The sequence below is a fragment of the Pseudorca crassidens genome, chromosome 13, assembly GCF_039906515.1.
Source record: "Pseudorca crassidens isolate mPseCra1 chromosome 13, mPseCra1.hap1, whole genome shotgun sequence".
NCBI lineage: Eukaryota > Metazoa > Chordata > Mammalia > Artiodactyla > Delphinidae > Pseudorca > Pseudorca crassidens.
The window spans coordinates 8557069-8771715 of record NC_090308.1 but is presented as its reverse complement, the minus strand read 5'-3'; the positions used below and the strand labels follow the sequence as shown (position 1 = coordinate 8771715).

Genomic DNA, 214647 nt, shown 5'->3' with positions numbered 1-214647 from the left:
GTGAGCTTCACCGGTTTTGGGGCCCACCTCCCCACTTACTTGGATATGACTTTAAATCAGTCAGAAAACCTCCAGACACCTTTTCTGGTTCATAAATAACGGTCTAACTGTTGTGGACACAAAATGAATAATTGTGAAAGCATTGTGTAAGCCGTAAGGTACTAAAACATTTCTGTTGTGATTGCTACTGAAAAAGAAAACACAGGAGTAGAGGCTGTAGTGTTGCAGATTTGGGCCGACAGTGTGAGTCAGAGCTCTCCAGCTATCAGAAAAGACCAGCTTGCCCACTTGCCACCCCTTAAGCTCCAGGAGAGAAGCCCTTGAGGGAAGGATGTGATGCCCAAGGGTAGAATTCCAACCAGAACACAGCAAAGCGGTCAGGATCTTGGTCCCACGGGTGGATCAGCAAATCGCTGTACTGGCGAGGACCAGAGCTGAACTGCAACTTCTTCTGTTTTTTACAGTTTTATAGATTCTAAAGCCACTAACTAAATATGGAGAATTCATTTGTGATACTATTTAGACTATGCAGAAAACACACACTTTAAATTGGAATAATTTATTATTCTAACAAAAGTACAAAGTATGGAAAATTAGTGTATTTGAATCATTTCAGAGAGTAGAGAAAGTTTCACACTAGCAGATTTCGGCTTTTAGCACCTTTGAAAAGAAACATTCAAAGTTAAGACAAGTGGCAGGACAGGCTCCTGACTACCTTCAGTGATGACTCCTCTGACTTAGGGTGTGCAGGTCACAGAACAGTGTGGTCATTTGGTTTTTTTCTCTACATTTTGAGAGCGCCACAAAAACACTAAGAGAGTGAGACAGGTAATCACTGACTAGATGGCTGGTGGTTAGAAGATGGAAGAGAAATGCTGGGACAAAAGGAGAAAGATCACAGGCTGGACAGGGCGGTCAAATGGACAGTCCAAAGGCGCTGACAATGCAGTACATGGTCTTGTTCTCCCATCGCACAGTGCAGCTCCCTGCGGGAGGAAGGAGGCGGGTTAGGACAGAAAACTGGGAAGAACGGGGGCCTTCCGAGTTCTCACGATCGTGTACTTAACTCTTTGTGGCCAAAAAAGAAGGCTGGCCAGTCTCTCTTCTATCAAATGTTTTAAAAGGTGACTCTAATAGACATGCATTCAAAGACAGGAAACATCCAAGCACATATTTCATAAAACAACGCTTTGAATAATCTAGATCTCAGCAGGGCCCAGGCACCGCAGAGCCTTCAGGGAAATGCCCGTGACAAGCCTTCACGAACGGAGTGAAAACCGTACGTACCATCAGTAGAGCTGTCCCAGAAGCAGGAACTTGCCGTGTGCAGGCCCGCTCCGTTCTTCTGCATGATTACACAGGTCACTTCGATAAAAGCAGACTTTTATTAGAGAAATATACTTGGCGACACAAATTCCCTTTTGTCCACTTTCATTATATAGAGAGAGATCACGTGGCTGATGTTCATGATAAAAATTCTAGGGGTAGAGTGCCAGGTCCTAGGACATCAACAGATCACCACAGGCTTGTTCTAAAAGCATCAGATCGGAAATGCTGGTACGTCCCTGCGTTCCTGCAGCCCCACAGGCCGGGTGGGTGGTTACGTGCACAAGCCGAGTGACCTGCTCCTACCAGGAACCTCCTCTGAGCTCAGGCCACGCTGCTCTCCTGACACAGACTCACCTCTGATCCGTATTTAAAGAACCACCACCAATATAAACAAGAGGCGAAGATTCATTACCAATGTATTTAAACGGTTTCCCCAGCTTGGTGAGTTGGCTTAAGGTTTGCTCCACTACGTTTGTGGTCCACTGATTCACTTTGCTGTGCTGATAGGCGTTGCCACCGATGGCACGTTCTATGGCCTGGAAGACAGAGCACAGCTGGTCACTGTTAGCAGAACACGCCAAATACCTCCCAGCCACTCCTGAGGTTAGCACAGTTAGTACTGCACCCTAAGAACTGCTGAAATACAATTTGCATAAAGTGTAAATAAGCTTATTTGTAAACACGAGGACTCCTTTGCAAATGTACCTTTTGTTCTAACAGTGTTGTATTTCATTTGAATGCTTTATATTCAGTTTTAAAAATATGTAATTATATGGGACTTCCCTGGTGGTCCAGTGGCTAACACTGTGCGTTTCCAATGCAGGGGGCCTGGGTTCGATCCCTGCTCGGGGAACTAGATCCCACATGCCGCCAACTAAACAGTCCGCATGCCACAACGAAGATCCTGCATGCTGGAACTAAGACCCAGTGCAGGGCTTCCCTGGTGGCGCAGTGGTTGAGAGTCTGCCTGCCGTTGCAGGGGACGCGGGTTTGTGCCCTGGTCTGGGAAGATCCCACATGCCGCGGAGCGGCTGGGCCCGTGGCCATGGCCGCTGAGCCTGCGCGTCCGGAGCCTGTGCTCCGCAAAGAGAGAGGCCACAACAGTGAGAGGCCCGCGTACCGCAAAAAAAAAAAAAAAGACCCAGTGCAGCCGAACAAATAAAAAAAAAAAAAAGAATTATATAGCATCTGATCTGTCAAGTTTTTTAAACATTTTGACTGAATTTAATGTTTGCTGTTGTAGTTACTGTCTGGAGATAAGGAACACGTTTTCTCCCTGGTGAGGCTAGAAAATATCTTCCTTTGCCTATTTCTTTCTTAAAAGTACACCAGAGATAGAGGAATCTTTTGTCAGTTGTACAACTGACAATGTACAAACCTATCCAAATAATCATGTATTGATATTTACAAATACTTCCTTTACCCAGCATCTTCTGGGAATGTTACCACAAAAGTACATTTTTCAGAAAACTAAAGAACTCCTCTATCTATTCCAAAACTTAGTTTGTGATGAATTTTTTCTTTATTATGAAATTCCTTGTTTCCTTTTCTGTGCTGTATTCTGGGTGGGTTCACCCTGTGTGCTTCAGAGGGTATTCAGGAATACACACGGTCCCTGGCCCCAACTCTTGGTCCAGCTGGTAATAAGGATAGTCCCATTTTACGGTTCTCTGGGCCTTTTATGCTGGTGCCTGTGTGCCTGCTTCTAAGCAGCTTTCTTTTCTACTCCTTTTCTAACTTGTGCTGGAAACCAGAAAACTGAGTTTTTATGACACTTATGACCTAAAATAATAACATTCAGTGAGGGCTAAGTTCTGTCCTCAGACGTGGAGAGAAAAAGTCCCTGAGTTGTATACAATGGTGACAGACTGGGGTCTACGGCCTGGGGCCTAGCCCAGAGACCTTGGTTTTGAGGAACAAAAGCGACTCACGCCATATTCTAGCGCTGGAAATTCCTAGTCATCCTGGGACCTGAGCGGGCTGCTGCCCCCACAAACTGGCACAGCTCTTCCGCACCCTCTGCCGTGTCCTGCTCCCTCCCCAGCTCAGAGCTGAACCTGGGACCAGGGTGGTGATAGCTCTGGGTGTCCCCAAAGAAGTAGGGGCTGCACTCGAGCTAAACCTCTCACTCTGGCAAGTCTCCCCACACATGCTTCGGAATTCACTGTTTTTCAGGGAGGGAGGAAAACCCTCTGCTAATTTTGTACCCATCCAAATTTACTACTACCCAATCCTTAAAATAGCCGAGTACAGAATTAACCTTTTGCCTAGAGGCAAAAAAAAGCTGAAAGTAACACCACACTGTAACTTTATGCTTCCAGTCCTTTATGCTTCCAGGGAGACTGGGAAGGTCTACTTGCAATGGTACTTGCTGCCTGGGAACCAAGTCAAAGACAGTGAAGAAAACAAGCAAGGCCCAAGGAGGCTTCACGATGAGCCAACTCCATGTCTGAGTTCTAGTGAAATTCACCCATCTTCCTGCTCCCTACCATGCTCCTAAGAAACACTCTTTTTTTTTTTTTCAAAAAACTACAAGGACTTCCCTGGTGGCACAGTGGTTAAGAATTTGCCTGCCAATGCAGGGGACACGGGTTCGAGCCCCAGTCTGAGAAGATCCCACATGCCGTGGAGCAACAAAGCCCGTGCGCCACAACTACTGAGCCTGCGGCTCTAGAGCTGGCGAGCCACAACTACTGAAGCCTGCACGCCTAGAGCCTGTGCTCCGCAACAAGAGAAGCCACCACAACGAGAAGCCCGTGCACTGCAACAAAGAGTAGCCCCCGCTCGCTGCAACTAGAGAAAGCCCACACGCAGTAATGAAGACCCAACGCAGCCAAACATAAAAAAATTTTTTAAATGACTAAATTTTTAAAAAAGAAAGAAAAACAATGACAAGCAAACTGTTATAGATCCTGAAAGCAAGGAGAAAATCCATGCCTGATGTGGAATAATACATACAGCAGAACAAAGTCATTTTGCTTTTTAATGGTGTTCACAAAACTAGGCTGTGGTTCTTCATCACTCTGCCATTAGTCAATAACTTGCATTAATAATAATTTGCATTGGAGTCAATTCCAAATCACATATATAACCTCAAATGGTATTGGCAAACTTAGATCATCTAATAACCGTCTTTTAGCCACTGGCTTCATTATGTGCTCAGTGTACCCAGGGAGGGAAACTGACTAGGAAAACGTTTCTGGCCTCCTTCCTGCCCCAGGCTGCCCCCATGCTCAGCACTAGTCCAGCCACACCCACCTCCCCTCCAATCCCTCAAACACCACGAACACTCCTTACCACAGGGCCTTTGCACTTGTCCACTGCCTGGAATATCTGTCCCCCTCTTTTCACTGAGTTAACACTCCTCCCATTTTCTCAGATTCCAGCTCTGAACTCACTAGGTGGGTTAATCCCTCAAAGCACCACATACCGTGGCAGTTACCACACAGGGAATGCACGTTTACATTTTCCAATGTGATTATTACCATGAGTCTTTGATGCTAAAAGGTTACAGAATCAAGCCTTAGTAACATTCAGTAATAATGCTAGTATATAAAATGTCCTGTCTCATTTAAAATATATAATTTACATAATATGGGAGAATTCTTTTTTGTTTTGTTTGGTTTGGTTTTGGTTTGGTTTTTTGCGGTACTCGGGCCTCTCACTGTTGCGGCCTCTCCCGTTGCGGAGCACAGGCTCCGGACGCGCAGGCTCAGCGGCCATGGCTCACGGGCCCAGCCGCTCCGTGGCATGTGGGATCTTCCCGGACCGGGGCACGAACCCGTGTCCCCTGCATCGGCAGGCGGACTCTCAACCACTGTGCCACTAGGGAAGCCCCAAGGGAGAGTTCTTATCTAGATATTCATTGAAGTAAAAACTGTTATTTGAAATGCCAAAACACACAGGCTCAGTTGAAACAATTCCAAGACAGTATTTAAAACACATTATTTTCACTCATATAAGCCATTAATCAAACATTGAAAAAGGGAGCATTTCTCCTCTTACCTCTTTTACAATGTTGCTCACTTCATCAACAACAAAAGCAGTCTGTAAGGAAGAAAATTAGTTAAGTTTGATTGATTTAAAAGATCCTTTTCCACTGCACTGATTAATGCAAATTTAGGTAATGAACATGATTTAGAAATGAAGACCTTAGGAATAATCTAACCAGGCTGTTCATTTTACTGAGGAAAACGTTAAGTAGCTGAGGATCACAGAGCTAATGAGAGGCAGTCAGGAGACACAGGATACATGTATACGATTTAAAGGTTTTTTGGTTTGTTTTTGTTTTAATCATGCCATGACCCAAAAGACTGACTTCACCTTAAACTAAAATTCAATCTCTCCATCCATTTCAGCTGGCCGCTAGGATGATTACTATAGAAGTTTAATGAGTTACTTGACTTTTATATAAATTAACTGACTCTTTCCCTGATGTAAACTTGTTAGGAGGCTTGAAACTTAAGACGTTTTTTTGGGGGGGTTTGTTTTTAGCCACTGTTTGTGGTAAGATACACCATGATTTTACTATTTTCTGTTGGTATTTTCTTTCTCAATGCTGTCCTACTTCAGGACTGTACAGCTAGCTGCTGGCACAGCCATTCCCCGCCAGTGTGTCGAGGTGAGCTGGGAGGTGGGCTCTCAGCAGGAATCTAGTGCCAGGAGTTTATATAAATGGCTTTCTTTTTTCTTTCTTTTTACATATGGTACATCTGAATGGGTACAAGATTCCCTCTGAATCCTGGGAACCTTATTTCCGGAGCTTTGCAGATGCTTTCCAGAGGGCAGCCCCAGGCCCTCAGTCCATGTACATCCTGGTGAAATAAAGGCAGAGAGTTCAGCAGGGCGTTTTCCTCCCTGCCGGGCTGCTGACCACTGTGGCCCTGTGCTAGCAATGCCCCTTTCTTCCCAGGAGGATCAAGAGCTGACTGCCTGAAGCCCACCTGCTGTACTCAGAAGTCATACTGGGAGACAAAGCCAACTCACCCAGTTAATGAAAATCTGCAGTATCCTAGATTAAATTATTTCTCGAAGTTTAAAGGATCTTTCCAAGAGACTTCAGTGATCCTAAACCATACAGGAAAGTCCCTGTATAACTTTCCATGTGGTTGAAATATGAAAAAGGGTGAGGGGCATTTCAATGGACTTTTCATGGAAAATACAGCAGTTGTACAGAATCCACTGGGCAGTTTCAGTTTCTACAGGAAAGTCGAACAATGAACGGAGAGTAGAGTTATTAATACAAAGATCCAGGTATCTACATGAAGTTAGAGGATATGCAGAGGCTGTTAGGAGGAGTGGGGTGGATTAGTAAACGCCCAAAGCGGGCCTACTAGAAAGAAGGGAGTCATGGTCTCAGCCTCCCAGGGCTTTATCTTGTGTAAAACACAGATCACTCTGTTGGGCCCTTTCATTTCTCAGATATGCAGTTGAGATCTGAAATAATGAAGTCACTTAGCCACCTCATTGGTGAGAGCCAGAATTAGAGTGCAGAGTATTAAAATGCCAGTATTAAGGACTTCCTCTATATTGCCATTTCCTTTCTTAAAAGTTACTCATATTCCTATAATACAAGCCATTTTGCAACATTATATCAGTGCACAGTTTACAGGCGTCTTTCCTTGACTCCCTGCTCCTGAACTATGACTTCTCCTAATTATTCACTTGATTGCTGCCAGCATTCAGACACTGATGATGACACTACCACAGACAGTTTGTGCTAGTTCGGAAATTAGATAAAATCTGAAACTCTTAAGGTCAGTCCTTAAGCCATATATATATATATGTATTTCCCTCAAAACATTCCTGCTTAGACTAAATTTCAAAAATGGTAAGATAACCTGTTATTTTTGACAGGCTGCATAATAAATAGGACTCCATTTATTTGTATTTCAACAAGAATTATTTAGTGAGAAGAAAAATGGGCAGCTATTCTATAAGAGGAGCACCCATCAGCTTTATTCCCTGAATGCTCGTAAGCTTGAAGGAAAGCCATGAAACGGCGCATGTCATTACAGCGAATGTCGTCTGCTTGGTAAATAACTGTATGCGCTACCCTGCTTCTTCGTTGGGGCAGTAAGAGATGACTCTTCTCCCCCCACAGATAGGAGCTATCTTACTGTTGTCTCAAACTCAAATGAAATGGGAGTGACGGTGGCCTCGGTGGGCGCTGCGCGCAGCACCGAAGAACAGGTGTGGAAACGAAGACAGGCAGCTTCTCCTACTGGGCACGTCTGCTTTTTGCGCACAGCCAGAGGATCCAATCCTTGACTGAAGGGACTTGAGAGATGTGACTGTACATGCGGGTCACTCTGGAGTCTCGCGTGCATCAGCGACACACAAGGGGCGGCCTTCAGTCTTCCCCACCCGCGGGCGGGGGTCTGAATCACGGAATAAACAGAGCGAGCGGCGGCGCTCTCTCGGGGTCGGGGGCGTGGCGGGCCGGGGTCGCCGGGGAGGCGAGCGGCGCGGCGGGGGGTCTCCCGGGAGTGCCGCCGGCACAAGGCGTCCCAGGGCTGCGGAGCCCCCTCCACGCCCCGCCCCCCGAGCCCCGCCCCGGGCAGGGCGACGACGCCCTGAGCCGGCCCGGCGGCAGGTCACCGCGAAGCGCTCGGCAGGGCGTCGGTGCCGTCAGCCTGCGCTGGGGACGGCCGCTGCCCACGTCTAGACGCAGCCCGGGTGCCCGCACAAGCCCCTGGCTGCCGCCGTCCACCTGCACCCGGAACTCCCGGCCTCCACCCGTCCCGTCGCCAACCCAGCCGTTACCTCCTCGGCAGCCTGGTAGTCTTCCATCTTCCCTTCGGCGCCTCGCCTCCGCCTCCCTGAGTGGAGCGCACTGCGCAGGCGCACTCAGGCCCCGCCCCTCGCTTCTGGCCCCGCCCTCCTTTAGGGCCCCCGCCCACTCCCGCCCTGACCCAGTTGCCAGTACAGCCCCGACCAGCCCGGCGGCCGTTGGGGGTTCGCCTCTTCTCCCGTGCTGCCGGAAACGACGGTTTCCGCGGGAACCCGCCAGGGAATCCCGGCAGCTCCCTACACCTCAGCAACGAAAACAAAACAAATGGACAAAGCCAGTGCGGGAGGGGAAGAGTCGTCCTGGCCCCTCTCTCCGGTTCGTACTGTGTGGGTTAATTTGAACGTTCAAGCGAGTTTGTACACCTAGTAACAAACTGTAAAGTGATTTATGAACATGATGGGCTGTCTGAGATATTGTTTGCAGTCCCCTTAAGGATCCAAGGTTAGGAAACTTTAGCTGTGAACGAAACCTTCCTTTGGGGAGGTAAGTTTTCCATATAAATGAGATTTTTTTTTTTTCCTACAGTCACCATTAAAAAAAAAAATTGGGGGGTGGAAAACATTGTAAAATGCTGCACACTTCCTGACTGCCTTAACCAGAATGACCTAGACATACACTTAACTTGTCTACAAAGGTCTTTATAAAAATTAGTAATGGGGGCTTCCCTGGTGGTGCAGTGGTTGAGAGTCCGCCTGCCGATGCAGGAGACACGGGTTCGTGCCCCGGTCCAGGAAGATCCCACATGCCGCGGAGAGGCTGGGCCCGTGAGCCATGGCCGCTGAGCCTGCACGTCCGGAGCCTGTGCCCCGCAACGGGAGAGGCCACAACAGTGAGAGGCCCGCGTACCGCAAAAAAAAGAATTAGTAATGGCGCTGGGCACTGGTATGGCGCTCTCCAGGAAGGGCTGGGATATATGTACCTGCTTGCTTGCATGTGATCTGAGGCTAAAACCTTTGACTTTGGGGGCTACTTTTTCTGTTGTTTTTACCACAACCTCAAAGTCAATCCGTCACTTCTTACCTCTCTGAAGACCAGTAGCTAAAACCCACTTCCCATCCTTCCAGGAAGGGCTGACCACAGGACCCTGAGACTTGGTAGAATTAAGCTGCAGAGCCCACACTCAGTTCATCTGCAACACTTGTTTCTGTGCTACAGAATCTGAGTTCCATGCTGGCAGAATCCGTTTTATTCACTAATGCGTCCCCTGCCCCTTCCATTGTACCTGGCACATGGTAGGTGCACAATTAAAATTTATTGAATGAATGATTTCCCTACACATTAGTTCTGCCTCATACCCAGTTGCAGAGAACTGGGAGTGGAGGAAGAGGCAATCGCCTGCCTCCTGGGAAAGGGGGAGGGGGAGAGGGTGAAAGACACAAGACTGCCCTGCCCTGGACACCTGGCTTGAGCAAGGGGACCTGCTGGGTGGGAACCGGCTGCCCTCTCACACCTGGTTTCTGCTTCTCAGATTCTGAACTCTACCTTTTGAGCTTTGTTCCCTTCCTGTTAATCTGGCTTCGATTCACCTGTTCCAGTGTTTCAGCCTCAAGCCTCAGTCTACATGGGATTCTAAGTCTGGCATTTCTTTGTTTTGTCTTCCTCACATTCCCAGCTTCACCTAAGATCCCAAGATCCCTTATCAGGTGTCCTTCTCCATCACTTGACCCCAGTTCCAGCCCCTCAGCAGCACCACACTCCTGAGCCAATCAGGGGCCTTTTCACCCTCTTCTAATTTTCTTCTGCTCTCCTAGGGTGGCCCCGCAGGCCCACTAGCTAAGTGTGTTAGCATTATGTGCAAAGCAAGAGGGAACAATCCTGAGTGAGGTTTGGGACATCTTTTCTAAATTGTTCCATAACCTTTTAAGAATTTCCTAATTCAAATGAGTGTCCTGAATGGCTGCTGGGATAGTGCATTAGTAATGCTTAGATCTTAAGTTACACTGTGACTGAAAATCACCAGCATGGGCATAAATCAACAGAAAACATGTAAATGTGAATTTTTAAAAATTTTACATGACTTTAGCTTATCTGCATTGGGTACCACTCTCCAATTTTAACTGTCAAAGAACATTCATTAAATGATCATAATACATGCCATAGTTATATTGAGTCTGCCCCAGAAATAGGTAAGTTGGTCTGTTTATCTTCAGAGCTATTTGTTAACTTATTCAACACACATGACAGTAAGCACTCACTTTGCTGCAGCCTCTGAGCTGGAGTGGAAGCTACAGAGTTGACTAGGATACGGCCTTGATGGAAAAACTTGAAAAACTTACTTCTGTCCGTGGGAGGATTTGAACTCTCTAGGCTCAGTGATGTTGTAGTGCTTGGAAAAATGCAGTGCAGGGGTTGTCTTCTGCCCGATTGATGTACACTCTGCAGGGCTAAGGAATTTACAATCACTATGGCATTTGGCCGTTGACTAGCTGCCGTTCCAGCACCCCGACTCTGCCGAGAATGAATGTCCATTAGAAGTCCTGGAGTATAAACACGCTGACCCAGGGCTGCTCATGAATCTCCCGTATTTAGCCATATTTTAGGATAACGTTTAGGTTTCTGTGCAGCGAGTAAGTGAAGTGGATCTTGGATTTGCTTTTCAATTTGGGGCTTAGCCGTAAGTTGGCAGATGTTGTGTGCTTTCTTTCTTCGAGGCGAGTCTCTTAAATACACTCTTTAGAAATAAGGATTGTTGTTGTCAATGCCTTATTTAGCGAGTGTGGGCCAAATAACCATAGCCCCGTCACCTCAACAAGTAATATCCACGGCCACAGTTGGGTCTCCCAGTGCTGTCTATGCTCTGCAGCCGTTTGCCGTCCAAATCCAATCCTGGGGATGTTCGAGTTTTCCTTCCTCTCCCTGTGCCTAGGAGTGTTACTGAGATGTACCGTGGAGTCAGGCTGAGTCACTAATGATGATGATGAGGAAGATGCCGATGGTGATAATGGCGATTGCAAAACACTCCAGTGTGAGGAATGTAACGTTGTAATGGGGAAGAAAATAAACTTGTGACTGACACAGATCTAAAGTGAGAATCCTGTGCTGAGAAGTTACATGCTAACGAGATTGGCTAAGAAATGCCTATATTTAGGTCTGCTGTCAGCTGGGAAGCACGGGCACAGTGGGACTGAAATACCTCTGTACCAACTGGGAATGGCTGTTGCTCTGAACCCCTAGGCTCCCTCTTCCTTCCAGTCCTGCCCACCCCCGCCCCTTCCCTGGGACCTCATCCCAAGATCCAACAACTAAAGGCTAATTCGGGGCATAGCAGGGCCGCCAGCGGGCATTTCTTCTGCCCAATCATTTCATGCTGTGGTAGTTATTAACTAGTTTATCAGTTCTGTGTATACGAAAAAAACACACACACTACATCAGTCAGCATAGGCTAGGTTAGCTGAAGAAACCAACGACCCTAGACTCTCGGTGGTCGGCAACAACAAATGTGTATTTGTCGCTCGAGCTACACGACCGTCAAGGGTCTGCTGTGGCTCTGCCCGGTGTGCTCTCCACGCATCGGCTGGGACCAGGCTGATGGAGCAGGCTTACTGCGAAGTCGGTGAGGGCGAGGGAAGGGGGAGGGGACAGCGGCCCCAGTGCTGGCTGGAGGGTGCCGCTCGTGAATGGGCACGCTTCGTCGTCCAGAGCAAGTCCCTCGGCTGACCTGGGTTCATAGGGCAGGCGCGCTTACGGGAGAAGAATGCTACAACCTGCCGCACAGCATGCTGAAGGCTTCCCTTGCTGACTTATTGATATCACGTTCACGCGCTCTTTGCCTGACTCCCGCCCATTCATCAGCCTGACCACTCTCCCCTTCCACGGCTACTCTGGTCTAATCCCCAGGCCAGCCCTGTGTCACCTCACTTCAGTGTCAGATGTGATCTGTTTCTACCCATTCAGTTTCAACACCCAGGTAGATCCGATCTTTGCCAGCTCTCCCCTGCTGTCCACTGTAGCCTGAGGCCATAGGTCAGTGGTCTCCAAACTTCTGTAATCGTGCCCATCTAGCATGAATAATTTTTGAGTGGGTAACTCAAAAGTGTGTTTATCTCAACTGTGATATGTTAAACTACAAATCCATTTATTTAATATTAATAAAGTTTAAGTTTTATCTTTTTGAAAATAAATATAAAAAGAAGTTCTAATGTTTTCTTAGTATATCCTACTGTTATGGGCTGAATCGTGTCTCTCCCCAGATTCATATGTTGAAGCCCTAACCCCAAGTGCTTCGAATGTGACCTTCTATATTTGGAAATAGGTGTATTTAGAGACCTATTTAGGGTCTTAAAATAGGTAATTAGGTTAAAATGGGGTCCTTAGGGTGGACCTAATCCAATACGACTGATGTCCTTATAAGAAGGGAATAGGACACAGAAAGGCACAGAGAAATCAAGTGAAGACATAGAGATAAGATAGCCATCAACAGGCCAAGGAGCAAGGCCTCCGGAGAAAACCAATCCGGGAAATACCTTGATCTTGAACTTCTAGACTCCAGAACTGTGAGAAAATAAATTTCCGTTGTTTAAGCCACACAGTCTGTGGTAGTTGTTGCAGCAGCCTTAGCAAAGTAATACACCTACTTTGGAAATAATTAGTCTAGGATACCCTCATTCTAAAAACATTTTCTTCCAAATACTCCTAAATGGATTCACTTACTATCTTATGCTGCAAAATAGTAATACTACTACTAAAGAAACAGCAGTTATTATTTATTAAGGATCTTCTTAGGCCATGGGTCCTAGACCACGATCACAGTGATCAGTGCCTGACGTAGTAGGTGCACAATAAATATCTGTGAATGCGTTGAATGAGCTGTAATCTAAGAGAGAAGCCTGTGACCCTCCCCAGGAAACAAGCTCAGAGAGGCCAAGTGGTTTGCTCAAGGTGACTCAGGTCTGTCCCACCCCAAAGCCGGCCCTCTTATTTGGTTTTTTTTCGTGATACGCGGGCCTCTCACTGTTGTGGCCTACTCCCGTTGCAGAGCACAGGCTGCGGAAGCGCAGGCTCAGCGGCCATGGCTCACGGGCCCAGCCACTCTGCAGCATGTGAGACCTTCCTGGACTGGGGCACGAACCTGTGTCCCTTGCATCAGCAGGCGGACTCCCAACCACTGCGCCACCAGGGAAGCCCTTAAAAGCCGGCCCTCTTAATTCACTCTTCTTCCCTCCTGTCATGTTAATCCTCCTACCCCACCCCTGCTCCTCACCTGATGGAATTTCCCCATCTCAGGTGGGCATCCTTAGGCCACAGAAGAATGAGATCTCAGAACCGAAGAGCCGAAGGGATGATCAAAGTGAATCTCACTTACAGCTGAGGAAGCCGAGGCCCAGGAGTATTTGGAGAGATCTAGTGATTCCCAAGGCCACACAGCATACCTTAATCTTGGTCATCAACTGACTCGCCTGAATCATAGTCTCTCAATTAGAGTTTATACTAGTTCACCCTCGAGAGTGAGTCTGAGATCCTCAAAAGAGACCGTTAAGGGGGAAAAAAAGACAAGTCCACAGAGAGGGAGAAGATATCTGTGATATAAATATCTGACAAAGGACTCATATCCTGAATATATAAAGAACTTGTACAAATCAATAACAGAAAGATAACCCAATAGCAAAACAGGCAAAAGACATGAACAGGTCCTACACCAAAGCAGATATCCAAATGATCAATAAACGTATAAAAAGATACCAAATTGCTCAGCTACTCTATACATCAGGGAAATGAAAATTGAAACCATAATGTGATACCACTATACACCCACCAGAATGGATAAAATAAGAAAGGCAGACAGTATCAAGTGTGTGGGAGGATGTGGAGCCCCCGGAACTTGTTGCCAGTAGAGGATATAAATTAGTTCGACAGCTTTGGAAGACTGTGTGGCAGCATTTGCTAAGGTTGAACGTACACCTAACCTGTGACTAGCAATTCCACTCCCGGACACATAACCAGCAGACACGTATACAAATATTCACCCAAGCGTTGGTAGCAACGCTATTCATAACAGCCCAAAATTATAAATAGCACAAACGTCCATCAACAGTACCATAAACAAATGTTTTAATCTGTTCATACAATGAAATACAACACCGCGATGAGAATGAACAAACTATAACTACATGCAATAGTATGAATCTCATAAACACGCTGAACAACGGAAGCCAGGCCAAAAAATTGTTAATATCGTATGATTCCATTTACACAAAGTGCAAAATCGGGAGGACTAATGAATGATGTTAAAGGTCAGGCTAGTCGTTACCTTTCGGGGGGAAAGGTGTAACTGGAAGGCCTATGAGGGGCTCCCGAGATGCTGTTTAAGTTTTGTTTCTTCATGGGGTGCGTTCACTTTGGGAGAATTTATCAAGCTGTGCTTATGATTTGTGTCATATTCCATACGTATGCTATACTTCAGTGAAATTTACCCCCCAAAAGCCCATGCCCGTCTTGTTATAAATCAACTCTTGAGTTAACAGCTGTCTTTGAGATGTCATTACATTAGTCATTTACACTTGAGGTCAATGGAGAAACCCCTTGCAAACGTGGAAACGTTTGACTAATTGAAGCCTCTAGTCTCTTTGGGGGTTTCTTTGGTCTGGGTGAAACATTGCAGTAGCATCAGTGTGGTCTTTCCTCCACCAAAAAACATACACTGTTGACGTACAAGAGCGCCTGGGTGTGGTTTCAGGTGGCTTTGCCCCGGGGTCCTTGGCGAATGGGGGTTAGTAGCCACAGAGGCACTCAGGGCCCGCCTGCCCGACAGGAAGGAAAGAGAAATACGTCAATTGTTCTAGCATGAAGAAAAATTGACTTCTTTCTCCAGAACGAGCTCCCCTGGTCTCCTCTCTTGAAGCTGAGGCAAAGGTAGGCTGAACACCTGCGTCCAGCCCTTCGGGCAGCTTGTTTTAAGGGTGGGGTGGATAGAGATTACAGTTTATATAACTTCTCTTAAACTAATGGCTTTGAAAATGTAGGAAATAAAAGCAATGATATATCAGACAAAGGATAACTTGTAATTTTATTGAATAGCATACATTTTAAATGTAGGATAAGAATGATTTGAATGGAAAGGAGGAATACTTTAGAGTTAGTTAAAAAACTAAACCAAACTAAAGCAAAGAACACTACCCGAAAGCTATACGGTGTGAATTTTTTCTGTGGGGGTAGAGAGTATTGTTTGATTTCCTTTTTGGTTTGTAAATTCTTATACATACAGTTTATTATTGTTTGGCTCTGAATCTACTTCACAGATTCCAATTTTTCGATCCCCCATAATCTTTAGTTTGGAGGTGGAACATAAATGTAATTTTAAAATTAAGAAAATTAAGTTAGCGGGGTCTAATTTAAATGTCTTGCAATTCAGCCTCCTTAACCCCCAAACAGAATTTCCTGACAAGAGGAGAGATTATGAGAAGAAAATGCATGTTAGATATTAAGTATCTACTGAGACGTTAGAATTGGTATAGAAAAAGATTATTTAGCCAAGATAGTAGAAGATTCTATGTTCTTAACTTCCCTGTCTAAACAAAGCATAAGACTTTGGAGTTAAACAGACCCAGATTAGAGTGTGACTTTAGGTAAATTACTTAATTGCTGCAAGCCTCACTCTCCTCGTCTGTAAAATGGGTATCCTTTCATCATAAGGTTGCAACGAAGACTGAGATTGTGTGTGTAGAGAACTTGTCAAACTGTCTGGTCCAGAGTAAGTGCCACATGTCAATAAACAGTAGCGGTTGGTACAAAAAAAGTGTAGCAATAATTATGAGTAGTACCTCCTGTATATAACAATATGATAATATTAATTCTCATCTTTTTACTTTTCCATGAGAAAAGGTCAAGTTTAAGCCTGAAATATCATGGATTTCTATTTCAGTGTTTAACTTTGATTCTAAAAAGGCATTTGGGGGTTTTTTTTGGTGGCAAGATGTCTGTGTGAATGAGAAAGAATAGACTCCACAGTGAATGCAGGAACCTTCCAGAAGGGGCACCCTTTCCACCTTCTCCTGTCTCTTGTAGGTGTCAAGTTTTCTAGGCTTAAACCCACGAACACAAAACGTCATATATTAAGGACAGAGTTTTGAGGGACCTGAAGCTTATATGATGTCTGGAGACTTTAAGAAAACAAATACAAGATCAGGAATTGCAAATGAAGGGGGGAGAAGCCCAAGGTCACTGGCTTCCTGGAAAATCCACCTCTGGTTCAGTGACCAGAGAGACAAAGAATTTGCAAAGGCTTGTCTCTCTTTCCATGTCACACTTCCTGAGGGACACACAGGTGAGTTGTCTCACCTTTGCAAAAAGGAGCCCATCAAGCCTGTGAGTACGAGGCCAGCTTGAGCTGGAACCACAGACACAAGAGCCGCCTTGCGTTCAGCTCCTTCCTTAGGAGGACGGACTGGTGGTCCCTGCGGCTGTTCCAGGCGTCCATAAGGAAAGTCTATGTGCAAAAAAGAGATGACATTTTCAGGTGAAGCTGCAAGGTCTGCGTAGTCACTCAACTTTTCCCCTGCGTTCGAGGCAGAAAGTATTGTGGCTGCCTTCGGAGAAAACTGCAGCTTCTCAAGGAAACAGCTGTGGTGAAACACGGCAGCGGAGGGTGCGGTCTCTGAAGCGACGGGGGCTGTGAGCCTCGCTGGGCTGTGACTTTCAGCCTTGGGCACGGTCTCTAGTTTGCCTTGAAAGTCTGGGTGGCGATGACCGTCGTGTTCACACGCAGGCATGTCAGGCATGTCGCCTGATCTGCCGCATTTCCCTCCATCACAGGCAGGGGGTGGTGCTTTCGTTCCTTTGATGTGATGACCAGCTGCTCAGAGGTGATAGATATTTAGATGAAAGGACGTGGGGACGGCCTGCAGATAAAGAGCGTTTCCTTTCCTGTCCTCCTTTTCTCTTCTTGCCCTCAGTTTCACGTTTCTTGTACTTTTCCCCCTCATCAGATCTAAAAAGCCGAAGTCAATTGGCTGTTAGGCTGAGGAAAGCAAGCAAGCGTGGTTTCAAAACTCACACGTGTTTAGCGACTTCCCTGGAGGTCCAGGGGTTAAGACTCCGCGCTTCCACTTCAGGGGACGCGGGTTCGATCCCTGGTCGGGGAACTGAGATCCCGCAAGCCGCTCGGCCAAAAAAATTTTAAAAACAGACACGTTTGGATGTTCCTTTCCCCTGGCAAAAGGGGTCCCACACGTTTCTCCCCTGGGACTCTTTCCGTGCCCCCTCCCCTGCCCCCCATCCATTTCTGCTCTCTCCGTATGCAGTGAATCACGCCTTCCTCTGAGCGGCCTCCTCTGTAGATCCTTATGTGTTTATACTCATCCTACATGTCGTAACTTATTCGTTCGCATGTCCATTTTCTGGCTGGAGTGTGAGCTTTTTGAACGCAGAGACTGGCTCCTACTTATTTTATATCCTCAATCCCTGGCACATGCCTGGCACACACAAGGACCAATGAAATCAGCGCTATGGATCAATGCACTAATCACCAAACCGCGTTGGTCTGGATGCAAAGTTCCACTGGGACACGGCACGACCGGCTACCGGCGAGACGGAAATACGCGGACTGAAGCACTGTGCTGGGTTTAGGAGGGGCCCCTGCTGTCTCAGTCCCTATCGGTCCCAGAGAAATGGCTTGAGTCCTGCTTTGGGGCCTTCCTGTAGGGGCAGAGGGGGAGCAGAGAGGACGAGTTCTGAGTGCTGCTTGCTTTGTTCCAGCTGTTGCTCTAGAGCTGTACCCAGATGATTCCAGAATTGGGGTTTGATCCCAGGTTGTCTGACACCCAAACCTATGCTGAGATGGGATGGATTGCTGTGAAGTGCTTCTCCAGGTGGCTCTGGGAGACTTTTTCCTTCAAAGTGGTGCTTTGGTGTAGGTTTTATTTATTTTTAAATTGTTAGATAAAATTAGACTGGTAGATGGGATACTGTAAGACAAAGGGCAGTCACCGTTTCAAATGTACAAAAATGCAATTGAGAAAGGAGATTGGGGGCTAGACTCAGCTCCATGTGGGTGAGGACAGAGCCTGATTCCAGTTCTTGGGACAAAAACACAATTTAAGAATTTGTTGGGTGCATGAGCGAGTGACTAAATATCATCATAGAAAAACCGGATCTGGGAGATTTCATTATTCAAGATATGAGATTGTAAATTTCTGCATGAGATCATTAAACTAAAATACCTTTTTGTGTGCTTCTCAGATTTGAAATGACTCAGATTTCCCGATGCTTTCCAGATGTCTGAAGCCTGGAGCTTTCTGAGATGAGTGTTGTTTGCTCACCTGACTGTCCTTCCTTCCTGCTCTACTCGAATTCATGCTTCCTGCTTTGGCAAGTAAACCCGCATGTTACAGTATTCACTGGGTTTCTCAACCCCAGCGAAACATTAAGGACCTATTTGCTGGGTGATGAGGGGTCACTAAAAACCAATGGGACCACTAGAAGGACACTTGAATCAGACAGAAAGAAGTCCGAGTCATGATAGAGAAATACACAAAGGAAAACGGGGTCATAATGAAGAAGCAATTTACTGTGCTTGTAAATAAGGAGAAAGTTCCTGAATTAGTTAGCAATTAATCTGGACCTTGAAAGATTAATAATAATAGTGACGATGATGGTACTATTACTACTACTATTAACTACAGTTAACATTTGTCAACGGCTTATTATATGCTCACCACTGTGATCTAAGTACTTTACGGGTAACAACACACTTAATCCTCAGAGCAACTCTAGGAAGTGGGTGTTATCATTCTCTCTACTTTATGGGCAAGGAAATTAAATCCCAAGGGGCTTAGGTAACTTGCCCAGCATCTCAGCAGTCAGTAAGGGGCAGAGCAGAGCTACTCACCCAGTGAGGCTCCAAACCCTGCTTTGCGGACTGTTCCCCTCACTGCCTCCAAGGAAATTAGATTTTGGTAGGGAGAGGCAAGAGCAGGAGTGAATGCACGGAAAAAGAAAAGTGCATGATGTGTTCAGGGAGCAGTCTCGGATGTGTCTAATTTGGGAGCATTGCAGCATTCTGTGGGAATTAAGGATGGAGGAGTAGGGAGGAGGCCAGATCAGCCAGGGTGAGAAAGGCCGTTTTGTAGTTTAGAACTCACGTGTAGGCGGTGGAGACCCTGGGCTCCTTTCCTGGGGGAGGAGTGACATATTGCTCAGTGGACTGTCCCTCACCCTAGAGATGTTCCTCTCCTTCCTCAGACCAGCTCCTTTTCTTCTCCCGGGCTCAGCCATGAAGATTTTCCTGTCCCCTCCGGTCACCAGTCTCCCTCTTACTCACCATCCATTCAGTGTTGTCACTCCTGTTCCCACTGGTCGGCTGCAGGCTAATGGACACAGCCAGTTCCGGACCCCATCAGTTGCTCCTGTTACCCACTTTGTGTTACAGATGCCATGCTCACACCTCGCTCCCTCATCCCAGCATAGGGCAAGGGACACGCCAACTGATTTTAATAGATTTCATAGAATTCTTTTACAGTCTCCACTTTTTGACTCAAAAACATCAGAGAGATCAAAGCATCCAACAGAGAAGTCTATTTGTTTTATCCATGTTTTGAAGAATATGAAAAATAATCCAGGGTGGCTTCTAGTTTCCTGCTAGCGTCGGTGACCAGAAATGGAATCTGTAAAGATGGACCTTAGCTTGCTAAGGCCGCCAGGTGGATGGAATGCTCTCTTACTTTCTTGGTATTTACCATGGGCGCATGCTGCTGGCTAATTAGCTCCATCTGCCACCCTAGAAACCTCTCTTGACTAGGAAAAAGTTCACTAAAAATAAATAAATAAATAGTTTTAAAAAAATAAGTAAATCATTGCCATAAGTCTGGGGCACCTTGTCTTGGATAAATAGACTATAGGCGAAGATTAGTTTTAGTGAATTGGGTTTGAGTGATTTGACAGGTGGATTACAGAGTCAAATCTCCAATTTGGCTGTTGATGTAAAACATAGAGGAATTCAAATGCCAGCCTACCAGGGATAAAGTGCAGAAAGAACTCCAGATTCTGTTCGAGAGGATTGAAAAGATGCCGTTGAAATAACTTGGATGATTGCTGTTGAAAGAGAAACTCTGAGCTCTCAGTTAGAACCTGGAAATCAGACCTGGAATTGCATAAGCAAATTTACACTCAAACGAAAACCCCAACACAGCTTAAAACAATAAAAACAACTGACCAGTCCTCTAATTTCCCCACCCCATTCTCCTAAAACCCAATAATATGTTGAAAAATGAACAAGAGAATGATATACACAGTTTAATTTGTAAGTGACCTGAGAAATCATTGGATTCTCTAGTTCAGTGGTTCTTAAACCCCAAGGACCCAATGCTCACCCTTTATAGGAAATATTTTGTAGTTCACCTTTTGCTATCTGGAATTGGAATTCATGTATAATATAATTTACCTACACCAATAACAACAACAACAATAATACGTCATTACTGTAATAAAAGAAGAAATAAAGGGGCAGTAAATTATAAGAATATAATATGTACTCATATATGTAAACTACATTAGAAGACACAGTGAAGTTGTCAAATGTTCGCATACATAGAATCACATTGACTAGAACATCTACAAATGCAGACCATTACCAGTATTATGGCATTAGTGATTCAAATACTACAAGCCATGCTGCCCTCGGTGATGCAACTCTCTGAAATGATAAACAATTTTTGTTAAAGTTCTAAATGAAACCAAGTACAGTCTTTCTTCAATTTACATAATAGTTGCATTCTGGAAAACTCAGAGTATGTGAAAACCCTGCAAAATATACTTTGTGTTTCTATGAGTTAAATTCTATTATCAGAAAATTATACTTTTTTCCTAGTTGAATTATCTGGTAAGATAGCCAACATTTGTATGGGAATGCAAGGTAACTCTTTGTCACTGTGACAACCAAAAGCACCCCACAAATATCTAGAGGGAAGCGTGGTACTGCCCCTACTGAAAAAGCCTGAACAAATCCAAATAAGATGCAGCACCTGTTCTTTCGATTTATCAGAACTATATACACCCCTTTGATTTGGGGTTTTGTTTCGTTCTGTTTTGTTTTGCCTTGGTTACTAGGAAGGTCAGAGATACAGCTAATGCTCAAGTACAGTGACTGTTTCACTGCAGGTTCCTGGTAGAAATCGTCGGCCCCTTTTCGCTCTGGTTGCTGTTTCTCTGACTTTAATCGTCCTCTCTGTGCTTTTATTGTGAGCTACATCATATTCTTGTGAGAAGTAGGATAGAGTGTAAATTACCAGTCATTAAGTCCTGTATCCTAAGCACCTGAACAGTGCCTGGCACTTGGGTGCTTTATCGACATTTACTGAATGAATGGGTGATGGATGGATGCTGGAAACGAGCTCAATTTCACTTTTCTGTAAATAGCAGTGGATGGCCACTAGGGGGAGGAAGAGCGCCCACTCCTCCCTGCAGAAGGCTCTCTGAAGCCACAGGCATGCGTTTGGTAGAGAACAGTAGTGTTTTTCAGTAACCGAATCCTGCATTTCTGGAATGGGTAGGGCCTTTCCCCCTGAAGGGGTGAACACTGAGTACTGCAGGAGCACTCTCTTCCAGCCCAGGGCTGCGTTGCTTCTGCTGGACAGCAGAGTCCAAAGGCCACAGGGAGAGAAAGCTCAGTGCATAGATCACATGTTTTGAGCCAACTACAAAAATCTTCATTTAAAACACTTGAGAATCAGACAAACAGGATAGTACTTGGCCTAGTAGTATGGTTAATAGGTTAAAATAAGAAAAAAGCAGGAAGAACCGAGGGCGTGATTAGAAGAAATAGGCTCATGACGTTGGTGACACGGTGGCTAGTTTGCACTTTACCACTTAGCACTTGATTACACGCTGTTTCCCAGCACTCTTCTCTTTTTTTGGCGGTACGCGGGCCTCTCACTGTTGTGGCCTCTCCCATTGTGGAGCACAGGCTCCGCACGCGCAGGCTCAGCGGCCATGGCCCACGGGCCCAGCCGCTCCGCGGCATGTGGGATCTTCCCGGACCGGGGCACGAACCCGTGTCCCCTGCATCGGCAGGTGGACTCTCAACCACTGCGCCACCAGGGAAGCCCCAGCACTTTCCTCTTTCCCAGAGACTCAGAGCCTTGGGGAGCTCCGTCTATTCATCTGGAAACGCGGGCCCAAGGAGGGATGTGGCTTTGACTCTGGTGGGGCTGGAGCCCCAAGTCCTTGTCCCTGTCTGTCCCTGTCATTTTCCCACCGTCTACATAGGACACCTTTTGGGAGCAGGCACTTGGGACTGCTTGGCTGGAGACCAGAGGCCGGGAGTGTCTCCTGGCAGCCCTGGGCTTTCCTACTTCTCATGCAACCTCTGCAATTTGGGTGGGCCACATATTTTAACTTTATCCTACAATAGAGAAACTGACAGATAGAGAATCCCTTAAGCCAGGGGTCCTTAGCCTGTAGGTCCATGACCTTGGACATGAAAAAATTTTACATCATTGTTTTCATTAACCCGTAACTAAAATTTAGCATTTCCTGCAATTATGAGTATAGGCACTGAACCACAGTAGAACTAGCAGGACTGGTGACTGCCACAAATAGAAATCACAGATATTTTTATGCCACATTGTGTGTTGCAGATATCTGAAAACGTTGTTTGCAATCATCACTACTCTGAAATTAGTTGTTAGATCACTGCTAGATTTCATGCATCAATGGACGCATCTATTACTATGTTATAATCTTTAAAAATTTCAGTATCATCGATTTCCTTTGTAATAATGTATTTTATTTTATGCACTTAAATACAGAAGCTTCACCAGATGACCAAAGATTAAGAATCTCTGCTTAAAGAAATGATTCCTTAGGGTTCTATTAACTTCTCATTCATTGATTTGCTATGAATCATAAATTAATATAATGTGCATTTCTGTTGCAGCCGAACAAAGGGAGTTTAGCTTCTAAAGAATTGAAAGGAAGTCTTATTACTAAGGAATCCATGTAGATTTGATAACAAAATGGCATTCTAGAAAGTGCATCAATGAGTGCTGCATTTTCTGCTTTTCACTGACGTGCATCTATCCAGTGCTTTATCAATTCAATGCCATCCTCTTGGTTGGGGGGAAGAACAGATTGAAGGTGATGTGTGTCCAACGTCACTGATGGCAGAAGAAAGTAGGAGGAACGTATGCAGAACCTGGCAACTAGCATTAACCAGAAACAAGACCCCGGGCATAAGGCAGCCACTGAAAACCATTAAAGACCATAGATAATGGGTAGATTGAGGTTGTGGTGATATCCCTTTATACATCCTTAATTGATTAAACAGTTTATTTTTGAGTCTTGAAGTTAACTGTAAAAATTACAGTTAGCAGTTGAGAACATGGTTGTTCTAATGTACTTTCAATTAGGATGATGTATGTTAAAGATAGACCTATATGCCTCTAATCACTCAAGATACAGAATTCATACTAGAAAAATTCAAGTGTGTAAGTTTGAGGCTTTTAGAAACACGAGAAGGCCAATTTAATAAAATTTAAAATCTTACGTTATCATCATGGCAGAAAATGCAAAGATCTGTCTGTGTAGAGCATTTTTTCTCTTCTGGACTCATGCTGCAGTATAGGTACATCAGCCAGGAAAAATGATGCCATTTTTATTGTCTTTTCTACAGGTATTGAACTGGCTGGGCTTTTAACCATCATTACTGCTACCTGTAAACATATGAAGGGGAAGGTTGACTTCTATAAGTCGTTGATACGCTTCTCACTGCTCTTCGTAAATTCCCTCAGATTGGGGATTACTTCTGCTTTGCAGAAATTATCTGCAGGGGGCTCTGCATAATTTATAACAATCTCTGGCAAAACCTCAGAAAAAAAGATATGCTTTTGACTTAGCCGGATGTCAGAGGCTGCGGCAGGACCCAGGGAAAAGGCTCCCCAGGTGGCATGAGGCTCTGGGAGCGACCATCCCCACCGAGGGACGGCCTCTTGGAACTTCCTTCTCCTGAGGAGTGTGACACAGTTAAAACGAAAGAAAAAAAAGAGCCACAAGCAACACAGCTGCCAATGAAATAGGAGAGGGATTGCTTTCAAAAGCACGTGGGACTCTCACTGGACTCTCTGAGCTCATCCACGGGACAGGAGCGGCCATGGAGTAGAACCTCAGCGTGGGTCTAAGAAGAGACAGAAATGGCCCAAGAAGTCAGCCTGAAGTCCCTCCGGGAATCAGAACGCGAGGTGATCCTCCAGGTCCTGCACCGGGACCGGGAGGTTCGAAACATAGAGGAGGAAAGGATACGGTATGCTGTCATTTAGTGGGTGGGATTCTTCCGTTTTTTTGGCTTTTTCTGCTTGCAAGCTGCTTCTACCTGGCGTATTGCTGCTTGTTGCCTACTCAGCTTCCTGTCTGACAAGAGTCGGAATGAAGGGCTATGGGGGAGGTGACCTTTGCTGTGTCACTAAGCTTCGGGGATGGTAAGGGAAAGAATGCCTTTTGTTTTTCCTTTAAAATAATGCCTTTTTTTGTGATGAGTTTGCTGTCTGTCAGCTTGTCCATTTGCCTACTTGGCAGGAATAATTCAAGGGAAGCTTTCAGGCTTCTCATACGCCCTTCAAGGGAAAGACCTCCAGCTAAGGGTTTTCCTAAATTATTTTTGGTGGTAACCGAAGGCACAAAGAAAGCGTCATAGAAACAGCAAAGCTGCTGGCATCCATTCCTGTCCTTTTCTTTGCTCTCTTTTGCTTCCCAGCCGGCTTTGAGGGAAGGGGAAACCTGCCCAGCCTGCTCTCCGACTGATCTGTCAACAGAGAGCCTCTTTCCTCTCTCTGAGCTCCGCGGGCTGTTGGACATGAGTTTAACACTTAACAAAGCAGGGCTGGGCGGGGTCCGTGGTTAGCTGTCATGCTGATGCTTTGTTTATCGATCGATGTTTATGGAGAGCGTGAGGTCTAGAGGGTAAGTAAATGGAATAGGCGTTTTGGTTTTGCTTTGTTTTTAATGGCAGAACTCCTTCAGAGTCTGCCAAGAAAAATAAACATATAAAATAAAACTTTGGACCACCAAATGTCTGGGAAGGAGCGAAAATTTCTGGTTAACTAGAAGGTACAATGTTCTTTTTCTACCCTCCTCTGTTATCCCAAAGCTCTCTAAGTGTACTGATACTTTATTCCACTAAAAAAATACACTGAACAAAATGGAGTTTTCTTTGATGATTCAAGATCTTACGGTGATTTAGAAGCACCGTTTTGAATATCAACAAAGTAACATGGATACTGTGGTAAAAGTTTTGTTACAAAGGGTACTGATTCTAGAGCAAATCCTGAAAGTTGGATGTAAGCTTGTTTCTTGGGGTTAGCTTCTCTTTTCTAAAAGTAAGTAACAGTAGGGCTTCCCTGGTGGCGCAGTTAAGAATCCGTCTGCCAACGCAGGGGACACGGGTTCAATCCCTGGTCTGGGAAGATCCCACATGCCGCGGAGCAACTAAGCCCGTGCACCACAACTACTGAGCCTGTGCTCTAGAGCCCACGAGCCACAACTACTGAAGCCCATGTGCCTAGAGCCTGTGCTCCACAACAAGAGAAGCCACCGCAATGAGAAGCCTGCGCACTGCAAAGAGTAGGCCCCGCTCGCCACAACTAGAGAAAGCCCGCGCACAGCAACGAAGACCCAACGCAGCCAAAAAATAAACAAATAGATTTTAAAAAAAAGAAAGGACATGAGAGCAAGCATTAAAAAAAAAAAGTAAGTAAATCAACTATACTCCAATAAAAATTAAAAAAATAATAATAGTAGGGCTTCCCTGGTGGCGCAGTGGTTGAGAGTCCGCCTGCCGATGCAGGGGACACGGGTTCGTGCCCCGGTCCGGGAAGATCCCACATGCCGCGGAGCGGCTGGGCCCGTGAGCCATGGCCGCTGAGCCTGCGCGTCTGGAGCCTGTGCTCCGCAACGGGAGGGACTGCAACGGTGAGAGGCCCGCGTACCGCCAAAAAAAAATAAAAAATAAAAATTAAAAAATAATAATAAAAGTAAGTAACAGAGACATTTCATAGAGTATTCTGGCTAATGATACCTCCTGGGGTCCAATGTAATGTCCCTTTGTACTAGGGCTATTGTCCTGGGGAAATAGGGACTGAAAGTAACTGACCACCCATAAAAAACAGTAGCAAAAGCATAGCATCGAGGGAGCTCAGCTTGGTGCTCTGTGATGACCTAGATGCGGGAGAAAGGCGGGGCGGGAGGTTCAAGAGGGAGGGGGATATAGGTACACATATAGCTTATTCACTTCATTGTACAGCAGAAACTAAACAACATTGTAAAGGAATTTTACTCCAATAAAAACATTTTTTAAAAAATTTATTCCATTAAAAAAAGCACAGCATCAGCTAAATAACTTTATTGGGGAACTTAAGACAATAGCAGGCATGTATACTGTATGTTTACAGGTCATTCCCTGCCTTGCATTTTAGAATTGATGCCATTTTCTGCATTTTTCCTCTTCTTTCACTGTCCTTGCTTGCTGTTATAATGCCCTTTGGGCACAGAGGGATGAACCTAGCCAGCCATAGTGTTTATGCTTTGCCATTTAATCCTCACAGCAACCCTGGGAGGTAAGGCTTGCACAGCCGAGAAAACCTCTGAGCCTCTGCTCCGAGACGTCGCAAGAGATCCTGGTTCACACAGCCGTGTTGGAACCTGGGGGTGCTGGATGCCAAAGCCCCTTCTTTCTCGCCATGGGTGGTGCTGTTGGGGCCCTTGCCATGTAGGAATTTGGCTGGCATCTGTCCTTCCACTCAATCGCTTCTTATCATTTAACTCTCTGGGCCACAGGAAACTGAAGACACACTTGCAGCATCTCAGGTGGAAAGGCTCGAAGAGCGGGAGCCAGGAGTACAAAGAGAAGTCCTGTGCCCGCTGCCGGCAGGCCCTGGGGCTCCTGCTGAACCGGGGGGCCGTGTGCCAGGGCTGCAGCCACCGCGTGTGCGCCAAGTGCCGAGTGTTCCTGAGGATGACCCGCGCCTGGAAGTGCACCGTGTGCTTTGAGGACAGGTGAGGATGGGCCAGGGAGCCTCAGAGATGGTCCAGGACAAACTGTTGACAAAGACGGCTGTCACTCCTCAAACTTAATCGGGAAATGTTTGCCGAGTGCTTAATATGGAGCTGCCTTTCTAGAAGTGGAAGTTACCGTAATTCAAAAATGCGTTTTGAGGGCTTCCCTGGTGGCACAGTGGTTGGGAGTCCGCCTGCCGATGCAGGGGACACGGGTTCGTGCCCCAGTCCGGGAAGATCCCACATGCCGCGGAGCGGCTGGGCCCGTGAGCCATGGCCGCTGAGCCTGTGTGCCCGGAGCCTGTGCTCTGCAACGGGAAAGGCCACAACAGTGAGAGGCCCGCGTACCGCAAAAAAAAAAAAAAAAAAAAAAAAAAAAAAATGCGTTTTGTTATATGAAAAAAGTTTTGTTGTTTTTTTTAATTTACAAAAGTTTGTTTGTAATGGCTGGGGATCAGTTAGCGTAGGAGTTAAGATTCCTTTCAATTTCTTAACTGGTTCATTTTGTTAGTTTTCTTAGAGCTTAATTTATCTCTTTGAGGAAAAGTGGAGTGAACTGTAACACAGAGAATGTTAGCGTGTCCCGTGCAGCTTTATCAAGGCCTTTTTTTTTTTTTTTTTAAACATCTTTATTGGAGCATAATTGCTTTACAATGGTATGTTAGTTTCAGCTTCACAACAAAATGAATCAGTTATATATATACATATGTTCCCATATCTCTTCCCGCTTGCGTCACCCTCCCTCCCACCCTCCCTATCCCACCCCTCCAGGCGGTCACACAGCACCGAGCTGATCTCCCTGTGCTATGCGGCTGCTTCCCACTAGCTATCTACCTTACGTTTGGTAGTGTATACATGTCCATGCCTCTTTATTGCTTTGTCACCGTTTACCCTTCCCCCTCCCCATAGCCTCAAGTCCATTCTCTAGTAAGTCTGTGTCTTTATTCCTGTTTCACCCCTAGGTTTTTCATGACATTTTTTTTTTTTTCTTAAATTCCATATATATGTGTTAGCATACGGGTCTCTTGTAGACAGCAAATATATGGGTCTTGTTTTTGTATCCATTCAGCCAATCTGTGTCTTTTGGTGGGAGCATTTAGTCCATTTACATTTAAGGTAATTATCGATATGTGTGTTCCCATTCCCATTTTCTTAATTGTTTTGGGTTTGTTATTGTAGGTCTTTTCCTTCTTTTGTGTTTCTTGCCTAGAGAAGTTCCTTTAGCAGTTGTTGTAGAGCTGGTTTGGTGGTGCTGAACTCTCTCAGCTTTTGCTTGTCTCTAAAGGTTTTAATTTCTCCATCAAATCTGAATGAGATCCTTGCTGGGTAGAGTAATCTTGGTTGCAGGTTTTTCTCCTTCAACGCTTTCAATATGTCCTGCCACTCCCTTCTGGCTTGCAGAGTTTCTGCTGAAAGATCAGCTGTTAACCTTATGGGGATTCCCTTGTGTGTTATTTGTTGTTTTTCCCTTGCTGCTTTTAATATGTTTTCTTTGTATTTAATTTTTGACAGTTTGATTAATATGTGTCTTGGCGTATTTCTCCTTGGATTTATCCTGTATGGGACTCTCTGTGCTTCCTGGACTTGATTAACTATTTCCTTTCCCATATTAGGGAAGTTTTCAACTATAATCTCTTCAAATATTTTCTCAGTCCCTTTCTTTTTCTCTTCTTCTTCTGGAACCCCTATAATTCGAATGTTGGTACGTTTAATGTTGTCCCAGAGGTCTCTGAGACTGTCCTCAGTTCTTTTCATTCTTTTTTCTTTATTCTGCTCTGCAGTAGTTATTTCCACTATTTTATCTTCCAGGTCACTTATCCGTTCTTCTGCCTCAGTTATTCTGCTATTGATCCCATCTAGAGTACTTTTAATTTCATTTATTGTGTTGTTCATCGTTGCTTATTTCATCTTTAGTTCTTCTAGGTCCTTGTTAACTGATTCTTGCATTTTGTCCATTCTATTGTCCATTCTATCTCCAAGATTTCGGATCAACCTTACTAGCATTATTTTGAATTCTTTTTCAGGTAGACTGCCTATTTCCTCTTCATTTGTTAGGTCTGATGGGTTTTTATCTTGCTCCTTCATCTGCGGTGTGTTTTTCTGTCTTTTCATTTTGCTTATCTTAGTGTGTTTGGGGTCTCCTTTTTTGCAGGCTGAAGGTTCGTAGTTCCTGTTGTTTGTTGTGTCTGTCCCCAGTGGCTAAGGTTGGTTCAATGGGTTGTGTAGGCTTCCTGGTGGAGGGTACTAGTGCCTGTGTTCTGGTGGATGAGGCTAGATCTTGTCTTTCTGGTGGGCAGGTCCACGTCTGGTGGTGTGTTTTGGGGTGTCTGTAGACTTATTATGATTTTGGGCCGCCTCTCTGCTAATGGGTGGGGTTGTGTTCCTGTCTTGCTAGTTGTTTGGCATAGGATGTCCAGCACTGTAGCTTGCTGGTCGTTGAGTGAAGCTGGGTGCTGGCGTTGAGATGGAGATCTCTCGGAAATTTTTGCTGTTTGATATTATGTGGAGCTGGGAGGTCTCTTGTGGATCAGTGTCCTGAAGTTGGCTCTCCCACCTCAGAGGCACAGCACTGACTCCTGGCTGCAGCACCAAGAGCCTTTCATCCACAGGGCTCCTTAATTTGGGATGATTGGTTGTCTTTTCAGGTATTCCACAGATGCAGGTACATCAAGTTGATTGTGGAGCTTTAATCCGCTGCTTCTGATGCTGCTGGGAGAGATTTCCCTTTCTCTTCTTTGTTCTCACAGCTCCCAGGGGCTCAGCTTTGGATTTAGCCCCGCCTGTGCGTGTAGGTCGCCGGAGGGCGTCTGTTCTTTGCTCAGACAGGACAGGGTTAAAGGAGCCGCTGATTCGGAGGCTCTGGCTCACTCAGGCCCGGGGGTAGGGAGGGGCACGGAGTGTGGGGCGGGCCTGCGGCGGCAGAGGCCGGCGAGAAGTTGCAGCCTGAGGCGCGCCTGTGCGTTCTCCCGGGGGAGTTGTCCCTGGATCCCGGGACCCTGGCAGTGGCGGGCTGCACAGGCTCCCCGGAAGGGCGTGTGGCTAGTGACCTGTGTTCGCACACAGGCCTCCCGGTGGCGGCAGCAGCGGCCCTAGCGTCTCATGTCTGTCTCTGGGCTCCGCACTTTTAGCCGCGGCTCGCGCCCGTCCCTGGAACTCTCTCAAGCAGCGTTCTTAATCCCCTCTCCTCGTGCACCAGGAAACAAAGAGGGACGTAAAAGTCTCTTGCCTCTTCGGCAGTTCCAAACTTCTCCCCGGACTCTCTCCCGGCCAGCCGCGGTGCACTAACGCCCTGCAGGCTGTGTTCACGCCGCCAACCTCAGTCCTCTCCCGGCGCTCCGACAAAAGCCGGAGCCTCAGCTCCCAGTCCCGCCCGCCCCGGCGGGCGAGCAGACAAGCCTCTCGGCTGGCGAGTTCCGGTCGGCCCGATCCTCTGCGCTGGAATCTGTCCGCTTTGTCCTCCGCACCCCTGTTGCTGTGCTCTCCTCCGCGGCTCCCAAGCTCCCCCACTCCGCCTCCCGAAGCCTCCACCCGCGAAGGGGCTTCCTAGTGTGTGGACACTTTTCCTCCTTCACAGCTCTCTCCCGCTGGTGCAGGACCCTTCCCTATCCTTTTGTCTCTGTTTAGTTTTTTCTTTTGCCCTACCCAGGTACGTGGGGGGTTTCTTGCCTTTTGGGAGGTCTGAGGTCTTCTGCCAGCGTTCAGTAGATGCTCTGTAGGAGTTGTTCCATGCATAGATGTATTTCTGGTGTATCTGTGGGGAGGAACGTGATCTCCGCGTCTTACTCTTCCGCCATCTTCCCGGAAGTCCTATCAAGGCCTTTTGAAGGAGGCACGCTGACCTGCACTGGACGCTCTGCTCAAGAAATGGGCGTGCTTTCTGTTAGTGATAGCGGGAGTCTACATTCATTCTAATCTTTTGATGTTGTGAGGTTTTAAAATATTTTAAACATGGAATTGGCATTTTTGAAAATGATAAAGCATATTTGTGGCGTGATCTCACAGCGTCCGAAGCACGAACAGGCTGGTTGCCAATCCCTTGGAAACACGGGGAGTGTTTCTGCCTCTTGTGGGGCAGCGCGCACAAGGACATCACAGAACTTACGAGAGGTAGATATGTTCGTCTGGTGTGAACCTAGGAGAGGAATCAGAGACTGAGATTTGAAAACAACTTGTAAATATTGCTGCAGGTGCGTGAGTGCCCCGGGGGCTGAGACTGTGAGAGGTGCTTACACAGTGTGGGCACAGCAGCTGGGTTTTCTCTCCCCCTAAATCGGGAGGATTGTGTCTGTGGGCATGTCCTGATATTCATCTCCTTAAACTTCCCATCCCTTTGCAAGGCTTAATGTATTTCAGTCAGTCATTCGAAGGCAGGTTGTTCAACCAGATTTCCTTGTTCCTAAGCTCCCCCTCTCTGAAGCAGCACGCCAGGTCACTCCCACGTGGTCAGAGTTATCTCCGCACATCTCGCGTTTCCTCAGTTTGTGAAGCCGATGCCCTGCAGGCTTTTCTCAGCTTGAGAGGGAAAGACCAAGATTTACTGTGAGCCGCCTGGCCCGCACTTGTGCTCAAGCAGGCCTGGGCTCTTGAGAGAGGAGGAAAGGTCCTAAGATCTCCAGTCAACCATATATATTTGGTCGATAAACACTAAGGATAAACACTGCGTCGTAAGGTATTAAATTCTTCAGCACTTTTTCTTCATCTAGTGGTTAGCTATAAGCCACAGGGTTATAGGACAGGGGCTGAGGCAACCTCCCAGGAAGCTGGCCCCGCTGAAGGCTCTGCCCTGGAGGGCACCATGCCCGGGGCATTGTAACTTCACCGCTCTAAGCTCACGAAGCGTGATTTCTGAAACCCCAGCCTCCTTATGTTGAAATAAGGATGCTTTCCAAAATATCCAAGATGACTGCGTTGCTCTGAGTGAACCGACATAGGAAATCGCTTGGGGAGAGAGCTAAGTAATTTATAACCCAACTCCCCCCCTCCCCGCCTACTTTCTTCGAAGCTCTCTGCTCTCTCTCTCTCTAGTTTTGTCCACGCTGGGCTGCCTTCCAATCCTGGGGCCAAACCAAAGAAAAGGCTTGGGAAAACTTGAGGGTAGACGATAGTCACAACTGAACTGGGTCCTGGACAGGTTTTTGACCCTATCATTTTCCTCTCCCTGCTTCTTCCTCAGCCTGAGACTCATTCCTCGAGAAGTGGATCTGCTGTGGGAACAGGAGAGAAAATAGGTTTTAAAGTCAAGAAAGAAAAAGCTCTAGGGTAGCAATTTAAAAAAGCAAAACCAATGTACAGATTGCTGCAGTCAGGGCCAAAGTCCTGTGACCAGCACTGGCCTTGGGCTTGTGTTGAGGGTCCAGGAGACACCTGAGGTTTCTGCCTTCTGAGCAGGTTTTCTGCTGAGGACCCCAGGAGCTCAGAGGAGGGAGAGGCGAGGGAGGGCTGAACTGGATCAAGGTGACTTCCCAGAGCACCCAGGTGGGAGCATTTCTGCAAGCGGGTCGGGATTAGAGAGGGAGACAGACATTGTCCGGGAGAGGGAATGTCGTGGGCATGAGAGTGGACCACTCACCGTGTGGGAGGCTGTGTTAAGCATTTCTTGACACCAAATGTTTTATTTAAATCTTCAAACAATCTTACGTGACAGCTACCACCGTTATCCCAATTTTATAGGGGAAGAAACGGAGACTTAGAGACACAAGGGAGCCCAAGGCCGTGAGGTCAGTAAGCCTAGAACCAGGTCTCCAGAGTCCCGTCTCTTCTTTTTGTTTTAAATCACTGTGAGTGATCCAAAATTATTATTTTTTTTTAAAGTTTATGCTTATTTTTATTTGCAAAATTTCTTTGACACAATTCCATAAACTAAAGGAACAGCAAATTAAAACTGCAAGTAACATGATGAGTTAGAAAGTATTGACTCACAAGATTCATATCCTAGTACCAATTTTGCAAGTCAAACTAAGTGTGTCATCTTAAGTCACTGCATATGTCTTATTCTGCCATCTAAATCTAACACATGTCACAGAGTCAAATTAATTCATATCTAAATCTCCATAAAGTTTTAAACTTTTGAGAGTTTCTTTTTTATAATTTAGGAGAATGATTTATCGTGGATATAAAAGTTCAATTCAACAGTTATTGTCTTTCACTGTAAAAGACCCTGGGAGAGTCATACATAATAATCAAAGCTGAGATTAGTATGCAATTATGTGCCAGCCATTGTTCCAAAATGCTTTACTTTTACCAAAATTATTTTTAATGGTAAAAATGAACACATACAATCAAGTAGAATATTACAGAGTCATTAACAATGTGATGCTCTGTTAACAGAGATGCATACCAGCTGTTGTGAATTTCAAGAGCAGCTTATCAAACCTTGTGGTACACTTTTCTTTCATTTTAAAAAAGATACATAAACAAAATTATCTGGAAGGATATATATCAAAGAAATGATTCTTTCTCTCTCTTTTTAAATTTCTAAGGTCCTTGTTGTTTTATCTCTTTGATATATCGTAGTGTATATCTGTTAATCCCAAACTCCTAATCTATCCCATCCCTTCTTGATCTCCTCTCTCTCCTGCCTTCTGGGAGACTCGCCCGGAGGGACGGGGTCTTAAAAGCCACTCGGAAGAGTTTGGATTGGAGGCTGCAGGAAATGGGGTGTGAGCATACGCACTTTGCCAGAGGAAAGCCAGGTGAAAGTCTGCCTGCATTCTGCAGGACAGACTCAGGAGGGGAAGAGGAAGGTGAATGAAGCAGGTGGAAGTCTTTTCAGTGAACGAGGTGTGAAGGGATGAGGCGGGCGGCAACAGAGATGGGGAATGTGAGGGAGAGTTCAACAAAGGGGTGATTGAACTTGGTCATAGGGGATGAAAGAGGGAAAAGTGAAAAACAGTTCTGTGGACTAGCAAAACTGATAGCTCTTCATGCTTAACTGGAAGAACCAAAGGAAATAGAGAGTAAAAGAGAAGCAACAGAAAGAACTAGGTAAACAAAGGCAAGTCGGAAAGGACTTAGAAGGGAAGGTTGGTTGAAAGTTGCTTCCAGTGATGGGGGCCGTGTGTTATCCTTAGCAGGAGCCATCAAAAGAGGCGTGATTTGGGAGAAGGAAAGAAGAGAGAGTCAGATTCCTAGAATTTGGAAAATGTCATCTTTCAAATTTCAGACTGATACTCCCAGTATTTTCATAATCTCATGTTTCGGTAAAACACCGAATCACCACTTTATATCCACAAGGCAAATAACTAATGTATGAGAATAGAATAATTCCAAATCATGATTGTAAATCCTTCTGCCCTTCAAGTGAGGAAAAGGTATAACTCTATAAAAGATTGAAAAGAAATTGAATGCCAGGTACGGTTTAACAGATTTGGCCAAGGAAGGATTTTAGCTTGGTGCCAAGGCTAAAGGGACATTCTTCTACTGCTTCTCTTTGTTTCAAGACTTGATTTCTTCTTTTTTCTAATCTGATTTTTAGCACTGTCGATAGGAACTATGTTAATTTGTTTCACATGAAAGAGTACATAGACAAGTTAAATATACTGAGTAAAATATTTCACATAGCTGTACATTACTAAATTTTCAAAAGGTTAGCCATAAATTTTCAAAAGGTTAGCCACTAAGATTAATTTCACAGAGAAAAAGCCTTTTGTTCTTTGAAATACAGCTTTTTCTTCTTAGCTCTGATTTGGAGATAGCATCTGTTTTAGTTCTCACGAGAAAGCTTGGTTGTTTCACGTGGTGTAGGTACACTGCTTTCTGTGGGAACAGGACAGATGATGATTACATAAAGGATCGTGATATTCTTTTTATCCGTTGGCCAAATGAGAGTAAGGATTACCTAACAGCCTTTGAAGCCTTATGTTACCAAACATCTAGTTAAAAATGGAAATGTATGGGATACTTTTTTTTTTTTTTTTTGTGGTACACGGGCCTCTCACTGTTGTGGCCTCTCCCGTTGCGGAGCACAGGCTCCAGACGCACAGGCCCAGCGGCCATGGCTTATGGGCCCAGCCACTCCACGGAATGTGGGATCTTCCCGGACCGGGGCACGAACCCGCGTCCCCTGCATCGGCAGGCGGACTCTCAACCACTGCGCCACCAGGGAAGCCCTGTGGGATACTTTTTGAAAAAGTTTATTTTTGAAAAGCTTATTTTGTGCTTACTGAAGGGAATGTTTACACAGTAGTTTGAGTATCATTTTTATTGTTGGTGTTGAAATTTCTTCTGTGGTCAGCACTTGATTAGTCATGGCAGGTCTTGCTTTTAAAGCCTTTTTGAGATGAGTAAGCTTTCCATACCCTTGAGTTCATGTTCAAAGTAGTCAGCTCACTCAGTTCAGCTGAAACTTTTCGCCCTGCAGGAAGGTCAGTGCCAGGAGGCCATTTTCCCAGTCTGGCACTCAGCATGGTGGTGAAGTGCTGCCTTGGTTAAAACTCTGGGCTGAAATGTCCGTGAGAGTTAAGGATACTGGGGACGTAGGGATACCAGACAGGCTTGTACGTCCTTTCCAGTCACGTGTTCACAGGAATTTCTACAATAACAGACCCACGTCCATAGATCAGACCAAGAGCGCATCCTAGTGCCGAATAGAAGTCATGGGTGGATTTACCGATTTTAGATGATTCCACTGCTGCACTGTTTCATGGATGCAGGTATCTTTGAGACCATGATTTCCCAGTTCGCAGGTCCTTTATTCTGATTCATTTTCAGTGAACTGAAGTGTCTCTTCAAAGATTTTTCTTCCTAGAAGAGCACGTGGGTGGCATGTGTCCTAAGCCATTGCCTATCTGAGGATGCCTTCGGTAGCCTTTTCTCATGAGTAAGGACCTCACTGGCTTTTAAAGCTCAAGTCCCAACTTTTCATCTCAAAGTTCAGTTAATGTGTTATCGTTGTCTTTTGGAATTTAATGTGACAGACGTTGGAGACTAGCTTTATTTTTCTTTCTTTCTTGATCACCTGGATTTTATGTACTAGAAGCATATTGGTTTTTTGCTGGATCCTTGTAATTGAAAACAGTTTCCAGTACATGCCTGGGTCCGAGTCTCTCCACACTGATTTTTATGGAAGAAGGAAAGTTCCTTTGAGCTGCCTGTCTCTTGGATTTGCTGTTTTGTTTTTTAAAAATTACCTTTTACTGTGGCAAAATACACATAACCTAAAATTCAGCATCTTAGCCGTTGCATGTGTGCAGTTTAGTGGCATTAAATACATTTGAAACCATGGGTAATCGTTAGTCAAATCCATTTCACCGGTCTCCACTAATTCATTAGGGTCATCTACAAGACTCACATGCCCTCCGTTATTGTCCTCAACAGTGAGATGTTTGCCACAGTTGTTTTCCAGGAACTTGGAGTCAGCTGCGTCTCGTTTGAGCTGAACTGGTTAAGACTGGCCCAACCCTCCAACTGGGCATGCGCAAGCGTCCGGGCAGTGACCTTTTGAAGGCAGAGGGCAGAAAACTCCACCCTCAGGTCGTGCTGAGCTCCTCCATCTTCCCATGTGCATAGACCTGTAGCCTAGTTACTGCGCAGAAGGGCGATGACCCACCTTATTCCAATCACCTTTCCCCACGCTCCCCACGCTCAGACCGCCCTGCTTCTTAATTACTTCATCCCATAAATGCCTCGAGCCCCTTGCCCTCCAGGAGGTGGATCTGAGGTCTGTTCCCTGTCTCTGCGCTGTTTGCTGCTAACCTCAGCGTCCCGGCGTTTCGGCTTGCTGCGCGACGGGCAAACCAACTCGGCTAGGTAACACGCCATCCGTTTCCAGGCTTTTTCATCTTGCAAAACTGAACCTGTAACCGTTAAACATTTCTACCTATTTCTCCCTCCCCCCCCCCCCAAGGCCCTGCAGCCCCCGTCCTACTTTCTGTCTCTGTGAATTTGGCTACTCTAGGTCCCCCACATAGGTGGAATCATACAGTGTTTGTCTTTCTGTGAGTGGCTCATTTCACTAAGTATCCTGCTTTCCAGGTTCATTCGTGCTGTAGCGTCTTGTAGAATTCCTCCCTTTTTAAGGCTGCGTCACATTCCTTAGCGTGTATGTAATCACATTTTGTTGGCCCATTTCATCTGCTGATGGGTGCTTGGGTTGTTTCTACCCTTTGGCTCTGTGAATAATGCTGCTGTGAACATGGGTGTACAAACATCTCTTTGAGACCCTGCTTTCAGTTCTTTCAGATACATACCCAGAAGTGGAATTGCTGGGTCCATAGTATTTCTATGTTTAATTTTCTCAGATCCGCCATGCTGTTTCCCACAGCAGCTGTGCCATTTTACATTCTCACCAACAGTGCACAAGGGGCACAAGGGTTCCAGTTTCTTCACGTCCTTGTCAACACTTGTTATTTTCTGTTTGTTTTAATGGTAGCCGCTAATGGGTGTGAGGTCGGAGTTTGCTTATTTTTTGATTCAGTAACGTTTTCTTCAGTCCGGTCTAATTATTCTTCTATGCCACTTGCCCTGGCTTCTTCGGGAATAACTTAGGTTGGCCTTGTTCTCTATCCTACGTTTGTATTATTTTCTCCTTCAATATTTAATATCTTTTTCTCTCATGTTCTGTGAAAGCATAACTGATTCAACTTTCCAGACTCTCCGTTCTGCTCTTTCCTGTTGGTAAAACAGCTTGTTCTGCGTTTGCATTGTTTGTTTTGTAAATCTTCCTTTATTCTAGTCTATCGTATCTTCACTTCAGCCTGTCTTTTCCTTATGTCTTTCTTTCCTTTTCATGGAGGCGGATTTGTGTGTGTGTGTGTGTTACGTGGGCCTCTCACTGTTGTGGCCTCTCCCGTTGCGGAGCACAGGCTCCGGACGCGCAGGCTCAGCAGCCATGGCTCACGGGCCCAGCCACTCCACGGCATGTGGGATCTTCCCGGACCGGGGCACGAACCTGTGTCCCCTGCATCGGCAGGTGGACTGTCAACCACTGCGCCACCAGGGAAGCCCTGTGGGATACTTTTTGGAAAAGTTTATTTTTGAAAAGCTTATTTTGTGCTTACTGAAGGGAATGTTTACACAGTAGTTTGAGTATCATTTTTATTGTTGGTGTTGAAATTTCTTCTGTGGTCAGCACTTGATTAGTCATTGGCAGGTCTTGCTTTTAAAGCCTTTTTGAGATGAGTAAGCTTTCCATACCCTTGAGTTCATGTTCAAAGTAGTCAGCTCACTCAGTTCAGCTGAAACTTTTCGCCCTGCAGGAAGGTCAGTGCCAGGAGGCCATTTTCCCAGTCTGGCACTCAGCATGGTGGTGAAGTGCTGCCTTGGTTAAAACTCTGGGCTGAAATGTCCGTGAGAGTTAAGGATACTGGGGACGTAGGGATACCAGACAGGCTTGTACGTCCTTTCCAGTCACGTGTTCACAGGAATTTCTACAATAACAGACCCACGTCCATAGATCAGACCAAGAGCGCATCCTAGTGCCGAATAGAAGTCATGGGTGGATTTACCGATTTTAGATGATTCCACTGCTGCACTGTTTCATGGATGCAGGTATCTTTGAGACCATGATTTTTCAATTTGCAGGTCCTTTATTCTGATTCATTTTCAGTGAACTGAAGTGTCTCTTCAAAGATTTTTCTTCCTAGAAGAGCACGTGGGTGGCATGTGTCCTAAGCCATTGCCTATCTGAGGATGCCTTCGGTAGCCTTTTCTCATGAGTAAGGACCTCACTGGCTTTTAAAGCTCAAGTCCCAACTTTTCATCTCAAAGTTCAGTTAATGTGTTATCGTTGTCTTTTGGAATTTAATGTGACAGACGTTGGAGACTAGCTTTATTTTTCTTTCTTTCTTGATCACCTGGATTTTATGTACTAGAAGCATATTGGTTTTTTGCTGGATCCTTGTAATTGAAAACAGTTTCCAGTACATGCCTGGGTCCGAGTCTCTCCACACTGATTTTTATGGAAGAAGGAAAGTTCCTTTGAGCTGCCTGTCTCTTGGATTTGCTTGTTTTGTTTTTTTAAAAATTACCTTTTACTGTGGCAAAATACACATAACCTAAAATTCAGCATCTTAGCCGTTGCATGTGTGCAGTTTAGTGGCATTAAATACATTTGAAACCATGGGTAATCGTTAGTCAAATCCATTTCACCGGTCTCCACTAATTCATTAGGGTCATCTACAAGACTCACATGCCCTCCGTTATTGTCCTCAACAGTGAGATGTTTGCCACAGTTGTTTTCCAGGAACTTGGAGTCAGCTGCGTCTCGTTTGAGCTGAACTGGTTAAGACTGGCCCAACCCTCCAACTGGGCATGCGCAAGCGTCCGGGCAGTGACCTTTTGAAGGCAGAGGGCAGAAAACTCCACCCTCAGGTCGTGCTGAGCTCCTCCATCTTCCCATGTGCATAGACCTGTAGCCTAGTTACTGCGCAGAAGGGCGATGACCCACCTTATTCCAATCACCTTTCCCCACGCTCCCCACGCTCAGACCGCCCTGCTTCTTAATTACTTCATCCCATAAATGCCTCGAGCCCCTTGCCCTCCAGGAGGTGGATCTGAGGTCTGTTCCCTGTCTCTGCGCTGTTTGCTGCTAACCTCAGCGTCCCGGCGTTTCGGCTTGCTGCGCGACGGGCAAACCAACTCGGCTAGGTAACACGCCATCCGTTTCCAGGCTTTTTCATCTTGCAAAACTGAACCTGTAACCGTTAAACATTTCTACCTATTTCTCCCTCCCCCCCCCCCAAGGCCCTGCAGCCCCCGTCCTACTTTCTGTCTCTGTGAATTTGGCTACTCTAGGTCCCCCACATAGGTGGAATCATACAGTGTTTGTCTTTCTGTGAGTGGCTCATTTCACTAAGTATCCTGCTTTCCAGGTTCATTCGTGCTGTAGCGTCTTGTAGAATTCCTCCCTTTTTAAGGCTGCGTCACATTCCTTAGCGTGTATGTAATCACATTTTGTTGGCCCATTTCATCTGCTGATGGGTGCTTGGGTTGTTTCTACCCTTTGGCTCTGTGAATAATGCTGCTGTGAACATGGGTGTACAAACATCTCTTTGAGACCCTGCTTTCAGTTCTTTCAGATACATACCCAGAAGTGGAATTGCTGGGTCCATAGTATTTCTATGTTTAATTTTCTCAGATCCGCCATGCTGTTTCCCACAGCAGCTGTGCCATTTTACATTCTCACCAACAGTGCACAAGGGGCACAAGGGTTCCAGTTTCTTCACGTCCTTGTCAACACTTGTTATTTTCTGTTTGTTTTAATGGTAGCCGCTAATGGGTGTGAGGTCGGAGTTTGCTTATTTTTTGATTCAGTAACGTTTTCTTCAGTCCGGTCTAATTATTCTTCTATGCCACTTGCCCTGGCTTCTTCGGGAATAACTTAGGTTGGCCTTGTTCTCTATCCTACGTTTGTATTATTTTCTCCTTCAATATTTAATATCTTTTTCTCTCATGTTCTGTGAAAGCATAACTGATTCAACTTTCCAGACTCTCCGTTCTGCTCTTTCCTGTTGGTAAAACAGCTTGTTCTGCGTTTGCATTGTTTGTTTTGTAAATCTTCCTTTATTCTAGTCTATCGTATCTTCACTTCAGCCTGTCTTTTCCTTATGTCTTTCTTTCCTTTTCATGGAGGCGGATTTGTGTGTGTGTGTGTGTTACGTGGGCCTCTCACTGTTGTGGCCTCTCCCGTTGCGGAGCACAGGCTCCGGACGCGCAGGCTCAGCAGCCATGGCTCACGGGCCCAGCCACTCCACGGCATGTGGGATCTTCCCGGACCGGGGCACGAACCTGTGTCCCCTGCATCGGCAGGTGGACTGTCAACCACTGCGCCACCAGGGAAGCCCTGTGGGATACTTTTTGGAAAAGTTTATTTTTGAAAAGCTTATTTTGTGCTTACTGAAGGGAATGTTTACACAGTAGTTTGAGTATCATTTTTATTGTTGGTGTTGAAATTTCTTCTGTGGTCAGCACTTGATTAGTCATTGGCAGGTCTTGCTTTTAAAGCCTTTTTGAGATGAGTAAGCTTTCCATACCCTTGAGTTCATGTTCAAAGTAGTCAGCTCACTCAGTTCAGCTGAAACTTTTCGCCCTGCAGGAAGGTCAGTGCCAGGAGGCCATTTTCCCAGTCTGGCACTCAGCATGGTGGTGAAGTGCTGCCTTGGTTAAAACTCTGGGCTGAAATGTCCGTGAGAGTTAAGGATACTGGGGACGTAGGGATACCAGACAGGCTTGTACGTCCTTTCCAGTCACGTGTTCACAGGAATTTCTACAATAACAGACCCACGTCCATAGATCAGACCAAGAGCGCATCCTAGTGCCGAATAGAAGTCATGGGTGGATTTACCGATTTTAGATGATTCCACTGCTGCACTGTTTCATGGATGCAGGTATCTTTGAGACCATGATTTCCCAATTTGCAGGTCCTTTATTCTGATTCATTTTCAGTGAACTGAAGTGTCTCTTCAAAGATTTTTCTTCCTAGAAGAGCACGTGGGTGGCATGTGTCCTAAGCCATTGCCTATCTGAGGATGCCTTCGGTAGCCTTTTCTCATGAGTAAGGACCTCACTGGCTTTTAAAGCTCAAGTCCCAACTTTTCATCTCAAAGTTCAGTTAATGTGTTATCGTTGTCTTTTGGAATTTAATGTGACAGACGTTGGAGACTAGCTTTATTTTTCTTTCTTTCTTGATCACCTGGATTTTATGTACTAGAAGCATATTGGTTTTTTGCTGGATCCTTGTAATTGAAAACAGTTTCCAGTACATGCCTGGGTCCGAGTCTCTCCACACTGATTTTTATGGAAGAAGGAAAGTTCCTTTGAGCTGCCTGTCTCTTGGATTTGCTTGTTTTGTTTTTTTAAAAATTACCTTTTACTGTGGCAAAATACACATAACCTAAAATTCAGCATCTTAGCCGTTGCATGTGTGCAGTTTAGTGGCATTAAATACATTTGAAACCATGGGTAATCGTTAGTCAAATCCATTTCACCGGTCTCCACTAATTCATTAGGGTCATCTACAAGACTCACATGCCCTCCGTTATTGTCCTCAACAGTGAGATGTTTGCCACAGTTGTTTTCCAGGAACTTGGAGTCAGCTGCGTCTCGTTTGAGCTGAACTGGTTAAGACTGGCCCAACCCTCCAACTGGGCATGCGCAAGCGTCCGGGCAGTGACCTTTTGAAGGCAGAGGGCAGAAAACTCCACCCTCAGGTCGTGCTGAGCTCCTCCATCTTCCCATGTGCATAGACCTGTAGCCTAGTTACTGCGCAGAAGGGCGATGACCCACCTTATTCCAATCACCTTTCCCCACGCTCCCCACGCTCAGACCGCCCTGCTTCTTAATTACTTCATCCCATAAATGCCTCGAGCCCCTTGCCCTCCAGGAGGTGGATCTGAGGTCTGTTCCCTGTCTCTGCGCTGTTTGCTGCTAACCTCAGCGTCCCGGCGTTTCGGCTTGCTGCGCGACGGGCAAACCAACTCGGCTAGGTAACACGCCATCCGTTTCCAGGCTTTTTCATCTTGCAAAACTGAACCTGTAACCGTTAAACATTTCTACCTATTTCTCCCTCCCCCCCCCCAAGGCCCTGCAGCCCCCGTCCTACTTTCTGTCTCTGTGAATTTGGCTACTCTAGGTCCCCCACATAGGTGGAATCATACAGTGTTTGTCTTTCTGTGAGTGGCTCATTTCACTAAGTATCCTGCTTTCCAGGTTCATTCATGCTGTAGCGTCTTGTAGAATTCCTCCCTTTTTAAGGCTGCGTCACATTCCTTAGCGTGTATGTAATCACATTTTGTTGGCCCATTTCATCTGCTGATGGGTGCTTCGGTTGCTTCTACCCTTTGGCTCTGTGAATAATGCTGCTGTGAACATGGGTGTACAAACATCTCTTTGAGACCCTGCTTTCAGTTCTTTCAGATACATACCCAGAAGTGGAATTGCTGGGTCCATAGTATTTCTATGTTTAATTTTCTCAGATCCTCCATACTGTTTCCCACAGCAGCTGTGCCATTTTACATTCTCACCAACAGTGCACAAGGGGCACAAGGGTTCCAGTTTCTTCACGTCCTTGTCAACACTTGTTATTTTCTGTTTGTTTGTTTTAATGGTAGCCGCTAATGGGTGTGAGGTGGGAGTTTGCTTATTTTTTGACTCAGTAACATTGTCTTCAGTCCGGTCTAATTATTCTTCTATGCCACTTGCCCTGGCTTCTTCGGGAATAACTTAGGTTGGCCTTGTTCTCTATCCTACGTTTGTATTATTTTCTCCAATATTTAATATCTTTTTCTCTCATGTTCTGTGAAAGCATAACTGATTCAACTTTCCAGACTCTCCATTCTGCTCTTTCCTGTTGGTAAAGCAGCTTGTTCTGCGTTTGCATTGTTCGTTTTGTAAATTTTCCTTTAGTCTGTTGTCTCTTCACGTCAGCCTGGCTTTTACTTATGTCTATTTCCTTTTCATGGAGGTGGGTTTTTTTTTTTTTTTTTTGCGGTATGCTGGCCTCTCACTATTGTGGCCTCTCCCATTGTGGAGCACAGGCTCCGGATGCGCAGGCTCAGCGGCCATGGCTCACGGGCCCAGCCGCTCCGTGGCATATGGGATCCTCCCGGACCGGGGCACGAACCCATGTCCCCTGCATCGGCAGGCGGACTCTCAACCACTGCGCCATCAGGGAAGCCCTTCGTGGAGGCGGTTTTTAAATGCTTTTGAAGACAACTGCTTTCTGAAACTTTCCCTGGCTCCCGCAGTGATGCACCTTGGGTAGTCGCTCCTGGTCTGCAGGACTGTTTCTCCTGCCCGTGGCCTTTTGTCAGAGGCTCTGCGTTGTCTTCAGACATCCAGGTTCAGGGTTTGCCAGCAGAGTACACGCTTCTTTGGTCTCGTGACCTGTCGGTGGTGGTGGAGTCCCTTCTTAGATCTGTGGGGAGGACAGAGAGATGCACAACGTCTAACTCGATTTCTGTTTGAGGCTTTAACAAGTGCAGCTCCGTCCAGCTGCAGTAGAATTGGTATTTCTTTCATTGACTAATTATCTGATGTAACAAACCAGGAATCACAAACTCATGGCCAACAGGCTGCAGACAGCCCACGGGCCTTGTTGTGTTGGCCTGCCCCATGTCTGTATTTATCATTGTAATGCTTTAAAACGGGGCACGGGTTCTGCAGCCCACGACAGTGCCCACCCCTCTTTCTCGTTTCATCCCTTAGCCACGCTCTTCGTTTAGAGCGTCTGCTTGGTACCCGAGTTTGTGATTCCTGCCCCTACACGTTTAGAGGGCGTGATGCACGTCATGCCTCGGTACCACCAGGACTCCACCTATGTCGGTCCCACCTTATCCCTTCAATTCTCAGGGTGCTCCCTGCAGAGGTGGGGATATTCATTCGTCAACCCACATGTAGTCACCAGCCCCACCGTGTCCCTCGGCTGTGCTCGTGGCTGTGGATACAGCGCTGAATATGACGCGGGGGTGGGGAACCTGCCTTCTCTCTGCAGTTAAGTAGAGTTATTCATGTTTTGCAAGAAGTGATGGTAGCTGCTTGGTTAAAATCGTTTCTTTATCTTGATTCTGACTCCTGGTTACCTAGGGTTTAATCACAATGATCAGTCTTTTTCCCCGTAAGAACATTGAAATCAGATCAACTGAGCTAGCTGATGGAGGGAAAAAACCTCAGTATTTTGCTTTGTAACTGAAAACTGCCTTAGGTATAAGATTATCTGAAGTAAAAAAAATTTTCAACTGTATGGGTGCAAAGGACCACTTTAGCTGGGAATTACCAAGCGGTTGGACAAGCCGGTGCAAAGAAATTAGGTTGATCTTAGTTTTACAATATTTGGCCGCTTTTGGTGTTTTTATAGCTTGTCTGGTAAGCCCCCAAGGCTTTTCTTGGGGCTTCCTTGCCATCAGGGCACTGGTTAGAGCACAGATCTGCCTGGGAGATGTGTGTCTTTAAGGCATTCAGAGAATCCTGACATGCAGATAAATTTGTTACCTCTTGTTCATTGAATGGTAGAAATACATTAAGCAATTCTAGGGACATGATGCTGGTTCTTCTTGGAGCATAAAGCAGCTGCTTTGGACGTGACAGCTTACCCACCTGCAGATGCTGGTAATTTGAATGCAGAGTAAAAGTGCATTCCAGCAGGCCTCTTCGGCTCACTGCTTGCGATAGAAATGGGGTCAGACTATTGAAGATCTTTCTATTAGGGTCCTCCATTCATCGTATTATTGAACGTTTGCGTGCTAGAATTTGTGAAGTGCTTTTCAACAGTTATTTCCCTTTTGCTAATGAAATGACAGCGTTAACCGAGTTCAAGGCTATGAAAATGGATGCTGGAGCCCCCAGCAGTTTCTCAGGAGCTGTCGGTGTTCCGTGTGCTTGGCGTTTCTAGTTACCGTTTTCCTCACGCAGAGTTCATGGAAAGTCAGACATGGAACTCTAGATCTCTTGCTCCCTTCACCATCCTTGACCATCCTTGGATTTTGCCTTCTGAGATGGATTTATCAATTGATTGAAAAAGTTTTGAAGAAACAAGTCATGATTCTGTGGGAGAAATTTAAAACCATTAATCTATTGCTGGGTTCAGAAAACGTTCCAAGAAGCTTTCATAGCCAAATTCTGCTTGAGTCATCGGTGAGGGGGGGAGAGAAATAATCGATGTTTCCTTTGGTTACTGTGAGTCATGCTACCCTGTGCTGGCCCTAATGAGGACAGAGACACTGCAAGATCTGCTCACCTCTGTCTTAGACAGTAACAGCCATAAATGGTCCTTATAACACTTGGGATGTGTGTGGACTGGGAGCCCTTATGAAAACCACTAGGGAATAAATGCTTATGAAACAGCTGATTCTGCAGAAGTGTTTATGGAGATCCAGCTTCATCTAGTTCTCAAAGGAAACAGCCTCAAATGCAAGAAGTACTTGCCGTCGTATGGTTTAGGCCTGTGGTACTTTTATCCTTCCATTCTGTAGTCACAGGTAAGCCTAAAGAGACCTGTGGGTTTGTGTTCAAATCTGTCCCTGCCAAGGAAGGTCCTGCTTGAATTTCGCAAGTAATCCGTTGAGATTCAGTTAGATGATTAGATGGTAACGTTAGATGACTAGCCCTAGGAGATACTAATATTCTACGTTATCTGCTTCTCATATAGGTTCTGAGACCAGGGCTAGAAGAGGACTTTGTAATAAAATGTTGTAAAATGTAATAAAAATAAAATGTTTATTCGGGCGTTCTCACCTTCCTCTCCTCCGTCCCCTTAGCTGCTCTTCCTTTTTCGTGATTGTGCATCTCCAGGTGTGATTACTCCTCAGTGGTGGCCTGTGTCTGGCTATAGCTCAGCTGACTGTAAGTTCATGGTTTGATTTGCTGCTTAATTCTTAGCTCTGATCTCTCTCAGGTCCAGTCTGAGGCCATGCCCCGCCCCCAGCACCTGTCTCATATATAAATGCTTTTGATCACAGGTAATTACGGGCTGGAGAGTGTGAGAGAGTAGATGAGCTGGAAGGGTCACCACCCCCAGGAAAATAAACATCAGGAAGTGACGTTTGTTATCAGATGGCGGCCTCCTTCTTTCCACATTTGATTTTCCTTTCCTACTCTCCCTTAGACTTCGTCCCGCTGTATAAGGATGCAGGAAGCATCTTCAGAAATAGAGCAGTTGTGGGTATGGCAACGCAAAGGGGCGTGAACGCACCCCCCGCCCCCCGTTAATCTCTGCGAACTTTCCCTGGGTTTTGATCCTCTGCTTGTCTTCAAGTACCAGAGGGGAAAACTTCCGTTGAGATGCTGCGTTCTCCTTCATGGGTTTGTGTCGATTTAGTACATTAGATATCTGAGTTTCTGATTTTACGGATGAGAAGTTTCCCCTGTCTCTCTAGTGATATATACAACATGCAACTGTGATATATCTTTGGCTCTTAATGATAGTGACTGATTATCAAAATTCTGTTGCCAAAATTCATAAATGCTCTGCGTATGTTTTCCTTGTTCTGGTCACTAAGCATTGGGAATAATCATTTGCATACTAATCAGAGAATATAATAGTTGTTAACAAGATGAAGGGGAGGGAGTTGGTTGATGTCTTCTGACAACTACTAAAGCTCCAGAGAGAAAGATAGGATACTTAAAAAAAAAAAAAAAAAAAGATTGCAACGTATTTGTGAATTTACTGCATTTGTAAGCATTAACTTAAAATCCATTTGAGATCGTATATAGCCTGAAAGAACCTAATGGAGAGTGTATTTCAGTAAGTACTTACAGAAGAGAATTTGAAGTTTTCCTTTTTCTTAAATTTGCATGACTTAGGAATTGACAAGTTTTATGGCATATTATTTTAATGGTGTGAACAATTTATAGTATCTGTGTGCTTAACTTTTTATGTCCTGAAAGGCTATTGACAATTCTACCTTTCTGAGGCTCTTTGAGGTTGAGGGTGGTTTCTTTAGAAATTTGGAAACTTGGAAACCGTCAAGAGTAAAACAGGCTTTGGGACTTGAGTTTGAACCGGTGACCGTACAAAGTGCTCCCATGCTGCTGTGCCTGTGAGTAGGATGGGAGGGGATGTAGAGATGCCCAGGGAGCCGCTGTCAGACCGGCTTCCCAACGAGAGGTCACGGCCCCTGTCTCTCAAGTGGTCCCCAAATCTCCAGTTGAAGCCCTTTGATCCCATATCCCAGATTTCAGGTGCTCCCAGGAAACTTCTCAGGTGAATCTGCGCTGTTGGTTCTTGGTAAATGTTGTAGTTAGCTCAAACTAACCTCAGCCTAACCTAACTAAGGGTGATCTCTTTCCCAGCTAAATAGACAGCACTGAATTTCTTTGTTGATTTTCCTTCATGCCATGGCTCCTCGCCATGAACATGATAAATTGATCATTTTGATGGTAACTTTGTTTCTCCTTGTATGTTTATTGTTACATTACATTGACATGCAGGGTAAAATCTACCCAAGTAGAAACTCCAGCTTTGCTCCTTTTTAAAAAAATTTCTTTTTTATTTTGCTTTTATTTTTTATTGAAGTATGGTTGATTTACAATGTTGTATTCATTTCAGGTGTACAGCAACGTGATTCAGTTTACATATATATGTATAATGTATTATATATATTCTTTTTCAGATTTGCAGCTTTCTAGTCAGATCACTTAATCTCTATGGGAAGTCTGTATAGTTAGGGATTTGGGCCAGGAATTTGAACTCAGGTCCTTTGCCAGACTAGTGTTCTGATGATGTCGCCCTACCTTGTATGAGCCAAATACGGCACCACCCACATCTCCCTCTGAGGCTTCCTTTCTGCTTGCCTTTCAGAAACGTGAAAATAAAAACTGGAGAATGGTTCTTTGAGGAACGAGCCAAGAAATTTCCAACTGAAGGTAAATGCCCTCAAAACATTCACTAAAGTAAGATGACATATTCCCAGTTCAAAAACATTTGCTATTAAGATTTTGAACATGAAAAACTTAACAAGGCATGGTGTATGGGCTTCTGTCTGGTCAGCCCTCCTGTTCCTTTTGTCTAAACTTTCCTGCCTCTGCCCCTCAGTGCATGTGGTTTACCACCTTCGCTTGTGGGGCTTCCCTCTGTCCCCGCACTTACCCCACCCCTAACCCTGCTGAAATCCACCTGTTTTCCATGAAGTTTCCCTGACTTCTGCTTCTGGGGGTGATGTCTCCCTCTTCTGAAACACCGGTTTGTAGATACGTCTCTTCCATCATTGTTGAAATGCCTCATATTATATCATCATTTGTGCGCTTCTCTTTCTCTCCACAAGCAGAAACTGTGCTTTTAAAATCTTATTAGCCCCAAACCTTGATCAAAATGATTGAATGAATAACTGAAGGCCACAGTGAGTGGACTGCGTTAGAATTAGCAGATACTGGCGACCATGAAGTGAGCACGTGTGATGTGAGTGGAGGTGTGTATTTGGTTCGTGGACCCCAGATGTCTTATAAAGTACTTGCAAAGTTGACATAACGGTGTGATTAGTAACTGGGACTCAAGGCCATGGAGAAAACGGGTCATGCTTTGGTTACAGAAGTGTCACGTCACAGCATGTGAGCTGTGCAGGTAAGAGGATAACTTATCAGGCAAAGGCGCACACACGTGTCTTCAGAATAGAGCAGAGGCAGCGTGCTCTGTACACCCCATCTGTCCACGGTGGTAACATGGGGGGCACCCGTCTCTGATGTGTCACCGTGGGGACTGCACACAGGGGAGCCTGGACTGACCTAGTGGGGATGTGGGTGGCTGGAAACGCTTTTTTTTTTTCTGGTGGGGGGGAATAGTAACAGTTTGAGGTGGAGAAATAAGCCGTTTAGCCTCAACCAAAGTGTGTGTTGGCACATAAAGGAAGCCATTCGTCTGAGTGTTGACAGTCAGCTTTCATAAAAGCACTGTGCACCGAGATTTAGTCGGCGGTAAATTCTCCCCTGGATTACATTCCTGACTCTTCTTACTCAAGAAAAAGTGATGATTCTGCAGTTTATTAGAAATCTGGAGGAATATATAATACTGATGGGAGTGCTCAAGCCAAAAAAAAAAAACTGCAGCGTGTATGATTTTTATCTAGACCTGTGTTTCTCAATCCTTTTTTCTCTAGTGTCCTCTCTCTAGTTCCCAAACAGCCTTGTTAACACTTTTTTTCCCTAAATATTACCAGTCCATGAAAGTTTCATATCCCAGATATACTGCATAGCTACAGCTATGTATTTATGTATGGAGGCCTTTTGGAGCAGAGCACAAACCATTGAGATAGCTAAGATTTTTTTCATCTTCCGTGCAGTGTTTGCTCCCTTGGGGCCATCAGCCTATATCCATTGCATCATCTAAGCGAGCAGTGGCAGTCTGGAGTCTTCCTATACATTTTATTGTTTTGTTTCTTGAAAATACTTTTCGGTTGGGAGGCTAGGGTTTTCTTCAGGCGGTAGGTAGATTCTCATTTTTTTTTTTCACATCTAGTCCTAGTTCATAAAAAGTCTGTAGGAAGTGAAGTTTCTGTTACTTCTGCAACCACCTCACTGAAGACATCCCAGACTTTTTTTAATACATTGTAAGTTTCGGTATCATTACTTCTGATAGGGAAAGTGATTTGCAGGCCAGAATACGTGTGTGCACGTGTCCAGCACTCTTCCTCTTCTGAGAGGAGGAAGTAGGTTATCCTGGTGATAGGAAGGGGAGGAGGAAAGAAATGAGACTGATTTCCCGGGCTTCTGGTTCTTGTCCAGTGACTTTCCACCAGAGTGAAAACATCAGTGAGGAAAAAAATTAGAGGAATGAAAGTCAGCCTAAGCACAAATCATCCTTTTCAGTTTTTGTTGTCTATTCCCAAGGTATAAAACCAACCAAAGAAAAACGACTCCTTCCGTCTCTTCAGTGCTTCCTCAGATGCTGAGGTGCCTCGTTTTCCTACTGTCCGATTTTAGTAGAGTTGGGCTCGGAAGGCGTGGCGAGGTGAAGAAGAGTGCCGTGTTGGGGGTCACGAGTAGGACTGTGCGCCTGACCACAGGTGGGGGGAGGTGGGGAGGAGATGATCAGCAGAGGTGGTCCAGGCTAGGATGCGGCAGGTTTACCTGGACAGGCGGGAACTCTGCCACACTTATCTCTGTCCCCAAAAGAGATTGAACTGAGTTTGGGTGCTCTATCAAGTTGAGGGCCAGGTAGGAAAACAGAAACCACACAGATTTGAAGAAACAATTTAGTTTAGGGAATAGGTTCAACAGGTATTGTTGGAGGACTGGGAAGACAAAAGGAGACCAGCGAGGGAGCACAGAGATGGTGACTGCAGGCAGTACACACTGCCAGGGCCGCTGGTGAAGAGGAAGGGTTGGGCCCCTCCCTGCTCCCTGACTCCCGGCTCCCTTTCCCACTCCCTGCGGGGCCCTAATAGGCAGCCAGCTGCCCCCTCGTGCTCCGATGTGTTTGAGAAAAAGTGTGATTCTGCGTATTCCCTAGTGTGTTTGTCGTAATGGTGTGAACACGGCTCTTTCCAGCCTTCTGCCTCCTAAGCGGAAGCTAGGAAAGTGCGATGGTGGCTTAAACCAGGAAAGGGGACGAGACAGCTCAGATTTGGGCCTCTTTCTAGGCGTTAGTTACCTATTGCTGGTTAAAAATTCCTCCCCAACTTAGTGGCTTAAAACAATTAACATTATCATTTTACGTGGTTTCTATCCCCAGCTGAAGGCTTGCCTGGGGTTGGGGGATCTGCCTTCTGGGGGCTCAGGACGCACGTACCTGGCTCGTTAGTGCTGCTGTTAGCAGGGGGCTTCGTTTCCTCCACGCCTAGACCTCTCCACGGGACAGTTTGAGGGCCCTCACGACATGGCGACTGGCTTCCCGCAGGGCAAGTGACCCAAGACCAAGGCAGAGCTCTTGCGATCCATCTTCATATTAAAAAATTTTTTATTGTGGTGAAATTTATACATGATATGAAGTTCACTATTTTAACCGTTTTTAACTACACAGTTCAATGGCGTTAAGTACATGCACTTGTTCTGCAACCATCACTACTGTCCATCTTCAGAATTTATCATCCCACGGTCTCCCCTTGCAAAGCCCCTTGTAACCACGATCCTACTTTCTATTTTCTGTCTCCATCAATATCCTTATGGCCTAGTATCAGAAGTCACACCCTGTCACTTCTGTATCCTATAAGTCAGCTCTATTCACAAGGGTGTGGATATCAGGAGGGAGGACTCACTGGGGCCCTTGAGGAGGCTGGCTACCGCATCCTGTATTCCCTATCCCAAGCCTGGGACCTTGGAATCCTCCTTCACTCCTCCCTCTTCCTCCCCAGGCCACATCCAGTGAGTCAGCAAATGCTGCTACTTCTCCTGCCCCCATCTCTTCAATCTTCCTCTGGCCCTTCATTCCCACTTCAGTGCTGTAGCCCCTGGCTCATCTCCATGACTCCACCTGCTTCCCCATACTCCATCCTCTGTGAGGGGGGAGATTTCTTTTCTCTTTTAAAATAAGTTATTTTCTGATTATAGAAGTAATGCCTATTCATTGCAGAATATTTGGGAAATGTAGAACAATAGACAGAAGGCAATAAAAATCCCACCGCTGGTTAAAACTACTGTTAATTAGGGACCTCCCTGGAGGTCCAGTAGTTACAACTCCATAATTCCACTGCAGGGGACGTGGGTTTGATCCCTGGTGGGGGAGCTAAGATCCCACACGTCACGTGCACAGACAAAAACCCCCAAAACAAAAAACCCACTGTTAATTGCACACACGTGCACCACACACACACACACACACACATGCACACACTCTCCTGGCCCTCTTTCTAGGTGATCCTGTGCATGTGGGTGCACATACAGACTTAGCAATTTAAAAAAATTATTTTTGGCTGTGTTGGTTCTTCGTTGTTGCACACGGGCTGTCTCTAGTGGCGGCTAGTGGGGGCTACTCTGTTGCGGTGTGCAGGCTTCTCATTGCGGTGGCTTCTCGTTGCAGAGCACGGGCTGTAGGTGCACGGGCTTCAGTAGTTGTGGCTCGTGGGCTCTAGAGCGCAGGCTCAGTAGTTGTGGTGCACGGGCTTAGTTGCTCCGCGGCACGTGGGATCTTCCCGGACCAGGGATTGAACCCGTGTTCCCTGCATTGGCAGGCGGATTCTTAACCACTGCGCCACCAGGGAAGTCCCCAGACTTAGCAATTTTTAAAGTGTGTTTGTGGTCAGAGTATATATAGGTTTTTGTCTTGCTTTTAAAATTCAGCTTAGCATGAACATGTACTCATGCTATTAAGACCTTCCAACATACATTCATGACTACATGACATGTATCAGATGGATGTACTACCATTTATTAACTTGTTCCCTCTTGTCTGTGAGTGTATCACTGTATTCAAATTATCATATTGTAGATAATTCTGCGATGAACAGCCTGTACAGGTATCTTGGCATCTCTGTTCATTTCCTTTGGACAGATTCTTAGGAGAATGATTGGTCAGACGTGTGAACACTTGAGAGGCTTGACGTGTTTTGCCAGACTCCCTTTGGGGAAACGTGTGCTCATTCACCCGACCCTGGCAGGTTCGGGTCCGAGAGCGGCCCCCTCATCACACTCTGGCCCCCATTACATCCTGTTTTCTTGAACATGATTTCAAGTTATATTTGTGATTTTGTTCTGAATGTAAACCTAATATACATTCATTTAAAAAAAAAAAAGCATAAGCGTATTGAAAATATGGTGACGTCACCCTGAGAACTGTTTATAGTTGGGGCGTGTCATTTCTGTTATTTGGTGAATATATGTATCCATATATGTATATGGATAACTCTACACACACATTTTAAAAAGCATTTAGACTAAGCCATAAGGAATTGATATTATTAGGTAAAAAAATTGAATAGAGGCAATTTTATGAGTTGAGCTAATGTGTTTACAAAATTGGGATCAAATGGTATATAGACTTTTATACTGATATTTCTTCACCTAATAATTTACAAAGAACATTTTTTTCATATCCTTAAATGTCATTTACTATATGATTTCTGGTGACTGCATCTCATTCCATCATTGGAATGTGACAGCGTTTATGTAACCAAATTGCTATTGTTGTAAAGTTAGGGAATTTCAAGTTTTGTTGTTACATTTTTGGGAGCTTATAATATTATTAAAGCAATAAATAAAAGTGCAGTGAACACGCTGGTAGATAAATCCTTGTCATGTCTCTGAATATTTCCAGAAGCAGAAGGACAAGATGAAAGGTTTGAACATTGCCTCCAGGAGGGGTGAACCCTTCTTCTCACCAGTAGGAACTATCCTTAAAAATAAACAACAGCAACTTTGTCATCTGGTAAAACCACATTTGTCATCCAGAATAGTTGCTCGCTGTTTAAATTCTTGTCATGACTAATGGGGTTGAATATTTTCCACCTTCTTGACCTTCTGTAGTTGTTCTTCATGTTAAGGGTGTTTTGCCCTCTTCGGTCTTGTGAGCTGAATGTGTATCTTTGTTTTCTGACATAGAGTTTTTTTTTCCTTGTTGATAGTCACATCTACCTTTTCCTGTATAATTTCTTTCTTTAATGCTTAAAGACTCCTTCCTTATCCTGCTATCGGTTGGATATCCATATTTACTTCTAATTTTTATGTTTTATTTACGTTCAGCTCTTCACAATGCATCAGGAGGCCGGATCTAATTTTACTTTATTCTCCCAAGCATCAGTTTTCTCAGTAGAATTTGTTCTATAATCAGTCCCTTCCCCATTGGCTTGTAACCCGGGGCCGTTGATTTGCATAGCTTCGGGGCACCGCTCACCTTGTACCCCAGCCCTGAGCCCTGGCGGGGTGGCAGGGTTGACCACATGGATGACACACCCAGGTTTTGAATCCTTTGAGGGTGTGCGCTGTGAGCAAATGAGTAAGTGAATGAATGAAGCAAGGATAGAGCTGTTCGGAGATAAAAGTGTTGCCATGTGTAGTAGTGCCCACTGCCACTGGTGGCATCGACTAGGCACCTAAGGACGAAAACTTAGGGTTCTTTTCCTTTTGGGCATCCAGAAACCTACAGCTAAATTTACTGTCCAGTTGAAGTAATTCCAGGAATCAGTATGCCCTCTGTCACCCAATTTCCTTCTTTTATGCTTCTACTTATCTCTTTTAATGGTCCTATTGGATATGTGCCGTTTAAGATAAATGCTCCCCAAATTTCCCTCGAAAATAGATAAGGTGTAAGTAATAATCCAATGAAGAAGAATAGGTATTAATTGTGGTAGGTAGTTTTGCTAATTTTCCAACCATTAAAAAGATTTAAAACCAAACAATGAGCCCCAGATCTCCATTTTTGCAGGGAGATGATATGAAAAGTATTTAAATATTTTGCTCTCCTTAAAATTTTTTTTTCCTGATTATAGACTGGCTTTTTTTTCCCCTCTAAGATCTTGTAATTTAATGTTTAGTTTTGCTGTCTTGATTCCTTATATGCCATAGTTGCATTTCATCTGTGGTATATCAGAGGGCAGCTCCCTGCCCTTCTGGTACTGTTACCTCCCCCTCCACTCTCAGGCATTTGGGAATCTCCCTGCAGAGGGTTTTACTGCCGCTTCTGAGGCCCCTGCTCGAGGATCAGCTGAGGGCTCTTCCATATTAAATTCAAAGTTGTGATTCAGTGGGACCAGGTGGGACCCAAGAGTATGTACAGACATCCCTTGATATCCACGTGGTTTGGGTCCAGTACCCCTTGGGTACCAAAATCTGAGGATGCTCAAGTCCCTTATATGCAATGGTGTAGTATTTTCATAGAACCTGTCCACATCCTCCCGTATACTTTAAAGCATCTTTAGATTCCTTATAATACCTAATACGATGTAAATACGATGTAAATAGTTGTAAATACAATGTAAACACTATGTAAATAGTCTCCAGTGTGCCACAAATTCAAGTTTTGCTTTTTGGAGGTTTCTGGAATTTTTGTTTTTTGAAAGTTTTCCACCGAGGTTGGTTGAATACAGATGTAGATCCCGTGGACACAGGGTCCAACTATATTTAACAAGTCCCCAGGTAATTCTTCTTACGCACTTTAAGTTTGAGAGGCGCTGGTAAAGTAGCAAATTTAATGAACGATTGTGATGGAACTTTTCGATATCACTAATAACTAGAAAGCAAACTGAAACCCATCTTTACTTCCTCTTTTGGCATCTGCTACCATATAAAGATAGTGCCCTCTTCTGGCTCCTTGCTGTACAGGTACATGTTTTTACTTTATTCTTTAAAAAGAGATATTTTTACAACCGTGACATCTTATGACTTGATATTTGAGTTTAAAAGCAGAAAGATCATGGCACTAATACTTTTAATACTAGTACTTTTCAAGTTTAAAAATGATCAAATGTGATATATAAACAATATATTGTGGGTTTTGCTCTTGTCGATAACTGGGGAAATCGTGTAGGAAGGCTTCACTTTAGACAGAGCCTCTGTTAATGGTCTTGGGGACCTACTGTATAACTAACCAGGATGATACTATGCCTAATAATTATGAAGGGAAATAACTTTTCTCTCCCCTTGTCAGTGGTGAATGTGATTCAGTTCTTCATGTGACTTTTCAGAGTTTTATTCTTGGATGTAGTCCATCTGATCGCAGGGCCATCATGACGGCATCTGACTGGCTGTGTGTGCCTGAAACACTCAGGTTTGTGAATTAAAAGAAGTGGGTACCAGTGTGTATGTAGTGACTCTATCACAACACCCTGCCTTTATCGCCTCTCTACTTATTGGCTCTGAAAAGCCCTTCCCCCGCAATTTAGAGGATTCCACAAAAATGATTCAGGCACAAGCGTTCTGTAGGTTACAAATGCAGTGTTTAGTGCTTACGTGCATGAGAGGGTGTCTTTATGAAATCATGTTTATTTCCAGGTATAAAATTTTGCATATGCTTTTGTCTTATTTTAAAGAAAATGTGGCATCTTACTCGGTTGAATATTTTCTTCTCACTACTCTCTTTAGGAGGAAAAGACAAAATAGGTACCCAGAAAAGAGCGTGGTGAAATGATTTTCAGAAGTGATTTTCCCAGCTGATTGGATTGCTTGTCACGTCCCTGACAGATGTTTAGACTGGACCATTTAAACTGGTTAGAACAGAAACTATCAAGTCAGATTATGGTTAATGCAGTGAAGTAAGACCTTGACCTTCGAACTTTGTTTTCAACCAGTGTTTCTAGGTGATAATCTTCTGGAGGCAGGTTCTTGAGTTTGATCGTCTTTGGTTTCGTGATGCCTTTGACTTTGTCCATAGCAGCAACTCAAAAATTGAATTGTTTAGACTGTCCAAGTTTCTTGGAAACTATCAATTCACCCCAGATACATATTTTTTGTATCTCAAATATTTGCCAGGAGACTAGGGTTTCCCTGCTGCCTTCTGAGCCACAGTGCTCCTACCAGGACCATATCTCTGTCTCTGCCCCTCCCGCCATCCCCCATGCTCTGTCCACTACTCCTTGATAATGAGACTGTCTAGGCAGCCCACGTCTTTGGTCTTGAATTGTCAAGACCAACTTGCTCTCCGTCATCACTTTTCCTAGTTAAATGAACAGAATGGGAAACCAAGGTGAAATAGTTGAATACGATTTCTGAATTCAGAATTCATATGTTTACATGTTTAGACTAAAATACTGACTAGGGTAGTTTCCAGGGAGTATCTTGACAATTGGACAGTAAACTATTTATATGAATACATTTTTTAAAAGACCAGACACACATACACTTAAACAAGAAATCATTTTATTTTATTTTATTAGGTATTTAGTCTTTATTCTGAAGCTGATAGACAACAGTTTTTTTTATTTCTTTATACAGCAGGTTCTTATTAGTCATCAATTTTATACACATCAGTGTATACGTGTCAATCCCAATCGCCCAATTCATCACACCACCACCACCACCCCGCCGTGGCTTTACCTCCTTGTTGTCCATACGTTTCTTCTCTACATCTGTATCTCAATTTCTGCCCTGCAGACCGGTTCATCTGTACCATTTTTCTAGGTTCCACATATGTGCGTTAATATATGATATTTGTTTTTCTCTTTCTGACTTACTTCACTCTGTATGACAGTCTCTAGATACATCCACGTCTCAACAAATGACCCAATTTCGTTCCTTTTTATGGCTGAGTACTATTCCATTGTATATATGTACCACATCTTCTTTATCCATTTCGTCTGTCGATGGGCATTTAGGTTGCTTCCATGACCTGGCTATTGTAAATAGTGCTGCAGTGAACATTGGGGTGCATGTGTCTTTTTGAATTATGGTTTTCTCTGGGTATATGCCTAGTAGTGGGATTGCTGGGTCATATGGTAATTCTATTTTTAGTTTTTGAAGGAACCTCCATACTGTTCTCCATAGTAGCTGTATCAATGTACATCCCACCAACAGTGCAAGAGGGTTCCGTTTTCTCCACACCCTCTCCATTTGTTGTCTGTAGATTTTCTGATGATGCCCATTCTAACTGGTGTGAGGTGATACCTCATTGTAGTTTTGATTTGCATTTCTCTAATAATTAGTGATGTTGAGCAGCTTTTCATGTGCTTCTTGGCCATCGGTATGTCTTCTTTGGAGAAATGTCTGTTTAGATATTCTGCCCAGTTTTGGATTGGGTTATTTGTTTTCTTAATATTGAGCTGCATGAGCTGTTTAAATATTTTGGAGGTTAATCCTTTGTCCACTGGTTGATTTGCAAATATTTTCTTCCATTCTGAGGGTTGTCTTTTCATCTTGTTTATGGTTTCCTTTGCTGTGCAAAAGCTTTGAAGTTTCATTAGGTCCCATTTGTTTATTTTTGTTTTTATTTCCATTATTCTAGGAGGTGGGTCAAAAAAGATCTTGCTGTGATTTATGTCAAAGCGTGTTCTTCCTATATTTTCCTCTAAGGGTTTTATAGTGTCTGGTCTTATGTTTAGGTCTCGAATCCATTTTGAGTTTATTTTTGTGTATGATGTTAGGGAGTGTTCTAATTTCATTCCTTTACATGTAGCTGTCCAGTTTTCCCAGCACCACTTATTGAAGAGACTGTCTTTTATCCATTGTATATCCTTGCCTCCTTTGTCATAGATTAGTTGACCATAGGTGTGTGGGTTTATCTCTGGGGTTTCTATCTTACTCCATTGATCTATGTTTCTGTTTTTGTGCCAGTACCATATTGTCTTGATTACTGTAGCTTTGTCGTATAGCCTGAAGTCAGGGAGTCTGATTCCTCCAGCTCTGTTTTTTTCCTTCAAGACTGCTTTGGCTATTCAGGGTCTTTTGTGTCTCCAGACAAATTTTAAGATTTTTTGTTCTAGTTCTGTAAAAAAAAAATGCCATTGGTAATTTGATAGAGATTGCATTGAATGTGTAGATTGCTTTGGGTAGTATGGTCATTTTCACAATATTGATTCTTCCAATCCAAGAACATGGTATCTCTCTCCATCTGTTTATATCATCTTTAATTTCTTTCATCAGTGTCTTATAGTTTTCTGCATACAGGTCTTTTGTCTCCCTAGGTAGGTTTATTCCTAGGTATTTTATTCTTTTTGTTACAATGGTAAATGGGAGTGTTTCCTTAATTTCTCTTTCAGATTTTTCATCATTAGTGTATAGGAATGCAAGAGATTTCTGTGCACTAATTTTGTGTCCTGCTACTTTACCAAATTCATTGATTAGCTCTAGTAGTTTTCTGGTGGCATCTTTAGGATTCTCTATGTATAGTATCATGTCATCGGCAAAGAATGACAGTTTTACTTCTTCTTTTCCAATTTGTATTCCTTTTATTTCTTTTTCTTCTCTGATTGCCATGGCTAGAACTTCCAAAACTATGTTGAATAATAGTGGTGAGAGTGGACATCCTTGTCTTGATCTTAGAGGAAATGCTTTCAGTTTTTCACCATTGAGAATGATGTTTGCTGTGAGTTTGTCATATATGGCCTTTATTATGTTGAGGTAGGTTCCCTCTATGCCCACTTCCTGGAGAGTTTTGATCATAAATGGGTGTTGAATTTTGTCAAAAGCTTTTTCTGCATCTATTGAGATGATCATATGGGTTTTATTCTTCAGTTTGTTAATATGGTGTATCACATTGATCGATTTGCATATATTGAAGAATCCTTGTGTCCCTGGGATAAACCCCACTTGATCATGGTGTATGATCCCTTTAATGTGTTGGATTCTGTTTGCTAGTATTTTGTTGAGGGTTTTTGCATCTATATTCATCAGTGATATTAGTCTGTAATCTTCTTTTTTTGTAGTATCTTTGTCTGGTTTTGGTATCAGGGTGATGGTGGCCTCATAGAATGAGTTTGGGAGTGTTCCTTCCTCTGCAATATTTTGGAAGAGTTTGAGAAGGATGGGTGTTAGCTCTTCTCTAAATGTTGGATAGAATTCACCTGTGAAGCCATCTGGTCCTGGACTTTTGTTTGTTGGAAGATTTTTAATCACAGTTTCAGTTTCATTACTTGTGATTGGTCTGTTCATATTTTCTGTTTCTTCCTGCTTCAGTCTTGGAAGGTTATACCTTTCTAAGAATTTGTCCATTTCTTCCAGGTTGTCCATTTTATTGGCATACAGTTGCTTGTAGTAGTGTCTTAGGATGTTTTGTATTTCTGCGGTGTCTGTTGTAACTTCTCCCTTTTCATTTCTAATTTTATTGATTTGAGTCCTCTCCCTCTTTCTTGATGAGCCTGGCTAATGGTTTATCAATTTTGTTTTATCTTCTCAAAGAACCAGCTTTTAGTTTTATTGATCTTTGCTATTCTTTGTTTCTATTTCAGTTATTTCTGGTCTGATCTTTATGATTTCTTTCCTCCTGCTAACTTTGGGTTTTGTTTGTTCTTCTTTCTCTAGTTCCTTTAGGTGTAGCATTAGATTGTTTATCTGAGATCTTTCTTGTTTCTTGAGGTAGGCTTGTGTAGCTATAAACTTCCCTCTTAGAGCTGCTTTTGCTGCATCCCATAGGTTTTGGATCATCGTGTTTTCATTGTCACTTGTCTCTAGGTATTTTTTTATTTCCTCTTTGATTTCTTCAGTGAACTCTTGGTTATTTAGTAATGTATTGTTTAGCCTCCATGTGTTTGTGTTTTTTACATTTTTTTCCCTGTAATTCATTTCTAATCTCATAGTGTTGCAGTCAGAAAAGATGGATATGATTTCAGTTTTCTTAAATTTACTGAGGCTTGATTTGTGACCCAAGATGTGATCTATCCTGGAGAATGTTCCATGCGCACTTGAGAAGAAAGTGTAATTTGCTGTTTTTGGATGGAATGTCCTATAAATATCAATTAAATCTATCTGGTCTTTGTGTCATTTAAAGCTTCGGTTTCCTTACTTATTTTCATTTTGGATGGTCTGTCCATTGGTGTAAGTGAGGTGTTAAAGTCCCCCCCTATTATTGTGTTACTGTCGATTTCCTCTTTTATACCTGTTAGCAGTTGCCTTATGTATTGAGGTGCTCCTATGTCGGTTGCATATATATTTAAAATTGTTATATCTTCTTCTTGGATTGATCCCTTGATCATTATGTAGTGTCCTTCCTTGTCTCTTATAACATTCTTTAGAGTCTAGTCTATCTGATATGAGTATTGCTACTCCAGCTTTCTTTTGATTTCCATTTGGATGGAATATCTTTTTCCATCCCCTTACTTGGTCTGTATGTGTCCCTAGGTCCGAATTGGGTCTCTTGTAGACAGCATATATGTGGGTCTTGTTTTTGTATCCATTCAGCAAGCCTATGTCTTTTGGTTGGAACATTTAATCCATTCATGTTTAAGGTAATTATCGATATGTATGTTCCTGTGACCATTTTAATTGTTTTGGTTTTTTAAATATTTATTTAATTATTTATTTGGTTGCGCCAGGTCTTAGCTGCAGCAGGCAGGCTCCTTAGTTGCGGCTCCAGGTCTCCTTAGTTGCAGCATGTGAACTCTTAGTTGCGGCATGCATGTGGCATCTAGTTCCCTGAGCAGGGATTGAACCTGGGCCCCCTGCGTTGGGAGCGTGGAGTCTTATCAACTGCGCCACCAGGGAAGTCCCCTGTTTTGGGTTTGTTTTTGTAGGTCCTTTTCTTCTCTTGTGTTTCCCACTTAGAGAAGTTCCTTTAGCATTTGTTGTAGAGCTGGTTTGGTGGTGCTGACTTCTCTTAGCTTTTGCTTGTCTGTAAAGCTTTTGATTTCTCCATTGAATCTGAATGAGATCCTTGCCAGGTAGAGTAATCTTGGTTGTAGGTTTTTCCCTTTCATCACTTTAAGTATATCATGCTGCTCCCTTCTGGCTTGTAGAGTTTCTGCTGAGAAATTAGCTGTTAACCTTATGGGAGTTCCCTTGTATGTTATTTGTTGTTTTTCCCTTGCTGCTTTCAATAATTTTTCTTTGTCTTTAATTTCTGCCAGTTTGCTTAGTATGTGTCTCAGCGTGTTTCTCCTTGGGTTTATCCTGTATGGGACTCTCTGTGCTTCCTGGACTTGGGTGGCTATTTCCTTTCCCGTGTTAGGGAAGTTTTCGACTATAATCTCTTCAGATGTTTTCTTTGGTCCTTTCTCTCTCTCTTGTCCTTCCGGGACCCCTATGATGCAGATGTTGTTGCGTCTAATGTTGTCCCAGAGGTCTCTTAGGCTATTTTCATTTTTTTCATTCTTTTTTCTTTATTCTGTTCAGCAGTGAATACCACCATTCTGTCTTCCGGGTCACTTATCCATTCTTCTGCCTCAGTTATTCTGCTATTGATTCCTTCTAGTGTAGTTTTCATTTCAGTTATTGTATTTTTCATCTCTGTTTGTTCTTTAATTCTTCTAGGTCTTTGTTAAACATTTCTTGCATCGTCTCTATCTTTGCCTCCATGTTTTTTCCGAGGTCCTGGATCATCTTCACTATCATTATTCTGAATTCTTTTTCTGGTAGGTTGCCTATCTCCACTTCATTTAGTTGTTATTCTGGGGTTTTACCTTGTTCCTTCATCTGGTACATAGCCCTCTGCCTTTTCGTCTTGTCTATCTTTCTGTGAATGTGGTTTTTGTTCCACAGGCTGCAGGATTGTAGTTCTTCTTGCTTCTGCTGTCTGCCCTCTGGTGGATGAGGCTATCCAAGACATCATTTTAAATTGAAGAACTCCAGGTTCATTTTTTTATTGTTGTAAAATATACATAATATAAAATTTATGATTTTAACTATTTCTAAGTGTACAGTTCAGTAGCATTAGTAACTTTTCATTGTTCTTTAACCACTACCACCACCTATCTCTAGGATGTTTTCGTCTTGCAAAACTGCAACTCTGTACCCATTAAACAACTCCTCCGTCCCTTCTGCCCCCCTCTTGCAGCCTCTGACAACCACCCTTCTACTTTCTGTCTCTATGATTTTGATTACTCTAAGTAGCTCATATAAGTGGAATCATAATATATTTGTCCCTATTTCACTTAGCATGTCTTCAAGTTTTATCCATGTTGTAGCATATATCAGAATTTTATTCCTTTGCAAGACTGAATGATATTTCATTGGATGTATATCCCACATTTTGTTTATCCATTCATGTATCAGTGGACACTTGGGTTGCTTCTACCTTTTGGCTATTATGAATAATGCTTCTATGAACACTGAAATATCTGTTCAAGTCCCAGCTTTCACTTCTTTTGTGTTTTTACCCAGAATTGGAATTGCTGGATCAAATGGTAATTCTATGTTTAATTTTCTGAGGAACTGCCATTTTGTTTTTCCCTAGTGGCTGCCCCATTTTATATTCCTACTAGAAATTCACAAGGGTTCCAATTTCTCCATATCTGTGCTAACACTTGTTTTCTCTTTTTTATTGTTGTTTTTTAAGAGCCATTGTAATGGGTATGAGGTGATATCTAATTGTGGTGGTTTTAGGCATTCAGTCTGCCTTTATTGGGTATCTGCAAGCCTGACATTTATTCAGTTCTGTGTATGGATTCTTTTTATTTCTTGATGATTTATATATATATATATGTGTGTGTGTGTGTGTATGTATGTATGTATATATATATGTATGTATCTCAAATGTTTACCACCATAAAGTTAACACATCCTTCACATAAGTACCATTTTGTTGTTGTCATGGTGAGAACATTAATGCTCTACTCAAAGCACCTTTCAAGTGTACATGTAGTATTGTTAACTGTAGTCACCATGGTCACTATACATTAGATCCCCAGAACTTACTCATCTTATAAGTGAAAGTTGGTAGCCTTTGACCAACATCTCCCCATTTCCCCCAGCCTTCAGCTCTTGGCAACCACCATTCTCCTCTGTTTCTACAAGTTCTGTGGTTTTAGATTCCACACATAATTGACATCATGTGATACTTTTCTTTCTCTGACTTATTTCATTTAGCTTAGTGCTATCAGGGTCTTTCCATGTTGTTGCAAATATCAGGATTTCCTTTTTTATGGCTGAATAATATTTCATCGTGTGTGTGTGTGTGTGTGTGTGTGTGTATGCCACATTTTCTTTATTCATTTATCTGTTGATGGTTACTTAGACTGTTTCCATGTCTTGGCGATTGTGAATAATGCTGCAATGAACATGGGACTGCAGATGTTTCCTTAAAATAGTAATTTCATCTCCTTTGGATATGTACCCAGAAGTGGGATTGCCAGATCATGTAGTAGTTCTATTTTTAAAGAAATAAACGGAGGAAACTTCATACTGTTTTTCCATAGTTGCTATATCATTGTGGTTTTGATTTACATTTCCCTAATGCTTAGTGATGTTTAATATCTTTTCATCTGCTTATTGGGCCATTTCTATGTCTTCTTTGGAGAAATGTATATTCAAGTCTTTGCCCATTTTTGAATTGGGTTGTTTTGGTTGTTTCTTGAAAAGGAAAAAGAAAGCTGGAAGACTCATACTTCCTGATATCAGAACTTACTACAAAGCCACAGTAATCCAAAGAGTGAGGCCCTGGCATAAGGGCAGACATGTAGACCAGTGGAATAGAATAGAGATCCCAGAACAAAACTCTTGCGCATACGATTAAGTGACTTTTTTTTTAATCGAAGTATAGTTGATGTACAATATTATATAAGTTACAGGTGTACAACAGTGATTGACAATTTTCAAAGGTTATACTCCATTTATAGTTATTATAAAATGTTGGCTATATTCCCTGTGTTTTATAGTCAAGTGATTTTTGACAAGGGTGCCAATATCATTCAATGGGGAAAGGACAGCCTTTTCAATAAAGGGTGCTGGGAAAACGATGTGTATGTGTAAAAGAATGAAGTTAGACTCTTAACACTAAACAAAAGTTAACTCAAAGGATCAAAGACCTAAAAGTAAGACCTAAAACTATAAAGCTCTTAAAACAGGGAAAGAAGACATTGGCTTTGACAATGTTTTTGTTTTCTTAATTGAAGTATAGTTGATTTACAATGTTGTGTTAGTTTCAGGTGTATAGCAAAGTGATTCAGTTTCGTGTATATATTCAGTTTCATATATATTCATATATATAATTCTTTTCAAATTCTTTTCCATTATAGGTTATCATAAGACATTGAATATACTTACCTGTGCTGTACAGTAGGTCCTTGTTGTTTATTTTATATATAGTAGTGTGTATCTGTTAATCCCAAACTCCTAGTTTATCCCTCCCTACCCCTCTTTCCCCTTTGGTAACCATAAGTTTTCTATGTCTGTGAATCTGTTTCTGTTTTGAAAATAATGTCATTTGTAATTGAGAAAAAAGATTCCACGTATAGGTGATAACATATGTTATTCATTTTCTCTGACTTACTTCGCTTAGTATGATAATCTCTAGGTCCATCCATATTGCTGCAAATGGCATTATTTCATTCTTAATCGCTGAGTAATACTCCATTGTATACATGTATCACATCTTCTTTATCTGTTCATCTATCGATGGACACTTAGATTGTTTCCATGTCTTGGCTATTGTGAATAGTGCTGCTATGAACATTGGGGTGCATGTATCTTTTTGAATTAGCGTTTTCTCTGGATATATGCCCAGTAGTGGGATTGCTGGGTCATATGGTAATTCTATTTTTAGTTTTTTAAGGAACCTCCATACTGTTCTCCATAGTGGCTGTATCAATTTACATTCCCACCAACAGTGCAAGAGGGTTCCCTTTTCTCCACACCCTCTCCAGCATTCATTATCTGTAGACATTTTGATGATGGCCATTCTGACCAGTGTGATGTGATACCTCATTGTAGTTTTGATTTATATTTCTCTAATAATTAGTGATGTTGAGCATTTTTTCATGTGCCTATTGGCCATTTGTGTATCTTCTTTGGAAAAACGTCTGTTTAGGTCTTTTGCCCATTTTTACATTGGATTGTTTTTTTGATATTGTTGTATGAACTGTTGATATATTTTGGAAACTAAGCCCTTGTCAGTCTCATCGTTTGCGAATATTTTCTCCCAGTCTGTAGGTTTTTTGTTTATGGCTTCCCTTGCTGTGCAAAAACCAAGTTTGACAAGGTCCCATTTGCTTATTTTTGCTTTTATTTCTATTGCCTTAGGAGACTGACCTAAGAAAACATTGCTATGACTTATGTCAGAATATTTGTCTATGTTCTCTTCCAGGAATTCTGTTGTGTCATGTCTTATATGTAAGTCTTTATAAGCCATTTTGTGTTTATTTTTGTGTATGGTGTGAGGGAGTGTTCTAACTTCGTTGATACACATGTGACTGTCCAACTTTCCCAACACCACTTGCTGAAGAGACTGTCTTTTCTCCATTGTATATTCTTGCCACCTTTATCAAAGATTAATTGACCGTAGGTGCATGGGTTTATTACCAGGCTCTCTATTCTGTTCCATTGATCCATATGTCTGTTTTTGTGCTAATATCATGCTGTTTTGATTACTGTAGCTTTGTAGTATTGTCTGAAGTCTGAGAGGACAGTGATTTCTCAGATATGATACGAAAGGCACAGGTAACAGAAAAAAGAAATAAACTAGACTTCATCAAAATGAAAAACTTTTGTGCATCAAAGGATATTATCAACAGAGAAAAAGTCAACCCATGAAATGGGAGAAAATATTTGGAAATCGCATTTCTGATAAGGGATTAATATCTAGAATCTTTAGGATAGAGAACTCTTAAAACCCACATTCAATATTTAGAGAAAATTAAAGGCTGTGGAAAAGCAGTTTATACCCATTTATCCCCAGGTTCGCACCACTCCTGGACCAGTTACCTTCAACCTCAAGTGTCTCTTTGTGGAAGAGTTACTGCCCAGATCTTGAGGATTATTAACACAGAAGCCATCCAGAATTTCTGCTGATAGAATACAGGGAGCTTAATTAAAGGGAAAAATTATTTTTCTTTCTTGCAGCTAAGCAGAAGAGTAATGTCTAGTGGCAGAAGGACACTGGATGAGATACACTTTCTGCCAGCAGGATTATAAATCTATTAATTTCAGTTCTTCTGGCAGGCATTGGTGGCTGACTCACAGTTGTGCACTGTGTCTCCTTTCATCCTGGAATGATGTCTTGGCCCCAGTGCTATCTAAGCTGAAACTTCTATAAGGGCTAAAATATACCTAAAAAGGCTCTGGAATCCAGCTCTGAAACCATTTATGACAGGATATCAAGATTCTTCACATTCTGATTCTTCTGATTCTTCAAAAAATTCTTCAATTTTTTGGAGAGATTTTTCCACTTTGCATAAGTGAGCCAAAGGTTGGTTTATTTAAACTTTATTGTCCTAGAGACCTTTTCTTTCCTATGAAAGAAACAAGTCCTGAAACAGATTATAATTGTCCAATACCCAACCCCAGCCAACACACACACCGAACCTCTGGTTTTAGTCACCTTTTTCTAGCATTTGGAGGGTACTTAAGCTCCAGTGTGGGCCAACCCTCAGGACTGTCGCATACAGTTGTACAGGTTGGGCACTGTACAAGGGAGCCACATCTGAGGGGCTACTGTTCACATCGTAGACATCCTAGGTTTGTGTGTATATTGTGATGATTTTTCTGGAAGATGCAGCAGAATGTGTTCTAACAAAATCCATATATTACAACCAACTCTTAGGGGTGGACAGAGCAGCTTTGATGAAGGAGTGTATTTGTATAGTTCCCAGGGAGGCTCTGTGTGGGTAGACCTACCTGCGCTTTGCTTTGGGTCACGCCTGGAACTGCACAGTATGGTTTCCTACGAAGGATGCTTCTCTCCCACTCCATGGGCCCCAGCAGAGAGACGGCTCTGGGCCAGGCCACCCTTCCGTTTGTTGGCCCTGTCTGTTCGCTCCACAGCTGTCCGACATGGCTCTCTGGGTGTCCGTGACTACGTGGGTGAAGGGCTTCTGTGGGGCCTTACAGTGTAGGAGGGGAAGTTAACGACCATGTCTTAGAAAAAGACTAAGCTACACAGATCCCATGCTTCAGGATGTGAGGCCCTGCAGTCACCTGTGACCACGTGATGTGGCTGGTTGACAGAGTTGCACTGGAGCATTCCAGGGAGTCTGCCATATGCCCTCTTTCCTGGGAAACATGTCACCCCAGAGAGAGGTGTCGGGGTGACAGGGCGTGGCATCTGTGGCAGGACCTGAGGCCCAGGGTGCTGGCTGGTAGGCAACTGGTGTTCTCGGCCAGTGTCACACTCGAGCCTGGCTCAAGATGGGCATCCGTTCTAGAGGACTTTTTATGAACACCTGAAGTATGTTGCCTTATCCCTATTGTTTTTAGATGGGGAAGTAGATACAGTATATACGGTAGTCCTTAGATGTATAACGATGCCACGGATGTGCTTGTGCCAGTTGCAGGTTGCTTTTTGATCGAGAAGCCTCTGTGCCGTCCTGCGGTTCATGGGGCTGCTTATAGCATCATAAGCTCCTGCTTCTGAGCAGAGGTTGTGTCCCGTTATCCTCATCTCTGTAAAGAGCCCGTGTGTATTACATGCAATTAATGTGAACAAATGGATGAAATTAGGCCAAGTGGTGAAAAAATGACCTTGTTTCGTACATATTTGGTACGGCTTATTAAATGATGTCACGCTGCTTGTTAAAATAGCGTTGGTTTCTATTGTTGTCATTTATTGTAACCACCTCTGCATGGCAAGCCCTCTGCTGGGTGCTGGGGACACTGAGATACATACGACAAGGCCCGTGTCCTCAAAGTTGTCACCATCTAGTGGGGGAGACAGACATATGCCAGTGATCGCAGTGCAGTCAGAGGAATTTCAAAGCAAGTGTGTGTGGCACCCATGAGGAGACCAGCCTGGTGAGGACAGGCCCAGAATCTGGAGAATAAACCACTAGAAGGATGGAGCAAGTGGTGTGGAAGAGGTGCAGTCTCGTGGGTGTGGGGCATCAGGAGAGTGCAGCTTCAGCTGGACCTGCAAATGGGACGGGGGTGGCAGCAGGTGGCACTGGACAGGTCGGTAGGGACCGAATCACACGGGACCTCTGTAGTAGTTTTCCCCGGCTGCTGTAACAAAGTGCAAACTGGGTGGCTTTGAACAGCAGAGACGTATTGTCTCACAGTTCTGGAGGCTGGAAGTCCAAAGTCAAGTTGTCAGAGGGACCATGCTTCCTCTGCGGGCTCTTGGGGAGAATCTCTCGCTGCCTCTTCCAGCTCCTGTCGGTTCCCAGCAACCCTTGGTGTTCCTTGGCTTGTGGACACACCACTCCAGTCTCTGCCTCTGTCGTGACACCGCCATCGCCTCCTTACCTTTCCTCTGCGCCTGTCTGCCTCTGTGTCCAAATTTTCCCTTTTTACAAGGACACCAGTCCTATTGGCTCAGGACCCGCCCTAATGTCCTCACCTGAACTTGATCTGCAAAGGCTCTATCTCGAAATAAGGTCACATTCACAGTTGCCTGTGGGTAGGGCTTCAACTTATCTTTTCATAGAGGACACAGCTCAACCCTAAGCAGCTTTCTTATGCCGGTCGAAGTTTCTTTTGTAGCCACTTGGGCTGTGAGTTGCTAGCAGAGGACAGGACGTCGTGTGTGCTCCGGAGGGTGGGTGGCAGCAGGGAGAGCTGAGCCCAGGACCCGTTGCACAATACGCGCGAGCCTTGGTTTTCACTTATAGAATTGGGATGACACCTGGTGACGAACCACGGAGCAAATGCATGCAGAGTGCCCCGCACAGCCCCTGGCGGACAGTTGGCTTCTAATAAATGCCACTGCGCTTCCCTGAACGTGCCCCAAAGCCTAGGATCCTGGGGGCCCTGACCCACAGCTGCTCCCTGTGAGGCCTAACGAGGCAGCCAGAGCAGGGCCCCAGCCTGCCTGTCAGGAGACCTTGGGGGAAGGGGGGGCGTTTGTTTCCACGAGCATTTCCTCATAGTAGTTACATGCATTAAAAAAAAAATGTTAACAAGTAAATAGTGCTTTTTAAGGAAGCCTCTGGTAAGAAATGGCTGAGGAACAGAAAGGGAAAAAAAAAAGCAAAATGGCAATAAACAGGGACAGAGCCACAGGGCGGCGCTCCTCAACCTTCAGCGAGCAGAGGCCCACCCTGCAGGGCTAGGGTTGGCCCTGGGACTCTGCATTGCTCACAAGCTCCCCGCCGGTGCCCTGCCGAGGGCTGCCATCCACACCTGGAGCAGCAAGGACGTGGGGCAAACTAGGTCCCACAGCCCAAACCTATCCTTCTGCCTGTTTTCGTACTTCCCATGAGCTAAGAACGGGTTTTACATTTTTTAATGGTCAAAAGAATAATATTTGTGACACACAAAACACAGGAAATTCAAATTTCGATGTCCACTATCAGAACACAGACACGCCCCCACCCTTTAACCTTGTCTGTGGCTGCTGTCCCAAGTGCAACGTTGAGGGCATGAGACAGAGAAGGCATAGAGCCTAGAATGTTTGCCATCTGGCGGTGCGGCCCGGTGCAGCCAGCAGGGGGCAGCAGAGACCTGTGCGTGGGCTGGGCCTCCTGGGGCTCAGGACGGGTATTTAGAAATGGGACAGGGCCTAAGCTGGGGTTTAGGAGGGAGGTACGGGCCTGAGGTAGAAGGGCAATTAGCCTGGGGAGGTGGGGCGGGGTAAGTGGAGAACGGGCTGGAGGCCCAGGGATGCCAGTGGGGCTGGGACCTCCGCGAAGGCAGTAGGGAGCCACTGGGGGACTGTAAGCAGAGGAGAGAGCATCAGCTTGGAGGGAGGGGCTGTAGCTGGTGGCTGTGCCTCTGGGAAGCGACCACAACAGTCCAGGGTCGAGAGGACGAGGGGCTGAGGTGGCAGGGCAGTGGGGAGGGGCCGGCAGCACCTGAGCTGTGACACAGCCCACAGCTCGCCAGCACCCTGTCCCCTGGATTCTGCATTTTCACCCAGGACAGGCTGGACGAACGGCGTCTCTCTCTCCTTTCTGTTTGCCTTGTTTTTCTCTGCTTTCGCAACTCCACTGCACTTAGGGTGGCTGTCTTTTTGCTTCTGGCCTGGCTCTCTTCTTGCCTGTGGGTCCCGCAGATACGGGATTTCACCCATTACTAGCTGGTTCTGCTAGCTGAGCACTCAGCCTTTGGGTGAGGCCTTTTTTGTTCTTAAAGAATTATTTTGTGGTGGGGCAGGGACATGGCTCAGAGACTCCTGTTAGAATTTGGTGACCACCATTGTGAACCCCAGAAAAATGCACACGGGCAGGTGGACTCAAAATCTGAGATAGGATTTCAGGGCCGATGTGCGCCCTGAGCCCCCTAATTTAGGACCCCTGACGGGGTGGTGGTCAGCTCAAGGTCAGCTGAGGGGTTAGCTGTCCCCAGCTTTAAGGTTTTGGACTTGATATCAGAGCCATATGCCCTCCTCCCAAAGGCCTCCCTGTAATTCCTGATTGTCTTACTATCCCCGCCCGTCCTCCTGTCTTATGGAGTTTGGGATGGATTAAAGCCTTCCGAACACACAAGACGGGAGCTCCACTGACCTCCTAGGATGGCAGGTCTGGCGGTTCTCAGCTGTGTTGGGCATTGTGGAGCCTCTAGGGAACTTCCCAGAGCAGCAGAATCCACTTCTGGCCTCCAGCTGGGGTCGGGGTGGCAGTGGGCTGACCTCTCCCTTTGCATTGGGTCAGGAAACATTGTGTTCACAGAACTGTGGACTTGGAGAATTCTATTTTGGGGGTCTTAATACATCATAAAATCCCCTTTCCTTGAAACAAAAAGAGTACTATTATCAAATGGAGTCTTATTTAGGAGCTTATTAGCCTCTATAACTAGAAATAAGTAGATTACATTTTTTAAAAGATTGAATTAATCTCCATAACAAAGAATGTTTAAAGGAATGTAGTCGTTCCGTTATGAAATGTTTCCGAAGGACAAATGGAAGCTTAGAAGCATGAACTGGTTTTCAAATTATCCAGAATTTAAAAATCTAATCCAGCATCAACTTTCAATAAAAGCGGTCATTTCCAGCAAGTATGGTCTCTTACTCTGTGTGTGTGTGTGTGTGTGTGTGTGTGTGTGTAACAGCAGCTTTAGTGGAACATTTGAATGTACAATTTCATGATTTTGGGTAAATGTATGGAGTTACGCATCACTACAGTCTGACTTTAGAGCATCTCTGTCACCCCAAAATGGTGTCTTACTTTTTAATCACAAGATGTGATATTAGAAAAATAATTCTAATTTATTACATCCTGTATCTGCATCATCTAAGTTATATTCTTAGTAATAAATGACCTTTATTGTTATCTCTTCCAGGCAAGCACGAGACAGCTGGAGCAAAGCTCTTGAAATCTTATCAGAAGCTGAGGTGAGCATAGTCAAAGGACAGGCCGTCCTGGGCCCTCGGGCCAGAGCACTAAGGACGTGCTGAAAGAACGGACAGATCTCTTGACTTTCAGATGCCACTGCTTTGGAATGTAACTTCTTTTAAAAAAGATGATAAAGTGCCTGAGAAAGATTCAGAGATGTTTCCAGATTCTTATGAAAAGCTAGAAGGAGCTAGCATAGGATTTTCTCACAAAACATTTTGTTCCTTGAATTCTGAAATCTTGTGAGCAAACTAAATATTGTTTCTGATGGCGCGTCCAGTGAGACTCTGAACCAAGCCTTTGCCTTTATGAATCATTCATGTCGCCAACATCTTGCCCAGCGCTTGACACCTTGGAGACATTTGTGGAATAAACCTTGGTGGATTTGAATATTGGCCTGAGACACAGTAACTTTACTGAACGCCCAGCCGTCCTGAAGCTATAGCAGTAATTCACACACCTGACTGTGCTGAATTTATTACAGTATTACTGGAAGCTCTCCACCAGCAGCTTTTTTCTTGCTCATGGTGAGATTTTCCAATCTCAGGACTTTTTCATTTTTTTACTCCATCCCCCCACCCCCACCCCCACTTCTCTTAGCACAAGCTTCTAATTGCTCTTATGGTCAGTTTTTACATCCATGACATGTGGGGAATTCTGCTGCATGGTGTCCACTGAGAGGGCGCTCAAGGCCACACGGCACACACGTGTGGAGCCCGGATTCCACAGAGCCGGTCCCGAGCACCCCAGCTATTCTGCAGCACACAGATGGAGTGCAACGCCCAGACCTTAGACCACATGACGCCCATTTCCCACATTCCAGCCCCCAGGGAATCAGGCCCTGTGCAGAGCAGATCCAGGCAGGCTGCTGACCCCTCTTCTGAAAAGTGAGGCAGTGTTTAAAAAAAAAAAAGGCAGAGAACTTGAATTATAGGATAAATACAAATGTTGTGTATTTCTAAGACTAATATTTGAAGACTCATATCTCCTTTCTTACCCTTGTATTTTTCCTCAGCAGCAAAATTTCCGTGGTTCCTTCTTCTCCACCCCCTCTCAGTGGAAGCCAGTGCGGCGGCGGCCCTGGCAGGGTAACGTGCCTGTTCTGTGTGCCTCCTGGGAAGGGGAAATGCGAGAGGAGGAGAGGGGGAACCTGCGAGCTTCAGCCTCACGGCAAAGGGATCCAGCCGTGGCTGGAGTGGGTCATAAGGCGAGAGAATGGGGGCCCCGATCGGAGGCTGGGGAGTGCTGGGCCCTGCCTGGTGTCTGCACTTCCATCACGCTCTGGGGGCCATGGGACCATCCCCCGTCCCCCGCACTGTCAGTGGACACATGTGCTGCCTGTACCCCATGTCCTCGCCTGCACCCTGCATCCCCATCTTTTTACTCTTGTCATTTTGTTGGTTCTCTCCCCTAACTGTGCCCTTGAGCGTGGGGTTCTGGATGGGCTGCCACGTGTCAGGGGTCTCTGGGGGCGGAAAGGGAAATACAGGTTGATGCGCAGGTGTGTGATTCGCAGGCCTGGGAGTATCTGGAAATGTGCGTGTGTGTCTTTGAGGGTTCGTAGGCGCTAACATAAGACCAGGACTGTTTCCGTCCAAGGAAGTTAGCTGTGTGATCATGGGGGACTTACCTGGGCTTCCACCTGGGAGGTGGAAATAATTCTTCTTGTCTGGTTCACCTCCCGTGGGTGGTGTGAGAAATTAACAAAATAACGTCTCTGCTGGTACTTGGAAACTGTAAAGTGCTATAGAAACACATGGTCTTGATTATTTTCATTGTTATTACTCTGTGTATTAAGGGGAGTAACTATATCTGAACAAAGGAGGATATACCTGTCTGCTGGTGAGAGAGACAGAATATGTATTCTTTTTTCAATTTCAAACTGAGACCCTGGAGTGACCTTCAAAATTCTGCTCTACTTTCTCCTAGAGAGAGATTTCAAGTGCTCTGAAGTTACTCAAGCACAGATGTGCTCAAGACATATTCCTGGGGTGGGTGGGTGGGTGGGTGGATGGGTGGGTGGGTGGGTGGGTGGGTGGGTGGATGGATAGATGGATAGGTGGGTGGGTGGATGGGCGGGTGGATGGGCGGGTGGATGGGCGGGTGGATGGGCGGGTGGATGTGTGGGTGGATGGGTGAGTGGATGGGTGGGCGGGTGGGTGGATGGGTGGGTGGATGGATGGGTGGATGGGTGGGTGGGCGGGTGGGTGGATGGATGAGACTCGCACAGGGGAGGGATCCCATTTCTGTTTCTCTTCCTTTTGCTTCTCTCTTCTGTTGTGGGAGGTGGAGCTAACCATTGGCTCCAGTCTGCTTACCTTGGCCCTGGTACCACCCTCAGCCCTGTGTCACGTGCATTCTGCCTGTATTGGCATCCCTTCTGTGCAGAGCTGGGGTGGGGTCCTAAGAGAAGGAGGCTAAAGAAGCAGGAGTTTACGTGGCACAGTCTTCGAGCCCATGAAGTGTCAGCTGTTATTTCTATGAGGTAGTTGCTATCTTGTCAACAACCCCGTGGTGATGCCCCTGCCTTTAATGCAGGTGTCAAAACTCAGAGGGGAGAAGCTGAGTAAAGAGAGGACAGTGCCCTCTGCCCCAGACACACACGCACGTCCGCACACAACCCGAGAACGCACACCCACCCTCGCCCACACGTGCCTGGGTTTGGGGGTTGGCGGCCTGGAGGCTGCCAGGGGAAACAGGTCATCAGACATAACTCTCATTCTCTCTCCTTCTGTCTCTCTCTTAGTTCCAGGAACTTGGTCAGTTTAAAGGATTTAATAAGTCTGTGGAAAATTTGTTCCTGTCTGTCACCACCCACATGAAAAGTAAGTGGATGCTTCTCCAGGGGTTCTTCTACCACCGTCCAGGCCAGCCATTCCCACTGGCCAAGGCCTGGCCGGTGACCTTGGCTGGGGAAGGGCCACTCTCTGTCTCTGGCTCCTGGGGAAAGCCACAGCCCTGGGCCCTTCACCCCTCCACCTCTCCACCTGTATTTGCATCAGCGACAGCTCTGAGGGCTGGTGTGTGTTGGGACCTTTCTAGCTGCCTGGTGTAGAAGGATGCCCCAAAGAGTCCAGACAGTAGACTTGAGAACAGTGTGGTTGGCACTGCTCTCGGAGAGGAGGGGCTCTGACACATCCTGGGGGGAAAGATGAATACCCGGGCGCTTTGGCGAGCCATGTGCAGGATCTCCTCTAGAGAAAAGAGATGATCCACAGCCTTACCCCTGCTCAGTGCATGCAGGAGATGCCTAATAAATAGCAAAGCCTGAGGACTCATGGTGGATCAGAAGACAGAGGCATGCTCTGGAGTTGCACCGTCCTATATGGTAACCTCTAACCACACGTGGCTCTCGAAATGGGGCCGGAGTGAAATACACGTTGAATTCCGGAATCTTAGTATCGAAAAAAGAGTGAAATTTTTCATTAATAATTTTACTATCGATTATATATTTTCACAATACATTGGATATTTTGCATTAAATGAAATATAGTATTAAATGAAATATAGTATTAAAATTAATTTTACCTGTCTCTTTTTAGTTTTTAAAGTGAGGTTACTAGAATATTTTAAATGACATATGTGAGCTGTATTATCTCCCTGTTGGACGGCGCTACTCTAAAGGTAGTTTCAAGATAGAGACAAGGATCTCATGGGAAAAGGAAGCTCTTTTTAAAGGATGCATTCACCTTTGAGAGGCTCTCACTGTGTGTGGGTCCTTCCTCTTCCCTTCACTCATCTTTATTCTAGACTATTATACTGTAAAAGAAAAATTTTAAGTCATCTTTTCAGGGTTTGCTTCCCGAAATGGTTATGAGGATACCCCAAGTCTTGCTTTCATCTCAAGATGTGGTATCTAGTTATACAATCTTTGTAAAAAAACAGCTGGTTTGTTCGGCTGCCTTCTTTGCATTTGGACAACCAGACACTCGGGACATGTGCCCTGAATGCAGAGTAACCTGGGTTGGGAGGTCGCCCGTAACCCCCACCCTGACGGTGGCTCCACCTGCAGAGATGTGGGGACACACAGTCACCCACGTTCAGGATCCAGCCCCTCGGTCCTGTGCAGGTGCCCCGGGTCCAGCACGGTGTTGGGGACTCTCCTCCTGGCCCCAGAGCTCGGGGTGCAGGAATCCTGGAGGAGGGTTCCCACAGGTCCTGGCAGAGCTGCGCGCTCCCACCTGTCATCCTTGTATTGATTTTCTAGAACTCTCCAAGTCGCAGAACGACATGACCTCTGACAAGCAACGCCCAGCTGTGGGTCCCAGGCAGTGTGAGGGCCGGTCGGAGAGGAGAAGTCAGTCCGACACCGCGGTCAACGTCACCACCAGGGTATCCCAGGCCTCCGGCCGCCCCAAGATCACCCTTCTGCCCGTTTTCTCCATAGGTTTCTTCGTGCTCTTACTTCATAGTTAACCAGCAAGCAGTCTGAAAAACGTACTTATAAACCCGTCCATTGGCTGGGGTGTGGGTACAGGCCAAATGAGGCTTAAGATTCAATTTTATTGAATTTGGAAAGTGGTTCAGAACAGGGAAAGGCTTCCACCTCCTTCCAAGCCCCCGGGGCTTCCACGTGACCCCCAAAGCTCCCTGCTGGCTTCAAGGCCACACGAAAGGCAAAGGCAGGCCTGCAATGTGCCCGGTTATTCCTGGTCCGTGGATACACTCGTTCTGTCCTATGTCCTGCTTCCAGTAACCTCTGGTTAAAATCTGTCCCGATCTCTGATTGAAACTATTGAAACCATAAAGGCTGCACGTTCAGGTGTGATCGTCAGGGAGACTCTCCAGGTACCTAAACTGTAAGAGATCTCACCTAATAAAGGTCTTCAGGGAAAGGATTACTCTTTCCAGCAGGATTGACCGAGCCAGAAGCAGATGCACTGGAGTGTGAGGGGAAGCGGACTTTAGGGTCAGAAAACCTGGGTTCTAGTCCGGCTGAGGTGACCTGGCTGTGGCAGGTGCCACCACCTGGCTGTTTTCAGGGTTGGTGTGACAGCTTTGGTTAGCTGGACAGGACAAGTGCCCTTTTCTGCAGCAGTGGGCTCTATTCAGGATGTCCCCAGACAGACTGTTGTGTAGGCAAGCGGGTGAGCACAGCCTTACTCTCCTGCTGGGACTTCCACGTGCTCTCAAGATGCTAAATCCAGCCTCCATCCCCGTCACATCACTTGAACTCCCTGAGCCTCCGAACACCCCCTGCCCCCCCGGGAATGACGGTGATAATACCTGTTCTGCCCAGAGCAGCACAGTGATCTTGTAAAGATGCCCTGAGATAACATAGCCGCTAAACTGCTACCTAAGTTATCTAAATATAAACCTAAATTACCAGCACTTGTTACTTTGTGCCAGGCTCTTGCTAAAAGCTTTGCCTGGGCTCTCTTTTTACCCTCACACCACCCCTCAGGTGGGTAGTGCATGCGACCCTGTTTACACTTACTGAGGCTTAGGGAGATTGTCACATGGACCTGGTGACATAACATCAGTAGGTGTAGCACACGGGCTTTTGAACTATACGAAAAACCTTTTCTAACACCTTCATTTCTGAAATCCTCCCTTTGGATCTCCGGCTCTTCCAGCCCTATGTCTCCTCCCTGTGCCCACACTTTAGTGTCCCCGAGCTACCTGTCCTCTGGACGACATCACGCATCACTGTGCGTGTGTCATCTCGCGTCCGAGTCTCTGCCGTTGCTTTGGCCTCTAGCAGGTCTAGAAACATGCTCCATACCTGACCATCACGACAGCCCCTCCACTCGGGATGCCTTACCTTTGGGTCTTTCCCCAGCCAGCCCTTGACACCCACTCAGGTCACACTCCCACTGAAGACCATCCCAGGTGCCTCTTCTGCATGAGGCCTCCCACTCTTTCCTGTTGACGTGGCTCATACTTCCATTTTAATGGTGCGTATTTCTGATGAGCTAGTGAGCCTGTGGAGGGCAGACAAGCATCTTCTCCTCCTTCCCGCCCCCCCCCCCCAGCTTCTTCCCACTCCCAGGACGTAGAGCAGCGGCACATTGAATAGAGTGTTGCTTAACAAATGTCTGATAGAATTGAGTTGAGTTCTGGGAATTGAGAGCGTGAAAATAAATCTAGAGGTAATCACGTCTTTCATTTGTTCTGTAATAGTCTTAGCTTTTTTATTCCTGAAAATTATGACCATAGTGCAGCTGTTTATATTTCCAAGTTCTGCTTCCAACCCAATGTCAAAACCTAAAGTCTCGATTTGGAAACTTTGTCTTTTCGACCAGGATGAGGTTTACCTCCCTGCTCTGTACTAGCGCTGTCCGACAGAACTTTCCTGCCACTGCCACTGCCACATGTGGTTACTGAGCACTTGAAATGTGTCTAGTGTAACCAAGGAGTTGAATTTATTTTATTTGATTTTAACTGATTGGAATTTAAATAGCCCCATGTGGCTAGTGGCTACCATATTAGAAAGCACAAGATGTACATGTTATATAAGTGCCAACTATTAAAAAAATATTTTTATAAAATTTAGAGACATATTTTGATTTTTCCTTTTTTTATAAGCACATTAGAGGCTGTCAGGCTGAATACTATATTTCATGTGATTAAATGCCTACACCATTAATAAGGTCAAATGTGGACATCAGTTTCTTTAAGACTTGCACTAATCCATAAGTAACCCACCCACCACTGTTCACGAATGTCCCAGAGCTTGGTGATGTCTGTCTTGGGGCCCCGCGTGTAGGCATTTATCCAAACGGAAGTGTGGCCTCTTACTCGGCACCCGGAAGTTTGCATATTAGTGACATGCAGGCCATGCTTGCTGAAGTCATCACATTTGAACAAACTCAAACTGGGATGCAGACTGTACTATGCTAATTCTCTGTTTTCTTTTTCAGAAGGTCAGCGCACCAGATATTTTGAATCCTCTTAATCAAGAGAGTCCCAGATGCCCTACTAGCCCTGTTTTGAAGCAAGAGGGTATCTCATCCAGTCCAGCGCCCAACACTTTATTCTCAGGAGGCTTGAGACACGTGAGTCTTGTCTGATATCCTTGACACGCGACGTGTGATTGTTGCCATGACGTCAAATTGGATTGTTAGGTGACACGAGTGCCGTGTTGTCTTGTGGGATAAACTGGAGCGTAACATGGAGCGCAGAGGTGATATCTTACTTAGCTTGAGAGCTGGGAAAAGCCTTGCTGTACTCTGATGGTGGTTTTCTTTTTTACATCTTATTGTGAACATTTTCATTCATACAGAGAGTAATTGATAATAAGTAGTGGTGTCTTTGGATGAGAAGTGTTTAGTTTTGATGAAGTCTGATTCGTCAGATTTTTCTTTCATGGTTACTTCTCTGTCTTATCTACCCATAAGTCATGAAGATATTCTCCTATGTTTTCTTCTAGAAGCTTTATAAAAGTTTAGCTTTTATGTGTGGTCCATGCTCCAGCTCATTCCTTTTTGTGAATGGTGTAAGGTACAGACTGAGGTTCATTTTTCCCCATATGAATACACAGTTATTCCAGCACCATTATTATTTATTTTATTTATTTTGGCCACGTCTCGTGGCATGTGGGATCTTAGTTCCCCAACCAGGGATCGAACCTGCACCCCCCTGCAGTGGAAGTGCAGAGTCTTAACCACTGGACCACCGGGCAAGTCCCCTCCAGCACCATTTAAAAAAAAAAGACTCATTTTTCCATTGACTTTGGTGTCTTTGTTAAAAATCAAATGACCATATAAATGTGGATGTTTTCCTAGTTCTCTATCGTGCTCCAATGATCTCTTTGTCCTTATGCCAAGGCCACACTGACATGATTACCGTAGCTTTGTAGGAAGTCTTGAAGTTGAGTAAAGTCCTCCAACTTTGCTCTTCTTTTTTTTTGAGATTGCTCTGTGGTGTTTTAAATGTAGTGTCTGTTCATAGGCAGGCCTTTTTATTACTTTATTCATTATTCAAAAACATTGAATGTTTACTCTGTGCCTAAACATGTGATATGTGCTTGATATGTTAGGTGGAGCCTTGGGTGAGGGGCCGTGGAGGCTTCAGTTACAGTCATGGGTCTTTGACTTATTCAGTGATCTTAAACAATCATAAGGACTCCCTAAACTTCAGAGTCCTCATCAAGGAGATGGATTCAAAGTTGTTCTTTTTTTTTTTTTTGGCAATACCGCACAGCATGTGGGATCTTAGTTCCCCAACCAGGGATCGAACCGGCGCCCCCTGCATTAGAAGCGTGGAGCCTTAACCCCTGGACCGCCAGGGAAGTCTGAAGAGTTGTTCCTTTCACTGGATTGCCTTGGGAATCAAATGAATGCTCATATTCCGTGGCGTAATACAGTGGTTAAGAACTCAGCTTCTAGAAACCAACGTCTTGGTTCACCTTCCAGCTCCTTTAGTGGCAAGGAGTGTGGTCCAGAGCTAGTACTTTAACCTTTCTGTTCCTTGGAGTTTGTTGCGTTTTAGTGGAACATGTTGTGCACGTCAGACAAACTTCCCCAGTCTCCACGAATGTCCAGTCGAGTATTCAGAAGTCACGGCAGAAGCAGGCTAGACCTTGAAGAACAGCTGACATCCTTGATTCAATGCACTAAATGCCAGCAGCTCCAGCCCATCTGTTGGCTCCAGCCACTGTCTCCTGTGGGTGGTCCTGCCTCCATGAAGACCCCTGCTCTGCACACTCACTACTCAGAATGTGGGACCCAGCAGCACTGGCGCCACCTGGGCGCTTGTCAGAAACCAGAATCTCCAGCCTTACCCCAGGCCTGCTGGAGTCCGAACCTACAATTTAACAAGAGCCCTAGGAGATTCATATCACGGTGAGGTTTCAGAAACACACAGGTTGAGCCCTGGCAGTTTCAAACCCGAGTAAAGTATGGTGTTTGTTAAGGATTCTTGAACAGTCTAGGACTGTGCTGTCCAAGGCAGTAGCTGTTCAGTTCACACAGCTCCTCTCGTGGGCCCTTCCCAACTCGTGCTGAGGGCAGCCTCCTGTCCTGGGTCGCACAGCGGTCCTAGCAGAGCCAGACGGAGTTACCCTCCGCTTCTTGGATGCCCTAAGGTCATGAGAGTCTGGGGTGGTATCTCGGAGCGCAGGTGTTGGAGGATGACTCAGCACCTTCCTGGTGTTTATAGTGGAGAATAGTTGAGAAAGGTGAAAGCACTGAGGAAATGCTTCCCCGAGGGGGAAGCAAGCAAGGGCGGCTCCAGAACGTTCTGTCCTAGGGTTGAACCCCTGGTGGGTACAGGCAGGCGAAGCACGGGAGTGGCCTCTGGGAGCCTCTCTGAGATCCATGGGAAGGTTTGCTTCCCCCCCAGGTAACATACGGGCTCCAAAGACTCCAGCTAGCTCGAGCCTTTATAAGGCTGATCCGGGAGGATGAGAAACCCTCCTCCCAGGGAGCCCAAACTGTGCACAGTCCGCCAGACTGGCCTCTAAGCTCCTTCAAGGCCCAGAAACCAATGCAGCGGCAGGGACGTGGGCTAGGATCCGCCCCACAGTGCTCCACGGGGCCCTGCACGAGCTGCGCACCGTCCACACCTGCCCCCTTGCTCATTCCGCTCAGCGGCACTGGTCCTAGAACAGCCAGACTCATGCCTGCCCCGGGCATTCCTGGGGTGGTTGCCTCTCCCAGGCACCAGGCTTCCTCCCTCCCTCCCTCCCTTCAAGTCTTTGCTCCAAAGTCACCTTCTCAGGAGGTCTGCCCCCTGCCCTGCCCGCCTTGCCTTCACCTGCTCTCTGTTCATTCTTATCACCTTCTACAGCTATATAATTAGCTTACCTGTGGTTTATCATTTGTTGTAATACCCAGGTGCCCAGCGCGGTGCCTGACCCTTCAGTGACACTCAATAAATATTTGTGACATGGTTGGATTCATTCCTATCAGAGCTATTATTGAAAGCCTACTGTGTGCTAACTGCAGAGCTAGGAGCTTCGCCTCCCAATCATTCTCACAACGATCTTGTCCATGGAAATGGGATAATAATAAATGCTATTATCCCATTTCACAAATGGGAAAACTGAGGCTCATGGAGGTTACGTAACTTGCTAAGGTCACGCAGTCACTGCAGAACTCTGTGAGTCAAAGCCCAGGTCTTCTGTCCTGTCTTATCCCAGGGGAGTTGTTGAACTCTTAAACTGCCCCCCACACCCTGGTTCAGCTCTGCTCACTTGGGGCTGATCCACACCTAGAAGATCTTTCAGAGTCGTCGGGAAGGATGCTCGGGTAAGAGGATGTGGCGAGTGTATGCATCTTACTCAGACTGTTTCTTAGGGAAGTACCTCCAAACTATAGTGCAAATTCAACCCGGCTCTCTCAACTCCCTTTCTTCTAAACTCTTCTCTGATTTGTGCCCTGAACATTTATCACCATGAGATTGAATTATTACATATTCAATCCGAACCTGTTCCCCTTAGTCTGAAGCAGTGTTTGTTTAAGGAAACTAAACTCCCACAAAGCAAATACGTTTTGTTTCTTGCCCAAAGATGTTGCCTTCTCTTCTGAGAGACACTTATATTCTGAGAAACAGGAAGTTGAGCTAGAAAAAGCTTATTACGTCTCTGCTTATTACAAAAGTAGGAATACAGATGGGCAATAAATAGGGGAAACACTCAACTTCCTGAGTAGTTAAATGAGTACGAAATTAAAGCAAGTGCTATTTGGGGACCATTTTAGCAAATTTAAAAAGTGACACAGGAACTTCCTTGGCGGTCCAGTGGTTAAGACTTCGCCTTCCAATGCAGGGGGTGCGGGTTCGATCCCTGGTCGGGAAACTAAGATCCCACGTGCCCCATAGCCAAAAAACCAAAACAGAAAACAGAAGAAATACCGTAACAAATTCAATAAAGACTTAAAAAAAAATGGTCCACGTCAAAAAAAAAAAAATCTTAAGACAAAAAAAGTGGCACGGTTTACTGCTGGCCAGCACGTGGGAGAGGCAGGTGTTCATGTGAACTGCTGCGGTGAGCGGGAGGGCAACCAGCGATGCACATCAAAGGCTTTAAAATGCATGTTCTCTTTAATCCAGATACTTTAGTTACAGGAAATATTCTTTAAGAATCATCATGAACGTTGCCAGAACTGTGTATATGTGGATGTCAAAGACAACATTGTTTATAATCTTCTTAAATTTTGAAACATTGAAAATAGCCAGAAATGTCTAAAATAGGGCAATGGTTAAATAGATTATGGTGCATTTATTCAGCGGAATACCTTGCAACTATTAAAAATAATGTGGTTAAAGAATATTAATGTGGAAATTGATAAACAAAGATATCAAGTTACAAAACAGTATATAGTAGCCCATATTTATAAAAACAAAATGATTATACTGTAGACACTAAAACAACTGAAAGGATTATACCAAGAGGTTGAGAATGGTGGGCTTGTGCTTTTTTATTAAGTATTTTTTGGTCTTATCTGTATTTTCTGTATCTTCTCCATAAACATGTAATGTTTGTGAGAAGAAAAACCCCAATTCGTGTTTTTAAAAAAAAAGACATACAAAAAAACCAAAAAACCCCTCCAGTCATTAGGAGCTAGAACTTGGTAGAGTGGTAATTTTTTACCGATTCCCTGGGGGGAAAAATCATTAGAGTTCCTGTCTGAGTTTCCATTTTGCCTTCACTTCTGTGTTTTAAAAAATCTCAAAAGGAATGCATTTATGTCCATGTTTTCATGCAGTTGGCATTCTCCCTGACAGTGAAGACACTGTGCCTGGTGAAGTGACCACATGCCGGGCATACACATCGGAGTTCCTTGCACACGGATGGGCAGGAGCTTGGATGATGGAAGGGTTTTTAATCTTTGAAGTAACAATCCAACTCCCTAGTTGTTTCTCTTAAACATCGATTTGAGATGTGGCATTTGGGCCACTACTAAGTGGGGAGCGGCTCAAAGCGTTCACTGCCCCTGCTCACAGCACTCATTGGGGTTTTGGAAACTTCCACTTTCCTTCAGTATTTCTGAACATCTCTGGTTGCGGTGACTTTTTAAAAAAGAGTATTGTATTTAGCTATATACTCATATTAATCTATTTTTTATTAAGAGCGAAAACCAGAGTAAATAATAGACAGTTATATTGAAGTGACCTCTTAGAGGTCTATCACTCGAAAACATCATCTGAATGCTATAATGTTTAAGGTTCGACCATGTTTGTTTGAAAATAATATTGCAATTATCAAAGAACTTTGAGGTTTCAAAAACATTTATGTATTATGCGTAAACGTTGATAAACAGCGGCCATCTGACCTCCCTGCAGTAATGCTCTCCGCGTGCTCTTGTGGATCAAGATTTATTTATGTGTTTTTAGTATAGCTGTGGTTTCAGTTGACTTTCCTTGATGTCTGCTTTTGTAAAATCAAAGGGCATCAGGCCTTGCTTACGGTTATAATAGATAACTCGTGACCTTCAGAGAAAGTCGCTGAATGCTCCCTGCCTGACTAAAGCAGTTCTCCTTCGCTTTTGCTCAGATTCACTTTTCTTTCACAACCAGACAGAGCCCATGGCTCTAATAAAGTCAGGCTGAGTTCTTAGTTGTTCTTCTGGGCTGGGACCTCTTGATTAACCCATTTGCTGCTCAAAGGTTCAACTTGCTTGAAGATTCTGCTCTGTCTACAGGGAAAATAGAAGCAGAAAAAACCGTCCCAGGGCAGTGGTGGTGAAGTCCTAAGTTATCTCTGAGGGAATGCGGTAGACCAAAGGACGTGCTCTGCAGTCCTCTCATTATCTGAGGCTGCACTTTCCCTGGCCAAGCAGATAGCAGTTGAATTACTCGGGAGACACTACCATTAGTCGATGGCCCAAGGGATAAGAACAAAGGCCCGCTTCCAGCTCTACTTCTGATTTGCCCTGCAGTTTTTGGGTGGGTCTCAACCTTTTTTTTTTTTAAACATCTTTATTGGAGTCTAATTGCTTTACAATGGTGTGTTGGTTTCTGCTTTATAACAGAGTGAATCAGCTATACATATACATATATCCCCATATCTCCTCGCTCTTGCGTCTCCCTCCCACCCTCCCTATCCCACCCCTCTAGGTGGTCTCAAAGCACCGAGCTGATCTCCCTGTGCTATGAGGCTGCTTCCCACTAGCTATCTATTTTACATTTGGTAGTATATGTTAATCCATGCTACTCTCTCACTTCATCCAAGCTTACCCTTACCCCTCCCCGTGTCCTCAAGTCCATTCTCTATGCGTCATTATCCTGTCCTGCCCCTAGGTTCTTCATAGCCTTGTTTTTTTTTTTTTTTGATTCCATATATATGTGTTAACATACGGTATTTGCTTTTCTCTTTCGGACTTACTTCACTCTGTATGACAGACTCTTGGTCCATCCACCTCACTACAAATAACTCAATTTCACTTCTTTTTATAGCTGAGTAATATTCCATTGTATATATGTGCCACATCTTCTTTATCCATTCATCTGTCGATGGACACTTAGGTTGCTTCCATGTGCTGGCTATAGTAAATAGTGCTGCAGTGAACATTGTGGTACATGACTCTTTGAATTATGGTTTTCTCAGGGTATATGCCCAGTAGTGGGATTGCTGGGTTGTATGGTAGTTCTATTTGTAGTTTTTTAAGGAACCTCCATACTGTTCTCCATAGTGGCTGTATCAATTTACATTCCCACCAACAGTGCAAGAGGATTCCCTTTTCTCCACACCCTCTCCAGCATTTATTGTTTGTAGATTTTTTGATGATGGCTATTCTGACTGGTGTGAGGTGATACCTCATTGTAGTTTTGATTTGCATTTCTCTAATGATTAGTGATGTTGAGCATCCTTTCATGTGTTTGTTGGCAATCTGTATATCTTCTTTGGAGAAATGTCTATTTAGGTCTTCTGCCTGTTTTTGGATTGGGTTGTTTGTTTGTTTGTTTTTTTGATATTGAGCTGCATGAGCTGCTTGTAAATTTTGGAGATTAGTCCTTTGTCAGTTGCTTCATTTGCAAATATTTTCTCCCATTCTGAGGGTTGTCTTTTTGTCTTGTTTATGGTTTCCATGCTGTGCAAAAGCTTTTAAGTTTCCTTAGGTCCCATTTGTTTATTTTTGTTTTTATTTCCATTTCTCTAGGAGGTGGGTCCAAAAGGATCTTGCTGTGATTTATGTCATAGAGTGTTCTGCCTATGTTTTCGTCTAAGAGTTTTATAGTGTCTGGCCTTACATTTAGGTCTTAGTCCATTTTGAGTTTATTTTTTTGTGTGTGGTGTTGGGGACTGTTCTAATTTCATTCTTTTACATGTAGCTGTCCAGTTTTCCCAGCACCACTTATTGAAGAGGCTGTCTTTTCTCCATTGTATATTCTTGCCTCCTTTATCAAAAATAAGGTGACCATATGTGTGTGAGTTTATCTCTGGGCTTTCTGTCCTGTTCCATTGATCTATATTTCTGTTTTTATGCCAATACCATACTGTCTTGATTACTGTAGCTTTGCAGTACAGTCTGAAGCCTGGGAGCCTGATTCCTCCAGCTCCGTTTTTCTTTCTCAAAATTGCTTTGGCTATTCGGAGTCTTTTGTGTTTCCATACAAATTGTAAAATTTTTTGTTTTAGTTCTGTGAAAAATGCCATTGGTAGTTTGATAGGGATTGCATTGAATCTGTAGATTGCTTTGGGTAGTAGAGTCATTTTCACAGTGTTGATTCTTCCAATCCAAGAACATGGTATATCTCTCCATCTGTTTGTATCATCTTTAATTTCTTTCATCAGTGTCTTATAATTTTCTGCATACAGCTCTTTTGTCTCCTTAGGTAGGTTTATTCCTAGGTATTTTATTCTTTTTGTTACAACGGTAAATGGGAGTGTTTCCTTAATTTCTCTTTCAGATTTTTCATCATTAGTGTATAGGAATGCAAGAGATTTCTGTGCACTAACTTTGTGTCCTGCTACTTTACCAAATTCATTGATTAGCTCTAGTAGTTTTCTGGTGGCATCTTTAGGATTCTCTATGTATAGTATCATGTCATCTGCAAACAGTGACAGCTTTACTTCTTTTCCAACTTGGATTCCTTTTATTTCTTTTTTTTCTCTGATTGCTGTGGCTAAAACTTCCAAAACTATGTTGAATAATAATGGTGAGAGTGGACAACCTTGTCTTGTTCCTGATCTTAGTGGAAATGGTTTCAGTTTTTCACCATTGAGAACAATGTTGGCTGTGGGTTTGTCATATATGGCCTTTATTATGTTGAGGTAAGTTCCCTCTATGCCTACTTTCTGGAGGGTTTTTATCATAAATCGGTGTTGAATTTTGTCGAAAGCCTTTTCTGCATCTATTGAAGTGATCATCTGGTTTTTCTCCTTCAGTTTGTTAATATGGTGTATCACATTGATTGATTTGCGTATATTGAAGAATCCTTGCATTCCTGGGATAAACCCCACTTGATCAGGGTGTATGATCCTTTTAATGTGCTGGTTCATTCAGTTTGCTAGTATTTTGTTGAGGGTTTTTGCTTCTATGTTCATCAGTGATATTGGCCTGATATTTCTTTGTGACATCTTTGTGTGGTTTTGGTATCAGGGTGATGGTGGCCTTGTAGAATGAGTTTGGGAGTGTTCCTCCCTCTGCTATATTTTGGAAGAGTTTGAGAAGGATAGGTGTTAGCTCTTCTCAAAATGTTGGTTAGAATTCGCCTGTGAAGCCATCTGGTCCTGGGCTTTTGTTTGTTGGAAGATTTTTAATCACAGTCTCAATTTAAGTGCTTGTGATTGGTCTGTTTATGTTTTCTATTTCTTCCTGGTTCAGTCTCAGAAGGTTGTGCTTTTCAAAGAATGTGTCCATTTCTTCCAGGTTGTCCCATTTTATTGGCATATAGTTGCTTCTAGTAATCTCCAGTGGTCCTTTGTATGTCTGCAGTGTCAGTTGTTACTTCTCGTTTTTCATTTCTAGTTCTGTTGATTTGAGTCCTCTCCCTTTTTTTCTTGATGAGTCTGGCTAATAGTTTATCAATTTTGTGTATCTTCTCAAAGAACCAGCTTTTAGTTTTATTGATCTTTGCTATTGTTTCCTTCATTTCTTTTTCATTTATTTCTGATCTGATCTTTATGATTTCTTTCCTTCTGCTAACTTTGGGTTTTTTGTTCCTCTTTCTCTAATTGCTTTAGGTGTGTAAGGTTAGGTTGTTTATTTGAGATGATTCTTGTTTCTTGAGGTAGGATTGTATTGCTGTAAACTTCCCTCTTAGAACTGCTTTTACTGCATCCCATAGGTTTTGGGTTGTCATGTTTTCATTGTCATTTGTTTGTAGGTATTTTTTCATTTCCTCTTTGATTTCTTCAGTGATCTCTTGGTTATTAAGTAGTGTATTGTTTAGCCTCCATGTATTTGTATTTTTTACAATTTTTTTTCCTTTAATTGATATCTAGTCTCATAGCGTTGTGGTTGGAAAAGATACTTGATACGATATCAATTTTCTTAAATTTACTAAGGCTTGATTTGTGACCCAAGATATGCTCTATCCTGGAGAATGTTCCATGAGCACTTGAGAAGAAAGTGTATTCTGCTGTTTTTGGATGGAACGTCCTGTAAATATCAATTAAGTCCATCTTGTTTAATGTGTCATTTAAAGCTTGTGTTTCCTTATTTATTTTCATTTTGGATGATCTGTCCATTGGAGAAAGTGGGGTGTTAATGTCCCCTACTATGAATGTGTCCTCAACCTGTCTTGACCTCTGCTTATCTTATAAAATGAAGGATGAGTACTTTTAGTGCTTCCTGGATGCTTTCTAATTCTGGACGCCAAGCTAGATGAGCCAGCTGTGCACCTTCTCTGTACCTGCACCTGAGCAGCCGTGCACACAGTAGGGCAGACCTAATGCCCAGTGTGAGTGCATGGTATTAGGTCTGCCCTGTTGTGTCACCAGCTCCAAACGCACGCACAGTGCCAGCCATCCTGATGCGTTTCTCTGGGCGACTCAGGTTTCTGCTCTCACAACAATCATTTTCACACCTTCTTCGGTCGTTTTAAACCTCTTTTCAAAACTTCTCCCCACGTTTCTTCCTCATTCTTAACAAATAAACCTCCCTTCCCACTTCTTAAAAAAAAAAAAAAAAGCAAGCCTGGAATTCCCTAATCCTCCTGATACCAAAAGAGTCTGCACCCACACGACTCTCCTTCCCCACCCGAACAGAAGATGCCGGTCTCCCCAGCAGTGCTTGCACCCCACCCTCTCCTGCCCTTATTGTTTCTTCCATGGAAGTTAACATAGCTTTTTTGCCTTTGCTTGTAAGTTTTCTCTCTTTGTCCTGGATTCTCAGCAATTTTTTTATGATGTGCCTACATATAGGTTTTATTGCTTTTTTTGTTTTTGTTTTTGTTTTTTTTTAAATCTTTAGGCCATGCCACACAGCATGTGGGACTTAGTTCCCAGACCAGGGATCTAACCCGGATCCCCTGCGTTGGCAGTGCGGAGTCTTATCACTGGACCACCAGGGAAGTCCCCATGTAGTTTTATTTTAAAATATTTTCCCTCTGGAATCTGCAGTTAAGGGATGTAACTAAAGTCATCCAGGGTCAGGACTATCACCCGAGTCTTCTTACCTCAAGTCTACTGCTCCTTCAGGACAGGGACACAACACATCATGCCATAATATTTACAGAGACAACTTTTTAAATGAAAATACTTCATGCGCTTTCTTTATTCATTTCATTAATGTTTCTTGAGGATTTACCATGAGCCAGGCTCTGAGCTGGCGCTGGAGAGTTGATAGAGGGCAGAAACATGCAGGGTCCCTGCTGTCCTCGAGCTCCAGCCGAATGGGAGAGAGGGATGTGACCGTCCTTCAGGGAGACTTGCTTTTGCTCCAGTGCACCGCCAGGGTGGAGGCCAGGAGTCTTTGCCCATCTGGTACTGAGCTCATTCAGAGCTGGGTTTCAGCCTCTGGGAGGACTGGTCCGCTTCCAGGGCACTCGGACTCCCAGGAGGAAAGCCTTTGAGGGGTCCCAGCTGAGGGTCTGGACTTTTACCAGGCCTCTCCTCTGTGGTGGGCCTGAACTCCAGTTTCTTCTCTCTAGTAAGGTGAAACTTCCGAAGGTGTTTTTAAACTACTCAGCCTCTTAGCATCGGCTTCCAACTCAGCAAAGACCTTGAGGGGAAAAGCAGCCTTGAGCATCACTCTCACCTAGTGCGTCTCCCTTTTCTCCTCAAGTTCTGTACTCCTTCACAGCCCCCAGCACTTGGGTTGGTCACTGTGCCCAGCTCCGGAGCCTCACAGCCTTTCCTCCTGTACTGCTCACCTACCGACAGGTGCCTCAGAGGGAAACACAGCCAGGACGTCAGGCTCCCCTGACTGCGCGCCTCTTTGGTATCGTGGACCCTGGTACCCTGGCGGTCCCGGTAGCTCTACAGTGCCTTCAAGCTGCTTGTCGTTCAATTCAGTTTTCTGCTTGTTCTCGGCAGAAGAGTCGGTGTAGTACAGTTTAGTCCGACGTAGCCCGGGGTGGAGTCCCGTGATGAGTGCAGGTTAATTATCGGAACTTTTAACACCTACCTTCAGCTTTTCTTAAGCAGCTCACACCTCTTGCCAAGCGCCCCCCCCCCCGCCCCCGTCACCTTCTGTCTGCACTCTTTTCGTGCGGTTTCACCACTCCACGCCTTTCCGGGTGTGTGAAATTTAAAAACTGTTTCCCCTAACAACAGTCGCATGGGTGTTGTTGGTGGATAACATTTTTCAGGGCCAGTGACTGGGTGTGGTGAACGTGGTTGGGTTCCTGGCATGAGCTAGTTCAGGTTCGGGGCCCTCTAAGTTGGTTTTGTTTTGATCTCTCTCTAGTGAGAGAGACTCGTGCTTTCTCCTTAGCTTGTTTCCGGGATGTTTTATGGTGTCGAGGAGCCAGTTGGGAAAGTGGGAATCACGTGGGGTTCCCTCTGTCTATAGAGTCGTCACTGAGATTGGTTGCACGCACAGGGTGGCAAATTCCTAAGCAAATTTAACAGTGATGAGGCGGTTGGTTCTGTCACTTGCGCTACTTCTCCACATCACCTCAGCTTAGGGTGCCCTACCTTACGGTGGTAGTTCTGTTGGTCATTCTGGGGACCCATTAAAAATTTAAACACAGTTTATTGTTGTCTTTGCATATCGTACGTACTGTCGTCCATGTACGCCTCACCATAACCCGGTGAGAACAGGACTGATTTTCCCACTTGGACTCTGAGTCCAGCACCCTCTGATCCCGGTTCTTCGGCCCCCGGCACCGCGCTGCTCTCCCCAGGGCTCTTCCTGCCATGGGGTTATTATCCGCCCTTGGAGATTTAGCCTTGCAGAACTGCCCGGGAGATAGTCTGCTGCCTCCCAAGTGGTCTGTGTTCAAGAACGAGACTGCGCAACCCGTACTGCTAGGCAAACACCGTATCTGGGCAAGACAGGCCCTTCTGAGGACTCCTCGTCTCCTTAAGACAGAGTGTGTGGCAACTTATTTTGCAAAGTACAAGCTGGCTGGTGTGTTACTAACTTACCATGAGTCAGGACGCATGCTCTGTATAAATTTTGATTTATTTGCTATCTTGAAAGCAGAACTGCAAAAACATTGATTAACTGTGAAGTAACATTATATCTGTCATTCTTGATTTCAGGGAAGTTTAATTAGCATTAACAGCACTTGTACAGAGATGGGCAATTTTGACAACGCAAATGTCACTGGAGAGATAGAACTTGCCATTCGCTACTGCTTCAGAACTCATTCTTTAGAAATATGCATCAAGGCCTGTAAGAACCTTGCCTATGGGGAGGAAAAGAAGAAAAAGTGCAATCCGTAAGTTTCTCTAAGTTTTGGCATATGATAAGAGACATATTGATTCTAAAGTTCATATGGAAAAGTGAAAGTCCAAGAATAACCAAGGTAATTGTAAAAATATATATAAATAAAAGGACATGTTAAGAATTATCATAAAGCTTAGTAATTCAGGGTTTCCCCAGTGGTGCAGTGGTTGAGAATCTGCCTGCCAATGCAGGGGACACGGGTTCGATCCCTGGCCCGGGAAGATCCCACATGCCGCGGAGCAACTAAGCTCGTGTGCCACAACTACTGAGCCTGTGCTCTAGAGCCCATGAGCCACAACTACTGAGCCCGCGTGCCGCAACTACTGAAGCCCACGCGCCTAGAGCCTGTGCTTCACAACAAGAGAAGCCACTGCAATGAGAAGCCCGCGCACCGCAACGAAGAGTAGCCCCCACTCACCGCAACTAGAGAAAGCCCACGTGCAGCAGTGAAGACCCAACACAGCCAAAAATAAATGAAATTTAAAAAAAAAAAAGCTTAGTAATTCCAACAATGTGTTATGGATGCAAGGATAGACGAGGTCAATAGAGCAGAATCAAAAGTCCAAATACAGATCTTAGCATACATGGGAACTTAAATGATCAAGAGGCTATTAATAATCAATGCAGAAAAGATGAACTTCAGTAAATGGTGCTGGGAAATTTGATTTTCCGTGTAGGAAAAATAAAATTAAAATCCTGTCTCACACAATCCATAAAGAGATTAATTTTTTTCCAGTTGGTAGATATGAAATGTCTCATTATTTTAACACACATCTCACTGATTAATAACAAAGATGAGCAACCTTATATATATGAATTAATCACTTAAGATACACTCCCCTTCTATGAACTCCCCATTTCATATCTTTTGTCCAATTTTCTATCGAATTGTCTGTCATTTAAAAATTTATTTACAGGAGTTTGGCTTTTTTTTTTTTTTTTTTTTTTTTTTTTTGGCGGTACGCGGGCCTCTCACTGTTGTGGCCTCTCCCGTTGCGGAGCACAGGCTCCGGATGCGCAGGCTCAGCGGCCATGGCTCACGGGCGCAGCTGCTTCGTGGCATGTGGGATCCTCCCGGACTGGGGCATGAATCCGCGTCCCCTGCATCGGCAGGCGGACTCTCAACCACTGTGCCACCAGGGAAGCCCAGGGGTTTGGCTTTTTAAAAATCCATTTTCAAGACAATTCTCCATTGGTTCTACATATTGCACATGTCTTCTCTTAGTTTTACTTGTTTTCTGACATTGTTTATGATGACTTTTCTTATAAAGAATTTAATGTCCAATCTATCCTTCTTTTCCTTTAAAATGTCTGCTGTTTGAGTCTGTAGGAGAATTCCACCTGAAGGTTATAAATACGTTCTTCTCTGTTTTCTTCTATTAGAGTTTTTTCCCACTTAGATCCTTTCATATTAGAGCTGGAATTGATTTTCTGTGCATGGTTTAAGGTACGGACCACATTTTGGCCTTTCTTTTCTTTTTTCCCCCCACCATGGAACATTTTTAGCATACTGTTTTCAGGACCAGCTAGGCGAAAGGAACGGATTGTTGGTCCAATCAAACTCTCCTCTGCTCTGAGATCTTCAGTAGCTCCTCAGTGCCAGACAAATTAGGTGCCTCATTATAGCACCTGTGGTTCTCCATAACAGATTCCTCCTGTATTTCCAGTCGTCCTTTATTCCCCTATCTGTACCTTCTGCTCTGGAGAAATTGGAATAGTCACTTCCAAAACGATCCCCTGACTTTTACCAAATACGAGGCTTTTCCCGTGTTTGTTCTGAGACTGTTTCCCCTATGCTACTCCCATAAGTGGAAATTGCAATCCTGTCCATTCTTCAGACTCATTTCCAATCCATCAGCTCCATTTATTCAATCCTTTACCTTCCAAGCATGTTGGGTCTCTCCCATAATTCTCTACAGGGTTTGACCTCTGATAAGTTATTCAACTTCTCCATATCTTGGTGTCCTCACTGTAACATGGAGGTTATATTATCACCTACTTCAAAGGATTGTTGTGGTGTTTCCCTGAATTAGCCCGTATTAAGTCTTCAGAACAGTGTTGAGAACATAATAAACATTCAACAAATATTATTCTTAAGCAGGTGAGGTGGGAAGTGCATAGAGAAGTAGACCTAAAATCCACATAGGGATCCCTTGAGGCTTTGGCCAAATACTAAGCTGTTCAGATACAAGATTTCATGAGGTCTGTCAGAGGAGAGCTGCTGGAGGGTCGTAAGTTGAATGAAAAATCTGGGAGTTGCACAGTGCTGGGAAAGATAGGTGTGTTTTTTTTTTTTTTAATTTTATTTTTGGCTGTGTTGGGTCTTCATTGCTGCATACAGGCTTTCTCTAGTTGGGGCAAGTGGGGCTACTCTTCGTTGTGTATGGGCTTCTCACTGCAGTGGCTTCTCTTGTTGTGGACTATGGGCTCTAGGCACATGGGCTTCAGTAGTTGTAGCATGTGGGCTCAGTAGTTGTGGTGCGTGGGCTCAGCAGTTGTGGCTCACGGGCTCTAGAGCGCAGGCTCAGTAGTTGTGGTGCACGGGCTTAGTTGCTCCGTGGCATGTGGGATCTTCCCAGACCAGGGGTCGAACCCATGTCCCCTGCATTGGCAGGTGGATTCTTAACCACTGTGCCACCAGGGAAGTCCCAGGATTGGCGTTCTGACCAGTCAAAGTGGAGTGGGGCATTGAGTGGACCCCAGAAAAGAAAAGCTTAGTATTAGGGCTTCTCTAACCCACCCTAACTAAGCAAAATCAATCCCTGTTAGGATCAAACTGAGTCTCCAGTAAGTGAAATGCCTGCTAGAACAAAGCTCAGTGCTTTGTAAAGGAAACACATGGCCAAGAGAGGATTCTGAAAGATGGCGGAGTAGGAGCCCTCAGGGCTCCATCTCCCCCTGTAGATAGCTGCACTGGCAGAATCTGTCTGATGGAACTATCTTGGAATTCTGGAGTCTTTTGAAGGCTTTCAACTTCCTAGGGGAAGTCTTGGATGGTAAATTGAGATTAATGTCAGTCAATTCCAGCTCTTAGCACAGTGTTAACTACCCATCCCCCCTATGCCCAACCCCTTGGCGGACAGCTGTGCATGTGTTCCTAGAGCACCTTGAACACAGCTTGTAGGAGCCAGATGGGCAAAGGATCCTGTCCTCCAAATATCAGGGACCTGTTCTCTGATTGCTGGTTCTTATTGCAGAGGTACCAAAAAAAACGGCAGGCAGCCATTGTTGTTTCACTTCCCCTCATTGTTGCAATCCCCTCCTCCTTGGGCTGAAGTGATTTACAAAGTACTTAAAGGGCCAGTGCCCTTATTTGACTCCCTTCTTCATTTTTCTCTTTTTTCCCTTCTTGGGAACTGGATACTACAGACCGCGACATTCAAGAGTAACTGTATATACAAGGAAAATTAAAAAGTGACCACACATGCCCAGGGAAAGGTTCAGGTTCAGAAAAGATCTGAGATGATCTTAATTTACACTTCAGGCTGATCCTTGGCACAGAGACAGTCTGCATCAATAAATTTATGAAAAACCCAATTAAAAACCCAATAACAAAAAACAGCAAACCCTGGGGAAGGGGGAGAATCTGATTTCCAGAGTTAACATATTATTAGACACATGTCCAGTGTTCAACAAAAAAAATCACAAGGCATATAAAGAAACAGGAAAGTATGGCTCATTCACAGGGAAAAAAATAAATCAACAGAAAGTGTCCCTGAAAGAGATCTGATGGTAGGTTTACTAGACAAAGACTTGAAACAACTGTTTTAAGGATGCTCAAAGAACTAATGAAAGCTGTGGAGAAACTCAAGAAAATGATGTATGAACAAAACAGAAATATCAATAAAGAGATAGAAAACCTTAACAACAAAATATTTACTAGAGGGATTCAAAGGTAGGTATGAGCAGGTAAAAGAACAGGTGGGCTTCCCTGGTGGCGCAGTGGTTAAGAATCCACCTGCCAACACAGGGGACACGGGTTCGAGCTCTGGTCCGGGAAGATCCCACATACCATGGAGCAACTAAGCCCATGTGCCACAACTACTGAAGCCCATGCACCTAGAGCCTGTGCTCTGCAACAAGAGAAGCCACCGCAATGAGAAGCCCTCACACTGCAATGAAGAGTAGCCCCCGCTCACCGCAATTAGAGAAAAGCCCACGCGCAGCAACGAAGACCAATGCAGCCAAAAATAAATTTTAAAAAAAAGAATAGGTGAACTTGAAGATAGGATGATGGAAATTACTGAGTCTAAGGAACAGAAAGAAAAAAGATTAAAGAAAAGCAAACAGAACCTAAAGGACCTTCTGGACACCATTAAGTTGACCAACATAAGCAACATGTGTCCCAGAAGGAGAAGAGACAGCAAGGGGCAGAGAGAATACTTGAAGAAATAATGGCTGAAAACTACCCCAATTTGATGAAAGACATGAATATAAACATCAAAGAAGCTCTTTGAACTCCACGTATGGTGAACTCAAAGACACCCACACTGAGACACATTATAAACCAACATTTGAAAGACAAAGAATCTTGAAAGCAGCAAGAAAGTGCATTGTCATGTACTGGGGATCCTCAATAAGATTATCAGCAGATTCCCATCAGAAACTTTACAGGCCGGAAGGCAGTGAGTCAATATATTCAAGGTGCTAAAAGGAAAAACAAACACAGCACAACTGTTCTTCAAAAGTGAGGGAGAAATTACAACATCCTCAGCTAAACAAAAGGTGAGAGAGTGCATGAAATGACACCAGATGGTAACTTAAGACATGAAAAGATAAAGATCTCAATAAAGGCAAATACACTAGCAATTATAAAAGCAAGTATTATTGTAACAGTGGTAAGTAATTCCACTTTTTGTTTTTTATATGACTTCGGACATTTTAAAAGATTATTGGTCTCTTACTGTCATTTTGGTTTGTAACTCCACACTTTGTTTTCGAGATAATTTAAGAGACTAATGCATTTAAAAGAATTCTTACTTTGTGTTTTTGGTCACACATATATACAGATGTATTTTTGTGACATCAGCAGTGGACAGATGAGGATGGAGCTGAGAAGGAGTAGAGCTCTTGTATGTTACGGAGGTTAAGTTGGTATAAATTCAAATTAGAGTGTTATAACTTTAGGATATTAAATGTAATCCCCTTGGTAACCACAGAGAAAACGGCTATAGAACAAAAACCAAAACAAAACAATTGAGAAAGGAATTTAAACATTTCACCACAGAAAATCAACTAAACACAAAAGAATACAGTAAAGGGCTTCCCTGGTGGCGCAGTGGTTAGAGTACGCCTGCCGATGCAGAGGATATGGATTCGTGCCCCAGTCTGGGATGATCCCACATGCCGTGGAGCGGCTGGGCCCGTGAGCCATGGCCGCTGAGCCTGAGCGTCCGGAGCCTGTGCTCTGCAACGGGAGGGGCCACGACAGTGAGAGGCCCGTGTACCGCAAAAAAAAAAAAAAAAAAAAAAAAAAAAAGCAGAAAGTGAGGGATAGAAAAGCTATAAGGCAAAAGAAACAGCAAATGACAGAAGTAAGTACTTCTTTTTTTTTTTTTTTTTTTTTTTGCGGTACGCGGACCTCTCACCACTGTGGCTTCTCCCGTTGCGGAGCACAGGCTCCGGACGCGCAGGCTCAGCGGCCATGGCTCACGGGCCCAGCCGCTCCGCGGCATGCGGGATCCTCCCGGACCGGGGCACGAACCCGCGTCCCCCGCATCGGCAGGCGGGCTCCCAACCACTGCGCCACCAGGGAAGCCCAGAAGTAAGTACTTCTTATCAGTAATTTAAATACAAATGAACTTGACTCTCCAGTCAAAAGACAGAAATTGGCAGAATGGATAAAAACATGAGATCCAACTATATGCCATCTACAAGAGACTCACTTGAGATCCAAAGACACAAGTGGAAGATATTCCATGTAGATGGTAACCAAGAGTGAGCAAGGTGGCTGTACCAGTATCAGGCAAAATCGGCTTTAAGTCAGAAAAGTTTAGAAAAGATAAAGGCATTCTGTATTAATAGGTTCAGTACAGCAAGATGATACAACAATTACAAATGTCTGTGTACCTAATGACAGACCATCAAGAGACAAGAAGCAACAGCTGACGGAATTGAAGGGCGAAATAGTTCTACAGTAATAGTTGGAAATGTCATACTCTGCTCTCAGTAACGGATAGGACATCCAGACAGAGGATAAGAAAGGAAATAGAGGACTTAAGGACTAGATACATGGGCGTGTATTTTATTGTAATGCTTTAAGCTATACAGGTATATTTTATACCTCCTGTTGAACATGTGTGAGCGGTCTCGTAATGATCAACAATTTAAGAGTCGACGAACAGTGAGGTATTGGTGACCATGAGCCTTGAGTACTTTTCCAGGAAGTTTGCTGAAAGCGGGAAGAGGCCTGAGACTGGGGCTCCAGGGGGAACCCAGGTGCGGGAGGGTTCCTGCCCTTTATTGCTTTGAGAAAGTTGAGCCTGTTTCTAGCCTGTGGGTACAGGACCTGGGCAAGTGGTGTCACTGCATCAGTAAAGCTGCTGGAAGAGCCAGGAAGGGCAGTCCTGGGACCTGAGTGGAGGGACCGGCCTGGGACGGAGCTCAATGGATTGGGCAGGGGGCAGTGCGGGGCTGGCCTTGGTCAGGCTCCCTCTGCTGGCGTGGCCTCCAGACCCAGGGACAGGGCTCGGGAACACCGGTCCTCAGCAGGCAGGACGCAGTGTCTGAGGCCACACAAGGAAAACCAGTGTGAGACATACACTTTCCATTTCAACTTTTTTTTCTTGCGGGTTGGGGAGAAGAGGTACATGGAGGGAGGACAAGCTGGCACACAGCCTCGGCATCCAGGTGGGTTAGACATCTGCCACTCACAGAGCCCTGGGAGCCTCTGGTTCCCTGGTGGTCACCCAGTGACAGGTGACGGAGTGTGATGAGTAGATTCCAGGAGTAGGGCATGAGGGAAGCAGGGAGCTTCACACCCCCAGGAACATTCCCGAGGATCACAGCCAGAGACTGTGTAAGCCAGGGGCTGTGCATGCAGCACTGTCATTGTTCACTGAGTGGCGGCCACTAAGCCCTTTCTGTCAACCCCAAATGCAGCGGGAAGCAGGGTAAAGAAAACGCTGACGTGTGATTCTCCTCCTGAACCCTTTGTCCGCCCCTGACGCTGAGCTTTTCACCCTGTCCTGTGTTTGGCCACTAGGTATGTAAAGACCTATCTGCTGCCTGACAGATCCTCCCAGGGAAAACGCAAGACTGGAGTCCAAAAGAACACGGTGGAGCCGACCTTTCAGGAGACCTTGAAGGTACTTGCTGGACAAATACTCATGTGCTGAGTCTCCCCATCCCGGGATGGGCCCCTGGGGCCAGAGTCCAGCGGATGGTTCTTCTAAACTCTCGAGTCGGTTAAATGTAAGTGCAGACACTTAAACGTTTCTGCAGGGCTCTGTCAGTCAGTGGCAAGTGGTAGAAAATAAATATCAGCCTTTGTACAGGAAAACTGCAGAGTCTGCTGAACTTGAGAATGGCCTTTGATTAATGATTTGCGAGAAAATGGTAGAATAGAAACTGCGTGCCTCTCAATTTCTAAAATTGGTTTGTCCTGTTGAATTTTTATGACTGTCAGGGAGGTATTCTCAAGTAAGGGACCCTGTAAGTGAAACTGCTGAGTTATCATGATGAAGTACTTTTATGAAGATAATGTCTGGTATACCTAGATTTCTTATTTTATGAAAAACTAGTCATTTTATGGGAAAAAAAGCCTAGAGGAATTGTTTGGGTTTTCATTTTCTTTGGTGCTAAGAAATGTGACTTGTGGTTTAGGGCAGAGATCAGGGAGGCAGTGCCTCCTGCTGGGATTCAGGATGGAAAATTGGAGGTGACGTCTGGCGAGTGCAGATGGCAGATGGGTGTGGGAGGTGGAAGAATAGTCCAGAGACGTACCCACTCAAGGCTGGGTAGCCCGGGGATCCCATGTGTCAAGCCTGAGAAAGGAGAGGACTTTTGTTTGCCTTCCTGGGCAGACAGCATTGTGAACTCCCAGCCAGGGGCCATCCGGGTGGCTGGCACCAGAGTCCCGTTCGAGACATGAAAATAGCCATTGTTCTCCATGCGCCTGCTGTGGCCAGGTACTTTATATACCCTCTGAGCCAGGTGTTAGAATCCTCACTTAGCAATAGGGGAAACTGAGGCTTAGAGAGTACTTAAAAGTACAGCTGTGACCCATGATGGGCTAGCACTCCTTCACAAAATTGATGTTCATAAGGACTCCCCAAGGGATTTTTTATTTAAAGCAGATTGTGATTCAGCAAGTGTGGGCAGGGCCTAAGGTGCTGCTTGTCTGGGACACTCTGGTAGTGAATTACTGGACACTAGTCTTCATGTGGTTTTGCTCATGTACCTGCTGACAGAATTTTGAAAAGCTCTGTACCCCCTCAAAGGTATAAGCTGATATATAAAATTACTCATCACAGGTTTAAGGTGTTTCGTACTAAACAGAGGCAGACAAATATTTCCTGTTTTATGAAACGAGACAAAGATGAGGATTGACTATTTTAAATACTTCATTGTATACTTTGGTTTTTTTTTTTTTTTTTTTTTTTTTTTGCGGTACGCGGGCCTCACTGTTGTGGCCCCTCCCGTTGCGGAGCACAGGCTCCGGACGCGCAGTCCCAGCGGCCATGGCTCACGGGCCCAGCCGCTCCGCGGCATGTGGGATCCTCCTGGACCGGGGCATGAACCCGCGTCCCCCGCATCGGCAGGCAGACTCTCAACCACTGCGCCACCAGGGAAGCCCTATACTTCGGTTTTTAAAGTTTTAACTACCTTATTTAAAATGCACCCAGAATCTCAAAGGAATCACCTACAATCTGTTATCCATCGGTTTTATCTAGTATATTGTGAATATTCTGTGAATATCGTGAAGAACTTTCCAGATGCATGGAAAAGAATCAGTGTCTTCATTCTAAATGTAGAACATCTCAACACAGACCCAGGCTTAGCCTTCATAGAAGTATGTGTAAGATGGAAAAGACGGGAAGATGAAGAAGCTGAGCAATCATTAACAGTTTGGCAGAAACCAGTATTTCAAATTCCCCCTGAGGTTGCACCCCTGGGGCAGGGCACAGGAGTAAGATACCAGGTGTGAGAACTGTCTTCACCAGTTTTGAGAAAAGTGCATGTGAACGTTGAGGATCTAGAAACTGATCCTCCAAGTTTTCTAAGTAGAACACTCCTGGGGGAGACTTTCTTGCACTCCAAGGGGTGCTGGCACTCCCCTTGAAGACCACTCAGTGGGGGGCCTGGGAAGGATGAAACAAGACACCAGGTCTGGGTGATGTTGGCTGTTGCCTTATCCTTGTTCTCTGGCATTGGTTACACTTGGTACCCCGTGGAAGCTAGCAATCCAGGGCCTGCTGGCACGGCCTTGTGGACCTAACAGGCAATGGAAAATAGGTCTTATTTTATGGTATTTTTACATTTTTAAAAATTAATTTTGTTTATTTTTGGCTGCATTGGGTCTTTGTTGCTGCGCGTGGGCTTTCTCTAGTTGCAGCGAGCAGGGGCTGCTCTTCATTGCAGTGCATGGGCTTCTCGTTGCGGTGGCTTCTCTTGCTGCGGAGCACGGGCTCTAGGCGCGTGGGCTTCAGTAGTTGTGGCACGCGGCCTCAGTAGTTGTGGCACGTGGGCTCAGTTGTGGCTTGCGGGCTCTAGAGCGCAAGCTCAGTAGTTGTGGCGCACGGGCTTAGTTGCGCCGCGGCATGTGGGATCTTCCTGGCCCAGGGCTCAAACCCATGTCGCCTGCATTGGCAGGAGGGTTCTTAACCACTGCACCACCAGGGAAGCCTCTAGGTCTAATTTTAAAACGCAGATTCAGTCAACCAAAGGAAGTAGTCAGGACCCAAAGAGAAGTAGGCCTGTGTTTCCAAGGGAGTTGAGGAGGGCTGCCCAGCGTGCAGAGACCATGCAGCTGCCCCAAGGACGGTCAACTTTCCTCCGCAAAGTAGCTCGTTCTGAGAGGGAGCAGACACAGCACGGTGCACTGTCGGCCTGGACTTGACTAATGGGGCGTGTAGCCATGAAGGAAATAACTAGATTAATTTAGAGTTTAAAGATAGAGTATGGAACAAGGGGCAGAGTTGGAAATGGGCATGCAATTGAGGAGAAGAGACTAAAAATCGTCTGAGAGCTGTGGGCCTGGGAGCTGTGGGCCTGGGAGCTGTGGCTCAGGTGCCCAGGTTGACCGTCTCTGTTCCCCCTCCGCAGTACCAGGTGGAGCCTACCCAGCTGGCGACCCGGCAGCTGCAGGTGTCTGTGTGGCACCTGGGCACGCTCACCCGGAGGGTGTTTCTTGGAGAAGTGATCATCCCTCTGGCCACGTGGGACTTTGAGGACCGCACGACCCAGTCTGCCTGCTGGTATCCACTCCAGGCCAAGGTGATGTCTGCTTTGGGTGATGTCTGGGCAGCCCCTACCCCCATCCCACCACGAGAACCAAACCCACTTTTCAAAGGGGATCCAAGGAGAGAAAACCCATCTGGGGAGCCTGGGACCCAGGACCCAGTGCACACCTGCCAGCCTGTGACTCTGCAGTAGGAGCTTCCGGGGAGCAGAGGCTCACGGCCGGGCCCCGGGGGGGCGGGGCTGGGGGGGGTTGGGCTGAGGGACTCTTACCTGCTCAGGTTTGTTCAAGGTCCCAAATAGTCCCACCCCCAGTGTGGCCCCGACATAAGCAGGGACCCGGCCTGGTGGGTCCACGCGCTTCCCAGCATTCAGGGTCACTTACTGCCAGCGGGGGAGGCCTTGACCTTCTTGGGCCAAAGTCTACACCTGGGGCCGGCAGGCTGCCCTGCTGGTGGGACCCGCCTCAGACTGCGCGCTCTCGTGTGTTGTATCTTCACTCCCAACCAAGCAGCGTTCCCCAAACAGTAACGGGTGAGAATGACTGGACCCAGTGACCTCAGGAAGGCAGGGCCAGGGGTTCCGTGTCGGATAGGCTGGGAGAGCAGAGCTGGCTGGTGGCCACGCAGGTGAGAGGGAGAGGCAGGGGGGAAAGGGTAGCGCTTCTTGGGGCGGCTGCTTTGTGCATTTCTGTGCCAAGGTCCAAGATGTGAGATTGTGAAGGGGGAGAAGATGTGGGCTCTGCCACCTCCTAAGAAATGGCAGCAGGGTGTGCAGTCCCACCAGCGAAAGCCTGGCAGCGAGGCTGAGTCTTTACGAGGGTCCCCCGTACCATCTTACCTCTGTTTTCCTCTCCCAAGCCAGGCAGGCTCTGATTCACAATGCCCCTCCTGAGAAGCGTCTCCGGTTTCTACAGGGTTAAGCCCGGGGCCTCCTGTCTCTTTTCTTGGTGGGGTCTGTGAGCCCGCACACACACCCTCCACGCACACACCCTCCGGTGCCCTGCGCTTCCTCTTCTCAGAACCCGAGCCCGTCTTCAGAACTCCACTTGGGAACATCCACTTGGATATTCTTTCTGCAGTCTAAGTTCTGCCCAAGACGGTCCTTAAATCCCACCTCCTCCATGAAGGCTTTCCTGATTTTCCCTGCCAGATGTGGTCTCCCCTGCATCCGAGGGGCCCTTCCCACCTTCTCCCCACAGGACCCCTTACTCGGGTCGAGGCAGGCTGCCACCAAGGCTGGTCACCTTTGGATAAGCAGGCGAGGAACAGAAATCACCAGACTGAAAGGTGTCCCTCCTAATCCCAGCTAATAGGGAGTGACAGCCCACGCTGGATCGGGGCGGAGGGCCCACTCACGGGCCTGCCCCTTCGGTCCTGACAGGAGGGAACCATGGGGATGCTGAGGGGGAAGCCTGCTCCTCCCTGCCGGTGGGACCGGACAAATCTAGACATGTCCCAGCGTCACCCCACTGGGTGAAATGTTGATGGGGTCATGGTCACCCTCTCCAAGCCCTTCCTTTGCTCACTTTCTGGCAGAAATCCCTCGCGACCGGAGAAGCCACCTGGGTCCTCAGTGTGGGTTCTGGGGTGGGCGGGGCCGACTCAGCAGCCGGGGGAGCCCCTCGCCAGGGGCACCGAGCCCCGGACCCCGCGGTTTCCCGTGCCTGCCGCAGTCCCTGGCACGGACGGGTAGCTCGAACCTTTACTAACCTGGGTGGAATCGATGTGGGCTTGTTTTACTTGTTCAGCTCCGGGTTGTGCCCAGGCTTCCTTAAGTGGCCTTAAGGCCCATGGGGACGTGCCAGGGCCTCGGGGCCCCTCTGCTTCCTCGGCTCATCTGCCTCTGGTGGGCTGCGTCTGCCGGGGTGGCAGAGCTGGGGCTGGTGAGGGTAGGAGTGAAACGTCCCCAAACGGAAGGAAGCCCAGCCCTGCCACAGGTGTGCCCACACCACCGGGGCTCCCAGAGGCTTGGCAGGGGGAGGTTGGAAGGGGATGCTCATGGACAGAGCTGAGGCAGTGAGAGAAGCCCAGGAGATTCTGGCTCTGGGGAATCCTCTCTTCCCACAGGCAGAGAAAGATGAAGACAGCGTCCCCAAGAATAACGGAGAACTTGTGGTCCGGGCCAAACTGGTCTTCCCTGCAGGGCCCGGAAAGCTCCAGGAGGCTCAAGAAGGTGGGTGGCCTCCAGCCCCACAAACGTTTGTCTGTCACTGTCCTCAGAGCCTGGGCAGTTTCCCAGCGTTTCCTCCCATCGCCCCCGAACCCACGAGCTCCAATAACTCCCACCCAACCCGCGAAGCCCAGCCCGGGAGGCGGGTTCTCTGGAAGCCTCGGCTCGGAAGGGAAAGGAACGACCAAAGCCAGGCCGTGGTGCCTGCTTTACGGGCTCCTAGGACACCTGCCCTGAGGCTTTCCTCCCAGGGGGCCGGCTTGCCTGGCCTGCCTGGGCCAACAGTCCCGCTGGGGCCCCCCTCGCAGACTGACCACCTGCGTGACGGCCGGGAGTTGGTCCCCAACTCCAGGTTCAGGCGCCTGCAAGGCTCTGAGTGACCGGCTCCCTGCTCCTGGGCCACGTGAGCAGCGGCTGCATGGCAGGATCAGGGTCCTCAAGGAGCTTCAGGAGACGTCACCGACTCATAACGTGGGGCACGTGGAAAAGACGAGGGTGGAGAGTGAAGACGGGAGGGGGGCAGTTCTACGAAGTGACTCGTGACTTCCTGTCTGCACAAAGAGGGGGTTCTGCTGCCGGGCTCACAGGGCCCCAGCAGGCCAGCAGCACACCCCGCCGTGGTCCACGGGAGCCCCCATCAGCAGAGGTCTCTTCCCCAACCTGCTGGCCACAGCTGGCTCGCACCCCTGCTGCCGCCTCTCCTTGGCCCCTCGTTACTCTCGGCAGCTTCTGGTTCCCTGGATTTTAAGTCCTTCCCTGCTTGCCGCCATGCTGCCCGTGCAGTGGTGCATGTGCTCCTCTGCCCGCGAGCTCTCGGGATCTGAGGGCTGCAGCCCACCCTCTGGTTAAGCTGCCAGTCTGGGTTGGTGCCACTGCAGGCCGCAGAAGTAGCGCTGACGGTGAAAGCCAGCTTTCCTTCCAGGGACGGGAGACGAGCCATCACGTAACGGTCAGCTCTGTTTGGTAGTGCTGCGAGCCCAGAATCTACCTGTGCGCTCAGATGGTACCTTAAACTCATTTGTTAAGGGGTAAGTATTACATTTAATCAAATATGATTTATTGATGATGTATCACACATATGGCATAGTCTCTGTAAGGGAACACCAAAACGTATCAGCCGTTTTAAACTTACTTTAGCTTGCCTGTGAAAATCTGACATAATGCGTGTTAAAGACGCGTTTCCAAGAATTCATGGGACTTGGGAGTGCTGAGGCTGGCTTTGGAATACCACATTGTAAACTAAACCCAAATCTTGTCAGTCCTTGTGACATCAGTAACTCAGCCCTAGGGACTGAGTGGGGAGCAAGCGGAAAGCAGTGTGGTCGCTAAGTATTTCTTTAGCTTAACATCTCCTCTTGGATCAACAGTAAGACGGATGACTGCGCGCTTCATTCTTACTCACTTCGGGTGTAATGGTGTCTCCAAAAGTAAAGCAAACGGCATTAATAAGTATATAGAATTGCTAAATCCCCAGGCGGTGACATAATGGAAAGATGGTGGCTTACCTCATCCACACAGAACTGAGTGCATCTCCTAAGCCTTCCTTCCACTTATCTGTACGGCCTTGAGCAAGTGACTTAGCCCTTCTGCATTTATTTTCCTGAGAGCAGGGTTAAAGGAGATAACGTGTGTGCAGAGTCCTGGTCCCTGGGTAGCAGGTCTGACGAGCCTCGCTGTGGCCTGGTGGTCGTCACACCAAGGAGGCGGATTAAGGCAAGGGCCACGTGGCCTCGAAGCCCGAAGTCCCCTTAACAGAGTACTCGGGACAGAATTCAGCTCTAAGGGGAATTTGGAACATCCTAGTGTGAGAGGTCACGTAGCCAATCTCAAATTTCCTTCTTGTTCCTTGCTCACAATTTTTGTTCTGCAGTGGGTTTAGCGCTTCTCTGAGCACTTAGGCTCACTGATGAGCAGGTGCCAACAGAGAGAGGGGGCCGTGTGGTGGGCGGAGCTTACAGGGTTTGAATCTATTTCCTCGTGCAGCTGTCTCACTCTGCCAGACCAGCAGAGGTTGAGACTGAAGTCCCCCGTCCTGAAGAAGCAAGCCTGTCCCCAGTGGAAGTACGCCTTCGTTTTCAAAGGGGTCACCCCTTCTCAGCTGAGGCAGTCCACCCTGGAATTAACCGTCTGGGACCAGGCCACCTTCGGTGTGAGCGACCGCTTGCTGGGAGGCGCCAGGCTTGGTTCCAGTGAGTCTGAGATATTTCTAAGGCCCAAGCTGCATCGGTGATCCTTAGTCACTGTCCTACCTCCATGGCTACCATGAAAAGAAAAAGTGTTCCCATGATGGCAGGTGACTTGACTGGCTGTGAAACTGCCTGACCCATCATAAATGGAAATTACTTAGTTCTAGCTTTTACTTTACAACTGAGCGGTAATACAGCAAAGCATTTCAACGATTTAAATGAGATTTAGCTCTGCTAAAGAAACAAAAATTCAAGGTCTCAAAATGGGCTGGGTACAGTATTTGCTTTTGTTTTTGGCCGTCCATCATAAAAGGATTATTTTCTTAGAATATCTTCTTAACCCAAACAACTGGCAATTCAGAAAGTATTTCATTAATAGAGGGACTAGAGGGTGACACTTTTCAGTGTCGCTCAGCAGAAGTGCTGCTGGCTTTTTGTGGGGGTGGGGGGGCAGCAGGGCCCCCCAAACACTGTCACAACCAAAACACCCGCACACATTCCCAGAGCCTCCGAGACCACTGAAGAGAAACGAGACTCGCTGTTAAATTACAATTTGTTTAAAAAGGAAGACTGTCCAAAGAACACCCTTTCCTCTAAGGAACTCCTCTCCTTACTGTGGCGGGGCACATTTTAATATGGTCTTAAGTTCTGGTGAAAAGTTACTGTATACTTTGCTGCTGGTCCTTTTTAAAACTGCGGAAGGACGGCGAGTGTCCCCTGGCCGCCATCACTAATCTGTCCCTTCGCTCACACACAGGGGAAGAGCCAGCGGGCGGTACAGACTCGTGCTCACAATCAAAGCTCCAGTGGCAGAAAGTGCTCTCCAGCCCCAACCTGTGGACAGACATGACCCTCACCCTGCACTGACCGGAGGCTCCGGGCGCAGCGGGGTTTCAGGTGCCGGGGCCTGATGGTCGGCTGCGGGGCTGGGCGTGCGGGTACGGGGGTGGAGGGTGGCGAAGGGCCCTGGGGAGTGTGAGCTCTCCCCGTCTACAGCCGTCCTGCCGCTGAGACGTTCTTCCACATTCCCGTGTGTATCTAGTCGGCACCATCATCGATGCTACATTAGTTAGGTCTCAGGTTGGTTACCTGTGCTTTGAGAGATGTGGAAAATGACCCGATTTCAATAAATGTTCAACAGTTACCCTGGTCTCCCTGTGCTTATCAAATAGCAAAAATTATGACCTTGTTATGTGCGTTTCAAAGGGAAAAGAAGGACGTGGTGGGTAGTCAATTCCTACCATTCTGCCGTGGAAAACCGTTTCTGGAGGAGGTCAGCCGTCCCCACGGGGTGCTGAGGGATGCCCGTTTCCGGTGGGTCAGTGCTAAGGTCACCCGAGGGCTGCCCAGCCCCACACAGCGCGGCTGCCAGGCTGCGCGGGCGCTGAGTCCGAGAAGGGCTGCTCCAGCAGCACCTGCCCAGAGACACCTGCCGCCGCATCCCGCAGGCCTTTGGGTTCATCCTCACAGGACACCTGAAAGGAAAAGGACCGAGCAGAGCGTGGAAAGGCAGGACGCGAGTGAGCAGAAGTGGCACCGACGGACACCTGCGGCCTTTTCAAGGACGTGGTCGAGAAGGGAAGGAGGTCGGAACAGGTTGTGCTTGTGGAGGGACCGAGATGCTGACCGGGTCAGAAGGGCCCTCAGGGCTGGAGTCTGAATTATCAGAACAGCCTGCGAGTCATTTTCCAAACAAGCAGCTCTGATAGAAAATTCAAATTGCGTTTAGTCGATTACATGCACAAGGAACGCTTAGAAGTAAAAAGCCATTTTCCCCAGATGAGATTACAACAGTTAATCAGCTTCACTGCTGCCCTCAGGTCACATCAGATTAAGTGCTATGGTTACGTGGTTTTTAATATGTAATTTTTATTATTCTGTAAAAGGTAACAAAATATACAGAATGAAACTTTCCCTTTTTTAAACTAATGTTACAAACCCATCTCATCACTTACATATAAATACTGTACTCTACAGCTGATTATTTAGGTGTATAAGTCCAACAATGTAGCCCTCTAGCTGTTAAGCATAAAGAAAGAAAAAAAATTATCCTGAGTGATCGAATGATCACAGGATTTCATCAACTGAACTGAAGGCCTGGAGGAAGGAAATCGTGTGTGCAAGTGTGGGTGAGAGAGTACTTCAGACTTTTCAAAAATTTCATCCTTCAAAAACCAAATATACAAAGATGCATCCGTCATAGAAATCAACAAGAAATCAATTTCAGCTAATTTCAAATAGAAAAAAGTATGGCACAGAATAAGCCACGATGTGGCTTTTATCACACATGCCAGCACGGAGTTAGTTATTCAGACAGTACAGGCATCTTAACTGATTCAGCCCTGCTCCAAGCATAAAACAGGAAGTGATTCAATGATAATAAAAATAAAAATCAGGCCTGTTTGGCACTATGATACAGTTGGGAAAAATAAACTCCCAGCCCTAGAACATTCCCACTGAAATAACTACTCTCTTTTTAAAGGGCCTGGAGGACGACGAGGGCCGTAGGTCTCGAGAACGATCAATACAAGTACACGTTAGGAGTCGGCCAGCGGCCCTCTCACTCCGCCGAGCCCGGGCGGCAGCGCCCTTCACATGGCCTCGAACTCGTCGATGCGCTGCTTGGTGTTGCCCTGGCGGATCTGACGCAGCGTCTTGTACTTGTCCCGGCCTTGCCTCATGTTCTCGTTGTGGATGATGTCATTGTGGGTCCGCTTGTTCTCGTCTCTGGCCTGGGACAGCTCGCTGGTCAGAGTCTGCAACGCGAAGCAGCCTCGGTCAGCTCGCGGCCCCACACAGAGCGCCCCCCCCCCCCCGCCCCGCGGGGAAAGCGGGCCCGGCCCGCATCCCGCTCACCCTCAGCTGCCGCTGCACGCGCTCGTTCTTCTCGGCCTCGGTAATGCGCTTCTCCTCGTTGCGGTCGTCCAGGATGCCCTCACTGGACAGCTCGGCGCTGTAGCCTGTGTACTCTGTGCCCTCCTCCTGCGGGTTCTCCTGGACATGGTAGTTAACGGGCTCGTACACTGGGGGCGGAGGCGGCGGGGGCGCGGTCATCACCAGGTGCAGCTCCTCCTTGGTCTTTACCAGGTCATCCTGGGCTTCTTTGGCCTTTGAAAGCAGATTAATGGACAGCTGAGAACCTTTCACGGGGAACCTCGTGTTTGGACCATTTTCTTAAGAGCCGCCTTTGCTCTACAAGAAGGCCACCGTCCGTGCTAAGAGAAGAAGGATTCCGCTCCCTCCCCCCACTCCCTTCTCCTGGGGGCTGGAGATGCGCCTGGCCTGAAGCAGCACAGAGCCGAGGCGCCAGGAATGTGGCTGAGCAGGTGGCCGTGGTCTGTGCAGCCTCTTCCAGGTCTGCGGACCCGGATCCCCTGAGCAGGTATCAACTGTGCCCACGGCACCAAGAGAAACTGTCACACCAGGTCTTGACATTTTTCTAAGTACTGTAACTTCTTTATGTCTGTAGTCCTTGTATATGTTCACTGCTTTTGAAAAAACTGTCAAAGAAGCAAACCCTCCAACCACTGAGGAGCACTCCAGCATGCTGGTGTTTGGTTTGTTCTTCCCCTGCGCGGCGCTGCTATCAAGCCCCTCCCGGCCTGCCAGCCCCCAGCTCAAGCCCTTCTTACCTGCCACCCAGTAGTCCTTCCAGGAACTCCTGGGGGTCCGCACACTCAACCCCGCCCACCTCGTCACCATCCTGACCCCGAGACGCGCTTAGCTTGTACCCGTTCTGTAACCAGTTCCTCATTTAATACTTTATAAGGAGCACTTTCTCCGAAAACCTAAGGACTGAAGTGTTCTGCACACAGCTAGAGTAGGGGGATGGGGGGTCAGGGGGGAAGACCCATGAGGGGGAGGTGCCGGCCATCCCCAGAAGGGACCACCGCGGAGGGGGAAGCGTTGGAAAGAGCTGGGGGAGGGGAGAGGAGCCCCACGGCCTGGCCATGGTCTACACTCTGAACCCGACCCACAGCACGGTCCCGGTATGCAAGGGGGCTCCCAGATGGAGACAGGCGCCCCTGACGCCAGAACCAACGCGGTTCTCACTATGACAGCGAAAACTGACTAAACCCCTGGGGGTCCTTACGAGTCGGGTATTGCTCGTCCCGACCTGCAAGGAAACCGAGCCTCAGAGGCGAGGCCGCCGGCCCGGCAGAGCCTGGAGACCCCCAGGATCCAGGTCTTCCCACGTGTGGACCGGCGCTGGGAGCGGCAGGAGGGCTCCGCGCAGGGACCACGGCCGCGGCTGGGGACACCCGCGTAATCCCACACAAAGCTAGTTCCTGATGGGGGCAGCCAGAGCACGGTGAGCAAGTGGCTCTCGTTCCCCTGCTGCCCACCCCCCCCCCCCCGCGTCCTCGCCAGCACTCACCCGGAGCTGCCACTCCTCCACCTCGTCCTCCTTGCGCCGCCGCGCCTCCTCCAGGAGGGCGATCTTGGCGGTGTGCTCGGCGAGTTCCGTGGCCTGGGAAAGGGGCCGGAGCCAAGGTGATTTCCGGGACGCGCTCGGCAGGTGCCACTCGCGAACGGAGGGCCACGTGTTCTGGTACATGGCCGCGTCCCCGTCCAGCGGTTTCCACCCGCCGCCCGAGGGCCAACCACCGCAGGGCCCCCTCCCCACGGGCCACCCTACACCCTCAGGCAGGTCACCTTACAGCCCCAATACCAATTATTATAAGGCGGGTGTCACTTTTTCAATCCCCAGAGGCGGCCTCTCTGTAACTGAGCACCGTGTGGCCGCGCCCCCTACCAGCTGCTCCTGGCTCTTGATCTGATCCGCCGCCTGCCTCTCCAGCTCGTCCTTGGCGTGCAGCGCGGCCAGGCGCTCGGCCTCCAGGCGCTCGGCCTCCTCCTGCGCCCGCTTCCTCTCCTCCTCCAGCTTCAGGGCTCGCTGGATCTGGTCCGAGAGCTCTAGACACAGCGCAGAACCAGAGCTGCTCAAGGCTCCTGCCAGGGACCCTGCAGTCTTGCCCCGAATTCCCACCCAGAGGGGACCGGATGGGACACGAGCGTGAACACACCAACGCCGCAAAGCGGTGGGCCGAGTTCCACGGTGCCGGGACCTCTTCTCCCCGGGACACTGAAGGGAACGCTCACGGTGGTGAAACTGCCCTCCCCCGGCCAGGCCCTGGCCGCACCCTCGTTGCGCTGCTCTCCCCAGAAACTCAGCATCTGCACCGCTCGCCTGGGTTTCAGCTTATAGCGGGGGAGATGCAGCGCAGCTCCGGAGACCGCAGGCCAAGCATTCTATCTCACGGAACCTTAACATCCTCATCAGAAACGGGGGATAATTCAGCCTTGCCCTCACAGGCCTGGGGGCAATTCAAAGGATTACTGTGCATAAAGCATTCGGCACAGAACCCACACAGGTGTTAATAAAATACAGAATTATTTTCTACAACCGTTTTATTACGTCTCTTCTGCAAGTCTCTACTTCGGGTGTGTGCTTAACTGGGATGTGTGTCCTTGGGACGGGGTTCCCTCCTGGTTGGCCTGTGCCGACCGTCGGCCCTGCCGTCCCAGCCCCCCGGGGCAGAGGCCCCGCCCACCTTTCTCCGCCTTCCTGGTCTTCTCCGCGTAGTCCTGGAGCCTGAGCATCAGCTCTTCCTTCTCACGCATCATCTGCTCTTTCTCTCTCTCCACGATTTCTCTCCTTTTCTTCTCGGATTCCAACTGCTGCCTGTTTCCGGGAGGGGAATCGGTGGTGGCACGGGGCTCAGACTCCGCACAGCGGCCTGGTCATCCCAGCCCAGGCACATGAGGGGCAGCTGCGTCTTGGTTACCAGCCGTCCCCAGCGTCCAGTCCAGGCCCCGGGCCCGTCCGTCCAGCAGAGGACACTGGTGACAGCACTGACCCCAGGTGCCCTGACTGCTCTCCACCTCGGGCTCGGGCTCTGCCCACAGCGAGACAGCTCCGAGGGCTGAGCCGCGGCCCTGCAGACTGTGATCCGCCGGCCCTTCTGCGGGGAGCAGCGCAAACACGGCTGCCCGTCCCCGTGCCCGGGAGAACACGCCCCGACCGGCCCTCCTGCCACCGCCCGCCCCTGCTCACCGCTCCAGCTGCTTCTGCTGCTTCTCCTCCCGGGCCTGGGCCTTCATCTGCTGCACCTCAATGGTGTCGGGCTTCCTGCGGCGCATGTACAGCTCGTGGTTCCCCATGCACAGCTGCAGGATCCGCTTGTTAATTCGCAGGCGGGGGGCATAGAACACGAAGTCCTGCAGAAGAGAACAGGGCAGACTGCGACAAGGGGAACGCCTTCCTTTGGCTTTCTTGTTCCAAACCCGACTTCACCCACTTCTGGATACCTCTTCGAAAAGGACAAACGTAGCAGAGAGTACGGGCCAGAAAGGGGGTTCAAGGTAAAGCCACTGACCCCGAATGACAGACAGATGTTCCTGGTGCCGCGGGGCGCACGCTCTGCAGGACAAGCAAAGGGGGTGTGCGTGCTGAACCTCACGGCTGGACCACAAAGCTGCTCTGGACCCAGCCCCCCCGGCCTTCAGGCTAACATCCTCGTCTGGCCTCTCCAGCCCCACAGCCCTGTCTGTCCCCGGTTCCTGCCCGCACAGCACAGCCTCTCCTACTTCACTGAGCTTCCGTCTCCTCCGTCTCAGCCTTTCGCCTCCCATGCTGCTACCAGCGCACCGCTAGGGTCACCGGCGGAACTTTGATGCCAGCCCGTCAGCTCCAGGACCAGGTGCAAACGCCCTGGGCTGGCGCACGTGAAGGCCTTCCGGCCCTGACCCACCCCTTGTTCACCTAAACTGCACTCTTTCACACCGTGAGCACATCCGCACACAGTCCCTCCTACTTGGCATGTCATGTCCAATCCCACACACCCGAGGCCACGGCACTTCCACGAGATCTCTCCTCCTCCACGGCTGTCACTTCTGTGCCCCCCGCACCTGATGGAGAGGTCAGCTGTGGCGTTGCTGGTGCCTTGCCCCGCTGGCTTGTTCCGCTCTCTCTCCCCCAACAGATGGTCAGCTCCCTGGAGAGCTGGGCCACGTTCATTCATCTCTGCGTTCCCAGGACCAGACCAATGTGCCCAGGGAACAACTCTCTGCCGGTGACTGACAGTTCCCGCGGCACTGTCGCGTCTGACCCCGTGATACTGGGCGAGTCACTCCGCCACTCTGAGCCTCAGCATCTTCAGCTACAATTAACTGTCTTGTGAGGATTAGCTCAGAAAATGTTCACAAGGACTTAGAAAGGCGTCTGGCACAATGAAAGCTGCCTCAGACTTCGGGCTGTCTTACAAAACCGCTACTGGAAAGCCGCTTTTTTTTTTTTTTTTTTTGCCGTACGCGGGCCTCTCACTGCTGTGGCCTCTCCTGCTGCGGGGCACAGGCTCCGGACGCGCAGGCTCAGCGGCCACGGCTCATGGGCCAGGGAAGCCCTGGAAAGCCTTCTTAAAAACAAGAACAAAATCACAGCATCCAAGAGCTTCATGATTTGTGACCACACGAGTCCGGGACACGGATGACACAGGGTCTTGTTTCCTAGCTCCTGATTACCCCTGTAATTAACAGAGGCGACAGAGGAGCAGTATAGTTTAGAAACTCTTGCTAAAAGCTACTGGAGGGCTTCCCCGGTGGCGCAGTGGTTGAGAGTCCGCCTGCCGATGCAGGGGACGCGGGTTCGTGCCCTGGTCCGGGAAGATCCCACATGCCGCGGAGCCCCTGGGCCCGTGAGCCATGGCTGCTGAGCCTGCGCGTCCGGAGCCTGTGCTCTGCAACGGGAGAGGCCACAACAGTGAGAGGCCCGCGTACGGCCAAAAAATATATATATATTGGAAAAGGGGCATCTGCTTCCTCTTCCCGCTTTCTCTTCTGAGGCACAGGGCCCTGAGCACCCAGATGCCGACCACTGCAACAGGGAGAGGGTGGCTGCGGCCAAGAGGCGGTGCCGCGTGTCCCAGAGCGACTTCCAAAACCTACAGGAGCACGCCGCGCGAGCTGAGCAACAGGCCCAGGAAGGGCCTGCTTAGTGCCTCAGTCTGGTACACCTGTCCAAAAATGCTAGGGAGGCAGTAATGTCGAGCCTGAGAGCCCACGGACCTCCTGGGTGGAGGGGGGCTCTCCTTGGGGTTTCACACACTTGTTATTAAGTCATCGGGTTTCCCAAGGAGGTGTCTGCGGAGCTGGGAGAAGCGGGTATTTTTATTACCCACCTGTCTCCTATTACACAAAGAGAAAATAATCTCTCGTTACGGCTGCACAGCCATGCTACCCAAATGGGTCTTGACTGTGGTTCCTAAGTATTTGTAAAGAAACTCTAATTAGCACGAACTCCTCTTCAGAAAAATATCAAGGGTCAGAACTGCAGGTGACACTCCCCACAGCGTCCGGTCGCCCGAAGACAGGGCCTGTGAACACCAGACAGCGAGAGCATCGATGGCTTCGCGGGAGGTGGAGGAGCCCTCGCGTGCCGCCTTGAAGGAGGCCAGTTCCTGACTTCAAGTTAAAAACAAAAACTAGAAGCTTTTACTTAGAGATTTCTAAACCCACGTCTCCAGCCCAGGCCTCCTGAGGAGACCTGGGGCAGGCCATCTTAGCTGGCAGAGAACGACGTCCTAAAAACCGAAACCGGGCATGAGGACAGCGAACCCAAGTCCCCAGGGACACGGAGGAGGAAGGAGGGAAGCCCTGGCGAGCTGTCGGGTGAACACGGGAGCCCCGGGGCCGCCCTCTGCGCAGGCTGGGCAGGGCCCGCTGCTGTCACGTGCAGGTCTCCATCCTTCCGCCTCTCCCGTGGGGCAGGAACAAAAGGCCCATTCTCGAGGGGAGCCAGCTGTCTCGGCCCGTGAGCCACCCAGGCAGGCACTGCGCAGCACAAGAGTCAAGATCACGGCCCCGAACCGTGGCACCCGCGTGGCCGGGGGCGGAAGCTGCCTGGCTGGGGCGCGGGGCCGGCGCTCAGCCGGGGGCTTTGCCCAGGGGACCGCCCTCCACGCAAGCTCAGGAATCCCTCCCCCGAAGTGGTGACGCGACCGCGACCGGGTCTCCTTTTCTGTCTTCTACGTAAAGGCGTGAACTTGGACATGTGGTGTTCTACCGCCCCAGGCGCTAAGCCTGCCTGCGGCTGCGCAGAACAGCCCTGGGAGGTGTGCGGGCCCCAAGGGACCCGTCCCCCCAGCCAGCCCCCACCATAAGGCACCCAAGCAGAGGACGCCTCCTCCGTGAGGCCCCCCAGACCCACCCACCTGAAGCCATCGCCCACCCCACCTCTCATCTGCGTCCCCCGATCTGTCACTCAGTACAGCTGCACTGTTAAATTCTCTGCCAGAAAGCACGTTACTTGTTTCGTTTGTCTTCACCCATCTCTTCACTGGCGTGTACACCTCGTGGGGCGGGACCTGTCCTGTTCCGCCGTACACACCATCCTAGTATCGCGCCTGACACGCGGCGTGTGACCAGCAAATGTTTCCCTCTCCCTTTTTCCCCTTTCAAGTGATGGCTTCACATAAAACCAGATTATAGCAAAAGTATACTCGGCTAATTCAACCAGATGTACCGCAACTGCCTTTGCCTGGGAGCTTGTGATTGTACAATATTCTTCAGCTTTTCGGAAGCTAAACTTAAACCAAATGTGAAAAAAACCATACAACTTAATTCTTAAACAGTCTACCCAGAATTCCTGCTTCTGTCACTTCTCAAAAAATGTTCTGAACAATCAGTAACGTCTCATGAACAGACAGTAGCCTACACAGGATCGCAGGATCTTCTCGCTCTGACTGCCCCCATCTCACTGCCCACGTAACACTGGTAACAAACACTACGACCCTCGGTTCACGGTGCTGCATACTAATGTGACCTGTTACCATGGAGCTGGAGAGCCTGTATTAAACGCTTGTTAATTTAAAATAGCTGTGCAACTGCCCATGGAGCAGGAGTCATGAGTTTGCGAACAGCAGGAACACGGAAAGCGTCTTTCAGTGAAGACAATACTTCTACACACAGCGTCCAGACCTCTGGTTTTCCCTTCCTCGGGACTAACCCCTCGTGGGAGGAGCAGCTGGACAGTAATGCCACACGCTGTCCCCTGAGCGTTAACCGTCACCATGCGGTGCCCAAGCCCTGGAGGGCTCCCAGACGTGCCTCTCTGAGCCGAACACTGTAACTAAGGAACCAAATTACATGAGACACCAAGTTCCTTCCGAACTGTAATTCTGGTAAAATTCACGACAGGCTCCAAGAAGGGTAAGAATTTCTTCTAGTGGCAGTTTTTTAAAGAACAGATTTCCAATTAGAAAACGAATTCCTGGGCTTCCCTGGTGGCGCAGGGGTTAATCCGCCTGCCAATGCAGGGGACACGGGTTCATTCCCTGGTCCGGGAAGATCCCGCATGCTGCGGAGCAACTAAGCCCGTGCGCCACAACTACTGAGCCTGCACCCTACAGAGCCCGCGAGCCACAACTACTGAAGCCTGCGCGCCTAGAGCCCATGCTCCACAAGAGAAGCCACCACAGTGAGAAGCCTGTGCACCGCAAAGAAGAGTAGCCCCCGTTCACCACAACTAGAGGAAGCCTGTGTGCAGCAATGAAGACCCAACGCAGCCAAAATTAAATAAATTAAAAAAAAAATTCCTCCATGTCTTTTCAAAAAAAAACACAAACTCCTCACCCATTCCACCACTCTACATTACGTATTGTCTTAATCTTTTGAGCAAACGCAGCTGAAAGTTTACATAATTTCCACAATGCACCGGTCTTTACAGCTATTAGCTAACAGTTGGTATTCAAATTCTAGGATATGACGTTCCTTTTCTAGCTAAGTCCTCCCAGGATGACTGCCCAACAGGCTCTTCTTTGTGAGGGGCTGTTTCCTACATCAGCACCGATGTGAAGGTGCCAGTGTGAAGACCACCTGCGGGGCACAGGGCAGTCAGGGGAAAACAAGGCGCAGTCCGTACCAGGAGGAGGGGGGGATGCGGGGGCCAGCAAGTCTGACGTATCCTAACGTGGGTAAGTTGCAAGGACAGCTCACCAAGTCAAAGCCCGGCCCCGAGGCTTGACCATCACAGTGCATGCTCCAGGGGGTACCAGGGCAATGCTGCCGTGAGCACCCCACCCCAGGCCCACTGCCTGGAGGCAGGCTGGTTTTCCACACGAATATGAACATTTCACAAGCCCAGAAATGCAACACTTTGTGAAATGCTTATCATTTAGCAAAGGTCAATGACTCAGAACTGCCCTTTTCTTCATAAGGCATGAAGACCATTTGGAAACTTAGATGACAAGAGTCAGCTGGCTTCTGACGGGTGGACCGCTGGGTTCCACCATAACCTCCTACTGCAATGCCCAGTGGCAGGGCCCAAGGGGACCTTAACCCTCCATGTAACCTACTGGGACTTCTTCCCCCCGCCCACACACACACAGGTAATTCTGAGTATCACCGGCTCCTTGTCACACAGAGAAATCTGACCTCTATCTTGGAAACGTATTTGGCTGCAAGATGAAAAACAGTAACCTGTAACTGTTATGAACTTACGGGAGCCTTCTTGTCGATGGGCTTAATGACAAACTTTTTGTCATTGAAAGAGATGTTCCTGATTTCGCTCCATGGGAAGCCAATCTTTGGGGTCAACCTAAGGTTAAAAAAAAAAGGTGGGAGAGTTAGATGGGTACTTGGATTGGCTAAGAAAGGTTTGTAAATCTATTCTTAATTTCTTTTAGTTTAATTTTAAAAAGTACAAAGCTAGCCCGAGAATCCTATTATGTAGTGTACATCATAACTGAGTGTACATCATAACTGAACAGTTGCCACCTGTGCTAGGTTAGCTGACAGGTGGGTGTCACTGAGGGTCAAGCTCTAGGAAGCCTTGATATGCTCCCATTGGCATTTGTCTTTCTCAGTTACTACGTCCAGTCACCCCGGCTTGTAATCTTGAGGTCAACTCTGATTCCTAACCAGGCACATCCTTTCATCCTTTGAAGTATCTCTCATGACCATCTTTTGCAATTCATTCCCACGTCACCACCCTAATCCCACCTCTCACATGCCAGCAGCCTAACCAACCAAGTTCCTTCTGTTGCCTACAGAACCCTACTTCCAGTCTGCTTGTCTGATTAATGTCCCTTTTGGTCAATCCATTCCCCTCCTGAAAAATGTCAACACTGCCGCCCCAATACCCCCCGCCCCGGTTTCTACAGGATGACATCCACAGTCCTTAACTTGGCGTCCAACAGCCTTCTAACCTAGACCCAGCTGCCTGGCTCAGCCCATCCTTTCAACACAGCGTTCACTGCCGCCCCTCGCACGGAAGGGCCTCCCTCCTCCCTCCCCCACCACTCCCAGACGTGCACCATCAGGCCAGCTCACTCTCCCTTTCAGCCGCCTTTCCCTTTCCCCTCTCAACCAACGTGCAGTCCCTTATGCTACACAAACTATTCTTGTTATTTAAATTACTGCATTATTATTTAGTTCTTTGAAAACCAGGCAGGTGAGCAGTCTGATGGCAAAGACCACACCTTATGTTTCCTGTACATGCTACACCCAGGGCAGCTGTTCACCAGTGGAAAAGGAAAGCGCTGGTAAGGTCCAAGTCCAAGGTTTCCTTACCGTGTTGTTGTCTGTTTCTCCCTTCAGAAAACTGTTAGCATTTGCTTAATATATTAGGTGCTCTAATGTTGGGTGCATGTATATTCACAATTGTTATATCTTCTTGATGAGCTGAGGGCTTGGTATACGGATTCTGCCCCTCTAGTTCTCATCTCGGTGATGCATGCTCTCCTGGCTGGTCAGACAGACACCTTCCCATGTCATCCTCCAAGTTCCAAGAGAGCTCTCAGATCACACACCCTAACAGTAGCCCCACTACTGTCCTACTTAATCGCTACTAGTCCACTACTGGCCGAAACTCCGGATTTTTAATTAGCATTTCTGGGAAAGCTTATGGTATGACTTCAAGACCACATTGCTCTACTTACCTCATAATTTCCACCCTCTTCTTCATCTCCTCCACCCTATTCTTTCAACACATTTACCATGGATGCCATTCCAGAAGGAATGACAGATCCTCAAGCAACCTTTCAGAGATGCTGCCATGAAAACGGTCCTTGCCATGAGCCATAGAAACTTCCCATTTAGAAAAGAGCAGGAGTGGGGAGGACTCTACTGCCTACCGACATGTTTAAATAAAAACTGATGGGCAATGTAGGTCCTGTTATGACAACACGAGCCAGGTCAAGGCAGTGGGCGTGGCCTCTGAGGGCCAGGAGTGGGCACCTAAGCCCGACAGGCTTCTGGGACCCAACAGTCAGGGCACTGGCCAGGCTGTGGTTCTAAGTGTCCAATCTTTTTGATATACATCCTTTTTTTAGTTTTGTCCTATAGGATCACCAATGCCTGTTGAAATACATCTGGTTAACATGCTTCACAGCACTCAAAAACGCATGCAGGGAGTTTGTTCAGTTATTTTATCTCCCACTGTATATGGGAGACAGACACACACACACACACACACACACACATACACACACATATACATTGTTTGAAGAAGTAACTTTGTATATAGGTGTCTGAGCACTGGAAAGGAACTCAGGATGTCACCTGGTCCTGCCATGGACGTAACCTCTATCCTTACGTGGAAAGGCCGTAAAAGAGAGACATCAGGTAGGCACTTGTTGCTTCAGAACACTTTCCTCCAAAACACAAGGCCAACGTGCTGGGCAGAGCAGAAGAGCCAGGAACCAGCAGCTGCTCAGCTCTCAGCCACGCAGGCAGCACTGTGGGCCCGGCTTCCAACGCAACGATCTGTTCTCTGCCTCCTAGTTCTATACGAGTCTCTCAAAATAGTTTCTAACCCAGAAAACTTGGACCTTCAGGCTAGACAGACATCTTTCTCTCAAGGGTTGGGCATCCTGTCACCACAGCTTCCAGCTTCTTCTTTCTGCTGTACCTGCAAAGTTTGTCTTTTTTTTAAGACTCTGAAACGTCGTATAACAATTTATAGCCCCATAAGCAGGACTGCAGTATCGAAAGATGAGGACTAAACATGAAAATTATGACTCACCCCTAAGTTAAAGAACCTCCTTTTATTCTTGACCACAGTTGGAAGATTAAAGTCTTACAAGGATTTCTTTCTCTTTTTTTTTTTTTGAGTTCACTCAGAGGACACAAACAGAGAAGGACCCACAGAGAAGATTTCTAAAGGATTTATAAGTCACGAATTTTAAAAGTGCAATTCTCGAAAGACTGGGGACCAGAGCTCTTTGGAGAAACAGCCGATTCCAGGGCTGGAGCATCTGGAGGTACCAGTATGTAGGAAGTGCCTTGAAAATAATGGGGTCAGGAGGGCCCAAGAGCCACTCAGAGGGGCTCCGAAAAGCAAATCTCAAACGATGTTAGCTACAAAATAACAGTATAGATTACGGCCCATAGAAGAAAACACATATTAACATAAGACTAAACAATAAATGGAGAAATTGGTTCCTTATAGAATTCCATTAATATGTGTAAATAGAATGGTTTTTTTAAAAAAAATCACCATTTCTCAAATATTACAATAACTGCTTCATGCAAGTCTCATCAATGGATGTAGAATTAATAGATGAAAGTTTAACAAACAGGATATTCACATAGTTTCAAAGACTCTCCCCTAAATACACTTGTCCATTACGAAGGGGAGGTGAGTAACTTTGCAGAGAAGCCTGGCCAATGCCACCTTGACCCGAGATCAAAGTCAACACCAGAAGCAGGATGTTCCGACGCCACACGCTGCCTGCAAGGGTGCGACAGCACTTTTCAGATTCATGCCCAAAGCGCAAACCTCAAATCTTATCACGGGAAGGTATGAGACTGATCCAAGGTGAGGGATTTTCTAAAGAGTCAATGGTCAGTGCTCTTCACAAGTGTCAAGGCTGTGCTAGACAGACGGACAGACTTTGGGACTGTCCCAGATGGGAGGAGACTGGGGAGTGTGACAATTAAATGTAGGTGGGATTCCAGGCAGATCCTGGGGCAGGAAAGGGACACTGGTGGACAACTGATAAGACCGTTAAGGGCATCACGTATCAAGGTGACCATCCTGACTGTGTTTATGTTAAGGTGTTGACATCTGGGGAAGCTGCGGAAGGGCACATGGGAATTCTTTGTACCTACAAGGTCCGTGGCGACATGCTGGTGGGAGGCTGCTCGTGGCCACGGGCACGTGGGCTTCACTGTGAAATGCTTTTCATTTTGCAGTGTTTTGAAAGTTTTCACTGAAGAGTTTAGAAAGGTCTGGGGTGGGGGGATGGGCTGCAGATCATGGCATGCCTCACGGAGGGGGAAGAACAGAGACAGAGAAGAGCTGCCAGGCGCCCCCCCCACCCCCACCCGGAGGCCGCGGCAGTGATAACGGAGATAAGCAACAGTGGCTGAAGCTCTTCCCACACTTCCTTGTGGAAGAAAAGGCGCTTAAGCGGAGGGGGGGGGGCGCGCCTGGGCCTCCGCTCCTGCCCCCACCCTCTGCAGGGCAGGCCCGTCAGAAAACTCTCCCCACAGCCGCCCTTCCTGCCACCCGCCCAGCCACACTAAGAAGCCACCATGGCTTCTCCTCAGGCCCTCCCCGCACGTGTCCAGCCTCTCTTCTCGGCCAGTCTGAGCTGGGCTTCTAAACGTCCCCCAGAGGTGGTCTAACCGGAGTCCTCGCAGCGGCAAACTTCTGTAAGAAACTAAGTTATTCAAAAATTCTGTCTGTTCCGCGTTCAAGTTAGGGTACCAAGGACAGAAAGGAGAGGATGGTCTGACAGCTGTGACCCGACGTATTTGTTAAAACAAAGCACACACAGATCCGAGAATCGCCTTCTGCTCTCCTCTGCGATACAGGTTAAGCCACTGACGGTAAGGCACGAAGACGTAACCGCCCCCGCGCCCGCCAAAGAAACCTGCCTGTGAGCATAATTTTAGAAACTGGAAAAAAAGAATGTACTTAAATGGTTGAAACATCATTTCTAATGCCAATAAAACAGAAATGTAAATCAGAATACATGATTTGCAACGCCGGGGAAGGAATGTAAGGGAAAAGACACTTGGCCTTCATTTCGCCCCCTCCTGGTCTACAGCCCTTTCCCAGCATCCTCCCTGCTGCAGCCCTGGGCCCGTGGCACATTCAGAAACTCCTCCGGACAGAAGGACTAGGGGAGTGAGCCCTGGGAGGGACGAAGCCGGGGGAGAAGCGTGCTTGCAAAGCACTGAAGAATCTGGGGCAGGATCAGCTCCTCTAGTTTTTGTTGTGGCCTGAGGATGCCGGGTAGGGTTATAACACAGCTCATCTCAACTTTTTCTGTCCCACGCTGACGGCAGCGTGCGGGGAAGCTGCCTAATTCCTCCCTCTCGATGTTCTCTCCTCTTCAGATCTAAGGGTTTACAGAAAGGAAGACAAATGCTTCCTGTCCTACATGCTCCCAACTTGACTGTTATACGTACAATGAAAAAGGGACCCCAAGAGACTTTTTTCTTTGGGGAGAAGACCCTTTTGGGAGGTTGCCCGTTTCACAGCTAAGCTGGGGGAGGGAAGGAGAGCGGAGGCAGGACTGGAAGAGCCAAGCTGCTCGGAGTTTCACTCGGGATTTGCGTGGGTGAGGGAAGTCACAAGTTGACAGCACGTCCCTGCCTCTGGCTCTACCTGGCAGCTCGAAAAACCTGTTCGGAAGCCCCGGCCTTGGCTACGTCACAAGATCTGCTCATTCAGGAAGGCGGTTTCCCATGTATACTCCCACGAGGCCGCGGTGCTCCCTGCTGACCAGCTCCCGCCCTCCAGCCCAGGGGCCTCCACAAGAACTAGGGCTGGTTTCCCAAGTCCCTGACTGATGCAGACTGTTTCTGCCTGTCCACAGCACTGGGTCTAGCACGCCGGGGAAGGAGCAAACCAGGAGTCCCCAGTAACTCACTTCGGGGTCCTCAGGCAAGTCCCTGCGACCCTCTGCTAAGCACGCCACGTCCTAAGTGTAACTGGATTCGTCCGACTGGCACCGCGCCTCCCGGCGGAGACGCTCTCCTCCACCCACTCTGGGCGCGTGGTGGAGGGGCTGGAACGCCAGGCACCGGTCCCCACCCCAGGGGAAATGGGTCTGGACTGTGGGTCCTGGCCAGAGCGCCTGTGGCCGGGATTATGGTGGACTCTGTACAGGTTATCGCGTGTCAGAAGCGGCGCTGCTGCCCTCAAGAACGTCAGGGTAGGGGTGGGAACCTGGGGCCTGGGGGAGCCGAGAGCAGGTGAGACAGGTGAGCTGCCACTCCAAGCCCAAGGAACAGGGAACCGCCGCGGAAAACTTGTCCTTGCCGAATCAGAATGATTTGTGTGTGTGTGTGTGTGTGTGTGTGTCTAGCCCCTTGGCAGGAAAAAGGCATCTGCGCAGAACTGGTAACCACAGGAATGGGCAAAGGAAGCCGGGGGAGGCCAGCCTGCCTGCACTGAACTGCAGCAGGGCCCACTCCACAAACTAACACACTGAGGCAATCGGGTACCTCCTGCAGGTTCAGAGGATTTAGCTAGACTGTCCGCACAGAAAGGCTACTACCGTGTGCAGAATCTCAAGGTCCCTGATAGCACCATAAATATTCTGGGTCGGATCAGCACACACCTCAAGCCGCCCAGCACTGCTGGCTGGTGGCTGTGGGCGTGCTGGTACCTACAGGCAGCTGGGGCGGCCTCACAGGAAGGGGCGGGAGTTGGCTTTCCTGCAGCTCTTGTTCTTTCACAAGCTCCAAAGTCCATGAGGTCACGGACCGGTGTGGTCCACCTGCTGGGCCCCTCGGCACGTGCTACACGTGCTAATAATGAACAGGCTAAGAGAGGAATAACGCACACCTCTGAACCGACCTCCGACATGGCCACGTCACAGTCGCAAAGCTCTTAAGCGTCAGACACTGGGCCAGTAAGTTGCTAGATAAATACTCTGAAAAGAACCCACATGCACATTTGCCATTTTCTCCATGGTTTCCAGGCCTGATACCCCACCAACTAAAGAGAATATAAAGTTCAACTCACTTATCATCTTTCTCATAAATATTTAGTCCAAGGGCATCAACTCCAAGCCAAAGGTCTGTTCCTTTCTTATTTTTTATCTCAAAATAGTTGATCCCATACATTTCCAGGTCCTGGGCAATCTTCAGATACTCCAACATAGCACTGTCTCTGGGTGGGGAGAACAAACATTGGCATCGTCGTCAGCGTGCACCCCGCGCTCAACAGTTACACCGTCACCAGGATCTGAAACGTAGTGCATCATGGAGGACGGGCTGACAGCCAGGTGCCTCCGTCCCTCTGCCGGCCTGTGCCCCAAGTGGGCGCCCAGCCACCCTGGACACTGACCACGGGCGTACGTCACGTGTCAGGAAAGAACCAAACTGGCTCGTGCTGCCCACTCTGGACACAGAGGGCTTCCCTTGGAAATTCTATCACCGGGCACGACCTCTCTCTCTCTCTGGCCCACACCGTGCTTCAGGGAGCCCACCGTCTGCCTCACTTGGGGCCACTGCTTGGGTTTTGAGTTATTTCTCTCCACAGAAGATGCTCGGGTCAGGCAGGAAACTCTAAGGACACAAAGTCTCTGAGGCCCAAACTGCAAATGAACTTCTGAGGACGGGACATCATGCCAAGAGCTGCTGCCAGTGCCCGAGAGGAGGATTCTAGGACAGGCATCTGGTCGCTCCGTTCTCACCCACCGCAGGTCCCACTCCGACCCTCTCCACACCTCGCTGGTGCTCCTTTATTAGCAAGTGTTTCTCACTTGGGATCTTTTTTTTTTTTTACATTTACAACCTTTTGAAGGCAACCACCTTATGGACGATGAACGAATCAGCACCTCTGTGACAGGGAAAAGAAAATGCCTGGTGGGCTGCGAGCAATGCTCCGGCCCCCTTGACTAAAATGAAGAGTTTCAGACACAAGCTTTTCTTTCCTCTGAAACAAGGCGGGGAGAAGGCTGGAGGGACTGAAGGTGTAAACCAAACCACTTCTGCCCTGGTGGCGGTGGGGAGGAACAGCTGGCTTCGTTTGGGAAGAAACCTCACCAGCAGCTCCTTACCTTCCCTGCCCCTCTAGGCACGGCTCCGAGCGAGTCACCTGAAGGACCCGAGTCCCCTGCAAAGAAGACCGGCTCCCAGCCCAGCACTCACTTGAGCATCCCGCGGTGCTCGGCGTGCCACACCTGGATCCGGTCCTCCCACTGGTCCCTGGTGAGCTTGTGCTGGTCCATGACTCTGGATCGCAAAGGAAGAGGGCACAGAGCCGTCACCCCAGAGGGCCGGGAGCAGCGTGCGACCGGCCACTGAGCACCCTCACACAGACCCTGACTGTTCTTTCAAATAAAACCATCTACTTCCTAAGATGCGGCATTTCTATTTATGACAATTAACAGCCTGGACGATTCAGAACCTGGAATGAGACAAACCCAGTCTTGCTGGAAACACTTTTAAAAGGTGTTTTATTTTAAGTGGCCTCTCCTTCCAAAAGAGGTAATTTATGTGACCGCCAGTAAATAAAAAGATTGAACAGGGGCCGGTTTACCATATACACCAGGGAGAGCTAAGATGGTTCCGCTCCGGCACCTGCGGCTCCTGTGAGGAGGGCCCCCTCCCCTGCTGAGTCCCGCTGTCGCAGAGGCCACTCCAGGGTCCACCGAGGGGTGGCAGGGCCTGCGGAAGGCCAGCCCGTGACTGCAGACAGAGTCCCCAGCTTGCAGAACACTCGCCCTCCACAAAGCCCTTCTGCCTCCCGACCCTCCTGACACGACGCTCGCACGCGGGCCCGGCCCCCGCCGGCTCACCTTTGGGGGATCAGCCGCTCGGAGCCAAGGTACCCGGACTTGTGCAGCTCCTTGCCGTAGTCCCCGAACTTGGCCTGCACAGCGTACGAGCCCAGGAGCACCGCCGTCTCGGGCGGGCAGTAAATCTCATCGCTGAGAATCCCCTCCTTCACTTGCAGGAAGAAAAGCTTCTGGGTGATGTCCTGGATGAGCTCCTCGGACACGTCTTCGGGGTAGAACTTGGCCCGGAACTTGAACTGCAGAGGGTTCTCCTTTCTGACCTCCTGGGCGGACACCTGGGCGGCAGAGGCCAAACCTCACTGCAAGTTCAAAAGACAAAGACCTGCCTTCCCAACACAGGTTTTAACCACTGACTCAAAAGCATCCTTCAGGCCAGTTTTCAGAAGATAATGTTTGTTCTGAAAGTCACCTTTTTAGCACGGAAGACAGAAGGCCAGTGAGAGTCCTGTTACACCCTCACACTAGCCCCAGCCCCAGCCTTGGTTTTCTGGGGGCGATGCTATCAACTCCAGGGGACTGCCTGAGTGACCCGTGAATCTGGCCTCTGTCCACATGGCCAGGCCAGCCCTGGACCATGAGCTCACTCTCAGTAATTCCTCACGCCCCCCCACCCCCTTCCATGCCTCCAATCACCCTCCTGATGGGCCCAGTAATATGGGAGGGAGACCAGGAGCTGGAGACGAGAGAGAAACTGCCTGGAGAAAACACATTTAGCTCACTGCTGTTCTCTGTAATTGTTAATGGAATTATCCAGTCTTTGGAGTTGAAACTCTTATCACAGGTTCAAACAGAGCAATAACAGGTTCTTACAAAACAGTGGATGATTCATGGTTTATAAGATTAACAATCTCATTGGAAAAAAAAAAACAACAAAAGCTAAGGTCAACTAAAAGCTGAGCAATTAAGCATCACACACTCCAATAAGGGAGCAGTAAGGAGAAATGCCAGGATCTCATTTCCAGCAACTACCTCCATTTACTGGAAACCTGCAACCTCTCTGTCTTTAAAAACTTTTACACAAATAGAAAGGAACACAAAACAAAAGACAGAGTTTCAATGTCAACAGAGTAGACCAAACCCAATTAATAGCCTGTAAATAGTTAACATGACTTACTTTTTTATCAAGTTTCAACCAGGTAGGAAATCCTTTATTATCTACATACTGGAGGCCAAAGTACCACACTTCCCGAAGGCCGATGGTCTTAACCACCTGTGTGAAAGAGACGGGGGAGGGGGGCGAAACAGTCATGAGGAACTCTCTGGATGGCAGTGGCCCTGGGCTGCCACCATCACATGGTGCAGCAGAGCTGCCAGGAGAGCGAGGCGCCAGCTTAGACGCCGCGGGCGGGCCTCCGCTACACCGTCTGTTACTAAGACATGAACCATTTACTTTTTTTTTTTTTTTGGCCACACTGTGCAGCTTGTGGAATCTTAGCTCCCTGACCAGGGATTGAACCCAGGCCCCTGCAGTGAAAGCACCAAGTCCTAACCACTGGACCGCCAGGGAAGTCCCTGAACCATTTACTTTTAATATAAATTTGAGCAGATTTAGGGTTAACTTTAAATCTTATAAAATGTCACCCCTACTCCTCTGTCCTCCATTATGCGTTTCTGAGTAAAGACAGCTAGGTGGGCCACAGGGAATGGGCCGTAACCCAGGTACACCCACCGGTAAAAGTGTGTGTGTGTCACAGGTGTGACTGCACCTGTCGGGGAGCCCACATGAAAAAGGGGCTGAAAGACACCAACGTGAAGCAGAGCCTCCCCTGGATGCCCGTCTCTGCTCCTCGGCAGCTGGCCGGGCCTCCGCTCAGTGGGGTCAGGGCAGCAGCGGTCCCGGGAAGGTATAGAAGGCAGCGGGCAACAAGCTTCCAGGGAAGAGGGGGAGTGCTCAGCTTCACGCATGCCAAGGGGCGACGAGCACTCTCAACCTCCAGAAACGTGAAATTCTGATACAGGAAGGTGGAATTCAGCCCTAGGTCACAGTGCGTTTCACGTTTTTAAAATTCTCTCCAGTACTAGGACAAAAGTCTCCTGTGGTCCATTACACTGACAGCCCCACGATGGTTACTCTTGTGTCTTGAAGTCAAAAAGCAACTTGCCGTGGACACTTGTTGAATACTGTCAAAACTCTGCCGCATAGTTTTAAATTCCATGACATATAATGTTAAGCCTTTAAAAAAAAGGTTACTATTCTTCAAATATATGGCTTCTATCATATTTAAAGGGAAAGAGGGATGTACACACTAGAAATGAAAATCAGGTATCTGGAGCACTTACAATAAAAACTGAAACACCAAACAAAGTCTGCCTTGAGCCTGTCTCTGCACTGGCCTGGGCTGTGGGGCCAGATGCTTGCGGAGCTCCCGAGTCTCCGTTTACTACAGGCCAGGGAATGACCTGCTCATTCACTCCCTTCACTCACCCAAAAAAGGGGAGGAGGGACTAGACCCGAGTCCTCATCACGAAGCGACAGGAAGGCAGTTTTGACTCTTACCAGAGCTCTCCCCGCAAGTCTGGTGAAGCCCCAGTTCTGCTTTTCGTGGTAGCCAAGTATAGAGGAAGCTGACTGAAAGACCAGGTTTTCTATACCCAATCCTGCTAGTTTCCTAAACCTCCATCTCAACATCTGGATACGAAACCTGCCTCGCCTTCCTCTGCAGGCTGTCCAAAGCCGCACAAGAAAGCCCCATGTACAGAAGCCACTCTACCTCTCCTTCCACTCCATCCACCCAGCTGCAGCCTTAGCCTGGGTCTGACCGGCGTGAAACCATTTCCTGTCCACTTGACTTCCCTGCCCCGTGCCTGTCAGACCCTCGCTGATCTTCAGACTCCTCTTCTCCATCTGCTCCGATGTGGCCGGTCCCCCTTCACGGAGCCGATCAGAGTCTGGAGCCGTGGACCTGACCCGGGTCCCTCACTCTCTCGGTGGAAGCCTGTCCCTGGGTTCCCTGATCTGCCACCCATCTTTACGTATGACTCTTCCGTCTACTTCCAGGACAACTGTCCTCAACGTGTTTCAAAGCCCTACTTCTCTCCCTACGGCTCCCCCAAAACAACAAAACAGAAGTAAACAACCTTCCTTTCTGCAGTCCATTCTAAAAACTGACCTGTCAGTCCTCTCTGCGAGGGAAACCCAGCATTTCTAGAAAAATACAATCACTGTTCTCTCTAATGTCCCTACCTCAGCCTAAAGCCGACACACAGCACACAAGCCACACCTGGACGGGTGTGGGGGCCATTCCTTCATCTATGCCTCTGTGGTGTTTTATTTTTATTATTTTATTTATTTATTTATTTATGTATTTAAATTTTTGGCTGCGTTGGGTCTTCGTTGCTGCGCACGGGCTTTCTCTAGTTGCGACGAGCGGGGGCTACTCTTCGTGGCGCTGTGCGGGCTTCTCACTGCGGTGGCTTCTCTTGTTGTGGAGCACGGGCTCTAGGCGCGCGGACTTCAGTACCTGTGGCACTCGGGCTCCGCAGTTGCGGCTCGCGGGCTCTAGAGCGCAGGCTCAGTAGTTGTGGCACACATGCTTCAGTGGTTGTGGCACGTGGGCTCAGTAGTTGCAGCTCGCGGGCTCTAGAGCACAGGCTCAGTAGTTGTGGTGCACGGGCTTAGCTGCTCTGCGGCATGTGGGATCTTCCCTGACCAGGGCTTGAACTTGTGTCCCCTGCATTGGCAGGTGGATTCTTAACGACTGTGCCACCAGGGAAGCCCCTCTGTGTTGTTTTAAATGGCACGTTTTGGGAAAGGCAAAGGCAGGGATGTGTCTACTTAAGTCAGTCTCAAGCGACAGCTGGAAAATACTATTGATACTTTCTGGTGATGAAAACAGTGAGCAGAGAGTCACGTGGCAGGAACTCCTTTCTCAGCACGTCGGCAGCTGCAGTAGTGGGAAAGCACCATGGCCCCGCCCGGCCTCTGCGATGGTCTCTGTGAGGGCCTCCGTCACCTCGGAGCCCTGGACTAGAATCTAGTCACAGACGAAGCAACAGCACTGGGACAGGGGCTGGGGGACAGCTACTGCTGAGGAGACTCAAGTGACAGAGGGGGTAGGAGAGAATCGGACAGACTAACTACCTTCCAAGTCTCCTTCAACCGATGCCAGTTAAGGACCACATTTCAGTGACTGGCAGCTGGGCCCGTGGATGAGCTTCCGAGACCTAGAAGCGCATCAGGTGGAGCAGCAGAGAAAGGACGCAGAGCCCCGCGCAGCCCGCAGCCCCTCCCGGATGTCCGTTCAGGAGGAAACATGCCCGGCGTGGCGGAGGGGCGCCGGCCCACGTGCGCCGACGGGGCCTGAGCATCCCCGCCTCACCGCACCACGGCGGAGGTATGAACAAGCGGATCTTCAAAGAGCGAGGTGCAACTGGGGTCAAGGCTGTGGAGACGGCCTTTCCTGCCAGGCCTCTGCATCCACAATTCTAACACAGACCGAGTCATGTTCCGCTGACCCACGAGCGGTTCCAGGAGCGGTTCCACAGGTCCGCTCCAGCCTCAAGTCCTCAGATTACAGGGTATTTCACAACAGGAACACACAATACTGAAAAAAATTCCAACACTAACTCTGGTGACTGAGGGGCACGCCAGCTGCAGGCAGCGCTGACCCGAGCCCCCGCTTCCTCCCCGTCCGTGCTCTCACCACTGCCCCCATATGGTGCCAGGATTTTCTTTCAGGAGAAACCCTTAGATTTCCACCCCAAGTCCAGTCCCGCCCCAGGCAGTAAATGTCTTTATCGTTATCAGGTGAGGCACGGCCAGGGAATGGCCTCAAAATCACAGCACAGGGAGAGTGGAGGCTGCCTTCGACCCCTCCCCGCTGAGGTGTGAGCCCCCAGGCCCTGCTCACTGGCTTGGGGAAATTAACCTGCTGGGTGCTGGCTTTGGGGATGAAAGGGAGAGCCCATCAGGCCCAGGGTGAGTCACCTATAGTTTCTACATTTGCCAGGACTCCGCTCCACTTTCCAGTTTGGTGCTGGGATGCAGAGCATGGCTTGGCCGACCGGCGGGGCCTCTCAGGAAGGCCGCCGACGGTGCAGGTGCCTGTGAACGCACACCCTGCCCCGGCGCCCTACTGGGTCCTCAGTCCCAGAGCAGAATTTACAAAGCCCAGAAAGGTGGCTCTCGCTCTGTCTAAAGCTTGGAACCGTTTCATGAAAGAGTTATCACGGCCCTCACGGTGGTGCACCGCGCTTATTAGAACTCTGCGTCACCTTCAGCTTCCATGAAGACAGGGGCAGGAGCGCGGCTGGGCTGTTACCTGGCTGGAGGGAAGGGTGTGTGCTGACCTCCGAGGGGCTCAGGACTCTGCGGCTGCAGGGAGTGCTGGAGAGAGGCCGCCTGGCCCCATGCTGTCCTCCACTGCACCCCGGCCGCGAACCAGATGGCAGGAAACGGCCAGGGGGACCGTGGAGACCCCAGCGGGAGAGGCGGCAGCCAGAGCTCTCGGGTGAGGCTCCGGCTCGTGAAGACTGCACGGCGCCCCTTCTCCTCGGGACTGCGAACAGGGGCCCCCCGGGGAGAGTGTTTACGGCAGCTGAACCCCGCTGGCAGGGTCTACTCCACAGCGAGAAGCTAGCAGCCAACCAAGGTAGTAAATACGCTCGGCAAAGTGATTCCGATGCTGCAAACACTCTTTTCTACCTGGGAACCCGCTCTCTCAAGTTCACAGAAACCAACCTGATCGAAAAGCTGTTTTCCTGTTGTATTTGGCTGGATGGCGAACTCCAGCTCCGCGTCCATGGTGGTAACTCGGACGTTGATCTAGAAAACAGAATGGAACACATTACACTTAACCGGGTGTTTTTAATAATCTCCGAGGGCCCCACCTGAACTCAACGGTCCTGGGCAACGTGGTGAGAGTATGTCCCTCCTCGCACCCATTCTCATACCTGTCACCACACACAGACACACACCCCCAACCCCAAAACACGCACCACACCCCCCCAGCTCTGTGCCTACGCGTGCAGTCTGGATCCAAATGTGTGCCCTCGTGGCTTTAATAAAGCACAGGCACGCTCAGGTCTAAGCTGTTTTTCTACAAAACACTTTGATAACCGTCAACATATTTTCCATACACCGTCTCACATTTTGGCCCCACGACAGCTAAGTGAAGCCGTTTCTGGGCATTCACACCAAGTCTGTAAGTGACGGGAGAGGACAGAGGAGGGTCTGTGCACCAGAATGCTGCCAGCAACTTCAGAAACCACCTCGACAGTGAAGAGAGAAACGGCGAAATGGTCACAGACACATCGGAGAGAACAGAATACTATGTAGTAATCTGAAAAGGTAATTATGAAGACAGTGGGAACATGGAAGCATTACTAGCATAGTAAGGTCACAAGGTGGTAGTGATGGGAAGGCCTGAAAAAATGTCTCTAATAGTGCCATATTGGTGGTTTAAGGAAATTTATTTCAAGGTCATTTTCCAATTTATCGCTTGAAAAAACCCAGAATTTGCTAGCATATGGAAAACATGCAAATCTAGCTACCTTATATCACGGTCCCAAAGGAAAATAACACAGCAGCTATAATGCTTAACATTAAGAAATGCTTGCTTCTCACTATTTTTCACGTGAAATATATGAATAGCTGGATAGACATATATTCCAAATTCGTCCTAACACAGACAGAAATGTAACGAGGACACAGACTGACTGACTGTATTTATTATTTTAAAAAATTTATTTATTTAATTTTTGGCTGCGTTGGGTCTTAGCTGCGGCCACGCAGGATCTTCCTTGCAGCATGCAGGATCTTTTGTTGCAGCGTGCGGGCTTCTCTCTCTAGTTGTGGCTCGTGTGCTCAGTAGTTGCGGCACATGGGCTTAGTTGCCGTGCAGCATGTGGGATCTTAGTTCCCCAACCAGGGATTGAACCCGTGTCCCCTACATCGGAAGGCAGATTCTTAACCGCTGGACCACCAGGGAAGTCCCCTAAATGTATTATTTAGCTTCCTGATATAAGAACTAAAAAGTGGCGAGTTCCGAACGTGTGTCATGCCTTGGCTGGCTACTTAGACTCTGTCTAAGTTGAACAAAAATTAGTCTTTACAAATCATTTTTCCCCTAACACTCAAGACTGTGATGATTGAAAGATACTTTGACACACATACAGCCTGTCTTAAAGGTTCTCTGACTGATATAACATATAGAGAAGTCAGGCATAATTTTCCAGATTTTAATAAACGTTTCCTCTCCAATCACAAGTCTACAAATTAAAGAACTGAAGTTTACTGAGAAGACTAGGCACGTTTTGGATTCTTCAAGTTTATTAAAATATAAAAACCTAAGTTTCTTCCTTTTCCTGCCAGCAATAATTTAAAGAAATCACAAAATGGCTGCTACAATGCAAGTCTCTCTCAATTACGGTTCCAAGGGCACATGAGAGAGATGTGAGAAGCAGCCCCAAAGTCAAATACTCTGTAACAAACGCAGCTCCAAATTAAATTACACTCATAAGCCCACAATGAATGTCACACTCGAAACTGAAGTGGAGGGACGCGGGGCTGACAAGTGCTGGGCCTCAGATACGCTCTTCTTTCTCTGTTACCTACTGATTCAGAAACTGAACCACCAAACAGTGTGTACCCAATGCCACTACCCTGGTTAAGGTGCGTATAAGAGACCAGAGGTTCACGCGTAGGAGATTTCAGACTCTAACTCCTACATCTCGATCACCTCTAAATTTGAGGACCAAGAAAAAAATGTCACCTCTGGAAACCAATGCTAATAATTAACATAAAAAAGTGACCGTCACACTGTTTTTAACCATTTTGCAAACTCGTTAACAGGAATTTAGAAAAAAACTATTTTAAGGTTCTGAGCTGGTTCATATTTGACTCAAAGTTCACACAACTCTTTGAAAAAGCAAAGAACCCGCAAAATGAATACTTTTGCTGAGATTAGATGTAACAAGCCAGTAGTATGTAGAAAGTGAACTTTCTTAAAAATTAAGTGGATTGGGAAGGTCTGCGCAACCCACAAAAACTGCACCTCCCATCACAGGCACTTAAAATGACCATCAGGGCTTCCCTGGTGGCGCACTGGTTAAGAATCCGCCTGCCAATGCAGGGGACACGGGTTCGAGCCCTGGTCCGGGAAGATCCCATATGCCATGGAGCAACTAAGCCCATGCGCCACAACTACTGAACCTGCGCTCTAGAGTCTGAGAGCCACAACTACTGAGCCCACGTGCCGCCAACTACTGAAGCCCGTGCTCCGCAATAAGAGAAGCCATCGCAATGAAAAAAGGCCACGCACCGCAATGAAGAGTAGCCCTCGCTCGCCGCAACTACAGAAAAGCCCGCGTGCAGCAACAAAGACCCAACACAGCCAAAAATAAGCAAAAAAAAAAAAAAAAAAAAAAACCCATCAGCAGCTCCAGTGAGACATTCCGCCAAGCTTCACTTGCTCTGGTCTTTCCAGGAACGTCCTTCCCTGAGCTGCAACACCCAGGCAATCCTGCAGTCTGGTGTATGGCCGCAAACAAAGGGGTCAAGACAGCGATCAGGCTAAGCTCTTCGGGCTGCAGTCACAGGCACGGCTGGGACCAGTGTCGGGAGGCAGACAGCCTTCCCCTCTGCTGTGCCCACCAGCCCCGTCGGAAAGAGCAACCCCCAGCTCTGATCTGGGGAGGCACCAAAATGTCCATTTTCAGACACCCCCTGAAATTACAAAAGCAAGGTAATTTTAATCAATATATGTGTATTTCATTTACAGTGCATGGTCTACAATCTTGAGACCAAGGTTGAGACGGGAGAACTCGTGAAAGCTAAACACTCGAATGAACAGCACGTTAATGATCTCCAGCCAAGCTGCCCCGCAGGATTGGGCGCGTGTCCCTTGACTAGTCGTCACCCTACTCGTGTCTCTCATGGGGTCGGGGGTGAAATGCTATTCTGGGCCAGCACGAGTGTTCCTTCTGCGAGACTACCTCAAGGACTGCAGGATGTTTAGCATCCCCGAGCCCACCCACTAAACACCAGGCATCCCCAGTCCTCTAAAAGTACCCCCAACACACACACGCACCCCAAAATGCCCTCTGGATACAGGGGATGCTCCTACCCTGACTGAGGATCGCAGCACGGCACTGCCTAAATCAGCAGCATGTTAAGCTGGTCCATGTTTAGAAAGACTACTAAGATTCTTTTAAACTTTACGGCTCTGTAATAATGTACTGAGATACAGCATAAACTTCCATCAAAGTTTAAGATGGAGCATTTACTCGGACGACAGGACCATTTATGTTCATGTGTTGGTCCACTTAGCCAGGGGCTTTAGAAGATCAGCCTTTGGCACATTAAGGAAACATACCTAAATCCCAACTCTCCTTTTTATTATCCTGTTAGGTCTCCTTGGTAATCAATTGGGTTTTTGTTTTGTTTTGTTTTTTTACAATATGTGGTTTTAATTATTTATTTATTTTTGGCTGTGTGGGGTCTTCGTTTCTGTGCGAGGGCTTTCTCTAGTTGCGGCAAGCGGGGGCCCCTCTTCATCGCGGTGCACGGGCCTCTCACTATCGCGGCCTCTCTTGTTGCGAAGCACAGGCTCTAGACGCGCAGGCTCAGCAGTTGTGGCTCATGGGCTTAGTTGCTCCGCAGCATGTGGGATCCTCCCAGACGGGGGCACGAACCCGTGTCCCCTGCATTGGCAGGCAGATTCTCAACCACTGCGCCACCAGGGAAGCCCCTCAATTGTTTTTAGGGAACTCAATGTGTACCTGGAAAAAGCTAGCACTCGTGTTTGCAGTGGTGCCACAGAAATAAAGTGGGATGACATGGTTGTGCACGATAAATGTGAGAATGGTCCCACGAAAAGCTGGAGGTCCAGGGTAAAACGTATCACCACACAAACCCAAACCACGTGCAAAGGCTGGAGAAAAGCACATGGTTTGCAATTTTTATCGTCTTCGTATTTCCCGCTAGATCACACACTTTTCTCAAAGGCAATATTCTCTGAAGGCAGCAAAATCACATAGTAACGTGCAGTACAGGTGTGTACAGTATGCAGTTAGTCATTTAAAATCTACCCACCAAAAGGGCAATGTTTATGCCAGGCTGGTCAAAATACTGAAACCCTTTCTAACATTCTGCTCTGTTTGGTGGGGGCAGTGGTGATAGAAGTTTAATTCTGCCCATGTACCCCAACCCATTACGTACACACAGAGAGCCATGTGGTTGGTGTAGATGATAATTTAGTAATTCACGTCTCTCCTCCAAATGCTACTCCTTTTGAAGCTATGGCACAAAGCTGTAGTTACAGTTCCAAAATGTTAGAATCTAAAAGGAACCAGACATAATCATAGTCCACTATTTATAATGGAAATTCATAAGTTTCAGTATGAGTTACATTAGCACTCTACGGATTTAAAATAACAAGGTTTTTTTAAAAAACCCAGCTATATACTGGGTCAGAATTTTAGAGTAAGATAATGTATCCTAGACACAAAACTTGGTATTGAAGGTGTCTGAACCCCTTGAGGAAAATGAGGTTTTTAATGAGTTATTTGTGTGTTTTTCACACTGACCATATTCAGCAGAAAAATCTTTCTTCTTTTTTGCCTCTGATAGTAGCCAGCTTAGCAGGAGTTTTCATTTCAATAAGAGAGGTAGGTTTCTGACCTATTACTAAAATATCAGTATATGCAAGAGACAAATGCCTAAAAACAAAAATAGCAATGAATTTCGTCTTATTTCTAAAACAAGAACTAATGAAACTAGCCAGTAAAGCTTCTTAAATTTAAGCAAAACACCAGGCACTTTTCTTTTTCATGAATATAATGACTGGTGTTTCACAGGTATTTGCACCAGGCCACTTAACTATATAATGCGTATCTCGTTTAATATCAGGATTCAACACATAAACCCACCTACCTTTGCCTTAGTTAATGAAGATGATGAACACCTAATTGTAATACTCCCTAATTTCCTTCTGCTTAATAATCTACCCTTTTAAAAATGCTATTTGCTATTCTCATTATGGGTTAGCTCAGCTCAAAACTACCATCAACAGGCTGAGGAACCATAATAGCTTTCACCTTCTGCTCCCAGCCCACTCCAGCAGGTCGGCACCGTGCGTGCCTTCGAGGCACCAATCAGTGCCTCCTGGGGGGTGGGGGGGGGCGCGGCGGCCTGCCGCTTACGACTTAAATAGGTGGCCCTCAAATAGATGCCACACACCCCAGTCCTTCAGGACTAACCATTAGAATCCCCAGAGCAGCTTCTCAAACACCTGAGTTTCTGGGCCTCAACCCAAGAACCTGTATTTTTTAAAAGCCACTCAAATGATTTTGAGGACCAGCCAGATTCACTGACCCCTGGAACAGTGGGCGAGAGCCTGGGAGCCCTGAGGCCCCATGGCACGGTGACCTGTGAAGGTCTTCCTCCCTGGGGCCTCGGCTCTCTGATCTGCAAAGAGAGGGTCTGGGTTAGATGACCTGAGTCCTTTCCAGCTCTGAAATGCTCGGTCTGAAGTCCAAAGGCCCAAGGTGAGATGCAATCGGAGCTAGAGCTGTGCACATGCAGAGGGAATGGGAAGGTTCATGAGAAAATAAGTAACTACATGCCACTATTACGAGCCGGCTGGGAGGCTGTTTTCATGGACAAAGGAAAAGCTCACACCTGTTTTCACATTTCCAAGGACAGGGATGTAACTCTCTAACCAGACACAGAGGATAGTACAGGTTTTATTGCTCCAATGCAACTGACAGCTCTTTTTCCAATAAAAAAGGGAATTAAAGGTGTTAAACCCCAAGCTGTTTTTTAAAAATATAAGTTCAATAACAATTCACCCTATTAAAATCAAATGAATCCACCGTCCCCGCTTTGCTGGGCAATCACGGGACACAGGCCTGACAGCAGGCGGTGGGCAGGATCGCCTCCGGGCCTAGCCCCAGTCTGAAGGAGGCACTCCCAGCTCCTTTATAAAATGGAAATGACTCTATCTGTAAGGGATCTTCTAACATTCTGTAGCTTAATTATAGGAGTGGCTTCTGACACCATCCAAATCACTGGCTGTGTAGTTTCTGCAAAATTATCTGAATTTAAAGAGAGAGGGACAAAGCATGGTGGGTGGGAAAGCAGTATTTTCGGGTCACACAGGTTAAGGTTCTCTATTTCTTTTTCTTTCTTTCTTTCTTTAACTGAAAGGCTCTGAGAGTCTTTGCTGTATTAATGCAAATTGTGAAATTCCAAGATGGTGCCTCAGTCTAGGTCTCCCAGATTCTTCTGCCTACAGGTTTTTTCCCATGGAATATCCCAAAGGACCAGTATTTTTCAGAATACACTTTGGAAGAACATGATTTTTGAGTCTTCTCGGTTTCATTTTATCAAATTGGTATCTAAAATGCCTTCTAAATGTCTAAGAGATGTAGAAAAGATACTGAGTTGACAATAAAATACTGTATTTTACTTCTAACCCATGTATGATTGCTGAATTTTTGGCTGTCAAATTATCTCACTCATTTTCCTCATTTTGGTAAATAAATCTAGTCCTGCAGTTTTTCCTTTGAGAAATGTCTACTTCCTCCTGAACTACTTTAAACTTCATGTAAGAAAACCTCCCGCCCCCATCACACTGTTTACAGAATAAATTCACACCATACTAAACACCAAGGCAGGAGGGAAAAGTTCAAGACCAGTTCTTCCACAAACTTTACAGACAAGCAGCCGTTTTACATCTTCTTAGACTAACCAGGTTTAGGTAATTTTAGTAGCCAGGACACTGCAGGGGAAATAAAAGTTTGCAGTGATTTTCCTATGTACGCGGAATCAGGAAAACCATGAAAGGGAAATTCAAAGAGTAACGTCTGAATGCTTGAATTGCAGGCAGTGGATTCAGTGATAACAGATTAATCCCTGTATTATCACACCTGCATTTACTCAAAAATTAGTCTGAGGAGAACTATCTAAGCACCGCCAGGATTACACTGAGAGCTTGACCTTTCGCGGTCATTTAAAGTGGCCGTGCTGTTTCCCAACATTCCAGCCTCTTCTGCAGGTGCCACTTCAGCAACTTCTGCAGCTTTCAAATATCTGGGTAAGACCTTTCAAATACTTCGAGAGGCTCTGACAGGAAGTAGTATGGTAAACTTTCTCCCACAAATGGGGGAAGAAACGCAGGGGAGTATGATGAGGAAAAATTCTCACAACTGAAATGAATTATAAAACCTTCAGATGCTACTTGGTTCACTTAATTGAATAATTAGAGACATTGTATTTTGATTTTCATCGAGTCATTACTCTTTACAGCAGCTTTGTTGAAATACAACTTACATCCCATAAAATTCACCCATTTTAAAACATGCAACTGAGTGGCCTTTAGCAACTTCACAGAGTTATGCAACCAATCCCACTATCTAATTTTAAAACATTTCATCACCGCAAAAAGAAACCCCATGCCCACTGGCAGTCACTCCCATAACTCCTTCCCCCCAACCCTGGCAACCAAGAATCTGCTTTGTGTCTCCACAGATTTCCCTATTTTGGACATTTCATAGAAACAGAATCATACACTATGTGGGCTTTGGTGACTTGCTTCTGTCACTTAACATGTTTTCAAGATTTATCCAGGTTGCAGCATGTATCAGCCCTTCATTCCTTTTTTTTTTTTTTTACTGCCAAGTAACATTCCCCCATCTGGATATCTCACTTTTGTCTCTATATACATTCATTGCTGATGGACATTTGGGTTGAGGATCTTACTGCTTTCTGTGCTGCTTTAGTGATTATAAATATGAAACAGCTGGAAAACAAGTCATTTGAACTAGACTATGGTCAATTTGGTATTCAAATTGATAAGAAAACAATGTTAGGGGCAAACGAAGATGAAAGAAAATGAATTTTTTAAAACTAAAATTCAACTTCAGTTCACTGTTTCATTTAAGTTGTGAGTAAAAATATGCTACGTTCTCAGGAAGAAGGTGCCACAGCTGCTAAACAAACCGCTGTGACCACAGCAGGAAACACGTCTCCTCCAGGTGCACACTTGCGCTCCCCTGAGGCCAGCAGTCATTCCAGCCGCAGAACTGTAGTCAGCCCCTTCCGTTAACAAACCAGGAGCCAGCTCGGGGCAGAGGGGAGAGCCCAGGCTCCTGTAAATTTTGAGCAGCAAACTGAGTCTTGTTTCACATTTAACTCCAATTGGTGCCGAACTCGTCATCGCCCAGCACCCAATTAAAGTACCAAAAAAAATTTTTTTTAACGGAACGCGATCTTTGAATTTCGCTTTCTTGGACGAACATTAACCCCTCCAGAGCCCTGCTCACTGCGGCAATACCAGACAGGCTTCATGAAGGCTGGTGTCTGTTAGCAAGTGCACAGGAAGCATGGCCAGCCACATCTCATATGCTACTCTCCCCAGGCCCTCAGTGCTCCTCAAACTTGAACACACAAAGGAATTACCTGGAGAGCTTGTTGAAACAGTTTCCTGGGCCCCAGGCCCAGAGATTCTGACTCAGGAGGTTGGGATGGGCCCATCCATCTTCAGCTCCTCCCATCTCATAAGCAAGGCCACACCCACACAGACCCTGCCCTCAGGGAAAGAGGCTAGGCTAGGATCCTGAACAAGCAAACGGCCACAACTCCTCCTGGCAAGATTAACGCATGCACTGCTACTATTTATACTCCATTATGTGAAAATACCTTTACTAGACTTTCGTTCAGTACTAGACCTAAACTCGCAGACAGGTTTTTCTTAATGAAACTGTATCTCTACAGAGGGATGCCAATTTTTGTACTCTCTTTGGATCCTGATCTCCTTATCTTTAAGATAAAAATCAGTCTCATGAACATACTGCAGCTCAATAAATCACAGCATTAGCGATGACACACAGTGGTCATTTACAAATAATAATCACCCTCTGTAAAACATTACCAGTAACTCAGCAAACCTTAATCAGCTTAATGTAGAAATGCAGACCTGTGAATTTAGCCAATTTAGAAGGCAAAGTTGGAAAGCCCCAAAGGCAATGGATTTTTTGTTTTTTAGCTCTTCTCTGTCCGTATCACTAACCCTTTACAGGCTGTCACGGTCATGGCTAATAGAGATAAGTTTGTTTCTATCTATTAAATAAAATGTTTGTCTTAGTTAAATGTGCAACACTGCTCCCAGTAACACTGTTTATATAAACGACAAAATTCTATAAAAGTAGTTGCCATTAAAAATCCAATGACCATAGTTTACATCGTTATAGTTTCTAATAAGCACGCTGTTCTTTAGAAGTGTCCAACTTCTAAAGTGGACACTTTAGTGTGTCCACTTTAAAGTGTCCTTTCTATTCAAGAAAGGCAGCTGAGAAAACACCCTGTTGTACACCATTCTTTTAAGCATGGAGAGATCAAAATAAAAACCAATGTCAAAATATTAAAACACTATACAGAGAGAAGACAAGTAAAATAGAAATGTGGTTCTTAAAACACAACCTTTCATTAACTGGAGTCAAGTCCGTAGTAACCTGATACTGACTGTACTGGCAGACATCAACTCTGCTGTCAGTCAGGAGGGAGGCATCGGTCTTTCTAAAATGCTGCCAACAACAGCAGTATCCACATGTCACCGGGTGCCTGAAGGCAAGCTGGCCTCAAAGTTAGAAACTTCAGGGGTACATGCGTAAGCTCGAGCTCTTAACACCAGACTTCTTGAGGTTTACTGACCTTCAGAGAAGATGTGAATAACAGTATATCTTACTAATAACGCTATGGCAAACCTAACCACCAACGGATAATAACTTTTTAAAATTAGTCCTTTTTTTTGCGGTACGCAGGCCTCCCACTGTCGTGGCCTCTCCCGTTGCGGGGCACAGGCTCCGGACGCGCAGGCTCAGCGGCCATGGCTCACGGGCCCAGCCGCTCTGCGGCACGTGGGATCTTCCTGGACCGGGGCACGAACGCGTGTCCCCTGCATCGGCAGGCGAACTCTCAACCACTGCGCCACCAGGGAAGCCCTAGTCTTCTTTTTTGAGGTTAAAGAAGAAACTGAGTGAAGGTGAAGAAAATGGCTTGTTAGGCTTAGGAAAGATTATCAAATGCCAAAGAAAACTGGCCATCTAGCTCCACAAATCTTGCAAAAAGTCTACGGAATTAATCAGAACACAAAGTGCCAGGCGATGCAGTAAGAATTCTGCGCACCACCATTTTGTCTGTAGCACAGCCAACAGACACAAACTCATATTCTAATCAAGTATTCATATAACTGTACGATCCCAGGATAATAAATACACCAGCCTTTTATTGCCTAGTAATAGGAATAATAAAACCATCGAATGTTAGGGCTGACAAGAGTCCACTCGAGACAACTCCTAAGGAGGTCGAAGTGCTGGCCCGCAGTTCCTGTTATCCGCACTTCCCAGGAGTCACAGACCGGTGCTATGCCCAGGGCTACGCAGTCTGGAAAGTCACCGAGAAGTGGGGGGGGGGGCAGTGCCTGTGTCGGCCGCTCCCAGCCTCCCTCCCGCTGTCCATCTCAGAGCTCCAGATACTCCAACCCCTGTGGCTGTGGTCGCTCCCCCAGCAGGAAAATTCAAGCTCTGCGACGTGCGTACTGATGCTCACAGTTGATGAGAATAACTCCCAATTCCCTGTAGGTGCTATCTATCAAGAAAGTGAATTAACCTACCACAACCGAGTGCCTCAGGTGAGGTCGTGGACCTTCGGGAGTCCAACAATCCTGCCCTCCCCGCCCACTCCTTCTCCACCAGGTGTGAAAAAGCAGCCATGGATTAGTGTCCGCCCAGCTGCTAATCACTAATGAAAAGTAAGGTCATAACTACAGAGTTCAGTGTCAAACGAGCCAAACTGACTCTTATAAACCACAGAGCTGTAAGCAGTTTCTTAGCTCACGTCTTCCGAGAATCACAACGCCCTAGGGTAGGCACTTCATTTTACAGAGAATTCAGTACCACCTTAAGGAGTACTGAGGATAACTTAAAGGTAACCATGAAAACCAACACTACACACCCCTCATCTCCTTTTCCAAGCTGCTCTCCTCCGCCACCATTAGGCTAAGCTTACAGTGTAAAAGCGAAGTCCTTAATACGCTGTGGACAATGACAGGGCAGAGTGAAACATGAAAGCCGGGCCTCGGAATTTCCCAACAACTTCTGTTTCGGGTATCTACGTTACGTTATACTGTATACCCTGTTTTTATGTTATATACGTGTATATGTTCTAGGTAGAAGAATTAAAAAAGGGAGGAGGGGTAACTGTTTCGTAGGGTGACTCTAAATGGGTATTGCTTGGTGAGAGGTAAAAAGTCATCCTAGTCTGACTACCTTCTTTTAAAGGCTGAGAAACTGCGGCCTGGAAAGGCTTATGCAATTTCCTTACCTACTAAAACTGTTTATATTTGTATAGCTCTTACATGTTAGTCCTAAAGTTGTATCTTTCAATGTAAGTCAATGACTTTAAACTTTTGAATTGAAAAGTTTGTATTTTCAAACTCCAGGGTGAAAATTATGTGAAGTATATATACAGACAGATATAGACAGGAAGAGCTCAGATCCACTAATATCCATCGCATAATTTCGAGAACATGAAATGAACTCCCAAGTCTTTCTAAACAGCTCCTTTTGCCTCTGAAAGTAAGCCACTTCCTGCCCCCAGACCCACTTCCTGTCAGCCAAGCCTGCTTAGCAATACAAAAAGTGAACAAACCAGTCCTGTCTGTACGCAATATAACTAGAGAAAAATCATGACCTTAGAGCTGGAAGGGAACTTTCTGAACAGTCCCACTAAAAAGAGGGTCACAGTTCCCTCCTCTACTGTAAAACCGGGGTTTGGGAAACAGCTTGTGCTAAGCCCTCCCCACTGTTCACCAGGCTAAGGCACTAATTTTGGAAGGAGGAAATGGAAGGCAGTAAGAAACCGCTTTCCAAGCACCTGACAAAATGAAAGGACTGTCATTCTCACCCAAGTTCCAAATCCGTGCTGCAGGGTAACACTGGTGGGGATTTCCTTACCTGCTAATGGCATGTAAAAATAATATTCCTGATACCTATTGGCTGTCGATTTTTAAGATCTTTTTTGGGGAGTGTCTGTAAGTAGGAACTGATTTCTTCTACACGGGGAATGACATACACCCTGTGTGTAAATTTAAACTAGGACACTTGGACACCACTTTCCACAGGAAGGGGTAAATACATAATCAGAGAATGTTACATTCTGCAAAAGAAACTGTTCCTTTCTAGAAACACAAATAATCATTATCCCTCTCTCCTCTTCCCGCCCCAAGGGAGGCAAAATAAATGATCGTTCAAGGTCACTTTATCTAACAAGCTGCTGAAGTCTCGATTCTGTAGTATGTCATTTCAGTTTTACTAGGTGTGTCATACATATTTCAGCACCGATTTAGTTCACTGAAAAGTGAGGTTAATTATATCCACAAACTTAGGATCCCATAAAAGACGCAAAGGAAGGGACAGGGCCAAGAGGGCTAGCACGTGGTAGATGGATTTTAATTCCAGGCTCGTAAAACATAGGAAATTAAAGGCCTACAGACTCATTCCACCTGGAGTGGACTGTTTTCTTTGTAAATTTAGAAGTCTGTGAAGAGTTTTCTAATCTGATGGGAGGAAAGCCTATGGAAGAATGAAAGTGTCAAAACAACATAATTCCTTTGCTAACCTGCTGTTTTAGGGAAGGGCATATAAAATAAGCCATACTTAAACCTGCGCCATTTCTGAAATAAATCTTTGCCCCTAGTTAAGATCACATGTGCCGTAATATTTTGCAGTATTAAAGAACATTTCTCCTATAAGGAGCTTAGATAAGATATATCTGAACTTGACCAAAAAGTCTTTACTTTTGCTATCTATCAAAAATAGAGAGTAAGACCCCAATAGTTTTATTTTTTAAAAGTCCAAGCTAAATCAGCCAGCTAACAAAATCTGCTTGAATAAGCCACTTCAACTGAATTTATGCTTTTTTAAACCACTCTCTGAAATTATGCGAAGTTTAAAAAAAAAGACCTCTTCAATTCGTACTCTGTCCCAATCAAGCATGCTACATCCCGAGTGGGCTCAGAATTACGCACCTAATTCCCTGATTGGGAGTAATGCTCTCGCCCACCTCGCCCCTGCAGCTCACGGGCTGCTGCATTTACTCAGGGTCTCAGCCCCTCACAGCCTGCCCCCATCCCCAGTCCCAGCACTGACTGCATACTCATCTCTTAAAACGGCTGCATACAATTCCACTAAGTAATACCCCACACTTGAGTGTGCTCACTTCCAATTTTCAGCTTTGAGAATGCAGCTATTGAGACAATGACCTATTTCTAGTTGGGTCACCCCCTCCCCCATCAAAAAAAAATCGTGGGAATACAGAGCCGTATTGGAACTAGCCGGGAACAAACAGTTCTGTGCGTTTCCAAGTCGACTGCAATTCTGACTAGAGCTCTCCTTTAATAAAAGGTGTGTGGAGGGAGAGAGGGCCCAGGTGGGATTAAATCAGTCCCTCATCTGATCAGAACACCAAAGGTCTAAGAACTGCGGTTCTGCTCCGGGGATCCATGGAGAACTGCTCCCTGGGACCCAGCAGCAGGCAGGGCAGGCTCCCCGGGAACCCAGACCCCAGGGGAAGGAGCGTCCCTTCCCGCTTTCTCTCTCTAGTGACTCAAGGATTTGGTGATTTGAAAAGTGACAGCATCTTTCCCTTCCACCCCTATAATATGCTTTTAAAAAACCACCTTTTGGGGCTTCCCTGGTGGCGCAGTGGTTGAGAGTCCGCCTGCCGATGCAGGGGACACGGGTTCGTGTCCCGGTCCGGGAAGATCCCACATGCCGCGGAGCAGCTGGGCCCGTGAGCCATGGCCGTTGAGCCTGTGCTCCGCAACGGGAGAGGCCACAACAGTGAGAGGCCCGTGTACCGCAAAACAAAAAAAAAAAAAACCAAAAAAAACCCCAAAAAAACCCCCACCTTTTTATTTTGAAAAATTCGAAACATTCACAAAAGCAGAGAGAACAGTGCGACGAGCTGGCGTGTGCTCTGCATCCACCTGCGACACGGCTACTTCTCTTCCAGCGTTCTTGACTCATTTACTCCTTCTACCATTTAAAACTTTTTTTTTTTTTTCTGGCACATTTTAAGACCATTGTGTATCATTTCACTTGTAAAAACTTTGGTATGTAGCCCTAATGGACTTTAAATATGAATATATTTTAAGCTTACACACACACATATATATAAGCATACACATATATAAAACCACCACACCACTATCACAGCCAACATAATTAAAAACTATTCCTTAATATTTAAACTTTAGTCAATAGTCAACTGCTCCCCATTGCCTCAAAACTCTCTTTTTACAGTTGATTTGTAAATCATATAATGCCCTTTGGAGCTTTGTCATCCCATTATATTTCCAAACTGCCCTGTTTGGCCACTTTCTTAATAAACATCAAGTTTCCCCCACCTTATCTCCCCATCTAAGTCCCACTTAAGTGTCTCACCCAAATAGCAATGTATTATGTAAGCAGATACTTGAACGCCCAAGAAACAACATCCGTAATTATGTAACCAAGGCAATGAAACATCTCAACAAGGATACTAGGCTAACATACATATTACATTTTCACAAATAAAGAGGTGGTTCCAGTTTAAAATTTGTCCTAAGCTTTTACCAAGTGATCTGTGATTCAATTTGCTCTTTAAAAATGTAAGGAACAAGGGTAACAGGAGAGGCCACACAGTGAGAGGCCCGCGTACCGCAAAAAAAAAAAAAAAGTAAGGAATAAGACTGGATATCCTTCTAAGACTTATTTTATTAAAAAAACCTATAGATGCAATAATTGTACAATAGGCAAAATATTATTCAAAAAGTATAAATTTCACCAAACCACATGCTTGAGAAATGATGGAAGAATCCAAGCAGGTATGGCAAATGACGACATACTTATCACCAAACCTAGGTGAAAACAGGTCCTTGGAGAAATACCACCTTGGTTCGTGGTGCAATGTCAAGTGATTTACCAAAAAACAAACAAAAATATGTCACGCTCTGCCCATTCCTAAGTCACTCTGCCCAACGGTTTCAACTCTTCACGCAACAAGAGTCAGTGGAAAGAACAAGACTGCCTGTACCTCTTGGCAAAGCGGGATGAGAACTGGCCTCAGCTCCCACCGCTCCCTGACAGCAGGCATTTGTCTTCTCCACTACAGTGCGGGCGTCCTGAAAGCAGGCACTGCTCCCCTTCTGTGCACAATGTATCCCCAGGACCTAAAAAACCTGGCTGGCGCACAGGAGGTACTCTACTTGTTGGATGAACAAAGGAATTTTATGGAGGGATGTGGGAGCAGGAGAAAGGGGAGGCCCAATCTATTGCATTACTAGTCTAAGTCAGAAAAAAAAAATGCCCATCATGAGGTACGAAAGCTTTTAATCGGATTAGAATTCAGTAGTTACAAGTGGAGTTGGCCACCTTTACTCTGTCCTCTGTGCCAGGCAGGTCCTCGGATCCTGCTTCCCAGATGAGGAAGCAGGGCTCAGGGAGGTTGGGATGCTCGCCCGAGGTCGCCCACTCAGAGGCAGGCCTGTTCACCTGCTCGCTCATCCTCCTTCCCTGTATTTATCTGCCAATAAAGCAAGCATTTAAAGTTTGTTCTAGAAGCAGATAATGATGCTTTCTCTTCCCCCAAAGCACTTGGCTTCTCACTTTGTGGCCAGGAAAGATAGAAAGCAAAGAAACAAGTATCTGTCACTGTTCAGGGTAGAAATAAGTTGAAGTAAATAAAGCAGCAAGGGGTAGACAGGGAGGGGCTCTACCAACCGGGGATCAAATTATAAAACTATCTACACTCAAACTTTCAGACACAGACAATAGTTAATTTTAAACGATCAGTGATAAAAACACAACTCATTCATCTAACATTCTCTTTCCAACTCAAACATCAGGTACAAATTGCTTTCTTTTAGCATATGCCAGAAACCTGTCATCACACAATAGCTTAGCAAACGGGACACAAGACGCTACCACCTTCTCCATAGAAACAAGACCCGCGGAACAGCAGCCTTGTTTAAAACATGACCTCAGCCCCAGCCATGCCTGCTCCTTGGTGACAGCACTCACAGTACACGTCCAGGCTCAGGCCTGTGACGCACTGGACAAAGACGAACAGAACAGGTTCTTCGTACTTTAGCAAAAAATTTTTAAAAATTGGAACCAATGGGGTGGATCCGCTTCCAAATATTATTAGCTTAGTCATTAAATATATACAAGGTTGTAACAAAGGCTTAACAACAATTACTTTTATCCTAAAGCAGGGTTGGCAAATCTTTCCGGTAATGGGCCGGACAGTAAGTATTTTAGGCTTTGGGGGCCGTATTTGTCACCGGCTGCATGTTCTTCTCGTTGTTGCTTTGAAAAATCCCTTTAAATTGTAAAAAACCCATCCTAGCTAGGTAGCCCACGCAAAAACAGGCCACAGCCAGATGTGGCCTTTACCTACCCCATCCTGAAGTAAAAACAATTATTTACACTATCTGATATGACAATTTTTTTGGTCTTGACAGTTTCAAACTGATCATCTCTCAGGCAAAAACAGAAAAGAAAATTAGGTTGTGGAAAGTGACTTCAAGTTTAACAGAATGGAAAGCAAAGTCTCACACTGTTTATTACAGTTTCATCCGTTATCAATAAAAGTCGGATCAAGGTCAGAAAATTTTCATTTTGCTTTTAAGGTTTGTTTTCTCAAGTATATTAGGTTAAAAAGATAATTATTATGTTAATGCACATTTCCTTTGAAACAGCATTACTGTTTATCTATAGGTGTTTAAAAGGTCTTGGAGAATGCAATGTGAATCATAATCCAAGGAAAACAGAACTGACCACTGCTGCTGCCTGAATTCGCCAGTGCCCAAAGGCAGAAGGGTAACTCCTATGCACCCCTCAACACCCACCTAAAGAATCTCACCCAGCTGGGAGGCATTCCCTGGCTCTCTAGGGTACACAATATTCTGTATCTCTATTACCACACTTACTATACTGCACTGCAATTCTTTGTTTACATATCTGACTCCCCTACTAGACTGAGAATCCCTTCAAGGCAAAAACCTATCCTATTTATTTTTATAGACCTGGCACCTAGCGCATATAATAGGGCTTCAGTAAATGAGGAAGGAACCCATGTGACCTACAAGGGAATACTGACAACTAGAAGACACAGAAGACATAGAGGATGAGAAGGAGATAAAGTGTTGCTTTTTACTAAATAACTCAAATGTTTCACGTTGCTGTTTCCCTTGGAAGATCTATTGACAAACTTTACCTGGTTTATAGCAACTCAGGAACTAAAGCCCTTAGCTTTAGCTACAGGTTGCACTGAAACGTTTGTAAAATATGTTTCAGGGGAAAAGAGCACACAGGAAATAAAGCTTACAGCATCTGAAGATAAATTGTTTGGATTTCATAGGTATAAGCTCTACCTCAGTTTATCTCACGTTCTCTTCACTTAAAACTTTGTTTTTTTACTTCCATTTTACAAATGACGAAACTGAGGTTCACAGAAACTAAATGGCTTGCCAAAGTACAGGTAAATATAATAAATTAATTATGAAACTATTCTTTTTACAGCTCTTTGCATTTTTACTTAGAAAAATTATGTATATTAATTATATATTAAGTATTTCACTTTATAGTCAGAAGTCTCTAACTCACATCACAGCACAATGTTTATTTTTCTTTCTTTCTTAAAAAAAAACTACAGAAGTCTGGAATAAAATCTTTATTCTTTACATCAAAAGCCATAGATACTAAGCATGTTAGAAGGAAAATAATGCAACCTTCTGGTCTCTTCAGTAAGTATTCCATATTTAATTAATAGTGGCAGACACACAGTGTTTAAATTATATAAATATATATATATATTTTAACATCTTTATTGGAGTATAATTGTTTTACAGTGTTGTATAGTGTTTAAATTAAAAACTGATTGGAGTGGTTGAAGAATCCCAAGTGTAGTTACTACTGAAATTAAATAAAATATAGAGGATAATTCAAAATGCATTCACTGATTTTGAAAAAAGACTGAATTCTACTACTTCAGATTAGAGTTGAAATGTCTAAATACTGTAAGAAAGAGGCATATTGAATCATCCAAAGAATCTCCAAATTGTCAGATTCACAGAAGTTAAAAAAAAATTAAAGAACTACGATAATTCACTAAGAATAGTGATGGTGCTTTCCTTTCCCAAACTGCAAGTACGAATAAAATTATTCAAAATGTTGTTAGAAATCACAATATTATTTAGGATGGTAACTAAACAGAGAGGCCGGCACGGAAGGCTAAGAGAAGCAAGAAAAGAAGACAAAGGAATGGGGTCTCTTTGTTCCCTGCCATTTAATAGGAAATGTTGGCCTCTTTTTCCCCTTTAGAAACAAAGAGAGCCAAAATCTGACAGCTCGCCGGTCACTGCCAAATTAAACTCTGCAGCTGGACACCTGCGGACAGAAGCTCAAATCAGAGAGATTCTCTCCTGCACCGCAGCTGGTCCTGTCTTTCTGGAGCCTGAGCCCCATCTCCTTTTTCCCACCTCGGCCGTGTTCCAGACACCAATGAGGGCACCCGTGGCGCTAGGAGCTGGGACCGCGTACCCGCCTTCATGAGACCGTGAGAGCCTTCGCCTGGATGGAGGCTCCGGAACCACACTGGGCTTCGCTGCCCACGCACGACCACCAGCATCAACCCCACCGAGAGAGAGGAATATATAAAAACTGTCCTTTTCCTATGAAATCATCAGTGCCCGAACCCTGGGGTGCATCAGAACCGTCTGGGGACCTAAAGCACAGACATCCAGTCCTCCCAGCCCTGGAGATGGGGATTCAGCAGTCCTGTGAGGGACCGGGCAGCTTAACGTCTTCAGATAATCGCGTAACCGAATGTGGGAACCCTGTGGTAAATTAATGCTAACTCTGAACTACGTGCGTCTACAGTGTGTACGTGCACTCAGGAGGAACATGAGAAAGCTGCTGGGTCATTTTCGGTCTACGTGGATTTAAAAACACTATCGTTTAGTAAGTCTGGTATTTGTATACATTCTGGCAGGGGGCAGCGGTTACAATAATGAAAGAAGGTGAGGAGTTCTTTCATCAATCACAGTCACAAATGTATTAACATGTACAAACCAAACCCTCAACCTCCCCTCCCACACCCGATCCTTTTCCAGGTTCCTTATCTCAGGGAACGGCACCACCATCCAAACACTTACACAAGCCAGACACCAGAAGGCAGCCTCGACACCGCTCTGCCCCTGGATCACCGAGTTCTATCAAGTTCACCTCCCAGACACATGTGCTTCTCTCCACCCGCAGCCCGGCCCTGGTCCAGGCTGCCACCACCTCCCACAGCCCAACACCTCCTGCTGACTCGGGTACGGCAGCTGCAGTGACCTTCCAAAAGGCTGATCTGATCAGGTCACCTCCTTCCAGTCAAAACCCTTCAGCGCTTCCCCGAGTTAAGCCCCCATGTAGCTGTTTCCCGTCTCGCTGCAGGGTATGTCCCCTGTCTCCCTCCTTCACCTGGAGGACGCCCCTTCACTCTTCACATCGCTCAGCACAGTCACGACGTGCGTCGGGGTGCGTTCCTGACCCCCGATGAGCACTCCCCCTACGCACACGCCATCGCACACATTCAAGTTATTCTACGACTACAGTCTGTTCCTCTCACCAGACTGTAAATCCATGACGACAGGGACTGTTTCGTGTCTGCTCACCTCGGCAGCCTCGACATCCAGCACAGTAACGCAGTAAACGTCTGCCGAATGAACGCGTGAACGTACAGACACACTCGCTGTGCCTTCCAGTGTGACGACAAATGACTAAGCCCAGCCAGCGCTCCTTACCGCCACACGGGAAAACCTTAGCTGCCTAACTCACCATCTGCGTGCGGTGAAGGAGGGGCACGGGGAAAACAGATCCCATGTGTGCTCCTCAACGGGGCGGGGGGATGTATTAGGATATTCAGTGAATTCTGACCATGTTAAAATATTTAGTGGAAGAGGCTAGTATTCTCAAGAGACAAGGTCATCTCAGAAACTACCTTAAGATTTTGGCATAGAGCAGAATTTTGAACACACTTTCAGAGTTTTCCTACTGAAGGGAGAAAACTTACTTTTACATTAGAAGTTTCCATATCGACACTTTAGGAATGAACAGCTAAGGCATCCACAGGTGCCACTTAAAGGCAGTTCAGGCTAAACTTCTCAGAAAACAGCTTTAAGAGAGCTTGGCCTTGAGCACAACACCCTTTTCATCCCCAAGCTTGACGGCAGTGGTTTTCCTTCCTGACGCCCCACGCCTCCTCTCTGTCACAATGAAGAAAGCGAGTATGGGGGAAAGGAAGAAGGAAGGGGAAAGGAGCCCGCTGGTCACCCTCAGCCGGACCGTGGGCAGGAGGGCTGCTCCCTGAGCCAGAGCCCTGGGCACCAAGCCCGTGCCCCTCCCCAGATGACAGGGACACACCAGGCCAAACCGGCCAGCTGGGCAGAGGGCATGGTGCCTCTGGACCTCAAACCATCCTCCTTCAAAGTCTACCCATCACACAAGAGTAGAGCCCAGAGCACCTGGGAAAAGCAATGCACCACAGCCCTGGAGTGCCGGCGGGGGGCCGCCCCGGGGGGGGGGGGGGGGGCGGGGGGGGGATGGAGCAAGACCTCTCAGTCTGCCTGCCCATCTCTGCACCGGTGGCTTTCCTCTCAGCTGTGTCACACTTTACCTAAGCCTCTTTCCTTCCTGGATGGCTCCCAGCGGGTTTTCCAGCTCCCGTTCCAGTGTTTGCCTGTGTCTGGGCTTGGGTCCCAGACTGCAAGCTCCCCAAAGACAAGATCTGTTGCAACCGTCTGTGCGATACCCTGTGCCTGGCGCCGGGGCGACAGATGCTCACTGAACGTGTGGACGTGCAATGTCTTTAACGAGTGGTGATCGCAGAAGCAGTATTAAGAGAAAACGCAGCAAGTAAATATTATTTCATTTATATAATTGTTTTACAAACAGAGTCATCCACTGACTGTTCAGACATACCAATCAACAACACTTTGCCTGACGAATTCAAGAGGTCTGGAGGAGACTCAAACCGTGACTATGCAGACGTAGCCATCTTTATGGTCTGCCTTCAATCCTGCTGTTAGAAATCATCATGGGAAGCCACCTAACAAAATTCTTAATCTGGGCTTAATAGGAATCAATAAACCATTTGTTCAAAGGACACATCTGTAGAGCTTGTTATTGGATGGTTCAGCTTTAACATCTAGGAGGGAGCAAAAAACAACAGTAACAAAAACTAGATCCTCTATAACAGCCTTAGAAGTGCCTATCAGCCAGTAAGCTCTTAGTGATCTCTGGAGTGGCCCTCATACGATTCACCTGGAGAAAGACTTAAGTGTATCCATCTTACAAGGCAAAATCTGCAAGACCCTCCCCCACCAAAAAAGAGTCAGGTAGAAATTTCCTATGGAAAACAGCTGTGACTCACGTAAAAGGGGCACTCACAATACCACCTGGAAATAATTGAAAATATTATACAAAATATAGTCTTTCAAAATCTTACTCTGGTTATTGGGACCCTAACATACAAAGATGTTACAAGTTAAGGATGGCTACCATCCTTCCTTAACAGTTCAACAACTATCTTCACTTTGTCGGAAGAACATTTTCCAAGTTTCTGATCCATCATAAAGGAACTTCAAAGCCAAATAAAAACACACCTGCCCTAAGAAATAAAAAGAGAGCCTTAAAAAGGAAGAGCACTCTGACACACATCACAACATGGATGAATCTTGAGGACATCATGCTAAGTGAAATGAGCCAGCCACAAGAGGACAAACGCTGTGTAGTCTCACTTATATTAGCACCTAGGCGAGTCAACTCAGAGACAGAAAGTAGAGGCGTGGCTGCCAGGGGCTGGAGGGAGGGGGAGATGGGAAGTTAGTGCTTAATGTGTACAGTGTTTCTCTTTGGAAAGATGAAAAGGTTCTGGAGATGGATGGTGGTGACGGGTGCACAACAATGTGAATGTACTTAATGCCACTGAACCATAACTTAAAAATAATTAAGATGGTAAACTGTATGTTAATGTAAATTTTACTACCAAAATTAAAAAAGACAGAAAAAGAATAAAAGAAATTACAGATCCTTATGAGAAAGAAAAATAGTGACAGATTTTTTTTCTGAGTGATATTTTAAAAGCTGAACTCTGCATCTTTTCTTTTAATGAAATAAAGAAAACTTCACCAGGAAACGTAATCTCCTGATCACTGCTCTGTGTAACACAGCACAGGACTGTGCCCTGAGTAAGATGTTGTGCCTGGGTCTGTTTTATATCACAGGAATTGTAAACCCTGAATGTCACATGCCAATCGCAAATTGTAAATGAAAAGAAGAATTCTGTGTAGGAAAAAAATTTCTGCATCACGAATAAATCATCTTGATGATGTAACCTAGGCAAAAGCTCTACTGGCTTCTGAATCTTTTAGCATATTAACATAGTAATTTATTTAACCTAACAGTAAAGTAAAACTTTATTAATAAAGAACTCCTTTTAGAGAATCTAAAATTTAACAGTAGAAAAAACACATAAGCACTGACTACAGAACGAACTCTTTTGAAAAAACAAGAAATAAATCCCACATGTATTTTATTGCAATTTTTCATGAATCCAGATATTCTCTCCACCGTGATTCAAAACTCCAAAATCTTCTCCCCAATATCTAGCCACCAGTTCACCTGTGTTAAAGCTGGTAGAACAGATACAACTCTAAAAGAAACGCTGGTCACAAAGAACCTGCCTCGTTCCCACAACTTAAATGAAAGCCTTATATAAAAGCCCAGCCTGGCCACAATCTACCCGAGATGGCAACATAATCAGATGCAGGGGGACAGAGATGGGCACACAGCAGCTCTCCAGTCAGCTGACGTTTACGATATGCACCGGCAGTGCAGGACTAGAGGGCCCAGGAGCCTCCTAATCAAACTCCAGGGCTACCTTCCTTCATCTGCAATTCAAATTCATTACTAAACCTCTTTCAGATAGGAATCCTGCTGCCACCAGCACATTCCCGGGTTAACAGAGCACAGCTTCACGGGCCTGTCGTAAAATGGACTGGAACGAAGCTGCCCCCAGAAGGACAGCGTCTTCTCTGCCGGATGCCCTTTAAAGTGCCAAAGGAAGAGCTGGGGTGCAGCTGGCTCCAGACCCTCGAAGGGAGTTGGCGTGCTCCGTCGGAAGCCACCTGACTCTCCCTGCGATTTAGACGACTTTTCTTTTTAAGAAACTTCCAAGTTGCATTAGAATACAGATTTTAAACAGATCGAAACCGCGTAAAAGGGGATTCTAATTTTTATAAAAGACCCAAACCACTGGGGGCGGGGCGGGGGCTCGCAAACAAGACTGTAGAGAGAAAAGCATCATAACCTTGTTTTCTCCAGGAGTTCCACAAAGGACCAACTAATAAAGAGAGGAGACAATTGACTACTCCTGTCCTCTCGTCCGTTTAGAAAAGAGCTCTATTCTACAAAAAAAACTGCCCCAACACCTCGCCCAGGTAACTCCACTTGAAAATAAAGCCCGAAGCATCCGACCCCGCCCAGAAACTGGGTTACTTACTGGTTTCGGCATTTTCGGTTCCTGATGGGTCTTTCTCAGTCTCCTGGAAACACACTCTCCAGCAGCAGCTGAAACGGTTTTCCCGACCTAGAGGCAGAGCAAACCCCTTTAGAGCGCCCAGCAGCCCTCCTCCGGCTCCCGCCGCCGCCCCGAGACTCGGCGCCCACCCCGCGCTGCTGCTTAAGAACCGGCCGGGCGGGCGCCGGGATGAGTCACCGCCCAACCTGCAATTACGGCGGGCCGGGCGGGCGGGACCTGCGCGGAGGGGCTGCGGGGGACCGCGGGGCGAGGGGCGGGCACGCGGCGGGGAGGGGGCCGGGTGGGCGGGGCGGGGAGCGCGGAGCCTGAGCGGCGGGGGAGGGGACCTCGGCGCAGGGCGCGCAAACAGGCGGGGAAGCCGGCGGCGAAGGGGCACGGGGCCGCTGGGCCGGGAGGGGACCGGGGCGGGGGGCGCCGGGGCGGGGGTCCCCCGAGGTATTCTTCGGGGCTTTCGGGAAACCAGACTGGAGCCCGTAAGACTGCAAGTTTCACTTTGTGAAGCAACTGTTTGCCCCAGGGCTGAAACCGCAACCGTCAAACCTTTGAGAAACACTTTTAAAAAACTGTCCCCGCCCGGGAGCGGCGAGGGCCGCCCGGCCGGGCGAGGAGGGAGGGGGCGCACCCACGCAGACCGGGCTTCGCTAGCATTTGGGAGAGGAACCCGAGGGGACAGAGCAGAAAGAGGAAGGTGGCGGAGCAACCGGGGCGGCCACGCGCGCAGGTTCAGCTTCACCTGCCGTGTGTTTGGGCCGCAGGGAGAACCGCGTGGTCGGGACTCCACCGGCCCAAGACCCCAGAAGCTGGCGGCGGAGCGAGCCCGGCTCCGTCGGGACCACCGGTCCCGGGCTCGCGCGCCGGCCGCCCCGCCGCACCTGTCGTCGAGTTCCGGCCACTGTCCCCTCCGCGGAGCGCGCGGCGCGAACCTCCCGGCCCGGCCCCCCAGCCTGTCGACCCCGGAACGCGCGGCTGGCTCACCCGCGGCTCCCGCACAGGACGGCTTCGCTCCCCGCTGTCTGTGCGTCGGTGCAGTGCGCCCGCGCAGTGCGCCCGCAGCCCGCGCTCCCGAGAGTCGCCGGCGGGGCGGGGCCCCGGGGCGGCGCCCCTAACCGCCCCGCCCGCTCGCTCGCTTGCCCGCCCGCCTGACCTGCGAGGTGCGGCTCGCGGGCAAGATGGCTGCGGCCGGCCTCCGCGCCTGGGGGCACTCCCCTCCTTCCCGGGCCCCGCCCTCCCGGCGCCCCCGAGGGCCGCGGAGACCCGGGGAGGGGCACCCTCCGCCTCCCCCCGCTCCTCCCCCCCCCACCCCACTTTCGTAAAGACCTCTCCCGCTTCGCTGCCCTTCCCCTTGCCCTTGGAGAAGAACTTCGCCGAGTTCGACTCAGCTCCCGACGGTAGATGTAAAGTGTGAGATTGTTCCGTAGTGGACAGAGGAAGAGCAAGAAAATGTAAATTAGCCTGGAGGAGCCGGCCGGCGGCCACCGAGGAGGTGCTGGGCCGTTTGGGGTCGGCCTGTCCCGTGGTCGGGTCATTTTGTTGTCCTTGCCCCGGGACCGAGACGGGCTTCTGAGAACCTGGGACCTGGCCGCTGTGTCTCTGCGCACGTGGCCGCCTCCGCGCTCGGATTCGGCGGAGAACACAAGCATTAGAAGGCGCTCCATCGCCGAACGCTCTTGGTTAAAGGACACACTTGTGTACTCTTCTGAGTTTCACTAGCACAAAGCTTATTGGAAAAGAAATCTCCATAGGGAGAAATTCTAGGAATTATTTTAAATATATATATTTTTTGTAAATGCTTCTCAAGAGGAATTACACACACACACACACACACACACACACACACACACACACGGACTTTGGTGGCCAGTGGGATTTGTTGTGCAATGATTAAGAGAGCTAGCTCTAGAGCAGTGGTTCTCAAAGCATGCTTCCCAGACTAGCAGTAACAACATCACCTGGTAACTTGCAGAAATGGAAATTCACAGGTACTGCCCGGAGACCTACGGAATCAGAAACTCTAGGGCTGGGGCCCAGCAATCGGAAAGGTGAAAGGCTAAGGGTTGAGACCGGAGAGTTTCCTGAATTCCTTTCCTGGACTCACCACTAACTCCCTGTTTGAGTTGAGTGAGTTATTCAACTCCTTGGTGAGTTAAGAGTTGTTTACCACTTTCACATCTGTAAAGTGGCATAATTATGGTACCTATTTCATAGGGTTGTTCTGAGGATTTAAGGAGTCACTACATCTAAGATGCCTAGAACAGCGCCTGGCACATAGTAAGCACTCAACTCTATCCTGGTACTGAGAGCAACTAGTGACTTTGGGCAAAGCACCAAACTCTAAGACTCAGTTTCCCTCTTTGTAGAATAGAGATACTAGTAGCACCCACTACATGGGCTTGAAGGGATTAAATAAGACAATGTATGCAGAGTGTTTAGCACCATTCTGGCCTCCTAGTAATGCCTAACCTGTCATTGGGACGGACTACTTCTGGGGTACTCCTTGTCTCCTGTGACCCCCTCCTAGCTGCAGGTGAGTAGGGAGTATTTCAGAAGTCCAGGTGAGTAGGGAGGCCTTTTTTGAGATTTGGTTCTCTACTTGGGCAAGTCTGTTCCCTCTGGAAAACTGACTTTCTATTTTAAAGTGAAAATGTAAAGGGAACTGCATGAGGAAGGAAACTATGAAAGATATTTAAACTACAGTGATAAAGGTTCAGGTTGGATATGTCATTCCTAGCACACTCTATCTCCACCTCTTATCATTGCCTGGAGCCTTGTTAGCTGTTTTTGGTCCCCAATTCTACTGATAGGATATGACTGTAATCTAATTTTTTATCTCATCCAGTTTATAGTATATTGTTTTAACTGGATGTTTGAAATAACAGTAGCCCAAGACCTTCTGGAGCATTTCTGCACTTTTACCCTTCAGGGGAATGCTAAAAGATGAACTGGCCTGTGGCAGTGTCATAAAAATGAAAAGATCACAGGTTTCAGAAGCATACAGACCTAAGTTTGCATCCTGGTTCCAGCACTTACAAGCTGGTCACTTTGGGAAAGTCTTTTAACCTGACTGAACTCCCACCTCTCCATCTATAGACTGGAGATAATAATGTATATTTCATGGTGTTCTTCTGCCACTGAATTGTAAAATGTGAGCATTCAACTAACTCAAATGCAACTTCTAGGTATAACTTTCTTGCATAAGTTAAAATAGTACATTGTAAATCAACTATATTTCAATTTTTAAAAAAGTCTACAAATAATAAATGCTGGAGAGGGTGTGGAGAAAAAGGAACCCTCCTACACTGTTGGTGGGAATGTACATTGGTACAACCACTATGGAGAACAGTATGGAGGTTCCTTAAAAAACTAAAAATAGAACTACCATATGACCCAGCAATCCCACTCCTGGGCATATATCCAGAGAAAACTGTAATTCTAAAAGATACATGCACCCCCGTGTTCATTGTAGCACTATTTACAATAGCCAAGACATGGAAGCAACCTAAATGTCCATCGACAGATGAATGGATAAAGAAGATGTGGCACATATATATATATATATATAATATTACTACATATTACTATATATTCTGTATATATGGAATATATATATAATGGCATATTACTAAGCCATAAAGAAAAGAATGAAATAATGCCATTTTCAGCAACATGGATGGACCTAGAGATGATCATACTAAGTGAAGTAAGCTAGACAAATATCATATGATATCGCTTATATGTGGAATCTTAAAAAAGAAAGATGCAAATGAACTTATTTCTAAAACAGAAAGAGACTCACAGACATAGAAAACAAACTTATGGTTACCAAAGGGGAAAGGGAGGTGGGGGGAGGGATAAATTAGGAGATATATATATATATATATATATGCAACTGAATCACTGTGCTGTCCACCTGAAACTAACACAATACTGTAAATCAACTATACTTCAATAAAAAAAAGAATATACAGAGAGGCAAGGAATGATTACAAAAGAGAATGGCCACTACAGAAATCGGAAAATTATATTAATAAACTTAATTAACTAATAAAAGTAAAATAGTACAGCCATATTTTGCATATGCATTTCTCATGTCTTACATTACTGAAAGCATTAAATCTTAAATTACATGCTACTGTACAGGTTTTTATCTCCCCACAAAAAAAAATTTATACTGTCAAACTTATGAATGTTTTAAAAGGATTTTTCAAGGGTCATTTATTTTCACCCGATGGTAGAAGAACCTAAGCCCCTTCCCAACCGCTGCCCCCAACCCCGTTCCGCCCAACACGCACACAAGACTGAACTCCAAGGAATCTATGCAAGTTGCTTAGGGCGGTGATACCGAATCAGGTGTGCATTAGAATCACTCACGGATTCCCTCTCTAGGAAACCCTGGGATCTTGTTTTTAACAAGTCTCCAGGTGAACCTGATGTACCCAAAGATTGGAGAACCACTGACACAGGTGTGGCAGGATCTTGACAAATGTTACTTACCTGGCCTCACCCTTCACCCTTCTTTGGTGAAGTTATTCCCCCATCTTGTAAGTCATGGTTTTGTTCACGTATGATCATCAGTGCCCTGGCAGGAAGACAATAAACCTGGAGCCGGGAGTCTTAGATACCATTCCCCGCTCTCGTTTCGACTAGCTATTGACCTTGAACCACTTGTGCCTCATTTCAGTGTTTTGGTTTTTCAGCCAGAGGAGGGAAATCCAACGTCTACCCACGAGCCCAGGTGAAAGGCTGTTTGTTGGTATGTTGCTTGGAGTTCTTCAGGCAAGGTTACACGAAATCGAGTTAAGGCAGCCCTCTCAGAAGCTTTAGACGCAGACAAGGACGAGAACTGTCTGCACGGAGCACCCACGCTCCCTGATTGCAGGTTGCCTCTGTCAGGTCACTTTGGAGCCTATCTCCATGCTGGTGGCGGCCTAATCTCAAGAAAAAGCTCACAAATAGCACGACAGTCTCTAGCCTCCATCACTTGTAAAGAATGCAATAGGCAACAGGGAAAGAGAGTACCCTTGGCAAAATGATGACTTGTGTTATCTTGCAGGACTCAGTAACCTGGGTGAAAATTCAGGACAGTGGGTGCAAGAGCACGAGAATGAATAAGGACTCAGACGGCCTGAGACGGGGCCACTCTGCATTGTGCCTAGAGATTTTTAAGGCTTTACAGGACAGGAATCTAGGAGACTCTTGGCACTATATTGATGGTATGGCTTATATAGTTTGAGTCCACTAAGAATAATTCTGGCCACTAGGTGTTCTATTTTAATTGTTTCTTTGGCTTTTTAAAATTTGGCATAAATAACCTTAATAGTTTTTATGTAAAAGAGTACTAATGACAACACTTGTTTGACTAATAAACTCCCAACTATTGTAGCTTCTTTTAGTATTATTTTTCTTATCTCTGATCAACTTATGAGATTAAAAAAAAAAGTTTCCAGTTTACAGCCATGTTGTATGATAACATAGTGGACAGGACCTTGAACATCCTCTATTCAGATACCCACATTTAACAGAGGAAAGAGCCCCACAGAGATTAAATTGTCTGTACTCCTGCACCCAAACTTCTCTTGTCAAGATAGCCAGCAACCTACATCTTGCTAAATCAAGGGGCCGGACTTCTCTGCCTCACCTTACCCTTCTCCTAAGCAGCCTTGGACACATGTAGCACTCCCTGGGAACATTCTGTTCTTAGCGTTTCTGTTTTCTCCTCCCCCCCTTCTCCTGGTTCCCCCTCTGAAGCTGGCTCTCCTCTCCGGTTCCTCCTCCGCCGCCGTCTCCCTGTGGACTCGGCTCCCAGCTCATTCCTGGGCCCGTATCTATGCACACTCCCTTCCTAGGTCATCTCATCTGCTCCAAGGCTTAAATAACATCTCCAGCCCCGACCTTTCCCTAGAGCAACGACTGTGTACTCGGTATCTCCAGTACTCTGGAGTTCTTGAAAACTGCCCCCCTTCCAACCTTCCCCTTGGCCCTAACCCTAAAGGTCAACCTGAATTCCTCTCTTTCCCTTGACCGCACTCCATCCTCCACCCGTTGTGCATCCAATCCAGCAGACCTAACAGCCCTGTTTAAGAGTACCTCAGATGGCGTCTCTCCCCTGCCAGTGGGTTTTAGAATAAAACGCCAACCCCTTCCTTGTTCCCCACCCACCACCCCGTGTGCCCCGGCCCCTTCCCGCTTCCCCAGTTCCGTGTCCCATCCTCCCCGTGTTCCAGATGCTCTAGGTGCCTGCCTCAGGGGTCTCATACTTGAGGTTCCCTCTGCCTGGAATGCTCTTCCCCCATCTCTGCCAGCCTGGCCTTTTCCAGTGTTCCAGTTTTTTGCCCAAACACCACTTCCTCTGAGAGTACTTCCAGCTCCCCATGTGAAGTGCTGCCTTAGGAATCATTCCCTGCCACTTCACCTGATCTACTGTGTTGAGAGCACTTAGCACTGTCTGCTATAGACTTGCTTGTTTGTGTCTTTTTTCCTGTCTCTGGCACAAGAATTGAACTCCTGGCTCTCTTGTTCACTGCTATGCCCTCAGCAGCTAAAACAAGCACCTAATAATTGTTCAATAAGTGTTTGCTGAATAAATAAATGAAGGAATGAACACTGCTAGTTAGTACCAAAGCCAGGTTACTCAGATTAGTTTCCTTTCCAACATACCATACTGCTGTCTCCCGGATTGCTAACCATGGAAACGGTTTACTTACCTAGATTCCAACTGTCCAAAACACCATTGAAAGCCAGATGAAGGGGGGAAAAATATTAGAAAAAAGGGTCCATCTATTTAGAAACTTTCTAGGTTTCTCTTAAAGTTTATTCATTCCAATTTTAGTTGGGATTCTAACAGGTTTGATTAGCTCTTTTCTGGGCATGGCAGATTAGAAGGGAGGGTGCAAGGAACAAGCAGACACCCTGACAGCAAAGAGGCAGAAAGACTACACAAAACAGACAGTAACTCAGAATACAGCCAGCTGGGGTCATGTAGCCCAGAGACAGCGTTCCATTCCTCGGGAGTCCCGAGGGCACAAAGTAGAGCCCAGGCCACTGACTGATATTCAGATGGGTAGTTTTCTCAGAAAAGGGGTCTATTTATGTCTGGTCTTTGCTATCGGGAAGCATATTATTTTGTAATTTTTAAAATTGGTATAAATCATCAAAATAATTCAATAGACAACTATGTACCAGCTATCCAGATTTAACAATTGGTAATATTTTATCTCATTATTTTCAGATTTTTTTAAAAAGAAAAAACACTAAAACCCACTAAGCCCTCCGGAGGAGGAGGCCTCCTTCTGAAGTTGCTGTATCTCCTTTATGCGTGGTTCAATGTTTTATACGAAAAAATCCACTTATGTGAAACAAATTAGCTCCCAAATAAATTAGATTTTTTAATTTTGGTGTTTGGTTGCAGAATATAAACAGTAAACATTTAAAAATCACCATGAATTTTTCTTCCTTCTTCCTTCCCTCTTTCCTTCCTCCCTTCTTCCTTCTTCTTCTTTTTTTTTGATTGTCAAAAGCTAACTTAATAAAGCAGTTAATGTGCTGGGAACGCCCGGCGCGATACAGACTTTTCCACGGGCGTCTGCACCGCCGTCCACTCACGTCAGGTGCTCCTCGGAGGTTGGGCCATTCTCTGCTTTCTCGGTATCTCGAGCACCTAGAAGAGAACCTTGCACGTAGCAGGAGCTCAGTAAATATTTATTGCACTGACTCGAACACAGAGGCGCCCTGGGTGTTCTCTGTAGTGATTACAATATCTCACTGAGTATTAGAGGTCTGAATCCTAGAGATTTGACATGTAACCTGGAAAACTGGCACTTAAAAAACATAAAGCTGTTTGCTAACAGGGCAAATTTCTGTAGCAGATGATAGATGTTACCTGACCCGGCTGGATCCTACCGAATAGCAAGAGACTCACTCCGGAATGAACTCATCTTTATAACATCTTGAGGAATGCTTTAGGCTGAAACATGGACCGCATGCTTCATTTGACAAATATTTATTGAGCTCCTACCCCTTGTCAGGTAATTAGCTATAGGGGGAGCAAAACAGATGAAACAAACCCCTGAAGCTTACACTTAATTAAACTTGACCTTTGGCTGTTTGGAATTTACCAGATTCTCCATGAATTTCTATGAACTTGGCAGTGCCACTTGGCCAATCTGCAATTCCAAGCTACTTCTTCAGACTGGGTCCTCAAGTGACCCCCAACAATTTGATTCAGGAATGCATGGATGGCAGGGCGGTGGAGTCCAAAGACAACTGTTCAGTCTGGAGCTGGTGCCAACTCTGCCATTAACCGTGACTGGTGGTGCATGGCTTCGGACCACGCCGCAGACACAAGGCCAGCAGAGCAGGCAGCTCAGCTGCAGGAGGGAAGCTGCTGGACTGGAGGAAGGTGGTCGCTGCAGGCGGGGTGCGCCGGCTGCCCCTCAGCTTTTGCTCCCGGCTGTTGCCATGCTGGAGTGTGGGCCCTGCCCTGTCACACGTCTAGCTTTCAAGAAAAGCTTGAAATCCTGATTTTCATATGAAATTTCCCAACTTTTAAATGTTGGCAATGAGTTAAAATTTTTTTTCAAAACACTATGCAAGCCAGACGAAACACATCTGCAGGCTGGGTGTGTGCATCCCCTGCGCTCTCTAGGCCGGCTTTGTCGTCTGTGTTCACAGGGGTTCCACGCGGGGCCGTGATACCCCACTCAGCTCCAAAGCGCTGGCGCTGCAGGCACGCAGCTCCTGCATGGCGGCGACGCTGCTTGTGGGAATGCTCTCCGTGTGTCTGGGTGCTCTAGAAAACGCACAGGCCGCACAGGCCCTGGCGCACAACCTTTCCATCCCACACACGCACAGAGTCAGTTCTTGGGGTCACGCTTTCCGTGCTGAGAATTGTTACAGCTGGCAGCTCAAGGCTGTACACTTAAGGGTTGTTGGAGAAAAAGTTCCCCTTGTTTGTGGTGGACACAACCCCCTGAATGCCTGGCTGAGACTCATCCTCCCTTCTGCCTCCCGGGGCCGGTCCTGAGCAGCGTGCCCGGCCCTGCCCTCCCATTCTCCCTCCCACACGCACGCTGGGCAAGAGAGAGGGGCTTCCGGTTTCTGCACGTTTCCTTGTCCGACGGCTGTGTTTTGCATCTAGAATAGCAATGCCCCACACCCTCGGGACTGGCCGACTCCTCTGGCCGCTCATCGCTGTCGCTGCGAAACCTGTTCTGAAAAAAGACCTAGAACAACACCTAGCGGGTGCTGAGGGCAGAGTCACCATCACCACATGCCCCTTTCCTCTTCTAAAGACACCTGACCATCTTAGAACACGTTTCTCTCCCCGGGCCCACCAACAGCAAGCCTGGGACGTTAGGCACGTGTTTCCCAAGACTTGCTTTCATTTTGAAACGATTTTTAAGAAAGAAAAAGCAAGGCAGTCCACCCACAATCAGAAAGCTATTTTAAGTCTCAGGGTGGAATTTGCCAGGGTCGACATCCTGGATTTCCTAGGATTGGGGCACACACTAACTGGTGGGTAGGGGTGAAGCTGATAGGACGGCTGAGCTCCTGAAGCTCAGAACCCTGGGGTCCTCTGTTCTCTTCCTCTTGTCCCAATGCCTGGCCGTAGTCTTCTAGAACTTGCAACCGAGAAGACCCCTTAACTAAGGAACCCCTTCCTGCTTTCACATGGAAGACAGACTATCTCCTTGCTTCTGAGGGACGAGGGGAACATGTAGGGCTCCCCTGTAACTCTGATGGAGAAGGCCTCATGTGATCTGACTGGTGTGTTTGGAGGGAAGAACCTGGTCACGTGCAGCCTGGCTCTGTGTTTGCGTGCGTGCGTGCGTGCGTGTGTCCAGTCTGCCTGCCTGCAAAGAGGACTGCTCTGCCCCTTTAAGCCATGCATGTTACAGGCCCCGGCCTGTCTGGGAGGGCTGTGAGGTTCAGGGCTCCCTGTGAGGGGGCACATTTGTTTACTCCTGTGGTTCGGTTTTAGAATGGCCGCTCACTCACAGATCTGGGCCACATTCCCTGGTAGCGGCTTTATCAGCAATAAAGCTCTCGGGTTTTCAGAACTGGGATGGGGAGAGGAGCCAGTTTACTGGGCGCCTTCAGGCTGCAACACGGGCCTCTAATCTCTCTCCCCCAGTCTGTTCCATGCAAGTTGAAAAGAACAATCATCCCTCAAGTGTCATTTCAGTGCCATAAATTTCCTGCTCCTGTTCTCTTTATGCCTCCTGAAACAAATGAAAATGTCCTTTTATTAAAGACTTCAAGGTGCTCTCAGACAGCAAGGCTTTTTATCTGAATGCTTTTCATCTCTGCAATATCTGAGTGAGAGCCTGGGTTCTGTTCTAGCCACGCATGCCTCGCACCCTTCCCTCCCATTTCCCCTCCATTCTCTCTTTGCTTCTGTCACTTTCTCCATCAGGGACACCCATCTTCAGCAACTGTATCTTTCCCTGCTTTTAAAACACTACTCAGGACTCCAGCTGCCCCTGAGTAATAAATTGGACTCCGTTCTCTCTAAATACTGTACCAACTCTCAAAATATTTGAGCTGAGACTTACTTGTTCCAAATATTTATGCTATGGCTATAGTTACATCAAAGAGAACTTTTCAGGAGTAAAAGTGTTTTAATTTGAGGCAGGAACTTGGTTATGGCAACTTGAAGACATTTGTCCTCATTCCCTGGTATCTACATTTTTCTCCCATCAGTGTGATTGAATGGACCAGGATGTTTTCTTTTGCAACTCCCCATAGCACTAAGAGTTCTTAGCAAGTAGCGGCAACCAGGATGTTGCAATGGGTGACTCACTGAACATTTCTCCCAGAGACCTTTCACAGAACATTCTACGTATTAAAATGGAATCCAGGTCTTCGGGTTGTAATTACTCTTTTTTATTCCCATTTTCCATTTCCTCACCATCCTTGTGTGTTTAATGCATATCTCTTTGTTTATATGTGTTTTCTGCACAATGTATGTTGTTCTGTGTACACACACTTTTAATTTATATAAATGATATAAAGTTGTGTATCTCCTTCTGCTTCACTTTTCCCCACTCAGCACTGCTTTTATTACCCACCCAGCTTGCTGAGGGTTCATCTAAACCCTTGCTCCTTGCACCTGCATGATCCTTTGTGTGTGTATCCACCGCATGTCACCTGTCCCCCCTCCCAGATTGGACATTCAAGTTACCTCCACAGAGGCCACAAATATTGCATACAGATCCCTATGGACCTGAGAATTTCACTGGCTCATATGTCTAAGAGGACTTGAATCCCAGGAAGATGGTCTTATAACTTATCATCCAGACAAGGACAGTCTAGAAGAATGAAAGCAGCTCTATTAATGATCACATGGGGACAAGAAGCCTAAACCGTGACTCTCAGGCAAACCGAGATGCGTGCTCACTGTAGTCAAAAGGTCTGAGTACGTGTAAATGGAACAAGGACCTCCCAGAATGATTGCCACACCTGCACTCCCCCAGCAGGGCAGGGGGGTTCACATCTCCACGTCCCACTACACTTATTTGGTGCCATGACGATAACTATAAAATGCCTCAGGACTGTTGAAATCTGCATTCCTCTGATCACCAACATGTCTGACGTCTCTATGTGTTTGCTGGCCTTTCGGATTTCCTTATTTGGAAACTGTTCCTTTCCTTTGCCTACTTTTGTTGGGGTTTTCTTGTTGTTTGCGAGAGTTTCCTATGTTTTCTGGTTATTAATCCCCTATCAGTTTTAGACATTGCAAATATGCTCTCCATATTTGGAATTAATTAATTTTGTCCATGGTGTTCTTTCTAACCAAACTCATCAGTTTTCTTTTTTCTTTTTTTTTTTTTTGCGGTACGCGGGCCTCTCACCGTTGTGGCCTCTCCCGCTGCGGAGCGCAGGCTCAGCGGCCGTGGCTCATGGGCCCAGCCGCTCCGCGGCATGTGGGATCTTCCCGGACCGGGGCACGAACCCGCGTCCCCTGCATCGGCAGGCGGACTCTCAACCACTGCGCCACCAGGGAAGGCCAAACGCACCAGTTTTCTTGTCTTTATAGTTTTGTGTTCTTAACATTCAGTTTTAGAAGGACTTTCTTTCCCCAATTTCAGAAAAACATTCTCCTTCATTTTCTTCTATTAGCTTTTTAGTTTTACCTTCCATATGTAGGTGTTTAACCTCCCTGGAAGTGTGGTCCACCCTTTTGTGGAATTAATAGGGATGCAGTTTTATTTTTCTCCATACAGAGAAGCAGTTTCCCAGCTCATTCAGTTCACCATCCTTCCTTTTCCCTTGATTTGTGGTGTCAGCTTTATCGCGTGTGACGTTCCCCTGTGTTCCTGGGTCTACAGGTTCTCTGTTCTGCTCCATCAGTCTGTGCGTGCTTGCATCCTACTGCAGGATGGCTTTGTAGTAAGTGTATCTTAATAGCCCATAGGGCAAATTTCCCCTCATTATCAACAAAGCTCTTCATGAGATCCCCTTATAAACAAATGAATCTCATAAAGATCTCTCCTGGAATACGTCCAGAAAAGGTGGAGCTGCTCCATTTAGATATTTTGTCTTAACCTTGTTTTCTTACTATCATGGTCTTCGTTTGATCATTAAATGTGAAGGATTCTTTACAAATTTTAAGTTTTTGTTATAGAATTCAGAGTGCTATTTCATTTCTACTCAGTTACAATTGTTGTGAACGTTTTTAGCACAAAGGTCTAAGAAGGTGAATGTAGCTGTGTCACCTGAGGAGGGCACCTTTGCTGCTAAGGGACCAGGACTGGGCCTGGCTTGCCCATCGTGTGGATAAATGGCAGAGCAGCCTAGCCTCTGCGCCCCCAGTCACTCTGGGAATGGTACGAGAATCCTTGCTTCCCCTCCAAGACCTCTGCCTGGCAGGCCACAAGTGAGGGCACTCAGTGCCTGCTTGGCACTCATACTGGTTATTAATGTCTGAATCATTCTTTCCTCCTTCCCACCCACATCCTCTGGTCTAATCCCTGACAATTCCACCCTTACCCATCTCTTCTGTTCCAGCCCGACACCCACTGATATTTTCGCAGCCCAGTTTCCAGCCTTTACAGCCCTTTGCTCCCCCAGCTAGAGCCACTTGGTCCACACTAGCCCTGTGACCCCAAGGGTCAGTGTGGACCCAACACCTTGGGACTGGGCACCACGACACGCGTCTGAGTAGTCCAGTTCTACATCTTGTTGTCATGTTGCACCCCAGATCTGGTCACTCATGTAACTGATCTTATTTTCTCAAGCATCTTTTTTTAAATTCCTTGATAATAATCCATTTTATTAATATGCAAGGGAATGATAGAATTACCAAAAAAATTCTTTTTTTTTTCAACTTTCTTTAATGGCTAGCTGGGCAGAGGACAGCTGGGTTCTCATCTCTGCCTTTGCATTCAGTCAAATAGATTCAATAGAATAAAGTTTGCACGTGCTTTTTCATCATCTGACAATCATTTCAGGAGCCCCAGCCAATCCGTTTCAACATTATATGTCAGGCTGCCTCATGGAAAAGTCCTCTGTATGCTCATGCAAGAATGAGAGTGTAGGGCCTCCCTGGTGGCGCAGTGGTTGGGAGTCCGCCTGCCGATGCAGGGGACACGGGTTCGTGCCCCGGTCCGGGAAGATCCCACATGCTGCGGAGCAGCTGGGCCAATGAGCCATGGCCGCTGAGCCTGCGCGTCCGGAGCCTGTGCTGCGCAACGGGAGAGGCCACAACAGTGAGAGGCCCGCGTACCGCAAAAAAAAAAAAAAAAAGAATGAGAGTGTAGAAGGCAAATTGGACCTTACTGTTACTATGAAAATAGTTTTGACTTCACAGACCCACTGAAAGGGTCATGGAGACCTCTATGGGTCCTGGCGCCCCACTTTGAGAACTGTTGGATGCAATCATATGAAAGTCCTGATATTCTATCGTTTCCATCTTTACTTAGTAAGTTCCAGTCCTATGCAAAGCACTAGACCGGTCCTGATTACTGGAGCCTTGTTTTATTTCCTGAGCCTGTGTGCCTGCCAGGTAACCCCCTTCTCCAGGTGTTCCAGACCCTTTGAGAACCTGGACGATGCCTTATTCGTTTGATCCCACTTCCAAGGAACTGGAATTTGGGGTGAGGGTCCTACCACCTGTCGACCCGTTTCCTGGATGCAGATCAGCACAAACGTTACAAATCACCTGTTCCTGTTACTCTGCGAGGTGGATGCCCTGGGGAAGAATTTGAGGCCCAGAGGCCAGAAGCCAGCAGAGCCAGGACTGGAGCCAGACTGTTGAGCAGCAAAGCCCTCGCTCTCCCTCTACATCACAGATCCCTGGCCCCCACCTCGACCCCCTGTCCTGCTGCCATCCGTACCCGAAGCGGGACGAGGCCGCACAGAGGTGCTCAGCGCCTCTCTCCCCGACAGTCACTATAATCCTCACATTCTTTCCCCTCTATCTGTCCATTTACAAAACAAGCATTCATCAGGCAGCCCGCTCCTGTCTGACAGCTTCCACATGATGGAGTTTTCAGCTCGGCACTGACAGAGCAGACAGAGCTCCAGCTTGGACCCTGTCACGCTCACAGACCTTTGGGGCTCACTCAGGGCAGAGCCCGCTGGAGTGGCCAGGAAGCGCTGGCACCTGGAACCAGGCCATGCACGGGGCCAGAGGGGCAGGGCCCGACAGGGCAGAGGGCGCAGCCAGGCGGGCTGGTGTCCCGGAGGCTCAGAGGGGGGTGATTGCAAGTGACAGGATGCAGGTCCAGGCTGGAGCCAACCAGACTGAGGGAAGGTGCAGGGCCCATTCGCCAGGTCAGAGGGAGGACTTGAGTCCCTGTGAGGGGACAAGCAAATGAACGGAGGGCCCTGCCCCAGAACACCCAGCTGCGAGACGGTGCGGCAAGATGGAGACCGGGGGCCCGGGCAGTGCCGTTATAAGAACAGGCAGAAAGGGGGGCGGACCAAGGCTAGCTTGGTGTCACGTCCAGCAGAGGAACGCGTGCTTCATGGAAAGATGGGTCCCGGGCCCAGAGGGGACAACCTGGGCCCCTCATTGAGGAGGGCTGCTGGGCAGATGCTGGGGGGCAGACACAGCCTGACCATCACTGCCCCCCTGGCTGCAAACCCTTTGCATCACCCCACTCGTCCCTCCTCACTCCCCCGCTTCACTCCCTCTCACAGGCCCATCTCAGATGTGCCTTCCTCTGGGTCTGAGTTTGTACCTTTCCACTGGCCGGGTGTGCTCTTCAGCCCCTCCATCCTCCACTTTCTCTTCCTGAAGACTACTTCTCCTTTAAGAGCAGGTGCAAAGAGAGCAAGCTTTTCTTTTTCCTTTCCCAGGCCTTCCCAGTCAGTTTTCCTATAGAACAGACAAATTCCTATAATACTTGCTATATACCCCTATTAAAACACTCCTCATTTTGCCTAGCATATTGGTTTCCTGGGGCTGTCATAACAAAGTGTCACAAACCTGGTGGCTTAAAACAACAGGAATTTATTGTCTCACTGTTCTGGAGGCCAGAAGGCTGAAATCAAGGCGTCAGCAGGGCCGTGGTCCCTCCGAAACCTGTAGGCTAGCATCCTACCTTGCTTCTTTCAGCTTCTGGTGGCCCCGGGCATCCTTTGGATTGTGGCTGCCTCACTGTAGTCTCTGCCTCGTCAACACGTGGCTGCCTTCTTTCTCTGTCTCTTTTCCTCTCATAAGAACATCAGCCATTGCTCTGTGGGACCCAAGTGAACCTGTAGGTTTGACTCCAGAGGGGGGTTGAGCATCAATGTCCCCAGTACTTCATGGTTGCTCTTTTTTTTTTTTTTTTTGCAGTTCCCGGGCCTCTCACTGCTGTGGCCTCTCCCGTTGCGGAGCACAGGCTCCGGACACGCAGGCTCAGCGGCCATGGCTCACGGGCCCAGCCACTCCGCGGCATGTGGGATCTTCCCAGACCGGGGCACGAACCCGCGTCCCCTGCACCGGCAGGCGGACTCTCAACTGCTGCGCCACCAGGGAAACCCCATGGTTGCTCTTTACTGGCCATTTGCCAGATTCTGCTCCCTCAGAGCGCTGTCTCCCAAAAAGGAGAGTCATCTGGGACCCACCAGCCTGCACTGAATTGATCTGGTTGTGCCTTACACACACACACACACACACACACACACACACACACACACGCCTAATGATTGATTGATTGCTTAGAATGAGTTCCTCTAGGATTGCCTTTTTTTTTCCTCTAAATTAGTTTTTTCTTCAAATTTAACCTTCAGTTTTGAGTCACTTAGTTGGCTCTCGCATCAGATGATTCTTTGGTTCTACAAGTGGTCTCCCAGTGATGCCAGATGGGATCAGCACAGCCTCAGGTGCTAGTTGTTAATGCCTATAAAGTAACAGCCCTGTGCAAAGGAGAATCATTTAAGAGTTACTTGGACGTCATCGTCAAAAGTGGCCAAAGAATTCAAGTGACAGTTTATCCCAGAAAATCTTTTGCAGTTAGTGAACTTAGGGTATAACTAAGAACATTGAGAATACCACACACACAGTTTAGGTGATCTTGGTATAGTGGTGGGACAGCAGTGATTGGAAAATGAAAGTAATTAACAGTACATGCTCTGTTGGGGGAGACTGAGGGGGAACAGACATTCAGCCTAGAAAAACATTTCTCAGTGGATTTCCTATGAAGTCAGTGTGTCTTGGGTTTAACTTTGAAACAAATTGAAAAATTGAAAAAAAAGAGCATCAGTCATATTGGATTAAGGGTTCACTCTGCTTCAACCTGACCTTGTCTTACCTTGATTATATCTATAATGACCTTATTTCCAAATAAGGTTATAATCTGAGGTACTGCAGGTGAGGACCTCAACATACCTTTTGGGGGAAAACAATTCAACCCATCACACCTGGTATGGTATTTAAATGTACACAGGCCAACATTCTTTACAATATCCCAAGCGCCTTGCCTACAGCTGGTGGTTTTGGAGTGAAACAGACCTGGGTTTGTCACTCACCCTCTGGTGTAAGCTGAGCAACATACTTAAGCTATCTGTCTTCTCTCATCTGTAAAATAACCATAATACCTAGAGTTATCGTGATATTTATTAGAGTCAGTTCACATATATAGTGAGTACCCAGGAAATTGTAATTATTATTATTAATATTGTGTGTTGAACAGAGCAGATGATCAGTTAATAAATGTTAGTCACCATTTCCTCTAATAAATATTTACTAAAGTGGCAGGACTGCAGACCTGATGATTTTTTCCAGAGGGCAGGAGAAGCCGTGGCCAACAAGCCCTGGAGACTGTTCTGTCTCCTGGCATCATGGGAACTGCTGAGGTGACGATGTGGCAGCTGCCCATGCCTGCTTGGAAGGCAGGGAGATTCTGGCCCCCAGCCCCATGGCACGGAATCCTGGCTGGCTCTGTGGGAACCCTGCTCTTCGTCCTCTAGGCTGTGTGTGTGTGTGTGTGTGTGTGTGTGTGTGTGTGTGTGTGTGTACTCACACTGGGGGAGCGCCTGGGAGACAGGGGACAGGGGAGCCAAGCATCTTTCTGAAAGCATATATTCAGGCTGGAATGAAAGATGGCAGCCAGAGCATAACCACCAGCTCTGGGGACCTTCCTGATTTCTGTGAAGACGAGATTCTCCTCCAGAAAGATGGTGGGTAGCGGGCACAGCCAAGGAGAAGGGAATCAGAGACCTGCGTCGGAAATAGAAATAGACCTTGGAGTGGCTGGGGTGACCTCAGTGAACACAGTTTTCTATCAAGTGGGGCTGATAAAATCTGCCCTATCGAATGGGAACAGGATTCAAAGGCCAGCCACGAGTATTTACGTCCCGCTGTTGCCAGCCCTTGAAGATACATTTCCAGGGTAACATCAGCATTTACAAAGCACTGCCACAGCTTTGCTTTGTTTTGATTTTCATTTTTACAACAAAAAGTGAAACATTTATTAATTACTATAAGAAAAAAAGAGAATATGTCTAAGGCTCGGACACATTCCTCTGCCACAGGATCAAACTCAGCATCCCTTCTCCTCTCCGTATTTCATTAACACCTGAGGTTGCATGCGTCTGTTTAAAGGCGCTTCCTTTTCTTAAGAACAAACCCTGACCTGGCATATGGCTCCCTTAGACTTCAAACAAGACAAATACTTCCACCATAAAAACTAATCACCAACTCCTTGAAGTTTATGAGGAAATTGTTTCAAGGAGATATACCAAAGTGAGTTGTAGATTTTTAGGAAAGAAGAAAATGATGGAATTTCATCCAGGCACCACACGTCTAAGAGTCAGACATCATTGCACCAGGTGACCTGTGTGGTGAGAGACACTGCAAAACATGGGTAGTTTTATTATTAAATTTACATCTTCCAGCATAGCTGGTGAGGGCAAGAATAAGAAACGCACAGATAACCAAGGCACAGCACAGGTGCAGGGGACCTCTGTGAGAGGTACAGAATGTGATGAGGTCAAAGAATAAAGAGCTCACACCCTTTGAGGGCAATAAGAAAAGGACCTGATGTCCTTTTTCCAATGTGTGAGACATCAGGGCCCGATAAAGAGAAGGGAGAAAACTTTAGTAAGCAGGTGATCCGAGGTAGAAAATCAAGCACTAACTAGCATGGCTTGGATCCTAATTTGTATGTTGATTGCACATTCAGTTTCTATTCTGATTCTCTAGTTATTTATTGTATTTGCATTTACCCAGGTAAGGCAGTCTGCAATACAGGGCATGCAATTATCTTGTCTAGTGAGCTATGCAACCATAACAGAATGTTGTAAAAGTGCTGAATTCTAAGTTCAGAAGCCTAGATAATTATTAGCAAAAGCTGCCCAATAATTTCACCAGTAAACCACATGACTAATCAGAAACTACTGGAGAGCATTTAATTTGCAGTAAAAAGTACCTAAAACTTCATGTGTAGTTTGGATGGCAGCCAGAAAATGGACACTACTGTTGGCAGGTCCTCAAACCTAAAAAATGATAATACTACAGTGATATTTTAGGTAAGCATGACAACACCTTTTAGAAACTTATTTCAATATATTTTCAGCATTGAACCTTTATGTTTGTTATTTATAACTTTGTGATCTGAAGTAGACTAAAAAGTAACTCAAACTGTGTAAATCTTTCACTATCTGCATAATGTAATTGCTTTGAAGCTTTGAGAAAGTTGGGTTTCCCATTTGAGTTCCACAAGGTGCATTAAATGAGGGACTGTCTGGTCTGGGATCACTCTAGGAAGTGAGGTCATAAAGCTCCCCTGCAGAAAATCTCCAGGGTTCCAGAACCTCTGCTCTTAGAGACAGGACACACCACTGCAGAGAACCACGCCAGGCATGATCCAGCCAAGTGCTCACTATAAATGGATTTTGGAAGACGTTACATTTTGATGGGATTCTGGGTTGAACAATCAAAGAGAGAAATAGGCTGGAGAGAGAACAACTTCTTTGAGACCCTTAATTGTTAGGTCTTTTTAAGACATGAGGATGGGGATTTAGCTCTGCTAAGTTCAGAGACTAGGTTTGAGTTACTTGAAATGCTGGAAAAAATCCAGCAAGAGACAGAAGGCACCTTGAAAGTGATTCAGGCTTAAAGGAAAAGATCATAATACTTTTTAAAAAAAGACAATAGCAATAAGAAAGAACAAAAACAAACCTTGAGGTTACTAAAGTACCAGGACTTTGAGTACTGCCAATTAAAAAAAAATACACACACACACACACACACACACACACCTTTCCTCTTAAAGTGAATGACTTGTACAGCACATGAAAACATATGAAAATATAAAGCTCTCTGGTAAAGGTAAATACATAGACAAATACAAAATCATATAATACTGTAATGGTGATACATAAATCAATTTAATTCTACTGTAGAATTTAAAAATAAAAGCATAAAAACTCTATAAAACTATGTTATGGATACAAAATATAAAAAGACGTAATTTGTGACATCAATAAATTGGGGGGAGAGACGTAAAAGAGTAGAATTATTGTATGTGATTCAGATTAAGTTTTATCAGTTTAAAATAGATTGTTATAACAATAAGATGTTTTATGTAATCTCCATTACTCACAAAGAAAATATCTAGGAGATACACAAAAGAAAATGAGAAAGGAATCAAAGCATGTCACTTGAAAAAATCAACAAAACACAAAATAAGGCATCAATAAAGAAAAGAGGGACAAAATAACTTAAAAAACACACAGAAAACAATGAATAAAATGTCAATAGTAAGTTCATTCCTTTCAGTAATTACTTTAAATGTAAATGGATTAAACTTCCCAATCAAAGGACACAGAGTGGCTGAATAAATTAAAACAAAACAAAACAAAACACAAGATCCAAGTTTATGCTGTCTATAAGAAACTCACTGAAGCTTTTAGGACATACATAGGCTGAAAACGAAAGGATGGAAAAAGTATTCCAGATAAATGGTAACCAAGAGGGCAGAGGTAGAATTTAAGGTAAAAATTGTCACAAGATACATAGGACATTATAGAAGGATAAAAGGATCAATTCACTAGGAAGATATAAAAATTATAAACATATAAGGATCTAATATCAGAGCACCCAAATATATGAAGCAAACAGAATTTTTGACAGAATTGAAGGGAGAAATAAATAGTAACACAATAATAGTAGGAGATTTCAATATCCCACTTTCAGTAAAGGGTAGAACGTCCAGACAGAAGATCAATAAGGAAACAGAGGACTTGAACAACATTATAGACCAACTGGACCTAACAGACAGACACAGAATACTCCACCTAACAGAAGCAGAATACACATTCTTCTCAAGTGCACAAGTAACATCCTCCACTATAGATCACATGCTAGGCCACAAAACAAGTCTTAACAAATTTAAGAAGATTCAAATCACACCAAGTGTCTCCTCTGACATGAAACAAAACTAGATATCAATAGCAAAAGGAAAACTGGAAAATTCAAAAATATGTGGAAATTAAATAACACATTTTTGAACATCCAATGGGTCAATGAAGAAATCACAAGGGAAGTTAGAAAGTATCTTGAGAGAACTGAAAATGAAAACACAACATACTAAAACTTATGGGATGCAGCAAAAGCAATACTAGAGGGAAGTTTATAGTGGTAAATACCTATATGAGAAAAACAAGAAAGATCTCAAATCAACAACCTAACTTTACACCTTAAGGAACTACAGAAAGAACAAACCAAACCCAAATTTAGCAATAGGAAGGAATAACAAAGATTAGCAGAAATAAGCAAAACAGAGAATGGAAAAACAATAGAAAAAATTAAAACTAAGAATTGGTTTTTGAAAAGACAAACAAAATTGAAAAAAGTTTAGCTAGACTAATTAAGAAAATAAAGGTAAGATTCAAATAACAACAATCATAAATGAAAGAGGAGACATTATAACTGAAGCCACAAAGAGAAAAAGGATCATAACAGACTAATATGAACAATTATATGCCAACAAATTAGATAAGCTAGATTATCTAATTAGATAAGTAAATACATTCCTAGAAACAAACAATAAGACTGAATCATAAATTAAAAATATGAGCATATCTGTGACTAATAAGGAGGTGAATCAGTAATCAAAACACTTCCAACAAAGAGAAGTCCAGGGGACTTCCCTGCTGGTGCAGTGGTTAAGAATCCGCCTGCCAATGCAGGGGACACAGGTTTGATCCCTTGTCCAGGAAGATCCCACATGCCACAGAGCAACTAAGCCCGTGCGCCACAACTACTGAGCCTGTGCTCTAGAGCCCGCGAGCCAGAACTGCTGAGCCTACACGCCACAACTATTGAAGCCCGTGCACCTAGAGCTCATGCCCTGCAACAAAGAGAAGCCACCACAATGAGAAGCTCGCACACCACAACGAAGAGTAGCCCCTCCTCACCGCAACTAGAGAAAGCCCACGTGCAGCAGTGAGACCCAACGCAGCCAAAAATAAATAAAATAAAATAAATTTATTTAAAAAAGAAAGGAAAGTCCAGGAGCAGATGGCTTCCCTGAAGAATCCTATCAAACATTTAAAGAAGAATTAACAATAATCTTTTTCAAATCCTTCCAAAAAATTAAAGAGGAGGGAACACTTTCAACCTGACTTTATGAGGGCAGCATTACCCTGAAATCCAAAACCCAACAAAGATGCTTCAAGTAAAGAAAACTGCAGACCCATATCCCTGATGAATATTGATGCAAAAATACTCAACAAAATACTATCAACCAAATTCAACAGCACATTAAAAGGATTGTACATCATGACCAAGTGAGATTCATTCCTGGAATGCAAGAATGGTTCAACATAACAAAATCAATTAATGTAATACATCACATTAATAGAATGAAGGAAAAAACCTACATGATAATCTCAATTGATGCAGAAAAAGCATTTGACAAAATTCAACATCCTTTCATGATAAAAATACTCAACAAACTACAAATAGAAGGAAATCACTTCACTGTAATAAAGGCCATATATGAAAAGTTCACAACTAACAGTATATACAACAGTGAAAAACTGAAAGCTTTCCACTAAGATCAGGAAGAAGGCAAGGATGACCACTCTTGCCACTTGTATTCAACACAGTACTGGAAGTTCTAATCAGAGCAGTTTGGCAAGAAAAAGAAATAAAAGTCATGCAAAGCAAAAATGAAGAAGTAAAATTATCTCTGTTTGGAGATGACATTATCTTATATGTAGAAAACCCTAAAGATTCCCTTCCCCAAAACTGTTAGGACTAATTTAAAAATTCAACAAAGTTGCAAGATATAAAATCAACACACAAAAATCAGTTTCATTCCTATACCAACTATGAACAACCTGAAAAAGGAAGTTAAGAAAACAATTCCATTTACAATAATATCAAAAAGAATAAAATACTTAGGAATAAACTTAACCAAGGAAGTGAAAGACTTGTACACTTAACACTACAAAAGATTGTGAAAAAAAATTTAAAGAAGACACAAATAAATGAAAAGGAATTCTGTGTTAATGGATTGGAAGAATTAATGCTGTGAAAATGTCCATTCTACCCAAAATTATCTACAGATTCAATGCAATCCCTACCAAAATACCAGTGGCATTTTTTGAAGAAATAGAAAACAATCCTAAAATTCATATGGAATCTCAAAGGACCCTGAATAATGAAAACAACCTTTAATTCTGTCCTATGTTTGGGGAATATTAAGTGTACACAACCTATAAAGGAATCATATAACTTATAAATGTTAGATAATTTCAGACTACACTTAAGATGTTCATACTTGCCTTAAAGAGAACCAGTAAGTGGTATGAACTGAAAATAAGTAAACCTTTTAATAGCACTAATCTCACTGTTACTTGCTGTAATAATTTAAATACTTCTTGCTGGTATCAATTGCTATTCATTCATTCATTCAAAAATCAGTTGATGAGTACCAGCTAAATGTTAGGCATTGTCCAAAGTAGAGAGTAAAGGGGAAAAGGTGGCCATAATCAAATAATCATGTTCTCTTCTTTTAAGGAGTTTACAATCTAATAGGGAATAGAGAAAAAAATGATAAAACAGTACAATTAGAGGTCTTGGATACACAAAGTGCTATTTGAGCCAATCACAGACATTTCTTGATTTTAGCTACCCAACATTCTTTCCCCCTTCTTCCAGTAACAGCATCAATACTTGCCTTGGACATCTGTTCACTCCCCATTCTTGGTCCATGTGGTTTGGTGAGCTGACTCAAACCTTAGCTCCAAGTTTGGGCATGTGACACAAACATGACCAATAAGAAGGTGAGAGTCCCCTGTCCACAGTGATTAGCTTCATGTGATCCTTAATTCCTCCAATGGGACTCAAATCTGGGTTATGTTATTTTATTTTATATTTTTAACTATTGGGAGACTTAGAAATGGACTTCCTACTATTAGGATGTGACATCAGCACAGCCGAATACTAAGTAAAATCGGAAGAAACCACAACCAAGAGAAGAAAGAAAGGTTGGGTCTGGATGACATTGTTTGAGCTCCTGGGACCAACTCTGCCAATCCCCCTGAATCTTTCAGTTCAGTGAACTAAGAAATTCCCTTCTCTTTCTTATGCCTTTTTGAGTTGGGTATTTTGTCAATCACCACCAAAAATCCGGAGCAGTACAATGCCTTTAAAATTCAACTAATTATAGATCACTGTGACTGATATTAACCTGAATGTAAATTTGGATTATCATGCAACCACTGAAACATCATCAGGACATACAGAGCATTTTGTAGCCCTCTTTTAAAAATTCTAAACTGTGATATGTAAGTAATACATCTGATAGGTTCTATGAAAGAACAATTAGAATGCATATCGTGCTTTTATTGAAAGAAAAGCACTTAGAAAAATAAATTACTAATTTTAAAAGAATCCTATTTTGCCAATATTCCTTCCATTGCTAGGGTATTTGAAGGATAAAAGCCAGTCCATCCTTTAAAAAATATTCTAGATCTTAAATTTACTAAGCAACAATAAAAATAGACCTAAATTTGCGTGGTACTTTGAACTAACTTCTTTACATACTTCACACATATTATTTAAATGTCTGTATAGTCCAAAGCCTAAGATCATCTGTGATGTCCTTTGGTTTTCATCGTGATTATTTCTTTGTCTCTTAGCAAATAAGCTTCCTAATTTATAACTGGGCTCAGATTTCAATTAGTTTGAATTCTCTGAGCAATGACTGAGCAGTAGGAGAAACTTTTAAAAAAGAATACAAGTCATGGGCTTCCCTGGTGGCGCAGTGGTTGAGAGTCCGCCTGCCGATGCAGTGGACACGGGTTCGTGCCCCGGACCGGGAAGATCCCACATGCCGCGCAGCGGCTGGGCCCGTGAGCCATGGCCGCTGAGCCTGCGCGTCCGGAGCCTGTGCTCCGCAACAGGAGGGGCCACAACAGTGAGAGGCCCGCGTACCACAAAAAAAAAAAAAATTCTCTAAACATGTATGAGAGATTTTTTAGTAAATAGAATATTTAGTAAATATACAGGAAATCTATTCCAAGTGTAATAGGAGGAAATTAATTTTCAGAGATAAGGAGAGCTTCTTTTTTTTTTTTTATTTTTTGCGGTACGCGGGCCTCTCACTGTTGCGGCCTCTCCCGTTGCGGAGCACAGGCTCAGGACGCGCAGGCTCAGCGGCCAGGGCTCACGGGCCCAGCCGCTCCGCAGCATGTGGGATCTTCCCGGACCGGGGCACGAACCCGTGTCCCCTGCATCGGCAGGCGGACTCTCAACCACCGCGCCACCAGGGAAGCCGAAGAAGAGCTTCTTAACATTAAACAACTTTGCAAAAAGTTTATTTCCACAATAATACTCAAATTTGTACTGACTTTGCCCATATTCACTGATACGTTACTATTTTTCAAATACTATAGCTTGCTTTATTATTTATTTATTTTTATTTTGGGCTGTGTTGGGTCTTTGTTGCTGCGCATGGGCTTTCTCTAGTTGTGGCGAACGGGAGCTACACTTTGTTGCTGTGTGCGGACTTCTCATTGTAGTGGCTTCTCTTGTTGCGGAGCATGGGCTCTAGAGCGCGTGGGCTTCAGTAGATGCGGCATGTAGGCTCAGTAGTTGTGGCTCGTGGGCTTAGTTGCTCCACGGCACGTGGGATCTTCCTGGACCAGGGCTCGAACCTGTGTCCCCTGCATTAGCAGGTGGATTCTTAACCACTGTGCCACCAGGGAAGCCCAATACTCCTATTCTTAAAGCCCAGTTTCACTTAATAATTCCATACCATGGTTCACTTCTTATTAATAACAAGTAATATTTCCTGAGCCCTTACCTTATGTGTCAGGCACTGTGCTAGACCACTGTCAATGTTATTTAGTCTGTACAAACTCCTGGATATAAGGACTGTTATGATCTTAATTTTTATGGAAAAGAAACCTAAGTGTAAGAGATGTGAATTAACTTGCCTAAGGTCATCTAGTAGGAAGGGTACAGAGTCGGGGTCTCCAAGGCTGTCCCCTTAGCCTCTGAGTCACCTTTGTGGCAGCATGAGGGCTGTTCTGGAAGGTGGAATGTTACTGCACCACGGGGTCCAGAGGCACAGCGACATATCTGGGTGTTTAGGTGATGAAGAGACTTACTTACTCCTTACAACTACTTTCTTTCAAGAATAAGAAAACAAAGAACCTGAATAAAATTCAGCCCAAACCTGCTGGGACGAAGTGAGAGAGTGGCATGGACATATATACACTACCAAACGTAAAATAGATCGCTAGTGGGAAGCAGCCGCATAGCACAGGGAGATCAGCTCGGTGCTTTGTGACCGCCTGGAGGGGTGGGATAGGGTGGGAGGGAGGGAGACGCAAGAGGGAAGAGATATGGGAACATATGTATATGTATAATTGATTCACTTTGTTATAAAGCAGAAACGAACACACCATTGTAAAGCAATTATACTCCAATAAAGATGTTAAAAAAAAAAGCTCAATAAGCTCCAAAAAGTAAAAAAAAAAAAAAAAGAGGATATACAGATGGCAAATAAGCATATGAAAAGATGTTCCACATCATTTGTCATCAGGAAAATGCAAATTAGAACAACAAGAAGATACCACTGCACGCCTATTAGAATAGCCAACATCTAAAACATTGACAACACCAAATACTGGTAAGGGTGTGGAGCAACAGGAACGCTCATTCCTCACTTTGATACGACCACTTTGGAAGACGGTTTGGTGGTTTCTTACAAAACTAAATATACTCTTACCATACAATCCAGCAATCACACTCCTTGGTATTTACCCAAATGAGTTGAAAATTTATGTCACGCAAAGCCCTGTACATGAGCATTTATAGCAGCTTTATTCATAATTGCCAAAACTTGGAAGCAAACAAGATGTTCTTTACTAGGTGGTGGACAAAGTGTGGTACATTCAGACAGTGGAATATTATTCAGCACTAAAAAGCAATGAGCCATCAAACCATGAAAAGATGTGGAAGAAACTTAAATGCATATTACTAAGTGAAAGAAGCCAACCTGAAAAGGCTGTATGATTTCAACTATACGGCACTGCGGAAAAAGCAAAACCAAGGAGACAGTAAAAAGATCAGTGGTTGCCAGGGACTGGGGTGAGGGAGGGATGAGTAAGTGGAGCCCAGAGGCTTTTCAGGGCAGTGAAACTACTTTGTATGATACTATAATAGCAGACGCATGTTATTATATATTTGTCCAAACCCATAAAACGTACGACAGCAAGAATGAACCCTAATGCAAACTATGGACTTTGGGTAACGATGATGTGTTCATGCAGGTCCATCAGTTGTAACAAATGTACCACTGGGGTGAGGGATGTTGACAATGGGGGAGTCTGTGAGGGGGGGGAGGGGGCATATGGGAAATCTCTGTACCTTCCCCTCAATTTTGCTGTGAATCTAAAACTGCTCTAAAAAATGAATGTCTTTAAAAAAAAAAAAACTTCTTTCTCAGTCTCTTGTTTCAGCTTGTCACTCTAGATTCTTCTAAACTCTTGCAGAAATCATCAGCCCTCTATTAGCAGTAATAAGACTATCGCAACATTTCAGAGCTCAGATTAAATATTTTGCCTTTGCTGTTATCACAAGTCATTGGACTCCTACTGTAACTGATCTTAAGCAGAAAAAAGATTGGAAGAAAATGACAAATCATCAAATCACAAAGTCCCTGATGACTGAAGCTGAATGTATGCCTATTGGTGTCACAGCAATGTCCCCGTTTATTTGCACAAGAAAACATTTATAAACATTTAGATGGGGCACACACAGAGCAGGTATACAGACTCCTCCCTCCTATTCACGCCTTCAGCTAGCATTAGAGGTTTAAGACCTTGGAATGCTGACAAGAAAAACACACTTTAAATGTCTATTTCAAAAAGGCAGTAAATGGGATGGGATAACATGCTTCATCTCATGGATTATTGAACTTTTCCTGAACGTAAAACTGCCTACACAGCTAGCGATGAAAGGTATTCCAGTGTTTACCCCTACTTGCCAAACTGCTGAGATTTGCGTTTTCCCGTAATTAATGCCCCTGTTGATAGCTGGAACATAGAAACAATGAATCCAGCTCTCAGGTGAGGTGGCCCCCGAGGGCCACCATCTTCCCAAGCCAGCAGTTTGTGCCTCCCACGGACGCCCTTGCCACCACTCAGAAACATCTGAGACTTGTGGGAGAAAGAAGGTGAGTGGAATTTCCCCATACCTGGAAGGGTTAAGCACTGAGTCAATCTATAGCAAACGGCACACCCAGTTTGAGGTCCAGGAGGGTGAAGTAATTTATCTGTGAGTCATATCACTGAATACAGTCTATTCTACAGAATGTTGGTAAGCAACTCACTCCCAAACATCGAGTCCACTGGTTCTGTTATACACAACATTTGAAAGTGAGATGAGCGGCTCATTTTGACTTAGCATCAGGCAATGAAACAAATCTGACATTGAAATGGGCTTGGGTTTTCAGCAATAGATTTAGACTCTGAAGAGAGCTGCTGTGTTGCATGATTCCATTTTCACACTGAGCATGAGAGCCAGAGACGAAGGACCATCCCAGTGCCCCTGGCTAAGGGGCAAGAGAGAGAGAGATAGAGAGAGAGAGAGAGATAGAGAGAGAGAGAGAGAGAGAGAGAGAGAGAGAGGGAGAGAGACACTTCTGAGAAACTTTCAGTATAGGAAAAGAAAAAGAGAACCCAGCCCAAAGGAACCCAGTTTTATTATATCATGGCTTTTTCCGAGGCTCTGACTATATGACTAACTTCTTAGCAATTGGCAGGACTTCATACTGATTTGCGTTTTAAACTAGAACCTTAAAACCCATTTACCGTAACCACGGATCCTATTAAAAGGATCCTGTATTTCTAAGTCAGGGGGCATGACTTACAAATGTGTGTGTCTGTGGCTGGGAGAAAGGCGTGATGAGTTGCTGTTTTGTTGCTAGGCAATAGGTTTTATGTGACAACAGTTCCCTTTCTCTAAAGGGAATTGCTCTTTTTGTTTCATGAAAGCAGGGCATTTTCTTGGTACAAGAAGTACATATGGAGTTTATATTAATTCGTAAGATTATAGTAAACTGTTTATGAAAGGGAACGCTATGCTAGATCTTTGTTCTTTTGTTTGCTTTTCATTGCCACCTGCGAAATCTTTTGCTTAAAGAGACATGTTGTTTGCTTTTCTCGTCTGATTACCATTGTTTGGCTCGTCTGGCTGTGGCTTGTGTGACTGTGATTCTCTCCAAGCCTCTAAACTCTTCAGGTTGAGTAGTCAATACGCCTCTGAGCTATTCAACAGAGAACATGTCCACATTTGCAAATGTTACTGGATTTGATTTTATAATTTTAAACAAGTTAGCTAATCCTGACGTGAACATGTTGTGGTGTCTTCTGTATTTCTTCTTCTTTTACTGATTCCATCCTCGTTTAGTGTATGTGTGTTGTGTGCTGTTGTATTATAGTCTCCCCAAGATAGGGCCCTGGATCTCTTGCATCCTTACAGTCTTAACAACATCTAACTTGGGACGTAGTAGATGCTTAGTAAATGCTTGTTGGCTATCAGATGAACGAATGGATGCACAAAGATTAATATAGTGTTGCCTTTTCCAGTTACATGGATTTCCAACAGATTCAGGGCAGACCCTGAAAAAAGTGAAGTGGTGATTGGTATTACAGGTACTGTAAAAAGAGGAAGAAATCTAAACACACTTAAGTTGAAGACCTGTCTTTCCTCCATAAAACCATATGTTTTACATAGAAATATCAATCAAAAGCTCTCAGCTATAGACTCAGAACACTGATATTCTTTTCATTTTAGGAGACCATAGAGTTAATTCTAAAAATGGAAATGGCTTGAGAGCCAGCCCCATGTTCAATGTTCAATTTTTTTTCTTAACGTATGATTTTCTCCTAAAGCAGAGTTAGGGCTTTGCTACCACGTTACAGCGTAATCTGAAAAGGTAACCCTGACAATAGGAAGTGACGTATGTGCTGGTCTTTCTTTTTGACAGTATAGAAAAATCTATGGGTGCAGTTTGTCTCTTGGGTTTCAGAAGATTAAAATGCTTCCCCTACCCCATCCCTGCCACCCTCTAGGATGTTGAGTTTTGTTCCCAAAGAATAATGGTATACTCGTTAAGCCACTGTTCTAAACTCTTCACATGAATTAATCCCTTCAATCCTCACAACAATCTTATGAGGTGGATGCTATTATGGTCCATCTTATAGAGGAAGAAACTGAGGCACAGAGAGGTTTAGTAACTTGCCTAAGGGCTCTACGTCTAGTATGCAGCAGAACTGAGTTTGGAACCCTGACAGGCTCGCTGGACTTCACTGTCCTAACCCTTCTATGACACACCTCTGGAACAGAGAAGGGGAAAGGATGGCCCAACGCACAAATCGTCACCACACCAGGCCTCTCCACCCAACTGCTGCTTTCCGCAACTGCACTCTCCTTGGCCTTGTTCTGAGCTGTTCTAAGGCCACTGGCTCACTTGCACCAAGGCTCAAGGGTCTTGGAAACCGTGAATGCACGAGCCAGCCCAGAGCTCCCTTGTCCACGAGCTGAGCCTATGCTGTGGGTGAGCATGCCCCTCCCTGACCTTGACTGGAGACTCAGCGCTCCAGACCTGCGCCCTGAAAGCCTGGGACTGGTCTTCGTGGAGAGCCAGGCAACGCGCTCTGACACCACCTGCCTCAGTTGCATCCTTACAGCCTCAAGAGCATCTAACTTGGCATCCGCCAAGAGGAGGTACATTCCCTGCGAGGGCAGGCCTGGGGCTACGCCCAAGGAGATGTACTGACTCCCATTACAGAGAGAACCTTCTGGCACGCCAGCCCTGCCAAAGGCTGCCCTAATATAAACTGTCCTCTCCTCCAAGGGATGGGGGCTGGCGGAAGGCACACCACACACACACACACACACACACACACACACACCACACACACACACACACACACACACACCACACACACACACACACACCACACACACACACACACCACACACACTACGTGATTTTAGGTAACAGGTTTGCCTCTCACAACTATCCTTTATCAGCAAACACGCCTGAAAGTACAGCCCATACCTGCATTCCAAAGACCACGCAAATCACTCCCCTCCCTGCTGAAAGGCCCGCACTCCCAGAGTGAGTCATTGCACCTGCTAAAGAGTAGTCAGTGTGGGTCCCACCCTTCCCCCAGGAAGTGAGAAAAAGTAAATATATATATAGTTTTTCTCTCAGCACTGATGCACATGTTAAATAGGTGATTTTTAAAAGTGAGAGCTGTTTAAGAGGCAGCGACAGCTCTGGAGAAGAACAATGAGTCAGGGGACCTGGTGGTAGCCTGGTAGAAACCGCAGGATTCCTACGAACTCTTTCATGAACAGGGCTTTGAAATTCCAGAGCCCCCAGGAGGTGGCTTCCTCTTTGATTCAGTGTAGCTGGGCTGCCAAGAATGCAGTAAGGATTGGGGCACTTGGGACACCTGAGACGTGGGGTCAGAGAGACAGCCCTAGGGGAGAATTCCAGAGGTTGGGCTGGGTTCTTTCAGCATTAAAAAAAACAAAGTGTCACTTCTTCCAGGAACCTCAGCGCCCTAAAACCCCTACATAAATCAATGAATGTTTATGCACCTCCAGGACCCAAACAAAAGTCAAGGGGAGGTGGTGTCCAAAAGGCCACTGGGATCCCTGGGATAATACTGATGTACAAGACGCCGTTCAACAGGGCTTACGATACCATCGCTCTGGGGGCAAGCACCCCAAATTACCTGTTCTGTTCCAACTATCCAATTTAGACTGCCTCCAGTGATTGCGGCAAACCAACATTCCACTTATAATCTCTCCAGAAAGACAAAGGGGCCACCTAAGAAACAGCTCTACAACCATACAAGGCCATTGATAAGTGAGGAAGACATAGATCACAGAGGGCCTAAATGCAGTGGAGTCGCCTGGAGTCTTGTTAAAACATGTGTTGGGATAGGGTCTCAGGTTCCACATATCGCCCTGTCGGTGCCCAGGCTGCTGGTCTGTGGATCACACTTTGAGTATTTGGGGTACTAGAGAGCTCTTGAAGAGGGTTGGTCAGTGGACCCTGGTAGAGTCAGGGAGGTTTCCTGGAGCATGAGGGATTGAGATGGGTCCCCCGTGGTGAGATTGGATGGGAAGGAGAGTAAAAATACCCCAGATCGTCCATAAGGCAGTGGGTGACCTGGGGAATCCTCATGGTGTACGGCAACTGCTCCAGGTTCAAGGACAGGATCAGCCTGCCGGATATCCCTGGGGGCGCGGAAGGGCTGGAGAGGCTAGGAGCTTGGAAACTGGACTCTGCTGTTCAGTAGCTGGGAGACTAGGTAGGTTTGAGAAATGAGGATAGTAACACCAATCCCCTAGGACTGGAGTGAGGATGGAATGAGACGATATGTAAAGTGCTCAGTGTAAAGCCTGGCACAGCACAAGCAATCTGTAGCTAGAATACTTGTTGATATTGTTGTTGCTGTTATTATTATTAGCTGAAGCAGAAGAGGGTTAGGTCTCCTATTTATTTCTGAGCCTTGGGCCAACATATCCCAGAACACAGGGCTCCCAATTAAAGCAGGAGCCCCCTTCTTTTCAGGTGTGGCCCTCAGGGTGCAGGGTAGCCCATGATGCTGGGATCGATGGGAGAATTGCATGGTCTTGACGAGAGGGCAGAAGGGCCTTGATCCCAGGGCCTAGGAAGGACTGAGACGGCCCCTGCTCCCGGACATAAACAGGGGAAAGGACTCAAGGTGCCCAGGACTAATTTATCGGTGGAAAAAGTGACTTTAACATATTCTAAACAAGCCTGTCCTTACCTTGAAATGGCACCATACAGCAGACCCTATTTCAGCCACAGTGGACCTGGGCATGTTTGAACCCAAGGTACAACGAGATCCAGGATCGGAATGTCCTAGCGGCAGGTTTTCTAGGGTTGGTTATCTCCAGGCCCTGAAGCCGCGTACTCTAGCCCTCCACGACAGCGAGAGCCGCGCTGAATGCGGTCACTAAGGCACCTGCGGCAGAGAGTGGGGCGTTCGCTTCTTCCAAATACTTCCCTTTGAGAGATAAACCAAGAGACAAATGGAAGGTATCAGGCAATGTCAAGCTCCAGCTAGGCCAGACCTCTCTGGAAGAGCAGCAGGGAACATTGACGAAATGGGCAGAATCTAAACAGCAATGATTTATTTTCCACAGTCTCTGGCACTTTTCAAGCCTTTTTTTTCTCCTCCCTTTCTCTTTAACAGGGCGCAACGAACAATTTTAAGGCCAGTTGGCTGAGCTTTGCGTTTTCCTCAGACGGATTTGTATGTGAAACGATGAAGGTTTTACACGGTCGTTATTAGTGCATCAGCGCTACTCCAGTCCTTCATCTGTTCTTTCAAGGATTTAGGCAACATGCGAGGATGTTTCCCAGCTGTACAGGTAAAGAGACCCAAGGCCACTTCTTGTGTCTCCTCTTTTCCCTGGCACTGGCTGGAGAGCCCTATCACCTATGGCCTGTTCTCCTTGCCCCGCCCTCCTGAGGAGCCCCACCTCAGAGAATGTCCCCTAACCTGGGAGGCTCCCACAGTGGCCTCTGGTTGACCAAAGTTGGCCACCTGGGAGCCCCTCCCACCCGTGGACCTCTGGATCCCAGGTCTCAGTCCAACAGGACAACTCAGTCATCTCACCCTCATTTACTGGAGGGAGGAGGCCTTCCAGAGGCCCCACCCGCTCCTCGGGTCACATGCATTTTAGCAGCTGCATGTATTGGTTCAACCTGGCAGAGAATAAGCAGTCAGTGAATAGAATACTTGCTGATATTATTAGTAGCTGAAGCTTACTGAAACAATCGCATAGCAAACATACACCAGGCGCGGCGTGAGGGTGTTGGGTCTACAGAGATGGGCAAGATGAGGCCCCTGCTGCCTCTGGCTGTTTCAGGGCCACTGGGAACAACTGACAAAAAATGTATTATTAAACTGAAGGTGACGAAGGTAGAAGTAAGACTAGCACACTCTGTGCCCAATCTATCTCTGAGAGGGGAGGTGACATTCGGGCTGTGCCATGGTCTGAAAGTGTCCCCCCAAAACTCATATGTTGAAGCCCTAACCCCCAAAGATGATGGTATCAGGAGGTGGGGTCTTTGGGAGGTTCTCAGGTTGGGAGGCAAGAACTCTCATGAATGGGATCAGTGCCCTTATAAAAGAGGCTCCGGAGCTGTCCCTCAGCCCTCCCACCACATAAGGACACAGCAAGAAAGCCTCAGCTATGAACCAGGAAGAGGGCTCCCACCAGAACCTGACCATGCTGCCAGCCCGCAGAGCTGTGAGAAATAAATTTCCATCATTTATAAGCCACACAGTCTGTGGTATTTTGTTATAGCAGCCTGAGCCGACTAAGACAGGCTGTTTCTTCAGGGCTCCAGAGGGAGAAGAGGTAAAAGGATGCATTGGGCCCTGCGAGAAGGATGTGAAGGCAAAGAGGTGGGTGTGAAAGGACGTGGCCTCTTTCGGGAGAGCATCCGGGTTGGCTGGAGTGGAGGAGGGAACGGGGCCAAGGGGAGGGGAGGCTGGAAAGGCACAGTGGAGGTTGATGTGAGGGCCTGTGTGCACCCAAGGAGTCAAAACCTTGACCTGTGGGCAGTAAGGAGCTAAATGAGGACCACGGTGGCTCTAATGATGGGACCCTGAGAACCGAAAGGAGGTGGGGACGTGTCATGGAGGATCACATAAGGCCGAGGCTTGGGGATTCCCTGTTAAGAAGGGTCTGTAGTATCTTATGCAGTACCACACGTGCCCGGGCACTTGCAGTACCACACATGTCCGGGCACTTCATTATGTAGGTGACACTCCCTACGTGGTAAAGGTGAGAAAAATACTGCAGTAAATGGTTACTCTACTTAACAGCCTTGTGACATTCTCCAGAATGACTATACAAATGACACTGTAAAGTCCACAGTCGTTCTCTGTGGCCTTATTATATGACCTCTGTGCACGAAACATGACCCCCCTGGTGAACAAACCCATGAGAACTCTGGCATTCCACTGAACAGGTCTCCTTCACATGTGGGTTCGGTCATTCTGTTGATACCAAGAGAGTGTCTAAGGCGACAGCCCAAATCAAAGCTTAGGTTTATCTGGAGACAAAAGTCCTAGAAGAATCTTGATTCACTAGATTTAAAAGACACCACCGCAGAGGAAGTCGTTCAGTCAGGTGACCTCTTGACTCTCATGAACAGGGTGGTCGGTCTGATTTGTGTGGAGTCGGGGGTGGATTTACGGAGAAAGTAGATCATGAGTTTCAGGCACCTCACTTGCCTGGTCCCCTGCAAAGGTCCTGTGCCAAGTTTTTAACTCATAATTTTGTATTATTTATCTGGGGGGGCATAAATAAAACTTGGACCTGCCCCTGGGTGTATTTCCAATCTGAAGATGACATTAATCTTGAGCAGTAAGCAATTAGAGCCTTGGCAACATTTAGGTAAGCATTTTATGATTCAAGATGGCGCCTAACTGTAAGGACGCTTCAATGGAAAGAACGAGGGGTTGTGTTCACTGTGCTGAAGATTCTGACTTCAATAGACACTTGATCTCAAAAAGTAAATTTGGGGGCTTCCCTGGTGGTGCAGTGGTTGGGAGTCTGCCTGCTAATGCAGGGGGACACGGGTTCGAGCCCTGGTCCGGGAAGATCCCACATGCCGCGGAGCAACTAAGCCCGTGCGCCACGACTACTGAAGCCTGCGCAACTAGAGCCCATGCTCCCCAACAAGAGAAGCCACCGCAATGAGAAGCCTGCGCACCGCGACGAAGAGTAGCCCCCGCTCGCCTCAACTAGAGAAAGTCCGCATGCAGCAACGAAGACCCAACACAGCCATAAATAAATAAATAGTAAATTTGTGCTGCCAGGCCCAACTTTTCAGAATCCCTTTTTTTAAAGTGGGGCACAATTGGCTCAGCAAGGGCGACTAGACAGACTGCTTCACACTTGGTGGGTGCCTACTAAATGCTTAATGAACGAATGGTAGTAATTGAATGAATAGTAGTAAATAATAGTAAATGGTAGTAAATGAACGAATGGTAGAATACAAAGTATTAGCCCTAGCACGCTTGAAGTCCTTGGATTTTTGTGTTGTTTTAATCATTTCAAAAATATGTGCTTCCCTGGTGGCGCAGTGGTTAAGAATCCTCCTGCCAATGCAGGGGACACGGGTTCAAGCCCTGGTCCGGGAGGATCCCACATGGCATGGAGCAACTAAGCCCGTGTGTCACAACTACTGAGCCTGCCCTCTAGAGCCTGCGAGCCACAGCTACTGAGCCCACGCGCCACAACTACTGAAGCCTGTGCTCGTAGAGCCCATGCTCTGCAACAAGAGAAGCCACCGCAATGAGAAGCCGACACACCCCAACAAAGAGTAGCCCCTGCTCGCCGCAACTAGAGAAAGCCTGCATGCAGCAACGAAGACCCAACACAGACAAAAATAAATAAATAAGGTAAATAAATTAAAAAAAAAAATTTCAGGGCTCCCCTGGTGGCGCAGTGGTTGGGAGTTCACCTGCCGATGCAGAGGACACGGGTTCGTGCCCTGGTCTGGGAGGATCCCACATGCCGCGGAGCGGCTGGGCCCGTGAGCCATGGCCGCTGAGCCGGCGTGTCCGGAGCCTGTGCTCTGCAACGGGAGGGGCCACGACAGTGAGAGGCCCGTGTACCGCAAAAAAAAAAAAAAAAAATTCAAAAATACAAAAATGTTGCAAGAATAATTCAAAGATCTTGTTAGTTCTTGAACAATTTGAGAGTAAGTTGCAGGCATGATTTCCTCTTACCCCTAAAAACTTTACTGCAGATGGTCTACCAACAGGACAGTCTTCTACATAACCACAACGTAGCCATCAAGACCAGGAAATCAACGCTGGAACGTTACAACTACTACCAACTCCATTCAAGCTTCACCATTTGTCCAAATGACATTCCTTAGAGACAAATGATACAATCCAGGATTAGGCACTTCATTTAGATGTCAAATGTCTTTAACCTCCTTCCGTCTGGAATGGTTGATATGTCTTTCCTTGTCTCTCACAACACTGACATTGTGAAGGTTATAGGTCAGTTAATTTGTAGAATGTTCCTCGATTCGTGTGTGTCTGATATGTTCTCATAATTAGATTCAGATTAGGCATTTTGGGTAGGAATTTCACAGAAGTGCTTCATGTTCTTACTGCATCCTATCAGGTGACACATAATCTTCTTTGTCCCATTATCAACGACATTAATTTTTCTGGACAGCTCCTGCCTCAGGTTTGTTTGTACAAACAGCACAGGAGGACGCCAGCCTCATGCAGACAGCAGCCCAGGAAGACACCCGTCCTTCTTTCCTCACATGGCACATGGAGACCTTTATGGTGCGTAGCCGCCTTTAGGAGGCCTGAGCTGGAGCCAGAACTGGAGCTGGAGCCTCTTTTGAGTCTTGTCCTTGGTCTTTGGCCAGCAGAGCTTCAGACCCTTGGGGCTGCAGGCACCAGCATGTTTCTGAAAGTTACACTTCTACTGGCAAGTGAGTTGTTATGCAGCCAGTTCTAGAATGTATGCCACTGGCTCTTCCTTGGAAACTTCCAGTTTTTGGAGAATGCCTAGGAAATGGCTAGACATCAGGCTTTTTCAAAGTCTGCCCATCTTGACAGCCTATCCCTAGTGGTGTGAAACAGCTCCTTCCTAAAAGGCTTTTCATGCACCTGGTGCAGCTGCCCTAGCTAGCTATCTAGCTATCTAGCTATCTATCTAGCTAGCTAGCTCCCTTTAGTCAAGATTCCCACAGCAATCACCACAATGTTTCAGCCAGTGATCTCTGTCATCTGAAGTGAGCTTTGAAGAAGGGGCTTGTGACCAAGGACCATGGGAAGGTATCTGATGATTGCTGACGTTAGCCAGAGAAGGGTTTATCTTGCATTCCAGGCATTTTTAGGATTCCTGCTGTAACATGCTACCATCATGAACCATCCTGCCCAGATCCACCTGGTATAATTCCCTAGTTTTACTGTCAAGGGAATAATCAAGATTGCCCAGTGTAAGACACAGTGAATGGCGAGGAACATTTCTGTATTTCAAAGTTACCACGACTTTCATATTTCTGTATTTCATTTCTGTATTTCATTCATGAAGACTGCGTAACGAAATTTGAGTTACGCAGTCTTTAAACACAGCCATTACAGAGTCAGTATCCAGCACCTTTCCTAGCTCAGATGTACCTCTGAACCGATCTTCAGGTGTTCATGCCACCGTGTGCACTTCTTGTGCTCTACTGATTCCTTCGGCAGGAACACTCAGCCTTCATCTTATCGATTGTGCTTGTGTTCAAATGTGTCCCTTTAGTGACTGTGGCGTTCTGTAATGCAAACTGGCCAGGACCTTGAACGAGCCATTACTATAAACTCCCAAGTAAAGCAAAGAGGCTTATCGTGTGTTTCACAGTAAAGTGAGCAATGTCAGTAAAAAGCCTTAAACTTGCAGTTTTTAGACAAAAGTCCAAGTCTAAACATATTATAATACTGTGTGTATTAAGTGTGACAATTATCCCCCAGGCTGCTGGAACCATTTGTTTACTGTCAGAGAACAAGGACTGATGTCTGGCAAGATAATTTCCCTAAAAACCCACAAGTGCAGCTGAAGTTCTAATCCTGGGTAAAGCAGAGCTAGTAAAATACCTTACCATGGCATGTGCTTGGGCAATACCACCACTCAGGAGAACCGTAGACCAGATCCAAGTCTTCCATTTTTCTTCCCTTGGTAGAGCACGGACAGCCAGTCTGCAGACTTCAGGAAGCAGCTTTTCTGACACCCTCTTAACGCCTCTGGACTCCACACAACCTGCAGTTTGGTGATCAAATGCTTTAGTGTGGATCTCAGGCTGTTGTGTTCTGTCTTCATCTCCTAAGACTCCCACAGCCTGAGCCCTTGAGCTTGGTGTTGCCTACAGTCTCTGTAGCTTTCTCCAATTCTACGCCCTTGCACACATATTTAAATTCTTCTGTGGTAGAAATGAGTTCTCAGCTGCGTTATGTGCTTGTTCATCTCTCACCTCCTCTAGACTGCAAGCCAGTTATAGCAGTTACCATGACTTTCATATTTATTTGTATGCTTGGGACATAAGAAGAGACCCAGAATTATTTGTTGAATGAATGAATGAATGCATGCATGCATGCTTCAGAAGGGCCATTTAACATGTAGATCCTCGTTGGGTGAGACTCCGGGGCGGAGGCTGTGTTCACTTGCTTTGCAAGAGTAGAGGGCACTTCCATCACCTGCTACTGTTTGGTTTCTCAGTTTTGTCAACAGAAGATGTTGTATTGGGGCAACAGTAAAGAGTGACAGGCAGGTTTTCAAAAGGAGCCCTTTATTGGAGCAAAAAAGTAATCTGAGCCAATCACACCCTAAATTACTCTTGCTGGCAATGAAAGGAGTTAAAAGGATGAATCAAAACCATTATACTGAGCAATATTGGCATTCGGTGTCTATTACACTACGTGCTCAGTTCATATTACTACATTTTTGTAGTTAATAACTCAGTTACTTTCAATAGCTGATCTTGTATATTATGGTATATATTAATTTCTCGTATCATATATAATTGTATGTTAATTTCTCACCCCTAAGACACAAATTCTATGAAAGACTTCTAAGTCTAAAAGTATAGGTTAAAGTGGCCGAAAAAAGTGGATTTGTCTCATTTCTTTCCAACTGAATTGGCTGCTCATTTGACTGAATCAAATAATCCAAACAGGTATTTCTGTATCAAGTACGTGTTGCCCATTGCCTAATACACACACTTTTGAATTAGGAAAAAGCAGCTCCACTTAAATTCAAACCATGTAGTTAAACGTAATGCCTTGCAAGTTTCTGGAGGCTCAGTTTACTTAAAACTTATTTGGATGTGTAATGGTTCGTGAAGTTTGCATTTTTGTAGTAATATCCACTGCCACCTCGCCGTGCAACACACGCACGAACACAGCATATTTATAACTTTATATTTGAAAAGAAGACTTAAAAGCGTCTCTTTGCCTGATTAGCAGTGATGAAAACGATCTGTTAATTGATTATGCAAGATCAATCAACAAAAATGAATTGGCTTTTAAGGGGAAACATCCTCTGCATTATATATTTTTTAAACATGCCTTTAATTTTTGTTAATGCCTAGTTGTTCCTGTTCTTAGTTTTTTATGTTTGTTTTTCTTTTTTGTCTTGTCAGACCAAATAATTTTCAAGAAGAGTTAAGTTCAGAGTTGAAGCTTAGGCCCAGTAAGAAAGAACAAGCTATTATTACCATAAAATACAGTCTATTTCCCTAATGCCTACTTGTGAACAGGCTATTTTGTTGAAGTGTTTTCAGAAAGCTCTATTAAAGAATAACCATGTCTTATACTTAACAGATTTTTAGTAACTATCTGTTCAATGAATGACAGACACAAAGAAAGCTGAAGCTGCTATGTGGAAATGATGTTGCTGAAATTTCACTAAGAATTTTTAAAGTTATAGATGATAATAAATGGCCTTAATGTAAATTATTACTTGACTATGAAATTTAGTACCGTCAGTGTAGCTCTGTAAAAGAAATAAAGGGCTAATCGTCACAACTAGGTCCTTTCCTTCTTAAACAGTCAAGGAAAAGGGCAAGAAAGAGAACAAACATCTAGTATCTATATACACCACACACTAACCCAGGAACTTCACAGATCTCAGTTAATCCTTGCAGCACATAAGAAAAATGAGTTTCAGAGAAGCTTGGAAACGCACACAACATCAGACAGAGAAGGAGGGTGGCGGGCTGGGGATTTGGAGCCTTGGAGCCACTGCGTGTCTTGCATTTTTAACTTCCATCAGGTGGTTCTGGTAGCTCTGTGGGGGAATGTGTAGAAAAATGTTTGAAAGTCACTGTTAAGACCAGTTTGCTTCTCGGCTCCTAACCAACCAAGTGGATCTAAGTGAGGCCACTTTGTAAACAGTCCAGTCTGCGTATCAAGGGGCACAACAGAATTCAAAATCTTTTCCAAAACTTTGTACTCCAGGTTGAATACGGTCTGTTGTTCAGGGGAAGCAGAGAATGTTAAGACCCCTGACACCATTATTTTCCCTTCCTAGCAATCCTTTTCTTAAGCCAGCAGCAGGACAAACATCTTCCTGAGAAGTTACAGCACTTACTGACTGACCTCAACTCCTTTTGTGCCAGACAAGACTGAATTCCTAATCAGATAAGACAAGGAAAAAAGAAACTACAGAGCTTAGTACTTAAGGGCACAAACATTGGAATCAGACCACCGTGGGTATAAATCCCAGCACTGACGCCAGATTAATATGTGACTTCAGTCAAATTATTCAATCCCTCTGGCCTTACTTTTCCTTTCTGTAAAATGGGAGGAATAATGGTATCTAAGTCATGGGGATTTTGTAAGCATTAAGAGAAATGCCTGTTAAGCATTTACAATGCCTGGCTTATTGAAAATACTTAATGAGGGACTTCCCTGGTGGTGCAGTGGTTAAGAATCTGCCTGTCAATGCAGGGGACATGGGTTTGAGCCCTGGTCCCGGAAGATCCCACATGCCGTGGAGCAACTAAGCCCGTGTGCCACAACTACTGAGCCTGTGCTCTAGAGCCCATGAGCCACAACTACTGAGCCTGTGCTCTAGAGCCCGCGAGCCACAACTACTGGGCTTGCGTTCCTAGAGTCTGTGCTCGGCAACAAGAGAAGCCACCGCCATGAGAAGCCCGCGCACCGCAACGATGAGTAGCCCCGCTCGCCCGCCACAACTAGAGAAACCCCAATTAAAAAAAGATAATGAATGATAATTTTTATTGATGTGTTCAATAGTTACTAAGTTATATTCTTTCTACATATCTAAATGCAAATGATTTTCAAGGCTGTGAGCTCAGGAAATCTCAAAGGCCTTTAAGGGTTTTGCAACCAGAGGTAATATTTGTGATTCTAATGAGGTAACACAACTCCTAAACAGAATCCTTTTCAAGCTAAGTTCCCATCCAATAGCTAGTGGTGCCTTCAGATGGTCCTTTTTGCTTATCTTTTTAAGCACGATAGGATTTTCCGTGAATCACACTCTGTAGTTATTTAGTAACTTTCACCAAAGAAGCTCAAACCAGCCTCTGTCACCAAAAGAAAAAACCTTGAAACTCAGAGAAGTAATACCACCTGATTGATGGACAGCCAGAAAGCAGGGAAGGCCAGACGTGGCTCTGACCACGATAGGGGAATGTGGTGGAAATGAGATCCTCCTGAGACTTCCAGGGAGTGTTTTGTTCCTCTTGCTTCAGAAAAGGGTAAATGACAGCACCGAGGTAAGAGAGGAATGGAGGCCCGGCCACAGTCGGATGACGGCCTCAGAGGGCTGGCGGCCGCAGAGGGCTGGTTTAGCAAAGGGCGAGGTAAGAATGACAGAAAGACAGGTCTGCAGAGGGAGCTGGCAAGCGCTTGTACACACAGGAACTGACACTCGAGCGGCTTCGAGCTCGCGTCTGCTATGGTTCTCGCAGTTCCCGCCATGTGGCTCGTGAGTGTCAGGGCTTCTGGCAACTCCCTCCAAAAGCGTGAATCAGTTGATTCTTAGCAGCCCCTTTTCGGTGACACAGGCTCTTTCGTTAAAATGTCACCCAACCGACAGACTGCTGAGTGGCCACGGCGGCCCCAGATCGCCCTCGGGTAAGCTCGGCAGCCCCGCACGCCGCAGCCCCCGGACTCGTCAGACCTCTAGGCCGCCGGAAGCGCTCCTCCCCCGGGTTTCGGCTCCGCCTCGCCCCGCGGCGCGCGCGAGCGTGTCCTCAGCCGCGGCCGGCCAATCAGGACGCGCGACCAAAATAGCGCCTTATAAATGCGTGCGGGCCTGAGCCGCCAGCTCACAGCCGCGCGCTCGCAGGTGAGCTGCCAGGCCCGACCACCTGCGGGGAGGGGCGGCGAGAGCCGGGCCCTCGCGCGCCTGCTTCCGCCTGTCGTAGGCGGGGAGGGTGGTCCGCTGCGGCTCGTCATCAGCCGCGGAATCTGCGTTTCTGTGTGAGTGACGCGGCGCTGTCGGGCTCCACTTCAACAGAACTCAGCGCTACACTCCTCTAACTGCTTTCCTGTTTGAAAAGGATGTAAGATAGACATCCTTCCCACCAAGAAATGATCAATTCAGGGAGGCATTTCTTGGGGTCACCTTTCTAGGAGGAGGTGACTTGAGATAGTAGGTGGAAAAACAAAGGCTTTGGCGTCGTGCACACGGGGTTCCAGCCTCTGCTCGCGTCACACACCCGCTCTGTGACACTGAACACATCAACAAACCTCGGCGTGTCGCGTCTTTAAGATGCAGACGACAGTACCTACCCAATAACGTATTTTTGAGGAGCTCCCCTGGAGATCATATTCATCTCTGTCTCGTTTTCTTCCCTCCCTCTCCCTTCCTTCCTTTCATTCTCTCCTTCATTTTCTTTCTTTCCTCCTTCATTCCTCATCTTTCTTCCCTTTTTTAAAATTGAGGTATAACTTTCACATAATACGCTGCACAGATCCTAAGAGAACAGCTGGGTGAACTTTTACACATGTAATCAGCTCCCAGATCAAGATATAGGATATTGAAAATATACCTCATCACCCCAGGTGTCCACCTGCTCCTTCCCAGTTAATACTTATCACCCCAGAGGTAACCAGTATTCTGGCTTCTATTACTGTGTATTAATTTTGCCTGTTCTTAAACTTCATATAATTGCAGCCAAATAGTGTGCCTTCTCCCATCTGGTTTCTTTCACCCAACGTAATATCTGTAAGATTCATCCATGGTATATGCGTACATCAGTAGTTTGTTTACTACTGGGTAGTATCCTATTGTATGAAATATACAACAATTAATTTATCCGTTCCACCATTGACAGGCATTTTGGTTTTCAGTTTTCAGTTATTAGGAATGAAGGTGCTGTGAACATTCATATGGTCTTTTGGTGAGTACATGCACACAATCTTGGGTTTATACAGATGAGTGGACATTTTATGTCATAGGATAAGTATATGTTTAGTTTTAATAGACACTGCTTAGCAGTTTCCCCCCCAAAGTTGAATTGATATATGAAAGTTAGTTACTTCACATCATTGCCAACCGTTGGCATTAACAGTTTTTTTTTTTTTCTTTTTTGCGGTACGTGGGCCCCTCACTGTTGCGGCCTCTCCCGTTGCGGAGCACAGGCTTCGGACGCGCAGGCTCAGCAGCCATGGCTCACGGGCCCAGCCGCTCCGCGGCATGTGGGATCTTCCCGGACCGGGGCACGAACCCGCGTCCCCTGCATCGGCAGGCGGACTCTCAACCACTGCGCCACCAGGGAAGCCCTGGCATTAACAGTTTTTAAAACAATTTCTTGGTATGTACCAAGATCTCCTTGTGGCTTTCATTTGGTTTTCTCTAATGGATAATGATGTTGAGCCCCTTTACTAACTTATTGACCTTTTAGGTTACTTATTTTTGTGAAATGATTGTTCAGATCTTCTATTTTTTAATGGGTTCGTCTGTCTTTTCCCTACAATTTCTGGGAATGTTTTATATTTTCTGGATATAAGTCTTTTATTAGGCACATGTATCATGAATATAGTCTACCAGTCTGTGTCTTGCCTGTTAAGTTTCTTATGGTGTCTTTATTTTATTTTGTTTTTAAAGTGAACATACAATAACATTGAGTTTTTTAAATTAAAAAAAAAATTACAGTGCTACGGGACTTGACACATGTAGGGTGTAACCACCATAATCTGGATTGGGAACAGTTGCATCACACCAGAACTCCCTGTGCTGCCCTTTTGTAGTCATATCCTTGCCCTGCTTGTAACCTCTGGGAACCACTCATCTATTCTTTGTGGCTATAGTTCTGCCTTTTCCAGAATGTTATATAAATAGAATCATATAATGGGTAGCCTTTTGGGTCTGGCTTCTTTCACTCAGTGTCACGCCTGGGAGATTCATCTGTGTTGCTGCAGGTACCACTGTTTTTTCACTGGTTGAAGAAAATTTGGGTTGTTTCCACTTTTTAACAATTATAATTAGTGCTGCTGTAAACATTTGTGTACAGGTTCTTATGTAAAGATACGTTTTCATTTTTCTAGATTAAATACATGCGAGAGGGTTGTTGGGTTATTTATTTATTTATTTATTTATTTATTTATGGCTGCGCTGGGTCTTCGTTGTGACGTGCCGGCTTCTCTCTACTTGCAGGCTGTGGGCTTAGTTGCCCTGCCCTTTCCAGTTATCTTTTTCTTATTGATTTCTGAATTCCATTATGGTCATAGGACATATTTTATATGATTTTACTTCTTTTAAATTCATCAAAGTTTGTTTTATGACCTGGATATGGTCTCTTTTGATGAATGTTCTTCAGGAAAAATGTATCTGGTGAAATAGTCTAGAAATATCAATCAGGTTATTTGGTTAATGGTGTTTTTCAGTTCTGTATCCTTGCTAATTCTCTATTTGTTCTAGTGATTACTGAGAGAGGAGTGTTGAACTCTCCACCTGTAATTGTGGATTTGTCCGTTTCTCCTTTCAGTGTTATCACTTTTTGCTGCAGGCATCTTGAAGCTCTGTTGTTAGGTGCATACACGTTTAGAATGGCTGTGTTATCATGGTGACCCTTTTTATCATTTGTAAGAACAGTGAAGGGTCTGAGGTTTTACCCTCCTTGCAAACTAACAAGCTATCCTGCCACAGTTTTATGGGTACTGACAGAAGACACAGGCTCCCAGGTCAATGTCACAGGACTTTATTGGCCACTAAAGCAGTAGCCACAGTTTCAGCATGTGCACTACTGCCTTGAGCCCCATTTCCCACTGGATGATGCAAAGGGGACCAGATGGCACCTGTACATGCAGTGGGTTGCATCACAGCAGAGGATCCCTGAGATTAGAGCACCCAAATCTCATAATGGGCAGCAGACTTTCCTGACCTTTGATCCAAAGGGAGACATTATCCTTATTCTACTAGAATGAAAACAAACCAGCCCCTTGCTAAGGAGGGAAGGGCCATTTCTATTTCCAGCGCTGCTGACTGTATAACATCCTTGAAAAGATACTCCAGATCCAAGACAGTCATTGCCTCTGCTCACAAGATGTTGACAATGTTAGAGCCTTTGGAGAATTGTCTTTCGACAAAATGTCCCTCTTTATCCCTGGTAATTTTTCTTGCTCTGAAGTCCACTTTGTGATATCAACCTAACCACGCCAGCTTTCTCTTGGTTAGTATTTAAACAGTACATTTCCTTTCATCCTTTTATTATTTAAGACAGGGTGTGTGTCTGTGTTGTTTTGTTTTGTTTTATAGACAGCATATAGTTTGGTCTTGTTTTTTAATCCACTTTGAAAATCTCTTATCTTTTTATTGATGTGTTTAGACCAGGGGCCAGCAAACTATGCCTGTGGGTCAAATCTTGCCAGTTGCCTGTTTTTGTAAATAAAGTTTTATTGAGACACAGCCATGTTCATTTGATTAAATCTTTTCTATGGTTGCTTTTCCCCTACAAAAGCAGAGCTGAGTAGTTATAACAGACTATATAGCTGAGAAGTCCTTAAATATTTACTATTTGGCACTTGATAGAAAAAGTTTGCTGACCTGTGGTTTTGATCATTTGCATTTAATTGTGTAGTTATTGATATGTCTGGATTTAGGTTGTTTTAACATTTTGTTATTTCTTTTCTGTTTGTTCTCTCTGTTTTTCTTTCCTTTATTTCCCCTTTCTGCCTTGTTTTAGATTATTTGAATATTTTTTAGTATTCCATTTTAATTTTCTATTGAGTTTTAAAATTATATCTCTTTGTATATGTTTTTAGTGATTGCTCTAGGGATTATAATGTACATACTTAATATTTCACAGTCTAATTAGAACTAATATTTTATCACTTTAAGTAGAATATAGAAATGTTATTACTATATAGATTACTCTCCCTCATTTATGTTGGAATATCTGTTTATTTAGTTCTTCTTTAATTTCTCTCCCAGAAATGTTTTACAGTTTTCAGCATAGAGATTGGGCACATTTTGTTGTTGTTGTTGTTAGAATTATTCTTAGGTATTTATATTTTCGATACTATTATAAATAGTGTTTAAATATTTTTCATTTTCAATTTTTTTGTTGTATATAGAAATATGATTGATTTTTGTATATTGACCTTATAGCCAGTGACTTTGATGAATTTATTTATCTATCTATCTATTTATTTATTTTTGGCTGCATTGGGTCTTCGTCTCTGTTGCATTGGGCTTTCTCTAGTTGCAATGAGCGGGGGCTACTCTTCACTGTGGTGCGTGGGCTTCTTATTGTGGTGGCTTCTCTTGTTGTGGAGCATGGGCTCTAGGCATGTGGGCTTCAGTAGTTGTGGCATGTGGGCCTAGTTGCTCCACGTCATGTGGGATCTTCCCGGACCAGGGCTTGAACCTATGTCCCCTGCATTGGCAGGCAGATTCTCAACCACTGAGCCACCAGGGAAGCCCTAAGTTTATTTTTAATTCTAATAATTTGTTCATTTTCTTCTATATAATCCTGTCATCTACAAATAAATATAGTTTTACTTGTTGCTGTCCAGTTTTTAAACCTTTTATTTCTTTTTCTGGCCTTGTTGCACTGTTTAGGACCTCCAGTACAATGTTGAATAGATGGGGTAATAGTGGACACTCATTCAAGGGACTTGGAAAGACAAGGGAGATTCCTCTTCACAGTGTTCTTTTAAATTCAGCACTGTTTTGTTTGGCATGGTCTGACATGGACCGTTGGAGAGACCGAGAGTAGCTTATTTATTTCCAGAGGCATCAATTTAGTCTTGTGTAGGTTCCAGGGAGACAAGAAGTAGATAGATGTCCCTAACCTACATATTCCTGTGTTCAAATTAGGTACAGACACTTCTTTGGTCAGACCACTAAAAAAGAAAAAAAAAAAGTGCTCTTTTCTCTGGTGCGGTGCAGACCTGCCCATGATTCAAGGCTTAGTGAGCTGAGCATGAGCTGGATTTCAGCTTCTCTGTCCCCTTGGCTGGGCCTCTGTACAGTGCACACATTTCTACATTGTTTGGAGAGGAAGTCAGGCCAGAAGACTGGAGAACACAGTCAACCTCCTGTGGGAAGGTGGGTCCCAGCTCATCAGCAGCAGCACTGAAAATAGATGGCCTATCTTTTGATGATTCCCAGGGATTCTGACCCCAACTCACTGATCTGTATCTCTGAGATGCAAGTGACATTACATACCTTACATTGCTTGTGAAATAATTTCAAATCCCAGTATTAGGAAAGAGGAGTGAGGGATTGTCATCACTCATGTCTTGTGTTTCTTTGGTGTCCTCTTGCCTTCATACTGTTATCTCCCACCTGCCCCTTTCTCCCAGTTAGGTCATACATCCATCATCTTAGTCCGTGTGAGAAGAATTTGTATGTACAGGGTCAGCTGCGTTCATAGAAGGCCAAGGGGGCAGCAACCTGGGTTTGGAGGGTGAAATTTGAGAAGCTCTTACTCCCCTCTGCAGAAAGCCTGTCTACCCTCTTCTGCTCTAATCTGATACAATCCACCTGGGGGCATGCATACCTTCATCTGTTTTCATTTTGTTTTGTTGGCTTTTATTAATATTTGTTTGGGGTTTGTTGTTGTTGTTGTTAAGGGTGTTTAAGAACTTTCTATTATAAAATGTAAATGACCCTAGAAGGAAAAACACATTAAGTCATTACCAGCTATTAGCACCATTCTGTGACTCCATTAAAACTTTATTATGGGGACTTCCCTGGTGGTCCAGTGGTTAACAATCTGCCTTCCAATTCAGGGGGCATGGGTTTGATCCCTGGTCGGGGAACTAAGATCCTGCATGCCGCAGGGCAACTAAGCCCGCGCGCCACAATTACTGAGGCCAAGCACCACAACTAGAGAGAAGCCCGAGTGCCACAACGAAAGGTCCCACATGCCACGACTAAGACCCGATGCAGCCATAAATTAAAAAAAAAAAAAAATTATTGTGTACTTATCACTTAGCTTTTTTTTTATTTAAAATATTTAATTTTATTTTTGGCTGCACTGGGTCTTTGTTGCTGCACACAGGCTTTCTCTAGTTGTGGCGGGCGGGGGCTACTCTTTGTTTTGTTGCAGTGAGCGGGCTTCTCCTTGTGGTGGCTTCTCTTGTTGTAGAACATGAGCTTTAGGCACACGGGCTTCAGTAGCTGTGGCGTGTGGGCTCAGAAGTTGTGGCTCGCATGCTCAGTAGTTGTGGCTCGTGGGCTTAGTTGCTCTGTGGCATGTGGGGTCTTCCTGGACCAGGGATCAAACCCGTGTCCCCTGCATTGGCAGGCGGATTCCTATCCACTGCACCACCAGGGAAGTCCCCACTTAGCTTTCTAATGACCCAGCATAGTTAAGCCTTGTTAGTGAGAGCAAATGGAGAGGAATGAAGAACAAGGAGCACTGAAAGGGAAGTTTTCTTCATCTACAGATGAGGTTGTATATACTAAACTGTCTTTTCCAGCTCCAGCATCAAGGACTCTCAGCGTTATCTGCAGAACAGTGAGAGGAAAAATACGTGAGAATCTAAGAAGGGATGTAACCAAATGTGAGGTGACCTGGTACCGTTGGGGTCCACCCACCACACCTTGTGCTCAGGAAAGGGAGACATGCTTCTTGGGGCTCCTTCCCATCTGCAGTGCTCTCCTTCTCACTGGTCCCAGAGATCCACCCCCCACCCAGCCCCTTAGGAATTTTCCAGCCTTTGCCTCTATTTAAAGCCATGACAGAATGAGCCAGCATGGGGGAGCAGGGTTCATGTCGATGACAGTACCTGTCATGAGAATTAAAGACCCTTCTCCATGCTTTGCAGCACCCCGACCAAGTGCAAGTCCTGCATCTTCACATCATTTTGTGGATTCTATCTTCTCTCACACTAGGCTATGAGCCTCTCAAGAGTACATGCTGTCTCTCTTACCCATCTTTTAAAAATCTCTAGCTCTTTGTACGTGGTAAGTGCTCAACTGGTGTTCAGTGAATGAACGAATGGGAAGAGCTAGGGGATGTATCAGATTTCTCCAGGTTTATATGTCAGCACTGTCTTCGATTCTTTCCTCATTTGAACCCTTCACACCCAATGAGGCACTAAAGTCCAATGCTTCTTAATTCACAATGTCTGTTTTTGTGGCTGGCTCCCTAAGTGCTTTCTCTCCTGGGGAGTAGGCTACAGCCTAGCTTCCTCATCACCAGTTCTCCCTTCCTTATCCATCCTGCAGATACATCTTTCTAAAGTACAATTTCAACTTATCACTGGGCTGCTCAGTATCATTTGTTTGACTCACTATCACTTTTAAGATAAAATACAAATTAATCAGCTCACTCTTTGTTATCCTACCATCCATCTGTCCATCAATAAGTGTGTTTCAGTTTCTGCTCCAGCCTTTGGGGAGAAGGAGCTCCATCTAGAAGTCTCTGCTCCAGCCACATGAGTTTCATCATTGTCCTGCCTTCAATCATTTACGCAAACTATCCCTACTGGTCCCAACTATAGATCTTCCTTGACTTACAATGGGGTTACACTCTGAGAAACCCATTGTAAATGGAAAATATCGTTAAGTCAAAAATGCATTTAATATAGCCGACGTAGTAAACACCATAGCTTAGCCTCACCCACCTTAAACATGCTCTGAACACTTACATTAGCCCACAGTTGGGCAAAATCATCTAACACAAAGCTTATCTTATATAAAGTGTTGAGATATCTCATGTGATTTATTGAATACTGTACTGAAAGTGAAAAACAATGCTTGTCTGGGTACAGAGTGGTTATAAGGTATTGGTTTGTTGACTGTCGTCACACATTCAGTAGAAATCGTACTTCAGATTTGGAATTTGGATCTTTTCCTGGACCAGGGAAATGCGGGACCATCGTCTCTCGTGATGCTGGGCAGTGACAGCGAGTGCTGAATGTGTTTCACTTTTGCAACATCATAAAGTGGAAAAATTGTAAGTCAAACCACTGTAAGTTGGGGACCGTCTGTACTTGCATCTTTCTGGTACTTGATGAGCCCGCCTCCCCCAGAGAAGCCTCTTGGGGCAATACAGCCTGCCTCAAACTTTCTGTTCAGTGGCGTCTGGTCGCCAAACTGAGTGTAGAATGGGGTCCAGTCAATGTTGACATGGCTTTACAACGTGCCAACAACCACGGACCATCCCAGGCAGGAACAGGGAACGTGGAGCAGTGCCTGGGGTGGGAGCTGGGGTGGGGTCAGGGCCTTAGAGTGGCAGACTTGGTGGCAGCTTTTATTCAAGGGCTGACGCAGGCTTCCTATTCTATCATTAAAACACCTGTGCAGCGGTTGATTGTTTTTGCAGAAATCTGCAACTAGAGCGTCTCTGCTTAGATTCTGATCTTAGATTCTGAGCCCCTTGAGAGCTCTGATCTCTCTCTAAGTGCTTTTAAATTCAGTATGAAAGAGACTACAGAACGTTTCCTGGGAACAAGTGTTGAAAGCGGGGAGGAGCATGGAAAGCCGAGGCCCTGGTGGCCTAAGGTAACCCACCCCCTCCTTTGCGGCTCTGTGCCTAGGGCCCACCTGTGTGTAGCGCTGGAGAGAAACCAGCCTGCTCTGCGCATACGTGCTCCTGGGCACACTTTCTTTCTGGGTTATGTCTTTAGTAATTTGTTATCAAGAAAAAAGACTCCCAACAAAGTCATGTTGCTTGCACAATCCTAAAGGTGATAAATTACCCAAGATGCTCATAGACAAGGGTGGGTCCACCTGAGGTCACGTAAAACCAGGGTGGATTGACCTAAGGTCAAAATTGAACAGGACCTGTTGGGAACTGTTGACTTCCCACCACGGCATGCAGTGTAAGTATCATGAAGCAGGAACAAACAGCTTCCTTTTCTTATTGCAAAAATAATACACAATTGTAAAAAACAAAAATTGAGAAAATACAGACAAGCGAAAATTTAAAAAATCATCCATAATTGTATTATATTTTAGCTACATCTTTTAAGTCTTTTTTGCTCCTTCCTTCCCTCTCTGCTTTCCTCCCTTCCTCCCTCCCTCCCTTCCTTCCTCCCTTCCTTCCTTCCTTCCTCTCTCTCTCTTTCCCTCCTTCCTTTATACCTTTGCAATGGGAGGCATTTAACCACTTTCTCTGCTTAGGAATTTCATGAACTAGATATTTTCAGTGTCTGTGCTCCCCACCGCTCACCTTCATCCCCCTCCTCTCCTGGGGCATATTCTCCTCTCATCTTTTCATACCCTAGGACAGTTTAAGATGGGGTTATCCTCATGGGTAGGATCAGAGACTAAGCCGAGCCTCAGTGTGAAGCTGCACCTTGCCGATGGCCTAACGCCCCTGGGTGTTAACTCTGCTGCTGCTCGGACTACCGCTCCCTCACACCTCTCTCCAGACGTTGAACAGGTGACCGACCATACTGGATGCTCTAATATGATGGTAGCGGTGTTTAGGGGCAGGGCACGGGACAATCAGCAGAAAGATTTTTACTTTTCTTAAATTGAGGTTTATCACACAAACAATAAAGTGCCTGAAGAACACTCATCTTAAGTGCACAACTCAAAACAGTTTTACTTTTGTGGACACCAACATGCTGACATCCCAGCTCAAGACAGAAAATATTTCCAGCACCCTGGAACTTTCCCTTATGTTCCTTCCCAGTCAATATCCATTCTCCCTGCACCCCTGCCTCCCACACATGAAGGTAAACACCATTTTCATTTCTTTTAATGTGCACTTTTTATATCTGGCTCCTTTTGTTCAAAATGATGTCCGGGAGGGACTTCCCTGATGGCGCAGTGGTTAAGAGTCCGCCTGCCAGTGCAGGGGACATGGGTTCAAGTCCTGGTACAGGAAGATCCCACATGCCACGGAGCCACTAAGCCGGTGCATCACAACTACTGAGCCTGCGCTCTAGAGCCCGTGAGCCACAACTACTGAGCCCGTGTGCCACAACTACTGAAGCCCGCACGCCTAGAGTCCATGCTCCGCAACAAGAGAAGCCACCGCAATGAGAAGCCCGTGCACCGGCACAAAGAACAGCCCCCGCTCGCCGAAACTAGAGAAAGCCCGTGCACAGCAACGAAGACCCAACACAGCCAAACATAAATAAATATTTAAAATGTGTTAAAAAAAAATGATGTCTGTGAGATTCATCCATATTATTAGTTAATATTTTGAAAACATTATTTTATCAACTTCTTATTTTACCAAAAATGGAACCCTCTTGTGCCCGTTGTTTACAACTGCTATTTTCATTTAATATATTGGCAAGAGTTTCCCGTTATTAGCATTCTTCTACTATCGATTTTTTAAATCTGGATAGTGTTCTATATTACGTACATGCCATAATTTATTTGACCAGCCCTCAATTGTTCAACATGACATAATTTCCTTTTAAATAAGTTAGACTACAATTCATTGAACATTCTTGCAATTAAATCTTTGTGCACATCCTAATTATTCCTTTAGGATGAACTCTCAGAAGTAGAATCACTAGGTCCGAGGTCATACACATTTTTAAAACTTTCTCGTCCAGAAAGATTGTACTAATTCTATATTAGCAGCAGCAGTGAATGATGGTATGATATCTCTGCTTCCTCAAGTCTCTACCATGACTGGGCATTATATTTTGAATATTTGCCAATGTGATAGGTGAAATGTCTCTTTAGAAAATAATAGGAAAATTTTAAAAAATGTATCTTGCTTTAATTTGCATTTCTTCAATTACAAATATGGCTGATTCCTTTTTTATATATTTAATCACTTCTATCTTTAGGCTTCTGGTGTTTGTGTCAGGCCGGGTTCAGCTGGAGATAACAAATAGCACTCTTCCTGTTTTAAGGAGGAAGAGCTTTGACAAAGGGAATCCGCTTCTGCCAGGGTCGCTGGAAGAGCTGAAGGGGCAGGACCCTCGTGGGGCTTCCAAGAATGGCTCTGAGAACAGCGCCCCGGAAGCGGCGCCTCTGGTGAGCTGCTGCTTTTGCCCCAGTCAGCTTCACTCTAGATGTGGGGCAGCTGCTGCCACAGTGGTTGAACCTGAGCCCTGTTTGGTCTGCTAGAACTTTACCAGCAAAAACTAATGCCCTGTGCCCTGCTCCCAAGACACACAACGCTATGAACTAAACTGGAACCTCTGCTAATTCTACCACCAGAACAAACAGACAAACCACAACCAAGTGAAAACAACCTAAATACAAAATACCTAGAAATGTTAGGTTAAATGTAACAAATATCCTTTTCAAAACCTATCTGAGGTCAGAAAACGATCAAGGAAATTTCCAGGGGTCACAAATGGAAAGGGGGCTGGAAATGGGAGTTGTAAGCAAATGCTGAAGCTACTGCCATGGGGGGAGTATTTGCCAATCTGGTAACCTAGATGCTTGGATTGGCCCCGTGAGCTTGGTAAACAATGTCTTGGGGGCCCATGCAAGTAGGGAGACAAAAAAGAGAACTCCACATAGTTCCAAGACCCTCAAAGGGCTACGTCCTCTGGGAAAGGGCTGAATAGAAGAAAAAAAAAATCTGACTTTTAGCAAAGAGAAATAATAAGGAAATTTGTCTTTGCCGTTGCTCTGAGTGGGGGGAAAAAATAGCTTCCAAGACCTTGTAACAACACATCTCCACTTGTATGGGTTTGGAGTTTGAGGTTTGAATCAACACTGAGGTTTTTCTTGTTGTTTTTTTTTTTGGTGGTACACGGGCCTCTCACTGCTGTGGCCTCTTCCGTTAAGGAGCACAGGCTCTGGACGCTCAGGCCCAGCGGGCATGGCTCACGGGCCCAGCTGCTCCGCGGCACGTGGGATCTTCCTGGTCCAGGGCACAAACCCGTGTCCCCTGCATCGGCAGGCGGATTCTCAACCACTGCGCCACCAGGGAAGCCCCAACACTGAGTTTTTTATAGTGGAAAACTGGAAACAAAGGAAATGTCATCATCGGGAGAATGGATAAAGAAATTATCTATTCATTAAATAGCAATGAAAATGAACGAGCTGGCGCTATGGTGGTCGACGTGGAGAGATCTCACAGTGTTGAGTGGCAAACGTGAGTTGCGGAAGTGGACATACAGTAAACCAGTGCCAGTCTTAGACTGGGGCAAGTTGGGCCCCTGTCCTGGGTCCTCCTGTCTAGGTGTCCCTGCACTTTGGAGGGACTCCTCCACCCCGCCTCTCCGGTGCCTGGGCCCAGATGTCTGGGTACGGCGTTCTGAGCTGAGGCAGAGACCATGGACTTGCCCTCTCCCACAACCTGCTGCACAGCATGTAAGGTTGACCAGAAGCCCGGAGGCGCTCTGGCCTGTGCCTCCTTGGGACTGAGGGCAGGTGGTCCCTGCTGGCTGAACTTCATAGAGCAAGACTGGGCTGCCAGCAGGGAGCTGACACACAATTTTGGGCAACTCAAGGACCCTGCAAAAAATATTTGCCCAGGACCCTGCACATCTTGGGGCAGCCCTGCAGTAACGCATTCAGATGGGGCTTTAAAATGTACAAAATAATACCTAACTAGTGTTTAGTAGTATGTACACGCTTAGTAAAGGAACATGGAAATGAGGACACTCAATTCAATACAGGAGTTGCTTCCTGAAGGGAGAGAGGAGAATTAGGGTTACACTGGGAACTATTTGAAATGTTTTATTTCTTAAAAGTTGGTGGTGGGGAGTAAAAGGTATTGATTGTATGCCTTTTTACATCTTTCCATATGTTTGAAATATTTCATTTAAAAAAAAAAGGAAGAAAGAAAGAAAAGAAAAGAAGTCACTTGAGCCCCTCCCTGCTCTGGTAGGGGCTGGCGGGTGTGTGGGTGGACTTCAGTGGTGGCAGCCACACTCTTGGAGGGGTCGTGCATCCTAGTCTCTACCTTTTCCCCTGAGAAGACACCCCTCCTCTGCACTTTCCCTCTGTCTTAGCGGTTTAGTGTGTAAACAGATTCTTGTGTGACTCACCAGTGCTTTTGCTAATCCCTTCACCAGCAAATACTTGTTAAACACTTAAATCTTGCAAATGGAAAGGAAATTCCACAGTAAAGTTAAGTGTAAAAGTCATCCAGAATCCTGCATCTTGGACAAGACTGGTGAACAAATAGTTCTATAATGAAACTTAATATATTAAATTTAATCATAGGAAACTTATTGCTTGGATATGAATCTTAAATATTTAAATGTAGGAGTTTTCACTTGGTGATTGTTTCCAGTCTCCTGTGATACTGATACGTGGACAGGGAAGAAACCTCTTAAGATAAATAAACCACACTGGGAAATGGGCCCCTTGCTAAGTTCCCTTCTGGAAGTGACGCCTCCCTATACTGCAAACATTTTCTCCTCTGTGTGGTTTCAGTTCCAAGCCAAACCAGTTCTGCAGCATGCTTTTGTACCTTTCCAGAATCGCTTGCCAGGGCTTTAAAACCCCATTGCGTCTTTCATTACTTAAAAGCCTCTTTTGAAAGCCTTTGAGTGAATCATCAAATTAACATCTAAAAAGACTCAGCAGCAATTGAGCCCAGGAAGGCTGGGGGCTTCTAACCAAACACACCATAACAGACCTTCGTAAGAGCAGTTGGACTTGGGAAGGGGCTTTGCAGGTGGAAAAGGGCAGCTGCTGGGAGGTGGAAGCACCCAGGCAGGGGGCAGTAGGACCCCTGGCCTGAGCCCCTAACTCCCGACTCCCTCCCCCTGCCAGTCCCCTGCCTTCCCCCATGTTCTCACGACTGCTGATCAGTGGGCAACCCTCCCTCTCCTTTGTATTTAAGGCTTTCTCTGGCTCTGCTCTAAGCAGGCATCAGCAAAGGTTTAACAAAAGAATGAGGGCTTATTTTAGCTACTTTCACTTCTCTAAATTTTTCATGGTTTCAGTTAGGTGTAAAATATTCTTCAATTTATATTTTCGATTCTGTTTCTTACTTGTTCTATACAATGTTAGTAGGTAGATATTTTCTTTTTAATGAAAAAGAAGAGATTGATCTTAGGATTCAAACTCAAAATATTTGATGAATCAGGATTCAGTTTAGATTTCAAGAACACTGCTGTGAGGTTTTCTACTTTTTTGGTTTGCCCTAGATTTTTCTTTATCTCTTTTGTCTCCTATATCTTTCCCGCTCTGTGGACCTCTTTGAGAAGAGGGCTATGAGGACTGAAGAAAGGCATTTATCATTAGCCTCATTTCTGATCATTGAGTTTCTTGCGTACTTAACCCTAAAGAAAAATCTGAGCGTACCGCTACCTTTAGAAATTCAGGTAACCCGGTGGGAGGGAGAAGAGTAAATCATGTTTCTCCTTTCCCTAACCTTCTTATGTATCATGGTTTCTAATGCTCATGCCAAAAATTGTAGCTTGCAATTTAGAAGTGGAGGCGTTGGAGAGGGAGGGGCGCGTCTCTCGTGGAGGCTCTAGCAGGTAGATAGCTGTCTCTCTGTGTGTGCATTTTTTTTTTTTTTAATTTTTGGCTGTGTTGGGTCTTTGTTGCTGCGCGGGCTTTCTCTAGTTGTGGTGAGTGGGGGCTACTCTTCGTTGTGGTGCGTGAGCTTCTCATTGCGGTGGTTTCTCTTGTTGCGGAGCATGGACTCTAGGCGTGTGGGCTTCAGTAGTTGTGGCTCGCGGGCTCTAGAGCACAGGCTCAGTAGTTGTGGCGCACGGGCTTAGTTGCTCTGCGGCATGTGGGATCTTCCTGTACCAGGGCTCGAACCCGTGTCCCCTGCATTGGCAGGCGGATTCTTAACCACTGAGCCACCAGGGAAGTCCTCTGTGTGTGCATTTTGTCAAGAATGGCTGCTTTCTAAAGACACACTTCAGGTCAAGCGGCTTGGAGACTGGACTTGGAAATATGAGAGACGTTTCGAAGGCAAAAATGCACTGCTTACATGGTGTGCTGAGTGTCTTCACTGGACAGATGGGAGTCTTAGAAGCAATATGGAGCGCTGATTCCTGCGGTTGAATGTGCCAAGGCAGTGGGGTGAGCTCCCTTTCTGGGTGTACATCTGGTGGCCTGGGCCCAGGAAAGAGGGTCTGCTCCTATCTTAAGTCGTCCTTGAGACTCAGATACATTAGGAATCTCCCTCTAGAACTGCGTCGTTCTGATTAAGGGAGTGAGATGGATGTTGGGAGGCTGCCCAACAACAAGTCTACTTGCATGCATTCTAGTATTTTTCTGTGGCGTGTGATACAGCCTCCTACCTTCAGTTGTTGTGTGGTGACACAGCACCTGGGAGGGGTGTGTGCCCTCAGTGGACAGTGGTGGGGCTGAGCTCCTGGCCGCTATCACTTCCAGGCTAGCTCTCCTGTCTCCGCTGCTGGGATACACGGTTAGCGCCACCGGTCACTTAGTGCCGCCTTTCACCAGCCGCAATCCCCGCTGCCTTGGGGACTGGCCCCAAGGAAATTTTAGTCGCAGCCCCTTGGACTGCGGGAGGGAAGGCTGGCATTTTACAGACACTGCCAGCCGGCGACAGGCCTCCCGGGCTTTGGGAGGGCGGGGGCTGTCTCCGAGGAGAGGAGGCAGGACAAGGGCTCTCCCGGGCCGCACTCTAGTCAGGCTCCTCTGAGCACCTTTTCAAGGAGGCCCGGGCTCTGGGGAGCCTTACATCAGCCCCACCAGAACCCCACCCTCAATATCTGACCACCCCTGAAATCTGACCAAGTTCCTCGTCCCTCGACCCCAGGTGATG

At 46.2% G+C, this 214647-nt stretch overlaps 3 protein-coding genes and 2 long non-coding RNA genes across 16 annotated transcripts; 2 read left to right on the top strand and 3 right to left on the bottom strand.

Annotated features, from left to right (window-relative positions):
- Positions 1-543: 543 nt before the first annotated feature.
- Positions 544-8190, bottom strand: DYNLT1 (dynein light chain Tctex-type 1). 2 transcript variants are annotated; one of them, XM_067701650.1, is made up of 5 exons: positions 8095-8190; positions 5335-5376; positions 1742-1865; positions 1288-1365; positions 544-986 (listed from the first exon to the last, which is right to left on the bottom strand). In XM_067701650.1, exons 1-5 carry the CDS (start codon positions 8119-8121, stop codon positions 916-918), a joined length of 342 nt encoding a protein of 113 aa, XP_067557751.1. In that variant the 5' UTR covers positions 8122-8190; the 3' UTR covers positions 544-915. The 2 variants fall into 2 exon arrangements, with proteins under 2 accessions (XP_067557751.1, XP_067557752.1); XM_067701651.1 differs by lacking the exon at positions 544-986 and having other exon boundaries at positions 1290-1345.
- Positions 8191-23754: 15564 nt separating this feature from the next.
- SYTL3 (synaptotagmin like 3) lies at positions 23755-107804 on the top strand. Of its 9 annotated transcripts, none has more exons than XM_067701638.1 (15): positions 23937-24350; positions 26879-27097; positions 48330-48394; positions 72122-72173; positions 73190-73262; positions 74921-74999; positions 76382-76506; positions 79041-79172; positions 91715-91893; positions 99106-99208; positions 102168-102338; positions 104372-104477; positions 105385-105502; positions 106458-106663; positions 107418-107804. In XM_067701638.1, the coding sequence occupies exons 1-15, from the start codon at positions 24241-24243 to the stop codon at positions 107525-107527; spliced, it is 1848 nt and encodes a 615-aa protein (XP_067557739.1). In that variant the 5' UTR covers positions 23937-24240; the 3' UTR covers positions 107528-107804. The 9 variants fall into 9 exon arrangements, with proteins under 9 accessions (XP_067557745.1, XP_067557742.1, XP_067557743.1 ...); XM_067701637.1 differs by having other exon boundaries at positions 23942-24350; positions 73193-73262; positions 79038-79172; XM_067701635.1 differs by having other exon boundaries at positions 23943-24350; positions 79038-79172.
- Positions 107805-108509: 705 nt separating this feature from the next.
- EZR (ezrin) lies at positions 108510-157722 on the bottom strand. Its single transcript, XM_067701634.1, is given in 15 exon segments — positions 108510-109416; positions 109517-109768; positions 111039-111131; positions 111417-111577; positions 112216-112346; positions 112719-112882; positions 118160-118256; positions 124644-124790; positions 125774-125857; positions 126424-126698; positions 127538-127633; positions 132104-132187; positions 156014-156100; positions 157028-157350; positions 157353-157722. Coding segments are annotated over 15 exon segments (2514 nt in total). The 5' UTR covers positions 157708-157722; the 3' UTR covers positions 108510-109251.
- Positions 157723-169809: 12087 nt separating this feature from the next.
- Positions 169810-198732, bottom strand: LOC137204389 (uncharacterized). The gene is made up of 4 exons (XR_010933595.1): positions 198228-198732; positions 194689-194846; positions 171235-171371; positions 169810-170846 (listed from the first exon to the last, which is right to left on the bottom strand). It is a non-coding gene; the product is annotated as an uncharacterized lncRNA (long non-coding RNA).
- Positions 198733-198878: 146 nt separating this feature from the next.
- On the top strand, positions 198879-209744 carry LOC137204388 (uncharacterized). Of its 3 annotated transcripts, XR_010933594.1 has the most exons (4): positions 198879-199033; positions 199907-199956; positions 200198-200370; positions 205835-209743. It is a non-coding gene; the product is annotated as an uncharacterized lncRNA (long non-coding RNA). The 3 variants fall into 3 exon arrangements; XR_010933593.1 differs by having other exon boundaries at positions 199907-200370; positions 205835-209744; XR_010933592.1 differs by having other exon boundaries at positions 198879-200370; positions 205835-205973; positions 206875-209289.
- The last annotated feature ends 4903 nt before the right edge of the window (positions 209745-214647 follow it).

Coding starts and splice junctions, on each gene's coding strand:
- DYNLT1 (XM_067701650.1), bottom strand. CDS start 8,121: ATGGAAGACTACCAGGCTGCCGAGGAG. Junction 1,866..5,334: donor TGAGCAACATTGTAAAAGAG/GTAAGAGGAGAA, acceptor TCTGTCTTCCAG/GCCATAGAACGTGCCATCGG. Junction 987..1,287: donor CTGGGACAGCTCTACTGATG/GTACGTACGGTT, acceptor TTCCTCCCGCAG/GGAGCTGCACTGTGCGATGG.
- SYTL3 (XM_067701635.1), top strand. CDS start 24,241: ATGGCCCAAGAAGTCAGCCTGAAGTCCCTCCGGGAATCAGAACGCGAG. Junction 76,507..79,037: donor CGGTCAACGTCACCACCAGG/GTATCCCAGGCC, acceptor TTTCTTTTTCAG/AAGGTCAGCGCACCAGATAT. Junction 91,894..99,105: donor AAGAAGAAAAAGTGCAATCC/GTAAGTTTCTCT, acceptor TTTGGCCACTAG/GTATGTAAAGACCTATCTGC.